The sequence below is a fragment of the Chionomys nivalis genome, chromosome 1 (assembly GCF_950005125.1).
Source record: "Chionomys nivalis chromosome 1, mChiNiv1.1, whole genome shotgun sequence".
Classification (NCBI taxonomy): Eukaryota; Metazoa; Chordata; class Mammalia; order Rodentia; family Cricetidae; genus Chionomys; species Chionomys nivalis.
In genome coordinates this window covers 165,017,158-165,305,515 of record NC_080086.1, presented here as the reverse complement: position 1 = coordinate 165,305,515, position 288,358 = coordinate 165,017,158, and the positions used below count along the sequence as shown (strand labels likewise).

At 42.8% G+C, this 288,358-nt stretch overlaps 3 protein-coding genes across 5 annotated transcripts; 1 reads left to right on the top strand and 2 right to left on the bottom strand.

The window, feature by feature from the left end:
- The first annotated feature begins 51,524 nt into the window (after positions 1-51,524).
- On the top strand, positions 51,525-169,140 carry Trim24 (tripartite motif containing 24). 3 transcript variants are annotated; one of them, XM_057772699.1, is made up of 19 exons: positions 51,525-52,172; positions 98,136-98,254; positions 106,704-106,851; positions 123,085-123,217; positions 127,294-127,410; positions 132,822-132,936; positions 135,938-136,084; positions 144,288-144,405; positions 146,031-146,197; positions 148,959-149,051; positions 151,752-151,925; positions 153,498-153,633; positions 156,190-156,262; positions 157,610-157,778; positions 158,524-158,852; positions 159,491-159,623; positions 161,495-161,569; positions 165,419-165,568; positions 166,276-169,140. In XM_057772699.1, the coding sequence occupies exons 1-19, from the start codon at positions 51,809-51,811 to the stop codon at positions 166,483-166,485; spliced, it is 2,970 nt and encodes a 989-aa protein (XP_057628682.1). In that variant the 5' UTR covers positions 51,525-51,808; the 3' UTR covers positions 166,486-169,140. The 3 variants fall into 3 exon arrangements, with proteins under 3 accessions (XP_057628682.1, XP_057628672.1, XP_057628665.1); XM_057772689.1 differs by having other exon boundaries at positions 148,878-149,051; XM_057772682.1 differs by having other exon boundaries at positions 146,031-146,299; positions 148,878-149,051.
- A 4,470-nt stretch (positions 169,141-173,610) lies between these two features.
- Positions 173,611-225,325, bottom strand: Svopl (SVOP like). The gene is made up of 15 exons (XM_057794277.1): positions 225,244-225,325; positions 224,783-224,874; positions 219,913-220,011; positions 214,378-214,449; positions 212,562-212,686; positions 210,451-210,514; positions 207,207-207,332; positions 205,138-205,266; positions 203,483-203,556; positions 202,332-202,543; positions 199,525-199,636; positions 197,427-197,508; positions 196,363-196,452; positions 176,024-176,137; positions 173,611-173,622 (listed from the first exon to the last, which is right to left on the bottom strand). The coding sequence occupies exons 1-15, from the start codon at positions 225,323-225,325 to the stop codon at positions 173,611-173,613; spliced, it is 1,485 nt and encodes a 494-aa protein (XP_057650260.1).
- Positions 225,326-231,869: 6,544 nt separating this feature from the next.
- Atp6v0a4 (ATPase H+ transporting V0 subunit a4) lies at positions 231,870-273,436 on the bottom strand. The gene is made up of 20 exons (XM_057765274.1): positions 273,320-273,436; positions 272,134-272,212; positions 271,708-271,802; positions 268,938-269,063; positions 268,302-268,396; positions 266,912-267,038; positions 264,230-264,312; positions 263,327-263,420; positions 260,408-260,620; positions 256,880-257,030; positions 254,468-254,607; positions 251,912-252,069; positions 248,560-248,653; positions 244,535-244,653; positions 241,202-241,415; positions 236,405-236,506; positions 235,220-235,321; positions 234,359-234,476; positions 233,259-233,430; positions 231,870-232,386 (listed from the first exon to the last, which is right to left on the bottom strand). The coding sequence occupies exons 1-20, from the start codon at positions 273,434-273,436 to the stop codon at positions 232,293-232,295; spliced, it is 2,493 nt and encodes an 830-aa protein (XP_057621257.1). The 3' UTR covers positions 231,870-232,292.
- Positions 273,437-288,358: the final 14,922 nt, after the last annotated feature.

The window sequence follows — 288,358 nt, the reverse complement described above, 5'->3', positions numbered from 1 at the left end:
TGATTAAGGTTATCAACAGAGCACAGTGGTGCACACCCTTTATCCTAGGACTTGGGGGGCTGAGACAGGAGAATAGAGGGTTAGAGGCAGTCTGGGCTGTGTGGCAAGAATCTGTCTCAAAAAAAAAATGGAACAACCAGATGATTAAGCTCAGCTTCTGGCCTTCACAATCAAATTGAGAAGACAGCTCATCAAAACGCAACCCCGGTGACACTGGAGTTCCAAATTAAAAAATGTTGATTTGGGAAGGAGAAGAGAGGAGGAGTTGGGGTGACTCAAGAGGGAGCCCACAATTTCTAGTACATCAGCCACTGAAGTCTGTGACAGAAGATGAAAGAGAAGGTGGACGATGGAGGAACATATCTGTAACCACAGCGCTCAGAAGGCGGAGGTCAGTAGATCTCTGAAGCAAGCCTGGTCTACAGAGTGAGTTCCAGCACAGCCAGAACAACACAGAAAAATCCTGTCTCAAAAAAAAGAAAAAGAGGAGGAGGCAGAGAAAGAGGAAGAGGAAGAAGAAAAGGAGGGAGGGAGGGAGGGAGGGAGGGAGGGAGGGAGGGAGGGAGGGAGGGAGGGAGGGAGGGAGGGAGGGAAAGAAGGAAAGAAGGCTCAGCTGTCCTAAATTTCATTACATACCAGAGGATGGAGAACAGATAAGAGAGTGTATTCAGGATGGCAGAACTCAAGAAACCACTCTACAGAGCTAAAGCTGTTGATTCTTCTTACGTAAATCCTTATTTGTTGGTAATATGTTTACGGGTATTTGCCGCGTGTGTGCTGGCCCCTGAGGAGGCTAGAAGAGCGAGTCAGATCAGCTGGAGCAGGAATTACAGGTGGTTGGGAGCTGCAGGACTCAAGCTAGGAACCTACTTGGGTCCTCTGTAAGAGCAGGAAGCACTTCAACCCTGAGCGTCTCCCCAGCCTCCCCTCCGCCCCCAGAGATTCTTGACTTGAAAGCCCAGGAGGAGGAAGGCTATCAGGACATTGACAAATTGTGCTCACAACCTCCAATAGCAAGAAGCAGAAACAGCCTCTCCTAGCAGAGCTCTCTTCTGTCTCCAGACTTCTTGGTGCTTTGCCTATAGCCACTGGAGCCATGTAAGTGGCACGGGCATCTTCTCTCTAGTCTTCCATTGTAAAACTGTCTCTGTCTAGATCTGGTAGACATTTTCCCTTCAGCTGCACTGTTTGCTGCTTATGGAATTCATCCCAATGATGGTCCTTTAGCTGCTTAGCATCTGTTAGAACTCAATAAATCCTTTTATTTCAGAGAATTCTTAGTCTCCAGAATTTATATTTGACACAAGCAAGACTTTACTATATGATTATCACATTGAAAATAGGCAGAGACACTCTTCCTATAAGATCAGTTTTCAAGGTCGAGCAGTGATGGCACATGCCTTGATCCCAGCACCCGAGAGACAGAGGCAGGTGGATCTCTGTGAGTTCAAGTCCAGCCTGGCAATGCACATACTCTTAGAGTCTAGGACTAGAATTACCTCTTTAGACCGTGTGAGTGAGGCATGGTGGCAAACACTGTTAATTCCAGCTCTTGGGAGGCAGAGGCAGGTGGATCTCTGTGAGTTCCAGGCCAGTTAGGGCTAAATAAGAGCGAGACCTTGTCTCAAACCAAACAAAGCCATGTCAGTGCCTGAGCCTGGTGACCAGCAAAGGCCTGTGAGCCAGGCTACTACTGGTAGGCAGCCAGCCTGGGCAGTTTAATGAGCCAGCTGGTTCTGTGTTTCTTAAAAACAGTTTGAGTTCATGAATTAGTTTAGGAACCTTCAATATAAGCCGGGCAGTGGTAGTACACGCCTTTAATCCCAGAACTTGGGAGGCAGAGGCAGGTGGATTTCTATGAGTTTGAGGCCAGCCTGATCCACAAGAACTAGTTCCAGGACAGGCCCCAAAGCTATAGAGAAGCCCTGTCTCAAAACAAAACAAGCGCCGGGTGGTGGTGGCGCACGCCTATAATCCCAGCACTCGGGAGGCAGAGGCAGGCGGATCTCTGTGAGTTCGAGGCCAGCCTGGTCTACAAGAGCTAGTTCCAGGACAGGAACCAAAAGCTACGGAGAAACCCTGTCTCGAAAATCCAAAAATAAATAAATAAAAAGGAACCTTCAATATGAAGAAAGTTGGTAGGAAAATGGTGTAGAAAAAGGAAGAAATGAGCACAAGGAGAAAGAAGGGGGACAAGAGCAGAACGGAGTGACCTGGCTTTGCAGACAGGGCCTTTCTACGTGTTGTAGGGTATTCACCAGAGAAGACCGCTAGAACATGGGTTTTAGCCAACAGGAATCCTTTTCAGCAGGCCAGCGGTATTTGCGATCCCAGTGTAGCCCGAGTCTTTCTCACAGTGAGTTTTTAAGCACAAAAATCATGTCCTGGGTTGACAGACTTCAGCTAACAAGAACAGTTAGCCGGAAGAACTACAGAAGTCAGAAAGCAAGGTTAGCACATTTAGAGACTTTTCCAGAAAAAATGGGCTTTGATGGACTAGGTCTTTGTTTTAGTTTTGGCAGGTGGTGCTGTCTATATGCTGAGTGCTGAGTTTTACAGCCTGACTGGTACATCTACTATTGGAGTCAGTTGTACTAAGGTCTCGGAGCCTATAAGGTCTAGGGGTCCTTTGATAAATGTAGCCCTGATCGGCATGGAACTCACTTTGTAGACCTTGAAATCACATAGATTTGCTAATCTCCCAAGTGATGGTGAAAAAGAGAAAAATATATGCTGTATACTTATTTTTTACCTCACATAGTTAAACTACTACTTTGTACTATGATAGTTTACTAACAACCCCTGCCTTGGGAAATAGAGGATTGTATGAAAGTAGACTGAGTTAACCTTCTAAAACGAAGTATACTGAGGTCAGCTTTTTATACACCTGAGTATTAAATTACCCTTCCTTTTATCTTGGAGTAGAAAGTACTCCCCAAAGCTCTGGTTGTCCTGGAACTTGCTCTGTAGACCAGGCCGGCCTTGAACTCACAAAGATCTGACTGCCTTTGCCTCCCAAGTGCTGGGTTTAAAGATGTGTGCCACTACCAGCCCCTAGCCTTGCAATAATGTTTTACGAAATGATGCTGAAAGTGATGGCTCACACCTTTAATCCTAACACTTGGAAGGCAGAGGCAGGCAGATCCCTGGATCTCTGAGTTTCAAGGTCAACCAAGACTATATAAACTTCTCAAGTCATCCTGGGCTACAAAGTTAAACAAACAAACAAACAAACAAATATAAATGGAAATAGGAGTAGATGGAGGGAGAAAAAAATTACCACATCTATCTGGTTAAACAAGAGATCCCATTTGCTAAAGAAAGAATGTTTTAACTGCTACCTTGATATTTGTTTCTATAAGCATGTTTTTAATTGTGATTTTAATTTCCCTCGTGGGACACAAAGGTCACTTTCAGAAAGTCACCTAGGCCAGGGATTCTTAATTCTTTTTCTCAGCCTATGGAAACTGCAGAAAACTTCAGAGCAGGACCAAACATTGCAGAGTACTGACTCACCTTGTCCATAAGTGTGGCATGAATGAAGCTAAGCACTCCAGTTCTCCAGGGTCTGTTTGATTCCTCACTGGCCAGTTTTCCTATAACACTGCATCTAAAGGCATCTGATACCACACTATGTGGGCTTTTTCTAGGATTTATTTTTATTTAAGTGTGTCTGGGTGTGAGTGTGTGCATGTGTTGGGTGTGCATGTGCCATGTGTGAGAGGGTGCCGAGGATTTCAGGACTGTTATGGTAAAAGAAATGCTGTGTATCCCCAAGTGGCTGCAGCAGGCAGCAGGCCATAAAACCACAACACAGGTCCCCAAAGTGGCAGCAAACAGCAGGCAGTAGGTCCCAAGAGCAGCCAGTCCCAGGCAGGGACTGGCACAGTCCCATGAGTGGCTGCAGCAGGCCACGAGTCCCAGGCAGGAAGCCGTGTGGTGAGTGAGAGACCTCGATGGGGCAGCCAGTCTCATGAGGAGAGACAGACAGAGACAGATGGGCACACCATGAGACCACGCCACAGGTCTCCGAAGGTGGCTGGTCCTGGGCAGGGAGCCATACAGAGGGCGAGAGACAGAGACACAGGCACGCCATGCAGAGTGAGGTTGGATATTTATTTAATGGGTTATGGAGGGGAAAGGGAAGAAGGGGAGAAGAACAGAGAGGGAGAATGGAGAGAGAATGATAGAAACAGAAGGGGAAGGGGAGAAGTGAGGAGAAGGGAGAGACAGATGCTGCCTCTTCTAGATGGAGATACAAAAAGAAGGACTCAGGCTGGAAGCTGAAGATCTGCTTGCCTTGATCCCAGGGGAGGGAATAGGTGTGGCTGTCTCTTAAAGGAACAGAGCAGACCATTACAAGGACCACTGAAGCTGGAGTTACAGGCAGTTATAAACTTTTCAGTTTGGATGCTAGCAGCCAACTCAGGTTCTCTGGTAGAGTAATAAGTATAATGGTCTGTTCTGTCCCTTTAAGAGACAAGCCACACCCACTCCCTCTGCTGTCCACTAAGGCAAATTTCTCTTCAGCTTCCAGCCTGAGTCCCTTCTCTTTTCCATCTCCCTCTCAAAGAGGCAGCTCCTGTCTATTCCTTCTCCCCACTTCTTCCCTTCCCCATTCTGTTTCTTTCTCTTTCTTTCTCTCTCTGCCCCTTTCTCTACTCTTCTCCCTTCTCCTCTTCCCTTCCATAATCCATTAAATAAATATTCAACCTCACTCTGCATAGCATGCCTATCCATGTCTCTGTCTCTTGCCTACCATGTGGTTCCCTGCCCAGGACCAATAGCTGCTTTAGGAAACCTGTGGCATGGTCTCGTGGCTTGCCCATCTGTCTGTCTCTCCTCGTGGGACTTGCTGCCCCTCATGACACACTGCAGCCACTTGGGGAGCTGTGCTGTTCCTGGCTGTTCCTCTCACACATGGCACATGTACACCCAACACATGCACACACTCACACCCAGACACACTTAAATAAAAATAAATCCTAGAAGCCTGCTGCCTGCTATCACTTCGAGGACCTGCGGTGTGGTCTCATGGCCCGCTACCTGCTGCAGGCCCTGGGGATCTGCAGCATTTACTTAATCCATTACAATAAGCTCTTAGTAGCAATTTGCTATTGTTTTCATAAGATTTAAATGTGCTTTCCCTTTCCTTAAAATGTAACCCAGGGATTGAGTGTAATCACCATTATGAAGTAATGACAGGGTGAGAATCTACCTGTAAAGTTTGGAGGTTGGGCCTCTGGAGATTAGGATTAAGTCCGGTCTATGAGGTACATCCACCAGGATTGAGTTTTAGAACAAGGGTGAGAGACTGATTGCTCACAGGCACACACAATGGGAAAGCCTTGCTGTCTCAGGACTCCCAGCGAAGCTGTTATCAGATGTGCACATGACACCCTCCAGGGAAGGGAATTGAAATAAACCTCTTTTCTTTGAAACATACCCAGTCGATACTGTGATAGCATTGTGGTTAGTAGAGACAGACTCATGAGGTTCAGGCTGGACAAAAAAAAGGTCATGTAACCTTTTGTGAGGAGCCATGACAAATATCTATTTACCCCCAAGGGGACACTGACAATAAGCTAAAGACACAATGTCACCCGAGTCTATTTTAGTGAGCTTCTGAGATTATTGGAGCTACATTGTGTGGCACAGAAAAGCTTGGCCACACTGCTGCCATGACAGGCTTAATAAAAACCAGCCAAAAAGTAGGCCTGAGTTCTGACACCACCCTGGGAGGACCAGCATCTAACAGGAAGTACCTGACTTTCCAAGCATTCCAATCATTAGATAAGATAAGGTCAAAAACCCAAATAAATGAGAGAAGGTCACCAGATGTCCTTGAGACCACACACACACCTATTCCCCTTTTGCCAAATTGTCCCTAGACAAATGTGAGTGAATCAGTGTCCTGAAACCTGAAAATCCTCTCATCCCAACCTCTACTATTGTAAAATCCCACCCAACTGAACTCAAGACTCTAATCATGGATATATGGAGGGTCCAAGCTTGTACTTAAAATAAAGGCTCTATGTTTTTACATACAGGAGTCAATCTCCATGGTGGTCTTTTGGGGGTCCCGTGATCTGGGTATAACAACATCAGGATGGGTGACAGGTAACTTAGAAGTGTGTGGGTGAGAGATTGGGTACAGGAATATATAGCCAATGAGTTACTTAAAGACTATTGGAGAGGGGTTGTTTACAGGATTATAGGTGACAGATCACTTATAGGAGTATGGTTACGGGTTTATGATTGCTTAAAGGAGTGTGGGTGAGGGGTGACTTACAGTAGTATGGGTGAGGAATTGCTTACAGGAATATGGGTGAGGGGTTGTGTGACAATGCAAGACAGTACAGTATTCTTGCTGAGGTCATTTTAGGCTTGACTAGAATTTGATCTCCTTGATGAGAAGCCCTGTGGAAAAATTTCCAGCTCTATTCTAAGAACTTGAAGTCAAGATGCCACCAGGATAATTTATTTCACCCTCAGTTAAACTTTCTGCTACAGCAAAACCCTGCTTCCAGCTAACTGCTTATCTCAGCTTCTGTTAAACTACTTGCTTGCTCAGAACCACTCTTCCCACCCCACCCATTAACTGCTTCTTTTAGCTTCTGTTAAACTTCTTGCTTGCATAGAACCACCCCCACCTATTGGTCATTCAGCATTTTATTAGACCAATCAGGTGCCTTGGGCAGGCAAGGTGGAATAGCAACACATCTTTACATAATTAAGCAAATATAACACATCTTTACACAGTTAAAGTAATATTCCACAGCAGAAAAAAAGTGTAGCACAAATTCTAATTCGTACTAATAATAAAACTCAGAGTCACCTATCAGTAGGTGAAGGATGAAGGACCAGAGAAGCAGTACAGCCAATCACTTTTTACCTCTACTGAATGCTCAGGCCAAAGAGGCAGTCCTGTCCTCAGAGGCCTCTTCAGACTGCTTCCTCAGACTGCTATGATGTCCTTTCTTTTCCCACTTGTATTCATCTTTCTGTCCAGTCATATAACTCCTGTCTCTACCTCCCTAGTGCTGGGGATAAAGGTGAGGGATCCCAAGTGCTGGGATCACCTTTGTGTGAGCTGTTTCTCTTATAGACTGGATCAATTTCATGCAGCCCAGGGTAGTCTTGAACTCACAGAGATCTGTCTTCCTCTGTTTCCAAATCCTTAAATTAAAGGTGTGTGCCAACTGAGCCTGGCCTCTAGTGACTTAGTCTTGCACTCTGATCTTCAAGCAAGTTTCACAATCACTACATTTTCCTTTTTTTGTCTAAAATTAAAAAGAAGGCTATGAATAATATAAGAAAAACTGTATATAATAAGTACAATAACTATAAACAGTATATAAAGGCAATAATTATATCAACAATGTCTAGTCTATTTGCATTTGACAAATTCAGAGAAAATGTTCCATTATCTATCCTATCCTAGTGATTCCAAAGTCTTGTACTTAATTTACTTTCTATCATAAATTACATTACCATGCAAAATTATCTTTTGCTATACCTCAATCTTATACACTTTACATTCATTTAGTAAATTTCTTTTTTGAATCTGATAACAAGGGAAACTATATCCATAAAGCCTACAATTCCATCAGAGACCCGAGAAGGAAATAATATTAACTGAGTAAGCAGAAAGTGCAAGCAAATGACTTTCAAAAAATGTAAGAAATGACAAAAATAGCTGACTGCCTGGAAAGTCACCCGAGTTTCTCTGCAATGTTGAGGCATGTATCCTTAGCCTACAGGCCTAGGATATTTGACAGATTTTTCTATGAAGCAGGATTTTTGAAAACCTTGTCTTGGGGCTGGAGAGATGGCTCAGAGGTTAAGAGCACTGGTTGCTCTTCCAGAGGTCCTGAGTTCAATTCCCAGCAACCACATGGTGGCTCACAACCATCTGTACTGAGATCTGGCTCCCTCCTCTGGCATGCAGGCATACATTAAGGCAGAATGTTGTATACATAATAAATAAATAAATCTTTAAAAGAAAAGAAAAGAAAACCTTGTCTTGACAAGGTTTTGTAGTCACTGTCTTTTATGTCCTACTTGTGCAATTTGGGCAGCATACAATCAACAATCAAGGCAAGAACACTTATTTGCCCAGTGGCTTAGTTTTACCACAAAAAAAAGGAAACTCCATGTGGATTTTCTTTGATGGCCATAATGTTCTCTGTAGTAGATTGGTGCTGCCAAGAGTAGACATGTCTCATTATCATAAATAGAAATATCATAGAGGAAAAAAAAAACCTATGTTATTAAAACATCTTAAATGCCATATTCTGTAGATCTCTGAAATGTTTGAAGATGACTTATCTATCTAAACTATATCTTTTTTGAACTTGAAAACATACCTAATAATATGACTTTAAATCCAATTGTAATAAGTAACTAATTGCTAACCTGCATATCCTTATTATCCTAAATAATTGGTAATAATAACTTCCAAGGACTAGAAATTTGCATTACATTAATAAAAGACAGGTATAGGTATAATACCTTGAACAAAAGTAGAAATGTATATACAGTATGTGCTAACAAAATTAATCTCAAATTTGTATCAATATACAAAGTTTATATACAATATAAAAAAGTCCAATCCAATGTAAAATACATAAAACTAGTAGTTACTTTTTAAAAGTAGATTCAATAATCTACCTTTTTATCTTATCATATCTATAGCCTCCCATTTTTCTTTTCAGAGTAGACTCAATAATCTACCCTTTTAACCTATCATATATGTATCCCCCTTTTTCCTTTTCAAAACAACAGCCTTGAATCTAATTTCCTTTGTTCAACTTTTCTCCTGTCCAGAAAAAAATAACAACTTGTAACCACCGCCCCCAAACAATGACAAATATCCATAACCCAATGAATGACCAAAAACCACCCACCCCACAGCTTGGCAATGTGGAGATATATATATTTCTTTTTTTCTTTCTTTCTTTCAAAACAGGATTTCTCTGTAGCTTTGAAGCTTATCCTGGAACTAACTCTTGTAGACCAGGCTGGTCTCAAACTCACAGAAATTCACCCGTCTCTGCCTCCAGAGTGCTGGAATTAAAGGTGTGTACCACTACAGCCTGGCTTGTGTTCTTAAATTTACTTCCTGCTGTCTGGGGGTGATGGCATCTTTAGGTTATTCTGAAAAAAAAAATATGTGGGTTAATTGTCAAGTCCTGGGAGAGGTAGCTGTGTCATTTGTTGTCCAGTCTCTGCAAAATGGGAAAGTGTAGGACTTGTCTCAAATTCTGTCTAGAGTAGTCTGTGAGGCTGGATCATGTCTGCTAGCCACCACAAAATTGTTCTAAGCAGTTTGTAGTCCAAAACCAATCTTTAGGTGGTGTTTTTCAGCATAGTGGTGTTATCATAGTCCTGGAGGAATAGTCATTGTGAGGCCATATCTTCCTTTTGAAAACTTCAAAAGTCACTGTTAGGTATGGTCATAGTTCACTGCAGAAAACTGATAGAGGCTGAAACCTGAAATCATGTACATAAAGGTAAATAAAGCTTTTCTCTAAAATTAGTTAGTACTTTATATAACTATTAATAACATAACAAAAAGTTTAAAATATATTTATATAAATCTTACACATTTAGAGAAATTATGTTTTAAGAAATGCTGTCAAAGATTCAAAATAAAACCAAAGGATTATGAGATTAGTGACAATATAATAGTCTGTAAATTTTGTTTTTTCCTCTGCCCCACAGCAGGTGGCTCTTCTGATGAGAGACAGAGGTTTTGGATTTTACTTTAATAAGCATGCTTAGGTTCAGAAAAGGAGAGAACCACACTCCACTTCCAAAGGCAGCTTTAATCTTTAATTGAACTGGGACTACAAAAAGACCATTTCTATGATATGTCTGTAGAGAACAGTAGAAATGAACATTTGGGAAGATTTATAAAATTTTATCCTGGTAGAAATGTGATATACCAATAGAACAATTTACTCTTTTGGGGACATTTTTTTTTTCTGGGTGATTTGTCCTTTTTTTTTTTTTTTTTTTTCACATGTCTCATTTGTCTAGTGATCTTTGGATTCCTTAGCTGGATATCTTTATTCTCCTGAAAAGACAGAAACAAAACCATTCCCAGACCCTAAATTTGGGGAAATTCCCTTTTGGCCAGTTTTGTCTGATAAAATGAAAAACATTTGTTAGTTGTAAAGGCTAGTTTAGACTGGACAGCCATGTTATTGATAGCCTATTATCTCTTCTAATTTAGAGGTCTCTCATGTTCAAATTCAATATTTCTCAATTTTGATGGTATCCATAACTTTTCTTCTTCTGTGAAAGAAAAAGCAAAATCCCTTTCCCAATGAAACACATGTCCTGGTATCCAATCTGAACTCAACACATCTTTAAAGGATACTGGCTTATTTAATTCCATAGTATTTTCTACTATCCAATGTCTCTCCACTGCTGTTGTTTCTTTCTCATTAGCATTTAGAAAATTCAAAGTTAATAAAGCATTATGCAATCTATTTCTGGGGATCTTTATTACCTCTTTCTATTTATGTAACATAATCTTTAACAGTTCAGTTTGATCTTTCTATAAGTTCCTGACCTGTAAGAATGTGTGGTATACCTGTAATATGTTTTATATTATAATAATCAAAAACTGTTTCATTATAATTTCTGCTAGATCTATTCCTGCTAATTGACAACGTCTTAATTTTCCTTTTAGAATTAACTCAGAGACCTTTTGCCCATAAGTTTTTAATAGTTTTTACTCAGTTATGTAGTAAAAAGATTCATTGTAAGATAATATCTTCCTTCTGCATTAAAATTCCTGTGGGGGGGGGGAATCCATCAAGAGGAAAATTTAATACTAAATATCTATGCCCCAAATACAAGGGCACCCTCATATGTCAAAGAAACACTTCTAAAGCGTAAATCATATATTAACCCCACACACAAATAGTGGGAGACTTCAACACTCCCCTCTCACCACTGGACAGGTCAATCAAACAAAAATAAACAGAGAAATAAGAGAACTAACAGATGTTATGACTCAAATGGACTTAACAGACATCTATAAAATATTCCATTCAAACAGAAAAGAATATACCTTCTTCTCAACACCTCATGGAACCCTCTCAAAAATTGACCACATACTCAGTAACAAAACAAACCTCAGCAAATACAAAATTATTGGAATAACCCATTGTACCTTATCAAATCACCATGCTTTAAAATTAGAAGTTAACAGCAATACCAATTCCAGAAAACCCACAAACACATGAAAATTAAACAATGCTTACCTGAATCATCAATGGCTCAAGGAAGAAATAAAGAGGGAAATTAAAGACTTTCTAAAATTCAATGAAAATGACCATGCAACATATCCAAATTTATGAGAAACAATGAAAGCAGTTCATAGCACTAAATGCCTACATAAAGAAGCTGGAAAAATCCCACACTAGTGAATTAATGGAACATTTGAAAACTTTAGAACGAAAAGAGGCAAACTCACCTAAGAGAACTAGGTGGCAGGAAATAATCAAATTGAGAGCTGAAATCAACAAAATAGAAACAAAGAAAACAATACAAAGAATAAATGAGACAATGAGTTGATTCTTCAAGAAAATCAACAAAATAGACAAACCTTTATCCAAACTAACCAAAAGGCAGAATGATAATATCCAAATTAACAAAATCAGAAATGAAAAGGACATAACAACAGACACGGAGGAAATACAGAGGATCATCAGGTCATATTTTGAAACCCTGTACTCCACAAAATTGGAAAACTTAAAGAAAATGGACAACTTTCTGGATAAATATCACCTACCAAAATTAAATCAAGATCAGATAAGCAAATTAAACAGACCTATAACAGCTGAAGAAATAGAAACAGTCATCAAAAGTCTCCAAACCGGGGGAGGGAAGTGGGGGGAGGGGGCAATATTTGGGAGGAGGGGAGGGAAATGGGAAACGGGGAGCAGGTGGAAATTTTAATTAAAAAAGAATAAAAAAAAAAAAAAAAAAAAAAAAGTCTCCAAACCAAAAAAAGCCCAGGACCAGATAGTTTCAGCTCAGAATTCTACAAGACTTTCAAAGAAGAACTAATACCAATACTCCTCAAATTATTCCACACAATAGAAACAGAGGGAACACTGCCAAACTCTTTTTATGAGGCTACAATTACCCTGATACCCAAACCACAGAAAAACAATACTAAGAAAGAGAATTACAGACCAATGTATTCATGAACATTGATGCAAATATACTAAATAAAATACTAGCAAATCGAATCCAAGAACACATCAGAACCATTATCCACCATGACCAAATCAGCTTCGTTCCACAGATGCAGGGATGGTTCAACATATGAAAATCTGTCACTGTAATCCACCATATAAACAAGCTGAAAAATAAAAACCACATGATAATCTCATTAGACGCCAAAAAAGCAATTGACAAAATACAACATCCCTTCATGATAAAGGTCTTCGAGAGAGCAGGGATACAAGGAACATACCGAAACATGATTAAGGCAATATACAGCAAGCCAACAGCCAACATAAAACTAAATGGAGAGAAACTCCCAGCAATTTCATTGAAATCAGGAACAAGACAAGGTTGTCCACTCTCTCCATACCTATTCAATATCATTCTTGAAGTCCTAGCTAGAGCAATAAAATACCAAAGGGAGATCAAAGGGATACAAATTGGAAAAGAAGTCAAACTCTCACTGTTTGCTGATGATATGATAGTTTACATAAGTGATCCCAAAAATTCTACCAACGAACTTCTACAACTCATAAACACTTTCAGCAAGGTATCAGGATACAAGATTAACTCAAAAAAATCAGTAGTTCTCCTGTACACAGGTGATAAAAGGGTTGAGGAAGAAATCAGAGAATCAACACCCTTCACGATAGCCACAAATAGCATAAAATATCTCAGAGTAACTCTAACCAAACAAGTGAAAGACTTGTATGACAAGAACTTTAAATCTTTGAAGAAAGAAATTGAAGAAGACACCAGAAAGTGTAAAGACCTCCCATGCTCTTGGGTAGGCAAAATTAACAGTAAAAATGGCAATCTTACCAAAAGCAATCTACAGATTCAACGTAATGCCCATCAAAATCCCAGCAAAATTCTTCAAAGACCTCAAAAGAATAGTACTCAACTTCATTTGGAAAAGCAAAACACCCAGGACAGCCAAAACAATCCTGGGCATTAAAAGAACTTCTGGAGGCATCACAATCCCTGACTTCAAACTCTACTACAGAGCTACAGTACTGAAACAGCTTGGTACTGGCATAAGAACAGACAGGAGGACAAATGGAACTGAATAAAAGACCCGGATATCAATCCACACATCTTCGAACACCTGATATTTGAAAGAAAAGCAAAAAATATCAAATGGAAAAAAGAAAGCATATTTAACAAGTGGTGCTGGCATAACTGGATATCAATGTGTAGAAAAATGAAAATAGACCCATATCTATCACCATGCACAAAACTCAAGTCCAAATGGATCAAAGACCTCAACATAAAGCCAACCACACTGAACCTTATAGAAGAGAAAGTGGGAAGTACACTTAAATGCATTGGCACAGGAAACCACTTCCTAAATATAACCTCAGCAGCACAGACACTGAGAGAAGCAATTAATAAATGGGACCTCCTGAAACTGAAAAGCTTCTGTAAAACAAAGGACACAGTCAACAAGACAAAATGACAGACTACAGAATGGGAAAAGATCTTTACTAACCCCACATCAGACAGAGGTCTGATCTCCAAAATATACAAAGAACTCAAGAAACTGAACACCAAAAAATCACATAATCCAACAAAAAAAAATGGAGTACAGACCTAGATGAAGAAATCTCAACAGAGGAATCTAAAATGGCTGAAATACACTTAAGGAAATGTTCAACATTCTTATTCATCAGAGAAATGCAAATCAAAACAACTCTGAGATTTTATCTTACACCTGTAAGAATGGCCAAGATCAAAAAAACTGATGACAACTTATGCTGGAGAGGTTGTGGGGGAAAGGGAACACTTCTGCATTGCTGGTGGAAATGCAAGCTGGTACAGCCCCTTTGGATGTCAGTGTGGCAATTTCTCAGAAAATTAGGAAACAACCTTCCTCAAGACCCAATAATACCACTTTGGGGTATATATCCAATGGATGCTCAATCGTGCCACAAGAACATGTGCTCAACTATGTTCATAGCAGCTTTGTTTGTCATAGCCAGAACCTGGAAACAACCTAAATGCCCCTCAGTCGAAGAATGGGTAAGGAAAATGTGGTACATTTACACAATGGAGTACTACACAGTCAAAAAAGAAATAATGACAGCTTGAATTTTGCAGGAAAATGGATGGAACTAGAAAACATCATTTTGAGTGAGGTAACCCACACACCGAAAGACAACTATCACATGTACTCACTCATAGGTGGTTTTTAAACGTAAAGCAAAGAAAGCCAGCCTACAAACCATAATCCCAGAGAACTTAGACAACAATGCAGACACTAAAAGAGACTTACAGAGATATAATCTACATGGGAAGTAGAAAGTATAAAAAGACAAGATCTACTGAGTAAATTTGGAGCATGGGGACCTTGGGCGAGGGTTGAAGGGGGAAGGGGAGAGGAAGAGAGGGGAGCAGAAAAAAATGTATAGCTCAATAAATATCAATAAAAAAATAAAGTGAGCAAAAAAGTCTTCCTGTAAGGGATTGCTTGGAGGGTAATAGGACCACAATGCAGTTAGGATTTGGATCCACATGTGCCTTCTGTAATTTCTCTGCCACCAAAGCCAGTTCTCTCTCAATTTTAGCTGATAATTTCTTGGGACTATTTAAGTCCTTGTTATCACCTAAGGTTTTGTTCAAATTAAACAATTCATCAGGTTTTATCCCAATAGTGGGCCATAGATTGGAAATGTCTCTTTGCAATCTTTGAAAGTCATTAAGAGTCTGAAATTGATCTCTTCTAATTTACACCTTTTGTGTTCTAATTTTTTATAAACCTATTTTATAGCCTAAATAATTTTAAAAAATCTCCTCTTTGTATTTTTTCAGGAGCAATTGGCAATGCCCAACATGGCAAATTTTTCTTTACTTCTTCGAACATACTTTCTTTTTTTTTTTATTCTTTTTTAATTAATATTTCCACCTGCTCCCCGTTTCCCATTTCCCTCCCCTCCTCCCAAATATTGCCCCCTCTCCCCACTCCTCTCCCCCTATCCCCACTCCTCTTCTCCACCCCCCACACCATTCCCCCTCCCTTTCGATACTGAAGAGCAGTCCAAATTCTCTGCCCTGCGGGAAGACGAAGGTCTTCTATCTACGTCCAGGAAGGTGAGCGTCTAAACAGGCTAAGCTCCCACAAAGCCAGTTCATGTATTAGGATCGAAACCTAGTGCCATTGTCCTTGGCTTCTCATCAGCCTTCATTGTCCGCCATGCTCATAGAGTCCAGTTTCAACCCATGCTTATTCAGTCCCAGACGAGCTGGCCTTGGTGGGCTCCCAATAAATCAGATCCACTGTCACAGTGGGTGGGTGCATCCCTCGTGGTCCTGATTTCCTTGCTCATTCGAACATACTTTCTAAAGTATTTACATTTAGATCAGTAAATAAGATGTAGTTCATGTAATGGTAAACTGTGGATGGAGGAAATTACTTGTGTATTGTTTCCAATGACTGACTTATAAAATATTGGTATAGGTGGGGAGAACTTTCCATTGATATCTCTTAAAGGGCTGAGAATTATTATAAGTAGGCACTGTGAAGGCAAATTTTTCTGTCTTTTTCTTATAAGGGTATAGTGAAGAAACAATGTTTTAAATCAATAGCTATTTTTAAAAACCACCCTTGTTCGAGACCAGCCTGGTCTACAAGAGCTAGTTCCAGGACAGGCTCCAAAACCACAGAGAAACCCTGTCTCGAAAAACCAAAAAAAAAAAAAAAAAAAAAAAAAAAAAAAAAAAAAACCGCCCTTTAGGTAATAGAGAAGGCCAAGGAATGCCAGACTGTAGGGAGTTTGTTGGCTGAAACACCTTATTCACAGCTCTTAGGTCTGTTACCATTCTCCATTTCCCAGATTTTTGTTTTGTTGTTTTGTTTTTCAAGACAGCGATTTTCTCTAGCTTTGGAGCCTATCCTAGAACTCACTCTGTAGACCAGGCTGGCTCAGACTCATAGAGATTCAACTGTTTATGCTTCTTGAGTACTGGCATTAAAGGCATGTGCCACCGCCACCCAGTTTCAGATTTCTTTTAAACTACAAATACAGGAGAATTCCAAGGGCTAGTTGATTCCTCAATATGTTGAGCATTTAACTACTCCTGTAACAGCTATTCTAGGGCCTACAGTTTCTCTATTGTTAAAGGCCATTGTGCAACCCACACAGGTTTGTTTGTGAACCATTTTAAAGGTAGGGCTGTTGGTACCTTAGAAAGATCAGCAGCTGTTGTATCCTGTTTTTGTACAGCCTGAACATTCTTTTCCCAGAAACATTTGTTAATTTATGCTTTGTTTCTAAGATTGGGGAATCTGAGTATTCCATTGCTGTAACAAATTATGTCCCAACAAATTCTTTGCTATATTAGCCACATATGGCTTTAATTTTCCTCTCTGCCCTTCGGGCCCTATACATTTGACCCATCTTGTGCTCTGTTTTCCTTGAGATAAAGTTCCAGTCTATAAAAGTTGAATATTTACCTCTTGCAGAGGCCAATTTGGATGTCTTGATTCTGGAGCAATTATTGTTACATCAGCACCTGTTTCTACCAGAGCTTCAATGACAATACCATTTATTTGTATTAATTTGGTCTTTGTTCATTTTTAGAAGTTTGCCAAAATATTCACTTATTGACTTTTTCTGAATCTTTTGTTTTCTCTTCTATAACTGTTCTATTGTATGATTTCTTGCAATAGACATTAGGTTTTTTAATTGCTCTGGGAAGGAGTTTCCTCCACGAAGAAGGAAATGACTGAATCAGATTTGGTATGGGCACGTGTGAGAGGCCCCTCAAGGTGTTTCCTGAAAGCAACGAGTTACCTTGAATATCTCTTTTGATCTCCATTCATTAGCCCAATGTCTGCTTTTGCCACACCTTTTGTACAATCCAAAAGGGAGGAACATACTGTTTAGATTATGCTTAGAAAAAACATTGTTTCTATGAATGCCCTGTCTACAGTCCCTTTTAAGGTTACTTTGTTTGCTGCAGATGAAACAATTCGCATTTCAATTTTTTTTCTCAAACCTCTGGAAATCATCTCTCTTATCCAAGCATCATCATGGTCATGAGATTCATTATTGATTCTATCTCAGATCCACTCCTCCAAGGGTGCTTGCTGATCTTCCTTTAATGGCCTAATTACCCTTTTGCATTGTGCATTAGCATTCTCAAAAACCAGAGATTCAATAATTATTTTTCTAGCTTCTGAATTTGGTATCTTTCTATTTAATTATGATGTCAGTCTTGGTAAGAAATCAGTGAAGATTTCCTTTGGGCCCTGTATGACTTTAGTACATGACTCAATCTTCTTTCCTACTTCATCAGTTCTGTCCCAAGCATTCAAAGCTGCTGCATGGCATAAAGTCAGGATGTCACCATCATATAGGGGATTGCCTTTCTATATTATCATAATCTCCTTCTCCCAGAACTTATTGTTGGGAGATTTCCATACCTCTAGCTTTACTCTGTTTTTCAACGGTCTTAGCCTCTTCCTTCCACCAGGTCCTCCATTGTAATTGTGGACCAGGCTCCAAGACTGCTGTAACCAAGTCTCTCCAATTTTGACAGATAATTCTATTACAAGTTGACCACAGATTTAACATCTGTTTCACAAATGGTGAATGCATGCCATATGAAATTATTGCTTTCTTGAATCTCCTTAAATCTAACATTTCTTTAGAAGTCTAATCAGCTCTTACAGGGCCCCTATCATTTGTCAATTCCTATAAAGTTACTAGCTATATTAATATTGGTTTTTTGAAAACTTTAGGCTGTCCCTCCCTATCCATATAATGCAATGCTGAAATTGGTTCTCCTTTAAATTCTTCTGACTGTTTTATTAAGTTTTTCTAAGGTCTGTATCTTGGCATGCAAATCAAACAACTCTTTTAGAGATAAACCAAGAATTATCAAGATGATAACATATCAACCCCAGTTAAGTTGATTATACCTTCATTTAATTCTTTAATTTTTAAATCATGCATTACATAATCATACAGAAACTAACTCTCTTTGTCATAATTGTGTTTCCCATTTTTTTTAACTTGGGAAAAAACTCTCTCTTTTGACAAATTCCTCCCTTTAAGAATTCCAAATTGTCAGCTGGGTAGTGGTGGTGCATGTCTTTAATCCCAGCACTTGGAAGGCAGAGGCAGGCAGATCTCTGTCAGTTCCAGGCCAGCCTGGTCTACAAGAGCTAGTTTCAGGACAGGCACCAAAGCTACAGAGAAACCTTATCTCAAAAAAAAAAAAACCAACAACAACAACAAAAAAAAAATTCCCAATTGTCTCACCAAATCTGTCACCAATGACAATGAAAATATTCTGCTGTGGCATAGAAGAATAGAAGCCGGACTGGATTTCAAGGCAGTTCCCTTGTTTGGCAGCAGCCTGAGAAAGTGGTCCAGGGAAATTCTACCAGGAGAGAAGAAAGGAAAACCTAGCTGGTGAGACAGTTACTCTGGTTGTGTGTAGCTCTGGCCTATGCCACTGACTGCAAAGCCACAGGCAAGTGGCTTTTTCCTCAATTTGTACCCCCAAAATTGGTCACTAACTATAGCTTAAATTCTCTTTGGTCTTAATAATATAAACTCCGAGTCAGCTATTGGGAGTGAACAGTGTGGTCTGCCACTAGAGACACCTTTTAACTCTACTGAACCCTTAAAATCAAAGAGTGATCCTGTCCTCTTCAGGACCGTGTCCTCTGACTATCCTCAGACTGCATCTCCAAACTGCACTGAGCTCCTGTCTCCTTCTGCCTTATATTCCTCTCTCCTTTCAGCCATATCCCTTCCTGTCTCCACTTTCCTGGTGCTGGGATTAAAAGTATGGATAACCACTGCCTGGCTCTGTATCTTTTTGAGACAGGACCAATCTAGTCTAACCCAGGGTGGCCTTGAACTAACAGAGCTCTGTCTGCCTCTGTCTCCCAAATCCTGGAATTAAATGTGTGTGCCACTGCTGTCTAGCCTCTAGTGATTTAGCTTTGCACTCTGATCCTCAGACAAGCTTTGTTGCTAAAATACAAACAAAATATCACTGTATGTGTGGGTAGATTATAGTGGGACACATAGGGAAAGCCCCTGATTCCTGAATCCTGATTGTTGAGAAATGCAATTGTAACTTGGCACAGGTGTGTTTATGGTATTGTGTTTACAAACCCCCAGTTCTGCCCCTGCTCAGGTCCACCAGGAGAAACAAGGCTCCCAAGTCCTTGTCCACAGCCCTGATCCATCATTGACTCTTCTCAATGTGATGATTTTCTAAGGACTTTGAAACCCATAAGTGTTGCCTCTTTCTTTCCTTGTGGGGCACAATGGACATGAATATAACTAGACCACACATTCCAATCCTCCCCAAACAGTTACTAACCGAGCACAAGTCTTTCAATGAATGAGACCTATAGAGGACATCTCACTCAAACCACAGCAGTACCTGATTTTTATTGCCTGTAATGAATAGTTTGATAGCCAAAAGAGAGTTATGATAATGTGAAAAAAAACCCTCAAAGTAGTAGAATTGATGTTAGAAAGGACTTGCTAATAAACTTTGCTTAGGAAACATTAAGTCACACAAAATAGAATTCAGTCAAGGGAGTGCTGCCTCCAAAATAACTCAAAGATAAGCATAATGCTAATCAGATTTATTAGAGATAAGTGAAGTTTACAGTTGCTAGGATTGGGGCTGGGAGAGAGGACACAGCAGTTAAGAGCACTGGCTGTTCTTCCAAAGGACCCAGGTTCATTTCAAGCACCCATATGGCAGCTTTCAAGAGATATGACACTCTCACATAGACATGTATTCAAGCAAAACAACAATGCACATGAAATAAAAATAAATCATTAAGTAGGGCTTCTGAAATTGTTTTCAAGGGTCAAACAGCCATTAGGCTTCATAACAAAGGGCAATAACCGTCATTAGGCCATCTCTCTATCAGAGAACAGGCCTCATAATGGGCAGTTCAAGGGGCAGCATAGGATGAAAACTATCGTTGAGCCCTGTTCCTGGCTTGCCACTAAAGTCCCCAGTTTTCATTAAGAAAAGCATAATTTGGCCAGGCAGTGGTAGTGCACACCTTTAATCCCAGCAGAGTGACAGGGCCCATAGGTATGGGTCCATTCTACCTTGACTAAAGGTCAGAGAGTTGGAGCTTACTTCTGTTCTTTCAATTTTATTGTCAACAGTTCAAATAACTGGTCCAGAGAGTTCTGCTCTCTCAAGGTTATTGATGTTAGAAAGGACTTGCTAATAAACTTTGCTTAGGAAACATTAAGTCACACAAAATAGAATAACCAGACCTGGTATTTCAGGTATTAAGAAGTAGATCTGTTTCTTTTTTTTTTTTTTTTTTTTTTTTTTTTTGGTTTTTCGAGACAGGGTGTCTCCGTGGTTTTGGAGCCTGTCCTGGAACTAGCTCTTGTAGACCAGGCTGGTCTCGAACTCACAGAGATCCGCCTGCCTCTGCCTCCCGAGTGCTGGGATTAAAGGCGTGCGCCACCACCGCCTGGCAGTAGATCTGTTTCTACCTCAAACAAAAGTCTTGGGATCCAGCTAGGTTCCTACTCCCTTAGGGAGATAACAATGGATTCCATTCAGGGAGTGGTTTGCCTACTGAACGTTTTGGTCTAGAGTGTGAGCTTTACTTGTCTTGTTTTAGCAACAAAATGTTTAACTAAGAATGTATCCCATAATCCTTCAACTGATCTGTTCATTTCTTGTATCGTGTTAATGTAGCTTTTTTCTTACTCTTACTTTTGGGGTCAGGTTATTTAAGAAAATGGAAATTAAATGCAGGCGATTTTCAGTATTCACTGGAACTCCCTCCTGATCCTATTCTATGTTTCTGTCTCTTATTTCTCCTATATTTATATCTATGTTTCTTTTGCCTAATAATTGTCATCCTCATGATCCTACCCTGGAATGTACGAACCCGCCACAGCTAAGATGGTGGCAGAAATCACCCCAAAAAGGTGGCTTATGACAACAGAGGCAGGCAAATCTCTGAGTTTGAGGCAAGTCAGGTCTACAGAGTGAGTTCCAGGACAGCCAGGGCTACACAGAGAAACCCTGTCTCAAAAAAATAAATAAATAAATAAAAAAAACAAGAAGCAAACAGAAAGCATAATTCTTCTGGGAAGGCAAGAATCAAGAATGCCTCACCAACTACTTGAAAAGAACATGCTTAAAAATCAGTCTGGCTCTGTCTTTGCTGTATCAACTTCCCATCTGCCCAAGGGGCCTGACTTGCCATCTCCTGTCCATGTTTAAATTGTTCCAAGTGTGAACTGGGGTTGGGACCTGAAAGAGACTTATAGATGACAGCATATGTGAAATATAGAAACCTAAGGTCTATATAAACTGATAAAATTTTCTGTTCAATGCTGGCTCCTTTTGGGCATTTTAGCTCAAATGAGTCACATGATTTTATTAAAGAGCATTTTTCTTTATAACTCTCAAAGTGTGCAGAGTGGTTTCCCAATGGGAGAACATACTAATTCTATCACACTAATAACCATGTGAGTGAAGTCTGTGTACTGTGAGCCTGTGCCAGGCGTGTGAGGAGTGTAGGGTTGCTGTGCTTTTGAGGCTGTCCTCTTTACCTGGATTGAGCAGGATGTTGGTAGATATTTAACAACTGTCTTACTGGGTACAAAAAGTCCAGTTTGTTGGCTGAACTCCATGATGTAAATATTTCCACCATGACCCATTTTACATTAGCAACAGTTTAATAACCAACTCAGAAACATCCTGAAAACTTCGGATCTGGCTCTTGCCAGGGCTGTCTGGAGTCCAGATACTATGTCCTTTGAAGCTCTGAGCAAAATGTGGTTCCCTTCATCACACATTTTCCATGTCTGCTTCCTCTCCCCAGACAGACCTCTTCTTAATAGCAAAGACATTCTGTCACCTTCAAAGAACACCCATCCACAGTCACAGGTGTACTTCTGCTTTCTCAACAACTCCCAAATAAAATTTCATCTAGTAAAGAATTGCCTGGTTATATAGAAATATATATTTACATGCACACAAACAGAAACATATATATGATGTCTTTTGCATGTGTAGCTGAAAGATCCCCAGTGTGGGGAGACTTCCACTCATGTCTCGGGATAACATGACCCCCCCAGTAACTCACGAGAAACCGTCCTTGCTGTGATCACACGAGGTTTATTGACAGGTACCAGTGCACTGGGGCCGAGACTTATAACCCACTCAGGGGAGGAGTTCGACCCCGAGAAACCGAGAGAAGGGGTTTTTATAGGAAGAAACCACATCCCAGTAATCTGAAAGGGGCAGGGAGGGTCTCACAGAAAATTCCTAAAATACCAGTGATGGTCACAATGGGGCAACTCCCTGCCTCTCAAGATCACTCTCAAGGTCATAATCAGCTAGTTCCTGAAACACAGTATTCCAAAAATACCAATGATAATCACAAGGGAGAAACTCCCTGTTTCTCAAGATTATTCTCAAGATTACAATCTAACTTTATCTTCAACTAGTTCCTGAAACACAGTCACTGAACCAGCTAATCCTAGATTCTGATTCTTTTCTCCCTGCTTAGATTTTAGGCTCTATTTTTTCCTGCTGGGGCCGGGGGGGGGGGGGGGGGGGACGGACCTGGATTTATCCAGGGCTTTCATGGGGGGAGGGGACTTGGATTTATCCAGAGTCTGGATTTATCCAGGTCTTTCATAGCTACCTGTTGCCATGTTGCTGACGCCCATGCCAGTAACTCAAATGCCATGTCTCTCCTCCCCATCCCCACTCTTACCTCTGGTATCCTCCTCTGAGATGGATAGTTTCTCTGCCTTAGGGTCTTGGCTTGCTTTTCGTTTGTTTGTTTGTTTTTTAAGATAGGACTTTCTCTGTATAGCCCTGGCTGTCCTGGAACTCACTCTATAGACCAGGCTGGTCTGGAACAGGGATTCACTTGCCTTTGCCTCCCACGTGCTGGGATTAAAGGCGTGCATCACTAAGTCCTGCAATCAACTCACTTTTACCAACTTATCTCTCCGGCCTGGCTGAGCTCTCCTTTGTTCTGGTTCTCTGAAAGTATTGTAATGAGAAAAGAACTGCAGGGAGACAAAGGTGGCTCCTTCCCAGATTGCTGTTTCTCTGAGAAAAATCACAGTGTAAAGATCCAGTCCCTTGTTCCAGGGAACAGGGCTGCTTACAATGTTCTGAGTAGCCGGGCGGTGGTGGCGCACGCCTTTAATCCCAGCACTCGGGAGGCAGAGGCAGGCGGATCTCTGTGAGTTCGAGACCAGCCTGGTCTACAAAGGGAGATCCAGGACAGGCTCCAAAGCTACAGAGAAACCCTGTCTCAAAAAACCAAAAAAAAAAAAAAAGTTCTGAGTAGGTAAATTTGGCCTTGCACACAGGGTAACATTTTACGAGCTAGTAGAATAACAAGCTAGAAGGAATTTCTTACCTTGAATGATTGAGAAGTAAAGTTGCAGACTTACCTTGGGTCACATTATATGAAAGAAAACTAAACGGGATATAGTTCAAGCCAATGAGACTGTCATACCAGCTTAGCCTTAATTAAACTTAATTAAAACAAAATGAGGGATGGTGAGATATCCCAGTAGGGAAAAGTGCTTGCCACCAGCCTGACAAGCTGAGACTAATCCCCAGAATCTCATACTGGGAGAAGAGAACCAATCCCTTCAAGTTGTCATCTCTGGTCCTCATATGCAGACTGTAGCATGTACAGGCATGTACACACAGGCACATGTACACACGCACACACACATATACACACACACTTTCTCGCTCTCCAAATAAATAAATAATATGACTAAAATTTTAAATGTGTCTCTGAACAACTCATCATGCCTTGACAAAAATTACTTTATAATGGAATCATAGAAAATCATCAGTACTAATTTTTATAAACATATAGATGCTTATCTATGTTGTTGAGTGTTTTCCTATTTCTCATGGTGCTATAAAAATCATGCAGATATGGTGACTTCAGCCATAGAATTTTTTTGTTTGTTTGTTTGCAGACCTACAGAGGCTGACAAGCCTCAATTAAAGGCTCTGGCCAATTTTGCCTCTGAAAGTTTCTCTTTCTAGTTTAGAGACCTCTCTCAGGCCTCATGTGGCCTTTCTTTGATATTGCCTGTTATGGTTTTCTGTCTCTTTAAGAGACAAGCCATGCCCACTCCCTCCCCCATCTGCTAGGGCAGGCTGACTTCAGCTTCTAGCCTGAGCTGGCTCTCTTTTCCATCTTCCTCTTGGAGAGGCAGCTTCGCTTCTGCCTCTCTCCTCACTTCTCTGCTTCCCCCTTCTCTGTCTCTGTCTCTCTCTCTCTCTCTCTCTGCCCCCCTTCTCCCTTCCCCCTTCATAACCTCCTAAATAAATATTCAATCTTACTCTGCATGTCGTGTCTATCCATGTCTCTGTCTCCTTCCCACCCGCCATGTGTCTCCCTGCCTGGGACCAGCCACTGCTCTGGGACCGGCAGCCGTCTCTGCCTGGGACTGGTTGCTCCCAGAGCCCACTGCCTGCCACCACATGGCCTGCCACCACCTCTCAGGCCACCACTCTGGGACTGGCAGCCATTTCTTCCTGGAACTGGCTGTTCCAGGGCCCACTGTCTGCCACCACATGGCCAGCTACCACCATTAAGAACCTACAGCATTTCTGCTACCTACTGCCGCTGGGGATCTTGCAGCATTTTTTAAAAATGCATAAAATTGCCAAGTATGGAGGAGAGGAAGATAGCTTACTCTGTCTTCCTCTTTTTTTTTTTTTTTTTTTTTTTTTTTTTTTTTTGGTTTTTCGAGACAGGGTTTCTCTGTGGTTTTGGAGCCTGTCCTGGAACTAGCTCTTGTAGACCAGGCTGGTCTCGAACTCACAGAGATCCGCCTGCCTCTGCCTCCCGAGTGCTGGGATTAAAGGCGTGCGCCACCACCGCCCGGCTGTCTTCCTCTTTTGAAGGCACGCATACATTGGAATCAGATCTTGAGATGGAATAAGAAACACACATTTGGTTTTGCTTTATATATATTTACTTTTCTATTATTGTGATAAAACACCAGGACCCAAAGCAATTTGGAGATGAAATGGGCATATGTCATCTTCCAACTCTCCCGTCACATTGCATCGGTGAGAGAAGTCAGAGCAGGAACTCAAGGCAGGAACCTGTGTAGTCGGAGCTGTGGGCCTCTTCCCACAGCCCGGCTCATGGCTGCCTAGCTAGCTTATGCCCCGAAATAAAAACACACAAATTGTATTCTTTTAAACACTGCTTGGCCCATTTCTATTCATGTGTGTAGCACCCCAAGGTGCGCTTACCGGGAAGATTCTAGCCTACGTCCATCCTGGGTCGGAGCTTCATCGCATCTGCCAGGGAGAGGGGAGCATGGCATCTGTCTCTCAGAGGAGCTGCCTTGCATCTGAGCTCACTTCCTCTTCCTCCCAGCATTCTATTCTGTTTACTCCACCCACCTAAAGGCTGGCCAATCAAATGGGCCAAGGCAGTTTCTTTATTAGCCAATGACCTTCCTCCATCAAACCTGGAGGTATGGACTGAAACAGAGGCTGTGGAGGGGCTCAGTTTACTGACTTGCTCAGCTTAGTTTCTTCTACAACACAGGGGCATCTGCTCAGGGTTGGCACTGCCCAGCGTGAACCAGACCCTCTCACATCAATCATTAAGCAATCAAATGCCTGGAAGACTTGCCTACAGGCAGTCTGATGTAGACTTCTCACCAAGTTCTCTTTTCACAGACGACTCTAGTTTGTAACAAGTTGAAAACAAAGGAAAACAAACAAAGCAAATTAAGAAAACAACCAGGACTCTTGTCCCAGTTCCTGAAATCCTTGTAGCTTCCAGAAAGACAGAGATAAAGGAGAATATTTTATTCTAATTCATCTTTGACCTTGATGGCTGCCAGAGAAGCAGCAACAAAATCCCTGGAATTTCCTGAGTGGTCTGTGTACACACAGTATCTTCTGTTATTCATATTAAGCTTCTTTTCAATGTTCCTGGGTGTGAGCTGTTGAGAAAGTTCTAGCAAAAGAACACCTGGTCTCCAGAAGGCTCAAGGCTGACAGAGGGAGTTGAGCCTTCCCCCTCTCCACCACCTCTGGAAAGAAAGAAGAGCTAGAGATGGACTCCACCTGAACAAAGATTTGATCCCTCACACCTATGTAATGAAGACTCCATAAAACCTACAATTTATGGGGTTGGTAGAGCCTCCAGGCTGATTCCAAAAAAAAGTGCAGTGGAGGGATGGTGCACCAGAAAGAACTCAGCAGCCACATGCAACCATGCACCTCTCGAACCTTGTTTGGCCTGTTCCATTAAGCGGTCCTTTGGATTTCATCTTTGCAATGTATCACAGATGAAGCAGCGGGGAAATACGCCAGATACAATGGTGTAAGCCTTTAATCCCAGCACTCAAAAGGCGAAGGCAGGCAGATCTCTGTGAATTCAAGGTCAGCCTGGGTGACGGTAAATTCAAGGACAGTCAAGGACTACGTAAGGAGACCCTGTCTTCCAATGAAGTACTATCAATCTCTTTATCTCTCATTTTTCTAGCACCTAGTTGCATAATTTTTCTTGTTTAACTGGTTCTATTGAATTATTCAGTTATTTTTCTTATTCTTTTTGTTTTTGTTTTTTGTTTTTTTTGTTGTTGTTGTTGTTGTTTTTTGAGACAGGGTTTCTCTGTGGTTTTTGGAGCTTATTTTTCTTATTCTTTACTGACTTAATCATTACATACTCAAACTCAATGGAAAAGTAGCCTGGGGATGTGGTGTATGTCCTTAATCCTAGCACTAGGAAGTCAGAGGCTGGGGGATCAATGTGAATTTGAGGTCAGCCTGGTGGTCTACATAGTGAGTTCCAGAATAGCAAAGGGTACCTAGAAAGACCATGTCTAAAAATAAACCAAACAAACAAACAAACAAAATCGATGAAATGTGCCATGATAGACAGAACATTAAAATGTGGGGGTGTTGTCTCTGTCCCTGTATTCTCTGCACAGGGCTTTCTCTAGCCATCATGGTGACTGCCTGTACTGGCTGGCTTTGTGTGTCAACTTGACACAAGCTAGAGTCATCAGAGGAAGGCGCCTCAGTTGAGGAAAGGCCTCCATGAGATCCAGCTGGAAGGCATTTTCTCATTGATCAATTTCTCAGTGATCGATGGAGGAGGGCCTTGCCCTTGGTGGGTGGTGCCATCTCTGGGCTGGTGGTCCTGGGTTCTAGAAGAAAGCAAGCTGAGCAAGTCATGGAAAGCAAGCCTAGTAAGTAGCTCCCCTCTTTGGCTTCCGCATCAGCTCCTGCCTCCAGGATCCTGTCCTGTTTGAGTTCCTGTCCTGACATCCTTCAGTGATGAACAGCAATGCAGAAATGTAAGCCAAATAAACCCTTTTCTCCCCAACTTGCTTTTTGGTCATGGTGTTTTGATGCAGCAATAGGAACCCTAAGATACTGTTCATCCAAAAAGGAAATAATTGACCAGATAGACTTACTTTTGTTGTTGTTGTTCTTGTTGTTTTGTTTTGTTTTTCAAGACAAGGTTTTGCTGTATCTTTAGAGCCTGTCCTGGAACTAGCTCTTGTGGACCAAGCTGCCCTCGAACTCACAGAGATCCACCTGCCTCTACCTCCTGAGTGCTGGGACTAAAGGTGTGCACCACCACGGCCCAGGCAAGATTTATTAATTTTTAATGTACATTGGTGTATTGCCTGCATGTATGTCTGTGTGAAGGTTTCGTTATGTCCTCTGGAGCTGGAGGTGGGTGCATGAGAATTGAACCTGGGTCCTTTGGGAAAGTAGCCAGTGTCTTTAACCCCTGAGCTATCTCTCCAGTCCCCCAGACAGACTTTCTGTCTAGTCCATGGTAGTTACACACATCTAGACAACAAATGTTACACTATTACATCCCTAGCTCTCTCTTCTAACATCTTACCTTTTTTTCCCAACACTAAACCTCATCGCTAAGCCATGGAAATAGTCTTTATGCATCTTTAGTTCTCTGGAAACATCATGGCTGTTCCTAACAATAGAAGGAACAAATGAATCTGATTGGTTGGACTGAAAGACTTGCATTGTATGTCAGTTGACAATGATGGAACACACAAGTCCATAATCTTTGGTTTATGATTGGTGAAAATTATAGCTGTAATTTGGTAACAAATGTTTGTGGGTTTTGTGGTTATAAACCCTGACTTTGCCCCTGTTCGGGGCTGTCAGGAAAAACAAGGCTCCCAAGTCCTTGTCCTGAAGCCCTGATCTATCAGTGTCCTTCTTATGTGGTGACTTATTAGAATCTTTGGAACCCATAAGTGTTGCCCCTCTCCTTCTTCATGGTGAATAACAGGCTTGGTGTAATACCACAACCATCTTCAACTCCAGTTCCAGGGAGTCGGACACCCTCTTCTGGCCTCTGCAGGCAAGGAATATACAGGGTACATAGGCATACATGCTGGTAAAACACCCATACTCATAAAACAAAAATAAGTACACCTTTAAAAAATAATAATAAAATAAAATTATAGCAGGGAAACCAGACACAAGGACTTTTCAGACACACAGAACAAAGACAAAGAAGGGGTGTAAGTCCTTTACTTGGACCCCCATAAAGAGATGCACACCTAACATTAAGATGTCAGTGAGCCCCATTGACCTGGATTCTGAGCATCCAGTGTGTGTGTGTGTGTGTGTGTGTGTGTGTGTGTGTGTAGAAGCTACAAGCAGAGAACTTCTGACTGCCCCAGGGGCTTTGAATTGGCTTGGTGCCCACTTTTGACATGGTTTATATGAATTGCCATCTGTCTATATTCCAGTTCTACCTATGGACCTGCCACTCACCCTCCCATTACTTCACCCACACCCAGTATAGCTCTTTTACCCCAGCAGCTGGACTCAATTCTGCAGCTTTTTTCTATACTGGTATATTACTTGGGTTTTAATAAATAAAGCTTGACTGAAGATCAGAGTTCAAAGCAGCCACACTAGTCAGTCATACAGGCCAGGCAGTGGTGGTACACACCTGTAATCCCAGCACAACACTGGTTAGCCATAGAGGCCAGTGGTACACACTTTTAGACCCAACACTAGAGAGGAATACAAGATGGGAAGAGACAGATCTCAGTCTGAGGATTCATAGAGGCAGGAACACCCATGCTTCTGTCTGGGGTAGAGGTAAGAGCTAATGGCTAGCTGCTTTGCTTTTCTGATTTTCAACCTGAACCCCAATATCTGTCTCTGGGTTTTTATTATTTGTGCTACATTTCTCTCAAGCATACGACCTGGCAGCGTCTCAAGTAATTGGTTATATTACTGTCAGAGACTCTACACCTGTGTGAGGTTTCCTGCCTCTCAAGCATCTGATGTAGCTTCTCATAATGCTCTGAAGCCTTCTGTCACACACACACACACACGAGATGCACTCATTGTGCAATGTATAGTGTGTGGTCTGAGAGTTAATATTCGAACTGAAGCCTGAAATAGAGGAACCTGTTCACCTCAGCCAGGGTCACCCAAGAAAGTGGGAATATCTGATAGATAGCTTATGAATTGACTGTAAGTCAATAAATAATTCTGATATTGTAGAAAGACAAAGTACATCATCTATGTTTCTGACATAGCTTCCTTATGGTAAGCAGCCTTCCAACTAGCTGGGATCCGGCCTGTGCTACCAGGACTCACCTCACTCTATTACTCTGCCTTCAAATAAGGACTAGATATGCCCCCATCCTCACTTCTGCCACTCTAGCCATTTGGTGACTTCTTTTCATTTATGCAAAATGATCTGAAAACACAAAATACCTGAGAAGAAAACAAATTAAGGAGGGGAGGTGAAAAGAGAATGGGAAGATGGTATTATTCAAGAGTCATGAACTTTCCATGTTAGTGTGTAAATCAGAAGAAGAAACTTATACTGGTATTTTTTTTTTTTGTGATCTAAAAAATAAAGCTTGCCTGAAGATCCAAGTGCAGAGCTAAACCACTAGTTAGTCAGAGAAGCCAGGTAGTGGTGGCACACACCTTTAATCCCAGCACTGGGGAGACAGAGTCAGATAGATCTCTGTGAATTCAAGGCCAGTCTGGGCTACACAAGATTGACTCTGTCGCCGGGCGGTGGTGGCGCACGCCTTTAATCCCAGCACTTGGGAGGCAGAGGCAGGCGGATCTCTGTTAGTTCGAGGCCAGCCTGGTCTACAAAGGGAGTTCCAGGACAGGCTCCAAAGCTACAGAGAAACCCTGTCTCGTGGTGGCGCACGCCTTTAATCCCAGCACTTGGGAGGCAGAGGCAGGCGAATCTCTGTGAGTTCGAGACCATCCTGGTCTACAAGAGCTAGTTCCAGGACAGGCTCCAAAACCACAGAGAAACCCTGTCTTGAAAAACCAAAAAAACAAAAAAAAAAACAAAAAAAAAACAAAAAAAACAAAACAAATAAACAAAAAAAAGATTGACTCTGTCTAAAAGAGAAACAGAACTCACACAAAGGTGATGCAGCACTTGGGATCACATTCCTTTAATCCCAGCATTTAGGGAAGTGGGAACAGAAGTGATGTGGCTTAGTGAAGAGAAGAATATAAGATGGGAAGAGACGGGAGCTCAGAGCAGTCTGAGGAATCAATCTGAGCATGCAGACTGAGGTTTTGTAGAGACTGAACTGCCCTTTTGGTCTGAGCATTAGTAGAGGTAAGAACTCTCTAGTGGTGGGCTGTTCTGCTTCTCTGATCTCTCAGCTTTCATCCCCTAATATCTGACTCCAGGTTTTTATTATTAAGACCAATTAGAATTCATGCTACAGAAACTACTCAAGGAGAGCAGAGTTATTGAAGCAAATGCTTATAGCAGACCAGGGGACAAGAAGACTAAAGCAAGGGTGGAAAATTGTAGATTTTTGTCATCCAGGAAAATTGGGAAATGTTAAAAAGAAGTGCAGAAGAAACTTGCCCCTGGGTTGAGGACCCAGAAGATTATCCTTAATCTGAATGAACTGCTGACAAGAACACAGGATACAGAAGAGACTGTTAGACATCAAAGAGATGGAAATTCAAATCAGCACAAAGAAAGTTTATAGGGAAAGATCAGGAGAAACCAGGAGCAATCCTCCAGGGGCCCCCTCCTCTGGGAGTTACACAAATAGCAGTTGCTCTTCCACATAACAACGTATACAGGAAGCCAAGCATGAGGGCGCCCTCCATACTCTGAGTACTTAGGATACAGAGGCAGGAAAATTAGGAGCTCAAGGTCACCCTCAACATGCAATGAGTTGGAATCAAGGATGGATTAGATGAGAGTCATAAAAAATATAAAGAGAGGGCTGGAGAGATGACTCAGGGTTAAGAGCATTGCCTGCTCTTCCAAAGGTCCTGAGTTCAATTCCCAGCAACCACATGGTGGCTCACAACCATCTGTAATGAGGTCTGGTGCCCCCTTCTGGCCTGCAGGCATACACACAGCAGACAGAATATTGTATACAAAATAAATAAATATTTTTTAAAAAGTTTAAAAATAAATAAAGAAAGAGGAAAGCAGAGAACAAAAGAGAAAGGTAAGACAAAGAAGAAGAGGAAGAGAAAGAAGGGGGAAAGAAGGAGAGAAGGAAGGGAAATTCACTTACGTCTTGGTATCCAGGACTTTTTAGAAGCTGGTCTAGAGGTTAAAATAAAGCCACACAAAGATGGAAAATACAAAAATAATCTTGATACTGTATGCTATTATGCTTTCTTTGAATTGCTTAAATGCTAAAGGAACAACAGCTGTTAAAAGATATTTGTTTATAAATGCTGCTGAACTAATCCAAGATAGACATTTTGAAAATACCTTGACTTCAGAATTTGGATCTAAGGATATGATACTTTGGAAAAGAGATTTTTCTTTTGTTTTCACAGAGGATGAGACCCTGTGGATTGCTTCTATCCCAATATGGTATGATAGACCATGCCCTCCTGAAAGGTTGCTGTAAATACCCTCAAAAAAGTACTTCACTCCAGTGCCAACTGAGATGAGCCTGGCACACAGGTTACACCATGAAAGATCTGATTAACAGTGCCCCCATTCAGCAGGAAGCAATTTGGAGAGAAAAAACTGCGCCCATGTTCCCAAATATTGTTTATAAATGTTCTTTTACATTTAAAGGTGGCTATGATATAGATATAAATAATTTGCATTGGTATGGATTTTAAGGTCAATTTTGTCATATGTATATGTATTTCTGATATTGATTAAGGTATTGTGATTGTGTAGTTCATTTAAAAATGTAATGTATAATTAGGAAATATAAGTTGTTAATGGATAATCATCAATAATAGTCAAGCTTGTAGTCATGTTAGATTTTCTAGATGTGCATAGATATATTTCAGATAGGCATTCTTCATATCTTTCAAAGACTACAGAATATGGCATTTAAATGTTTTAATAACTTAGGGCTTTTCATGACAATGAGACATGTCTGCTCCTGGCAGCACCAATCTACTTCAAGAGGAAGATGGGCATCAAAGAGGCTCCTTATGGAGTTTGATAGTCATTTGGGCAAGAAACTGCTCTTGCCTGGACTGTTGCATAAACTGAACACAGAGAACCTGCAGAGAGAGGACTGCTGAACTTTCCTAAAGGTGAGATGATCTTTCGGGGTTCTTGATTCATGAAAGAGTCTGTGAGGACACAGCAGATAATGACTGACTGTCTTTGAAATTTCTGCTTCATGAAAAAGTCTGCTGGAAACTATGGGCTTGCAGGCAGAAGATGGATGCCCCAATGGTACAGAGGACTTTGGGTAACTGTCCAGGCAGTGAGATGTCTCTGTGATTTCTAGAGTTTTGTAAGTTTCTTACTTCTCATTTACTTAGGTAATATTATATCCTTCTGGAGTCTTTGACGGAGTTGAAGAATAGATAGATAGTTATAGTTATAGTTTTCCTTTGTTATGATAAAAGATAAAGTAGATATAAATATTGTAACTGTAATTCTTACTTGATAACTGTTTTGTTATATGTAATTTTGCTATGTTAAAGTTAAAGCCTTCCCTTTTTGTTTAAACAGAAAAAGGGGAAATGATGTGGGATTTCATTGGTTAACAAGGAAACTGCCTTGGCCCATCTGATAGGGCAGAATTTAGATAGGCGGAGTAAACAGACAGAATGCTGGGAGGAAGAAGAAGTGAGCTCAGATGCCATGCAGCTTCTCTCAGAGCCAGTCACGATGAAGCTCCAACCCAGGATGGATGTAGGCTAGAATCTTCCCAGTAAGCGCACCTCGTGGTGCTACACAGATTATTAGAAATGGGCTAAAGCAAGATATGAGAGTTAGCCAATAAGAGGCTAGAGTTAATGGGCCAAGCAGTGTTTAAATGAATAAAATTTGTGTGTTGTTATTTCGGGGCATAAGCTAGCCAGGCAGACAGGAGCTGGGTGGCAGAAAGCAGCCCGCAACTCCTACTACACCAGTCAGGATGATATGCAAGATGACTTAAATGGTACAGATTTTGGCCACACATGCCTGGTGCACTGAGTTTGATACCCAGAACTCACTTAAATATAGAGAGAATCTAGTCCACAGGTTGTCCTCGAGGTACCACACGGGCACTACAGCATATACACCCACAAACATCACCCACATCCACACCTGGACACACTGACAATGTCAGGCAGTGGTGACGCACACCTTTAATCCCAGCACTCAGGAGGCAGAGGCAGGCAGATCTGTGAGTTCAAGGACAGCCTGGTCTATAAGAGTTAGTTCCAGGACAGGCTCCAAAGCTATAGAGAAACCCTGTCTCAAAAAACAAAAACAAAATAAATAAATAAATAACCAGATGTAATGGGGCACGTCTTTAATCCCAGCACTTGGAAGGCAAAGGAAGGTGGATCTCTGACAGTTTGAGTTCAGCCTGGTATACTAGAGGAGACCTTGTCTCAAACAAAACAAAACAAAGCAAAAAACACCAAAAATAGAAACAAACTAAGTTTGAGTACTGAATAGATTCTGGGAATCTCACAAATGTGACTTTGTTTATGGGGAAGATATCCTAACTTTCTGTATTCCTGTGACCCAGGAATCAATTTTACTGTGTCAATTATAAATTTTATTTGCTATAATTTAAGAAATGTCACGAAGGAGTCACACCATACAACAGGGCTCACATGGGAAGTTTATTGGAAGAGAGAGAAGCAGAAAAGGGGACAGTGAGGGGGGCAGAGAGGAGGGCAGAGACTGGTCCCCGAGGACAAGAGTGGTAGAAAGAAAAGAGAGAGAAGGTGGGCAAGTCCCACCTTTTATAAGGGAATGTAGTGAATGTACACAGGGGATGCTCTTAGTGGTTACAGCTGAGGACATATTCTGTAAGGTCTCTAAGGCAGTCCAGTACAGATGCCTGAATACCAACAGTGTGTGTGTGTGTGTGTGTGTGTGTGTGTGTGTGTGTGTTACCTGTATGTATATCTGTGCACATGTGTGCCTGGTCCCCTCAACTGTCAAAAGAGGGTGTAGGTAATAGATCAGCCCAACTCCATCTTAAGATCAGAAGTCATCTTGTTAAAAGGACAAAATAAGTTCATTTCTGTTTACTGTAAAATTGAAGTTTAACTGTGCCCTGACCTTTTCCGGAAATTTGACATGTTCCATACCCTATCGAATTTGATTCATAACTCCAACCATTCCTTGGCCTCTACCTTTCACCAAACCATATATATTCTGTGAAATAATCTTTTCTGCTTTTGTGTTTTGCTTGCCAGATTCCTTATTGGAAATGCCCCAACCTTATGGTTTTAGGCTATAAAAAATTTACACCCCTTGTGTTCAGTGCTGATCTCCTGAGCTACAAATTAGGGAAGACAGTCACCAGGCTGACTTTGTTATACACCAGGGTAAAGCTTGCTTAATTAGACCAAAAAAATTGAATCAATGGTCTTTACTCTCATTTGGTGGTATTAACATAGGATCCCTGTTGTGGGATATCTTTTTGTATACTGTGAAGACCCGACTCTGCCAAGGTATCTTCTGATTGGTTTAATAAAGAGTTGAACAGCCAATAGGTAGACAGGAGAGAATAGGTGGGACTTGCAAGGAGAGAGAGGAACACAGAGAAAGAATCGGAGAGGCAGTTAGATTCACTAGCTAGATGTTGAGCAAGTCAGACATATGGTACTAAAGAGAGGTAACTAGCCACATGGCAGAACATAAATTAATATAAACTGGTTAATTCAAGTCTTAAGAGCTAGTTGGAAACAAGGCTAAGCTAAGGCCAAGCTTTCATACCTAATAAGACTCTGTGTCATTATTTGGGAGTTGGCAGTCCAAAAAACATCCAACTACAAATCCTCTAAAACTGGAGTTAAAGGCAGTAGTGAGCTGCCAAATGGGTGCTGGTAATCAAACTCAAGTCCTCTGAAAGACAGTCATTGCTCTTAACCACTGAGCCATCTCTCTTCTATTTTATCAATTATAATCTATTAGGTTACACCTCTGGAAGTATGCTGTAATTTCATTTAAATTCTTTAGTGAATGCCTGGGACTGTCAACTTGGTCAAACTCCATGGGTCAGGAGGTCCTAAGGCCTAAGGAAAAGCCTGCTACTGTTGCTTTGCTAAATGGATGTGTTGTCATCATACCTTCTAAAAAATTATGTTTATTTCATCAACCAGTTCTTTTCCCATCCTTGGTTAGCGAAGCTTCTTTTTTGCAGTGGGCCGTGGTTAATGCAGAAACTCATGCCTGGTTAAAATACTGCTGAGTCCACAGACCTAAATGGGCCATCTCTATCATATGCCCACACCCCAAGGCTCAGAGAACATCATAGAGGGAAAGGTGGAAAGAATGTAGAGGAAGGAGAGGGGGGAGGTGCTGGGAGACGCTGTCTTCTGGTGTAGTATGGAGCTGTGGGTCTCTTCCCACAACCCGGCTCATGGCTGCCTAGCTAGCTTATGCCCCAAAATAATGACACACAAACTCTATTCATTTAAACACTGCCTGGCCCATTTCTAGTCATGTATGTAGCACCCCAAGGTGCGCTTACCGGGAAGATTCTAGCCTACGTCCATCCTGGGTCAGAGCTTCATTGTGTCTGCTCTGGAGAGGAGAGCATGGCGTCTGTCTCTCAGAGGAGCTGCCCTGCATCTGAGCTCACTTCCTCTTCCTCCCAGCATTCTATTCTGTTTACTCCACCCACCTATGTTTTAACCTATGAGGGCCAAGCAGTTTCTTTATTACTTAACCAATGAAATCAACAGATTGATATGACACTCCCACATCACTTCCCCTTTTTCTGTTTAAACAAAAAAAGGAAGGCTTTAACTTTAACATAGCAAAATTACATATGACAAAACAGTTATATCTATTTTATCTTTTATCATAACAATGGAAAACTATAACTATAACTATCTATCTATTCTTCAACTCCAAAGACTCCAGAAGAATACAATATTACCTAAGCAAACAAAAAGTAAGCAATTTTCAAAACTCTAGAAATGACAGAGACATCTCGCTGCCTAGACAGTCACCCAAAGTTTCTCTGTACCATTGGGGCATCCATCTTCGGCCTACAGGCTCATAGTATCCAGAGACTTTTCCATGAAGCAGGAAATTTCAAAGGTAGTTCAGTCACTATCTGCTGTGTCCTGCAGAATGTCTCGCAGACTCTTTCATAAATCAGGAACCCCGAAAGACCATCTCACCTTTAGGCAAGTTCAGCAGTCCTCTCTCTGTGGGTTCTTTGTGCCCAGTTTATGCAATAGTCCAGGCAAGAGCAGTTTCTTGCCCAAATGACTATCAAACTCCATAAGGTGCCTCTTCGATGCCCATCTTCTTTCTTCTTGAAGTAGATTGGTGCTGCCAGGAGCAGACGTGTCTCATTGTCATGAAAAACCTTAAGTTATTAAAACACTTAAAATGCCATATTTTATAATCTTTGAAAGATATGAAGAATGCCTATCTAAAATATATCTATGTACATCTAGAAAATCTAACTAACATGACTACAAGCTTGACTATTATTGATAATTATCTATTAACAACCTATATACATTACATTTTTAAGTGAACTACACAATCACAATACCTTAATCAATATCAGAAATACATATACATATAATAAAATTGACCTTAAATTAATATCAGTAAACCAAGATTCATATCAGTGCAAATTATTCACATCTATATCATCTCCCCCTTTAAATGTAAAAGAACATTTATAAACAATATATGGGAACATGGGCGCAGTTTTTTCTCTCCAAACTGCTTCCTGCTGAATGGGGGCGCTGTTATTCAGATCTTTCATGGAGTAACCTGTGTGCCAGGGTCATCTCAGTCGGCAGTTGAGTTAAGTAATTTTCTGAAGGTGTTCACAGCAACCTTTCAGGAGGGCGTGGTCTATCATACCATATTGGAATAGAAAAAATCGACAGGGTCTCATCCTCTGTGAAAACAAAAGAAGAAACTCCTTTCCAAAGCATCATGTCCTTAGATTCAAATTTTAAAGTCAAGGTATTTTGAAAATATCTATCTTGGATTAGTTCAGCAGCATTTATAAACAAATATCTTTTAGCATCTGTTGCTCCTTCCTCAGCATTCAAACAATTCAAAGAGAGCATAATAGCATACAGTATCAAGATTCTCTGTGTATTTTCCATCTTTGTGCAGCTTTATTTTAACTCTATTTTGTTTATTTTTACTTTTGTTTTATATTCTCTGTATATATTTGTCCTGGAATAACTCTGTAGACCAGACTGTCCTTGAACTCTCAGAGATCCTTCTGTCTCTGCCTTCCAGGCATTGGGATTAAAGGCGTGTGCTACCACACCTTGAAGTCACAGAGGTAAATTTCCCTCTGCCTCCCAAGTGTTGGGATTAAAGGTGTGTACTACCACACCCAACTACTCTCTTTCTTCCTTATTTTACTTTTAAGAACTTTAATTTTCAGCCTGTATATATTTTTAAACACACTGTAAATCATTTAAAGTTTTCTTTGTCTTTGAATCTCTCTTTACTGTATATCTCTCTTTTTCTGACCACATGAGTCTTTAATTTACCAAGAAATATCAGTAGGATGAAAGCCGTGGCTTTGACGGCTGAATCCAGCCATTCCTTAGCTTTCCAGCCTCATGGTGGAGATACCAGCTGTAGCCATGTTTATCACCACAACTCTGTGGCGTTTCAAGGTCCTTGCCAGCAAACAAGCTACAACACTCAAATGCTCTCTCTGTAGCTGACCTCCTGACTCAAAAAGTCAGAGTTTGCCCTGGCAGGACAGACCAGAACGCCAGCATTTTAAAACAGCACAACTTTTTTCCTGCTACAGCTGAAAACAAACAAGCATGCAGTCAGTTTTTATCAACACCATTTAAGTGTTTCGTGGCAGGACCTCTTAATGAGCTGCAGGGTTCTGTAGCTGAAGCTGAGTCAGGAAGCCTCTCTTAGATGAGAGCGCTTGCTTGCCTCTAGCAAGCAGAGCAGACCCGAGAAATTGCTGCTACCAAGAAAACATGCTTTACTCTTCTTTCCCAAGCTTTCTCAGGCTTTCTGTAGATTCAGTGCCCCATGTCTGGGCGCCATCTGTAGTATGGAGCTGTGGGTCTCTTCCCACAGCCCGGCTCATGGCTGCCTAGCTAGCTTATGCCCCAAAATAATGACACACAAACTCTATTCATTTAAACACTGCCTGGCCCATTTCTAGTCATGTATGTAGCACCCCAAGGTGCGCTTACCGGGAAGATTCTAGCCTACGTCCATCCTGGGTCAGAGCTTCATCGTGTCTACTCTGGAGAGGAGAGCATGGCGTCTGTCTCTCAGAGGAGCTGCCCTGCATCTGAGCTCACTTCCTCTTCCTCCCAGCATTCTATTCTGTTTACTCCACCCACCTATGTTTTAACCTATGAGGGCCAAGCAGTTTCTTTATTACTTAACCAATGAAATCAACAGATTGATATGACACTCCCACATCATTCTGGCCATGAGTTGCACTAGTGAACTCATGGAAGCTGTAATGCACCAAAAAGTCAGTCAGCATTCCAGCATGGATGAAGTAGCGGCTCACTAGTCTTCACTCATACCTGAACTGCTACTGGCAACTGATGGCTACTGGAGAAGGGAGAGTTAATTCTATTCAGGGGCATGGCCACTGGAGGCTGCCTCTGCCCCAGTGTATGGCCCCACACCCAGGTGCATGCTGGTAGCACTAACTGGATTCAATGGATTATTTAAACAACAATAACAAAAAACATGAGGTAGGAGGGGGTTGTATGTGAGGGGTCTAAGGAGGGATAAGGGAATTAATGAATGGACATGATACAGATACATTGTGTACATGTATGAAACTGTTAAACAATAAAGAAAATATTTTTTAAAATAAAAATTCTTTAGTGACTCCTTGAAGATAATAACGTCAAAAAATCACCAAAATGGTATACATGGCTAATATAAAGACAATGAAAGGAGACTCTTTTTTTTGAGCAATCAATATTAATACTCTGAATAATTCCCAAATACTTCTCTTTCTTTCAACCCCTATGCTTAAATTTTAAATAAGCTTCAATTCTTGCTTGGTGTGGTGACACACACCTTTCATGCCAGCACTAGGGAATTTCTACCTCCTACCATCTTTTGAAGGTAGGATGAAAAATTCTTACCAACATATAACATCCTAGCCCTCTCTGCTCACATTCTAACAACCTCAAAGATGTTGGTAAGACTCAGTTAGAAAATGGCAAGTGGTCCAATTAGCAGAGTTTAGAATGTGTATCGGAAGATGGTGATATCAACAAGACAATCAGATGGAGATGAAACTGGGGAAAGCTTTCGGTGTAGTGGGGGGGCAATGAGTAGAAACAGAAAATACTAGAACAAGAGACACTGAGCACTGTCACTCAGGAAGACTCATCCACAAGCAGTGTGGCTCTTTGTGAAATGCATTTGGAACAATACTCACAAAAAGAGCACTGTGGGAACTTCCTGAGGAGACAAATAAACATCTATTCATTACAGACAGGGCACCAAAAATAGAAACAAAAAAGTGCTTCTAGCCAAGCATAGCTTGGTGAACTAGTGAATTTAACTGGGGTTATGTACAAGAGCATGGGTGAGGAGCTACTTACAGGAACTTACAAGTAGCTATACAACTGAAGAAAATGTCTCTGTAGCCAGAAACCAGTAACTTCCTGTTTGCCCTCAGAGGGGGGGTGGAGCCTCGTGAGCCCCCCCCCACTGCTTGACTGGCTGTGTATGGGCCCAGTCTTGTGCAGGCCTTATGAGGGGCAATCACAACCACTACAAATTCAAGAGGGCAATATAGATGCCATGCATACAGGACAGTGTTCTACAGCAGAGAGCGTAACAGTCAGATAAGGAAATAATATGACTTAGATAAGAGAAACTAAAATGATAAATATATACTTAAAAGGCAGAGGCCCTGCATACTTAAGCAAAGTGAAAAATATAACTATCTTATGTGACATTAAGAAGATATATTACACTTTTTGTTTCTTTGATAAATACCTGAGAAACAATTAAAAAGGAGAAAAGATTTGTTGGTGCTAATGATTTCAGAGGTGTTGGTGTGTGGCCAGATATCTCCATTATTCCGAGGTCCATTACGAGGCAGAACACTGTTGTAGAAGAGTATGGCAGAACAAAACTGCTCCCTTTGTGAGAACCAGGAAACAGAGAGGGAGACGAAGGAGCTGGCAAGCAGGCTTCTTTCTCTTCCAGGGCCTGCTCTCAGTGACCTACTTGATCCAACTAGGTCCTGCACCCTAAAATTTCCACCACCTCCCAAAATAGTATCACCAGCTGGGGACCAAGATTTAAACATATGACACTGTGAAGGATATTTTATTTCCAAACCAAAATAGAAGGCCAAAAATATGGAAGATAATTTTCTTTGAAAATGATTGTCTGAAGAGAATGGTCTTGAACTTCTGATCTTTCTGCCACTGCCTCTGGAGTATTGGGATCATAGGTGTGTACATGCCTGATTCCAGCACTAGGCAAGCATTCTATCAGATGAGCTACATCCTCAAGCAAGAACACTTTAAGTAATACTGAATTGTATTAGGGGAGCTAGAGGGATGGCTCAGAAGTTAAGAACAGTTGCTGCTCTTACAGAGGACCTGGGTTTGGTTCCCAGCACCCTCATGGTTGTTCACATCCATCCCTAACTCCAATTCCAGGTAATCTGACACCCTCTCCTGACCTCCTTGGGCACCAGGCACACATCTGCATAGGCTATGGTTGTTTGAATGAAATGGCTCCCGTAGGCTCATATATTAAGTGATTGGTTTCGGCCGGGTGGTGGTGGTACACGCCTTTAACCCAAGCACTCGGGAGCCAGAGGCAGGCGGATCTCTGTGAGTTTGAGGCCAGTCTGGTCTACAAGAACTAGTTCCAGGACAGGCTCTAAAACTACAGCAAAACCCTGTCTCAAAAAAAAAAAAAAAAAAAAAAAAAAAGAGCCGGGCGTTGGTGGCGCACACCTTTAATCCCAGCACTCGGGAGGCAGAGGCAGGCGGATCTCTGTGAGTTCAAGACCAGCCTGGTCTACAAGAGCTAGTTCCAGGACAGGCTCCAAAACCACAGAGAAACCCTGTCTCGAAAAAAAAAAAAAAAAAAAAAAAAGAGAGAGAGAGAGAGATTGGTTTCCCAGTTGGCAGACTGTTAAGGAAGAATTAGGAGGTATGGCCTGCATGTTGACAGGTGTCACTGGGGGTGGGTTTTGAGGTTTCAAAATTCCTATCAGGTCTAGTCTGTCTCTCCTTGTAGTATATTTGTAGATTAAGATGTATGTTTTCAGCTACTGCTCCAGCATCGTACCTGCCTGCCTGCCCCAAAACTCCCTGATGTTCATGGACGCACCCTCTGAAACTGCAAACAAATCCTCAATTAAATGCTTTGTTATTAAATTGCCTTGGCCATGCTCTCTCTCTCTCTCTCTCTCTCTCTCTCTCTCTCTCTCTCTCTCTCTCTCTCGACAGGGCTTCTTCTTGTAGCTTTGGTGCCTATCCTGGAACTCACTCTGTAGACCAGCTGGCCTCTGCCTCCCAAATGCTAGGATTAAAGGTGTGCACTACCACTGCACAGCAGTCACAGTATCTCTTTATATCAACAGAAAAATAACTAAGACGAAAGTAAAACACTCATACACATTGAAAAACTAAATCTAAATGGAGTAGACAGATGCAGGGAGCCAGCACGTGCGGCAGCCATTACAAGATGGCGCCTGGCCCCTGCAGGGCTGGAGTAAACAACTCCATATAAGATCCTAGCCAGAATCACTAACTCGAGCATGCTCAGTGCCCTCAGTACACAGGACCAATCAGGGAGCCTGAAGTGCCTGCTGAGGAACCTGAGCCAATGAGAGGCCTGCACGCCTCCCTAGTTCCTATATAAGGAGCTGCAGTGGGTGCTCAAGGCCCCTTGCTTCCTGCTCTCCCTTCAACCAAGAGGCTCCAATAAAGCGTGGTTTGGGAAAAATCCTCGTCTGGTGGTTGTCTTTTCCTGCTGGTCAGGGAGTTCACCACAGACAGAGGAAAGAATAAGAATGAGAGAAAGAAGAAAATACACGGAATAAGATGCCGAGTATATAAGAGGTGGCTAGAGACTACTCTCTCCATATAGAATGCTCTATAGTAAATTGGGTGGAGAAAAGTAAATAACCATCCTAAAGATTTGCCTGCATAACAAACGAAGAAAAGTAAAGCTTTCGTGAGATGTATTCACAGGAGTGAATACAAAATAATTCAAAATAAGAACTAAATGGATACGCATGGCATGAATTGCTGGCATAGCTGTCCTGGGTTGAAAGGTGAAGCTCTCAGATCCTTCAGGCTCTAGCAGCCTCTCCATGGTGCTGCATGCAGGAGCCAGAGGGAATTGTTGGGTTTCCTGCAGACGCAGTGTTCTGGGGTTCTAGCAACTCTGAGAGGGGAGGTTGTCAGTCCTTGGTAATTCCCTTGGACCTCTGCATCTTAAGTGGCCTCTTCTGGTCCTTCAGGACAGCTGTCTGTGAGGGCTAGTGCTCATTTTCAGTTTCTGATGCTTTTTTCTATGGAACTTCAGTAGACAGGCAGACCAGTATTGAGAGGCTGTCTGGTTGGGCTATGATTCCTAGGCTACCTGCTTCTTGGCAGAGATCTCTTCTGTTTTGAAAAAAAGAGTCTTACAAGTTTCTTGAGCTTCCAGAACCTCCTCCATCCCTTCCAGAATCCCCTCCATTGAAGGGATGTTTCAATCTAGAGGAAACAAATACTTAACACCTCTGAATGCTGTTAAAATTCAAAACGGAGCTGGGCGGTGGTGGCGCATGCCTTTAATTCCAGCACTTGGGAGGCAGAGGCAGGCGGATCTCTGTGAGTTCGAGACCAGCCTGGTCTACAAGAGCTAGTTCCAGGACAGGCTCCAAAACCACAGAGAAACCCTGTCTCGTAAAAAACAAAAAAGCAAAAAAAAAAAAAAATTCAAAACGGAGGTGGAGAGAAAGAAACTACACTGAAGTAAGTGTCCCAGGTCATTTTTAGGCAAAGAGATAGCTGAGAAACAGCTGCAGGCTTCCCTGGGATATTGATGGACATTTGTTCTGAGATACCCACAGATACCAAACTCTGTGGAAGCTTAACTTCTCTTACACAAAATGGCCCAGTGTTTGCATATAAGGTATACAAATCAACCTGCATTGTGAAATCAAATTTAGATTTTTATATATAATACAGTGTAACATGAATGGGGCCAGGCCTGCTTGTTGTTGTTTTTTGTTCTGCCCCGTATCCCCAGCTGTTTAGCCCCAAAGAAAATCACACATAGATCTCAATAAGTTATAAAGCTGATGGGCCCATTAGCTCTAGCCTCTCACTGGCTGACTCTCACATCTTGATTAACCCATTTTTCTGATCGATGTTAGCCATGTGACTCAGTACCTTTTTCAGTGGAGCGGACCACATCCTGCTGGTCATCAGTGATCTGGGCAGGAGTGGGAAGAATCAACTCCCTCCTTCCCAGAATTCTCCTGTTCTCATTACATCATTTCTATTTCCTGTCTGGTTTTCCCGCCTATATTTCCTGCCTGGCCAATCAGCATTTATTTAAAATATGATTGACAGAATACAGACAATTCTCCTGCACCAATACAGAGTAGATATTACATAATTGTCATTTGTAATGATCTGTTGGCTTGGTCTGCCACCTGGTTACCCTGTCCCTTTAAGAGACAAGCCCTGACCTCTCCTAATCCCTCCCCTCCCACCAAGGGAAGCAGATATTCCACCTCCTCCATCCTGGCTCTCTAGCTTTCCATCTCTCTCTGTGCTCTCTCTCTCTCTCTCTCTTTCTCCCTCTCTCTCTTTTCCTCCCCCTTCTCTGTGTCTCTCTCTTTTCTTCTCTCTTCTCCCCTTTCCCCTTTCCTTTCCCTTCCATAACCCACTAAATAAACTATACCCATTTTCTCTGCATGGCATCTGTCTCTTACCCACTGCGGCTCCTCATGGGACCGGCTGCCCTGCCAACCCACCAAGGTCTATTACCTGCCGCCTCCCACCTGGCTGGGACCCACAGAGGCCTTGGGTGGTGGGACCAGCTGCCCCTCGTGGCCCACTGTGGTCTCTCAGCCGCCCCTTGGGGAATGGCGCCATTTTATCTAAACCATTACAGTCATGCTATCTATATTACTTAGGGAATGTTGAGTACAGACATTTTATTATTTTGTTTTTTAGAATTTATTTGTATTGTATATACATACACATGTGAGTATGTTTTTTGTTTTTTTTATTTGTTTTTGTTTTTGGAGACAGGGTTTCTCTGGAGTCTGTCCTGGAACTAGCTCTTGTAGACCAGGTCAACCTCGAACTCATGGAGATTCGCCTGTCTCTATCTCCCGAGTGCTGGGATTAAAGGTGTGGGCCACTACTGCCCAGCCTCAATTTCCTGTATCTCTCTCTCTCTCTCTCTCTCTCTCTCTCTCTCTCTCTCTCTCTCTCTCTCTCTCTCTCTCTCTTCTCTCTCTCTCTCCCTCCTCCTCATTTCCTCTCACTCTCTATGGTTTTTCTTAATAATCCTATGTTCACTTCCTGTCAACTGGTTGTGAAAGACCCAGATAAATCCAGAGCCCTCTAGCAGAAAAAATAGAGCCAAAAATCTACCAGAAAAAAAATAGAGCCAAAAATCTAAGCAGGGAGAGAAGAATCAAAAATCTAGATTAGCTGATTCAGTGACTCTGTTTCAGGAACTAGCTGAAGATAAAATTAGATTATAATCTTGAGAATAATCTTGAGAAACAGGGAGTTACCCCTTGTGATTATTACTGGTATTTTCAGAATTTTCCAATGATGCCCTTCCTAACCCCTTTTGGGTTATGGTTTCTTCCCTTAAATACCCCTTCTCCCAGCTACTCGGGGTTGAACTCTCTACCCATGCATGGGAAATGAATTTCAGCCCCAGTGCACTGGTTCCTGTCCTGTCAATAAACCTCATGTGATTGCAGCAAAGACGTCTCTCCTGAGTTCCTGGGGGGTCGTGTTAACCTGAGACTTGAGTGAGAGTTTCCCTGCTCCGGAGGTCTTTCAGTTGCTTCCTTTGTCTCTTGACCTATGGTTGACTTTATTTAATCCTGTTTATGATATTCAATCAGAAAGCTCTTGAATTCAAGTGTGCTACGGCTGAGCCACACCACAACTAGAAATGGGTATTCCCAGTAAATAATGCAATCTTAGAGTTCACAGTGTTGATCAAATATCCTACTGAAATTACCTGGCGCGAGTGAGAAGGAAACACGGAACATGCAACAAACCCGCTTAGGAGTTTATTAGAGAAGGCTTGTTCAGGCCTGGGGAAGTCAGTGTGCAGAGAGAGGGAGGGAGGAAGATGGTGCATCCAGCTTTTAAAACCTGACTAACACATATGTACAGGGGTTGACATGGCTATGTCATACACAGATGACACAGATGATGGTCTCACGCATGCATGCAAGGGCTTAGCTGAGTCATACTGGATGATGTAATACATGCTGCATGTGGGTCACACAGGGGCCCTTTAACATCCCCGGGGGCCATTAGGCACTTCTGCCTGAGGGCTTATCTGCACATGCATGGCCCCTAGAACCCAGAAGTATCAGCCTTATTGTGGCTGAAATCATGACACCTACAACAATTAAATAGCAGAACCCGATACTGGAGATCTATTAACTGTCCTGGAAAGCAAGTTGGGAAGTGTAGTTGACATCAAAATTTCCACTCTGATGCCATTTAGTTAGTTCCTCCAGAATCATCGCAGTTTTAGCAAAGCCTTACACACGGGACAGTATCCTACCCTGAACTATGTCCAGAATTACTTCATTTACACATAAGCCCTGATGAACCCTAAGAACCAATGGCTTGAAAGCCATCTCATAGTAAAGACAAACTGGGTTCATTCCTGTTTATGATTAAATCTGTTTCTCAAGGATTGGGTTATGCCCCAGCTGTAACATTAACTACAAATGGCTCTGTACTGCATGTTCCAGGAAACAGCAATCATGTCTTTGTTTTAAAACATTGTAATGACCATCTTGCTGTTACACCCAGATCGTGGAGTCCACCCAAAACCAACCAGGAGACCTAGTACTGTATGTAAAAGCAAAGAGCCTTTATTCTACACAAGTTTGCAAACTCAGACTCTCTGTGTGTTCAACATATTGGAGTGAGAGCCCTGAGCTGAGTTGGGTTTTTATAGTAGTTTTTATATATATATTTTTAAAATGCTGCAAGATCCCCGGCGGCAGTAGGCAGCAGAAATGCTGTAGGTCCCAAATGGTGGTGACAGGCCATGTGGCGGCAGGCAGCAGGCCCTGCGAACAGCCAGTCCCAGGCAGAGATGGCTGCCGGTCCCAGAGCAGTGGCTGGTCCCAGGCAGGGAGACACATGGCAGGTGGTCAGGAGACAGAGACATGGATAGACACAACTTGCAGAGTGAGGTTGAATATTTATTCAGGGGGTTATGGAGGGGAAAGAGTGAAGGGGGGACAGAGAGAAGAGAGAGAAGAGGAGAAAGAGACAGAGAAGGGGGGAAGCAGAGAAGTGGGGAGAGAAGCAGAGGTGAAGCTGCCTCTCTGAAAGGAAGATGGAAAAGAGAGCGAGCTCAGGCCGGAAGCCGAAGATCAGCCTGCCTCAGTGGATGGGGGAGGGAGTGGGCATGGCTTGTCTCTTAAAGAGACAGAAAACCATAACAGTAGTAAAGGTGGGGGTGAGGGATTTGTAAGGTTCAGGACCCTTGATTGGCTGACATTTGTCTAGGGGTGTCCTGGTGAATGTGTGCTGACAGGTGATCCTATCTACAATGGTTGGAACATTAGGAATTTCCTTTGGATGGTCTGTTCCTGGGTGGTCTCAGTTTGTGGTTCTTATTGGAACCAGGTTTTGCCTCAGCGTAAACTCCCGAGACTCAGGCCTCTATTAAGCTTATCATGGCTGGGTCCTATACTTGCAACCCCACCTTTGTTTTTTTTGTTGTTGTTGTTTTTTTGTTTTGTTTTGTTTTTTTGTTTTTCGAGGCAGGGTTTCTCTGTAGCTTTGGTGCCTGTCCCGGAACTAGCTCTTGTAGACCAGGCTGGCCTCAAACTCAGAGATCCGCCTGCCTCTGCCTCCCAAGTGCCCACCTTTGTTTTAAAAGGTCATTATGACGGTAATGCTGTATCTTTAAGAGACAAGCCATGCCCACGCTCTGCAGCCCCTCTCCCTCCCTCGCCATCTGTTCCCTTCTCTTCTCCCCCCCCCTTTCCCCTCCATAACTGATCTAATAAATGTCTAACTTTATTTTGTATGGTATGTTTATCCGTCTCTCTCGCCTGCAGGTCTTAGTCACATGGAGACCAGCTGTGGCTGTGTGGTCTTGTATGCTGTCCCTGCTTGGGACCCTGGCAGCTTGCAGCAAACCCATCTGTATGGTGTGCCTATCTGTCTGCCCCTTGCCCACCCACCGCCCACATGGCTAGCTGCTGGGGACGCCCAGGGGACCAGCCACCTTTGAAGACCTGCTGTGGGTTGCTGGGCCCTGCCCGGGGCTGGGTGCTCTGGGGACCTGCTGCCCAGCCCCCTCTGCTCTTGGGACTGCAGCAAATCCGTAACAATGTCTACTTTGCAATGACCACTATTATACTGAGATCCGCGGAGTCCCCCAAAAAACCAACAAGGAGACTGAATCACATATGTAAAAGCAAAGAGCTTTTATATTCTTACATAAGATTCTCACAAAATAAGACTCTCCGTGTGCCCAACACATTGGTGTGACCAGAGAGACCTGAGCACAATTGGGGTTGGTGTTTTTATAATAGCAGTGGGATTTTTAAGGTCTAGGACCCCTGACTGACTGACATTTGTCTAGGGGTGTATGTGAAAAGCAATGGGTGTGTGCTGGCAGGTGGTGAAAGACCCGGATAAATCCAGACCCCTCTAGCAGGAAAATATAGAGCCAAAGACAAGAGCCAAAATTTTAGATTAGCCGGGTCAGTGACTCTGATTTAGGAACTAGTTGAAGATAAAGTTAGATTATAATCTTGAGAAACAGGGAGATACCCCCTTGTGATTATCACTGGTATTTTCGGAATTTTCAATGATCACTGGTATTTTCAGAATTTTCCAATGACGCCCTCCCTACCCCCTTTGGATTACTGGGTTGTGGTTTCTTCCCTTAAATACCCCTTCTCCCAGCCACTCAGGGCCGAACTCTTCCCCTAAGCGGGATATGAGTCTCGGCCCCAGCGCTGGTCCCTGTCAATAAACCTTGCGTGATTGCAACAAAGACAGTCTCTCATGAGTTCCTGAGGGAGTCGTGTTATCCCAAGACTTGAGCAAGAGTCTCCCTACACCGTGGGGGGGGTGGGGGGTGGTGGTGGGGGAGGTGGTGGTGGTGGGGGTCTTTCAGTGGTCCTATCTACAATGGTTGGAATGTTAGGAATTTCCTTTGGCTGGTCCTTTCCTAGGTGGAACATAGGTGGTTTCAGTTTGTGGTCTTTCTTAGAACCAGGTATTGCCTTAGGGTAAACTGAGACTCAGGCCTACCTTCCTGTTGGTCTAAAGAGCCTGTCCTGGAAGGTGTAGGAAGCTGCCCTGGGTTCTACCTACAACAACCTTCCGTTGTGCTTCTGTAACCCTGACTGTTTTGCCTGCCAAATACTCCATTTGGAAACTCCCTACCCTTAAGCTATAAAAACCTGATCTTTCTAGTGTCCAAGGCTGTCCTCTTGAGTCACGCCTTAAGGGGAGGCAGCTTGTGTGTATGAAATAAAAAAGCTTGCTTTAATTGCTTGCTTTGATACTTTTCGCCATTATGGTTTGTGTCAATGGCCTTTCTCAAATTTTTGTGATTAACAGCACATACGTTATTTTAGTCATGTGTTTACAAGTTTGTCTCCTACTGTATTCTTCAAGCTCCAGGAAGCTTTGTTTTTTTTTTTGTTGTTTTTTTTTTTTTTTTTTTTTTTTGGTTTTTTCGAGACAGGGTTTCTCTGTGGTTTTGGAGCCTGTCCTGGAACTAGCTCTTGTAGACCAGGCTGGTCTTGAACTCACAGAGATCCGCCTGCCTCTGCCTCCCAAGTGCTGGGATTAAAGGCGTGCGCCACCACCACCCGGCACTTTGTTTTTTTATTGTTTTTAGAGAAGGGATTTCTCTGTGTAGACCAGGCTGGCCTTGTTCTCAGAGATCCATTAGCCTCTTCCTCTAAAGCTTTTGACTGAACACATAATTTCTATTATCTTTATTTAAAAGCCCATTAAGGGAAAGCATTGCCTACAAGGCAAAAAAACAAAGGAATTTACCTCTGGGCTGGAGGCAAGTCATTGTCTTCATCTTTATCATTAATCCAACTGGGCCTGACAATCATAGGGCTAAGGAACCACCCCCCAGGAAGACTGGTTCACTTTAATTCTTGCTGAAGAGATAGGAGGAACAATTCACTCTTTAATGAGATAACTACTTCCCTTTGCAAAATTCCTGGCCCCTAGTGCAGTATTCCAGATTCCCCATGAGATTCTCCAGGAGTTCTGACGCAGAAGCATTCATCTTTCCCTTTTTCTCCTCCGTTTTTCTTTTGGATGTTGGCCTAATACAAGTTCTCTGGTACTCTGGGCTTCCTTACTCATCCTCTAGAGTTCCCCTCCTGGCTTGTAACCATGTGGCTGACCTCTAAGTAGGCTTAACAAAAAAACATCATGGCTTTTTCTCTTCCATCTCTCCATCTTCCTCTGGGCAGCTGGGAAGATTTATAGCTTGCCTACATTGTTTTTTTTCTTTTAAACTCTAATAAAAATTTCCTCCAGCTTCCTTTTGAGGCTCTTCTTAAATTCTTTCATTAATGAGACTAAGAACCTCAAGAGGGGACTCTGATTTCCCTAGTAACAGGTGGCAACTCCCATGGGACTCCTCAGAATTTCCGGTAACAAGCGTGGGAGAGTGAAGACATGAAATATAATACCGAAACTCTAAAACTAGAATTGAGCTCTTTCCCCCACTTTGAGACAGGGTTTTACACTGACTATAACCTAGGATGATCTTGAATTTGTAGTAATTCCTCTGCCTCAGCCTCTCAGTATTAGGAGAATAGGTGTGTGCCACCACGTCGGGGTTTTTATTTAATAGTTCAATATTCACGTAGTTAAGACATTTGCGATTTTTTTATTCAATCCTTGCATTAACTGCTTTTATCAGTTTACGAAGCAAAATTAATTTCCCCTTTTTCCATTTGGGTAGTTTTTTTTAAATTCCGACGTTTTTGCAGTTTCTCTTCCTATACTTCAATCTCATTCATTCATCAAAGAGATGAATTCAGGGCCACAAAAAAATTCAAGCTGCCTGCACGCTCCCCTTTCACACACGTCTGTGTGCTTGGCTTGCACAACGTGTTTTGGTTCTTTTCTCATTTGCACGTTACTTACTACTCCTTCATCCTCCCATGACCCTCCCACGATCTACTCTTCTCTCACGGTTCGCGTCTCGAGTAGTAAGAGCAGTTTTCCCAAGCAGTTTCTTAATTAACCAGGCTGGGAGACAAGGTGGAGAGCCCCGCCCCTTGGGCGGGGCCACAGCTGCGGGCCGAACCAGGAGCCTGCTCCGGCTCCTTAACAAACGATCCCTTTACTATCTTCAGAGCAGAGACACACACAGCGAGCCAATCAGCGGCCGCGGCCCTCGGCGTCCGGAGCGGGGCTGGCCCCGCCCACTCCCAGCCTCCCGCGGGGGCCGTCCGAGCCTCGCGGGCTCCAGCAGGCCCCGCCCCCCCGGACAGGCGCGGCGGCCATTGGCTGGCGCGCCGCTGGCTGTCGCCGCGGTTGCTGGGAGAGGGAGGTGGGGGCGGGGCCCGCGGTGGTCCAAGGGGCCCGAGAGAAAGGCTGCTGGGCGCGGGAGGGCGCGCTGGGCGGATTCGAGCGTCTCGGAGGCGGTTTGCCTGCCGGCCCGCGCGGCGGCGTCGCGGTGCGGGAACCGGTCCCCGTTGACAGCTCCGCGCCTTCCGGCCGCGCCACTCGGGTGGCGGCTTCCTCCCTGCGCTCCCTCCGCGAGTCCGCGCGGCCTCTCTTGAGGAGGAGAAGCGGGGAGGCGGCGGAGGTCGTCGGGGGCGGCGGGCGGTGAGCGCGCTCCCGCTTCCCCGGCGGCGGCCGCAGGACAATGGAGGTGGCTGTGGAGAAGGCGGCGGCGGCGGCGGCTCCGACCGGGGGCCCCGCAGCGGCGGCACCGAGCGGGGAGAACGAGGCCGAGAGCCGGCAGGGCCCGGACTCCGAGAACGGCGGCGAGGCAGCCCGGCTCAACCTGTTGGACACTTGCGCCGTGTGCCACCAGAACATCCAGAGCCGAGCGCCCAAGCTGCTGCCCTGCCTGCACTCGTTCTGCCAGCGCTGCCTGCCCGCGCCCCAGCGCTACCTCATGCTGACGGCGCCCGCGCTGGGCTCGGCAGAGACCCCTCCACCCGCGCCCGTCCCCGCCCCCGCCCCGGGCTCCCCGGCCGGTGGTCCTTCGCCATTCGCTACCCAAGGTGAGAGGGGCCCGCGAGGTGGCGGGCGCGACCCGCTGTCACGCGACTGGGGAGGAGAGAAGAGGGCCCCCGGCTGCCGAGCGACTTGGCGGTCCCTCACTTTTGAGGCGCTCTGACGACTGCGGCGAGTTTGCAGCTCCCCGCTGCCTCCGCGAAGCTTTGTCCGGGTGCATATAATCCGGATCAGTTTGTGTCCACCCGGGTTCTGCGAGCACCGGGAGAGGAGGGGGAGGGAGGGATGGAGATGAAGTGATGGGGAGTTTCTTTGATGATTGATTGCAGATTGGTGGCCGTCTGTTTCGAATCTTGTGCGTTCGGGGCTCCTTTACCTTAATGAGTTCCCTCTCCTCTAGCCCCTCCGTTGGGGGACAAAGGAACCGGGAGAAGGAGTTTTGTTGTCTGCCGCTTTCGGAGATCTTATTTTGAGCGACACTATAAAGGACAGAAAGTAAATAGACTTCCAAAGTGTTTTGTACGCAGTAGTTGGAAGTTACTTTCTCTTTTGTGGTGTTACTGAGTAATTAGGTTTTGACAGGTAGTTCCCATTGCTTATGTTAACAGGTTTAAAGCATTTAAAGAACAATGTTTTTATTTGCGAGAACGCTTGAAGTTTTTAACTTTTAATACTGCAAATATTTGAGCAGATTGATGTCTTTTAGAAATACGAAGTAACGGGAAAAAAGAAATCTGTTTCTGTTCGTGGTTTTTTTGTTTGCTGGTGTGTGTGTGTGTGTGTGTGTGTGTGTGTTTGGCTTTTGTAGCAGCCCAGACTTGTTCACAACTAGCAATCTTCCCGCCTCAGCCTCTCCAGAGTGAGGGGCTTGAGGGGCACAGGCATGAGCCATCACACCTAATGGCTAGTCACTTTTAACATCTGCTTGGGAATAACTGCTTTGAGTTAATAAGTTAAATAATTGCACTAGGTCGGGATGCAATTGCGGGCTTGGATTGTTGTCTTAGACTCACTTAGATCTTAGAACAGTCTTTAGTTATAGGAAACTATTTTCCATGGGTCTCTGTTGTTATGCGGAGCCCACCAGAGACCACTTAGACATAATCTATAGGCAATTGAAGGCTTTTATATCAGTTGACTGGGACTACACCTAGGTATTCAGGGTGCAAATGTAACCTGTGTTCTCAACCTGTGAGTTAAGATCCCCTGCCCTTACTACCCTTTCATAGGGGTCGCATTATAATTCATAACAGTAGCAAACTTAGACTTATGGAGTAGCAACAAAAGCATTTTGTGGTTGGGGGGGTTCCCACAACATGGTGAACGGTATTAAAGAGTTACAGCATTAGGAAGGTTGAGAACCACTGCTTTGTAGCGCAAAGAGCTTTTTTTTCTCTCCCTCTCGAGACAGGGTTTCTCTGTGTTGCTTTGGAGCCTCTGACTCAGAGATCTGCCTGCTTCAGTCTCCCAAGTGTTGGGCTTAAAGGCGTGCACTACCGCCCAATTGAGCAAGCAGCTTTTAAAGGCAAAAACCACATCATGTTACCTTGCCTGGCAGTTGAGGGGAGTGTGTGTGGGGGTGGGGGGTTGAACAAACAAGCAGTTTCACAGAAGCTGAGATAAGCAGTTTGCTGGAGGAGGAGCTTTGCACAAGCAGACAGTTTAACAGAAGCCAACATAAATTAGCTGGGCATCTTGATATCAGGTTCTTAGAAGAGTTTGGTAATTTTCCACAAGATTCTTCAAAAGGAGGCCAAACTCTAGTAAGCCTCAAATGGCCTGAGCAATAATACAAGATTTAGAGGAACCTCTGCACTATCTTGCCCTGTCACCTTCCCTGGTTGGTTCTGTGGGCATGAGTTGAAACAGTGACTTGACCTGTTCTAGCCCGGGCATGGCTGGTTTAAGAGCCAGTAGCTTAACAGTTTATTCTCTTATATATTGGCCATGAAGTTGAGAATGCAGGGTCCCACAGTTAGCTGAATCAGAATAAGAATCAACAGGCTAATGCTGAAAGTAGGGTGGTCATCCTTGGGGACCAGGGGACCAGGTAAACAAGGAACTGATAACGATTATCTGATCTGTGTCTCCCTTCTTTAAGGTTTTCCCTGACCACGGCAAGGTTTTCCTAATTATCCCTGATTGGTTGGCACAGAAACTGCAAGTTTCTCCCAAAACCTTGCCATGTTTCATAAAAAAGGTAGATCTAGCCTCCTTCAATTCTGTAGGACTACCTCTGCAAGGGAGGCAACTTGGCTCTCTAGCCTAGAAATAGATTTCTTCAAATGACGTAAGTCTGAGAGTATCTGGGAACCGAGTTCCCTAAAGTTTTGATTCCCAACAATCAAGGCTGAGGTGCCTATGGCAGCTGCACTGGCTCTTCCTGTCTGTCCCTACTAGAATTAGGACCTGTTTGACCTTTAACATTGAGACAAGGCCAGGTTGAGCTTTCCTCTCTTCTCTATTATAGGCATATATGTACAGGATAACATAGACCAGTATATATAGAGTTAGGGTGTGACTTTTCAGTGAGTTAGAGGAGGCACGTTTAGTCGAGCAAGTCAGGTAGGGAGCTTCAGGGGCATGAAAGAATATGCTGTCTTCTAGGCAAATATTGGTTCATTGGGCGTTTGAGCAAGCCTATTGTAAGGTGAAGAATCAGCAAGATTATAACTTGAGGACAATATGCAGGTAGATACATTGTCCTTGGCAGGGCAACTATTAGTAGGGTATGTATAAAATTTGTAATTCCTGAAGGCCTTTTTTCTAGCTAGTCTTCACAACCTGATAGATTCATATTGTTTTAACCCTGGAAGGGACATGAGAGAGTCTTATCCCTGATTTTTCTGAGTTCCCATGTCTATGTTTGGGGCTGATAGGAATGGTGTATCCTGGGTTAGTAAACTGGTCAGTCTGAGGAGTCTTAAGGAGTCTGAGGTCCAAGTGACAGACAGTCCATCCGTCATTGACCTTAGTGGCTCTTTATTTTTTAGTTTGGAGTGATGACTCCAAGGGATGACACCAGCTACTTGTACTGCAGTTGGATTATTTTTTATTATTAATTTACTTATTTATTTATTTTGGTTTTTTGAGACAGGGTTTCTCTGTAGTTTTGGAGCCTGTCCTGGAACTAGCTCTTGTAGACCAGGCTGGTCTCAAACTCACAGAGATCCGCCTGCCTCTGCCTCCCGAGTGCTGGGATTAAAGGCGTGCGCCACCACCGCCTAGCTGGACTGCAGTTGGAGTGGTGAGGATGGCTGAATAGAATCTCTTCCATACAGTTTCAGTTTCCAGGGTCCTTTATCCAAACCAAGTCTGGCGGGAACTGGTGGGCGGATTCTCTTCAATGGATTCTTGTCAATGGCCTGGCAAGTTCCTGCTAAGCCTACAAGTATTTGAGAAGGGAATGATTAGACATTTCTGTTTGGAGAATAGCTCAGAGTTTGGGGAAGATGGGAAGTAGTTCCCCAAACATAATTTCAAAAAGAAGTAATTCCCTTCTAGTAGGAGGATCACCAGTTTCCAGGATCAGTTTAGTCGGAGTCTCTTTTTTTTTTTTTTTTTAATTTGGTTTTTCGAGACAGGGTTTCTCTGTGGCTTTGGAGCCTGTCCTGGAACTAGCTCTTGTAGACCAGGCTGGTCTCGAACTCACAGAGATCCGCCTGCCTCTACCTCCCGAGTGCTGGGATTAAAGGCTAGTCGGAGTCTCTTTAAGAGTTTTATTCAGCCTTTCTGCCTGACCTGAGCTCTAGCCTATATTCACAATACAATTTCCAATTAATACCTTTCTCAGAATTTAAGACTCTTTGGCAAGGTTATTGCTGGACCCCCAAAGCTAGGGGCAGTTCAACCTAGGATTTATTTTCTGAAGAAATTTCTTAGTAACTATTGGAGCACTCTCTGTTTGGGTAGGGTGGGCCATCTCGAGAAGGTGTCTACAGACACCAGCAAATATTTATAGCCAAAATAAGTCAAACTCCAAATGTTCCCCATACTCATTTCCTCAAGCCTGGATCCTCTGTGGAATCTTCTCCCGTTGGGGTTTGCCTGAGTACAAGTGGCACATCTAAAATGGTGTATTTAATTAAACTTTCAAATTGGGAACATAATCCCTGGGTCTGAGGAATTCAGCAGTTTTCGTGACTCCTAGGTGGGTGGCTTGGTGGAGGTCCATAACCCATCACCTTCCCAAACTCATGGGAAGGATGGATCTGTCATTCAGCAACACCTACCATCCTTTATCCTGTATGGCTAGTTCTTGTTTTCAGAGTCAGTCTTTGCTGGTGTGCATTATGAGTGGTCTCATAAGCTGGGCTCTGGCAGGACATCTAAGACTTGCAGAGGCCTTAATGCTTCTAGGGCTACTTCCTGGGCAGCCAAGTCAGCTGCTCTATTATCTCTGGTTTCTGTGGAATCTCCTTTGTGGTGTCCTTTGCAATGGACAGTGGCTACCCTCTTGGGTAACTAGATAGCTTCTAATAGGGCTAAGATTTCTTCTCTGTTTTTGGTTACTTTTTCTGCTGAAAAAGTTCTCTTTTCGCTGGGCCATGGTGAAAGCATATTGCCTATCAGTGTGTATGGTGACAGCATAGTCTTTCCCCCAGTAGAATGCTTGGGTCAAAGCTAAAAGCTCAGCTTGTTGAGCTGAGGTTCTCCTACTTGAAGATTGTGCCTAGAGAGTCTTATCTTGGGTCACTACTGCTACTCCTCCATACCTGATACCATCTTGAAGGAAACTGCTCCCATCTGGTGTCACCAATGGGACATTAGTCAGATCAGGCCTGATAGACTAGATTAAGTTTGTCACAGTCTGTCACTTCAAGACAGTCATGCAGAGGTTCTGTCCAGTCATCATCCCACAGGAGACTGAGTCGAGGGCTGACATGCAGGGTTGATCCAGAAGCAGGACTTTGTATTGGGTCCCCTCACGCCACTCCAGGCATTAGATATCTTTGGGGTTCCCCAAGAGGGCCTAAGTAGAATTTGGGGTTGCCAGGAACAGTTCTTGCCCTAAGTAAAGTTAATTTGTCAGCTGCTTTTACCAGCAGGGTGGTGGCAACTATATCTCTTATACATGCTGGTCATCCAGCTGCAACTGGATCAAGTCTCTTGGACAAATAGGCCACCAGTCTTTTCCAGGGTCCCAGAGTTTTCATGAGGTCCCCTTTGGGAATGCCTCCAGCTCCATCCACATCCACAAGTAGAAGGGCTTAGTAAACATCTGGAAGGGCCAGGGACCTTTTTCAAGACTTCGAAGAAGGCCCTCTGCTTAGTCTCAGTTCATTCCAAAAGTTTTGTGCCTCTTGTGCTGACATAAAAGGGCTTGGCTATCTCAGCAAATTCATTTTTGTAACCTGAAATACCCAATTCCCCTAAGAATTCCTGTACTTGTTTTCTCGATTTGGGAGCAAGGATTTGCAGGGTGGCTGAAATACATTGTAGGACAGCAAACGCTTTCCTTCCTCTAGGCTGTAGCCTAGTTAGTTATATGACCTGAGGGATACACAGCTGAACCTTCTTGGTTGAAACTCTGTACCCTAGGGCTTGGAGGGATTCTAAAGGCCTTCTGTTGCCTGTCTACATTCCTCCTCAATGGCCAAAGATATGAGGAGGTCATCTATACACTGGAATATACACTGCTTTATGGATATTTTTGTCTAAATTCCATTCTTGGGGCTTCATCAAACAATGTTGGTGAGTTTTTTAATCCTTTCTCCTGGTCTGTTTCCTCTCATCTGTTTCTCAAAGGGCAGCCATCATCAAATGGGAGAGCTTATTTTCCTATCTTTGAAAAGTTGACATCTGTTCATCCCTTCAGATCCCTTTGTCTTAGTTAGGATTTCTGTAGCCGTGAAGAGACACCATCACAGCAACTCTTATAAAAGAAAACATTTAATTGAGATGGCAGCTTACAGTTCAAAGGCTCAGTCGATTATCATCATGGTGGGGAGCATCAGCAGACATTGTACTGGCTACATCTTGCTCAGAAGGTAACAGGATTCAGACACTGAGCAGTATCCTGAGCATAGGAAACCTCCTCAGTGACACACTTCAGCCAGTAAGGCCACACCTACTCCAACAAAGCCTCACCTTCTAATATTGCTACTCCCTATGGGCCTATGGGGGCCAATTACATTCGTACTATCACACCCTCTAATTTCTGCAACTTCCTTCTTATTTGGGAACAACTGCATGACAACGGTAATATTAGTGGCTCACCAGTTATCTGGGGCATCTAGGTTTATGGAGGTAAACAACCTCTATGCCTCACAGGGCCTTTCCAATAACTCAGCAGGCAATTTTGTCATCAGGTTCTTGAGTATCCTGACTTACCTTGGATAAGTTGGTAGGTTTTATGGCTGCCACTTTTAATCCTCACAATGATGTTTGGCAAGAAGTTTCCAGTACCTACTTACCTTCATTGGTATTAGAGTCCCAACTGAGTCCAGTTGATGGGAGGGTTCACAAAGTAGAAGGTTCTCTACTTTGGGAAGTGTCCTGTTACGCCTAAATTACGGACCCCCAAATGAATTCATGGAGCCCGGTTTCCAGTGCAAGTTACATGAGGGTCTTTAATGTACAAACTTGAGTTAGAATCACCCCTTTCTAGCACCCCAATGTAGTATGGCCATGAACCTGGGGAAGAGAGAACTTTTAAAGGGGAAACGCCATAATCAGGGGAGTTCATGTCCTATCATCTTGAGATTGGGTAAGTAGGGCATAGGATAAGGTAGTTTCTGAAACCATTGGTCAGTTTTGGGGCGCAAAACACTAACAGCTATAAATTACTGGCAAGGTATCTTCAAGGACAGGATGTCTCCTAGGAACATCTGGACCTCGTTAAATTTTATGACTGCTCCTTAATTGGTGATTTCTTAGGGTATCCTTTCAATTTCCGCTATTGCGGCATATTTCTAGAGCTGAGATCAGCCCCACTCCCCTGCTCATTATATAGCCTAAGATGAAACCCCTTCTTTAAAATGGAGTTTGCAGAGTCCATCTTTACAGTACATCTACCCAGCCTCAGACCCTACTACTTTTCAGCCAGATTTGGGTATCCTTGGCTATAGTCAGGCTAGCCAGGAGGTCCTGGCAATTACCCCAAATCATCTTGTGTGTATAAAGTCTCCGACAGACTGATGAGGTCCTGTCCTAAAAGGGAGGGTTTTGGGTCTTCTTGATTATATAAATCACTAGTGGAGAAAAGGACCACTTCACTTCCCTCAAGGGGAGAGCAGTTAATGGCCTCACAGCCTCAGACAAAGCCTGTCTGGCCTCCCCATAGCCAGAGGCACTCAGTGTGTAAGCGGGAGAGAAAGGACCAGATGTAATAGCATCAACCTCCTGGCCTCTCCACAAAGAACCATTTTCTGTAGGCCCTTTCACATTTCTCATTGGTCCAGTCAGAACAAAAGGAGGCAGCATATCCATCTCTTCAGATAGACCAGGCATAAATTAGCTGGGGCATCTTGGTCTCAAGTTCCTAGAATTGAGTTTAGTAATTTTCCATTGGGCTTTCTGTCAAGGAGATCAAATTCTAGTCAAACCTAAAATGGCTTCTGTAAAGCTGCTAGATGGAGGAACCTCTGCACTCCCTTACCGTCTCACAGAATACTCAGATTTATGCTATTGCTATTCATAATAAACTGCCCATTTGTCTGATCCTTGAGTTACTTGCCCTTGCTCGCCATCTGTGAAAGAAACTTGGGCTACTTATTAGGTTGCAGGTAAGGTGGAATATCAGGCCATTCACTGTAGCTTGTTTCAAAGAGGCTTATTTACTGGAAAGGTAGTAAAGTACAACTTAAATCTTATTCTTCTGTTTGTTTGTTTTTCGAGACAGGGTTGCTCGGTGTAGTCCTGGCTGTATTGGAACTCATTTTATAGACCAGGCTGGCCTTGAACTCATGAGAGAGCCACCTGCCTCTGCTTCCTGAGTGCTGGAGTTAAAAACATGCACCAACACTATCTGGAAAATCTTATTTCTTGCTTGTTTTTGAGACCCTGCCTCCTGAGTGTTGGTTTCAAAGGCATGGCATGCTCTATCAGGCCCAGATAAGTCTTAGTTCTTAAGTTCTATGTGTATGTAATACTTATGCTTATATTGATGCTGGGGAATAAGCCTTGTGAATAAAATCACACACTATCATGAAGCCACCAGTTCTTAATTCTTAGGCACATTTTAAGGTTTCTTTTTGTTCCCCCTCCCCCGTGTTCTTAATGTGTGTTTTGCTTGTATGTATGTATGTATAACGTGTGCGTGGTCTACAGAGTGAGTTTCAGGACAGCCAGAGCTGTTATCACAGAGAAACCGTGTCAGAAACAAACAAGTGAAAAGAAAAGGAAACATTTAAATAAAAATATATTTTTATACTAAGGAAAAGACAAAATGAACCCCTGTGTAAAGGGTTAAGGTTACTTATTTAAAGTAAGTTCTTTCTATCCCAGGCTGCCCTTGATTGGATCTGTAGTGATTGGTCTTCCTGCCCCAGCCTCACAACTGCTAGCTTTACAGCTGTGAACCATAATATCTAGCTATTAAAGATTTTGTTAGTTTTAACATTTTGTGTTCTTGCATCTCCCATGACTTACATTTGGAAGTTTTCCCCTCCCATCATGTAGTCTCTGGAGGATTGAAATCCCTCATAACCAGGCTTGGCGGCAAGCTCCTTTCCTGCTCAGCCATCTTACCAGCCCAAGGGTTTTTTGTTACCAACCTCTAATCCCTGTCAGTCTCCCTTCTTTTCTACAAGTCTCTTTCCCATGTTTATGACTTTCTGTATTGTTTTGTAACCCATTGAATTTAACCAAGGACCATCTTTGTGGCCATGGGTTTGTGGGCTCACTAGTAAGTATGCAACTGAAGATGACTTTCCATTTCTAGAATTGTCAGTAGTCAATAGTAGCAGAAAGCTTAGGGGTTCCTGGGTTCCTCCCCCATTCGTGGTTGGCTGTTGATAGGTCTAGTCCCGTACCTGTAACTACAGCTGCTGTTAGTTTCTGGCCATGTCTATGCATTTTGCAGGATTTCTGTTTTCTTTTTCTTTAAAAAATATTTATTTATTTATTTATTTATTTATTTATTTATTTATTTATTATGTATACAATATTCTGTCTGTGTGTATGTCTGCAGGCCAGAAGAGGGCACTAGACCTCATTACAGATGGTTGTGAGCCACCATGTGGTTGCCGGGAATTGAACTCAGGACCTTTGGAAGAGCAGACAATGCTCTTAACCACTGAGCCATCTCTCCAGCCCCAGGATTTCTGTTTTCTAACTCTTGAATTTTTTCCACCCTTTTTCCTTGGTGTTCCTAAAGTTTAGAGTGGGTGATATAAATATCTTGTTTAGGGCTGAACCCTTGCCTATCATTTATACTTATAGTCTTCGGCAGCTCTGAGTCTTTATGCACTATGGTTCACTGCAGTCTGATTAAGACTAAGTAGCACTTGTTTCTATAGATAGGATATAAGGAGGCACTTTTACACTATGGCTCCATACTCCTTTGGGTTTATGATTTACCCAAGCATGGGTGTTTTGGTTTTGTTTTGAGATGGGGTCTTAGTCTATAAACTTGCCTGGTCTTGAACATACAGAGATCCACCTGCCTTGGCTTCCCGAGTTCTGGGAGTAAATACATGTGATATCACACCTAACAAGGATGAGTTTTTAGTAGGCTTCCAGTATTAGGAGGCATAGATTCCATCTTAAGGAATATGCCTCAAATCCTAACAGAGGGCAGTTGGTTACCCTTAGAACAGTCATGCCACGATTGCAATTGGGCATTTTCCCAGGCAGATTAATATTGTAGTTTGTAGAGTTCACAGCTCAGTGAGACCCTTAATCCCCCCCCCCCCCCAACAGCCTTTAGAGCCCTTTCTGGCACTTGAAAGCCTAGCCAGAAAGGGAGGAAGTTTCTAGCTCAATTCCAGCTTGATTTTTCTTATGTCTTGGAACTCAAGTGTGTGTTGTCATCAGTAGTAGAGGTTTTATTGTTGCTGTGTTGCCCCTATTTTATTTATTTATGTATTTATTTATTTGGAGACAGGGTCTCTACGTAGCTCTGGCTACTCTGGAACTCACAGAGATCCACCTACCTCTGCCTCCCAAATTGCTGGGATTAAAAGCTTTGGCTTTTTATTTTGATCATGTTTTTTTACCTCCTAAACTCCCCCCAGATCCCACCTTCCTACCCAACCAACTGTATGTTCTTTCTTTCTCTTTCAAAGCACAATAAAATCCAAAACATCAAACAAATTAAAAATAAAATTCAAGTACAACAACAAAGAATACCAAAATGAAGCAAAAAGTCCATAAAAAAATAAGAATATTAACAACAAAAACATGGACTTCACGTTGTGTTGGACAACTACTCCTGGGCATGCTTGATATACCCAGGGATGTTCCATTGGAGAAAACTGATTTTTCCCTTTGCCAGCAGATATCAGTTGTAAATAGCTTCTTGTTTAAAGTGGGATCCCATCTTACTTGACCCTGTAAAGGTTTTGTGGGTGCTGCCACAGTCACTGAGTTCATATATGCATCAGTCCTGTTGTGTGTAGATGACACTTGGAGTCATCTGTCACCTCTGGCTCTTACAATCTTTCAGCTTACACTCTTTTCTCCTGCATAGATCCTTGAGCCTTGAGAAGAAGGATTTGATGAAGTCATTCTGTTTAGGACTAAGGGATTCAAAGTCACTTTCTGTACGTTGTCCAGTTTAGTACTCTGTGTTAATCCCCATAGATTACAAGAAGCCTTTCTGATGTGGGTTGAAGGAGGCACTGATTTATGAGTATAGCAGTATATCATTAGGAGTCATTTTAATTGTTGTGTTCCTTTAGCAGAATAATAGTACTAGGTTTCCCCTAGGCACATGACCTATCTAGTTTCATGTTCCTGTTCACTTTAGCTATATTGGGTATGAATTCTACCTCGTGGAATGGGATTTAAATACAATCAAAAAGTATTTAACATTGGTTTCTGTCATAACATAGGTGTCATATTACAACAGTATATATCTTGTGGGTAGGTCATTATTATAGGTTAAATGGTTTGTAGCTGGGTGATATTGGTGATCAATCACCTTTCTCCTCTGTTTCCATTCAGAGTACCAAGACCAGGAATGCTAGTCAGTAGGGATGAAATATCTAGTTAGACACCTGCTAGATTTTTCCATGTTCAGTGACATAAGTAAGTGTTGTTTTCAGCTAGAGGCCTTACCATCAGGTTGTAGAGAGGAACCAAGCCTTGGCAAGAGCAAGTGATGTTTAGGCTGAGGGGTTGTTCCATGGGACGCCTTTGGCCAATGATTTGGCACATTGTAACCCATTCCTGACACTGGAGATTTCACTTGGCATTTTGGGACATTTTGGATGTATCTTGTTGGAGCATTGTCTCCCCTATTATTTGGTGATTTCATTTAGATTTCTTACATATATGTATATATTTTCCGAAGCTTCTATAGCAGTGTTTCTCACCCTTCCTTTTACTTAGACACTTTAATACAGTTCCTCATCTTGTGGTGACCCCCCAACCATAAAATTATTTTCCTTGCTACTTCAGAATTGTAATTTTGCTACTGTTATGAATTATAATGTAAATATCTGTTTTGCAATAGTCTTAGGTGATCCCTGTGAAAGAGTGGTTCAACCTCCCAAAGGGGTCACAACCCACAGGTTGAAACCACTATTCTACAATAGTAGGTTTCCATATGATTTTTCTGATAATATTAGTTGTTTCTCTCTGTATTCCCTCTTTCATCCTTCTCCCATCTCCCTCCCTATTTAATCCTATTCCAGTTTCCCCTTTACCTTTCCATAACACTTCATTTTATTTTCTCCTTCCTCTAGTGATCCTTTCCTCCCTCCTTGGTCCTTTACTTAAGTCCCTCAACCTGGTAGTTATTCAGATTGTAGCACACGTATTGAAAGCGTAAAAGCTGATATCCACATATAAGTAAAAACAGATTTGTCTTTTGGGGTCTGAGTTACTTCATGAGGTCACTTATTAATTTTTCCTAGTGCCTGTGCTAATGGTGTTCTGTGCAGAAAGTCCTTTCTGTGCCAATGAGTTTAAGACCATTTCCCACTCTCTTCTCTTTCAGATTCAGTGTATCTGGCCTTATGTTGAGGTGTTTGATCCATTTGGACTTGAGTTCTATGCAGGGTGATGATAAGTATGGATCTGTTTCGATTATTCTACCTGAAGCCAACCAGTTTACCAGTGTCATTTGCTGAAGATGCTGTCCTTTTCCAGTGTGTCTTTCAGGCTTCTTAATCAAAATTCAGGTGTTCATAGATGTGTGGACTCTTGTTTACGTCTTCAGTTTGATTACCATGTCTGTCTTTATGCCAGTACCATGCAGTTTTTATTGTTATAGCTCTGTGGTACAATTCATCTCTCCAACTCCAGCTCCCTCTGTTCATTTTTCTTTTCTTTTCTCTCTTCACTCTTCTCTTCTCCCCCTCCCCCCACTTCTTTTTTTTGGCAGAGTCTTTATGTAGCCATGGCTGTCTTGGAATTAGCTGTCGAGCGGACTGGCCTGACTCATAGAAGATCTGCTAGCCTCTGCCTTCTGAGTGCTGGTATAAAGACATGCACATCATACCCAGCAGTTGATTTTCTTAATTAGTAGCATTTAAAGAGGTAAAGTTTAAAATTTCTTTAGTGATTAGTGATATTTGGGTCCCACCTGATTTTTTTTCTTTTAAGTATTACTTTGGCACTATTTTTGGTTTTTGTTTGTTCATTTTTTGTTTTTGTTTTTTTGTAGTCCATACTAGCCTAGAATTAACAGTTTAGCCAGAAATATTTTCCAGCTGTCTATGTAGCCATGGATGGCCTTAAACTATTAATCTCTTGCCTCCTGAATGCTGGATTGGTATATGAACTAAGATGTAGGTGCTGCTCTTAACTTCTGAGCCATCTCTCCAGCCTCCAGCTCAGGGTTTTTGGAAGTCTTTGTTACTGTTTTTGAGATCTTGTCTTGGGCTCTTTTCCTTCAGCACCCCCCATCCTCTCCCCATGCCTGGGGTTACCGTTACCACCTGGATTTCTGATCACCCCCCCCCAACCCCTATTCCACCTCTGTCTGGGAATACAGTCACGACACCTGGATTTGGTTTGGTTTGGGTTTTGCTTGTTTTTTCTCCAAACATATGTGTATTAAAGCAAATGTTATTACCAGAGTTAAATTCTTCTCTGGCCCTGCATTTTTGATATACACTAAAAAGTAGTCTTCAGATGAGATGGGGAGTCATAGTGTATAGTAAAAACAACAACAATGAGGTGAGGGAAAAATAGAACTTTTTATTAGAAATTAACTTTGGACGTAATGATTGAAGGGCTAGGAGTTGAACTCAGTGGTAGGACCCTTGCTGTGCACAGCCCTGAGTTTGGCCTTTAGTACTTTAGGTATGCGATACTTCTCAGTTGTAGGAAGCAGTTGAGGCTGCCACAAACTCTAATGGTAGTTTTGTGTGGTTTAGGGGAAAAAAAATAACTGTCATAATGTTTGACTTATCAAACACTACAGTTGTCCTGAAGTTACAGGTCTTTATATATTATAATCTCTATTTTTGTTTTGTTTGGTTAGTTTGCTTTACCAAACTCCCAAATTATCATTTATACGTGTTTCAGGTAAATAGATTTATGGAACTTGATAATTGTTTTAAAATAAAACGATTTAAGGTTATGGTTTACCATTTCTAAGCCTCTGTCATAAAACATGTGGTCTCACTTCATGGGAAGTCCTATATGGAGGTTGCTTACAAAAGTTTCTCAATTTTAGCAGCCTTGGAAGTCCCTACATTGTATGGTACAGAACACATGGAAAGTGATTGTGGCAGGAAGTGATGGTGCATGCGGTTTGTGTTCCTAGCAATTTAGAGGCTAAAACTAGAGAATGAGTTCAAGACCACCCTAAACCTTTTTTTTTTTTTTTTTTTTTTTTTTTTTGGTTTTTCGAGACAGGGTTTCTCTGTGGCTTTGGAGCCTGTCCTGGAACTAGCTCTGTAGACCAGACTGGTCTCGAACTCACAGAGATCCGCCCACCCTAAACCTCTTTGTTTGTTCCTTCCTCCCCCCAGAGAAAAAGTGAAGCAAGTAAATAAGGAAGTTCTTCCATTTGATCTGTACTCAAGGTTGAGCTGGACCAGTTTGGGATATTACAGAAGCAGAGCCCAGAGAAATCAGGGCTGCTCATAGTAGATGACAGCCTGGTGTTCCTGGGAATTAAATACACAATTAGCTGACAAGGAGATATATGCTCTATAGAAAGCGATACCCATTTTGTGATAACTCTGGCTATCCTAGAATTGTTCTGTATATTAAGCTGACCTTGAACTCAGAGATCTGCCTGCCTCTGCTACTTTCCAAGTGCTGGGATTAAAGGCATCCAATACAACTAATTCCTACCTGCTATCTGATTTGTGCTTTGTAGTATCAGCTATATGGAATTGATAAGTTCGTTTTTCTACCAGCCTTGATTTCTTTCAGTCCTTGAGGCCTTATCCCAGCTATGATAATGATAATATTTGTCTAGGCAGAGCAGCATTAGAGTGACATAGCAGGTACCTCATAGGCACTTAACAGTTCACTGTAAGCTTAGGAGCAGTGACCAAAGGGGGAAATGGGATCAAGAATTTGAAAACTAGCAAGTTTCTTTGTTTTGGAACCACGCTTTAAGTGCATTTGGTGGCTTGGAATTAGTAAGAAGCTATCATTGTTAATGTGGCATTTAAAAATGTTATCTCTTGGGAGCTTGAGAGATGACTCAGTGGTTAAAGTCATTGCTGTTCCTGCAAAGGACTGAGGTTCCTGGTACCCAAATTGGATAGCCCAACTGCATGTATGTAGCTCCAGGTCCAGGGATTCTGATGCCCTCTTTTGGCCATCTTGGGTACATATAAGCATGTAGTGCACATACAAACAACCACAGAAACACATTAAAAAATAAGATTTTAAGAGATCTCAAAGATTTTATCCTTTTAAATATTTTTATGTTTATGTAATTTGTTATGTACCAGATATACTAGTACTATAATAGGTACATATTAAGCATAGGATATATATACAAATTGTTATACCTAGTTTGTTGTGCACCACAAGGAAGGAGAGAGACAATGCTGTTTCTCCTGACAGTGCCAAGTAGGGGCAAAATCAGGGTTTACAAGCACACACACACCAAAAAAAAAAAAAAAATCACAATTTGTTGCCACATTGCAGCTATAATTTTTACCAATCAGAAATCAAAGATTAGGGACTTTCCTTGTGTGTTCCATCATTATCAACTAACATACAATGCAAGCCTTTCAGTCCAACCAATCAGATTTATTTGTTCTTTCTGTTGTTAGGAACAACCATGATGTTTCTAGAAAACTAAAGATTCATAATGGCTATTTCTATGGTTTAGGGAGGAGGTTGGTCAGCCACTGAAAAGTTCCCAGCTCCCCTGGGGTTTGGGAACCTGAGCTTTATTTCACTCTGTAGGTAAAATGGAGTCTAAAGTCAAAATGGCAGTACTTAGGACAAAATGCTTTTGCCTGCCTCTTAAAATACTTTTTTTAAAAATAGCATAAATCATAAACATAAACCAAATTACCTTTCTTTCTTTCTCTCTTTCTTTCTTTCTTTCTTTTTTTTTACATAGTTTTCAAAAATTTTTCAAATGCTTATCCTCTTATTGATTTGTATTTTCTTGAGCCCTGGGGATCTTATGTTTGGTGGCAATTGCTGATTTCAGCAGCTCCCACCCCATCTATCCTCCTGATTTCTTCTTATATTACCAGAAAGAGACCATGAGATTCCTAGAGTCTATATCTCTATACAGGTATATGTTCTTTATATGTTTCCTTCCTGCTGTAGACTTCATTGTCATGTGACTTTTTTTTCCTCTTTTCGTTGAAAGTAGATTTTTTTTTCCTCACATAGTATGACTTGATTACAGTGTCCTCTCCCTTACTTCTCCCCATCCCCACCCCCAATCTGGGTCCACCCCTTTTATTAGAAAACGGGCTTCTAAGGGATAATAAAATAAGAAAAAACAAAAACTTCAGAATAAGACAAAGCAAACAGAAGACAAAGAACCCAAGAAAAGTCAGAAGAAACAGAGACACAGAGACCCCTCATTCGAACACTTAGGAATCCCATAAAAACACTAAACTGGAAGCCATAATATTATACTCAGAGGATCTGTAGGGTAAAAAGGGAGAAGAAAAAAAACATAAATAAAATAAGATAAAATTTAAAAAGGCCAGTTTAAAGGCTACACCTTTAATTCCAGCACTTGGGAGGCAGAGGCCAGTCTGATCTACAGAGTGAGTTCCAGAATAGCTAGGGGCTACACAGAAACATTGCCTCCGTAAATGGATGGATGGATGGATGGATGGATGGATGGATGGATGGATGGATGGATGGATGGATGGATGGACGGATGGACGGATGGACGGACAGAAGGAAGGAAAGAAGGAAGGTAAAGTAAAAGCCCTGGCAGGACATTATGAGGCAAGGAACCTCCAAAGATGCTGTTAGTTCATTTTCTGTTGGCCATCTACTGCTGAACAAGCAGCTTAAGAGTAGTTTGTTTCCACAGTGAGACTTCCTTGGAGAAAACTAAATTTTCATTTGCAAGTGTTTATCAATTAGAGATGGCTTCAGCATTAGGGATTGGGGGCATGTGTCCCCCTTTCCTTTCCTACAATGCAGTCTAGTGTATACCAGTACAGGCCCTGTGAGTTCCCATGTGTATTGATCCTGTTGATTTAGATATAGGACCTTGTTTCCTTGGTGTCCTCCATTCACTCTGACTCCTAATGCTCTTTCTGCTGTCTCTTCCACAGGGTTCCCTGAGACCTGAGGGAGAGGATATGGTAGAGATAACCCATTAGGGCTATGTATATTAATTATATGGCTTGTTCCCATCTGTTTCAGGAGAATTCTGATGATGGTTAAGCAAGGTGCTACTGATCTATGAGTATAACAGAATGTCATTAGGAGTCATTTTGTTGCTACTTTCTTTTAAGAACAGTAGTATTTGGTTTTTCCCTAGGTCCCCGGGCTGTCTGGTCTCTGGTTCTTGGTCACCAAGGGTCAGTTGTCTGTATGAGTTCTATCTCATGGAGTGGACCTTAAGTCAAATCAGATATGCTTGGTTGGTTACTCTCAAGTTTTATGCCACCATTGCCTGAGAATATCTTGCAGACAAGTCACCAATTGTAGATCAAAGGGTTTGTGGCTATCTTGGTGTTTACGTTTTTCCTTTGGTAACATGCAGACTTCCTTCCTGTACTAAAGACACTAGAACATAGGAGTGAAGGCTCTTTTGTGGTGAAGGCATCAGCTTGACTTCTCCATTTGAGTGAGTTGTGTAGATGTCTTCAACAATAGGGCCTTGCTGTCAGTTTGTGAAGCAACCTATAGTCTTAGCATCAGCCTAGGTTGTTTGGAAGTTTCATGGGACCCTTTCTGCCAGCAACTCATTTAGTTGTAACCCAGTTCTGGTACTGGAAGTTTCATTTGGTGATGAGATGTCCTGTTGGAGGCTGTCTCCCCCATTATTTGGAGATTTCATTTCAATTGCCTTCATTTAAGTATATATTTTAGGATGCTTCTGCAGTAATAGGTTTCAATATAATACCTCAAATGGCCCTAAATTTTAGCTGTCTCCCCCCTCATTTTCCCTCTCTCATTCTGTTCTCCCCTCTACCACACACTTGATCTTCCTGTTTAAACCTCCCCATCCATCTATAACTATTTCTTTTCTAATTCTCTTTCCTAATGAGATCTTTGTGTACCCCCTAGTCCCTTACTCTATACTTAACCTCTGTGGTTCTATGGATTGTAGTTTGGTTATCATTGACATAACAGCTAATATCTATGTATCATTGAATACATGTCTGTTGTCTGAAGGTTTTTTTCTGTCCTGCCAGGTCCTTATTCTACTTTGTGCCTGGTTGTCCCGCCTTTACTTCCTGCCTGGCTACTGGCCAATCAGCGTTTTATTAAAATACAATTGACAGGGTACAAATAATTGTCCTACAGCACCCCCCCTTTTTTTTACAAGAATTTTGATTCTAATATCCTTTGTTTAGCTTTTCTCCTGACCATTATCCATAACAACTTGTAATCAACATTCTAAACAAAGGAAAATATCCATAATCCATTTTTTATGGAATATGGGTGTAGTTTTCCAGGTTACTTCCTGCTGGTTGGGGGCACTGATAGTCTTATGGGAACCTAAAGAAAATTTAGAATTATCATCAAGTCATGACTAGAGTATCCTGTGAGGCTTGATCATCTCAGGCAGTAATCTTGAATCTGTTCTGTATGTAGAACAGTTCTATATCTGAGCCATCTGCTCCTACCAGAGATTTCTCAGGTGGTCTTCCTTGATCAAACCTGATTTTTCTTAACTCGGAATGATCCACGGCCTCTCATTTTCTGTGGAAACAAAAGCAAAACCTCTTCTCCAAAGTAACATACCTTTTGGTTTCAATTTTGAAGTCAAGGTATTTTCAAAATACCTATCTTGGATTAATTTAGGAGCATTTATAAACAAATATCTTTTAGCAGCTGTTGTTCCTTCCTCAGCATTCAAACAATTCAAAGAGAACATAATGACATACAGTATCCAGACTCTCTGTGTATTTTTCATACTTACGTGGCTTTATTTTCACCTCTATTTCTTTTATTTTTATTTTTTAATTTTTGGCTTTTTGAGACAGGGTTTCTCTGTATCTTTGTCCTGGAACTCACTCTGTAAGACCAGGCTGTCCTTGAACTCACAGAGTTCTGCCTGCCCCTGCCTCCCAAGTACTGGGATTAATGGTGTGTATTACCACACCTTGAATTCACAGACTGACTGCCTCTGTCTCCTAAGTGTTGGGATTAAAGGTGTGTGCTACCACACCCAACTACACTCTTTTTTATTTTAAGGACTTTAACCTTTTTCTTTTCTTTCCCAAGCCTGCATATATTCTTAACACACTGTAAACCATTTAGAGGTTTTCTTTGTCTTTGAATCCTCTTTACTGTATATCTCTATTTTTCTGACCACAAGAGTCTTTAATTTGCTAAGCAATATGGCTAGGATTAAAGCCGTGGCTTTGACAACTGGATCCAGCCCATTCTTTAGCTTTCTGAGAGTCCAGCCTCATGGTGGAGGTATCAGCCGGAGCCATGTTTATCGCCACAACTCTGACGTTTCAAGGTCTGTGGTGCCATCAAGAAGCATGCTATACGCTATTCATAAACACCATTTAAGAGTTTTGTGGCAGAGCCTCTTAAAAGGGCCGCAAATTTTTTATAGCTAAAGCTGAGTCAGGAAGCTTCTCTTAAACGAGACAGACACATTTGCTTCTAGCAAACAGCCCACCTGAGAAAATGCTGCTATCAATAAGCCGTGCTTAGTTCTATTCTTTTCCCAAGCTCTCTCAGGCTTACTGTGGATGCAGTTGTCTACACGTTGAGCACCATTCTGTTGTCTTAAGGTTCAGCGAGGCAGTCACATCTTGCTTCCTCTGAGGCTGGGTCACGACTGCAGACTAGGATTTTCTTCTTCCCAGAATTTTCATGTTCTCATCACCCCGCCTCTACTTCTTGCTGGTTGTCCTGATTATACTTCCTGCCAAGTTACTGGCCAATCAGCTTTTTATTAAAATATAATTGTGAGGATACAAACCATTGTCCCTCAGCACATGTCATGTGACTTTTTTGGGTATTATGGTCTCTCTACCACTTTTCTGATGATCCCTTTGAGGCCTGTCTATCTGTCTTTCTTTTGTTCGTTCTTTCTTTCCTTCCTTTCTTTTAAATTTACTTATTTATTTGTTCGATACAGTGTCTGTGTACCCTTGGCTGTCTTGGAACTCATTCTGTAGACTCTGCTGGTCTCTAACTCACAGAGAGCTGCCTGTCTCTGCCTCAGTGCTGGGATTAAAGATGTGCATCACCACTACCATCCAATGAGATTTTCTTTTTTTCTTCATCTTACACTTTGGATGGTGAGTAAGAAAATCACCTAGCAGCCTGTAGGCGGAAACTGCACCTTTATTTCCTGGCCACCCAGACCAAAATAATCACACAAAAATTATATTAACTACAATACTGTTTGGCTGATGGCCCAGGAGTATTTCTAGCTACCGCTTACATATTAAATTAACCCATTTTATTAGTCTATGTATTGCCACATGGCCGTGCTGTTACCTCATTTTCTATGTCTTGTTTTATTTGGTGTTTTACTGGTTTCTCTCCCCTTTGACAGCTATGCAGCCTCTGCCTGGCTCCACCTTCTTTTCTCTTACCTCTGCTTGGATTTTCTGCCCTGCCATAGGCCAAAGCAGCTTCTTTATTTTTGTTTGTTTGTTTGCTTTTGTTTTTTGAGACAGGGTTTCTCTGTAGCTTTGGAGTCTGTCCTGGAACTAGCTCTTGTAGACCAGGCTGGCACACCTGCCTCTCAAGTGCTGGAATTAATGGCTTGTGCCACTACCACCAAGCTTGCAGCTTCTTTATTAACTAGTGGTAATAAAACATGTTCATAGCATACAGAGGGGAATCCCACATCAGTGGCCTCTGCTTTAGGAAGAAATTACCAAGGAGACTTGGAAGAAAGAGAAGAATGTCATAACTTAGATACTAAGGAAAGAAAGTGCAACCTTGAAATTTATGAGACACTGTCTCAAAAAAAAAAGAACAAAACAAAAATGGTTTATAAGGCCACAAAAACCTAGTAACACAAGCAAAAATAAAATTATCTTATGGTTGTATGTTTTGTAAAATAGAACACTTTACGTATATGTGTGAAATATGTGAGAAATTAATGTTCTACATTTAAAAGAAAACTATTTGCTCCAAAGAAGATCTTCTGTTTTATCTTGGCATTAATGCTGTGTGGAACTGTAAGTGGGAATGCTGTGTGATAAACATAGGGAAAGGGATTTAGCAAAATTGAAAATTCACTTTCTGTTGACTGCATAGTCTTAACTTCTAGTAATAAACTTCAAAGATACAAATACAAAAGCATAAAATGTGGTGCTCTATTGTTAGCAGTGAATGTCACTGAACAGATAATAAAAAATGAAAGATCATCCCTGTAGACCAGTATTTCTAAAACTTACTAATTCTGGGACCTTTAAAATAGTTTCTCTTGTGGTAGTGATTCCTAGCCATAAAATTATTCTTGCTACTTTATAACTATAATTTTGATATTGTAATTGATATCATAATACAAATATCTAATAAGCAGGATGTTTTTTAATTATTACAAGTTGACCATAATTAAAGCATAGTGATTAATCACAAAACAATATGTAATTATATATTGTGATATTTCTAATTATAAATAAATGAGATTTTTGTCTTGAAGCAAGGTATAGTGTGAATAACACTCTTAACAGTGAAATACATTGTTACATTTTGTGGCAATATGAGTATAAACCCAATGTCAGTGAGAAGGTTGAGATTGTTTTTTCTCACCAGACCAGAAATTCTCAGGGCAGTCTTTGCAAGAGCACAGAGAAGATCATCTTCCACAGCAAGTCTACTGCTGTATTGAGACTTGATAACCAACAAGCTGGAAATCCCTATTTCACACAGGTACTTGTTGGAAATGGAGGAAGATGAGACACAGTCTCAGACAGAGCAGGGTATGACTGCAAACACTTGATCCAGAATTGTGTAACTGGCACTGTAGAGAAATCAGTTCTCACTGCATCTCTGTTAATAAGAACATCTTCAACTTTGTGAATGAGCTTCTGGAAAGTGCAAATGGGCTGTCAGGAGATTTGGAAAATACGATGGAATTTCATCTGCAAGCATGTGCAAGTGTTCTTTCTCAGAAATTATCATTATAATCCTTTTGTCTGGTTCAGTGTCATGTTTCTCAAAGAAAGCAGATAAGACAATATGTAAATTCCATTTTCATCCATTTTTATTTTAATTTTTTACCGAAATTGAAGTTTTCATTTCAAATGATTGTATCCTTTCAGACAAATCGTGACATGTTACATTTGGTCCTTACAATAATAAATTTAACTCATTCAAAAGAAACCGAGAGAGAGAGAGAGAGAGAGAGAGAGAGAGAGAGAGAGAGAGAGAGAGAGAGAGAGCGCACTTAACATCTCTTGGGAAAAGGTTTGTGGTATTTGAACAGATGATGCTCCCACTATGCTATGATGTTGATCAGGGTTTCAATGTCAGTACTGAAGGAGTCACCAAAAATCGTCAGAACTCATTGTGTGATTCTCTGGTAAATATTAGCAGTGAAAATGCTGCCACAAGAGTTACAAGAAGCAATGAATAACGTAAGTTCTGTCAATTTTGTAAAGGCAAGCACTTTAAACAGTTGACTGTTTTTGCAACTGTGGTGAGTTGGATGCACTGAAGAAAGCTCTGCTGTTTCACACTGAAGTGAGATGGTTGTCAAGAATAAGGTTTTTTGTTGTTGTTGTTGTTTTTAATTTTTTGGTTGCTGGAGAGACAGTTGTGGGTGCTGGGAACTGAACTCTTACATTTTTGGTTGTGAGCCTAGCCTTTAACGGCTGAACCATCGCTCCAGCCCAAGGCTAAGTTTCAACATCAAGTGTTTTTGGGCTTGATGAACTCAAAACACATTTATTTAATCAAAAAGCAAGATTACAGTTTTAAGCACTTTTCAGACAAGAATACAGCCAGATGATAAAAAATGAATTGCTGCCAGGTGGTTGTGCTGCCCCCTTTAATCTCAGCACTCAGGAGGCAGAGGCAGAAGGATCTCTGAGTTGGAGGCCAGCCTGGTGTACAGAGCAAGTTCCAAGACAGACAGGACACCCTGCCTCAGGGGTGGAGGGGTGGGGTGAGGAGGGTGAATTGTGGAAAAGAGCTCATTCAAGATGGCAAAGATGTCAACCATGTAAGTAGTTTTCTTAGATAAGGAAATTGCACTCAATTGCATAACTGATTGCATAAGAATTTGTCTCCAGACATAACTCCAGTCATAACTCCAGTCATGTCTTTGACTGCTGGCAACAGTAAATCCTTAGCAGTGGTGTAAGGCTTTATAGCCCTGGTCATTCTGAATGCCACCAAATATGAAGCTTCGATGGCTGGTAAGGGGTTTTTTTTGTTTGTTTGTTTGTTTGTTTTTTTGTGGTATTTGTCAAGTCTGACTTTCTTGAGTCCATCAGCTTTCCTGCTAAAATAGTTGGTATCCTTGCCAGCAAAGCTCAGATGCTTGCTATCAAAGGGTGTTTTAGTTTAGTGTCATAAGTCAGCTTATAGAACTTTACAACAAATAATATGGTTTCTCAATTCCTGCTGAAACTGTTGAGGTAAAACCATATTGTAAAAAACCCTCACTGTGTTTTCTTTTCTTAGCGTTCTTCTGTACATGGCCCATTGTCATGGGATAGTGTTCTAGTGAAAATAATATATAACAGTAGCTTTAATAATACGAAAGATAGCTGGGTGGTGGTGGCGGCGGTGGCACACACCTTTAATCCCAGCTCTCAGGAGGCAGAAGCAAGTGTATCTCTGTGAGTTTGAGGCCAAGCCTGGTCTACAAGAGCTAGTTCCAGGGCAGGCTCCAAAGCTACAGAGAAATCCTGTCTCACCCCCCCCCCCACCCAACGATAATAATACAAAAGATATTACATGGCATAGTTCAGTCAATACAGTTCATTAAAGTTTCCTATAATTTACTGTTCTGTGTTGGATTTTTATTTTTTTTTTATTTATTTATTTATTTTTTTTTTTGGTTTTTCAAGACAGCGTTTCTCTGTGGTTTTGGAGCCTGTCCTGGAACTAGCTCTTGTAGACCAGGCTGGTCTCGAACTCACAGAGATCCGCCTGCCTCTGCCTCCCGAGTGCTGGGATTAAAGGCGTGCGCCACCACCACCTGGCTATTGTGTTGGATTTTTTTTAAACTTTTTTTTTTTTTACATACCTGTTAGTATCACAATGCTGTAGTATTCACACATCAACCACAGCTGAATATAAAAAGATTGATCAGCACCCGCATCCAGATTAAGTTCACATGGTGTTTTGGTTTTACATTTATCCTAGTAATTAAAGCTTATGAAGTCTCATTTTACCTTCAAAGCTGCTGTCAGCACAGTAGTTGCTTCCACACACGTGTGACTAGCCCCAGTGAGTACATTATGGCTCCAACCCTGTCACATACACCTGTATTTGTTCAGGGTGTATGAGATGGGGTTGGCTCAATGATGTCATCATGCTGGGTACTTGTGTGTGGGCATATCTGCGTGTAGGTGGACCTGCCTGGAGACGGGTAGAGGAGCAGTGCCGAGGAGCAGTGCCTTCCTAAGACCATAGGAAATGTGCATTTTCTGATGGTCTTAAGTGACCCCCTGTGATAGGGTCGTTTGAGCCCCAAGGGGATCTCAGCCTGCAGGTTGAGAACCACTACTATAGACTCTTAGGGAGTGAATTCTAAGGTGTAATAAAGTAAGTGGAAATAGCAAGGCACAAGAGAATCTATACTACTTAGTGTCTTTTATGAAAGATATGATGACATTGTGTATTTCTTAGCTCTATCTACTAAAAGGACAGAAGAGAAAATATATTGTGGTAGAATATTATTTTAAGATGCGTTACATTTGTTAATGCTCTGGAACATTTGTTTTAATGATGCAAAGATGTGTTGCATTCTTTTATGTTGCATTTGTTTAACTCTGAAGCTGTGATTCTCTGCCTGTCTAAAACACCTGATGGTCTAATGAAGAGTTGAAAGTCAGTAGTGAGGCAAGAGAGAAGATAGGCAGGGCTGGCATGCACAGAGAATAAATAGGAGAAATTGGGAGGGAAAAGGGGAGGAGAAAGAGGAGAGGAGGACAGGGGAGGGGGCACCTAGCCTTGGAGTAAGAGTGGAAAAAGTAAGATATACAGAAGAAAAGGCTCAGAGGCTGTAAAACCTCACCTGATGCCCAGAGGAGATAAGGAAAGCTGGCTAGAAACAAGCCATACTAAGACTGGGCATTTCTAATTAAGAATAAGCCTCTGTGTGTGGCTTATTTGGGAGCTGGATGGTGGGCTCCCCACAAAAAGCCGAAAGAGTAATAAGAGTAAAAATCATTTTGGCGTTCTAACGTGGGGCTAGAGTAAAAGAAAACTCAACAATATATCCTTGTGTTTCCAAATGTTGTGGAAGAACAGCTACCAATAGGGATGTGAGAACAAAAGAAGGAATTAAGAACGAGCAGTGTATCACAATATTGATTCTACCAGGAGTCAGCTAGATAGCTCAGTGGGTCCAGGCACACTGCACAGGTGTGAAGACCTGAGGTTGATGCTTGGAACTCACATAAAGATGGAAAGAGAACCAGCCGCATCAAGGATGTTCTCGAGCCTCCACATGCACACCCATGGCACATGTACCTACACATTGTGCATAGATACATACAATAATACATTTAAAAATACAACCAATGGACATTGTTACAGATCGTTTTGCCAACTTGTAAAGAACTCTTTTAGATTGATTTTAAATAACTGTTTACTGTGTTTTTCTAGTATATGGTATCCTAATCACAAAATAACATCTTGTAGTTTGCTTAGTGATTGTTCAATGTTACTACTTACTAATGGTTGTTTGAAAGTATTTAAGTTTCATGTGTCATAAAGCATATAGAGAATTGGGTTAATGTTGCTAGGCAGAGGAATTCTCAGGGTAATGAAAGCCCCAGGGTAGAAGCTTGCAGTGAATCTGAGAAAAAATAATGCTGGAAGAATTTCAGATTTCAGGAAACATGTTCAACAGAACACATGTAGTGCTCATAAATACCTGATAGTGAACATTTTGGAAGAGATTTGTATTTCTGCTAGACAGCTTGGTACTAATTTGGTGATATCTGTAAGCAACTTTTATCTAGTTTTGTTGTTTTGAGAGTCTTACTATATATTCCTCCCTAGCTTCCAACTCCAGGTGGTCCTGTGTCAGCCTCCCAAGTGCTGGGATTACAGAGGTGCTCTGCCTTGCCTGCGTTATGTATTTTATCGATGTACCTTTGTGGTGCTGATACAGGGAAAATCAGGGTCACTTTTTGGGGATGATCCCATCTTCTTAGGAGTGGCTCCTTGGCCAAAGTGATTAAACCAGCCCAATTGGAATATTAGTTCTACACCCAAGTCAGAGAGATTCAGCAGTGTTAAAGAAGAATCCAGGGTCCTTCTTGTACATGCTGAGCTATCGCCAAGCAAATACCATGTGTGTGTATGTGGGGGGGATGCAAGCGAGGGGAGAGAGTGGTGCTGGGACACAAAATATATTAAGTGCTCTACCATTGAAATGTATTCTTAGCTCCCTAGCAAGCTCTTTTAAATGCAGATACAGGCGATTCTTCCAAGAATATTGTGGTAATTAGAATTAGGATCTCCTTTTGCTGGTTCTTAGTTTCAAATAGATTTTAAAAAAAAATTGAACAGTCTCAGAAGGGAACTCATAGCAGGCAAGCCAGCAGCTGCTGGGAGGAGATAGATGGATAAGAGCAGGGAAGTTGTGCTTTTTAAGGTAGGAAGGACAGAGATGGAGGACTACAAGAAACTGCATGACTAAGGGGTGGTGTTGTTGGTGGCATGAGAATGCCAGGTGTTGGATCAAGCAAGCTTGGGATTTTGGTCTGTGTGGGAAAAGAAGAATGTATATTTTTCCTTAAGAACTCATTAGACATCCTTAGTGAAATGGTCCACATGAGATAGTTACAACCATGCTAATTAAGCCAGTAAGAGTGTAAGAGTCCTTTAATAATGGCCAGACCAATAGTAGGCTAATACCTTCAAAATGTCTCTAGGTACCTAAGCTCAGGGGTACACCATTTTTAAAGACAAAAACCACAATGACCACAGTGTTCTCTCTGAGAGGGATTGGAATAACCTTGTAACATCTGTCTTTTTGCAGAGCTAAGCAGTATTTTCCAGACACAACCCAAATTTTTGATTTGCACTTCCTCTAGTTAATTTTAGTTTTTGCTTTCACAGACATTATTTTGGTTAATGCATCTGGACCATGGTCAGGGTCATAGATATAGTCTCAAAACACTGCCAAGGAGTATGTGGTTATTGAGGTAGGGTTGGAAGGGTGAGAAGTGTCCAGGCAGACACAAGACAGCATTACCTTAGTCAGTTCACTTATCAGCAAAGACCTATAAACAATTACCTCTAGGGGAAGGGCCTCTGAGCTCTAAGTACTCTATCACATTTAAAAAATTATACTTACTTTTGTGTGTGTGTAAGCCAACACATGCATATAGAGGTCAAGGGATAACCTGTGAGTTCTCTCCTACCATGTGGATCCAGGGGATCAAACACAGGTCATTGGGCTTGGTAGCAAGTGCCTTTATATCACTGGGAAGGATGACCCCCTCCCATCTTTACAAAAAACATTTCCATATGCATCAGCGTTCTTGAGACTTGTTCTTCTGTGATTGATAGTCGTATTTGGATTACTCTTTGTTTTTTAACAAGCTGACAGCAGATGACCTGGTCCTCTTACTCTTAGAATCTTTCTGCCCCCTCTTCTCAAGTGTTCTCTGAGTCTTAGTTGTAGGGATTGTGTTAAAGTTATATCAATTGGTGTTGAACCCATTTGGGTTTCCTTAAAGGAAGAGGTACTTGTATGTTTTTGTAGACTCTTGGACAGTTTAAAAGTGCTATGTTTTCATCTCACAAAGAGTTCAGATTCTAGTCTCTCTTCTCTATCTCCTCTTGCCCCCACACCCCCAGTCCCCAACAAGGTTTCAACTATGTTACCCTGGCTAACCTTGAACTCACCAAGATCGCTGACCTACCAAATGACTGTTTTGAGAAAATGTTAAAGCTTTAATGATTATATCCATTAAAATCTACTATACCAAGAAAACTCTTTTTACCTTTTGGCCAGCAATCCAAAGTAGACTTTGTGAAGCTAGATAGCATGCATTTATAATGAGGGTACATTTGACAGGTTTTGAAATGTTGGTGATCCTTTTATCTTTTGACCCATAAACCTACTTCTAGGAGTCTATTTTAAAAACTCTTCTGCCATGAATCTAAAGCGATGTGTAGACAGTAGAGGAGATATATGCTGTATAACCCAGATATAATTACCCAATGTGAGTGTCTGGGAAGGGGCTAACAAAACTGATAGGAAATGAACCACCATAATATATTAAGTGAACAGGAGCAAGCTGCAATGTAGCGTATACACTAGGTAGTTACTTTTTGTGTAAGAAATACTTTTGCAAAACAGAAAAAATATGCATTAGATAAACTAGAAAATGTCTAAGAAATGGCTTAATAAACCAATTATGAAAATAGTTACTCAAAGAGAAGTAGGTAAGGTGGTGTTGAGTTGGTTTTTTGTTTTTTTTTTTTTCTGTTTTTTGTTTTTTTTCCTCTTTGTTCTTTTGGGGGGAAGGGCCTGCCACCCAGCTCTGTAACGGCATAAACGAATGCAGACAGATTGTAAAAATACATACAGCTTTAATGGGGAAATAAACTTACAGAACCACCCTTCCTGCGGAGACCAGGAAAGCAGAAGCAAGCACTGCGAGCACGCTCACCAGATTTATAGGTAAACATTAGCTCGAGGCGAACACGCCCCCTAAGGGGCGGGACTTATCCCTACATCTCCCCCTTTTGTCTAAATAAGACAGAACTAAACCAAATACAACTATATACAATAATAACAAATAATAAATATAACAAACAATATTGAGAACAAAAGTTTTGCTAAACGTTCTATCTCAAGGAGTCTAAATAATGTAGAGAGTAACTACAATTATATAATCTTAACTCCGTCAAAGATCTGAAAAGGGAATAAATATTACTTAACAAACGAGATAATATCCAAAATGTGCAACAATTGACAGAGACAACTGACTACCTGGGCAATCACCCAAAGTCTCATTTGCAATGTTGAGTCAACCAACTTTGGCTAAGGCCTAACATAACTGACATACCATTATTAAAGGCAAGGAACTTTTCAAAACTATCTTACCCTGTCTTGGCAGGATGTGACAGTCCTGTTTTATCCATTGATGCACGCTCTGTATCTCTGTCAGTGGTTGAGGTATGGGCATTTCTTTGCCCAAAGGCCAGTTCTGCCAAAAAGAAAGGCTCCAGGTGGAGTGTCTTTGGTGCTCAACATTCTCTCGGGAATAGAGCGGTATTGCCAGGAGCAATTGTGTCTCACTATCACGAAACTCTGAGTTAGATTAAAGCCCATTTTCTACAGCTCTTTGAAGAGGTTAAAGATTATCTATCTATACTGAGTATAATCTCTATATATCTAAAGAACCTGATTAGTCTAATTATAAATGACAAACTTAGATGACTATTAATCTATATGATTCTCAATATCTATCTAACTTAAAGACTAAGACAATAAACAACTGTGTAACAAATGAGGATAATGACCTCCAAATATAAACACTGTACAAATATACATTGCAATATGGTAAATATATATCAATACACAAACATTATATAAGTATCTTAATCAGAGGTAGAAATGTACACTGCAATATGGTAAATATATACAATATATATATCAATACAATATATGTCAATACATAAAAATGTTTTAAACAGGTAGAAACATGCATGCATACAATAGTCAATATAATTTAACTTTGTATCAATATACAAGAATCGATACCAATATATTTGTCTCAAAACAATAACTCACAAGTACCAACAAGTACCAATCTATCATTCCAGTATCCCTCTTTTTTTTTTTAAATGATCCCTGAGCTTATAAAATTCCTTCCCCAACCCTCAACCTTATACCAATTATAATCAACCCCTAAATGATGTCCCTAAACCCAAGGGCAAACTTTACTGGGAGAGGGGACATCGTCCTCAAGAGTTACTTACAGCTGTCATGGGGGCGACGTTCTTTCTGGGGGATCCTGTGAAAGTAAAATGATGGTTAAATTTCAAGATCTATGTCTTTTGAAATTGCAAATAGTCTCTGAGTATTTTGTGCAGGTCTGGCCAGAATGTTGTATAAGATGTGCACCGTTTCAGCTAACCAAGTTGGAACTGTCTTGTGCAGCTGGTACCCAAAACAGGTCTTGTAGTAGCGCTATCAGTATCATGACGTCATATCAACCAGGTGAAGTTGTTGTTATGGGGCCCCATCTTCTTCCTGGAAACTTCAAATGTCACTTCAGGAAAAACTCATTGTTCACTGTGAAAAACTTAAACATTAATCATATATATATATATATATTCAATGAAAGGCATGATAGATATATTCAATGAAAAGTATGATAGATATGAAGAAAAGCAAAGATGTTTTCTAAACTCATATTTCTTTCTGTCCCCTATCATGGCTCTTGACATGAGACAGAAACTCCAGAAACTCTGGGTTTTTCTCTTACTAACAGGCTTGGAATTGGAGAGGGACTGAGCCAGAGTACAACTTCAAAACCAGCTCTACATATTTATAAAGAAATGTTTAATAAGACATATATATATATAAATAATACTTACAAAATGTTTCCATCCATCAGTAATTAAATATTCAGGGTCCCTTAATTTCTTTGAAGATGAGTATTTTCCTGTGGAGATAAGAAAAGAACCCTGCCCCCAACCTATCTGTATTTCTTACCATCAGTATGCTCGCCATCCTTGTGAATGAATTGTTATTTATCTTTTCCAAGTGGCTTCTCTTCTTCAAACTGAACCTCTATTAATTTTGATGGTATCCACAATTTTTCCTCACCTGTGGAGATAAGAGCAAAATCCCTTCCCCAACGCAGCACATCTCCTGGCTTCCATTGTGAGGTCAGCACATCCTTGAAATAAACTGGTTGATTTAGTTCAGTAGACTTTTCCATTATCCAATGTCTTTCTGCAGCCATTGTTCCCTTCTCATTAGCGCTGAGAAAATTCAAGGTTAACAAACCATTATGTAACCTATTTCTGGGGGTGTTTTCCACCCCTTTCTGTTTGTTCAACATATCCTTTATAGTTCGATTTGATCTTTCTATGACTGCTTAACCTGTAGGATTGTATGGTATACCTGTAACATGCTTGATATTGTAATAATCAAACCGTTTCATTTTCCTAGAGACATAAGCAGGACCATTATCCGTCTTTATTTGTGTAGGTATACCCATAATAGCCATGACTTCTAATAAATAAGTGATTACTGAATCAGCTTTTTCTGAACTTAAAGCAGTTGCCCACTGAAAACCTGAATAAGTGTCAATCATGTGATGAACATATTTTAATTTTCCAAATTCTGCAAAGTGGAACACATCCATCTGCCAGATTTCATTCCTTTGGGTGCCCTTTGGATTAACCCCTGCAGGCAGTGGCGTCTGGTTATAGAAAGAGCAAGTAGGGCATTTCTTTACAATCTCCCTAGCTTGTTGCCATGTAATAGAAAACTCTTTCTTCAAACCTTTGCTATTAACAAAATTTCATTCATGAAATTCAGAGGCTTGTAGCACACTACCAATCAATAATTGATCAATTTCTGCATTACCTTGTGCTAGAGGACCTGGCAGACCCGTATGGGATCGGATGTGTGTTATGTACATAGGGCAAAGCCTGTTCCTAATCAAATCTTGTACCTGGGTAAACAATGAGGTTAGTTCTGTATCATCAGGTATAAATTCAGCAGTTTCAATATGTAAAATAACTCTTTCTGCATATTGTGAATCAGTAACTATATTAATAGGTTCTTTAAAATCCCTTAGCACCATAAGAATGGCATATAATTCCGCCTTCTGAACAGAATCATAAGGACTTTGTTCCACCTTACCCAAGTCTTCTGATTTGTAACCTACCTTCCCTGATTTATTGGCATGAGTATAGAACGTACGGGCTCCAGTTATTGGAGCATCACGGACGATTCGAGGAAGGATCCAAGAAGTTCTCTTTATGAAGTTAAGCCTCTTGCTTTTTGGATAGTTGTTATTAATGTCTCCCAGAAAATTAGCACAAGCTCTTTGCCATTCATTATCTTCCCATAATTTCTTTAGTTCATCAGCAGTGAAAGGCACTATAATTTCTGCTGGATCTATGCCTGCTAGTTGACGAAGTCTCAGCTTGCCTTTTATAATTAACTCAGAGACTTTTTCCACATAAGTTTTCAGTTTCTTACTTGGTTTATGTGGTAAAAAAGATCCATTCTAAGATAATATCATCTCTCTGCATTAAAATTCCTGTAGGAGAAATTTTTGATGGTAGTATGACGAGAATACAATCGAGCTCTGGATTCACTCTGTCCACATGTGCCTGTTGTAATTTTTCCTCAATCATTGTCAGTTCCTTTTCTGCTTCAGCTGTTAATTCTCTGGGACTGTTTAAATCTTTATCACCATCCAAGGTTTTGTTCAAATGAATTATTAGATCAGGTGTTATCCCAATAGCTGGTCGTAGACTGGAAATGTCTCCTAACGGTCTTTGAAAGTCATTGAGAGTCCATAGGCGATCTCTCCTAATTTGTGCCTTTTGTGTCTTAATTTTTTGCAAACCTATTTTATAACTTAAATAATTAACAGAATCTCCCTTCTGAATCTTTTCAGGAGCAATTTGCAATCCCCATTTAGGTAAAAGTATCTTTATTTCTTCAAACAGTCTGTTCAAGGTATCCATGTATGAATCGGCTAGCAAAATGTCGTCCATGTAATGGTATACTATAGATTTGGGAAATTTCTTGCGTATTATTTGCAATGGTTGGTTCACAAAATATTGGCACAGGGAGAGGCTATTTAACATACCCTGGGAGAGGACGGCCCAGTGGTACCTCCTCGAAGGTTGAGAATTGTTATAAGTAGGCACTGTGAAGGCAAATTTTTCTCTATCTTCTTTTTGTAAAGGTATAGTGAAAAAACAATCCTTTAAATCAATAGCTATGAGAGGCCATCCTTTTGGTAATAAAGAGGGCAAAGAAATTCCAGATTGCAGAGGGCCCATAGGTTGAATAACCTTGTTGATGGCCCTGAGATCTGTCACCATTCTCCATTTACCTGATTTTTTCTTAACCACAAATACAGGAGAATTCCAAGGGCTGGTAGATTCTTCTGTATGTCCAGTATCTAATGGTTCTTGTACCAGCTGTTCTAAAGCCTGTAACTTTTCCTCAGCCAAAGGCCATTGCTTTGTCCATATTGGTTTCTCAGTCAACCATTTTAGAGGCAAGGCTGTTGGTATCTCTGAAGGGACATCAATTGCTTGTTCTTGTATAGCCCGAATGTTCTCCATTTGTAATATCTTTTAATATTATTCTCAGAAATATAGGCTCTAGAAGTAGCAGGAATGTTAATTTGGGTATTCCATTGTTGTAATAGGTCACGACCCCATAAATTCATTGCAATATTGGCTACATATGGCCTTAATTTTCATATTTGTCCCTCTGGCCCTATACATTCAACCCATCTCGTGCTCTGCCTTACTCGAGATAGGGTTCCAATTCCCAAGAGCTGAACATTTACATTCTGAAGAGGCCAATACGGATGCCAAGATTCTGGGGTAATGATACTTACATCAGCACCTGTGTCCAGCAGGCCAGTAATAAAAATGCCATTTACACACACTCTCAGTTTAGGTCTTTGATCATTTATAGAAGTTTGCCAAAACACACGTAACTTATCTTTCTGATCATTATTGCTTGTAACAGTAGGCATGAGGCTTCCTAATTGTCCTGACGAGGCACGTTCTCTGCAGAAACTGGAAATGACTGAACCATGTTTGCCATGGGGGCCTATGAGGCCCCCCTCTCACGTTTCCCATCTGTATCAGGTTGCCTTGTCTATCTCTTGTAGACCTGCATTCATTCATCCAGTGTCTGCCTTTTCCACATCTTCTACATAAACCTGAAGGCTGAGTCCTCCTATTTCTGTTATTTCTAGAAGATGCATTATTATTATTTCTGAAAATCTGTTGTCTACAATTCCTTTTCATATGTCCCATTTTGCCACAATTAAAACATTTGGTATTCTGGTGTCTCCTTTTACCATTGGAAATTGCTTCTTCTACCCATGCTTCAGTGCCATAATCAAATGTATCAACATTCAGTGCCATTCATTCTTCCAAGGGCGCTGATCTGAGCTTTAAAGGCCCCCAAATCCTTTTGCATTCCACATTTGCATTTTCATAAGCCAAAGACTCAATCATTATACATCTTGCTTCTGGGTCAGATATCCCTATTTGTACAGCCTTAGTTAGTCTTTGTAAAAAGTCACTAAAGGGTTCTCTCTGACCCTGTTTAACTCTGACAAATGATTCCATTCTCTGTCCTGGGTCTTGTACCCTGTCCCAAGCCCTTAAGGCTGCTGTAGTACACATGGAGAGTGTGTTTTCATCCAAATTAGCTTGTTCCTGAGGGTCGGAAAAGAGCCCTTCACCTAGAATTTTATCTAGGGAAATGTCAATTCCCTTTGCTCTTTCCTGCTGTTCTAAGAGTCTAGCCTCTTGCCTGAATAAGCATTTCCATTTCAATTGCGGTCCACTCTCAAGTACCGCAGAGCTCAGCTGGAGCCAGTCCGAGGGGCTTGCTCTGCTTGTCGTGGCTCAAGATTTTAGCATCTCTTTAACAAAAGAGGCATGCATCCCAAAAGTCATGACAGCCTGTTTAATTTCTTTGAGATCATTCATACGGAGAGGCTCCCATGTATCTTCCTTGATGACCCTAGGGTAGAGCTGTAGGTAGAGCTTTGTGGAAATTGTCCCAGAGAGATTTACCCACAGATGTAGTTAAAATTTGCCTTTCTACCCTTTGCTCTTCATCAGAATTTAGAAATTCCTCAATCTTTTCAATTCTGTTCACCATTGCCTTCTGCAATGTCTGAATCTCCTGTCCAGAATTATGTCCCAAAGCCTTCATTGAGGATTCTAAAGTATGAAGTTTGTCCATTAGAGATAACATCTCATCTTTGGACATAATTTTTATGGCATACACCGTGCCTTCTTGTATTGACAATCTTTCCGCCAATCTTTCATAAGCTTTAGACAAAATCCGATTGTCACATTCAGCAGTTTTGATTCTCTCAGTTAATGTTTCGGTTCCTACAGAAAGGGACTGAAGCTTACGATCCAAATCAGCTGTTCCCTCTTCCATAGTAATGAATTTCTCCTTAACATCAGCCTGTACCTTTTTAAAATTTTGCTCGGTTGATCGAGTCATGTTAAACAAAGATCTGTTCTCTTCCTGGAGAACTTCAAACTGATTCTTGAGAGGATTGTTGTCATTCTCAATTGTTTTTAAGCGTTCAATCTCTGCCTTAAGAATCCTGGATTCGTCTTGTAAAGACTTTATCATATTTCTGTTATCAAACCATTTAGTGTCATTGAAAACTACGAATCCCAGAAGGATCCATAGATGTGGGGTGATAGACACCTTGTAAAATCTCCCACATGGTACAATTTAAAAAACTGTTAAATTCTTGAATGGTAGTGTGTTCAGACATTTTATTTATAAAAGGAAATTTTTTTACCTGCAATGACCGGTTCCTGCCAGTGGTGGTTTCTTGATGGTACCAAACCCAGGTCCTATGGAAGAGAAGCCAATGCTTTTAACCACTGAGCCATCTCTCCAGACCTGTTTTTAGTTCTTTCAAAACATGTTTTATTGTTCAGCATATATTACATCTTGATGACATCCCTTTTGCACTTAAGTATAGACAATTCTGGTATTAAATGTCATTTTATCAAGTTACTTGGCACCTCGAGTCTTTTGATTTTTCAAGACAGGGTTTCTCTGTAGCTTTGGAGCCTGTCCTGGAACTAGCTCTTGTAGACCAGGCTGATCTCGAACTCACAGAGATCCACCCACCTCTGCCTCCCGATTGCTGGGATTAAAGGCATGTGCCACCACCGCCCGGTCGGCACCTCAAGCCTTGTTACTGATTTTCTGCTCACTACTCTGTTGATTATTGAGAGGAGGGTTGAAATCTCCAACTATAATGCAAATTTATCTTTTTTTTCTATGTCTGTTTTTTCAGTGTATTATGTTCTGTTAGGTGCTTTGTGTATTAAGATTGTAGATTCATGAAGAATTGACCCCTTTATGATTAGGCAATGTTTTCTGGTGATAACCCTTGTATAGTCAGTCTGCTTTCTCTAGGTTTTTTGTTTTTTGAAACCTGTTTACTACTTTTGCCTGCTACATTTTCTGCTTACTTAGTCCAATGAGACAGAACATATATACAAGTCACGTGATGGAAGTTTATTACTCAAAGTAGACATCAAAAGGACCAGAAGAAGCTAAGTATCCATTGCCAACTAGACCTTCAAGGCCTAGGAAAGCTGTCCAAGGCAGATGAAGTCCTGTTTGTGTACTGCAAGTGAGGAGCTACAGAAAGCAAGCAGCTACCCTGGGTTATATAACCCACTGGCAATAATATTCATTGGGATTAAAGCACTGAAGGCTATTCTGTTTCCAAGACAACAGGGACAGTGATCTGGCTGCTCCAGTCAACTCTTCATTTCAAGATATTGTATCCCTAATACACTAAGAACTACAAATGAGAAAGAAATGCCTCTGTCCAAGTTCACCTGAATAGCTAACTCTCCTGAACAGATGTCTAAATGTATCTCTATTGCACATTTGTGTGTGTGTGTGCATGCGTGCGTGCATGCGTGATTAAAAGGAGGTTTCTGGGTTAATGGTATGTAACTTAGTAGCAGAGCACTTGGATGGCATGTGTGAGGCCCTGGATTCAATTCCCAGCATCTTAAAATAATATAAGAGAGATCCAGCAATGAGCACTTGCTGCTCTGGCAGTTCTCAGCGCCCATCCGTGGCTCAGAACCATCTGCAGCTGCAGTTCCACAGAATCCAAAACCCTCTTCTGGCCTCTGCATGTCCTTTACACATGTGATGCACATACGTACATCTGGGCAAAGTACTCATACACATAAAAACTTGATTTTTTTTAATGTATGCTTCTGTAGATATTATTTGAGTCTTTTGATAGACAGGGACCACATAATTCATTCAGTTAACAGGTGGACTGCAATGATGATACCATAAGATTGTATTACAGTAATTTTATAGCCATCTTAGTTACTCTAAATATACTCTTGTGTGGTTAACAGCATGAAGTAGTTGCCTAATAATACATTTCTTACCATATCCTCATCACTGTCACGTGATCTTTCTTTGAAGAGGAGTAATCTTGATAACAAGCCATTAATGTATGATGGACCAAGTACAGATCACTAATTTGTAGTTTATACACTAGCTCCTTTTTCTCCATAGATATTGGAGTTTGTATTTCTTGAATAGGGATGATCTGTCTCTGATCATTCTCATGTCATGTGATCTGGTCTTTGTAACTAGACCTTAAAATCCTGATCTCTTTTATAGAAATGAGCAAAATATGCTAACCATTCATGACATAGAAAGTAAAATTATAAACTTTGCATTAAGCTTATATTTAGAGCTAAGACCAAAAAGACTACAAGTGAGACAGCAAGTCATACATCTCAGAATCCAGAAGCTTAAATCATTTATAAGAAAAAAAGAAAGTTGATTGTAAATACACTTCCTTATGAGTTACTTATAGCAGTCATCAGTCATGTTTTGTGACCTATAACATGCTTTGTAATTCTAGTAAGCACAGAAACTTTAAATGGACAAAGAGCAGAAAAACATTTGCATTGTTTTGTTTTAGAATGTAGAAAAAATATTGTTAGTTCCAATTTAACAAGTACTTTCTCGTTCAGTTTTTTTAAAATATATTCTACGTTCTTAGTATTAGATGTTGGTAAAGAGTTCTTTATGATTTCTCTAAAATGATGACACCTTCCTTGACTGTGTGAATTTTTAAAATATCTCCTTAAAAATAAGCTGTTTTCCCCACCTTCCTAGGTGTGTCTAATAGACTTATTTAGCCCAACACTAACTATATTTACTGTATGATATGAAATGTCTTATCTTTTTGTTAGTTTTTGTTTGCTTAGTTTTGCACCCAGGAGCTTTTGGCATCTGTCTGTTTAAATACTTACCTATCAGGCAGGATTCAAATCACAAATTTCCCATTTAGAGTGTGTGACCACAAATAAGTTATAGTAACACTAAATGCACTAGAACTGATATAGTAAAGGGCTCTTCCAGGACCAAGTAAGAGCTCACACAGAAGCTGGCCTCTTTTCTTGGGACTCAGAAGCTCTTCATTTACTTCAGGAAAGAACTGATTGGCTTTGAAAGGCTCTGCTTTCTTTCTAGACTTAACCACTATCAGTATTTTTTTTTAGTATTTTTTTTGTTAATTATTATCACTTGTGTTTTTCTCCTAGTTTTATTAGTCCTACATACTTAAAATTTTTCGTTTTGATTCTACTGATTTGCTGGTTCCATTTTGCTCCTGTCTAGCCGTCTAACTATTTGAATGTGGTACACAGTAATTTGTGTAGACGTTTAGACTATTATAAAGGAAGGCCTTTACTTATTTTTATTTTTTTATTTGTTTTTTGTTTTTGTTTTTCTGAGACAGGGTTTCTCTGTAGCTTTGGAGCCTGTCCTGGAACTAGCTCTTGTAGACCAGGCTGGCCTCGAACTCACAGAGATCTACCTGCCTCTGCCTCCCGAGTGCTGGGATTAAAGGCGTGCGCCACCACAGCCCCGCCAGGAAGGCCTTTATATAAAATGCTATTGGCATTCTTAGGACATATCTACAGATAAGAGTATGATTTTCTCAGTGATTTTTTTTTTATTGTGGATAACAGGTATGTGTTTTGCACATAGGGGATTGTACATTTACTCAACAAATGCTTATTGAACACTATATGCCAGGCCCATTTATAGGGTTTTTTGTATTATCACTGAACTAAACAGGCAAAATACCTCTGTCTTTATGGAAATTACGTTCTGCTTGGGATTGCCAGGCACTAAATAAAAACATAGGTAGATAATATGATAAAGGTAAGATGATAAGGCAAATGACAGGGATTGCTGCCAGAGGATGATAGGGGTGTAGCCAAGTAGATTTGGCTCATAGTTTATAGATTTCACACCATAGTAGATTTCATTGCCTTATACCTGTGGTAAGACAATCAGGGTAGGAATATGTCATAAAACAAAAATTACTCATCTACCTCTATCAGCAAGTGGGAACCAAAAAGAAGTCAGGATCGTAAAACTTCCTCCAAGTTCCATCTACTGACTTTATGACGTCCAGTAGGCCTTATCATGCAAAATCTCACCACTTTGTAGTTGTACAAACTACAAAGGGAATCCAGCCTTTAACATACATATTTTTGTGTGGCTATTAGCTATCCATTTATAACAGATATTTTTTTTTTTTTTTGGTTTTTTCGAGACAAGGTTTCTCTGTGGTTTTTGGAGCCTGTCCTGGAACTAGCTCTTGTAGACCAGGCTGGTCTCGAACTCACAGAGATCCGCCTGCCTCTGCCTCCCGAGTGCTGGGATTAAAGGCGTGCGCCACCACCGCCCGGCTTAACAGATATTTTTTATTATACTTTTACCTGTGGTTGTAGAGGTGCCTGTTCCACCTGTTCTGGGTCCTTCTGTTTGAATTACTTCTAGAATAAAAATTGTTTCTAGCAGCACCTTGCCTATACTTGGTTTTCAGATGACCTTTTCTACCACAATTAAACGTACCATTTTGGTTTTTCTTGGTATTTTTAGAAAACAGCACTCATCCAAGTGTCACCATTAGAAGTAGATGGGTTCAGTGTCAGCTCTATTTCTGATCCATTCTTCTGTGAGTGCTCATCTTGCCTTTAAAGGCCTAATCACTCTTTTGCATTCTAAATTAGCATTTTCAATAACCAAAGATTCTATTAATATTTGTCTGACTTCTGATTCTGATACTATTCCCTTTACAGCTGAGGTTAGTTTTTGTTTAAAATAAATTAGTGAAGACTTCCTTTGGGCCTTGTATAATTTTAGTAAATGACTCAGACCTCTTTCCTGACTCTTCAGTCTTGTCTTAAGCATTTAAAACTTCTAAACAATATAGCACCAAGGTGTGATCCTCAGCTGTCTTTGTTCAGCATATTGACCTTCATCCAGAAACTGATGTTAGGAAATAATACTACCACTAACACTGTTTCATTGTTCTGTGGTTCTAACCTTCTCTTTCTAACATGTGCACCATTGTGAGGACCAACTTCCAATATCACTGTTTTCAAGTCTTTACAGTCTTCGGGGATAATTCTCTTCTTAGCTGTCCATGAATTTAATGTCTGTTTCACAAAGGGTGAGTGTACTAATAACTGCTTCCTTAAATTTCTTTAAATCAATATTTCTATACAATATTCCTTTTAACTTCCTTATAACCTTGTGTATGCCTATTGTCTGCTGGTCCTTCTTGATAGTACCTAAATAAACTAAGGTTAGTTTTCTAGCAACCTTGGGCCTCCCCTTTTCAGTTTTATCATGCAGTGGCATGGTAGGTTCTTATTAAATTCCTCTGTGAGTATTCTGATTTTTATTTATAAGTCTTTCTAAGGTATGTATGTTAGCAATCCACTTTTCAAATTTAAAACAAAAACCCCCTGACTTAAGGATAAAATATGAATTACCTGATAGTAGTTATAATTGGTAATATATCAATCTCAGTTAAATTACTTTATCTTTTCATTTTCTGCTTCTGTTTTCAAGTCATCTAAAAGCCTGATGGAGGAGTTTCATTGGTTAAATAAAGAAACTGCCTTAGCCCTTTAATAGGACAGAAAATTAGGTAGGCGGAGTAGACAGAACAGAATGCTGGGAGAAAGGAGCCGAGTCAGTGAGTCGCCATGATTCTCCCACTCCAGACAGACGCAGGTTAAGATCTTTCCTGGTAAGCCAGCTTGTGGTACTACACAGAATATTAGAAATGGGTTAGATCAATATGTAAGAGCTAGCCAAAAAGAGGCTGGAACTAATGGGCCAGGCAGTGATCAAAAGAATAGTTTCCGTGTAATTATTTTGGGGCATAAGCTAGCCATGCGGGCGGCCGGGTGCCGGGGACGCAGCTCCGCCGCTCTTATTTCAACAGAGTGGCGCCCAACGTGCTAATGAACTCCACGTAAAACCTGAGAGGGCTTAAAAAGGACACAGAATTTAAGACAGCTTTTTGCTGTTTGTGGGTTGCGTGCGGCAAAGAAATTTTCCTGACTCAGCAACAGGAAAAAACTGGCTGTTTTAAAATGCCGGCTTTCTGGGCTGTGCCGCCATTGCGATCTCTGTTTGGCTCCTGCTGGAGACAGAGCTTTTGAATGGATCATTTGGAGTAACATGCTACGGCTTGCTTGATGGCAATGTGGACTGCTGTGTGCCTGGAACTGTGTGTGACTCAGGGACACCAAATGGTTCTGATGCGGGAGGAGCCCAGCTCTGCCATGCTAAACTGTGCTGGTCTCAGGCAGGAACTACCGTAATTACCATAATAACAGCACAGTTAAGGTTTAGACTGGGCAGGACACAGGCAGTACCATAATACCTCTAAATGGTGCAACTTAGGTTTTTAAAAAGTGCTTAACATTTTAAAAATGCTCCTGGATAGTAAAAAAATTACAGATTCACAGTAGAACAGATTTCAGACATAGAAGATCTATAAATGAGTCACAGTGTTGGATAAATGTACGTAGGCTTGAAAAAAAAATATAGAGAAAAAATAAAGTTAATGCCCTTAAAAAAAGGAGGGGAAAAAGTCCTTAAAGAGACAGAGTACAGATCGTTGTAGATTAAAAGAAATAAAAAAAAAATAAGCCACGTAAAAATGAAAAATTCACAGAGAGTCTGGATTCTTTGTATTATTGTTTTCTTTAAAATTTTTGACTGTAAAGGAGCTAAGTACAGAGAAACATTTCATTATATGGGCTGCAAAGCTAAACAAGAATGGATATAAGGGTATTATGATTTCAGAATATGGGTCTAAGGATATGATGCTTTGGAGAGGGTCTTCTTTTGTTTTCACAGAGGATGAGACTCTGTGGATTGTGTCTATCCCAATGTGGTATGATAGACCACGCCCTCCTGAAAGGTTGCTGTAAACACCTTCAGAAAATTCCTTCATTCAACTGCCGACTGAGATGACCCTGGCACACAGGTTACACCATGAAAGACCTAATTAACGACGCCCCCATTCAGCAGAAAGCAGTTTGGAGAGAAAAAACTGCGCCCGCCGGGCGGTGGTGGCGCACGCCTTTAATCCCAGCATTCGGGAGGCAGAGGCAGGCGGATCTCTGTGAGTTCGAGACCAGCCTGGTCTACAAGAGCTAGTTCCAGGACAGGCTCCACAACCACATAGAAACCCTGTCTCGAAAAACCAAAAAAAAAGAAAAAAAGAAAAAAAAAAAGAAAAAACTGCGCCCATATTCCCAAATATTGTTTATAAATGTTCTTTTACATTTAAAGGGGGATATGATATAGATATAAATAATTTACATTGGTATGATTTTAAGGTCAATTTTGTTATATGTATATGTATTTCTGACCTTGATTAAGGTATTGTGATTATGTAGTTCATTTAAAAATGTAATGTAAAATAAAAAATATAGGTTGTTAATGGATAATCATCAATAATAGTCAAGCTTGTAGTCATATTAGTTAGATTTTCTAGATATATAAAGATATATTTCAATTAGATAGGCATTCTTCATATCTTTCAAAGACTACAGAACATGGCATTTAAAATATTTTAATAACTTAGGGCTTTTCATGACAATGAGACACATCTGCTCCTGTCAGCACCAATCTACTTCAAGAGGAAGATGGGCATCAAAAAGGATCCTTATGGAGTTTGATAGCCACTTGGGCAAGAAACTGTTCTTGCCTGGACTATTGCATAAACTGGACACAGAGAACCCACAAAAAGAGGACTGCTAAACTTGCCTAAAGGTGAGATGGTTTTTTGGGGTTCCTGACTCATAAAAGAGTCTGTGAGACATTCTGCAGGACACAACAAAAAGTGACTAAACTGTCTCTGAAATTTCCTGCTTGATAAAAATGTCTGCTGGATACTATGGGCCTAAAGGCTGAAGATGGATGCCCCAACGGTACAGAGAAACTTTGGGTGACTGTCCAGGCAGCAAGATATCTCTGTCATTTCTAGAGTTTTCTTATTTCTTGTTTACTTAGGTAATATTATATCCTTCTGGAGTCTTTGATGGAGTTAAAGAATAAATAGATAGTTATAGTTTTCCTTAGTTATAATAAGAGATATAAATATTGTAACTGTAATTCTTGCTTGACAACTGTCTTGTTATATGTAATCTTACTATGTTAAAGTGAAAGCCTTTCTTTTTTGTTTAAACAGAAAAAGGGGAAATGATGGAGGAGTTAATTTCATTGGTTAAATAAAGAAACTGCCTTAGCCCTTTAATAGGACAGAAAATTAGGTAGGCGGAGTAGACAGAACAGAATGCTGGGAGAAAGGAGCCGAGTCAGTGAGTCGCCATGATTCTCCCACTCCAGACAGACGCAGGTTAAGATCTTTCCTGGTAAGCCAGCTTGTGGTACTACACAGAATATTAGAAATGGGTTAGATCAATATGTAAGAGCTAGCCAAAAAGAGGCTGGAACTAATGGGCCAGGCAGTGATCAAAAGAATACAGTTTCCGTGTAATTATTTTGGGGCATAAGCTAGCCATGCGGGCGGCCGGGTGCCGGGGACGCAGCTCCGCCGCTCTTATTTCAACAAAAGCCTTAATGCCTTGTATTATATTACTTACCCATCCTTAATGTGGGAAAGATTTTTCCTTTTAATATTATTAACTCTCTCCTTGAGGATTTCCCAGGTGTCTTGTCAAATCTGATGTCTTCTCAGTTTGTTTGTAGTTGGTATGATAACTGTCTGTGTGGTCTTGCCATACGTTTGAGTGCCAAATGTTGTTTTTGACTAAATCTCAATTGTTCCATTTTACACTGGTAAAGACTTGGGAACTAGATACAAGGGTGAAAGCCTGCTAGCTCAGAGAGGCAGAGAAAGCACCCAGCTGACCTTCCTCTTCAGTGAAAGAAAGCTACCTTTCTCCTGCCACCTCAAACAGAAACCTCAAACTGAATGTCCCTCCCTTCTACTTCCTGTGCTTCTCTTTATATATCTCCTAACTCCCTTTTACTCTCTATGATGATTTTTTTTCTTTGCTCACTTACTGTCAACTGGTTGATTGCTCTTCCTCTTGAGCTATGGTTGACTTTGTTTAATTCTGCTTACAATTTTCAAGCAGAAAGCTCTTGGATTAAAGGTGTGTGCTAGGGTTGAGCCACACCACAACTAGAAATAGGGTTTTCCTGTAAATAACAATCTCAGAGATCACTGTGTGAGATCCTGCAACAAGTAGCCATCCCAGCAATTTGTAGAGTTCTTGTGGTTTTTTTTCTAATTTCTAGTGCCACGTTAATTATACATAGATGTTTCTGGTATGCATATTCAGTTCTGGTTTTGCTTATTTTTACAAAAATACCGTATTATAAACTTACTATATTTATATTGTTTTTCCCCTCCCTTTCCTCCCTCTAATCTCTCCTATGTATTCCCCCCAAACTCCCTCTGGAAACCATGTGCGCACGCGCACACACACACACTCACTATGCCTAAATATACAAATATACCTGCTAAGTCCATTTAGTATTACTTGTATGATTTCAGTGCCGACCACTTGGAATTAGGTAACCATTTAGGTGCATCATCCCCAGGGAAAAACTATTTCACCTGTCTCGAGCATGCCTTAGTTGCTTATCTGTATTTCTTTGTAGGTGTGTCGCTATGAGATTCCCCCTTCCATGTTAGCATGCCTGGTGTTGTACTATTCTACTTTAGGTCTTGTTTAGTCCGTCATAATTGTTTCACTTTGTCATTTCTAGGAGACACATTCTCACAGCCAATTTTCTGGTTCTCTAGTTCATACACTCTTTTTGCTCTTCCACAGTGTTTCCTGAGTCTTGGCTGGGCACCCCATGTTCACTTGTTCTCGGAATTTTAACCAGTTGTGATTTTCTGTCTCCCATGTGTTGTAAAGAGAAATTTTTGGATGGGCGTTAAGAGCTATACTTTTATGTGGGTGTTAGGATAAATATTTAGAGTGCAGTTAGGAATCATGCTGATTTAGTAAAGGGATGGTGATAGGCTCTTCTCTAAAGTCTATGATCTCATCTCACCCTAGATAGTTGGCTAGGTTTCCAATACCAGGCATGATTTCCCTCCTGGTCTTGTGTCCAAGTACATGGTGTCTTCAGCAATAGGGACTGGTCTTCAAGCTCTGTACTGGAGCAAGGGCAACAGGAATACCATGTATTATTTGGTAAGTGTCTTAGAAGACTCCCGTTACCGACAACTCAAACTGGGTTCTCATGTCTAATACTAGTCTTGTTAGGTAGCCTGTAGTTCTGGTGGAGGAACATGGTCAATTTAAATTGTGTGTATGTGTGTGTGTGTAGATTTTTTTTATTTCCTTCAGTTGAGCGTCAGACATAGAATCTCAGATGTGTGGATCTCAGATGGATTTTGGTTTTTTTGTGCTGCCGGCTAAGCTTGTAGGGGAAATTTCACATCCAAACCATAAGTATCTGAATATTGTGGAGATTCTTTAAGTCTCTATTAGATCAGTGCATTATATGTATTACGTGTATTCATGAGATAGGACTCATAGAAGCAGTTTGTATCTGTTCAAGGAAAACACAAAATAATGTTTAATTGTTTGTGGGAGATTTAAACAGAGATGATTGTAATTCTTCAGAAATTCTGATTCTGTAGGTCTGGAGAGACCCAGAATCCTTGTTCTGTAGAAAACATATGTGACATTGGGTACAGGGATGACCCATCAAGACCATATCTCAAATACACTGTTTGAAAAACAGTGAGAGAGGAAGTTGTTCTGTAAACACAAAAGCCATTGGCCATGCCAGTTAAAATTAAAAGGGCTTATGCAACTTGTAGTGCAGTTAGTTAATATATACTATATATGTTTCATGTATATATGTATATACATATATACATACATAAATTACGAATTTAGAAAATATGGAGTATAAAATATTAGTAACAAAAACCCTATCCAGTTACAGTTTAGATGAGAAGTGGCAATCTCAGTATATTAAACTTCAAATTCAATTTTGTCTTTCCCAGTTGGAGTCATTCGATGCCCAGTTTGCAGTCAAGAATGTGCTGAGAGACATATTATAGACAACTTTTTTGTGAAGGACACCACTGAGGTTCCCAGTAGTACAGTAGAAAAGTCTAATCAGGTAAGTGTCAATTCCAGCCTTCACTACCTATGATGAAGCAGCTTAAATGATATAGGAGAGTATTTTAAAAGCCAAATTTTAGAACTTAATTCACAAAATTATATTTTTTATGTGTATAAATAATAGTAAATAGTTGAGTTTAGGAGTAAAATAATGCCAACATAAAAGCCCATGATTTTCCATCATATTCCTTACTATTTATTTATTTATTTAGTGTGTAGTGTTCTACCTGCATGTATGCCTGCTCACCAGAAGAGAGCATCAGATCTCATTACATATGGTTGTGAGCCTCCATGTGGGTGCTGCAAACCGAACTCAGGACCTCTGGAAGAGCAGCCAGTGCTTTCAACCGCTGAGCCATCTCTCCAACCCCCCATCATATTTCTTTATGCTATGGGAAAACATTATGATATAATTAGCATTATTTAATTTTTTTGTACTGAGTTAACTGGGTTTTGAAATTGTTACTTTAGTTTTCTTTTTAAAATGATTTTTCTGTGTATTGGTGTTTTTCCTGCATTCTATTAAACATACTGTCTGTGTGCAGTGCCTGTGGAGGACAAAAGAGGGCATCATATCCTCTGGAACTCAAGTTAAAGACAGTATTCAACCACATGGGAGTCTTGGGAACCAAGCCCAGGTCCTGTACAAGAGCAACAAATGTGCTTTTAACTGTTGAACTGTCTCTTTATAACCCTAGTCTCCTTTTGCAAACTGTATTATTAGTCAAATAAAAATAGGTTAGATTTTTGATGAAGAATTCTACATTTTAAAAATTACTTTATTGTGTGCATTTGGTACGTATGGCTATGCATACTTGATGGCTGTAAATAAAATCAGAGGACAAGTTGGTGAAATTGGTTTTCTCCTTCCATTTTTATGTGTTTTCTGGGAGTCTATCTTAGGTCATCATGCTTGCATTGTCAGACTGGAAACAGCTGTCCATGCTGAGCTGTCTCAAGAGGTATATCTGTTTAAGAAAGTCTTGTGTTCATGGTGTTGATTGAAAGCTTCCTTTAGTTGCATTGTCTAAGGTGCTCAATTTAGATTTGCAACAGTATGGTTTGTTTTTCACTCCTTCAAGCTTAAATGTAGATACTATTTCCTTAGGGAGAATTTGTGATATTCTATCATGGGATGGCCCTGTTAAGGTGAATTCCTTTGCATGTGCCAAGTATAGTAAATTTGTGTGCATGTAAATTTTGATTCATTTGTGTCTCTTGGTGGTTCTTTTCATTTGTAACAAAAGATCCAGGAAAGAACTAAATCTAATTCTAGTTTGGAAAAATTTATTAATTTTGTCTGTTGGGAATTCTTCGTCATGTGTGTAATGGTAAAAATAAAACAGCACTGTTCCCCAAATGGCCCATTGGCCTCGACGGGCAGCAGATCCAGGCCAGGAATCATACAACATGTGAGAGACCACAGCGGGCCACAGGCAGCTGGTCCCGTGAAGATCCGCAGTTGCGGCAGGTGAGAGACAGACGGATAGGCACGCCATACAGAGTGAGGTTGAATATTTATTTAGTGGGTTATGGAGGGGAAAGGGGAGAAGGAAGATGAGGGGAGAGAGAGGGGAGAGGAGCGGAATCACAGCAGCAGCTACCTCTTTGGGAAAAAGAAGGAAAGGAAGAGAGCTCGTGCTGCAGACAGGAAGGAAGAGCTGCCTGCCTCTGCGGTGGACGGGGGAAGGAGTAGGTGGGGTGGCTCTTACAGGGACAGGACAGACCATTACATTCCCATCTCTTTTTATAGTATAAAGGTGGGAGGTTAGGCACAATAGACTAAAGGAATTGGGGCAGCGGATTCTCAAGACTGCTTCCTGCTTATTTGTGGGCATCGTCTTGGTGTGGAGGTAACTTGAGAAAGCTGGATGCTGGTCACATTCTGGGGTAGGTGGTTTCTTTGCTCCTGTCTGGTGTTTTTGGTGTGGAAATATCTGGTGTCTTTTACACCTGTTTAAGGTATTGGCAGAACAGAGGACAAAGTTAAGTTTAGGGGGAAAAAAATTTGTAGGACCAAATTTTGAAATGAAAGGGGTGTATCTCACTTGTTTAAGGTGCATTCTATAATTTGGCTCCCTGGAACTCACAAGAATTTTTTGGCCTTATAAAAACATAAGTTTTAGACAGTAGCATATTTATATCAGAATGACGGTGACAGATTTTTTTTTGCACAACAAAAGGTATTTTTAAGACTATGAAAGGCAGCGTGAGAGAGAAATTTGATAACTTGTATTTGTCCTCACACCTTTATAACTTGCAGGCACACACCTTAAAAAATTGTATTTGTATTTTCCTGAAATTTGTTTGGTAAGGCTATCCTTTTAAACTGACAAAACTTCAGCTGTCAAACTACATCAGAGATCTTTGAGAAGGATAAAATTTTACTTGAGTTATTGATTAAAAAACAACAGAGAACTTACTTGGTTGGCATCTAGAGCTAGTCCTCAGGCTCCTCCATGGTTGCGAAGGGTCGTATTTTTCTTTTGCTGTTTGGTGCAGGACTTGACAGGCTCCAGAAGATTCTGTGGGCTAAGAAATCTGTAGGAAAACATGTGTACCTTGACCCGAGCAGCTAGGCTGTCGATTCCAGTGATACTGTCCACTGTCTCGGTATCTTCAGTTTCTATGAAAGCAGTTTTTCCCAGCGCTTGGCAGTTGAAGCAAATTGTGGATGGACATTGTTCTGTGCCCATTTGTCTTCTATCTTCTTTGGAGGGAATAGAGTGCTGCTGCTAGGAGCCAACCTGTCTTTTTGTTACGAAAAGTTTTTTAATAATTAAATATTTAAATGTCATATTCCCCCAGATCTCTGAGCAGTTGAGGGCTGTTTGCCAGGTATAAATGAGTTATAGCTACAGTATAGAATCTGCCTGGAGAGCTGAGTTTGAGCTTGACTGTACTGGCTCTCATTTTAACAGGTAAAGCAGGGTTGGATTAAGAGACTTAAAAGTACATACCAATTTTAACATGAGACGTATTGTTTTTGTAGTCTAAAATGAGATACAATGGACAGACAATTACAACATTTAACAGTAAACGTAGGTGCATTTTTAAAGACAAAAACATAAGTAAACCAGGGGACCAGGCAGGGTATACTTCAGTAAAGATGGCGGGACATGGTCACCTGACCTGGCTCTCAGTTATGATGGCAGCAAAGTCACCTGACCTCAGTTAAGATGGCAGTGAAGTCACCTGACCCCAGTTAAGATGGTGGTAAGGTCACCTGACCTCAGTCAAAATGGCAGCAGTCACATGTTGTATGGAAAAATCCCCATTTTCTGAGCCAAGGGAGTTTTAAACATAATAACAAGAGAGACCTAGAGGCATGTTGCCGAGCCAATGCATCACATGCCATGGTGGGGAGCAAAGGCTAGAACTGAAAATAGCTGCTTCATGGATCCGTCTAATCTTGTTGGTTTTACAAGTGGGTAGTTGATAGTTTAAGGAAAGGCGGAGCCAGTGGGAGACCAGTGAAGCATAGTTTGAGGGTTTATACCATAGCTGAAAACGTGAAAAACACCACAGGGTCTATAGAAGAGTGTCCTTTCTCTAAAAGCAGAGTGTTAAAGTCTGACTAGCTCCGGTACAGGCGACTCAGAAGCCAGAGAGGCTAGAGGCCGCTCTGAGCAGTCTCTCACAGTGGGAACCAATGATGAGTGGTCCAAAAGAAAAGAAAAAGGAGAAAGAAAAATCTGAGGAACCCTGGGCCTCCAAATTGAATGCACCGCATAACGTGTGCAATGTTAGCACAGGAGGACCAACCCTGGGTTGTCTGGTCATGTTTTTAGGTATAGAAAGCAGCGAAGGCCTCAATCGTAGCTGTGAAGGCTGGTTGGGGGCTGGAAGGGGAAAACTCACCAATGAAGCTGCTGGTGTGCATAGAGATCGGTTCAGGAAGATGGAATTCATGGTTGTTGTGGAAAAAATACCTGGTTCCAGATCCCGACCCCAGGAGAAGGGTGGTAGACCCTCCTGGGTTTCGGCACCGATGATATGGTTGAAGTAAAATGGCACCATTCCCCAAGTGGCTGCAGCAGTCAGCGGGTTCTGAGACCACAGTGGGCAACGAAGGCAACCATCCCAGACAGGGAGCCCCTGAGTGGCCTGCGAGTCTCAGGCCAACAGCATCGGCAGGGAGCCACATGGTGGATGAGAGACCGAGGTGGATAGGCACACCTCAAGACCATGCTGCAGGTACCCCAAAGGCAGCTGGTCCCAGGGCAGGGAGCCACTTTGCGGGTGAGAGAGAGAGACATGGATAGGGATGCCATGCAGAGTGAGGTTGAATATTTATTTAGTGGGTTATGGAAGGAAATGGGGAAGAGCAGAGAGAGAAACAGAGAGGAGGGAAGGGGAGAAGTGGGAAGAAGGGAGAGAGACAGAAGCTGCCTCTTTGGGGAAGAAATTGAAAGAAGGTTCAGAGCTCAGGCTGGAAGCAGAAGGAAGATCTGCCTGCTGAGGTGGTGGGAGGGAGTGGGTAGGACTCGTCTCTTAAAGGGACAGGACAGACCATTACAATGTGTGACTAGTTTCTGTGCTTCCCCCCCCTCCCCTTTTCATTTTCAGCTTTTTTATTCCTGAGGTGTAATTACAGGGACTTAGGGTTCAGTTTACTTATAAAAGAACTTAGTTGATACTAGTTTAAATTCTGTTGTTTTAACAGTATCCACATTGCTCCCCAAAGGCCAAATTGGGTTTGTTCTAGGGGATAAACTATCTATCCTCGTAAAACCAGCTTTCTTTGGGGGGAGGGAGTTTGACTCAGGATTTCTTTGTGCAACTTTGGAGTCTCTCCTGGCACTTGCTCTATAGACTGTAGACTGGCCTCGAACTCAAAGAGATCTGCTTGCCTCTCCCTCCCAAGTGCTGGTATTAAAGGCGTGCACCACCACAGCCTGGGCAAAACCTGCTTGAAATAATGGCTGTGGGTTTACCTCAGGTGTAATGCGTAGTATGCGGGAGTCCCTGGGCTCATTGGCCTGCTCTAAGGGAAAAATACACAAGTTAATTTTGGAGACTATGTGTTGCTCGTTGTTCTAGGCTTGTCAGTGGCACTTCCTACCTTGCTGGTGTTTTTGGTTTTGTCCTTTTTGTTGTTTGCAGTAGTGAACTCATAGTTTGCTTCCATCCCAGGATGACAGGATCTTGCTCCTATTTTGCACTTTATATTTTGTTTCATTTTCCAGGGATCTAGAACAGTGCATATTAGACATTCCTCATTCCTTTTTGTAGCCTACAACAGAAGATTAGAAATTTAAGTTGCATCCTTATAGACACAATAGTTGGCCTTAAGAGGATATCTCTTGATCTATCAAAAATCTTCAGAATCAGAGGAAGAGAAATGGTAGATGGGATCCAGAGTGTCATTGAGAAAGCAAAGAGGATTGACAGATTGTCCAAGAGATTACTAGCACTGACAAATATTTATCAATAGCGTGAAAAAAGGTGAAGATGATAAGCCCTAAGAAAAGACAGATTTTTGGTTCTTGCAAATAACAGATACTTGGAATTTGGCAACTTCTGAATTCTGTGCATTTTTGTTTCTAACTACAAAAATAGATAGTATTGCCACTATCTACACCGTTATACCAACCAGATACATATACTAGAACTCTTCATTTTCACCTCCCATTCCCAGTGCACGCTCCAAACTTATTTTACTTCCTAAATCCTCCATTCTGTTCTGTTCTCAGCTTCACTCTACTAACCCTCTTATAAATCGCCTTATGTGTGAATGCTTTGAACCTTTCTAATCTGTTCTTTGCTTTGTAGTAATAGTGATTTAAAAAATAATGTCTATCCGTGCCTTCTTTATTTAATCTTTCTTCAGACAAAGACCACCATTGTCATGTGGCCTTAGTTGATCTGACCCTTGCCTACCTTGCTGCCAGCTCCTTCTCTTGCCAATCTTCCCCTTGATTCCTATACTAAAGTGTTACTTGTTTACTTTCAGCTCTTTAAATGAGCCATGCTCTTCTTGCATTTTTCTTTGTGCTGTTCTCTGGCTTTTCCTCTAGTAGCTTTCATAGCTTGGTGTTGATGAAGTCTTTTTTTTTTTTTTTTTAATTTTCTTTCTTTTTTTTTTAAAGGAAAAAACTGTTGTTTTTATCTGGGTAAATTCTTTTGTGTCTCCATCATAAGTGCTGACAACTTTTTGTACATTTCCTTTTATTGGCACTTCTTAATAGAGTGATCATTACAGTAATGTGGCTTTCCCACTTAATCTTAAGAAGAACTCAGTAAAATATGTATCATTATCCTCGATTTAGTAATGAGTTCTGTATCCTGCTCAAGACCATTGTTGTAGTTGTGTTGTGATTTCTGTTGCTTTGATAAAACACCACGACCAAGAGTAACTTGGCAAGGAAAGGGCTTATTTCAACTTGAAATTCTGCATCACATTTCGTCCTCAAAGGAAGTCATGGAAGAAAATTCAAGTTGGACCTGGAGGCAGGAACTGAAGCAGAGGCCATGGAGACATGCTGCTTACTAGCTTATTCCCATGAATGCCTTGCTCAGCCTGCTTGTATAACCCAGAACTACCCAGTCAGAGATCTCACTGCCCACAGTGAGTTGGGCCCTTTCCCACATTAATCCTTAATCAACATGACACCCTACAAAATTATATGCAGGCCAACCTTTTTTCCCCTCCTCCCCCATCTGCCTGTCTGTCTCTCTCTTAAATGTTTTGTTTCCTGTGCATAGGCACCTTGCCTGAATGCATGTCCATGTACCATATGCATGTAGTACCCATTCAGGCCAGAAGAAGGCATTGGATTTCTTCTTCCCAGGCTAGAGAGACGGCTTAGTGATTAAGAACAATGATTGCTCTTCCAGAAGACTTGGGTTCAATTTTCAGCATCCACATGGTGACTGATTACTATTCATAACTCCAGTTCCAAAGGATCAGATATCCTTTATGGACTCCACAGGCACTACATGCATATGCTACACAGACCTACTTGCAGGCAAAATAGTCATACACATAATAAATAAAATAAATGATTTAAAATAGTCTCTCTTTCAAGATCTGTGTAGGCTTGCATCAGAATTGACAAAATCCATCCGGTACAAACATTAAGCTAATTAGTAGGTAACTTGAATTTGAACTTGTTACACTATTGGGATTCTAACTGTCATAAGGACAGAGACTGTTTACTGTTCCTTATCTTGTGCATTCAGTACCTAGCCTTGTACTTGGAGTGACTAGTATATTGAACTATGGAGAAAATTGTACTTAAAATTATATTATTATTATTATTATTATTATTATTATTATTATTATTATTATTATTATTATTTTGGTTTTCAAGACAGAGTTTCTCTACGCAACAGTCCTGGTAGTCCTGGGACTTACTTTGTAGACCAGGCTGGCCTTGAACTCTCTGACAGCCACCTTTATCAGTCTCTACCTCCCAAGTGCTAGGATTAAAGGCATGCACCACCACTACTATTTAAAAAATAGTTATTTTTACTTTGTTAGTGTTTTGCCTACATGTATGAATGCATATGTACTACAAGCATGCCTGGTGCCAGAAGAGAGTGTTGGATTTATTGTAATTAGGTTTACAGATGGTTGTGAGCTGTCATTTGGGTGCCAGGAACTGAACCAGTGTTGTCTACAACTGCTGAGCCATCTCTCTAGTTCTTACTTAATCTTTTTTTTTTGGTTTTTCGAGACAGGGTTTCTCTGTAGCTTTGGTGCCTGTCCTGGAACTAGCTCTTGTAGACCCAGGCTGGCCTCGAACTCCCAGAGATCCGCCTGCCTCTGCCTCCCGAGTGCTGGGATTAAAGGCATGCGCCACCACCGCGCCCGGCTTACTTAATCTTTTTTAAGATTTATTTTTGCTTTATTATTTTTTTGTGTTTGAGTGTTTGTATATATGTGCACCATGTGTATTCCTGGTGCCCAGAGAAACAGAAAAGGATGTCAGATCTCCTGAAACTAGAGTTACAGCTGAATGTAAGTGATCATGTAGATGCTGGGAATCTAACACAGATCCTCTGAAAGAACATCTGGAGTCATCTCTCCAACCACTTGAAGTTATTTTTACGTGTATCATTTGCCTACTTTCTGGAATGTCTAGTATATCAGTTTAGAAGCTAAGGAGAAGATTATGTGTTTAATCTTTGTCCAGTTTGGTGTTACACACTATTAATCCTAGACCTCATGAGGCAGAGTCATGTGTCATATTATGAGTTGAATACCATCCTGATCTAAATAGTGAGCCCCAAGCTAGTCAGGGATACATAGTGGGGCCTTGTCTAAAAAGACAGTTCTCATGTATAACGTCTTCATTTTATATGCATATAGTTTAATGTTTAATGTATAGTATAAATTTAAACTTAGACTAAAGTAAGAAAACTGATAGTCTATTTGGTTGGTATTTTATTCTTTTTAATATTTTTCAACAATTTATGTGACCAGATTCTTTTATTACTAGGTATGTACAAGCTGTGAAGATAATGCAGAAGCTAATGGGTTTTGTGTAGAGTGTGTCGAATGGCTCTGCAAGACATGTATTAGAGCTCACCAGAGAGTGAAGTTCACAAAAGACCACACAGTCAGGCAGAAAGAAGAAGTATCTCCAGGTAATTAATCGGGTTTTCACATTTCTCTTTTTCTTTCTCTGAAACTGTATTTTTAGTCTTCCTGTACTGATACAGCTATAAACATTACACACACTTAAAGTATACTTTTTGATACAAAGAGTCAATGTTCTAATTGAAATTGTACTTAGAGGTGCTAATAAGTATGATTGATATGTTAGGGGCCATGTGTTAAAGCAGATGACAACCAGTATTCAGATATCAACCCACCAGAGGAATGTTATCTGATCGAGGTTCATCCTTTCCAGACAAGGCCTGTAGGACCATCAACTCTGTAAACTGTTGGTCAGTTTTGCTAAAGGAGCTTGGTACCTCCCCAATACCTGCATTGTAGTATATAATTTTATGTGATTTTATTTTAGTCAAGAGACAAGTCTTCCAAATAGATCACCTTCAATGATAGGGCTATGGCACATCCAAGCTTGTTTGATTCTTAGTTAGTCCTTCCTGATAAGGAGACTGGATGTCCCAAATTCCACCACAGCTGACTTGGGAAAGTGCTAACCTCATTTGACGCCCAGCTCTAACCCTAAAAAAGCTATTAAATTCCCTACAACTACTCTTAGCTCCATTTACCAAAATAGAATTTTCACCTAGGGATATAGTATCATCCATAAACTCTGTTTCTCCCTTTTTAGAATTTAAAGCTTCCTAAATCATCTTTTTTGCCTCTTAGTGCTGCCCAGGCATCTTTCTAGCCCCACCTCCTAGACCATAAAGAAGCTGACAGTGTCACACTGACCAGCTCTTACCTTACCCTGAAAAATTCTGGCCTTGTAACCTTGCTTTTACCAGAAAATTGCTGTGTGTGTGTGTGTGTGTGTGTGTGTGTGTGTGTGTGTGTGTGTGTGTAAACTAGAAACTTTGTAGCATGAAAGAATAATAAAGAAACTAGCATGAAGAAGTACTGAGTAAGTTTGTTCCTTCACCCTCAGTCAGAGGAAGAAAGTCAGTCCTTTTTGCTTCTTGTAGCTTCTAATGTGAACCCTGAGAGGATGTTGAGATTGGCCCTCATAGCCATCTTTATTAATGCATATTCTCAAACAAATTCAGTTTGGTGTGATCAAACCATAAAGAAAACAAAATAAAACAACTTTTGCTTTTGTTAACCCACTGAGAGTGAAGAACATTATCCAAATTCTTTGGTCAAATTACACAAACTTTATTTTCCAGGCAAACAGGGAAATCTTCCTAGAGTGGAGTTTCAGAAAATAGCCTTGAACACAGGAGAAGGTAGGGTTATATAGCCTAAAAAACTGCAAGACAAGGGGTTTTTCAGGAGATGGGGGATTTTCAGAGAAGTTTTGGTTATGTAGGAACTTGGCTAAACATTTCAAAATTACTTGGTAGAACATCTAATCAGGAAGTGTTTAAAGGGAGAGTCAAAACTCCATAGTGTGGAGAGCATGTTAAATTCAGGACCAGGATGTTGTTTGAGTTGTAATTGGTCTTAATAATAAAAACACAGAAACAGATATTAGGGGGTGAAAGCTAAAAGGTCAGAAGCAGAGCAGCCCGCCAGTTCTTACCTCTATGAAATCTTCAGACCGAATGGGGTATCCTGTTTCTACAAGTCCTCAGACTGAATACCATGTCTGCAAAACCACAGACTGAATCCTGAGCTCCTGTCTCCTTCTACCTTATGTTCGTCTCTCCACCCAGTCACATCAGTTCCCATCCCTGCCTCAATAGGGCTGTGATTAAATTTGTGTGCCACCACTGCCTGACCTCTGTGGCAGTGTTGTTAACTCCACACTGATCTTCAGGCAAGCTTTATTTGTTAAAGCACAAACAAAATATTACCACATTTCCCCTTTTTTGTCTAAAATAAAAAAGTTATGACTGATATAAAAAAACTTTATATAATGAGTACAATAACTATACATAATACATACAGGCAATAAGTACATCAAGCTTGGATGTGCCATAGCCCTATCATTGAAGGTGTTCTATTTGGAAGACTTGTCTCTTGACTAAAATAAATGCCATATTCTTTAGATCTCTGAAGTGTTTCAGGATGACTGTCTGTCTAAACTATATCTCTGTTTTACCTTAAAAACAGGCCTGATATATCTTAAGAAAGGCTCTAAAGAGTCAAAATAGAACCAAGAGATTATGAGATTAGTGGCAATAAAATAGTCCGTTAATTTTGGTTTTTCTTCTGTCCCATATCAGTTGGTTCTTCTGACATGAGACAGAGATTTTATATTTCACTTTAACAAGCATGCTTGGGTTTAGAGCAGGAGAGACCCACACTCCAACTCCAAAGCCAGCTTTAATCTTTAATTCTAATTGTACTGGAATTACCAAAAGGCCATTTGTATTATATATCTGTAGAGAACAGCAGAAACAAACATTAGGAAAAATTTATGAAATTTTATCCTGTTGAAAATGTGATATCAATAGGCCAGTTTATTCTTTCTTTGGACATTCTCTCTGGATGATTGGTCCTTTTTCTTCATATGTCTCATTTCCACTGGTCTTCAGATTCCTTGACTAGATGCTTTCATTCTTCTGAAAAGACAAAACCAAAATCCTTCCCCAACTCTAATTTTGGGGAGTTTCGTTTTTGGCAAGTTATATCTGATTGTGTAAGAAGCAGTTGTCAGTTGTATATGTTAGTTTAGATTGAATTGTCACACTGTTTGAACTATCACCTCTTCTAATTAAGAGATCTCTCTTGTTCAAATCTAACCTTTAACAATTTTGATGGTATCCATACCTTTTCTTCTCCTGGTTTCCATTCTGAGGTCAGCACGTCTTTAATGTATACAGGCTGATTTAATTTCATAGGTTTTTTTTTCTATTAGCTAATGTCTTTTCACGGCTGTTGTTCCTTTCTCATTAGCATTTAGAAAATTCAAAGTTAATAAAACTTTTGCAATTTATTATGAGTGGTCTTTATTACCTCTTTCTGATTATCTAGCAAATTAGAGTTAGATTTGATCTTTCTATGACTGCTTGTAGAATTCTTTATGCCTTTAATATGCTTTATTTTGCAGTAGTCAAAAAACTTCCATTTTATTAGAGACATATGCTAGAGCATTCTCAGTCTTAAATTGTACAGGTATACCCATGATGTCCATAACTTCTAATAAATGTGTGATTACTAAATCAGCCCTTTCTGAACTCAAAGCAATTGCCCATTGAAATCCAGAATAAGTATCAATGTTGTGTTGAACATATTTTAGTTTTCCAAATTCTACAAAATTTAACACATCCATCTGCCAGATTTCATTCCTTTGAATACCCTTTGGGTTACTTCCTGCAGGTAGAAGTTTTGTTGTAGAAAGAACAAGTAGGGTATTTCCTTTTTTTTTCTTTTCCTTATAATTTCCTTGACCTTTTGCCAAGTGATGGAAAAATCTTTTTTCAAACCTTTGCTATTGACTTTTTATGAAATTCTGAGGCTTCCAACTCATTCCCTATCAATAGTTCATCAGTTTCTTCATTACCTTGTTCTATAAGACCTGTATTGTAGTTTAAACAAAAAAAGGAAGGCTTTAACTTTAACATAGCAAAATTACATATAACAAAACAGTTGTATCTATTTTATCTTTTATCATAACAATGGAAAACTATAACTATATCTATCTATTCTTCAATTCCATCAAAGACGCCAGAAGAATACAATATTACCTAAGCAAGCAAAAAGTAAGCAATTTTCAAAATTCTAGAAATGACAGAGACATCTCGCTGCCTGGACAGTCACCCAAAGTTTCTCTGTACCGTTGGGGCATCCATCTTCGGCCTACAGGCCCATAGTATCCAGAGACTTTTCCATGAAGCAGGAAATTTCAAAGGTAGTTCAGTCACTATCTGCTGTGTCCTGCAGAATGTCTCGCAGACTCCCTCATGAATGAGGAACCCCGAAAGATCATCTCACCTTTAGGCAAGTTCAGCAGTCCTCTCTCTGTGGGTTCTTTGTGCCCAGTTTATGCAATAGTCCAGGCAAGAGCAGTTTCTTGCCCAAATGGCTATCAAACTCCATAAGGAGCCTCTTTGATGCCCATATTCTTTCTTCTTGAAGTAGATTGGTGCTGCCAGGAGCAGACGTGTCTCATTGTTATGAAAAGTTCTAAGTTATTAAAACATTTTAAATGCCATATTCTATAATCTTTGAAAGATATGAAGAATGCCTATCTAAAATATATCTATGTACGTCTAGAAAATCTAACTAATATGACTATAAACTTGACTGTTATTGATAATTATCCATTAACAACCTATATACATTTCATTTTTAAGTGAACTACACAATCACAATACCTTAATCAATATCAGAAATACATATACATATAATAAAATTGACCTTAAATTAATATCAGTAAACGAAGATTCATATCAATGCAAATTATTCACATCTATATCATCTCTCCCTTTAAATGTAAAAGAATATTTATAAACAGTATTTGGGAATATGGGCACAGTTATTTCTCTCCAAACTGCTTCCTGCTGAATGGGGCGCTGTTAATCAGATATTTCAGGGTATAACCTGTGTGCTAGGTTCATCTCAGTCTGCAGTTGAGCAAAGTAATTTTTTGAGGGTGTTCACAGCAACCCTTCAGGAGGGCGTGGTCTATCATACCATATTGAAATAGAAGAAATCCACAGGGTCTCATCCTCTGTGAAAACAAAAGAAGAAACTCTTTTCCAAAGTATCATATCCTTAGATCCAAATTCTGAAGTCAAGGTATTTTGTAAATATCTATCTTGGATTAGTTCAGCAGCATTTATAAACAAATATCTTTTAGCATCTGTTGCTCCTTCCTCAGCATTCAAACAATTCAAAGAGAGCATAATAACATACAGTATCAAGATTTTCCGTGTACTTTCCATCTTTGTGCGGCTTTATTTTAACTCTTATTTTGTTTATTTTTACTTTTGTTTTATATTCTCTGTATGTATTTGTCCTGGAATAACTCTGTAGACCAGACTGTCCTTGAACTCTCAGAGATCCTTCTGTCTCTGCCTTCCAGGCATTGGGATTAAAGGCGTGTGCTACCACACCTTGAAGTCACAGAGGTCAATCTCCCTCTGTCTCCTAAGTGTTGGGATTAAAGGTGTGTACTACCACACCCAACTACTTTCTTCCTTTCTGTCTTTTAGCCTGCATATATTTTTTACACACTGTAAATCATTTAGAAATTTTGTTTTGTTTTGTTTTTGAGTCTCTCTTTACTGCATATCTCTCTTTTTTTATCTGACCACATGAGCCTTCAAATTACTGAGCAATATGGGTAGGATTAAAGCCGTGGCTTTGCCAGCTAAATCCAGCCCATTCCTTAGCTTTACAGCCTCATGGCAGAGGTACCGGCTGTAGCCATGTTTATCACCACAACTCTGTGGTGTTTCAAGGTCCTTGCCAGCAAACAAGCTACAACACTCAAATGCTCTCTCTGTAGCTGATCTCCTGCCTCAAAGAGTCAGAGTTTGCCCTGGCAGGACGGACCAGAATGCCAGAGTTTTAAAACAGCACAACTTTTTTCCTGCTACGTCTGAAAACAAACAAGCATGCAGTCAGCTTTTATCAATACCTTTTAAGTGTTTCGTGGCAGGACCTCTTAAAAGAGCTGCAAGGTTTGCAGCTAAAGCTGAGTCAGGAAGCCTCTCTTAGATAAGAGCGCTTGCTTGCCTCTGGCAAGCAGAGCAGACCCGAGAAATTGTTGCTACCAAGAAAACATGCTTTACTCTATTCTTTCCCAAGCTTTCTCAGGCTTTCTGTAGATTCAGTGCCCCATGTCTGGGCGCCATTTTGTAGTAGGGAGCTGTGGGCCTGCTTTTCGTCCTGCCCGGCTCCTGCACAGCTAGCTTTACACCAGAAATAACACACAAACTATATTCTTTTAAACACTGCTTGGCCCATTTCTATTCATGTGTGTAGCAGCCCAAGGTGTGCTTACTGGGAAGATTCTAGCCTACGTCCATCCTGGGTCGGAGCTTCATCGCGTCTGGCCGGGAGAGGGGAGCATGGCGTCTGTCTCTCAGAGGAGCTGCCCTGCATCTGAGCTCACTTCCTCTTCCTCCCAGCATTCTATTCTGTTTACTCCACCCACCTATGTTTTAACCTATGAGGGCCAAGCAGTTTCTTTATTACTTAACCAATGAAATCAACAGATTGATATGACACTCCCACATCACTGTATGGGATCAGAAGTGTGTTATATATACAGGATGATTCCTATTCCTGATTATTGCTGTGTCTATTCCTGCTAATTGACAAAGTCTCAGTTTTCCTTTTAGTATCAACTCAGAGACCTTTTCCACATAAGCTTTTAACTTTTTACTCTGTTTATATGGTCAGAAAGGTCCATTTTAAGATAATGTCTTCTCTTTGCATTAATATTCCTGTAGGGTAATATTTAGAGGATAATATGACCAGAATGCAGTTGAGATTGGATACACATAATACATATGTGCATCCTGTAATTTGTTTTCCATCAAAGCCAATTCTCTCTGTGTCAGGTGGTAATTCCCTTGGACTATGTAAGTCCTTGTCACCGTCTAAGGTTTGAACAACTTACTCAGTTTATCATTTTCTACCCCAATATTGTTTTGTAGATAGGAAATGCCTCCTAGCAATCTTTGAAAGTCATTAAGAGTTTGAAATCAGTCTGTCCTAATTTGTACCTTTTGGTGTCTGATTTTTGTAGACCTATTTTATTAATTAATAGAATTTTAATAATTAATAGTCTCTTCTGTTTGGAATTTTTCAGGAGCAATTTGTAATCCCCAACAAGGCAAAATTGTTTTTACGTCTTCAAACATTCTTTCTAAAGTATCTATAGTTGAACCATCTAGTAAGATGTCGTCCATGTAATGGTAAGGTATAGATTGAGGAAATTGCTTATGTATAATTTCCGAGGGCTGCTGTACAAAATATTGGCACAGGGTGGAGCTATTTAACATTTCCTATGGGAATCTTCCATAAATATCTTTTAGCAGGCTGAGAATTATTCTAAGTAGGAACCGTGAAGGCAGATTTTTCTGTCTTTTCTTGTAAAGGTATAGTGAAGAAACATTCTCTTAAATCAGTAACTGTAAGGCATCACCCTTTAGGTAATAGAGAAGGCAGAGGAATTCCACACTGTAGAGAGTCCATTGACTGAATCACCTTATTAACAGCTCTTAGTTAGATCTGTAACTATTCTCCATTTTTCTTTTTTTTAAAGAACAAATAAGGAGAATTCCAAGGGCTGGTTGATTCTTCAATATTCTGAGCATTTAACTGCTCCTATTTCAGCTGTTCTGAAGCCTGCAGTTTCGCTGTTGTTAAGGGCTATTGCTTAACCCATACAGGTTTGTCTGTCAACCATTTTAAAGGGAGGACTGCTGCTGTCTTTGAAAGATGAGCAGCCATTGTGCCCTTCTAATATTTTTTCCTTTAACATATTTTAATTTATGGTCTGTCTCTGAGATTGAAGGAATGTTAATCTGATTATTCTGTTGCTGTAACCAATCACATCCCCATAAACTCATTGGTATGTTAGTCATATATGGGGCTTTAAATTTTTTCTCTCTTTCTGGCCCTATACATTTGACCCATCTTGTGCTCTGTTTTATCTGAGATAAAGTTCCACTTCCTCAAAACTGAACATTTACCTCTTGAAGAGGGCAGTTTGGATGCCAAGTATCTGGTACAATTATTGTGACTTCTGCACTTGTGTCTCCAAGGCTTTCAGTGACATCATTTATTCATGTTTTTAAAATTTTGGCCTTTGTTCATTTATAGAAGTTGGCCAAAATAATCACTTTATGGTTTCTCCTGAATTTTTTGTTCTCTCTTTATAGCTGTTCTATCATGCAGAGCAGTATAGTTTTTCAAAATAGTGATTAGTTTCTTTGCCCCCAGTAAGGTGTTTCCTTCACGATGACAGGAAACAACTAAACTGAGTTTGACATGCAGTCCTGTGAGAGGCCCATCAAGGGTTACCTTGACTGCCCCTTGTTAATATACATTCGTTAGTCCAGTGCCTGCCTTTGCCATACCTTCTGCATAATCCAGAAAGAAAGGGCATTCTGTTTGAATTATGCTTAGAAAAATCATTGTTTCTAGGAACGCCTTGTTTACAATCCCTTTTTACGTAACTTTGTCTACCGAAATGAACCATTTGACATTTTGCTTTTTCTTCATACCTCAGGAAATCATGTCTCATCTCCAAGCATCATCATGGTCATGAGATTCAATATTGTATCTCAGATCTATTCCTCCAAAGGTGCTGATCTTACACTTAGTGACTTAATTACCCTTTTCCATTTTGAATTAGCATTCTTATAAGCCAGGAACTCTATTATTATTTGTCTAGCTTCTGAATTTGGTATCATTCTATTTACCGCTGAAGTTAGTCTTTATAAGAAATCAGAGCAGGTTTCTTTTGTGCTCTGTATAACTTTAGTAAATGATTCAATTTTCTTTCCTGCTTATTCAGTTCTGTCCCAAGCATTTAAAACTGCTGTATGGCATAAAGCTAGACAGTGGTTAACATATAGAGACTGCCTTTCTATATTAGCCTAGTCTTCTCCAAAAAGTTGGTCTTGGGAGATTTCCATACCTCTAGCCCTTCTTCATTATTCAATAGTCTTAGCCTCATCTTTTCACCAGGTCCTCCACGGTAATTGAGAACCAGGCTCTAAAACTGATGTAACCAAGTCTCTCCAGTCTGGAGGGATAATTCTATGAGAAGTTGATCACAAGTTTACATCTGCTTCAGAAAAGGTGAATGCATGCCATATGAGACTCGCTGCCATGAATCTCCTTAAATCTAACATTCCCAAAGGATTCCTGTGAGCCTTGGTGCTATCATTTGGCAGTTCTTGTAAGGTGAATGGGCAAATCAAGGTTGGTTGTTTGAAAACCTTAGGCTGTTTCTTTGTGACCTTATAATGCAGTATTCATATTGGTTTTTCTTTAAATTCCTGTGTCTGAGTTTGGATATCTCTATGATCTGTTTTTATAAGTTTTTCTAAGGCCTGTATCTTGGCACTCATATCAATCACCTTTTTTAGAGAGAAACCAAGAATTATCAAGGGGATAATTAACATTATGTCGATTCCAGTTAAGTTGGCTATCTCTTCATTTAATTGATTTAAATGTTCCAGTTTTAAATCATGCATTGCATAAGCATACAGCAACTTGACCCTCTTCATCATAATTGTGTTTCCCATTTTTGGGGGAAAAACTTTCTCTTTTAACTAATTCTTTTTTTCAAAATTCCAAATTGTCTCACCAAATCTGCTGTCGATGTTTCAGATGACTGAAGTATGAATCTGACTGCTGCTGCATAGAACAATAGAAGCCCTAACAGATTTCAATGCAGCTATCTAGTCTGGGAGCAGCCTGAGAAGGGTGCCCAGGGAAAGCCCACCAGGAGAGAAGAAAGGAAAACCTTATCTTCAGCGCAATTGACATAGGCTGTGTGTAGCTCTGGCCTACACTGGTGGCTGCAAAGCCACAGGCAAGTGGCTTTTTTGTGAATTCATACTCCAAAAAGCCAGATGTAGAGCAAATTCTAATTGGTCTCAATAATAAAAATTTGGAGTCAGCTATTGGGAGGAGCGGTGGAAGCTGAAAAATCAGAGAAGCAGAGCAGCTAGTCATTAGTTCTTACCTCTATGAAATCCTCAGACTGAATGGGATATCATCTACAAGCCTCAGATTGAATGCCATGTCTGTGAAACCTTAGACTAAATCCTGAGCTCCTGTCTCCTCTACCTTATTTTCCTCTCTGCCCAGCCATATCACTTCCTGTTCTCACCTCCTTAGTGCTGGGATTAAAGGGGTGAGCCTGGAAAACTTGGCTCTGTTTCTCTTTTAGACTGATTCAATCTCATGTAGCCCAGGGTGGCCTCAAACTCACAGAGATCCAACTGCCTCTCCCTCTGCCTCTCGAGTGCTGGGATTAAAAATGTGTCCCACCTCTGTCTGGCCTCTGGCTAACTAGTGTGGCTAGCTCTGTACTCTGATCTTCAGGCAAGTTTTATTTGTTAAAGCACAAACAAAATATTACCATACCAGACCTTCAATTCAGGTTGCTTTTGGGGATGAATGGGAGGTAAAGAAACATTTCACATCCAAACCAGAACAGCTACCAAATTTTTCTATGGTTATTTTTCTTCTTCCATTGTGAGTTTTATATGTTTATATCATTTTTTTTAACTTATATGGTAGGTTTGGTTTTATATTTATTCATAGGAGTAACTCTTTGGGTATATTTATCCAATTACTTCTACCCTTTAGTCCATTACTCTTGTGTTTCTTTTCAATTATTTAATTTTAAATTTCTGTTACTAGTGATGGGTGTGGGGATGCACAGCTATTATCCCAGCATTCAGGAGGCACAGGCAACCTGATCTACATAGCAAGTTCCAGGACAGGCAGAGCTACGTAATAGAGAGAAAACCTGTTTACCCTCAGAAACCCCCCCCCCAAAAAAAAAAACGAAAATTTTTTTAATTACTGGGACAGATGAGCTGTATACTCGATGTGTGTTTTAGATAAGTATTTGAATTATAGTATTTCGCTGTTTCAGTTTATTTTAAGATATTCTGTACTTGCAGAGTTGGGATTTTGTTTTGATTTTTTACTTTGGTAGTTCTGTGAATGAATATGATGTATTATTGAGTGTAAATTTAATAATTAGAGTGTGATTACTGTGAACCAAGAATTGATTGTATCAAAGGATCACCTGAAGCTTCTGATCATCCTGCTTTTCCCTCTCAGGTTCTGGAGTTACAGGTCTAATCCAGTTTGGCCTGCTTATGAGGTGACAAGGATTGAACCCCTGGGTTCATGTGTGCTAGCTAGACACTAGCGTCAGGACTGTATCCCCAGCCTTGAAAGAATTCTGTACAGTTCTTTGTCTTTATTACTTTTTATTGTCAATTTTTCATTAACTCATGGTAAGATAATTTAAATCTACAACTTAATTTTCCTTTCTGGCTACTTCTAACATTTTTCTAAGAATTTAAAATCATAAATCTTTTAGATGTCTCCAATAGTTAAATTTATTAGTGTTTCTCTATGAGAGGGGTAAAACTTTTAAATATAAACCATAAAAACTATTTTTGGACCTGAAAAATATAGGTTTATACATGTACTTTTTGAGAAAGGACTCTGTCTAAATAAAGACTTGTTGATGGAGCTGGGAATGTAGCTCAGTGGTTGTAGGCAGAATCTGCTTGTTTGTTTCCTGGCCACCCAGACCTGAACAATAACACAGAAACTATATTAATTACAACACTGTTTGGCCTATTAGCTCAGGCTTCTTATTAACCAACTGGCATGCACAAGGCTTTGAGTTCAAGTCCTAAAAGCACAAATAAATAATAATAATAAATAATAATAATAAAATACTTATCCTTGGCCAGGCAGTGGTGGTACACGCCTTTAATCCCAGCACTCGGACCTGGTCTACAAGAGCTAGTTCCAGGACAGGCTCCAAAGCCACATATCCTAATTAAAAAAAAACAAAATAAAACAATTGGTTTATTGTGAATTTGTGAGTTTATGTGTGTGTATGCAGTGCCTGCAGAGGTCAGAAGAGAATATCTAAACTGGAACTAAAGACACAGGCAGTTTTGAGCCACCTGATAGGGTGCCGAGTCCTCTAGAAGAGTAGCAAGTGCTGTTGTTGCCTGTTGACTTCATCTTCTGAAAGGGACAAATAGGCCAGGAAATAATAACAGGAATTGACAAATGTGATTTCATGAAAATAAAAGGTTTCTGTTAAGCAAAGTAAATATAAATAAAAAGGCTGCAGCTATTAATCTTACAGGGGATTAAGACCTAGCCTAGGATATACACAGGAGCTGAGAAGATGGCTCAGTCAGTAAAGTGTTTGCTGTACAAGGATAAGGACGTAAGTTCGCTCACTAACATTCATATTAAAAAGCTTAGCATGATGACTTACTTGTAATTTGAGTGATGAAGCATCTGGGAATGGGGGCACAGACACATGCTGAATCCTGGGCCGTATTGGCCAGGCAGCCTAACTTATTAGATCTGGGTGCTAATGAGAAACTCCGTCTCCAAAACAGATGGCTCCTAAGGAATGACACCTGGTCTCTGTACATACATGTTCATTATACATGTGCACCCTAACACACATGAACACACATAAAAAGTTTAGAATATATGAACTAAAAAAGACATCAAAGTACACCCCTCAAAACAATCCAGTCAATAAAAGAAGCATGTATGGATAATAACTATATAAGAATGTTCTGTTGCCTAAGCCATCAGAAGTATGCAAATGAAACTACATTTATGTTTTATCTCATCGCAGTCTTACTGGCAATAATAATCTAATGAGGATTCAGGAAAAAAGAACCCTTATAGTGTTGATGGGAGTATAAATTCATGCAGTCTCCTCACAAAACTTAAAAATAGCTGGTAGGTATAGCTCAGTGGTTAAATATTTTCTTAGCTTATATAAAGCTCTAGGTTTAATTCCCAGTAAGAGGGGTGTGGGCATTCACAAACTAAAAGTACAGTTATCTTATGAAGAAGAAATATGTCAATGTACACCACAGATGCTAGAGATGCATACTCAACTATGGCCATAATATGAGATCCAGTTTGTAGAACCATCCCAGGCCAGTTCACAACTTCTTAAGTATATTATTTTATTATGTATATATGTGTTTTGCCTACATGTATTTCTGTGCATCACCACATTAGTGCCTGGTGCATGTGGAGACCATTAAGAGGTCATTAGACTCTGTGGAGCTCTAGTTACAGAGGGTTGTGAACTGCCATGTGGTTGCTGATATGGAAGAGGAGCAAGTCAGGTATTCTTTTTTTTTTTTTTTTTTGGTTTTTTTTTGGTTTTTTTTTCGAGACAGGGTTTCTCTGTGGCTTTGGAGCCTGTCCTGGAACTAGCTCTGTAGACCAGGCTGGTCTCGAACTCACAGAGATCCGCCTGCCTCTGCCTCCCGAGTGCTGGGATTAAAGGCGTGCGCCACCATCGCCCGGCCAAGTCAGGTATTCTTAACTTCTGAGCCTTGTTTCCAGTTCAAGTCCACACATTTTGATAGTCCTGTCTCATATTTAGGATAGAAAACATTTAGTTTATATTCATAGGGACTATCTTAAAACTACATATTTTCATGACATATCTAACCATTTAAATTACTCCTTAATTAAAGTGAAAAATTCTATTCAGTTCCCTTAAATGCTTGAAAAGTGTTTTAAGTTTTTTGGTTTTTACAATTTATTCTTTGTGAGTATGAGCGCGGGTACCTTGTGGGAGACATCTTATGAGAATTGGGTCTCTCCTTCCACCGTGTGGGTTCTGGGGATTGAATTTAGTTCATCAGGCTTGGAGATGTGAGGCTTCTCTTCCAACAAATTGGCACCAATGTGGTAGACTAAATCCATGTAAAACCTGAGAGGGCTTGGAAAGAAACTCTAGTCGCACAACAAACAAAAGTTTAGCCACATTTTCTTTTCAGCTGGTGGCTCCAGAGGTTTTCCTGATTCAGCAGTAGCAGGAAAAAGCCATGTCGTTTTAAAACACGGCTCCCTGGACCGTGCTGCCAGTGTGAATTCCGGCTTAGGAGCATTGGAATGGCATTTGTGGGCCCACTCAGGGTTGGGAGTAAAGTAGCTGAGACCATGCCCATGGCTCAGCTCTCCCCGCCTGGGCAGGCAGCAGGATCAGGTCTACTAGGTGTACACAGGCAGGAGACAATGGCTCATTCCTGCCTCGTACACAAAGATAGTTTCAGGTTGCGCAGTGCATGGAAAATTTAGCTATTACTCAGATAAAAAGGGTTTATGTACTGCATGCTCGTTCTCAGAGTTAAAGTGCTGAGCGCAGCTCCTACCTGACGGCCCCAAAGCTGGCAGTAATGGTACCTCCACCATTTTAAAAGTGGAGAGAGGTAGAGCCAGCATCCAGAATAACTGCAAACAAGCTGCTTACCATTTTAAAAACTCTTCAAGACAGTAGAGAATTACAGATAATGCAATAAGGACAGATTCAGACATAAAAGAACTCTAAATGGGTCACAGTGTTGAATAAATGTATGTAAACTTGGGAGAGAGAAGAAATTGAGTATAGACAGTTGAAAAAGAAGTAAATCGTTTTAAAAAATCTTTAAAGAGACAGTATGGACAGTCATAGATTAAACGGAGTAAATAAAAATAAGCCATGTAAAGACGGACTATACACATAGAGTCTGGATTATATATATTATTGTGTTTTCTTTAATTTTTTTGACTGTGAAGGAGCTAACTACAGAGAGACATTTTATTGTATGATTGCTCAGTTAAACCAACATAAAGGTGTCTTGATTCCAAAATTTGGGTCTAAGGATATGTTGCTTTAGAAAAGAGGATCTTCTTTTGTTTCCACAGAATATGAGAACCTGTGGATTGCTTCCATACCAATATGGTTTGATGGACCAAGATCTCCCAAAAGATTTCTGTGAACACCCCCAAATAGAAAATACTTCACCTGATAAACAGCAGGAAGCAGTTTAGAAAAACTAAGTCCATATTTCCAAATATTGTTTATAAATATTTCTTTACATTTAAAGGGGGATATGCTATAGAGATTTGCATTGGTATGGATCTTGGTTATTGATAAAAATTTAAGGTCAGTTTTGTTATTTTAAATATATATATATGTGCTTTTGATTAAGGTATTGTGTTTGTGCAGCTCATTTAAAAATGTAATGTACTAGATAGTCATCTATAATAGTCAAGCTTTTAGTCATGATAGTTAGGTTTTCTAGATGTACAGAGATGTATTTCAGATGGATAGACATTCTTCAAAGATTTTTGAAGACTCCAGAATATGGCATTTAAAATGTTTAAGAACTTAGGACTTTTGATGACAATGAGACACATCTGCTCCTGGTAGCGCCGAGCTACTTCAAGAGGAAGATGGGCATCAAAGAGGCTCCTTATGGAGTTGGTTAGCCATTGGGCAAGAAAGTGTTCTTGCCTGCATTGCTTGATGAATTGGACATGCAACACCCACAAAGAAATGACTGCTAAACTTGCTTAAAGGTGAGACCATACTTTAGGGTTCCTGCTTCATGAAAGAGTCTGCCAGAGGGCTGGAGAGATGGCTCAGTGGTTAAGAGCATTGCCTGCTCTTCCAAAGGTCCTGAGTTCAATTCCCAGCAACCACATGGTGGCTCACAACCATCTGTAAAGAGGTTTTCTGGCCTTCAGGCATACACAGACAGAATATTGTATACATAATAAATAAATAAATATTTTTTTTAAAAAAAGAGTCTACCAGACATTCTGCAGGACACAGAAGAAAATGACTGACAAACTGCCAATGTAGGCGGAACTGTCTTTGAAATTTTCTGCTTCATGGAAAAGTCTGCCAGAGATACTATGGGCCTGAGGCTGAAGATGGATGCCCCGACAGTACAGAAGAACTTTGGGTGGCTGTCCAGGCAGCAAGATGTCTCTGTCAATTCTAGAGTTTTGGAAGTTGCTTATAATGCACTTCCAGTTTACTTAGGTGATAGTATATCCTTCTGGAGTTTTTGATGGAGTTGAAGAATTGATAGTTATAGTTTTCCTTAGTTACAATAAAAAAGTAGATATAAATATTGTATCTGTAATTCTTTTCGATGCGTGTTTTGTTATATGTAATTTGCTATGTTGAAGATAAAGCCTTCCTTTTCATTTAAACAGAAAAGGGGAGGTGATGTGGAATTCCCCTCTGTATGTTGTGAATATCATTGGTTAATAAAGGAACTGTTTTGAGCAGAACTAGGTGGGCAAAACTAAACTGAATGCTGGGAGGAAGGGCGGAGTCAGAGAGAAGCCATGTAGCCCTGCCAGAGACAGATGCTGAAACTTTAGCTGGTAAGCCACAGCCATGTAGCAATACACAGATTCATAGAAATGGGTTAAATTAATATGTAAGAGTTAGCCAACAAGAAGCTAGAGCTAACAGACCAAGCAGTGTTTTAAATAATATAGTTGCTGTGTGATTATTTTGGGGCTAAGCAGCCAGGAATCAACAAGCGGCCTCTCTTCCTCCAACAGAGGTAGATAGATGCATTTAGCCACCAACCTTGAGAATGTTTAATATTTCAAAATCTGTAATGCAGTGAAGCTTAAACTGCATAGATTAAAGAAACAAGAGTTCTTTTATGTCCGTGGAATTGGGGTAAAAATGGACCATCTAATGATTTTCTGTTCAATTACATGAATTTTCTTTTTGCTGTCCATTATTTTTGCAGAGGCAGTTGGTGTGACCAGTCAGCGACCAGTGTTCTGTCCATTCCATAAGAAGGAGCAGCTGAAGCTTTACTGTGAAACATGTGACAAACTGACATGTCGGGACTGCCAGCTGCTGGAACACAAAGAGCATAGGTACCAGCATGTCTTGTTCTTTTCAGATTGGCAGCATACCTTTTATGGACTACTGCTGTTCCACCTGAGTGGAGATTTATTTGTATGTGTTTCGTTTGGCCAGTGGCAAGCTGGCTTTCTCAATTTCAGTTTCTTTATATTTTGGTCCAGACAGTACATTGAATGTTGTACATTATATGGTGGTTAGGTGCTAGTGTTAACCCCAATGATTGAGAAAAAGACCACTGTCACAGTTCAAAAGCCAAATTTGAAGCACACTTAGTCAGGTAAATGGTTCTGGCCAGGTCCATACCCATTCCTGAGAAATGACCCCTAATCACAGTTTACATTGGCTGAAGTATTTGTCATCAAGTCTGATCAGGGTCAAATGTACCTTCTGATGTACCTCCAGCCTACATCCAATCAGAGGCAAGCGTACATCCTAACATATTTCCTGCCTGTGAACCTCCTGCCCACATGTGATCAAACACATCCAGTGCAGATGGCTCAAACAAACCTGTGGCTTGATACCTCCCATAAACAGTGGCCTCCAGCATTTCAGGAACTGTCTGTCCTCAAACATGAAGCTTACAGATCAGAGTCATTTTTGTTTCATGGACCTTTTAGGCATAGTAATTAAAACTCAAAATGTTTTTAACTATGGCTCTCAAATTAGTTGTACCCTTGTATGCCCTCTGTGCCCATGAAAGAATATTTAAATAATTTTAAAATATTCCTGTGACATTGCCAAATGTCCTATAGGCCAAAGTCAGCCTACATTGAGATACACTGACTTACCATACTGTTTATAAAATAACAGGGTTGCTAGTTTCACAAAATTAGGAGACTTTTCTTTGGTAGGGCTTTTGTTTTTATTTTGTTGTGTTGTTTGCATGGAATCTTACTATCTACCCCTGTCTGGTTGGGAACTATATAAACCAGGCTAGGCTCAAACTCAGAGATCTTCCTTATTTTTGTACCACCATGGCTGACTTTTAAAAGTTCAGTTTATTGTATGTCTGTGTTTGTGTGTGTCTGAGTGCAGGCTCACATGTGCCACCTGTTGAGTCAGTTGCGAGTTGGTTCCCTCCTTTTGCATGGGTTCTGTGAGGCTCGCACAAGTGCTTTTATCTGCGGAATCATCTCACTGGCCTTGACTACTCTGGTGTTAAAATCTCATCTGGTGTTAATTTCTACTTATCTTCTTCCTGGACTGGATATAAACCTTATTAGAATACAACCTTTGTCTCCTAATATGTCCCTTACTTTATCACATATGAAGGATGATTAATAAAAACTCAGAGAGAGAAATTGGAGTTGAACTTGAAGGTCAGAAAAGCAAAACAGCCAGCCAATGTCTCTTACCTTTACCTCAGTCCGAAATGGCAATCCTGCCTCCAGGAATCTCAGAATGCAACTGCCTGAGAGCTGTCTTCTCCCATTTTATAATCCTCTGTGGGGCTGGAATTAAAGGCGTGCACCACTACTGCCCAGTTTCAGTGGCAAACTAGTGTAGCTACTGGGATTAAAGGTGTGTGTTATCACTACCTGGTCTGTAAGGCTGATCACTTGGGTTGTTTTATTCTCTGATCTTCATGCAAATTTTATTTATTAATGAGATAATACAAATGAAATACCAATATACACATATGGTACATATACATATATTATACACAAGTCAGTACTTATTGCCTAAGTCAATATTCATTTAACTTTGTTTCTACATATGATTTTAATTATTTCCCATTCCTTCATGGATCTCCTTCATTTCATTTACTTAAGGGTACTTTATTGAGGCTATACCAGAGATAGAGCTCCCAGATTGTCTGAAATATTTTTCACCTTTTTTATATTGCTCTGGCTCTCCTGGAACTCAGAGATCTTTCTGCCTGCTTCTGCTGGATTTAAAGGAGTGTGCCACCACGTCCAGTTTTTCACCCTTATTTACATTAAGAATATGTTCCTTGGGCAGAATTCTAGGTTTGCAGTTATTCTTTTTATACTTCAAAAATAATTAGCTTTCTCTATTTGAGAAACTATCTTGCTATATAGATGTGACTATAGATCAGGATGACTTCAGACTTAACAGAGAGCCTCCTGCCTCAGCCTCCCGAGTCCCCAGCGCTTTAAATATTTTGTTATTTATGTTGAGGGTATACCTGTGAAGGTTAGAAGACAGCTTTCAGAAGTCAGCTCTCAGTATGGAACCTGGGTTTTCTGGCTTAGGGGTAATGATAAGCCAGATAATGTAGCCTCCTGCTACACCATCTCGCTAACCCTAAAGTTCTTTCTGTAATGTATACTCTCCTGTTGTAATATGAGCGGTGGGCTGCGTCCCCAGCACCCGGCTGCCCGCATGGCTTTACCCAAAATAATTACACGGAAACTGTATTCTTTTGAACACTGCCTAGCCCATTAGTTCCAGCCTCTTATTGGCTAGCTCTTACATATTGATCTAACCCATTTCTAATATTCTGTGTAGCACCATGAGCTGGCTTACCAGGAAAGATCTTAACCTGTGTCTGTCTGGAGTGGGAGAATCATGGCGACTCACTCACTCGGCTTCTTTCTCCCAGCATTCTCTTCTGTTTACTCCACCCACCTAAGGGTTGGTCTATCAAGTGGGCCTAGGCAGTGTTCAAAAGAATACAGTTTCCATGTAATTATTTTGGGTAAAGCCATGCAGGCAGATTTATCAGTAAACATTAGCCCAAGGCAAACACGCCCCCAATGGGTGGGGCTATATCCCTACACTCTCCCTGTCTTTTTACATGCTTCTCGTCTGTAATTTGCCACAGTCACGCTTTTTGTTTTGTCTTTTGGGTTTTTGTTTGTTTTTCTTTTGTTCTGTTTTACAATCAATATTCTTGACTTCCAGATTGATAACAACTACTAAGTGCTGTGTCATGTTATAGGTCACTCAAGACTTTATCAAAAGGTCCTGTAGCAAATGCCTTTCCCCATTTTTCCCAGAAGAATAATTTTATAGTTGTACAGCAAAGCTGATTACTATTTAGAAATGATCTTGAAAGTGTTTTTTGTTTGGTTGGTTGGTTGGTGGGTTGGTTGGTTTTTGGGTTTTTTTTGGTTGGGGGGGGTCTCTGTGTAAGCAGTCCTGACTTTCCTGGAACTCACTTTGTAGACCAGGCTGGCCTAGAACTCGCTGAGATCCACCTGCCTCCCCAGTTCTGGGATTCATTACACTACCCCACCCAGTGAAAGTGTTTATTTGTAGCAAACCTTCATGACTATGAAATACCAAAATAGTTAGGCTGTTAAGATATTTACTAAGTTTTGACTACTTTTTGCTACATCTGTCAGGTGGGCTGTATAAGTCTCTAAACTATGAATGTTGGGTGTTTACTACACTCTTGAAATAGAGTATCTAAAGACTGCCTTCTTGGATGGGAAATCCTGCCTTATTAAACTTTGTGTGTGCGCATGTGCATGCATTCATGAATACCACATTATGTGTATGAAGGTCAGGGGACAACTTATGGGAATTCTCCTGCCACAGGGGTCCCAGGAATCAAAATAAGATTTGGCAATAAGCACTTTTACCCACTGCAGCCGTCTTTCCAACCCATATTTGGAATTTTCAAAGGTTTGTTTGTTTATTTATTTATTTATTTATTTATTTATTTATTTATTTATTTATTTTGGTTTTTCGAGACAGGGTTTCTCTGTGGTTTTGGAGCCTGTCCTGGAACTAGCTCTTGTAGACCGGCTGGTCTCAAACTCACAGAGATCCGCCTGCCTCTGTTTCCCGAGTGCTGGGATTAAAGGCGTGCGCCACCACCGCCCGCCAAAGGTTTATTTTTTTATACCCTTTATATTATTTCTCTTTCTTTAGATTCATTTGTTCATGTGTGTATCTTTGTATGTGCATGTGGATTCAGGTGCCCACAAGGGAACATAGTCCTCTGGATTGGTGTTTTGGTGGTTATGAGCTGCCTCTAGAAGTTCTCTTAACTAGAGTCATCTCTCCCGGCCCATATTCTCTTCTTGTATTAGTTTTGGTTTGGTTTGGTTTTTTTAACTTTTGAACTTTTTTGTATAGATACTTGTATGAAATTATTTGCTTATTATTTCTTCAGATATCAATTTATAGAAGAAGCTTTTCAAAATCAAAAAGGTATCATAGATACACTAATCACCAAACTGATGGAAAAAACAAAATATATAAAGTATACAGGAAATCAGATCCAAAACAGGTAAGTTTATATTTATGAAACTATAAATAAATCCTTTATGTATAGCAAATAAATGTATGCATTTCTAGATTTTTTTCAACTCACTGTAAAGTATTGCTTAACTTTTGGATTACAAATAGTTTAAGTTTTCAAAAACTGGATTAGAAAGTCATTTCTTCACTAATAAAATATATACTAAATAAAATGTATACTAAATAGCTTATTTATCTGATATATATAGTCATCTGGTTTTCTAATTTTATTTTTTTAAGATTCAGAAAAAGACAGCTTTGCCAATAATATAGATACTTTAATATTTGATTATGTACTTTATTGGTATTTTTATGTTTCCTAATATTTGAGGTGCCTCCCCAGGTCCTAATCCTTTAGTCACATGGGATACAAGTTTTAGTGCACACTGAGACTGGGTATTACTAAACTTTGATGTACCCTTTTGTTGTGACCAAACATTTCCTTAGGAGGGCACAACACACATGATTGCTCACCCCAGATAGAGAACCCAATACACACATATACATACATACAATGTGTTTATTTATATACATACATGGTATATATGCACACATGTGTATACATATATGTAACAATAATAACATATTGATTTGGAGGACAGGAGTCAGAGGAAGAAGACCCATAAAATTCCCGTTTGGTGAGCCAATGCATTTTATTACATGTATTTACTTACAAGAATATGGGAAGCAAAAATAACTCAAAGTCAGCTGCATCACCGAAGCCCACACTAGTATGCGTACAGTATGTTCTCACAAAGATGAGCCTGGAGCATACTCCTCAGCCTGCAGGCAGCTTAGCAGGCTGGAGACTGCCCTTTCCAGGTACCTGAGTTGATCTAAACCTCTTTCAGGCAGCTGGGCCTGTTTTGGCTTCTTCCAATAAGTTAGCCTGGTCTCAAGAGTTTTCTTTGCAGCTCCACTTTGTTTGAGAAAAACTCTCAGCTTTTATTGCTTATTCTGGCAGGGAAAGACTTACTGAACTTGTTCAATTTCAGGGACTTCCTGAAGCTATTTTGAATTGTTTCTCTTCCTTCCTGCTTAAGGAGCTTCCCTGTAGGATAGAATGTTTCAGTCTCCAGAAAGCTATTACACAACACTTTATTCTTTGTCTGTTTCTAGATACTACTTATTAAACCTTTTCTGCTCCATGAAAAAGCAACTGCCCCCTAGATTCATATCCCATTTAGGGCACTTACTGACAATTCACATTCCACCTTAGCACACCAAGCAATGTTGTGTCCTCTTTCTCTTGTTTCACGCACAATTAACTTGCTACTCTGTCTTGAAGTACCCAGAAGAAAGACCTTGAATAAGAGACTGCATCAGCAAAATTGTGTCAGCCTTTGGGGTTCATCTTGCTTAAAACCATCATAATCTATTCTCTCTATCCTCTCCCCTCTACCCCATCCCCGCCACCTGGAAACAAGATTTCTCTGTGTAACAGTCCTGGCTGACCCGGAACTCTCTTTCTGGACCAGGCTGGCCTCAAACTCACTGAGATCCGCCTGCCTCTGCCTCCCTAAGTGTTGGGATTAAAGGTGTGCGCCACCACCACCTGGCTCATAATCTTACTGTTCTTACTGTTTTATGAAACAGATACGGATGGTATGTTTGGGATTTTGTTTATTTTGTTTTTGAAACAAAGTTTTGTGTGATTTTGTTTTGTTTTAAGACAGTGACCTGTAGAGTCCTGGCTTTCCTGGAATCTACTATGTAGACCAGGCTGGCCTTAAATTCACAGAGATCCACAGTGAAAGGAATGGAATTAGTACAGGACTTAGTACAAAGGAGATTTTATTTGCCCCAGAGGGATAGAAGATTGAATATAAGAGACAAGACAAAGGAGCTGAACAAGGAGCAAGTGGGGGGGGGGGGGATATTTTTGCCCTGAAGGGACTGCCTCTGGATAGAGCGGAGACAATTGTGACTCAGAGAATAATGGCAGTTTCAAGATAAACAGGAATCCCCCTGTTTTAATTGGACATGTTAAATAGGTGAGCCAAAGAGGGATTTGATCGCTGGACTTCAATACCTTGATAGTTGGACCTTGGTAATCAGCCTCAGAGGAAGAAAGTGGCCAAATAAGGGAGTATACTTCTGTTGACAAACTTTGGAATCTATCTACTGGTCTTTAGCAAGGCAGAATGGGGGAAGGACGAGGCCACTTTTGTGGTGCTCCAGGTGGCTAGGGTTCCTTTAATATGTGTGCTTTTATTTTGGTTTGTTTGTTTTTTAAGGCAGTATCACTTGAAGTTTCAGCTGACCTTAAACTTGCTATGCAGCCAACATTCAGCTTGAGTTTTTGATATTCTTTCTTATGTCTCAAAAGCACTCAACTTACATATATGGGCTCTTTCCTCCTTAAAATAGCGTTGCTGTGTAGGAGGCTTTGATTTCTGAATTATGATTATCAAAGACTCTTTAGGTTGGTGCCCTTTTTTCCCTTTGTTCCTTTCTTCATCTGTGTAGGGATTGAGCTCAAAGTTTTGTGCATATGAGGCAATGTCACAGAAATATATCTTTAGTCTATATAGTTTTACAGTCTACATGATTGCAGAAGGATTAAAATTATGCTACTAATTAGTGTTGAAATATGTGGGTTTTTTTCCTTATTTGTTCTATTGAACCACTGAAGATTTTGTTTTGTTTTTATTGTTTTGGTTTGGCTTGGTTTTTCAAGACAGGATTTCTCTGGAATGTTCAAGCTTGTCCTGTAACTTGTTCTCTAGACCAGGCTGGCTTCAAACTCACAGAGATCTACCTGCATCCACCTCCTGAGTGCTGGGAATAAAGGATGTACCACTAATGTCTAGCTTGAACCTCTGAATGAGTTTTGGTGGCTTTGTACACCTACCTGAGTTTCTTAATTCTGAAGCAATATTTATTTCAAGCAGTTATCTTGAGAATTTACAACAGAATACAATCTCTGCAACTTTTTAAGTTTTAGAGTGACTGTGGGAGGAACAGGCAGGAAAAATAAAGCTTTGTGTAGTTGTGGCACTGGGTGCAGTCACCAAATGTCTCCTGTAAGCTGTTCCAATGTGTAGTGTCTAGTGCTGTTCTTCTTTCTGTCCATTTCGTCTCCATTTTTTTATAAATAATAATTTTGGAAAAGTTTCATACAACAAAGTAGTTCGAGTTAGGCACTCAGAAAAAAGGAGAAACTCTTAATTAGTGCACAACCTGGTGGTCCCCTAGCTAGTGCTTAAGAGATGCCTGGCCCAGACTAGAAACTTTCTCATCTTCTTTGTAGTTGAGTGAGTTCACAGAGGCAAAGAAACACAGTTCCAGTTCCTTATACAAGGTTGGGTCTTCAAAGCAGTCTGACAAATTTGCCTCTTCTGAGAAGACTAAAGGGCTTTTAAAGAGCAAGCAGCCCTAATGAGCGATTTTCTAAAAGTACAACTTCACCAAAGTTAAATTCTAATTAAATCAGGAACATAATTCTGTTTTATTTTTTAGGAGAAACCAGTAAGCTGTCTATCTTAAAAGTCATTGAATAATACTAAGGCATAGCCCCTCAGCTTAGTTTATTTCTATATAATTTAGTATTTTCTTAAGGGGATCCCTGTAGGTGTCATGGCAGGGAAACAAACTACACAAAGGTGAGGATGAAAATTCAGTTCAGTTTGACTAACAAACTGGGTCACATTTCTAGAGTCTGATGCCAGGCAATTTATTGCCAGCATATTCAAAGGGGAAAAGTTTCCAGTCAACAATCAGTGCAGGTCCAGGTACACATTAAAGCTTAATGTGTGACTACATAGAGACTTCTTTGCAGAGTACATATGACCGAAGATAGGTTTGTAGCTAAAAGGCCTAGGATCTAGTGTGGTCACTGATAGTGTTAAGGTCAACAGGCCATAAAATAATATGGCATCTCCCCTCAGGATGGGTTCTATTAACTGGGAGCTAAGAAGGGAGCGTCTGGGATAACAGTCTAGGGGATTTGGATGCAGTCTGCCTCTAAAGATAGCAGAGGTTCTCAAGTAGTTAACAGTGCCCACTCTCAACCTTCTGGGTGGAAAACAGGTATTTCCTCCTTTGAAGAAACCCCTGCATGATTAATGCTCCTATTTTCTCAGTGATCTGTGCGTGCAGAAACCTTTGTGACCCCAATATTTACTGTTGAAGGAGAGCTGCAAGCTGTGTTCCTGCCGCCCCAGCTCCTGGTCGCCTGGCTAGCTTATGCCCCGAAATAACAACACACAAACTGTATTCTTTTAAACACTGCTTGGCCCATTAGCTCTAGCCCTTACTGGCTAATTCTCATATCCTGATCAACCCATCTCTAATAATCTGTGTAGCACCAGTCTTACCGGGAAAGATTCAGCATGTCTGACCTGGTGGCTTGCTTCATTGCGTCTGCTCTGGGGAGGAGCGGCATCGCGGCTGCCCCAGAGAGGAGAGGAAATGGCATCTGAGCTCACTTCCTCTTCCTCCCCGCATTCTGTTCTGTTTACTCCACCCACCTATGTTCTAACCTATGAAGGCCAAGCAGTTTCTTTATTATTTAACCAATGGCCTTCCTCCATCAATTTACTAAGTGTTAAAGTTTGTTAATTTTTTTTTTCTTTTTAACTGCTTGACTGTTTATTTCAAGACCCTCCCCCATTTTCATATGTATTTGGCGTGTTTATGTATATGTGTGTTTGCATGTATATGGGCACCTGGCATTTGCTGGTGTGCATGTACGTGACTACATGTGTGTGGAGACCTGAGGTTGATGTCAGGGATCATCCTCTGTTGCTTTTGTACTTTATTCATTGAGGCAGGGTCTCTCATTTAAACTCAGAGGTGGCTGATTTGCTAACCAGTTCACTCTGGGGATCCTGTCTCCACTTTCCTAGGCTTTACAGGTGGATTTCCACACCTACCCTGCATTTATGTGGGTTCTGGGGATCTGAACTCTGGTCCTCAGGCTTATGCAACAAGTACTTTAACTTCTGGGCCATTTAGAAAAGTAAACTAATTGTTAATTGTTGTCTTTTGTTTTTTTATTCTGGTATGGTGAAAAATTGCCAACTCAGATCCCTGAGATGAGAGTATCACACTCACAGAGTAGAACTTGTTCCCATTCATGATTTTGTTTCATCTTGACTATAAATTCTAGCTGTAGGCTGCTCCCTGGTCCTGTTTTTTTAGACCAGCATATTGCTTTTGTTGTGTGACCTATTTCTTTAAAAACATGTTCTTTAAAATATACTTACTCTACAAGTTTTGTTTAACTGAATTATTGTTAAAATATTTCTAATGTCTTCTAGACAAATTAAATCGAGCTTAGAGATAGAACTTTGAAAGTCTAAAATAATTTTTGGCCTAATTTAGATTTTAAGATAGCCAATTTGAATTCTTGAAAAATCTGCCATTAATTAAAATACTGTTTTATTTCATTTTCAGAATAATTGAAGTAAATCAAAACCAAAAGCAGGTGGAACAGGATATTAAAGTTGCTATCTTTACATTGATGGTGGAGATAAACAAGAAAGGGAAAGCCCTTCTGCACCAACTTGAGGTGAGTTGAGGGCAGTGCTGTGGACTATGACTCAGCATGCTTCCCTTTGTGAGTGTTGCACTGTGATCACCTGCTTATAGCCCTATCGTACACTAAGGTGTCATAATTCTCCAATTTATTCTACAGCACTAAGCAAAAAGACCTACTAGGGATATCTGATTGTTGACATTCACTAAAGTGACAACCATTGTATCACCAAGGGGAAGATGGAGTTAAGCAGAAATTTTTAGAAAGATACATTGTGCAAGAGATTTAGTTTTCAAATAGAGTCTTGTGACAAATAATGATGTTCCTATCAATAACAAGTGGTAATAGTGATCTCTTAAGATTATATACTATGTCACCTAATGACCATCTGTTTTTGTTGACTTTGGTACACTCTATGATGCTTGCACAATGAAAAAATAACAAATGACATATATTACAGTCCAATGTTTGTAGTGCATGGCATTTAGTTAACCCTCTGAGAAATTAGGGAAAATAGATGTAGTGGTTTATGCCTATAATTCCAGCATCCAGGAGGCAGAGGCAGGTGGAATTTCTATGAGTTCCAGGCTAGCCAGGCCTCTATACTGAGACCTCTGACTCAAAGAAACAACAAAAGTAAAATAGTGTAGGCGGAGACTGCTCGTTTGTTTCCAGCCGCCCAGACCCAAAATAAATCACACAGACTATTAATTAAAACACTACTTCACCAATCACTTAGGCGTATTGCTAGCTAACTCTTATATCTTAAAGTAACCCATTTCTCTATTAATCTGTGCATCTCCACGTGGCTGTGACCTACTGGGTAAAGTTACCAGGCTGCAGCTACCTGGTTTCTCACTGACTCCGCCTTTCTCTATCTCTGCTTGGAATTTCTACCTTACTCTATTCTGCCCTGTGATAGGCCCAAGGACACTTCTTTATTAACCAGTGGTATACAGAGGGGAATTCCCACATCAAGATAGGGATAATGTTTCTCTTACCCTCAATCTTGTATAGTCTTTTTTTTCTGCATTTTGTCTGCCCAGGCTTTCCTTGAACTCAGGCTTTCCTTGAACTCAAAATCCTTCTGCCACATCCTCCTAGATGCTGGGTGCCAGGCCTGTACCACCACACCCAGTCTCATTATATAGTCTTAGTTAATGAAAGCAGCGTTTAGGGAGTATACGCTTAAGATAGGATAGTTTATAATTATAGGTAAAAACAATTTTAGAAAAAAAGGTACTATCTCTCTTTTTTTTTTTTTTTTTTTTGAGACACTGAAAAATGTGACTTTTGGTCTTTGTAGACCTGGCAACCAGGCTGACTTCAAACTCATAGGGATCTACCTGCTTCTGCCTCTCATGTGCTGGGGTTAAAAGCTTGAGCCGCCATGTACCAGCTTGCTCACCTTTCTTAAATTCATCAATAGCAACAGCACAAGTCCATGCAATACCATATACCACAGTGTATATGGCATGTAAACTTGCCGTATAGTATTTAGTTATTCTTTTAGCATGTCGAGAGAAAGAATTTATATTCAAGAAACAGTTGAGAAAAAGAGAGTGCTAGTATGTAAAGAATTGTAAGAGAGACGATTAGGAAAACATCATAGTTTATCTTTAATTCATAGTTGACCAGTTGATAATATCTCTATCAGAAAGTCCTGTCCCTGCTAAGAAGCCATGGCTGTTCATAATTCTGCTATTATGGAAATGTTAGGAAGTGCTTTGGATAAAAGGCATCAGTGCCCAGTTATAATAACTGTGTTTTTAGGGCTCTGCAGTTGTTTTAAAAGTGGGCACATTAAGCAAAATTTGATGTTTTCAGATTTTTATACACATCACTTTAACAATACTGTAGAGTAGTGCCTTGACTCTGGATACTTGAAGAGTGTTAAAAGTTAAGGAGAGTCTAGAATCTATAAAAATGTACTTGGTCATCAGTATTCGTTTTGATGAACTTCACCTTGAAAATTCTATGTTACTTGTTGAATATGCCCCAAGTCTTCATTCCCATTCTTCTGGTTCAGAATTCACCTGTCCAGCAGATGAATGGATCCTGTTTTATATGCTACCTTGTAAAATCAAAATACTAGAACTTCTTGGTCTCAATTTCCAGTTTTTCAAAAAATTCTTCTCCACTCTAAAAATGCACTGCAGTTTGCAGAGGTCATTGCTGCTGTTAGACTCAGGGTAGATGTGACAATGCCATTGACTGTTAGCAGTGCAGCTCTGTGCATTGTCCAGACAGAACTAACCAGGGCAGGTAGTGAGAGTTCAGTTCCAGTAGAAAGCCATGTTATCTGCTCTTCATGAGGTTTATATGTTTGTAGTTCTTTTTTATTATTATTACACAACCGCAGTGCCTTTCATTTTGATTGCCCTCTGTTTTCTGAGTATATATTTTTTGTGGAGAAAGTCAGTATTCTGACCCAATTTGGTGGTGGTGGTGGGGGGGTGCCATGTTGTCATTGAACCCATTATTCTGTTTTTATGTAGTACCTTTGAGAATGCATTAGCAGTGCATAGTACTTACCTACTGGCTCTTCTAGTAACTCTCAAGACAAATAATTTGATTTTTTTAATGCCAAATACAAGATAAGTTTCAGCTCCCACCTCGCATGATTCTTGGGTACAGGCTAGTTGCAATTGGAGGTAGAATCTCTAGAACATGAAACTCTGTATTGGTTAACTCATGTGATGAACTGGTCATTTGAGTAGATAGCTGGATGATTTGTCTGTTTTAATGTGTGTTTTGAATTTAGATTTTATGATATTATAGCTAATCCGTGTCTATTTTTCATTTAATTTAGCAAGACTCCTCCACAGAGACCTATAGGCAAAAGGTAGAGACAACATGGAGACTATACTTTTATTACATTCAGAGTGATCCTTTGTATTATGAAGGAAAGTGCTTACGATCATTTTGATAACTGTTAGTTGAATACAGAGTAGTTCTTAATCTGAGTTGATTATCCAAAAATAACCATTAAAATGAATGTGAAGTATTAATTGTGAAATTATTTTATTTGCAGAGTCTTGCAAAGGACCATAGAATGAAACTTATGCAACAACAGCAGGAAGTGGCTGGACTTTCCAAGCAGTTAGAGCACGTCATGCATTTTTCTAAATGGGCCGTTTCCAGTGGCAGCAGCACAGCACTGCTTTACAGCAAGCGGCTGGTAAGAGAGAGGAGAGAGTGCCAGAGCCAAGCGGTGGCAATGCACACCTTTAATCTCACACTCAGGAGGCAGAGGCAGGCAGATCTCCATGAGTTTGAGGCCAGCCTGCTCTACAGAACTAGTTCCAGTTCAGCCAGGGCTACACAAATAAACCCTGTCTTGGGTGGGGGAGGGAAGAAAGGAAGGAAAAAAGAATAAATGGCTGGATAAGATGGTGCCTCCCATAATCCAAGCACTGGGGAGATTGAGGCAGGCTGTCTTGGTCTACATAGTGAGAGTTCCAGATCTACCAGGGCTGCATAGTGAGACGTTATCTACAAACAAACACACAGATAACCCCCCTTCCCCCAAAACTAATATAAAACACAGTCTATTTACCCTTAATTGCATTTTAGCAATTGACCAAAATACTTGATTTTATAAATTTTTACCTGAAATGGATTTGATGTGATTTAAATTTTAATTTTCTGTTTTCACTCCTATTTGTTTTTTCACTCTTTGTGACATATGAATCCAGTGTAATAATACTGATTGATAGTAAACATTTACTGTCACCTGCAGCATGCCACGATCTAATTCTAAGCATTTTCCATGTTGAATTTTATATCATTATTAGATGTAACTAGTCATTTCATTAGACAAATTATGAAAAAAGGCACAGAGGTAAATAGCATCCTGACACTGTCACTGTCCTGTAAAGAGCTGTAACAAACCTTACCATTGAATGTGTGATTATCCTCTCAACTTTACACTGCAGCATATACAGCATATGCTGCTGAATGTTGAACAGCCTCATAAGGGTGGTTTAAGATTTGGTGCACTTACTGAAGTTATTGCCACTGTACCTACAGCACTAGCATCTCTGCCCACTGATTTTGGCAGGGGCCAAGCTCCTTTTCCATTGAACTTCCAGGGCTGCTTATATTGTTGGTTTCTTAAGTATTAAGATTCCACATCTTTTGTCCTTTATTCTTTGGAACCAAGTGGCAGAAGTAGTACATATGTGTTACATAAGTTTTACTTATTTAAATTAATAATTACTTTAATAACAAATATTTATAAATAATATAAGGCAGGTCTCTCAAAGTGTGGCTGATGCTATTATTATACTGACTTATGTATTTCTAAAATTACTGTTTCTTTACGCAAAAATCTATATAGTATAGAAACCTTTGTAATTAATTTTTTTTGAAAATTATTCTTTGACCTTCAGCATTATCTACCTTTTTTCTGCTGGTACTTTATTTCTACATATTTGACTTTTATTGTTTTGTGATATAAGATCTTTGTGGTTTGGTATGCGATTTTATGCTCATCTCTCTTACACTGATTTAAGTTACAGTGTTATTACTAAGCCTATTTTATATTTTATATAAATAAGCCTATTTTATATTTTATTCTTGTTTTAGATGGCAGAAGTTTTGTTGTTATTGTTTAGTCCCGCAGCTGTGTAGTACCAACAAAATACACGTGGCTTGGTACCTTTTATCAGTGAGGCATTCTCATCTTGCTTCCTCTTTGGCTGGCTGGTGGCTGCAGACTGTGCCTTTCCTCTGGAAGAGCAGCAATCACTTTTAACCCATACAGCCATCTTGCCAGCTCCAGTGTGCATATTCGTATTTGTTTTTCTCACAAGAAATTCCTTAAATGACCACCTTTGATTACTAAAACTACTAGGTTTGTATAGTGTTTTTCTAGGTTTTTCTAGGAGAAAAAATACAATTTTAAAAAATGAAAATTCCTGTGTCTTTCTGACATGGAGGAATCAATCTTATCCCTACTACATCAGTAGGGTGTAGTAGAACTAGGACTGGGGATCACCCAGAAGCCTGGACCGATAGTCAGAGCTATGACAAAGTAGCCACAAATTTGAACATTCTGATTTTATTTTGGTTCACAGTTCCACCAAGATTTTAACCACATTGGCAGCAACCCAGAAGCAAAGTACAAACTGAGTTTTCTGTATATGCACAGACAGCTGTATATGTCTAGTTACAGATAGGTGTGTTTGTGTGCTCCCCATACCTGAGCTTGCTATCCTGGTTTCAAAGTACTTAGGAAGAAGAAGGTAGTGCAGAGTATACAGAGTATCTTGCTGTACCAGAAACTAGACAGTACTCAGAATGGAAGGAGCATGTCAAAGGAACCTGGCCAAGTATTTGGATTGATGGTAGCCTAAATCAGGTGCTTTCTTAGTTTAGAATTTGCTGATTATATTAATTTTTTGCTTTACTTTGTTAAATCTTTGCTTTACTTTAGGTCACACTGGAGTGCGTCTAGAACCTTGTGTCTGCATCATGCTCTCAGAAAAGATCAATAATAATGTGTTTAGGAGAGGTTGAGTGGGTACTCGAGCAAATAATTATTAAAAGTTGAAGATTCTAGATGAAGGGAATGGAGGGGCTACTCTTAGCAGACTTTTAACAATTTTAAAATTATATAAATATAAGTTATTAAGTGACTTTGCAGAGTTGAACATACTGCAAATTCTATGATCCCTTCTGTACTGTAAATTAGTATAACTGTGATTAAAAACAGTTCCTCAAACTAAGGTAAAAGTAGAACTATTATTACAGTCTAGTAATCTGAGTTTGGGGTATAGAACAAAGCAGATAAAAAGTTAATGTATTGTACATTACCTGCAATCCAATGCTTATCCCAGTACTGTTCATTATAAAGAGCAAAAGCTTCTTCAACCCATGTTCTGGGGACTGGAATGTGGTGTGCATATTGAAATGTGTTGTTCAGGGGCCTGCATATGATGAAGGCCTTCATGTTGGTGGAGAGACTGCAATGTCCCAAGGTAGGAAAATGCATCATTTAACAAGGACATACATGTGTCATCCAGAGTGGCTTTCTTCCCAGTCCTCCTCTCAAGTCCTACATTCAAGGGGATTGATTCCATTAATCCCTACCTACAGTGCTTGATGACTCACAATAGGAATTAAATTTCAACATATTTTGGTGATAATTTTCATATGAACCATAGCAGACTGTGTATAGGATGAACCTGGAGAGCATTTTCTATGTGATATGAGAGAGACAAAGAATACCTCTTATACTACCTCACTTGTATATAGATCATGACTGCAGAGATGTTCAAAGAATGAGTAAATTAGGTAGCTGCTGAATTTGGATCCTGTCTTTCTAAGAAAATTAATTAAAGTGAAAAAAAAATAAGGTTAGCCTCATTTATTTCATAAAAATACATGTTGAAAAAATACATGATACTTTTTTCAGTGGTTGTGCTTGTTTGTGGTCCAGGAAACCACAGACTATATAGATTTACTATATAGTCTGAATCTGTACTCTTCCTGTCTCCAACTCTTGAATGCAGAGATTAGATATGTACCACAACACCAGTTTATATAGTACTGGGAAACGAACCCACAACGTCCTGCATGCTTAGGCAGCTCTCTACTACTAGAACTACAACTTTAGCCCATTTTTACTGTTAACTATTACTGCATTTAAGAAAATGATAAAAATTGTGAGAACATTGGGCAGTACAAGTTGTTTTAACATTTCATGAGTATTATTTATAGTCAGAATTGTTAAAGAGTAAGAAAAAGTAAGAAAAGGAGAAGAACATGGGATGTGTCATTGTGTTAATCTGCTGTTAGCACAGTGCAGTTTCCAAAGTGCACTCATACATTATAGTCAAAATTTATTATAGTTATTTGAAGTTTTGTAGTCATGTGGAGAAAATTTACTTATTTAAGAGCTACTTATTCAGTATTTCCATTTGCCAGACAACATTCTGAGTTTTGAGGGACAGTAGCAAAAAACAAATTCTACCCTTAAAGAGCTGCATTTAAATAGTGCGAAGAGGAAGTAGTAAAACTTACAGACTGTTGAGGATGGTCCCGAGAACACAAGTGACTCAGAATCTGGAGTAGAGAAAAGCTGCAGCGAGCTGGATGGCGGAGAGAATGCTTGGAGGAAATTGAGTGCTGCACAGAAACAGAAGAGGCCAGAGGCTGCGCACTAGAACCCTGCAGACAAGAGCTGACCACAGTGCATGATTATGAGGGGACAGGGCAGGGAGTGAGCAAACTAGGAAAGGACCAAAGAGGCTTATTCAGTAGTTAGCACAGAAGTATATGTGCAACATAAAACAGCCTGAATTTAGCTTGTCTGGGATTGGCATCGCAGGCTGGTGCTGGAGAAGTACTATGTTTTCCGCTCTATAATTGTGCTGCTGTAATTTGAGCCATTCTGAGAAGGCACGCCTAAGCTTACTGTTTTAGAAAATAGATTTTCTTTTACCTTGGATCTTACTACAAATATTGTCGGGCTACTCTTGTCAGGAATCCCTCCCCTCCCCCCAAAAGGAAAAAAAAGACTGGTGAGAAACAAGGAAGGAGATGGAGTTCCCTTTTCACTTCCAATCAGCTGGAAAGGTTCAGGAGAGTGTGTGACTGTATATAGGACAGGCCTTGGGGAAACTGTGGTTCGTATGGGTCGAACCTTCTGTGCCTTCCCATGGAGTAGCTAAGTTGCCCCGCCCTGTGAGTGGGTTTCACAAAGGGCATCCAAGAACCAGATGTGAACCTGTGCTCACCATGAGCCTGACTCTGGGAACAAACTAAACTAAACTGGACTAAACTTAACTCTGCCTTCTATTCTTTACTACTTTGTACTGGTTAGTGGGGTATCTGAGAACTACTTAACTAACTCTGGTCCCAAACCATTCCTACTGTTCACCTGTTAAGCAAAACAAAAGTAGGAAGGGGCAAGTAAACCCAGCCTTGCTCTCTCCAAGATGGCCCCAGAATATAGGAGAGAGTAAATGAAATCTGCTCTCGCTTGTATAATCTCCCTCCTGGAAACAATACTTCATAAATCTTAATAAAGATGATTTTAGTTTCTGCTGATTGGTTTGGATATATTTATTGTGTTCTTTTTTGTTTCTTTTGTAGTCAGACTCTTTTTTGGTTCTTCATCACAGAGTTTCTCGGTAGCTTTGGAGCCTGTCCTGGAACTAGCTCTTGTAGACCAGACTGGCCTTGAACTCAGAGAGATCCACCTGCCTCTGCCTCCTGATTGCTGGGATTAAAGGAGGCATCAGACCTCTAAAACTGAAGTTGAGAGCAATTGTGAACCACTGGGTGCGACCCAAACTCAGCAAAAGCTCCAAATGCACTCACCTCCTGAGCTGTTTCTTCAGTCCCCTTTATTTTTTCATCATTTTTTATTTAGATTTATTTTATGTATATAAGTATAAATGTTTTGCCTACACGTATGTGTGTCACGTATGTGCTTGCTGCTTGAGATCAAAGGCCCATATCCCCTTGAACTGTAGTTATGGATGGTTGTGAGCTGTGTGTGTGGGTGCTAGAAACTGAACCTGGGTCTCTGCAAGACCAGCAAGGTGCTCTTAACTGTTGAGCAATCTCTCCAGGTCCTCTCTATTGCTCTTTAAGTAATTTAAAGATTTTAACTATTTCTACATGGGTTCTATATTTCCACTCCTCCAACTCTTCCTATGCCCATCCCTCAAATTCATGGCTATTTCTTTTATTATTGTTGTTATACACACACACACACACACCCCTACTGAGTCCTTTGGTGGTGTACATATGTAGATGTCTTTTGGGCTGACCTCTCTGGATTATATAACTTATTCGTGAGCTCGTCTTTGATAAAAGCTAGTACTCTTTTTCTCAGTAGCCATTGATTGCCTGTAGCTCTTCATCTAGAGGTGGGACTTTGTGAAATTCCCTCCATCCATATTGGCATGCTAACTGTCATTGTCATTCTGCAAGTCTTACTTAAGTAACCATGTCTTTGGAATTTCCTGGTGCTGTCTAGAAGATGCTGTCTAACAACAGACATTTTGGTCTACAGGTAGTTGGGTAGGTTTACAATACCAGCCATGAATTCCCTCCTATGGAGCAGGCCTTAAGTCCCGCTGGTATAAGTGCCACCATTGCACCACTGGGAACATCGTAATGGGTCAGTTGTGTGATTTGTAGGTTTTATAGCTGAATAGCACTATTGGTTGCTTTTTTCCCTTGGCAGGTGTAGTCCTCAGGGAGGAGCTTTCATGTTAGTTCAAACTGTACTGCTATGTTGAAATTGTGTGGTGTCTTCAACAGTGGGGTGTTACCTGCAAGTGCTGGGAGGTGACCAAGGGTAGTAGCAATAGCTTCTATTGTTGGAGTGTCTCTTGGGAAGGCCGTTATCACGCCATTAAAAATAAATGCATTAGGGGGCTGGAGAGACAGCTCAATGGTTAAGAGCACTGACTGCTCTTCTAGAGGTCCTGAGTTCAATTCCCAGCCACCACATGTTGGCTCACAACCACCTGTAATGAGATCTGGCGCCCTCATCTGGTGTGAAGGTGACCATGCAGGCAAAAAACACTGTATAATAAATAAACCTTTAAAAAATAAATGCATGAAAAGTGGGTGTTGGTGGTGTGTGTGTGTTTATGTGTATTTATGTGTATATGTGTGTGTGTATAAGCCATCTTAGAGAATTCCCAGTGCTAGAAATGGGAAACCTCCCTTGAAGTTGCTTGTTAGGGAAAGGAAATAAGAAAGTGAACAACCCAGTGAAATGTCATGTGATAGCAAGTCTACCTGAAATAACTGGCCATGGATTTAAGGTCAGTTCATTTGTCAGTTCCATTAAGTTCAGACAGAGAGATTAGGGTGGGTTTGTTTACTTTGTCTGGAGGAAAGGTTGCAGAGAAAGAGTGCATGTAATTGTATAAATGAAAGAGGAGTTTGAATATGTGTATTGATTGGCTTGCATATAAGTTGAGTGTTGGCGGGGGAAGGACAGGAAAAGGTGATGGGAACTGCACTTGTAGTGCTGGTGGTCAGGCAGCAGAGCAAGCCGTCTGTAACGCCACAGCAGTCAGGTTGGATATTGAAACTGTCAAGAATTGTGACAGTAGTGCTGGAAAAGAAGAAAGTAGGCATTGGAAACTAACATAGAGAAAAGTGTATGATGTACGACAGCATGGGATTTTAAGACGGCTGCTTGTAAGGAGTCATAATGAGAAGTAAAAATTATCCTACAAGTAGATCTGATTCCATTTCCTAGACAGATTCATTTGTATTCTCTATTTCCTTAGTACCCTAAGTCTAGATTCTGAATACTTTAAAAGAATAAAGTAGTAAGTGCCTGCAGAGATGGCTCAGCAGTTAAGAGCACTGACTGTTCTTACAGAGGACCTGAATTCAAATCTCAGCACTGATGAGGCAACTTAATCTGCCTTTTGTGCTAGGTTTAATGAATCAGTACCTTCTTCTGTCCATCAGGACACCAAGCACGGACATGGTACACAGATGTATGCAAATAGCTGTATGTATAAAAGTCGTAAATCTCAACAACAACAACAACAATGGCAAAAAGAAATGGAAAAGAGGAAGTAGTTCAGTAAAAGCAAGGAAAGTGAGTTGATGTTTTCGTGAAGTGTCCTTAATTCTAAAAATTGGATTTGATTAGCACTCCAGTTGGTGCCATGAACCTGGGAGAGCAGGGCCTAAATATAAGACAGACTAAAGTCTCATGCAATAGCCAATGTTATTCAGAGCATCAGACAATTTTTACTATAAAGGTTAAGAAGCATTGCATGAATAAGGTGTTTAGTTTCAAGGACAAACTACACTTGGCAAAAACACATTCTTCCTTAGAGGCATGTGAATAACAAGTAAACTGATTCCTATCTACTATACCTGGAAGGAGTGTAGAAAATATTCCAAGAACAGTTCTATGTTTTGAAGAAACTGAGGTCACAAAACTCTTTTGTCTTGTTTTCTCACAAGCTTTCAGAATTCTCACAGGACTGTATTCTTGGGCTGTGCTCTGACAGTTTTAACTTACTACTAAGATACTTTTAAGCTCAATAAGCAATACAGCTGAGTCATATCACAAAACAGTAACATTTGAACAGAAAATTTTCTATGATCTTCTTTCTGTTAGTTAGTTAGTTAGTTAGTTAGTTTGTTTGTTTAGAGATAGGGTCTGTACACGCGTTCAGGCCAAGCTATCCTCAGCTCAAGAGATCCTCCTGCCTCTGCCTCAGGAGTGCTGAGATTAAAAGCATACACCACCATGCCTGGCTTATATGACCATTTTTGTAACCCACATATGATTACTTGGACACATAGCAGAAACTGTTTTAGCTATTCACTGGACATTATTTACCCAAGAAACATACTAATGTTCTTTCTCTGCTTGCTTCTAGATTACATATCGGTTACGGCACCTTCTTCGTGCAAGGTGTGATGCTTCTCCTGTGACCAACAACACCATCCAGTTTCACTGTGATCCTAGTTTCTGGGCCCAAAACATTATTAACCTGGGTACGCCATTACGTGCATTTTCTCTGTTTGACTGTTTTGGTGCAGAGCTCTCATTGGTTTTGACATGTTACTGAATATAACATCCCCATCCAGTATCTTGCTTTACAGCCACACTTTTCCAGTAAGTCATTAATATATTCATATGGTAACACAGATGCATGAATATATACATACTTGTTTTGAGATAATATGTATGAATGTTAGCTTATAGGGTATCTAAGTTAGGAATTTAGGAGTGCCTCTCCTCCCCATAGAATCCTGTTTGTGTTTTGGGTTTTTTTTTTCCCCCAAATCTTTTTTTTCAAGACAGGGTTTCTCTGTAACTTTGGAGCCTGTCCTAGAACTAGCTCTTGTAGAGCAGACTGGCCTCAAACTCACCGAGACCAGCCTACCTTTGCCTTTCAAATGATGGGATTAACCAGCCCAATCTAGTTTTTAGGTAATTTAATTTTACAAGCACAAGCTTTGTAGGTGAGAGCACAGTACCCTACCCCCACACTAACCCCCAACCCCAACCCCAAAGCTTGTCAGAATGTCAACAGTGTAACTTTAAAGCCTCTAGTGGCTCAATTGTTCATCTTACTTACAGACTTTTCTTTTCCTCCAATACGTTTTCCATTTTTGGGGTTTGTTTTGGGTTTTAGATTTTTTTCTTTACATGGTCAGATTATAAATTGTGTGAATGCAGAGAAGGCAGCCAAGGGAGAGAGGTTTTAAGTAATTGACAGGGAACATACAGTCTGAAGTATTAGAGCTCAGTGAGTCAGAAAATAGCATCTTGGCAACATTAGGAAGCAAATAATCCTTGCAAACAGTGCAGTCAAAAGTTACCACTAACCTTTCTTGTTGCTTTTTTAAATGAATGAAAATATTCTTGCTCTTCAGTTTCATCACTGGAAATGATACAAAGAAAACCTCACAAGTTCCTTAGACACTGTTTCTCAACAACCAGTATGTCCTTTGGCATATTGGGTTCCTGGATTTGTTTTAGAATCGTCAAACATGGTTGCTGTCTCTCTCTCTCTCTCTCTCTCTCTCTCTCTCTCTCTCTCTCACACACACACACACACACACACACACACACACACACACACACACACCTGTCCCAAGACTAGATTATATGTGAGAAAGGAAAGAGAGCTGGAGGGGGAGTCAGTGCTTTCATCACAATGTACAATGGGAAAAGAAGAAATAGACTCAGACGGATGTCATCCATCTGCTAATGACATCATACAGAACAACAGAAGAATGATGCGGCCAATCTGAGACATGTACATAGCCATTTGCTTATCAATATATAGCCAGTACCTGAACTCAAACACCTTGATCTGCCTTACTAAAAGAAACAGCTTTAGAAATAGAAAATGTGGGACAGGGAGATAGATGTCTGATCTTAAATCTTACTATTTTTTAAAGAATTAATATTTTTTCATAAAAAATTTTATATGGTAAGTTCACGTAGAATATACATTAAAAAAAACCTCATTGGGAGCCTCTATTTTTTAATAGTTTAGAGGGGTCTGCATCCAAAATTCTTTGTCAGTTGAGGTCCAAATCAGTAACCATATAAAATGTGGTGTTTCACCCATTATAAAAACTTACCTTGTTTCTTTCTTTTTAATTAGGTTCTTTAGTAATCGAGGATAAAGAGAGCCAGCCACAAATACCTAAGCAGAATCCTGTCGTGGAACAGAGTTCACAGCCACCAGGTGGTTTACCTTCCAACCAGTTATCCAAGTTCCCAACACAGATCAGCCTAGCTCAGTTACGACTCCAGCATATGCAGCAACAGGTAATGGCTCAGAGGCAACAGGTGCAACGGAGGCCAGCACCTGTGGGTTTACCAAACCCTAGAATGCAAGGGCCCATCCAGCAACCTTCCATCTCTCATCAGGTAAATTTGGAAGCAGGCCTGTCCTATCTTAGTTAACTGTAGTGTGATTGTGTTCAGCAGCTTACAGTTACCAACACCCCCACACACTGCCCTTCATTTAAATACTAAAAATTGACTGCATTAAAGGATCCTTGATCTAACACCTAGTTTTCAGTTCAACTCTAAACTGATTTATTTGCTTGCTGTTATCAATCCCCATGCATTGTCATCCAATCCTAGCAAGGAATAAATGTTAATGTTCCCAAATTACTTAGGCCTGTGATGGATGAGAAACAACTGTGTACCTCTGATTCCTGTATGGGTACATGAATCTCTTTGGAGGTAGTATTTAGAAACCCACACTGCATTCTAGAAACTAGGACAATGTACAGTAGAGGAAGTCAGGCAGCCCATTAGAATCCTTTCTTTTCAGCCTTTTACATTTTTCCCGAGCAAATCCATATACTATTTCAGTTCTTACTAGATGTGTAATCTGTCATTTTTCAATCCTTTTCTTTTTTGGCATGTGTATGCATTGTATGATGAACAAATATTATCTGTGCATGTCCTCATGCAAACATGTACAGGTAGCCATGTACATGTCATAAGTGGAGGCCTGAAGTTGACATCAGTATCTTCCTTTATTTCTATTTACTTCACTTACTGAGGCATAGTCTCTTGCTTTGCCCAGGGACCTCACTGAGTTAGCTAGTCCAGCTAGCCAACTTGCCCTAGCTCTGCCTTCTGGGTGCTGAGATTACAAATCATCCTTCATGCCTACCCCACTGTTTTATATGGGTTCTGATGATCTGAGTGCTCAATTCTCTGAGTCATCTCTCCAAGTCTTCCGATCCCATTTTCGTTCTGCGTACTTTTATTAAACAGTTTAGCCAATACTGTTTAGGTTAGATATGGACATACCTAGATGAGTAAAAGCCTGGTAAGGAGTTCATCCAGCTCTTTCATAGAATTTGCAACTTTCAGTTAATTTTATATTCTCCCTGTTTGGACAGGGGTTTGTAATGAGTTTGGTAAATGACACAAATGAACTGGAGTTTTATAAAAGTCAATCTCATGGGCAGAACTATGCTAAGAATTCTCATTACATTTAAGAACAAAGCTCAGCTCAGAATGTCTTGACAACAAAAGCAGAAAGGAAACAGGGATAAAACAGATGAATAACTGATAAAAAAAAGAAATATTAGTTAATTAGGGGGAGAAGCTGTTTTATTAGTAGTTTACTAATACTAGGATATATAATGTGGTTCTTTATGGAAAAATATCTAAGTGGCATAGCCTTTTGAATAGCAATTTAATAAACATTAAAGTATCTTTCAAAGAATTCTTCAACCTAATTGAGAGTTACAGACATTCATGTTTTTGTTGTTATTTGCTTATTTGTGGTGCTGGGACCCAACCCAAGCCCCTAACATGCTAAAAACAAATGTTCTACCACTAGTTTTTAACCAGGAAAGGAGTTAATCCATCATCTTAATTAATTGCGTTTTTACTAAGAAATAGCCAAAGTAGCTGGGCTGTGGTGGCACGTGCCTTTAATCCCAGCATTCGGGAGGCAGAGGCAGGCAGATCTCTTGAGTTCGAGGCCAGCCTGGTCTACAGAGGAAGTTCCCAAACAGCCAGGGCTCTGTAGAGAGACACTGTCTCTGAACCTTCCCCTCCCCTGAGTTTTAATAGTCTTTTGGGCTTGTCAGAAATATTCTTCTAAATGAACCCAACTGTAGCGTAGCAGTTCAGGAAATGGGTGGACTACTCCCCTATTGCTCACCTGTCAGCATCTTAGTGGTAGGCAGGGTTAGCATTTAGTCGCAGTGCTCTGGCACCAAATGTCATTTTTGGTTGAATTATTGTGTTGAGCAGTAAAGAGTTGTTTCTGGCTTGTTCTCTGTGTAATTCACCACTAATACTGTTTCTGCTCCTCCCCTGTGGAATTTCAGTTGGTCCAGAAACTCCGTAAATCTGTTTTTCACGGGTTCTGTAATATAGTCTAAACTAAGGGAGAAAGGGGGAAAGGAAGTGGTTAATTTAGAGTAGGGGAGTAATTTAAAAAGTAGAAAAAACTAGTGGGGAGGGCAGAGCTGCACTTCATGGCTTTTGCCTTCACAATGTCAGAGTTTGAGGTGTTGCTCTGTGAACCTTATAGATGGTAAGGACTTGTTTCTCTGTGAACATGGGGAGAAGTATTCCTCTCTAAGAAGTTCTGATCATATACATTGATGGTATCTTAAACAAAGAAGCAACAATTCCTGACTGTAAAGACAGTTGAGTGATGGAAAAGAGACTTGCATGAGAGCGCGGGGTTTGTAAGACTGCTCGCAGGTGTGCTTCCTTACCCCACCCCCTCTGCCAGGAAAGCTCCCATCCTTCCTCTTTGTCCTCTTCCTTCTGCTCACCCCATCCTTCCTTTCGCAGTCACGGTTTCCCCTTCCCCCTTTAAAAATAGATTACTGCCATCCTCCCCATTGCTTCTTGTGGTCTTAGTGTGGTAGAGCTGCTAGCCTTTGGGATTTTACACAGGAAAGATCTGGGCCCCTCTTTAGGAGGCCCTTGTTACTGCAGTGCTTTCATTTCTTTCTTCTAGCATCCGCCACCACGTTTAATAAACTTTCAGAATCACAGCCCTAAACCCAATGGACCAGTTCTTCCTCCTTATCCTCAACAGCTGAGATACCCACCAAACCAGAATATACCACGACAGACAATAAAACCCAACCCCTTGCAGATGGCTTTTTTGGCTCAACAGGCCATAAAACAGGTGTGTATTACCTTTCTCTGCAGTTGCTTCTGTGCTGGTGTTTGTTTGTGTTTCGGATCATAAGAACTTACAAATGAACTATAAGAGATGAAGGTCGCTTGCTTGCCTTTTTAAATGAATAGAAATTACAGAGTGTACTTAGAAACATCTGTGGGGTCAGAGGTACAAAAACACATCTCAGTGCTTTATAGTCAAGAAGTCCTTGCATACTCTATTAAATCAGGGTCTGATTTAATATTCTCAGGTTTTAATACTATTTAAAAATTCATACCTCTTCTATTTCATCATTATAAATAAGTAAAGGTTTAAATTGTTGCTTGGTATCAAATTCTATTTATTTTCCTAGTTTATGACCTTGCCAAGTACATTATTTTTAGATCTCACTCCAGCTATAAAAATATGAGTACCACCAGGTAATGGTGGCACACGCCTTTAATCCCAGCACTTGTGAGGCAGAGGCAGGCGGATCTCTGTGAGTCTGAGCCAGCCTGGTCTACAGGAGCTAGTTCCAGGACAGACTCCAAAGTTACAGAGAAACCCTGTCTTGAAAAAACATTGAATAAATAAATAAGTAAATAAATAGATGGGTACCTTGCTGAGTTATTCTAAAGTATATAAAAAACCTGGCGCATTTCAAGTATTCTTCCTTGAAGAATCTTCTTCTTCCCCCTTTATTAGATTGTAATGGGTAAACTATTGCCTTCTGCCAGTGACCAGTACAAGGGACTGAGGTTGAACACATGAGTCACAGAACCAGGGACTTCATGCTATTCAGCACAAGAGTGCTTCTGCTGTCATTCTAGGAAACTTTTATTTGAATGGTCCAGCATACAGACTACAAAGCAGGGACAGAGAAGTTTACAGGGTAGGGTATTTCTTATCACTATCATCAGCTGTGCTCATGACAGTTTGGGGCTGTTTGCTAAGCTATATTTAAGGTGATAGAAAACATCTTGGCATTCCTACCAGGGGGACAAAGTTCTTTGGGAACAGAGTACACATAGCAGGATGGTATTGGGAAGGCGATTGTATTCATGCTTCAGCAGATACTCTTTTTTTCTTAAATATTTTCTGGACATAAATGAGTAAATGACCAAATAAACCAGGACAAATACTTTAAGAAATATGATTATGTATTTTTTTAAAAAAAATATTTATTTATTATGTATACAATATTCTGTCTGTATGACTGAAGGCCAGAAGAGGGTGCCAGACCTCTTTACAGATGGTTGTGAGCCACCATGTGGTTGCTGGAATTGAACTCAGGACCTTTGGAAGAGTAGGCAATGTTCTTAACCACTGAGCCATCTCTCCAGCCCCCGATTATGTATTTTTAAACCTTGTAGAATCAGATTTACAAATGTTATGTACTTTTTTAAAAAGTTTATTTTTGTGTGTGACTGTCAAAGATGTAGAGGTAAGATAATGCTCTTGGCACAATTGCTGTTTGAGGTCAGAAGACGTACTATACGAGTCTATTCTGTGCTTACACTGTGGACTTAAGGGAGCAGGTTCTCACATGAAGACAGACTGTAGGTTTCTGTTCTATCCTTCCCTGTGGATTTCAGTGATCAAGTTGTCTGCCTTGGCAGTAAGTACCTCTGTGAACTGAACCACTGACTTCAGAAATTAGTTTTATGCATAAATTCACCAAATTGTAACATGGTCGTGTAATAGATACTTCGTGGCTAGTAAGAAGCTAACATGTTACAGAATTTTTGTGAGATAGTATCTCATTTTTGTATATGTTTTATCTTATATATAGGGGGAAAAGTAGAAAGGTATCCAACAACTGTGATTCATTATTCTTTGAGGGGGTGGAAGAACAGGTGTATAGGGATGAGATAAAATTGTTGAATGTATGGGTGCTGAAGATGACATTCACACTCAATTTTATATATTTCTATATGTAGTTTTCATAGTTATGTAAGATTTTTTTAAAACATGATGTTTCAGAACATTATAGTGTCATCCATATATCATTGATTATGTGTTTGGGAAGTTTTTCTGTTGAATAACCTTGGGATAGCATTCAATCTGCTCCCAGCCCCATATTTTATTCTGAAAATTTTCATGTTTTTCAAATATACCAAATATTGAAATATAGGGAACATCTTGTTCCCCTTAGTACATACTAACTGAATGCCTTTTTAATCTAACCATCATCTGTACCTTATTTTGTGTAGGTTTTATATCAACCAAGCAGCATGATTCAAATTTGTACCTTTCAGTATGCCTAGCATTATCTTTGTGTTTATCTTAACTTCTAATATGAATGAGAAGACTTTACCTCAGAAAGGCTTAACTACCTATTTATATGTTAAAAAACCTGAGAGCCCTATTTGTGGATCAGTTTTTTTTTTTTAAGGCATTTCATGTAGGGACAAAAGAAAATATATGTTTTAATTCTCCAGCTTTACTTTGAAGGTGCTCTTTGTATGTTTATTGTTTCTTCTCCGTTTCATTTTCTGGTATATACTAAATATTCTCTGCCAGGAAAAAAAAAAAGGTTGCTTATGTTTTGATCTGATTGACACACGTGTGTGCACATACATAATGTGTTTCTTCTCTCACTTGTTCTTCCATTCCAATAACATTTGAGCTGAAATAATAAATAATAAATTCAGCTGAAATAAACTGTCTTCTGTCTTCCGTACCTGAGTTACACTAATCTTTTTTCTTCTCTTCTTGATACTCCAGTGGCAGATTAGCAGTGGACAGGCTCCTCCCACAACTGCCAGCAGCTCCTCCTCTACTCCTTCCAGTCCCACGATCACAAGTGCAGCAGGGTACGATGGAAAAGCTTATAGTTCACCCATGATTGATCTGAGCGCACCAGTGGGAGGGACTTATAATCTCCCATCTCTTCCAGATGTAAGTTTATGGAAAAGCTGTACTAATAGCTTCCTTTGAAAACTGTCCGTGAATCTGGATGCGTGTAAGGTGTGGGTTTATTGATTTACCAACTATTTTTGAAAGCTTACTTTTATTCTTTAGAAATCAAATGTGAGTAAAATTAGAAATTATGAACACTTGGGCATACAGAAGGATGTTTTTCTGGGCTCTGAAATTAAAGATGTTTGTAGATGTTGCATCATAGAATCAGGACTGGGAAGGGAGGGAAGTAGGATGAGAGAACAGACTGAGTTTCTGACTGGAGTGTGGACAGTAAGAGCCAAGTGAGTTCCAGAAGTGTAAGACATGGAAGAGGCAGGGATTCCCTTAACATTGGAACAGCAGACATGTCTGCTTGAGCACATCACCATACGGTTAGTGCTCGGTCCTTGCATGTTTAAATTAAGAAATGGGTTAATCCTTAGGGTCTTTAACTTTGACAAGTGACTTTTTAAGAATCATAAGATTAAGATAATAAGATATTTAAGAATCTAAAGGCAGAAAATATAGTGTTCTGTTGCCAGTTCTCCACATCTTCTTCATTTGTTTTCCATTTTATTTTTTAAAATTTTGTTTATGTGTACAGGTATTTTGCCTATACGTATGTCTGTGCACAGGAGTGCTTGATGCCTTTGGAGGCCAGGGATGGAATCAGATCCCTGAGACTGAAGTTACAGATGGTTGTGAGCTGCCATGTGGGTGCTGCCAATAGAACACCAGTCCTCTGGAAAAGCAACCAATGCTTTTTTTGTTTTCCCCTGCAAGGTTAGGTAATCTCAATGTCATGATGTATCCATAACCAAACTTGAAGCATTAACATTTTTGAAGTATTTTACACAGTTTAGAAGGATTTATCTGTAAGATTATGAAAGAACTTTTCAAATTTCTTTGATTTTTTTTTAAATCCAAGTTGAGATCAATTATTATTTTTTAGTAATTGGATTATTAATCTCATGAGAGTCATTTCAGTTTTTACAATGCATATATTCTAAATGGGGAGAGTATACTTTTTTCATGCATACATCAGACAGGCAAACTTAGTCTAAATTTTATATTTTATCTTGGTTTTCGGATTATTCCACACTATAAGTTATTTTCATTACATTAAGAAACCCAATCCTTGGACTGGAGAGATGGCTCAGTGGTTAAGAGCATTGCCTGCTCTTCCAAAGGTCCTGAGTTCAATTCCCAGCAACCACATGGTGGCTCACAACCATCTGTAATGAGGTCTGGTGCCCTCTTCTGGCCTGCAGCCATACACACAGACAGAATATTGTATACATAATAAATAAATATTTAAAAAAAAAAAAAAAGAAACCCAATCCTTTATGCACCGTCTGGAAACTAGTGCCTAAGAATATTAAAATACAAAGGACCTTGTCTGCTTCTTATCCCCCACCTCCCACCACCATAGAAGAGTCCACAGAAAATGAAAATATTGTTCCATATTATTTCATTATGCACATTATACCTTGGAAGTTTTCTTGTAATTTGAAAGTGGTTTTGGTTTGCAAAGTTAATTTGCCCTGAAATAATTTATTCTCTTGGAAGATTGATTGCTCAAGTACTATCATGTTGGACAATATTGCAAGGAAAGATACAACTGTAGATCATGCCCAGCCAAGACCTCCATCAAACAGAACGGTGCAGTCACCAAATTCATCAGTGCCATCTCCAGGCCTTGCAGGTAAAACCACCTTTTGGATTTGTAATTATTTTCTGGTTTTTACTCATTTTTACTTATAATAATTAAAAATTTCTCTCTGCCCCCTTTTTTAAAATATCGTTCTAAAAATGATAATGGTAACTATATCTTGAGGTTTCCTTTCTATATATATGTTTATTTTATGTGTGTGTATATCTCCACCTGTATGCCATAGTGCATATATGTAAGTCAGAGGACAGACTGGTGTTTTTCTCCTTCCACCAAGTTGTCAGGCCTGGTGACAAGTGTTTTGACCTGCTGAACCAATCCCACTATCCTGAGTTTTTATGCCATGTAAAACTAGTATTCACGAAGAAGGAAACAAAGATTAAACTTTTATACTTTTTTGTTTCAGCAAAATTTACTGGCATTATAGCAACCAATGAGCAAATTTTTTATCACACCCTCATTAATAAATTTAGTTGTCTGTGAAGTAGTAGTCTTTTCTAGAATATAATTTGTCTAGAGTCAAATTTTATTAAAATACACAGGAGAACAGTCTTTGGCTTGTTTGTTCACTGTTGTTTAGTTGTGTTTAATAATGGCTTAATACAAGGAGGTTGAGAGATAGCTCGGTGGTTAAGAGCACTTCCTGCTCCTGCAGCAGACCAGGGTTCCCAGCATCCACATGGTAGCTTACAACCGCCTTACACAGTAACTTCAGTGCTGACCTCCCAAGCATTGCACACATGTAGTATACTTATGTACTTGCAGGCAGAACACTCAATTCACATTTAACTAAATGTTTTAAACAATATTATTTCATAAGCCAGGTAGTGGTGGCCCACACCTTTAATCCTAGCTCTTGGGAGACAGAGGCAGGCAGATCTCTCTGAGTTCAAGGCCAGCCTGGTCTACAGACCAGGGCAGTCAAGACTACACAAAGAAACCCTATATCTAAAAACCAAGTAATAATAATAGTAGTAGTAATAATAATATTTTATATGCCTACTTGCTTCCTGCAGGAAACACTCTACATATTATTCCTGGAGACTTGACATAGCAGGTATCTGTTGTGTGACTTCCTGAGGAGACATTAACAGATACATGCAGATAATGTGCTGGTGACAAGCCAAAGAATTGCATGCAAGTCTAGCCCGGTGAACCAGTGAGCTTCCCATAAAAAAGCCGGGTCCCAGTTTGCAAGGCCCTCACCAAATTGTCTCCTCTGCCCCAGCACTTGCCTACATAATAAGTAACTTTCTGTATCTTAACTTCTTGAGCTTCCTGAATTTTAGTAGCTCCATTAGCCTCATATTTTTTCCTCATCTTCCTGAATCTTAGGAAGTTCCTTTTTCCCTGGAGGGGAGATTGTTTCAGGTCTGAGGAAGTTAGTCATACAACAGCATCTATCTACAGGAAATATTGAAAAGGAGTGAACTTAATTATTTCTGCAATGTTATAAAAAAAAAGGTGTTTGCAAAATTTAAGTGGAGATTTTTATTTTAAACAGAATATACAATAGAATAAAGGACAAGTGCATATGAATAAATTAGGATATTCTTGGTGTTGCTGAAAGACACATAATCAAGTTATCCCTACACGGTAAAGACAGCCAACAAAACGGACTAAACAGAAGTGTTTCCTCTCTCCAGTCATCATAAGAAGAGTCTAAACAATTTGGTTTCTTACTACTGAATTAGCCAAAATTTGAATAGTGGTGATACCGTTGATGAAAAAGTCATCAGGTGTTTTCATGTGTATTGATAGTAGTATAACTTGGCAAAACATTTCTGAAGGCATTCTGGCAATAATCTTAAGACTAACATACTGTATACTGTGCCAGATTACCACATAACCTATACTGCCTCCAGAGTATAGATTTTACTTAATATTATTACACTTAGTTATTTGTGTGTGTACACATGTATGTAAGTACGGCAGCATGCACGTGGAGGTCAGAACAGCTTATGGCAATCTGTTCTCTCATTCCACCATGTGTGGGTCCTGGGACTCTAGCTTAGGTCACCAGGCTTGTCAGCAAGCAGATTTACCTCCTGAGCATAGACACTTTTTTTTTTATGACAGCAGTTCAGAACCTCTTCTTTTCTTTTTTCTTTTTTTAGCTGCTTCATGTCTGAATCTAACTTTCACTTTTCCCATTACTTGTTCTCATTTGGTTCCAGAGATTGAGCTCGGATTGTCAGGCTTGCTGACAAGTACCCTAAACCTCTTCGCCATCTGCTGTCCCCTTGACCACCTTATATATCCACCCCTTTCTCTTATGTAGTTCTCACTGGCACTGGAATCCTCTAGCTACTCTACTGCAGAAAGGACTTAGTACTTCAGGCTGGGCGTAAGTAGATAGCCAGTGATGCATAGACCTTCTCACTGCTCGAGAGTCAGTAGTACCATGACCATAAACTTTTAGTGTAACAAAATATTAAAGATAGGCTTATTGTTTCATAGAATTGGTGTTCCTGGTTTTGGTATAATTTAAGTGAATTATAATTATAATTTATATTGTAACATAATTATAATTCAACCTGAATGCATAATTGTTAATTCAGCTATGTATGTCTATTTCCTTCTCCTCAGGACCTGTTACTATGACTAGCGTCCATCCCCCAATACGTTCACCTAGTGCCTCCAGCGTTGGGAGCCGAGGAAGGTAAATAGATTTAACTGTATATACTGGCATAGTCTTTCCTCAGTATCCACGAGAATTGGTTCCAGAACCCATCTGAATATACCAAAACCTACAGTTGCCCAAGTGTTTTATATAAAGTAGTACAGAATTTGAATGTAACCTGAATATACTTTTGTGTATGCTTTAAATCATCTCCAGGTTATTGATTGTGCCTGATTCAATGGGACTGTTTTGTAAAACTTGTTTTATTGTATTGTCTAGAGAATAATGACACCACCCCTTCCAAATAGTCTGCACATTCCCTCCCACAAGGTATTTTTCATCCATATATGTGAGTGAAAGACATGGACATGAAGAGCCAACTGTGCATAAATTTCTTGCAGTTGTTAGTTTTGATACTTGGTGCATCTTTTACTGTTAATTTTTAACTAATATTTTAGTACAATAGAGTGATTAAACTTGTACAACTTTTAGGAAGTATTTGTCTCAGTGCTAAAAAATAAGATAAAATTTGACATTATGTTACCAAGGACAAAAATAGTTATAGTACTATATAGACAGAGTTAGGGAAAAAGAAGCAATTCTTTTCTTATGGGGTTTGTTGTTACAGATGATGATGTTTTGTTTGTTTTAAGACAGGCTCTCACATGGTCAGGAACTCTCTTAACGTAGATGGAGCTGGCCTCTTAATTTGTGGTAATGCTCCTGCCTCTGTCTCTGAGTAAAGAAGCAATCTTTCTTTCAGTGTTCTATGACTGTTAAATGATCAAACATTGGTTCTACTTTATAAGAAATTCTATACAATTAAGCTTTTTCTTTAAGTTGTTACTTAGTTCTGCCTTCATTGTGTTTGAAAGTTACTGCTTGTGGTAAACCCCATTTCTTGCTAACACTTGAAAGCAGCATTCTCTAGGAGGAAGTTTGCCCGTGGCGCAGGGCTTCTGTCCAACTACTGCCTTTAAGGAGCAACCACCAACAAATGATATTCTAGTGCCTTAACACAAACTGGGCATGAAACCTAGAGTGCTTGTTGTCCCTAGAATGCATGTGACCAGACAGGAAACTGGGAGAGACTGAAAGATGTTTGACCCCAGATCTAGTTGAGCAGTCAGTTCCAGAGCCTTAGAATACTCAAGTTGGTCTTACTTATTTTTCATATACATGGTGAATCAGTTTGAAAGGTTAGTCTGTAGGGCCTGGCATCAAGGAAATTTATGTTGATTCCACAATCGTATTTTAATATCATTCACTGCTGATATAAAATATGCTTATTATTGTGAAGTTACATTATTCCAGAATGTTCTTCAGCTTTCTATTTTTTTAACTTGTCTAATTTTGTCTCTCCCTCTCCTCCTTTCTCCCTCACAGCTCTGGCTCTTCCAGCAAACCAGCAGGAGCTGATTCCACACACAAAGTCCCAGTAGTCATGTTGGAACCAATCCGAATAAAACAAGAAAACAGCGGACCACCTGAAAATTATGATTTTCCTATTGTTATAGTAAAACAAGAATCAGATGAAGAATCTAGAACTCAAAATGTAATTACATCAGTGCTTTTAGTAATGTTGCCATTTAAGAGGCAAGAAAAGGGTAGTCCTGATACAACACCCACAAAGTAGACTGTACTATGCGAACAGAAGTTCCACAGAATTTAGATTCATCTTAGCAGAATAATATTTGTCTGTCTTAGTTAAGGTTTCTCTTGCTGTGATGAAACACCACAACTGAAAGCAACCTGAGGGGATAGGGGCGAGGATTTATTTAGTTTACTCTTCCACTTCACAGTTCATCAAAGATGTCAAAACAGGAACTCAAAGCGGATCCGATTCTGGAGGAAGGAGCTGATGCAGAGGCCATGGAGGGATACTACTTACTGGCTTGTTGAGCCTGCTTTCTAATAGAACCCAGGACCAGGAACCCAGGGGTGGCATTGCTCATAGTGGACCCTCCCCCATTAATCTCTCATTAGGATAATGAGCTTTGCCCACAGCTGGAGCTTGTTTGCTTAACTGGGCTCACCTCCTCTCAGATGACTGCAGCTCGTGTCAAGTTGACATGAAAATAGCCAGCACAGTGTCTGAAGTTAACGTGGATTAGTAGCTACAGTAAACAACCTTTACAATTCATGTGATTGACTTCCACACTGACTGCCCACTTAGTCTGTAATTATCATAGGCATCAGGAGATTAAAAGGTCACTTTCAAAGTATGCATACATACATACATACATACATACATACATACATACATACATACATACATAATATTCTCTCTTTCGTTGCAGACTAACTATCCAAGAAGCATACTTACTTCCCTCCTCTTAAATAATAATCAGAGCTCTGCTTCTGAGGAAGCTGTGTTAAGATCTGATGCTCCTGATAGCACAGGAGATCAACCCGGACTTAATCAGGAGAGTTCTTCAAATGGAAAGCCTGAGTGGCTGGATGCCTCCCAGAAGTCCCCTGTGCATGTCGGAGAGACAAGGAAGGAAGATGACCCCAATGAAGACTGGTGTGCAGTTTGTCAAAATGGAGGGGAACTCCTTTGCTGTGAAAAGTGTCCTAAAGTATTCCATCTTACTTGTCACGTGCCCACACTGACAAATTTCCCAAGGTAAAGCAGTACTTCTCTAAAGTATAAAGCATGGGGTTAGGAGTGTGGCATAGTGCTGGAGCCCCTTGACTAGATAGAGCACAGGACTCAGGGTGCTGTTCCCCACTGCTGCAAGGAAATACAAAAAGTAACAGCATTTTAGAGGAAAGTGGATGTAGCTAGAAACAATGACATAAAAATGGAAGGTGGGGAAGAGGGTAAGGTGGAAGGAAGAAGAGTTTTTTTAAGTGTAACTATTATAACAAATTTTTGACAATTGTTAAAGATTAAATTTTATTTTGCACAGTCCTTAACACTGATCTACAGTTTCCTCTTCCCTGGTTCCTAGTCTCAGAAAGCTCATCTGCTGTGGTAAACAATAATAGATCCTAGCTGACCTTGGTGGGCACACACTTGTAACCCACCAAGTATAGAGGAGAGAGAGGAGGAAGGCTCAGAAGTGTGATGTTTAGTCAGACCTTTACATCAAATTTCTGCTACTTCTACTCCGTACTGCTTTGTACCTACTAGTAAGTGATAATAGGTAGAGAATAAAACCCATGCCAAAGAAACATGTCATAGATGGCCTGCACATGGTGGAAAGGGTGGTGGAGAGCAGCCTGACAGACTCAGAACTCATAGGTCCTTTATCCCAACAGTGGAGAGTGGATTTGTACTTTCTGCCGAGATTTATCTAAGCCAGAAGTTGAATATGATTGTGATGCTCCCAGTCACAACTCAGATAAAAGGAAAACTGAAGGCCTTACTAAATTAACACCAATAGATAAAAGGGTAAGTTTTTGAGCATTTCCACACTAGACTATTAGGATGGTTTTTGTTACATGTGTTGATTTTTATACTGAGTTCTTTGTCCTTTAAGTCTTCTACACACGGAAGAATAGAAATTTTACATAACCAATAGCGTGTGTGTGTGTGTACACTCATGTGGACTTTTTACCCATGCCTTTACATGTGGAGGCTAGCTAGAGTTTGACCTAACATATCTTCCTTTTTTGCTTTCCACGTTATTTTTGAGACAGGGCCTGTCACTGAACCTGAAGCTCATGGAGCTAGACTGGCTAGCCAGCAAGCACCTGAAAGTCCCTTGTTCCCTCCTCCCTCACACGAGAGTTACAGCTGGATGCCACCATGTGGCCTTTTTACTTGGGTGCTAGTGATCCAAATCCAGGCCCTTGTGCTTGCGTAGAAAAGCACTTGACCCACTGAACCATAACTTCTTAACTAAACAAAAGAACTCTACTAGGTAGAAGTTTAAAATACTTGTTAGCTCAGGCTAACCTAGAACTCTCTGTGTAGCTTATGCTGACCTTAAATTCACAACATTCCAACCAAGTACATCTGATTACAGGTTTCCATGTCCAACTTCGTTTTATTTTTGGGTTTTTTTGCTTGTTTGGTTGTTTTTTTCTCTTGTTGTTAATGTAATTTTTTTTTTAATTTGAGACAGGGTGTCATTGTTAGTCCATACTGTCATCAGATGGTGATCCTCCTGCCTCAGCTTCTTATTTGGATTTATGGGAATGAGCTACCATGCCTAGCTTTAGTCTAAGCTTTTAAATTTTGCCTCCCTTTCTGTCTGATTTCTTTCTTTTTCTTTTCTCTCTCTCTCTCTCTCTCTCTCTCTCTCTCTCTCTCTCTCTCTCTCTCTCTTTGGTTTTTCGAGACAGGGTTTCTCTGTAGCTTTTGGTGCCTGTCCTGGTACTAGCTCTTTTTTTTTTCTTAAATCACTAGTTGATTTTGTTTCTCAGGATCTTTTGAGAATTGACAGCAAGATTGATTTTTTTGATTTAATGTTCCTAGAAATAATTCCATACTTTGACCACATGATATTTAACATTTAAGTATAATATTTTTTAGTACTAAAGAATTTATCAAAATATATTTTAAAAAGAATTAGCCATGTGGTGGTAACGTACACCTTCTATCCCAGCACTTAGAAGGCAGAAGCAGGTGGATCTCTGTGAGTTCCAGGACAGCCATGGCTACACAGAGAAACTCTGTCTGAACATTTGCCCCCGCGCCCCCGAAAAAAGAAACAACATGAAAATAGACATGTCAGAGGGGGAACCTACACTCACTGCCCATACTGCAGGTGTTCACTGGGAGGGCCTGAGAGGAGAGAGTAACAAAGCTCACAAGAGGACATCCCTGTTTGCGAGAAGGATCTTTAAGACAGGGCTTACAGGGAAAAGGCTCTGCCACTACCTGACTTCCTCCAGTGACTGCTGGTGCACAATGCGCAGGCTAGAGTGGTGAGGGGATTCATCTTGAGGAACTTGAAACATTTATTTTATAGTGTTCGGTTTATTCCCATAATTATAGGAACTCTCGTATCCATATTCCCCAAGCAAAACACAAAGATTGAGTGTTTCTTTCTTTTGGTTTTTGGTTTTTCTAGACAGGGTTTTTCTGTGTAGCCCTGGCTGCCCTGGAACTCTCTCTTTAGACCAGGCTGGCCTCAAACTCACAGAGATCCGCCTGCCTCTGCCTCCCAGATGTTGGGATTAAAGGTGTGCACTACCACTACATGGCTAGATTCAGTGTTTCTTATGTATTCCTCAAGCTTTAATTTTTATTCTGAGGCCTGTGAATTCTTTTAGAAAATAAGCTGTGGCTTTACTATTTTATCATCTTTTTATTAGAAATGTGAACGCCTGCTTCTCTTTCTTTACTGCCATGAAATGAGCCTGGCTTTCCAAGACCCTGTTCCTCTGACTGTAAGTATCAATGTCATTTGTGCGTATTTACATGGTAGGGTAATTATTTTAAATTTGATTTATGAGAACCTAATCTTTTCTCATCTCAGTAATTTCCTGTGGGTTGTCCTGTGGGGAGTGTGTGCCAGTGTTAGGGGAGGGCAGAGATCAACCTTGAATGTGGTTTTGTGAGGCATGATCTTTCTGTGGGATTTAGAAATTATGGATTAGTCCAGACTGGCTCTCCAATGATCCACAGGACTCTGCCTCTCTCTGCCTCCACAGTGCTGCTGAGTTTGTAAGTGTGTGCTGTTGTGCCTGACTTACATAGGTACTTGTGATCAAACCCATGTCCTCATGCTTGCATGGCAAGCACTTTGCTAACTGAGCTTACTCTCCAGATTCCTAATCCAAATCTTAAAGGCACACAAAACACACACTGTGTGTGCACACAGTGCTTTCATCTTAAATACATGCTAATTTTTTCTATTTTTAATTAATTTTTTAGTTTATGACATACTTGGTTTGATTATGACATCAAACATACGTGCCATGTAGTTTTGTTGTATGTCACACATACACACTCACTATCCTCCTGTTCTATCCTCTTCTCCCTCTGATCCCTTCTGTCCCCAAGTCTCTGCTTTTTTGTAGCACATGTGTGTGCCTGCATTTTATGTTATGTTTGGGGGACTGGATGGGTGTATTAAATCTAAATTCTATATAAGACAGAGGAAAAATGGGTCTTTTGTTGTCCCGCCGCCCTGTCTGGTCTCCTCTCCACCACTTTCCCCCTGTCCCTTTCTCCTCCCGGCTAGTCCATGTGACATGGTGGTGCCGAGTTTATTCCTCTTCCACTAAACAGATAGATACCTGCTAATGGCAATTGGCTGATACTTTCTACTTGTTTCTTGGATACTTTTCTCATCTCTCCCAGTTTACTTTTATGTTGGGATGATTTTTATGTTGTCTGTGTCTCAGAAGGCTTAGATGGCATGAGTTGTTGGGAAAATAGCTACTATTTTTTTTAATAAAGATCTCTATAGTATTTTATGTTTTTCTTGATAGAGCTAGACTTAGAGTAGTAACAAGTTGAGTTTAATAATGGAAAAAAGCTGAGACTGTTTTCCCAAACAGATCTATATTGAAAGTGGAATAACTGATACTTTTAGAATATCAGAAAGGATCCCACACCTAAAATTTGTTCTCTATGGTATCTAAATCTCCTTTTGAAATTGAATAAATGTGGTTGTGGTTGGGTTTTCCAAGACAGGAGGATCTCATGACCTCAAACAGTGTAGAGGAAACATGGCTTTGAGTTCCCTGGTCCTCCCGCCTCCACATCCCAATTACATTTATATTTGTGGTTTATTGGGTTTTAAAAATTAATAGAAAGTAGTCATAAATAGTTTAACGTGGCGCAGTCAGTTTCATGTTAGAAAGTATTGCAGTTAAGCCCATTATTTTCTGTGTGTGTGTATGTGTATATATATATGTATATATATATACATATATATATATTGTGTATGTGTATTACTGTGTAGCTAACTGGCCTGGGAGCCATTATATAGGCTATGCTGGTCTTGAACTTAAAGGGATTCTCTGTCATCACCATGTCTATTTCAAATTTTTAGGTTTTTGGAAGTTAGGCTTTTCTTAGGATACTATGTATTGAACCCAGGACTTGTGTATGCATTCACTAAACTACAGCCCCAGTCCAGAAAAGGAAATAAGTATTTCCAGGAAAGTATCTTTCATAGCCGAAAGAAGTTTGTGTTGCCAATACATACTTAAAAATGGGCCACAGCGCCAGGCGGTGGTGGCGTAGCCGGGCAGTGGTGGCGCACGCCTTTAATCCCAGCACTTGGGAGGCAGAGGCAGGCGGATCTCTGTGAGTTTGAGACCAGCCTGGTCTACAAGAGCTAGTTCCAGGACAGGCTCCAAAACCACAGAGAAACCCTGTCTCGAAAAACCAAAAAAAAAAAAAAAAATGGGCCACAGCATTGTTGCTTTTTATGATTCTGGCTTACATTTCTATTAACAGTAGCAGCAGCCCACAAGTTAACCTTCTTTTTCTTGATATAAATCATTTAATAAAAATCACCTCATTAATCCTCTGAAATTGCCAGGCTTATTCATTTGTAGTATAAACTGATTTTCAGCAGGTTTAAAGTTTTCAGGGTCATGATATTGAGTATCAGAACTGAGGATCGGCCCTTCACTGCTTGGAATAGTACAAAACAAAATCACGTTGATCCATCCTTTTTTAAATGGGTATTTGTTTGCTTGTTTCAGAAACAGAGTCTCACTATGTAGCCTCCGCTGGCCTGGAATTCACTATCTAGAGCAGGCTGGCCTGGAACTCATAGAGATTCTCCTCAATCTGCCTCCCCAGTGCTGGTATTAAAGAAATGCACCCACACAACTAGGCCTCTCCATCAGATTTACCAAATAGCTTTGCTGGTTATAGCAACCATGGTTTACAATCACTCGAGCAGCTGCCAATCTGGGCTACCAGGGAATTGAGTGGGGATGATCTGTCCAGCCAAGAGTCACTCCCTCTGTGTGAGAGGCCCCCATAGCCACAGGCCTGTGTCCCTATATAGGGCTCTATAGGGGCCAGACTCAAGGGGAGAAAGTGGTTATCTCTAGAGATCTGCTGCCTGACTATGTACCCCTGACTAGCCTGGAATTTGCTATGTAAATTAGACTGGCCTCCAACTCAATCTGCTTGCCTTAGGGATTAAAGGCATGCACCACTGTGCACAGCTTAATAATTATTTTTTTTTATTTGATAATGAAGAAGGAACATATAGGAGGCTTAAAAGAAAATACACAGAAATATTTTCCATTAAAAAATCATTGTTAATTGGGTCATATGGTACTTCTGCTTTTAGTTTTCTGAGCAACCTCCATACTGACTTCCATAATGAATCAATTTATATTCCCACCAGTAGTGTAGAAGGGTTCGCTTTTCCCCATATCCTCATCAGTATTCCTCCTTTTCTCTCTCTCTCCTGTGTGTGTGTACACGCGCATCTGCATGCATGCATGCGTGTGTGTGAGTACGTGTGCACAAGCATGTATTTTTATTGCTTAATGGAAGCCATTCTGACTGGAGTGGGGTAAAATCTCAATATAATTTCAGTTTTCACTTTCCTGATAGCTAAAGTTACTAAACATTTTTTTCTTAATGTTTATTTGCCATTTATAGTTCATCTCTTCTGGTTTATATGTCGGGACACTATACAACAGAGATGTTTGCACATTCACAGTAGCTGATAGACTAAGCCCAGCTGTACATCAGTAGGTGAATGGATTTAAAAAATGCTGTGTAAATGTATAATGGATTTTTAGTCAGTCATAAAGAATAAAATGGGCATTTTCTAGAAAATAGATGCAAATAGAAATAATCCTATTAAATGAAATATAAAAAGACATTGCATATTTTCTCTCAGTTATGGGTCTCCTGGTATTCCATATTCATATGTGACATGAAAACTGAAGGGATCTGAGAAATTAGGAGGGAAGACTTTGGGGATTGGAAAAAGGGAATGTGGGCTAAAGGGAAGGAAGTGGGGATTTGGTCATGATACATTATATACCATACATGATATAATTAAAATTACCTGTATGATACCCAACACTATATACAGTGAATATACCAATATAAAGTGTTAAATATTTTTAGAGAAAGTGCCACAAAACCTGTGTACAAAACACAGTAGGTACTTGCAAATATTGATGAATAGGTTGTTTCTTGATTTTGTTTTCACCAGTAAAAAAAATAATGTGAAGAAAAATAGCATGTATTATAGGTCTAGATACAATTTACTTATTTATATTATAATAATTCATTTGTTTTATAAGGTGCCTGATTATTATAAAATAATTAAAAACCCAATGGACTTGTCAACCATCAAGAAAAGACTTCAGGAAGATTATTGCATGTATACAAAGCCCGAAGATTTTGTAGCTGATTTTAGATTGATCTTTCAGAACTGTGCTGAATTCAATGAGGTGAGATTGGGAGAGGCAACAGCAATGTGAAGAGTAACCTTAACCCAGACAGCTTGCCAACAGTGAGGTCCTCACAGTGTCTGTGCTGGTGTAAGTTTGCTGTGTTTTAGGTTTGTCCAGGGTGTGAAAGAGGTTACGAGGAAGACTTACCCACATTTAATTTTCAGTTTTTATCATGTAGTAAGTACAAATGCAAGATATCTGACACCAAGATAGTTTAGAAAATATGTATTTACCATTTCTTTTATTTTGCAAACTCTGTGTACTTTTGACTTTGATTTCTGTGTTTATCTTGAAATAGTAAGAATCACCAAAAGTTCTCATTTAACAATCTTCTCATGTCACTTTGATGTCTTTCTTGTTGGTCGTTCTGTTTGTTCCTTTGTACCACACTTTTTCATTCTTGAGGTTCCTGCCCATGATGACCTTATCTTCTTGGCTAATGTGATCCATCCCTATCATAATCACCTACTTTTTAAATGGTTCAATAAAAAAACCTTACTTATTATTAGCTGGCCTTCTCTAGATTTTTGTGGCCCCAGACTATTACTTGTTTTGTATTAGTGATACGTCTAAATACTCTTCTCACAGTCCATTATTTCATAGCTGTGTGCCAAAAGGGAACAGAATTGACTAAAAAGGAATATTTTATTGAGTAAACTGTCAACCTTTTGGGTTTTAATTCCTATCTTTATTTTATCCTACAGCCTGATTCAGAAGTAGCCAATGCTGGTATAAAACTTGAAAGCTATTTTGAAGAACTTTTAAAGAATCTGTATCCAGAAAAAAGGTTTCCGAAACTAGAATTCAGGAATGAAGCAGAAGACAGTAAGTTCAGTGATGACTCCGATGATGATTTTGTACAGCCCCGGAAGAAGCGCCTCAAGAGCACAGAGGACCGCCAGCTGCTAAAGTGAGCAGCTCCAGGGCCATATACCTTCTAAGAAAATTTCTTTTACAAGAATAAAAACAAAAACCTTGTCAACATCGTGACAAAGAAGGTTTATGAGCTCTGATCTGTCTTTGCTGTTTACTAGACATTGGTTTCTATAATAACCCATTACTTTGACCTCTTGTCATTGATAATTTAAAAAAAGAGGAAGGAAGGAAATGTGTGGAAGAATAAAAGGAAGAAGAAACAGCAAAGAAAGAAAAGACATTCTTCCCACTTCTTGAAAACAACATTCGGGAATAAAAGCTACAATAGAAAATAGATTTTGAAGTAAGTTGAGATTTTAGTGTGATTTGAGTGTGTGTGATCATCCATTTTTAGAATATTAATGCCACTATCCATTAATTATGGCCAACACTAAGAGTAAGGTATGCTGTGCTTAAATAAGCAACCCTCCCCAAAGACAAGTGGGAAGAAGAGTCCTTTCCCCGGTGCTTGCTGGGAAGGTGTAGACAGATGCTATTAAGACACCTAGTGGTGTCCATGTAAGATGGCAAATGCATTAAAGAAAATCAGGAAAAAAAATGTTTGCTTATTGTTTTTGTTTTTATCTTGTTTGCTGGAGATGTTGGGCATAGCAGGTCTTCAAGGCCATTCTTTCATGTATTTTCCAGATCTACCTTTTTGTTCAGCTTCCTTTAAGGAAGGAAGTGTGCATGTTAGGTGTTGCTGTTTGAATCTTGTTTTCCCCCACTGTGTAAGTATGCAAGTGTGCTCGTAAAGCAGGCCTCATTGTTGTCAGTGTGCTTTTACTCTGGTTTGTTTGTTTTATCAAGACAGGGTCTCACTATGTAGCCCTAACTGTCCTAGAACTAAAACTCACTGTGTAGACCAAGCTGGCCTTGAACTCAGAGATCCACCTGCCTCTACCTCCTGAGCGCCGGGATTAAAGGTGTGCACCACTATGCCTGGCTCACAGTGTGGCTTTTAGTAGTACCATCAAATATAAAATACAATAGGATACACCAACATTTGAAAGATTTCTTCAACTTCCGCCCTGGTGGCCACCCACTTGAAAAGGCTTTCATTTGTCTTTATCATTTTAAGTGGAAAGTATTTTGTCGGGTTTGGAAAAGATCAGTTGTAGGGGGTGGTATGAGTGGGAAAATAAATTACTTTTTCTGAAGCATCTTTTTGCTGGCTTTCTGATCACTTCTTTTTGTTTTTAAACCAGAAGTTCATATTTTATCATTGACCTGCCTTAATTTAAATTTAATTTTCTTTCTGGGAGGAGAAAAACAATTTATTCCTTTTGCTTATTTGGTGGGTTTTTGGGGGGTGAGGGTGTTCAGATGAACAGGGCACCAAATGAGATTGAGATAGAATAAAAGTGTTAGATTATTGTACTAGCCCAATATTTGACAAAATATAAAAACATTTTTAGTTTGTCATAAAACTAATAACCTTTAGTATTAAAGCATTTTAATCGTTTGACTAGAGAAATTTTTTTCTTCGAGTTGATGGAATAAAACACAGCTGACATGAGGATTTATTTGGTTTCATTGCCTCCCGTGAATTAAAATTTAGCTAGATGTGGTAGATGTATTGGCATTACAATGCCAGCACTTGGAAGGTGGAGGCAGGGAAACCAGAAAGAAGTTCAAGGTCATCCTACCTAGCCAAGTTGAGGCCTGCCTATGCTATAGTAAACCTGTTTGAGTGGGGGAATGATGATGGCTTACGTTACTTACTAAGACTGCTAGCTGGAAAATAGTGTATTTATACGTTACTAGCAATAGTTTACCATTCTCTAAGTAAACAATCTATAATCCAGTTATATATTGTAACAATCTTAATCCGCTTTCTAAATAATGTGTTATATGGTGATGTTTGTTGTGTTGATTTGAATGTGCAGCTGACATTTGTTCTGCAAACATAGTCTGAACAAACCTTGACAATATATAGACCCTTGGAGAAGTGAGGTTCAGTTCAGTCTGGCCTTGAACTCTGGTCCTTCTACCTCTTCCTCCCTGGTGCAGGGATTACAGTAGTGGGCTACCATGCCCTCAGCTTGGGGATTTTTTTGTTTTGTTATTGGGAGTAAATGGATAATATGCATTCCTTTAACTTGTATGGTTGAGGCCAGCATTTTGAGTCCAGCAGCTGTGGAACCTTTTTTTTAAATATTTTAAAATTTATTTATCTTTATTTTACGTGTATGCACATTTGCCACCATATATGTACGTGCACCATGTGTGTGCCTGGTGCCCACTCACCTAGGCTAGAAGATATTGTGTACCCTAGAACTAGAGTTACAGAGGATTGTCAGCCGCCATACGGGTGCTGGGAACCAAACCTGGGTCCTCTGCTCTTAACCACTGAGCCATCTCTCCAGCCCCAGCTGTGGAACTCTGGGCAATGCATTTGTTTTTGCTCTTAGAATACTATTCTCTGATCGATTGTCTTCCATAATTGCCATTTGTGTTAAAGCAGTACTTATGTAAATTATTTTGAGAATTACCATTAAGGGGGAGGCAGGGCTTCAATAAGGTAAACATAATTTTTATGTATTTCAGCCAGAATGTCTACTAATACATCCCAAATAGTCACTATGCCATAGTAACTTTTCACAATGTTACATTTCACCATTACCAGTTTTTGCTGAGTCAAAGACAGTTGAGAACCATGTTTCATGTAATGATACATAATGTATTATTAAAAGTAAATGTCTTGAGTTTTTTTTCTACAGGTAACACTGCTGTATGATCTCTAAGTCTCCTGACCATTCCCTTTGTCAGAGGTTTATAGATACGCAGATGGCGCTGGGGATAGGATTCACTTAACTCCAACTTTAAAGCTTTCCCACGTGCCACCCACCTGATCTTTGTGGTAGTAGGGAGACTCACACAGCAATTGCATGGTTAAGGCAGAAGCATAAGTGGACTGGGCAGTGGTAAAGGGAAATAACACCTTTAAATCAGCATTTGGCAGTGTGATCCCCTTTGTGCTTTTGAATTTACAGGCCCACTTCTTTTCTGGATAAAAGAGTGGGAAGAAGAAAATAACTTCCACCACATAGTTTTGCTTTTCCAACTAAAGAATGGGCTTTGTGCTTTGCAGCCACACGGATGGATAGGTGCAGAAGAGTGATTTGAGAATGCTGTCAGAAAGGCCACCTCCAGTCACAATGGTGAATGCACTGTCGATTTCTCATTTGAAAGGGTGTTTGTAGTTGACTGCTGTACCAGTATGTCCATTTTTATTTTTATTCTGTTTAGCATGTAAAGGAGGCTCCTTTGCTGAGGCCTGAGCAAACTAATGTGAACCAAAAGATTTAGATTTCAATGGAAAATGTCATAAAAAGAAAGCTGTATTCATCTCTTGTTATCCAAAATCCGTAGGAATGAGGGAAATAGAGAGTGATCTGGTTGGTCCTTAAAATTATGGACATGACTTGAATTCAACTACTGTATTTTTTTATCAAATAACATGCCATATTTTTAAGTATTTTATAGTTCCATGTAAACTAATAATTGATAATTTTACATCTATTTTGCCTTGGATAGGAATTCTGTGATAATTCCCGTGCAGGTAGGTGCCGTATGTCCCTGCGACAGTCAGGTCACAGGCTTCTCCATGGAGGTTTGCAAGTTGTGAAGAATATCTGAGGGAGGCTACAGTAATTCTAGAGTTTGGTTTTTGTTTCTTCAAGGATTGATGCTTTAAATTTAATAAAAATCAACTGGTGGATTTTCTACTGTGAATATTTTATTACAGCAGAGACTTTTTAATTGGAAGACTTGATGAAAACATGCATTTTAGTGCCTTTTACCTGGTTTTGGCCCTTTAATCCTACCATCGTGTAGTCCTACAGCTGTAGCGTTGTTACCTGTAGGGATGTGCTGTGATCTACAGATAACAGGAAGACTTTAATTCTAAAATGTATTTTCTAGACCTTAAAAAGATAAGCCAAGAAAAAAATAACAAATGGGAAAGAAAAATACACTAGTATTTCTTCCTTGGAAGTAGATTTTATCAATAGTGATACTGATTACCTTACCCAGTCCTTTTAAGGGTACACTGATCATGGTGTTAAAGCCACTCAAACATACACAAAGTCCAGTTCATGTTACAGAAGGAAATTTTGTCATGAAAATCCATTGGAGGAAGAAGGCAGCACAGCACAGGCTGTGGAACTGTGTCTAAGTTGCTACTGAGCTTTTTAAATATTTATTTATTTTTATGTGTTTTGGTGTTTTGCCTGTATCCATCTCTGTGCCATCAGCATGAGGTACAGACAAACCTCATGTATCTGCTGGGAATTGAACCTGGGTCCTCTAGAAAAGCAATGAGCGCTCTTAACCACTGAGCCATCTCTCCGTTTCCACTACTGGGCTTTTAATAGATCTTTCTTTGGAGATAATCTGATTTAAACTAAAATAAATAGATCTAATTGAATCCTAGAAATTCCTTCTTTGGTACTTTATAATATTTAATAAAGTTCTGACTTTGCACATTCTCTAATGTGGCATGAAAGAAGGGTGGTTTTATCATCTCCCACCATTTAGCAGAAAGTATGGGAACAAATTCTTTGCCTGTGTTCTTATGTGTTAATCCCAAGACAAGTGAGCTAGAAAATATAGTCTGGTATCAATAGTAACAGTTATCTAATCCAGTCTCTTTAACAGTATACTAATCATGTGTATATGAAATTCCAAAATAAAATTTAGCATCATATTACAGAAAGTAATTACCTATTATAAACAATACTCTAAAGAATTTTAGATCAGATTCTATATGCAAAACTATTAGATTCTGACATACTATTTCTACTACACTTTTTATTATTCTTTAGTACAACAACCAATAATGACTCAGTCTTTAGGGATCTTTGAAACAAGCCCAATACGTTCTTTAAAAAAAAATGACTTGGAATTTGTTTGTACTAATGACTAATAAGGTAAGTGCCCTAAACAACTTTCTCCACAGTTTGCGTTGTAGAAAAGGTGCGTTATCAAGCTAGTTATCAAGGACTCTGTTAAAATTATGCTAATAGCTTGCTAGAGGCTTGATTTGCTGTTGAGCAAAGCCTGTGTGCTAGACAGTTCTGGGCAGCTCTGTGAAGTTCCTTTAGCCTGAGTATTTCACACTGAGAATTCTGAAATCTTTTTTTTTTTTTTTTTCCCGAGACAGGGTTTCTCTGTGGTTTTGGAGCCTGTCCTGGAACTAGCTCTTGTAGACCAGGCTGGTCTCGAACTCACAGAGATCCGCCTGCCTCTGCCTCCCGAGTGCTGGGATTAAAGGCGTGTGCCACCACCGCCCGGCAGAATTCTGAAATCTTAAGAGTGTGCTTTGTCCTTGGTTGGATTTTACTATTGCTGGCCTTTGAAAAATGAGTGTCTTCAAACTTCAGCTTTGGGATTTTCAGTTATGACTTACAGTAGCTTGCTTGTCTTGCCCCTGCAAGTGTAGCCAACATAGTTTTCCATCAAATATATTTGTCCTGAAATAATAACTAGGCTTTAAGGTGATTGTTTGCCTGTTAGCCAGATTAATCACATGAGCTTTCATATAGCTTGGAGTTAGAAATGTTGTATGCTTATAAGAAAGCTTATGTGTATAACTTGAAAAGCCTGTAATACAGTTGGTCTTTCAAATGCGTGTGGTTTTTGGTTTGTGTTGGTTTGCTTTTTGAGATGGAGTCTTTCTACACAGCACGTAGCCCTGGCTGTCCTGGGACTCTAGATCCGCCTGCCTCTCTGCCTGCCAAGTGCTGGAATTAAAGATGTGCGTAGCTTATTTGTGGATTCAACCAGTTAGATCACTATTTAGGGCAGGGGATGTGTTTGCTGCACAGTGTTGGTGCCCTTTAATCCCAGCACTCGGGAGACAGGAGCAGGTGGATTTCTGTGAGTTCGAGGCCAGCTTATTCTACAGAGCAAGTTACAGGACAGCCAAGGCTACACAGAGAAACCATGTCTCAAGAAATCAAAATAAAAAGTGTTCATCCTAAATATACACAGACAACTTTGTCATTTCATACTTTCATTGCTGTAGTTGATACAGTTTGGAGATGACAGAAATAGAAGGGAGGAATGTACGCATACTGTACCATCCTATGTAAGATGGGCTATTTGGTCTCCACGAGGAGTCTTGGAACTAATCCTCTAAACTGCTAAGTTCATAAGACACTGGCTGATTTTAAGCCATCTGTAGACTGGTATAAATAGGGGTTGTTTGCTTCCTAAGCAGAGGTTATGCCTCATGTATGCAGTATGCTAATACAGCATTTCCTTGTGGCTGTAGCTGCAGTCTTTTTCCACTGCTAATAGCAGGGGGACTCCTGAGCCACCCTGATAGTCTGAAACTCTGGTGGGCCTCCATAAGACTGAACAGCAGTAAAAGATAAATGAGGAGGCTTTGTATGTTTTCTTTCCAAAGCACGTCTTTTCCAGTAGAACCTGGTGTGCATAACCAGCACTCACAAACAGTAAGTAAGTAGTTACATGGAAAACATCAAGAGAATCAATGATTCCCTCCTAAGATTAAAAAAGGACAATAGTGTATGGGAAAATTAACTTTATTCCCAGCTTATTGGTAGTTACATATAGAGTAAAGTAGTAGTTCTTTTTTAATCTACCAAGGCCATAATTTAAAATCAGTGATACCAGCCTTGTTTCTTGCCTTAACTACAGAATCTCTGTCCTTCAGCCACAGACCACATGGAGCAATACCAAGTGTTTTGTCTAAGGTTAGCAGTTCTTGATGCTAAGTAAGAAAAAGGCATATTCTTCACCCACCACCTTCTCCTATTCCCATTCAATCTCAGGGTTTATTGGTTTGTTTGGGGTGAGGGAATAAGTGGTTTAGAGGGAGGTTTTGTTATTGAGTTTTTTATTTGGTTTTAGGCACCCAGGCTGACCTCATTTGCTATATAGCTGAACTGTGGCAAAATATAAGCTATAAGAATTTGCATATATTGTTTCCTAAGAAATAGATTCCCTGCTGCATTTGTGTGTGTGCCTTAGTTGTCTTAAAATACACTTGTTTTCTTAATTATCATATGCAAAAATAAAACCATTTTTAAAATATTCAATAAGTGAAGATCAAATATTCATTTTTCGTCTGATGACCATAGTATTGCAGGTCCTTATTTAATTTGCTATGGGAGAAAAAAAAAGAAATTAGTTGGTAAGTCTTTGTTCTTAATACAATTTACAAGGAATTAAGATCCATCAGTTACCCTTATTTATGAAATGACAATTGCTAGCTTTAAATTTTAAAGTTGGTGCAACACAGACATGGTCTAAAGAAATTCACACTAAGCCAGGCGGTGGTGGCACATGCCTTTAGTCCCAGCACTCGGGAGGCAGAGGCAGGCGGATGTCTGGAGTTCGAGGCCAGCCTGGTCTACAAGAGCTAGTTCCGGGATAGGCACCAAAGCTACAGAGAAACCCTGTCTCGAAAAACGAAAAAAAAAATTCACACTAGAAATACATTGTTTTTATTTTTTGTTTGTTTTATTGAGGCAGGGTCTATGTACTTGAACTCATGTCACCTGCCTCTGCTTCTTGAGTGCTAGAACTAAAGGCATGAGCCACCATGTCTGATGCTACAAACATTCTTTAATGATTGGATTTTTTTTTAAGTTTATTGACTCAACACTACCTTTAAGCTAGGAAGCAAGTTGGTTTATCATATGGCTGCTACACTGTTTTCTTGTTTTTGAAAAGATGTGCATATGATCACAGCAGTGTGTGTGTGTGTGTGTGTGTGTGTGTGTGTGTGTGTGTGTGTTTGTGTTTGATTATCCTGAAGGTGTTCCACCTCTCTGTGGCCAGGGCATGTTCATATGCATGTATCGCAGTGACATATTAGTATTCTACAATGCCCAATGCTGAGTTCTTTGGCCACACCTCAGCAACAGGAAAAGGACAGGCTTTGTAAGTAGATATGAATTGGAAATCCATAGGACACATTAAAAGATCTGTTAGGTTTCTTCATTCTTATTTGTCAAATACTTTTAAAATTGTGGAGCTCACACCTAATAACCGTAGCATTTGGAAGGCTGGGACAGCAAGGTCCCAACAAATGTAAGGAATGGAAAATTTGGAAGGGAATGGAAGGTTAGCTTAAGACTTGGTGTTTTTCTTTTTTTTTTTTTAATATTTATTTATTTATTAAGTATACAATATTCTGTCTGTGTGTGTGCCTGCAGGCCAGAAGAGGGCACCAGACCCCATTACAGATGGTTGTGAGCCACCATGTGGTTGCTGGGAATTGAACTCAGGACCTTTGGAAGAGCAGGCAGTGCTCTTAACCTCTGAGCCATCTCTCCAGCCCCAAGACTTGGTGTTTTTCACATTGGCATAAAAATCTGCCCAACTTGTGCCTAGTTATTCTTTGTATGAAGGGTGTGGTGACCCTTTGTGGTGCTGAAAGGAAACATGTGAGTCCTAAGCATTGGGTAATAGGGCAACTACAGACTATCTCTCTCAGCCTCTGCTGTAAGGTAGAAAAGTTCCCCAGACCCTCCTGCCATGTACCCGACTCCTTTCTCTAGATAGTCAGATCTAGACTGGCATTTGTGCTCCATACTGAAAGTCCAGCTTCCCCGGGACTTGTGCACAGAGGTATGTTAATGAGCCTGTGACCTGCCTTCATCCACAGCCTCCAGAGAAATAAGGGACCAAAATACTACCTGCCTTCATAATCTCTAAAGTTAAGTAGGCCAATCATGAAAGATGAGAAAGGGAAAAAAGCCTGTCCTTGCAGCGGAACTCATTGCTTTGGGGTGGTGGAGCCATTAGGGGCCATCAGGCCATATGAATGGTCTCTTCCCTAGTCAGTGTCCTGGTCATCTGTAAGGAGTTTGCGCAGACAGGCACCTTTTTAAGGTAGATGGGCTTAATGCAGCTCGAGCTATTCCAGATGCAGTGGAACTAGAGGTCAGTTTACTTGTGGGCAGATGGAAATCACAGACAGTAGGTGTCCCAAGCTCATATTCCAGTCTGTTTCTAGTTGGGGAAACCCTAGCTCATGATGCCTGAAGTAAGGCCTCCCAAAGCTGCAACCTACACAGCTGGCCCAGGGAAGCTACACTAAAGCTTTTACCACTCTGGGTATTGGGCAAAGAAAGGTAGCCTGTTGTATCCCACCCGTGTGATCCTAACGGCTCTGTAGCACTGTTTCAACTCGGCCCCATGGTTTGTTCAACAGTAGCTTTTATGTGAAAATATATAAAGTGAATTATTTGTTAACTTCAACTTTATTGCTGCCCAGAATTTCAATCAGGACACTCTAATGAGGTTTCTTTGCTTAAGTAAAGGCTACCCATATCCCAAACTTCTCTTGGGTCAAAAAGTGGTGGCCAAGGAGCTAAGAGGTGACTCAGCAGATAAGTTACTATTCTGAGTTCAGTTCTCAGTCAGCACCCCACATCGGACATCTCCCAAACTCCCGGGGGATCTGTACTCTTTCACATACCCACACACAGATACTTATGCATACACATCATTAAAAATGTCACCACTTAAAAACCAAGAGCTTCCTGAGTCCCTTACCTGCAAAGCACGTCCTCTGGTCTCAATGGGTAGAGTAAATGCAGAAATGGCACACACAACACAGACAGATGAGAAAAGACATAGGGCTCCCAGGAATGAGGCGCTCATTAGGACCTGTAGGTAAAACAGAACGACTTCACTGTTACTTTATAGCACAGTATTTGCCAATACATATATAAGTGGTCTGTAGCCAGTTCTGTACATTGTGCTTTTGAAACATTGGTTTGATTAGACCAAGTTGGTATCTTGAGTGCCTGGCATTAATGCACACTGGACGATGGCTTCCATCTCTCTGCACCTGCCTGTTCTCCAGCTGCTCTCGACTCTTAGCCAGCTCACTTTGTGACGCTTTCACCAGTGTCCTCCTCCTTCACTTCTGCCAGGAGAAAACAGCATTTTTTCAGAAGAGAGATAAGCTCCAGAGTCTGAAATGATTGCTAATTCATCTTGTCTCTATTCACAGTGTTTTGTGTGATGGTCAGAACTTTCTTTTGTTGCTCAAGACAGGATTTCTCTGTGTAGCCTTGACTCTTGGAACTCACTGTAGATCATGCTGGCCTCAAACAGATCTGTTGCCTCTGCCTCCCAAATATCAGATACATCTTTTGAGTGGATCTTTTCACTTTGCTACTGTTTAACTAATGACTCCATGCACCTGTTTATATAGGATAGTTGCCTATACAGTGAAAAAGGAACAAGAAGGCCTGTTAGAACCAGACTGTGTACAATTTAGAAAGATCTGGAAATTACCTAGTCTAGTCCAACCTCGTCATTTTACAGATAGGCTTTCCCTGACTCCTCACAATAACTATCGTCTCAAAGTCTCAGGCCTCTGGGAATCAGAGTCTAGTGATAATACCACATGTATGTTCCTTTAAGATACCAAACTCAGAAACCCAACTCCAGTATATAAAGTCTACTGCTTTCTAGACTGGCAAATAACTCACATATGTAAGCAGAACCCAACATATTAACATCTCTAATTACTTGGAGTTGACCTAGCAAATGATAATGTTCTGGTTTGGGAAGATCCTGGGTTTCGGGGGGGGGGGTGCATTGTAGGACTTGGGAGTAGCAGAGTCTCATGTACCACAGACTGGCCTTGAACTCAGTTCTCTGTTCTCTGCCTCTGAATGCTAGATTATAGGCACGATTTACCTAGCTCTCAGCTCGTTGATTTTCATCAACAAAGTAAATTTTTCTGAAGCAGGAGGCTGGGGAAACAAACCAGAGGAGACTAGGTAGCCTGTACAATGCATGACGAGGGCACACAACAGAATGTCTAGAACCTACCACTTTGATTAACGCACATCGAAATTCTCATCAGCACCCTAAATTATCCCTAGATATATTTATTTGCACCTATTTCAAAGTACTGAGTTGGATAAGACCCTGAAGGGTTGAGTTTAAATCCCATCACTATTCTATCAGAGAGCAACTGTCTTTGCTTCCCTGGAGAAATACAGGGCTCCTCTTTGTGGCAATCCAGTCTATAGCTGTGACTGTACATTCTTATACAACCTAAGCTAGCCTAAGTAATTTTCTGTTACTTGTAAGCAAGAAGTCTGTGGTATTACCAGATTATAGAAATCATCTGGGGACCTAAGAATGTAGCTCAGTGTTAGAGCCCATGCTTAACATGTATGAGCCCTGAATACCGTCAGCATAATTAAAAAGAATAGTTAAAGTGCATAGTTCCAGAGTTCACTCCAGATTGACTAAGCTAAAAAGGAGTCTCTACTTCTAAAAGATAGTTACAAACACCAGGGGCATAGCTTACCTAACCTGTGAGAAGCTCTAGGTTTAATCAGCATAAGACCCTACAAACTAAAAAGCAGGGGTGGGGGTGTAGCTCGTTGGAACAGTGTTTACCTAGTATGAACATGGACCAGGGTTCAAGCCTCATCAGGGAGGAGAAACACTAAAAAGAAGAACCTAGATTAAAGGCAAGGAGCTTTATGTGAGTGACAAAGGTCAGTCTATCAAGACAAGTCATAGGTTAATATACACGATGAAAGAACTCAAACATACCCAGCTGAGAGGAGAAATAATTCACACATGACTAGAGACTTTAATGTATTCCTTCCTTATTTTAAGATTTTTTTTATCTTCCATTTATGTGTGTGTATATAAGAGTGAAGATGCCCATTAAGGCCAGAGGGGGTAATCGGATCCCTTGGAGCTGGAGTAGTTCCGAGAGGCCTGATGTGACTGGTAGGCACTAAACTCTGGTGCTCTGGAAAACCAACAAGAGTTCTGAAATAAACAGAACATGAAGGGGCTGGGGGTATATAGCTCAGCGGACTGCAGCCCACTATGCACCAAGCACTGGCTAACCAGTTCATGGTGGTATGCACTTGTAATCGTAATCTTAGTACTGGGGCCATCCATCTTTTGGGCGATGGCTTACAACTCTGAGGAGAGCATGGGCTACATAAATCCTGTGCTCAAAATTAAACAAGCATGGAAAAATAGAAAAATGTGTGCTCAGACATTAATTAAATGAACAGCACATGAATGAGTTTTAGTTCTTTATAGCCTTACATAATTTTCACCAAGATAATTTGTAATTCTAATGGAAATAAAAATTTCCAGTAGGAACTTCAATCAAATTAGAAAAGAAAATGCTTTTTAAAATGAACTTGAAAGAATTAATATGTAGGAAAAAAATCAGGAAACCTGAAAATTGTCAGTGAGCCCAAGGGAAGTTATTAGCTTCAGGTATGAAACATTAGGTTATGGAGTAGAGCAGTAAAGTGGAGAATCACAAATATAGTGAGCGCTATAGTAGGACCTAGTAAATCAGCTGAGAGGAGGCTGATGGTTAATGGCCATTAGTCTATTTTATATATGCTAGGGAGGTTCTCTGCTGTTGAGCTACATCCCAGATCGTTTTGTGGCTTTTGAAAGCTAGATTCTTACCTCAGGTCTTATAAAGTAGAAATCAAAGCTTAAGAAGTAGATGAGTGTAACCAGGCATTGTGCGTGCCCTTAAGCCCAGCACTTGGGAGGCAGATGTGGGGCTCTCTATGTTTGAGGTCTACATAGAGAGTTACAGGATAGCCAGGACTCATAAGAGAGACCATGTCTTTAAAAGGGGGGGGGGGCAGATGAATGTATGATACTCAAGCATGACAAAAACACCATTTAACTATAGGTTAAAATAATTGGTTCATTAACTATATAAACATTTACGCTTATAGGCCAAAATGTTTTGATAGTAAAATCAAAAGGCAAACTATAAAACTACCTGGATTGTAGGGGCTGGAGAGATGGTCCAGTGGTTAATAGCATTACCACTCTTGCAGAAAACCTAGCTGGGCAATAATGTGAGTTCAAGGCTGGCCTACAAAGTTCAAGTAGAGCCAGTGCCGTTACACAGAGAAACCGTATCTGGGGCAGAGTGGCGGGGGGTGGGGGGGTGGCACATAGCAGAGAACCTGAGTTCCATTCTAAGCACCCATGTCAGGCAGTTCAGAGCTGCCCATGGCTCCGGCTCCAGAGATATACAACATGCATCCATGTGTACATACCCCCATGCAGATATATGTGCACACATATAACTTAAAATATGACAAAAAAACTAAATCTTTTTGTTTCTATTGCAATGATAAAATGGAGTTCTACTATGACAAGATCAATACCCTTCCAGAAAGAGGAGATACCAAACATTCCATGATGGGAGACACCTACAAGCCAGGAAGAGGGCTCTGACTAGAACTAAATAATGTCTGTTTATTCCCACTCAGCGCAAGGTATCTTGTTTACACCAGTTGAATAGTAAAGCAACTGATAGAAACTGTAGGGAAGGAATTTGTGGGGGGGGGGATATCTGGAGTTTAATCAGAAATGTAGGAATTAGGATTGTTTTGAGACAGTCAAATGGAAATGCTGAGGACGTAATTAGAAGAATCTGAAGCTCAGAAGTAAGGCCCGATGCAGAGGTGCAAAATTAGTAGTCATGAGTTTGAGCATGGCAGCACAGCTGTGATCCCAGCACTTTGGGTTAGAAGCAGGAGGGTCGGGATTTCAAGGTCATCCTCTGCTACAATAGAGCATTTGAGGCCTATCTGGACTACGTGAGATCCTGCCTGTCTCAAAGGGGCTGGAGATGGGAGGGTGGGACAAGTAGCCAAGTCTGATACCGCCAAACCTAAATTCAATCCCTATGATGGATCCACATGTTGGGCAGACTGACATCCTTGTACATATCCATGCTCATGTGCACACACAAATTTAAAGCTGGAGCCGATGGGCATATAGTAATTTAAACCCTAAAATGATGGTGTGTAAGCACAGTACGATGAGGAAAGATCAGTGTATAATACTAAGCAGTAAGAAATTTCCAACAAGTAAAGGAAGAAGAATAAAAATAAACCTTAAAGCATTAAAGCAGCTGAGATGAATCCACCAGAAACTTAGGAGGAAAAACAAGAAAATAAGATGATAGAAGCTACCAGAAGGGAACAAACTCCTTAATATGGCTGGGAGCTCAAGTAACCTTGAATTTAGATCTCTGAGCAGGGATCCAGTAGGGGTTACTGCAGGAGTCAGGAAAGGAGAGTGGAGTGGAGAAACCCCTCTTAGTTTACTGGAGAGTCCAGAGGACTTAGTTTACAGTCTGACCAAAAGCATTCTGCATGGATGGAATGTAGCAGTCGCAGAAGGGATGCGATTACAAACCTGAAAACTCAGGAGACCTGATGAGCAACCATTCAGAATAAGATCAGTCAGCTGGCTTTAAAACAATAGCCAGGGGTTGGGGAAATGGCTTGGGTTAAAGCAATTCAGATCCCCAGTACCTGTGTTAATGCCCAGCAAGCCAGCCCACTGGCGGATTCAACAAGAGAATAGAGAGTGATAAAGACACTTGACACATTCACCACATGCATGAGCATCTGCTTACACATGTGCATACACATGAACATGTGTTCAAACAAGTTAAAATAGAAGTTGAATAAATCTCAAAGTACAAAATATCTATGTGTGAACTTAACAAAGCCTGACTCTATCAGGAGCTATTGAAGACGCAGTCCCAGCAGAGAAGCACAGATGGGAATGAACAATGGACACACAATTGTCCTACTCTTCACAGGAGCCAACTTATTCTTTAGATCTCAATTTCAATGTCACTTGCCAGAGAATATTTGTTTTACAAAGCTTGACGTCCCTTTGCTCATATTGTTTCCAAAGCACTCATCACAGTCTGAAATTATCTTCACTACTTGCATATTTATAAATTACCCAAGTTCAATGTAAATTTCCTGAAATAGGAACCTTAGAGTGGTGTGCTGCCAAATATTTAACAGCAGTTTCTCAAGAAACTGGTGGTGTAAATACTACCCATGGCTAACTTTGAATGACAATGTATTAAATAGCTGTAGAATTTCCCCAAAATGTAACAAGTTGACTTTAACACACTACTAGAACCTTCCTTGCCCAGTGTATTTGCTACAACAAAATGGAAATAGGGCTGCCATCATTTCATTTTCTCTCCCAAGAGCTTATTCAGTGGGAGCTTGGACCTTGGGAAAGTGAAGCTGGGCAGTGGGTTCTAGTGGAAGGTCCTGAGGTCAGTTGGAGATGTGACCTCAGAAGAGACTGTGGGAGCCCAGCTTCTCGGATTTCCTGCACTTCCCATTGGGTAATGTAAGCTCCTCACTCTCTTGCTGACCATGAAGCTTTCACTGGAGACTGAACTAATGGAAACTCTTGATCTTGAACTTTCAGCTTCCAAAGCTGAACTAAATAAACCTTTTCTCTGTAAGCACCCATTAAATGTTAGTAGAGGGAGTAAAGAAACAGTAACTTAGGAATTTGGTGTGCTTGCTGTTCTTTCAAGAGTACCATAGTCCAGTTCTCAGCACCCATGTCGACTGGCTTATAACTACCTGTAACTCCAACTCCAAGGGATCCAATGCTCTCTTCTGACCTCCATGGGCAACTGCACTCATGCACATACCCACACACATAATCAAACTTGCCCACCAGCTAATCCTGGAGTGTACCCCACCACGTTCCTGTATCATCCACACACAACTAGGCCTAACTCTAGGTAAGTCCTCCAAGCTAGCCTTTATCATCCCCTACATGCTCAGGCCTACCCGAGAGTAAACAACTTATACACCAACTTCCCTAGTGAGTCTGCTCAGAACCAAGCCTGCCCACATTCCCAAGCCTAATTCTGGTCACACAGGTCCTGAATTAGCTCAGCCTGAGCCAGGCCAGAATCACATATCAAATATACAACCAAGGGAGGAAGACCACATGCCCAAGTCACATCCCCAAATCACAATATGAATAGTCAAGACGGTATTCCCCAAATCCAAACTCTCCAATGAGAATTACCTAGATGAATCCCAGAATGCCAAAATTTAAAAGAACAATTGTCAACTTCATCAAAAACTTGAATAGTTTAAAGAAGAACCAGTAACAGCAAATTTAAAGAATCAATAAACTCAGCAATAAATGTCTGAGTAATGTTCAAGAAAAATCATGACAAAATGAAAAGAAAATTGTAATTCAAGATTTGAAAACTAAATTCAGTAAAGAGAATTGTTGAAAAATCAAGCTGAAATGAAGATAGAACTGAAAAACTCAGGAAACAAACTACAAAACTTAAGGAAAGCTTTACACACAATGGATCAAGTAGAAGATAGAATATCAGGATGTGAAAATAAATTGGAGGAATTGCACCACAAAAGCAAAGAATATGGGAAGAAATGTTTAAAATACATGAGAGAAACATGCAGGAATTATGAGAAACCATTTTAAAAAACAAATCTTTGATTTATAGACATAGATGAAGATCAATGGCATAAACTGGGTCATCAACAAAATGAAGAATTTCCTCCAAATCAAGAAATAGCATATGTATAATAGATACAAAAACACACTGAACACCACACCGGACCAGAAAAACTCCCCATGGTGTGTTATGATCAAAACATTAGATATACAGAACAATGAGAGGGTTTTGAAAACTACAATAGAAAAATCACAAGTTACATATAAAGGAAAACCCATAAGAATAGTAGCTGATCTCTCAGTGGAAAATTTAAGGGCCAAAAGAGCCTAGAGTTATGTACTTTAATTTCTAAAAGACCATGCATGCCAACCTAGATTACTATACCTATCAAAACCATCTATACTAAGTTTTAAAGAAAAACTTTCATGATACAAAAAAGTTCAAAGAATTATGTCTACCTAACCCACCCTACACAATACTTCAGACTGTAGAGGAATAAGCGTAATCAAAAAACTATAAAAACACAAACAGAAAAAAATATAAAAGACAGCAATCAACACATGCTTTTCAATCATCTTTAAATATTAATGCCCTCAACAATCAAAAGGCACAAAATAGTTGAATGGATTAAGAAGTCCATCTTCAGCTGGGCAGTGGTGGTACACACCTTTGATTCCAGCATTTGGGAGGCAGAAGCAGGCAGATCTCTGTGAGTTTGAGGCTACCTGGTCTACAATGCAAGTTCCAGGGCAGATACATAGAGAAACCCTGTCTGGAAAAACCAAAGTAAAATAAAACAATTTCCATTTTCCTGTTATCCATAAGAAACTCATCATCTTAGCTTCGATGACAGCCACAACCTTAAAGTGAACAGGTAGAAGAAAGTATTCCAAGCAAATGTGACCAGGAAATAAACAAATGTCGAAAGATATTCTAATAGTCAACAAAACAGACTTCAAGTTAAAATTAATCAGAAAGATAAAGAAGAACACATCCTTCTAATCAAGTGAACAATTAGCCAAGAATACATTACAATCCTAACATATGAGACTTAAAGGCGCCGGGCGGTGGTGGCGCACGCCTTTAATCCCAGCACTTGGGAGGCAGAGGCAGGCGGATCTCTGTGAGTTCGAGACCAGCCTGGTCTACAAGAGCTAGTGCCAGGACAGGCTCCAAAACCACAGAGAAACCCTGTCTCAAAAAACCAAAAAAAAAAAAAAAAAAAAAAAAGAGAGAGAGAGACTTAAAGGCACAGATAAATTTCAACTCGGTAATAGTGGGTGATTTTTATAAATCATTTTTAATACAAGAGATAAATATACATCAAAATTAAAATACCTAATACATCAAATGAACCTAACATATGTACAGAATATTCCACCCAAATACCAAAGAATATACATTCTACTCAGTCCGTGAAAGTGACTCTAAAATAGAACACATCTTGGGAACACAAAAAAAATTCTTGACCATTTTAGAAGAATTGAAATAATTCTATGCATCCTGTCTGACCACAATGCAATAAAGCTTAAAATCAACAGAAGACAAATCCCCAGTAATTATATAAACTCATGAACATTAAACCACACTTTACTGAACGATGGATGGGCCAGAAAGGAAATCAAGAAAGCCATTTAAATTTTTCCTAGAATTAAATAAAAATAAAAACACAACCTAGCAATCCCCCTGGGATACATTAAAAGCCATCTCAAGGGAAATTTATAGCTCTAAGCACCTACATTAAAAAAAACTAAGGGCACAGTTGGGTAGTGGTGGTGCACGCCTTTAATCCCAGCACTGGGGAGGCAGAGGCAGGCTGTTGGGCCAAAATTATCTCAGGGCCTGTACCTTGAAGCCTATAGAACAGAAAAAAAGCCTGGCTCAAGTTCAGAGCCCTGTAGGACAGAGAAAACCTGGCTCAAGTTTGAATGAGGATGAGACAGCAAAAACTAGGTAGAGGCCCCTCCAGCCAGAGGAGGGTTTGGTTGCCTCTCATTGGCTGAAGATACCCTTACATGACAGAGTGTCTCTTAACCTTTATAAGCAGATGCTCACAGTAATAAACTGAGTTCCTGCTTTGACACGACTCCTTATCACATCTGATTGTCCTGCACCATGGAGCTGCAGAATGGGCAGATAGCACACTCTCCTTTCCATGAGGAATAAGGAGGCTCAAGGAAGCCTAGCAGCAGGCAGATTTCTGTGAGTTCTACAAGAGCTAGTTCCAGGACTGGCTCCAAAGTCACAGAGAAACCCAGTCTGATAATGATAATAATAATAATGATGATGATAATAATAATAATAATATAGCACAAATAGATAAATGATGCAACTCAAGAATTTGGAAAAGCAGCCAGGCAGTGATGGCACACACCATTAATCACAGCTCTTAGGAGGCAGAGGCAGGTGAATCTCTTGTGAGTTCAAGTCCAGCCTGGTCTACAGAGAGAGTTCCAGAACAGGCTCCAAAGCTACAGAGAAACCCTATCTTGAAAAAAAAAAAATTTAGAAAAGCAACAAATCTAGTAGACAGTAATGAATAACAGAATCAGAGCAGAAATAGAAATGAAGAAAACAACACAAAGATCAGCAAACCTAAGAGCTGGTTCTTTGAAAACAAACAAGATTGACAGACACTTGGCCAACTAACCAAAAGTAAAGAGATGACACAAATTAGCAAGATCAGCAATGAACAGGGAAACATTACAGCACACACAGGTAAAATCAGAATGTTACAAAGAAATACTTTAAAACCTGTAGTCCATTAAATTACAAAATCTGAAATGGATAAATGTATAAATTAATCTAAACTCTCAAAGTTAAAGAAGCGATCAATAAAAACAGACCCATAGCAAATGAGGTTGGAAAAGTAATAAAAAGCCTTCCAGTTAAAAAAAAATCCAGGGCCACAGGAATTTACAGCAGAATTCTTCTAGACTTTCAAATATCTACAGCCTATTTTTCCTAAACTATTCGAGAGAGAAAGGAAGGAAGGGAGGGAAGGAACATTCCTAAACTCTAAATCCAGTATCACTTCATTACCAAAAGCAGATAAAGGAGCAACAAAAAAGAAAAATTACAGGCCAATAGTCCCCAATAAACAGCCATGTAAAAATCCTCAGCCAAATACTTGCAAACCAAATACAGGTATATATTAAAAAGATCATGCACCATGATCAAGTTGGCTTTACTGCAGAGATACAGGGACGGCTCAACAAATCAGCAAGTGTAATAAATCATATAAATGGGATCAAAGACAAAAATCACAATCACTTCAATAAGTGCCTTGACAAAGAAAAAAGCCTTTGACAAAATCCTATATGCTTTCATGATAAAAGTCCTAGATAGAGAAGGACTGGAAGGAATATACCTCAACATGATAAGACTTATCTATGACAACAACATCATCCTTTTAAATGGAAGAAAAACTCAAAGCAATTCCATTGAAATCAGGCATGAGACAAGCCTGTTCACTATCTTTTTGCCTTTTTGATACGTGCTTGAAGCACTAACTGGAGCAATAAGGAGAAGGAAATTAAAGGGATACAGGCAGGGAAAGTCAAGTTATCCCTTTTTGCAGATGATTTGATATTATACATAACAGATTCCAAAAATTCCACCAGAAAACTATTAATGGTTACTAATTCTAGCATAGTTGCAGGACACAAAATCAAAAATCAATAGTTTTTCTATATATCAATTACAAACATGCTGAGAAAGAGATCATGGACACTCTCTTGTTGTAGGATATTTGATCGCACTATGAAACTCCAAGACTGTGTTAATAAAATTAACCTTGGATCAGAGGCGGAGCCAGTGACAGTTGATAGGAATTAGCCACAGAGAGGATGGAGGAGCCAGGAATACACATAGATGCACAGGAAGGAGTAGGGAGGGGCTTGTATCACAAGTCTTTTTGGTTTGGAATGAATGGAGAGACATTTCTCTTACTTGGTCTTCTGCCAAAAAAGATCAGTTGGTTGTTCCTTGGCTTCTCTGATCTAGCAGATTTTCACCTCAACATCTGATTCCTGAGTCTTTTAGGTAAACAGAGCAAAAGAGACGGGGCAGGGGAGAAAGAAAGAGAGGAAGGAAGAAGGAAGGAAGGAAGGAAGGAAGGAAGGAAGGAAGGAAGGAAGGAAGGAAGGAAGGAAGGAAGGAAGGAAGGAAGGAAAGAAAGAAAGAAAGAAAGAAAGAAAGAAAGAAAGAAAGAAAGAAAGAAAGAAAGAAAGAAAGAAAATACATAGATTCAGGTGTGGCTGCTATGCCAACAGAAAAACAATACTCTCATTCATAATAACCAATTGTTTTTAAATCTAGGAACCTAGAAAACACTAGAAAATGGAAGGGCCTCCCTTATTCATGGGTTAGTAGAACTAATATTGTAAAAATTACCATTTTACCAAAAGCAATTTATAGATTCAATGCAATCTCAATCTAAATCTGCATGATATTCCCCACAGAAACAAAAAAAAAAAATCCTAAAATTCATTTCAAACCACAAATGACCCCAAACAGCCAAAGCAATCCTGAGCAAAAAGACGAATACCCAAGGGATTACCAGACTTCAAGCTTTATTACAGAGCTGCGTTAATGAAGCAGCGTAGTATTAGTACAAAAGCAGACATATAGATCAGTGGAACAAAACAGGAGACCCAAACAGGAGCACATGTAACCAGAGCCATCTGATACTCGACAAAAACGCCTGAAATATATGCTGGATAAAAGACAGCATCGTCAACAAATGGTGCTGGGAAAACATCATGTCCCCATGTAGAAGGATAAAACTGAACCCATGTTTATCACCCAACACAAAAATGAATCCCAGATGGATCAAAGACCTCAAGGCAAGCCTGGAACACTGGAACTGCTGGCAGAAAGCAGAGGCAATACAAGATGTGAGTGTAGGAGGGACTTCCTGAAAAGGGCGCCATCAGTTCAGGAATTCATACTGACGACTGACAGTGGAACCTCATCAAACTAAAAAGCTTCTGTACAGCAAAGGATACAAGTGAAGGGGAAGCCCACAGAGTGGGAGAGAACATTTGCCAGCTTCATATCGGAGAGAAGACCAATATCCAGAATATAGAAAGAACTAAAACAGCAACAAAGAATCAAGAAACAATTGGGCTGGAGAGATGGCTTGGTGGTTAACTTGCTGTTCTTAAAGCTCCCAGCACCTACATCAAATGATGTACAACCTACTCCAGCTCTAGGGAACCCATAGCCTCTGGCCTGTGGATTCCCATGTGCACATACAACCCCCTACACACACTTACACATACTTAAACATAATAAAAATAGGGGTTGGGGATTTAGCTCAGAGGTAGAGCACTTGCCTAGTAAGCACAAGGCCTTGGGTTTGGTCCTTGGCAAAACAAACAAAAAGACAAAAATAAGTAAATTTTAAAAGAAATACCAATTTAAAAATGGGCTACAGATCTGAACAGAGAATTCTCAAAAGAATAAGTAAATGGCTGGGCAGTGGTGGCACACACCTTTAATCCCAGCACTCAGGAGGCAGAGGTAGGCGGATCTCTGTGAGTTCAATGCCAGCCTGGTATACAAGAGCTAGTTCCAGGACAGGCTCCAAAGCTATACAGAGAAACCCTGTCTCAAAAAAAACAAAAGAAAAAAATAAGTAAATGACTAAGAAATATCTCAAAAGGTGTTCAACATCTTTAGCAATTAGGGAAATGCCAATCAGAGCTGTTTTAAGATCTTATCTCAATGCAGTCAGAACAGCTAAAATCAATATGACAACCGACAACAAACGTTGGAGAGGATATAGGGAAGGGAACCCTCATTCACTGTTAGTGAAATTGGACATCAGTGTGGAGAATTCTCAAAATGCTAAAACAGATCTACCATATGGTCCAGCCACCCCTTGGCCTACCCCACAGATAGGTGTCCAACGCCAAGTTATTCAGTAGCTAAGAAATAGGAGAAGCCTAAATGTCCTCCTGCCGATGAATGGATCTTGAAAGCGAATGGAATACTGTTCAACTGTTAAAAAAATCATGCCAGGTGGTGATGTACACCTTTAATCCCAGCACTTGGGAGGCAGAGTCGGGCAGATCTCTGTGAATTTGAGGCCAGCCTGGTCTACAAGAGCTAGTTCTAAGTCAGGCTCCAAAGCTACAGAAAAACCCTGTCTCAAAACAAAACAAAACAAAACAAAAACCATGAAATTTGCAGGTATATGGATGGAATTTGAAAACATTAAGCCAGACATCAGTCCCAGCACTCAGGAGGTAGAGGCGTCAGATCTCTGAGTTCAAGGTCAGCCTGGTCTACACAGGGAGCTCTAGAACAGCCAGGGCTACACAGAGAGACCCTGTCTCAAAAGATTATTATAGCAACTCAGACCCAGAAAGACAAATACTGCAAGTTTCTAGATCTGAGTATATAACCAGGAGTCACCCAGACACCAGGAAGGGGCCGTGTGGGGTAAGAGAAGGAGCTCTAAAAGAAGGGCTAAAAGACACAGGTGCTAGGCAGGGGAGATGGCAGAGTGGGGATTTGACCGGAAGGGAGGAGGCCAGTGTAGACTGGGAAGGAGGAAAGAGGGATACATAACACTGTTTGAAAAGTCATATGGCATATTATATTGGTGTATGTTTTCTTAAGCACATACACACATATAGATAGGATAGAGAAAGGAGGAGGTATAACACTTGGGGTGATGCCCCACCCCGAGAGCCATAGACCATCTAACAGAAGCCCAATACCAAGTATGGCAAGCCTCCTTTTGAGTTGCTGACCAGGGGAGTCAAAGAAATTGCTAAAGTAATATATATATATATATATATATATATATATATATATATAGAGAGAGAGAGAGAGAGAGAGAGAGAGAGAGAGAGAGAGAGAGAGAGCCCTTGGTTACCAGTAATGCCTGCTGTTGAAGATACCACACATTTTGGACACAGGACTTGGAGGAATCGAGGCAGAATTGCCCCAGAAGCCTCCTTCCAAAGGACTAGATCTCAGTTGGCTATGAAATCTGCCAAGCGAAAAAAACAACCAATAGTCCTAGCCAGTTATAAAACGGAAGAACTACAGCAATCACCGGCATGGCAAGGTATTCCCAGTGGTGCATCAGTGGCATTTCTATCTTAGGGATAACCAACAACTGTCTAATAGGGCCTAGGACTTGTTCAGTAGGAGAGCATTTAAACCTGGTACTGTAAACCTAGTCAACTACCTGTAGCTGGTAAGTATCCCTAAAGAAGAACCTGCTACTACCATTTTTCCTAAACCAATACATTTTCTGTTTTCTAAATATTTATCCTTATAGCCCCAAATAAATGTAGCTCTCAGCCCCCCCCTCAATCAAAGAAGCTTCATTTTGCCTCAGAAGGAAACTATTACATAAATTGACAATTGATCAAAAAGCAAAGGACAGCTGACCATGGGCTGCCCAGCTGCAAGGATGTACTACAATCCCTACACCTACGGCTCGGGGGGTGTTGCAGAAGATGAAGCAGAAAGAGTAAGATCCAGACGACTAGGATGTCCGCTGTAAGATAGTGTCTTTCTGGGTGACAGGGAGCTGTAGCCATGAAATTTCAACAAAACAGATATGCCAGTGTAGATGGGGGACATCTGACAAGGCCCCACCCCTAGATGAACAGCTACAGGCAAGTCAGAGCTGATGAGGGAGAAACAGTCTTCCCTAAGTACAGGTCTGCTGGTAGGTTATCCGGTCCTAAGCAGTCAGCCCAAACACATACATATATGAGCAACACTAAATAGACTCAGTAGACTAGGAGAGAGAGAGAGAGACAGAGACAGAGAGTGTGAGCGAGCACATTTTCCAGGCACTGGTGGTGCACACCTTTAATCCCAGCACTCAGGAGGCAGAAGAGGCAAATCTCTGAGCTCAAGGCCAGCCCGGTCTACAGAGTGAGTTCCAGGACAGCCAGAGCTACACAGAGAAACTCTGTCTCAAAAAACTAAAAAAGAAGAGAGAGCGAGATCACAAATTTGAGAGGGAGGGAGGGAGGGAGGGAGGGAGGGAGGGAGAGAGGGGTGGGCGTGGAAAAAGTTGGAGCAAAAGAAAGGGAGGAGATGATGTCAATAAAGTACTCATGTAGAAAGTTCTCAAAGTTTTTCAAAAATATTTTTAAAGGATGTTAAAAAATAAAGTTAAAAGACATCTCCAAAGTGATACCATTTCTTTTCTTTTTTTTTTTTTTTTTTTTTTTTTTCGGTTTTTCGAGACAGGGTTTCTCTGTAGCTTTGGAGCCTGTCCTGGAACTAGCTCTTGTAGACCAGGCTGGCCTCGAACCCACAGAGATCCGCCTGCCTCTGCCTCCCGAGTGCTGGGATTAAAAGCGTGCGCCACCACCGCCTGGCATTTCTTTTCTAAATAATGAGTTCCGGGCCACCCAGGGGTTCATAGGAAGACTTTCCACAAAACAAAGAAAACCCCAAAACAACAAGAAAACTGTATAACGTCAATATTTTAATCTAAAAAGTAAAACTAAAACCTGTTACCTGAACATTTAATTGGGATAATGTAATTCTGCATATACTAACATGCTAATAGAGTAACAATCTTATAAAGACTAGCTACTAGAGTTCTTTTCACTGTTCTAACTGCTGAGCCATATAATACCTCTACAAAAAAACCCTCTACAATGGGGGACTATTGTTCTGGTTGGCTGTTGTTCAACAGAACTAGCAGAGAGCTGCTTAAGAAAGAAGAGATATTTCAGACGGCTACCTGAGAGCTGTACTAGCTTAGAGGGGCAATGGAGTCAGAGCGGAATGAGAGACTGCTATGCCACTGGCGACAAAGGGAGCGGAACAAAGACAAGGAAAAGGTCTATGTTTCACTGGGATTATGAGTGAACTCTCCCATGGACTTCCCTTTGTGAAGCGCTTTTTGCGGGTGAGTGATGCATGTGTGTGTGTGATGTGTGTAATGCATGTGTGTATGATGTATGTGTGTGTGATGCATATGATGCTTGTGTCTGTGATGTGTGTGATACGTGTGTGCGATGAATGTATGTATGATGTATGTGATATGTGTAATACATGTGTGCATGATACATGTGTATGTGATGTGTGTAATGCATGTATATGTGATGTGTGTAATGCACGTGTATATGATGTGTGTGATGCACATGTGTGATGTGTGTAATACACGCATGTATGATGCATGCGTGTGATACATTGTATGTGATGTATGTAATGCATGTGTCTGTGATGGGTGTGATACGTGTGTGTGCAATGTGATGCATATATGTATGATGTTTGTGTATGTGATGCGTGTGATGCGTGTGTGACACGTGTGTGATGTATATGATGCATGTGTGTGATGTGTGTAATGCATGTGTGTATGGTACATGTGTGTGTGATGTGTCTGTGATGTGATATGTGTGTGATGCAATGCATGTGTGTATGATGTATGTGATGTGTGTGACACGTGTGTGTGATGTGTGCACACATGCCTCCATTTATTTGCATAATACTCACTTGATGTGAGGCCATGTTTAGCTTCATCCACCAGGGGGCAGTCCTCGTTGCTCTAACATAACTTTCTATTTTGCCCAGCTGTTCAACACCTCAGGCTGTCCCACCAACTTGGATGAAGGTCATTCATGCGCTATAGGGACTTCACTGCCCATTCATAGACAGGACCAACATATTATACATTGCTGTACCAAGGTACTTCTAGTGTCATTGACCATGTAGGTCTTTATGCCCCTTCAAAATTCCTATGTTGAAATCCCCATCTCAGATGTGAGCCTGTTCTATTTGGAGGTGGGTCCTTTGGGAGGTAATTAGGTTGTAAGGGCAGAGACCTTTCATTGGGATTTGCACCCTTATAAAACAGACCACACCAGGCCTTCCACAAGTGAAGATACAATGAGAAGGTGACCATGTGCTGGCTAGGCAGAGGGCCCTCACCAGAACCCAAACATACAGGCTCCTGATTTTGAACTTCCAGTCCACAGAACTGCTAGAAATTTCTGTTATTTACAGGCTACTCAGTCTGTGATGTTTTTTCTTTTTGTATTTGAGTCAGGGTCTCATGTAACCCACAATGGCACCAAATTTACTAGGTAGGTGAGGATGACCTTGAACTTCTGATCCTCCTGCCTCTGCCTCCCAAAGTGCTGGGTTTGCAGGGCCTGGAATACAGGCCTTCTTGGCTTGCTAGGCAGACTCCCTCCATCTGAACTCCACCCCTAGCTCCTCAGTCTATGGTGCATTTTATAAGTGCATGAATACCCAGACACCTGACCCCTAATGCGTCCCGGAATAAAGAAGAATAGTCCCTGAACTAGCTCCACAGAAGCCTTGTACTGATCTCTTCTGCACTGTGGTAAGCCTTTAATAATTCTGTAGCAAAAGTCTCCTTTTTTGTTTGCTTGGACTATATACACCCAGATTTTATTTTTATTTAAGTTCATTTCTTAACAACTAGATACCTCAAAACATTTTATTTAAATAATGCATTTAAACAAAACAGGCCAGTAGTGGTGGTGGTGGTGCATGCCTTTAATCCCAGCACTTGGGAGGCAGAGGCAGGTGTATCTGTGAGTTCAAGACCAGCCTGGTGTACAGAGTGAATTCCAGGACAGCCAGAGCTGTTCCACAGAGAAACCTTGTCTTGAAAAAAAAAAAAGATTCATTTGAATTAAACTTTATAACATTAGTCTTTAGATTATGTAAACATATTACTAATGTATATGGGGTTTACTTTTAAAATACCTTTATTTTATGTGTGTGTGCATGTGTGGGGGCCAGGGGGTACTTTATATGTGCAGTACCAGTGGTGTCCAAAAGAGGGCATCAGGTATCACATAGCTGTGGTTACAGACAGTTGTCAGCCACCTGATATGGATGTTAGGTCTGAACTCCAAAGAACAGCAAGCATTCTAAACAGGACTATGCCTCTAGTCCTTTAAAGTTCTCACTTTAACGCATTCCAGTTGTAAGAAATCAGAAGAGAAAGAACTGGGTGAAAGGCAAAGCAGCTCCTAATCAGCACCCTCCCCGTGGAGGGGACAGCCTCTCTCAGGACGGCTCACAGAGCAGCTGACTCAGACCTTGCTGTGGGTTCTTACAAGTGCAGGTAGTGGGTCTTCATCTCTACATCTGCATCTCTGGGTAGAGTCCAGGAATGTCTACATCATAATGCTACCCTAGTAATCTTGATAAGCACTAAGATCGACAGCTATCACCAAAGAGTTATCACCAAGGAAAGCCTTCAAACAGCTCACTCTGTGAGAAACTAGGCAATACTGTAGGAGTGGGCATGAAGCTTCCCAGATTTGATTTCTCCTGATTCAAACTGGTTAAGGGAGCAAAGCACACACACTGAATAGTGTGGCTCATTGCACTGGGCTCGATTTAAAGTGCTTTTGTTTCTCTTATTTTCGTGTCCCCTCCTTCTCCTCATTCCCTCCCCCATCATAGTTCATTAAAGGCAAAAAATAAAAATAAAAATAATAAACACAAGGTAGTCGAAGCTAGTTCCAGTACCCAAACCCAGAAGCGTGCAAGTTGTTGGGGCTCTATAGCATGAGGAGAATTAAAGTATTTCCTCGCCATGAAAATCACTCCCGTACAAAGACAGTGAAGCATGCATCTAGAGATGGAAACAGATGTGTGCTTTCAGGGCACAGGAAAAGAAACCAAGAGAAGCAGTGGTCTTCATGCTTCTCTGCCAACAGATCTGTCTTGGGAAGCTGACACTGGTATCTGTGTGGCCATTACAGATGGTGTTCCGGGCAGTAAGAGTACTATCTCCTGAGCCTCCACGCTCAGAGCTCATCTTGTCTAGTCTATTCAACCTTTGCAGCCACTATTTGCTTTAACATTAAAGGATGCATCAGTGGTCACAAAAGTATTTTCTTAACAAGACGTATTTATCTGAGTAGCATTTGGCCTTGATTAGCATCATTATATAATGTCTCTCAAATGCTGTGTCATGAGTGTGTCTCGATGCTTTGCATTGAAATGGTCTCATCCTCCGAACAAACCTATGCAAATGTGCTCTTATTCCTCTGTTTTAGAACGTGGGAGGCACTGGAAGGATGAGCTAAGCCATGCAGAGTTAGGAGCCACTTTGTGCCCAGGATGTCAAGCAGAACAGAACCCTCAGGACTCGGCCCAAATTGTGATCTTTTCTGATCATTGCCAAGGCCCCTAGAAGCAATATGGCCTGTCACATAATAGTCCCATGTCCCTAGGGAGAATAGGCACAGGGAACTAAGAACCCAGAGACTCCATCCCCACAGTGCTGGGGAGAGAAACCTAGCCTCTGTCTGCTTACAAGGTACAGGGTCGGTGTTTTACTTCCCTTTTTCCCTGATAGACTCTTCTCTGAGACGGATGAAATAGGTGGATTTTTTTTTTTTTTTTTTTTTTTTTTTTTTGGATTTTACAAGACAGGGTTTTCCTGTGTAGTTCTGGAGCCTATCCTAGAACTCACTCTGTAGACCAGGATGGCCTTGAACTCAGAGAAACCCACCTGCCTCCTACCACTGCCCAGCATAAAGGAATTTTAAAAAGCAACAATTCAAGACAAAAGTAGCATCATTTTTAAGACAAGAAACACTTTCAAGAGAGTTTTTAAAAACTCATATTGCTGGGCAGTTGGTGGCACACGTGTTTAACACCAGCACTCGGGAGACAGAGATAGGCAGATCTCTGTGAGTTCGAGGCCAGCACGGTCTACAAAGCAACTTCCAGGGCATCCAGGGCTATACAGAGAAGCCCTGTTTTGAAAACAAAAACAAAAATCAAACAAATAACAAAAACCCTTTGTAGCCACAAAAATCCTTCTGTTAAAAGATGGGAAGAGTCTACTTCGCCCATATGACTGGTTTCCCTGGGTAGTGCCCCCTTCCCTGCCCTCAGATGGAACTGTTTGAAGCGCTGACCCCTGATCATGTGATTCAGACATAGACCAACCAACTCTAGGGCAATGACAAAGTCATGTTTAGGACTTTTGAGAACGCCCCATACACAGGGAGCAAATAGAGCCTGCATGGTGGGTGTGGGGGTGGTAGGGCTGGGGTGGGGAGGTGATCTCAGGCCCCAGAAAGACCGGACAGGGCCTGGTTTCCTCCTAGGTTCCCACAGCCGATGAGGCACTACAGGACCCAAGGCCCATTTCCTATTTCTATAGCAGGAAGAGCAAGGCAGAGTTCTGCTGTGGCCAAAAGAATGACCAGAGCAGAGGACAAACAGTAGACCCCTCCATGACCCTGTGGGCCACCGCATTAGCCTGGGTTCTCCGTTTCTTGTCACATGGTGCCAAGTCCCCCAGGTCCCAACCTGTTCCAGACTTTGGGCCAGCCCCACCTCCCCGTGTGTAGGCTCTGCCATACTGTTCTACCCCCAACTCCTCACCCCATCCCCACCCCACCCGAATCCCGGTACTCTCGTGTTTTCCCATAGTCCATCTTGGCTGACAAGCCCGGCAAAAAGTTTAACTCTAAATCAAAGTCTATAGGCTGTTAAATATTCATGCCCCAAATAAAGTAGAAACCCTTGTTATACCCTTTCTGGGGTCCCTGTTGCCCACCCACTCAGGTTCAGTGTCCCTGAATACGCTTCTGGGTACCTGGGATATAAATGGCGCGACCATCGCTCCAATGCGGCACAGGGAACCGCTGGTTCCCATCCCCAGAGCGCGCATCTGAGTAGGGTAGACCTGCAGAGGAGAGGCATAGAGAACAACACCTATTGGTCACGTTTCTTCCCAGGGTTCTCTTCCTCCCTTCCCTCCCTAGTTCAGGCTTCTATGTTTGTAGAAGATGGACAGAAGATGCTCATTGTCTTCTGTATATAGTTTTGAATTTTAAAAAGTTACATTTATCCATTTCTCCTGTGTGTGTGTGGGGGGGGGGGTACGCATGCATGTCATGGTGCATGTGAAGAGGTCAGAGGATAACTTGCAGGAGCCGGAACTGTCCTTCCATGTGAATCTCAGGGATTCCACTCAGAAAGTCATGTTGGGCAGCAAGTGCCTTTCCTCAAGGAGCCATCCCATCAGCCCCATGGTGGTTGATTTTGATGTCAACATATTTGGACTGAGAGCTGTTTCCCTTAGTAAAGGGCAGAAAGTGAAGAAGCACCCTAACCAATTGTCTAACCCACTAATGGACTCAACATTTAAACGGACTATTGGAAGGAAGAACTTCGAAGCCTGGTTAGAGGACGTGGTCGCTGGGCATGTGCTTTTGAGGGTGGATCTTAGCCCAGCTTCCTTCTTGGTCCATCTTTGCTTCCTGACTGCTGCGTGGTGGCCAGCTTTTCTCTCCCAAACCCTTGAACCATGGTGCCTCTGATACAGACCAGAGGTAAGCCAGCCTGTCATGGACCAGAACTGAAGTCGAACTAAGATAGATCTTCCCTTCCCTAAATTATTTCGGGCTTTTGTACCGCGACAAGTTAGACAAACAACAAGTTAGACAAACGACCTGCTTTCAGTTGAGAGGCAGGAGGCCCTCTCTTTCAGAGACTGCATAGGAAAGATCCAGATCAAGCTCTCTTGTGTCGTTTTCAACGAACTTCATGGTTTAAGAAACTTGTTAAAGGTTAACCAAAGTCAGGGATGCATTCCCCACAGATTTGGCAGCTCCCCTGGCGTGCCCTGATGTAGCCATGCCCTTCCCCGGTGCTCACCTCAGCAGTGTAAATGTAGATGGTGTTGAAGTTCGCTGCTACCAGGGCCCTCAGCATGAAGAGGAAGCCAATGAGGCCGGCACTGAGGAGGAAGCAGAGGAGGTCGTAGTCAGAGACACAGAAGACCCTTCACAAAGCCCAGAGCCTCAGCATCTCAACTGGCCTGACCACGACATCCTCAAGCCTGTTTCCTCACAATCCACCAAAGGCGGGCATTCAGGCCCCATGCACCCAGACGGGCACGTGCATTGGAAAAGGTATTTTATGAATATGATTGCTTAGCCTATATGTACGTATTGTACCATGTGTGTGCCTAGGAGGCCAGGACAGGGCATCGGCTCCCCTGGAACGAGAATCAGGTGGTGGTGAAGCATCCTGAAGGCACTGGCAACCCAGTGTGGATCCTCTAACAAGAGCAGCAAATGCTCTTATCTGTGGAGCCATCTCTCTAGCCCCCTCTGTTATCTTTAAAGCACTAGATTGGCTGGGCAGTGGTGGTGCCTGCCTTTGGGTACAGCCTCCCTGGCATTTCTGGGAGACACCCTCACAGCAAACTCTCTGCGATCTTCCTGACTCCTCTTCCACAGCGAGCCCCAGAAATTGTGTTGTAATGTGTCAGTTAGGTCTGGGTACCGCACAACCTCTCGTTCTCTGCGTGTTAATGCTCCTTCAACACCAAATAACTGTTTACCGCAGCATTGACCTTTTGCTAGGGATTGTAGGCAATCTAGTAACTGGTTTTTTTGTTTGTTTGTTTGTTTGTTTTTTTTTTTGAGATAGGGTTTCTCTGTAGCTTTGGAGCCTGTCCTGGAACTAGCTCTCGTAGACCAGGCTGGCCTCAAACTCAGAGAGATCTGCCTGCCTCTGGCTCCCGAGTGTTGGGATTAAAGGTGTGCACCACCACCGCCCGGTTGTCTTGGGGTTTCTATTGCTGTGATGAAATACCCATGACCAGAGCAACATGGGGAAGAAACAGTTTATTTGGCTTACACTTCCACATGGTAGTCCATCACCTAAGGAAGTCAGGACAGGAACTCAAACGGAACAGGAACCTGCATGCAGGAGCTGATGCAGAGGCCATGGAGGGGTGCAACTTGCTCAGCCTGCTTTCTTATAGAACTCAAGACTACCAGTCCCGGGACGGCACTACCCACAATGGCCTGGACCCTCTCACATCAATAACTAATTAAGAAAATACCCTATCTAAGTAATTTTAAGTCTAAATTATTTATAAAATATCAATATATTAAACATTAGGATTCAAAATATGCATTCATTTTATAGTAAAACATAAAACTATTTTAAAAAAGAAGAGGGGCTGGAGAGATGGCTCAGTGGTTAAGAGCATTACCTGCTCTTCCAAAGGTCCTGAGTTCAATTCCCAGCAACCACATGGTGGCTCACAACCATCTGTAATGAGGTCTGGTGCCCTCTTCTGGCCTGCAGGCATTCACACAGACAGAATATTGTATACATAATAAATAAATAAATATTAAAAAAAGAAGAAGAAAATACCCTACAGTCAGATCTTACGGAGGCATTATCTCAACTGAGGGTCCCTCCTTTCAGATGACTCTAGCTTGTGTCCAGTTGACATGGAACTAGCCAGCACGCATGCTCTATACCAATGCAGTTTGTTTTCATTGCCTGGGGTAAAGCTTCTTCTAAATTTTAATCTGTGCTTAGTTGGCCTGTGGGTGTAGAACTCACAGCTCAAGAGTCAGCCATATCATTGCTCCGAGTACTGCAGGGTTGCCATGGGAGATGAGACTTGTTATCTGAGGCAAGTTCTCCACCACAGAACTTTCCCAGCCTTCAGATACACGTCGCCCGTGTCACCGGAATAGCTCATGTTGGCCCAGAAAACAAAAACCCTATGGCTGCTTTACAGTTCTCCAACAAGTTCTGTGTAAAGTGAGCATCCTGGTACTTACCCACATCTTCTGATAGCTGAGGGAGGCAGGGCAGGGGAGAGGAAAGGGAAAGGCCTCTCAGTCTAATGGACAGTCTCTACTCTCCACTCATCCCCAGGACTCGGGAAGTCCCATCTGATAACCACTGCACAACCGCCGTGTAGAAGCAGGCGAAGGGTGAGTACCTTGAAGTGCAGATATTGAGGAGAAGAAAGAACAAAGCCGTGCATCCCATGGTGATGGACAGGCTCAGCCGTCTGCCCAGGAAGTTGATGCCCAGGATGTTTAAAGGGTTCACTAGGAAGCAAACAACAACCACAAGTGGTGACATTTGGAGCACAAGTGATACCGTAGACCCCAGAGGAACCCCTCCTGCCATTCCCTAAGGAAGCAGCTCCCGTCCTGAACCAGGCACACTGTCATGGGATCTGTGACTTCTTGAATGTACTTCTTCCTCATGAGCGGCTAACACTGCTTATACATTAAAGCCTTTTTACTTTTTTAAGTTTTTGATACAGGGTCTCTCTTCGTAGTCCTGACTATCCTAGAACTCACTTTGTAGACCAGGCTGGCCTCATACTCATAGAGATCCTCCTGCCTCTGCCTCCAAGTGCTGGGATTAAAGGCATGCACCACCTAGCTTTATTTCATTGCTTTCTCTACCACTTTGCAAACTACCAGTTTGCTAGAACTAAATGCCATATACCATTGTCTGTTGAATCCAAGGCTCCACTGATTCTCACTATGTAAGCTTGTGCCAATTGGCCTTGGTCCTTTGATTCATTTTCTTTGTTTTTTATTTTATAGTATTATTTATTTAATTTCTGAGACAGGGTCTTCTCTATCCCTGACCTCAAATTCAGCTAAGGTTGACCTTGAATTCCTGATCCTCTTGCATCCACTTTCTGAGCACTGGGATTACAGGCACACACCACACCCCCACACCCAGTTCACACAGACCCGGGATTTAAACAACTCTGCTACATCCCCAGTCACGCTGGCTTTTTTTTTAAATGGGCCATCATTTTTGTTGAGAGAAAACAAAAAACAAACAAAAAAAAAAAAAAACAGTGCAGCCAATTGAAATCTAACAAGTCACTGTAAGATGTGTTCATTTTAGTTACTATGTGTTTTGAATTCCTGCTCCAGGGTTTATCCAGGTCAGTGGCTGGAACTAGGAAAGAGCACAGAGTGAGGTGACCAGACCCAGGAAGGCAAACGTTCATGCTCCCTCTCATCTGAGGTTCCCAGCTCCAAACCATCAGATGTCAGTATATAACCTGAAGAAACGGCAGAAACCAGGAAAGCAAAAACAACAACAAAAAAAAAACCAAAAACAAAAACAAAAAAACAACTATTGTGGAGGTGGGAGAACGATGGAGAGGGAATTACAAGGGATCTGAAGGGGAAATGAGAAAACGCGCCAGGGCCGACTTGTTAGGGAGACAGGCTGAGGATGGCTCCGCAGTTAAAAGCACTTGCTCTTGCAGAGGGTGACCCGGATTCTAGTTCCAGCACCCGTCCACATGGTGGCGCACAACTATTAATAACTCCAGCTACGGAGGATGGGACACCCTTTCTCACCTAGGAGGGCACCAGGCATACACAGGGTGCACACACACACGGTCATGCAAAATAGTCATACACATAAAATAAATATCTAGCAGGGCAGTGGTGGCGCACGCCTTTAATCCCAGCCCTTGGGAAGCAGAGGCAGACGGATCTCTGTGAGTTCAAGACCTGCCTGGTTTACAAAGTGAGTTCTAGGGCAGTCAGGGCTACACAAAGAAATCCTGTCTCGAAAAATAAAATAATAATAATAATAATGTCTAAAAACACATTAAAATGAAATAATTAGAGAGAGGAAGGATATTAAATACAGGATGAAACAAGAGGGTGAAAGCAGAAATAATATTTGAAAAAGTCATAAAAAACATACTATTATCTATCTACCTAAAAAACCTATAATACATGATACATGTAGGTCGATGCATAAATTTCCAGATATAGTTTAAATCAAGTGTCCCGGGGCTGGAGAGATGGCTCAGAGGTTAAGAGCACTGACTGTTCTTCCAGAGGACCTGAGTTCAATTCCCAGCAACCACATGGTAGCTCACAACCATCTGTAATGAGATCTGGTGCCCTCGTCTGGCCTGCAGGCATACATGGAGGTAGACTGTTGTATACATAATAAATAAATAAAATCTTGAAAAAAAAATTAAAAAAAAAATCAAGTGTCCCCATCTGGGCTGACGATGCTTTCCCAAGAGCTGTAGACCATCTAACCAAAACCCCAACACCAGGCATGAGGGGCTCTCTTTTGAGTGGTTGGTCAGGATCATACAAGAGACTATCAAGTCATACAAAACAGATCAGAGCATAGAAAAATTGGATCCAACGATAATACATTATAGGCTATATCGTTGCCCTTGAGGCAGAATATAAATCCCTACCAGCTGCATCTATAAAACAACTCCTGCACCTAAGGTTCAGAGGTCACTGTGGAGGAGGGCACTAAGGCTGTAAGAGCTAGTGGAGAAAGGAAGTCTGCTGTTAAAAAAAATAAAAATTTAAAAAGGTCAAGAATTTGAGTGTATGAGTTTTGAGGAGGAAAGAGAATTATCTCAAAAATAAATATGTCTTTTCATTTGAAACAGGGGCTAAACTAGGGATGTAGCACTGGCTGTCTTAGAACTCATAACATAGGTCAGGCTGGCCTAGGATTCAGAGGTCCACCTGCCTCTGTTACCTGAGCACTGGGATTAAAGGTGCACACCACTCCAGACTAAAATGTATTGATGAAACAGAACAGTTCAGAGCTTTGCTCTTTCAGGTTTTCCTCCCCACAACAACCCAAGCTGGGGGTGTAGCAGCATGATCTGAAGACCCTTGAGTTCTACTAGGCAGGAGCCTCACCTCAAGGTCACACTCCCCTTTGACCCTGAGCTGCAGAACCCGGCCTGAATCAGGGAAGGTGGGCGGGCGATCTTACAAGCAATTTCCCCAAGTGTGCTGATGATCATGGTCCTGTAGTCAGAGGGTGCGAACAGGTGGCAGTAGCAGGGGCTGAGACTCTCCTCCGAGTCCCCCGTGGTCACCACCACCTCTGGGTCTGACTCTGACTTCGAACCACAGACCAGATCCCGCTCCAGCAACTCCGCGCTGGCCAGGATAACCCCATAGTAGGCGAAGGAAATTCCCAACCTGGAAGGAAAAGAGCGTATCTCAGCACTGGGGAGGCAGAGGCAGACAGATCTCTGAGTCCGAGGTCAGCCTGGCCTACAGAGTGAGTTCCAGAAGAGTCAGGGCCACGCAGTGAAACCCTGTCTTGAAAAAACACAAAATAAAAATAAAAAAGAATCTCATCAGCAAAAGTTTTCACCAAGCTTGGGGACAGGAGCCTGTCATTGGTGAGTTCGAAGGATCAGCCCGTTGTAGGGTAAACAGAAAGAACACCCTACGGAAGTTCAGGACATGTAGTCACGTCACTGGAAAGAACTGAGAAACTACTGTAGAATGTTAAGGTTTCCTTTCTCCCTTTACAATTTTGTCATTTGGGGGAGGAAGATAGAGTGGGTGGCATTAGAAAGAGAAGGCGTTGCAGGAGGAACCCTTGGTGGCTCCCTATATTTCTCTCTAATACCCCAAAAGTGGATTTACAGTGATCCCTCTTCATCCATAGAAGATCCACACAGATCACACCATGCCTTCCATATAAGTTCCTATACAAACTCAACAAAATAAAGCAATTTACAACATGCCATAAAAGTTACATGCAAAGCCGGGCGGTGGTGGCGTACGCCTGTAATCCCAGCACTCGGGAGGCAGAGGCAGGCGGATCTCTGTGAGTTCGAGGCCAGCCTGGTCTACGAGAGCTAGTTCCAGGACAGGCTCCATAAAAACCACAGAGAAACCCTGTCTCGAAAAAACCAAAAAAAAAAAAAAAAAGTTACATGCAAATGTGGTCTTTCTGTTGAAGAAGTCAATACAAATACAATTTTCAACTTTGATTGACAATGGATAACGGAAATCACTAGAGGCAATGTGAAAAACAAGGTGTATTTGTAGGGCTACTCTCCTTGAGTGGGTCTCCTTCAAATACCTGATTATCTAACATCGATCTTGCAGTAATTGTGTTCTTACCATATGACCCAGATCTGTAATGTGGTCCGAAGATATTTAGAATCCAGTAGATCTGCAAACCTTCCTCTTTTCTCCTAGGAGAATGAAAAGCAGGGGACAGAACACACATAAAGATATAAGGACATATTTCTGTGACATTCCTGATGATGCACGAGAATACAAGGTGGTGAGATCATCCTGTGTGGCTCTATTATGAAGCAACCTCTCCTCCCCCTGGCCAATCCAAAAGGCTGATGTCTAAAATCATGACAACCTAGGGGTTGAAGAACAACTCCCTGGTTAAGAGCACTGCTTATTCTGGCAGAGGATCAGGTGGATCCCAGCACCCACAAGGCAGCTCACAACCATCTGTTTTGGCAGAAGATCAGGTGGATCCCAGCACCCACAAGGCAGCTCACAACCATCTGTTTTGGCAGAAGATCAGGTGGATCCCAGCACTCACAAGGCAGCTCACAACCATCCATACAGGTGATCCAAGACCCTCTTCTGGCCTCTGGCGGACACTTCACATGTGTGAAGCTCAGACTGAAAGCAAAACACCCAAACACAGAGAACATTTTTTTAAAAAAACTGGTCCTGGCTGGTGGAACCAATCACTTAGAACTCCCAGCACTCCGAGGCAGAGACAGGTCGATCTCTGTGAGTTCGAGGGCAACCTGGTCTACAAAGTGAATTCGAGGACAGCCAGGGCTCTTATACAGAAACACCCTATCTCAAAAAAAACAAAACAAAAAACAAAAACAAAAAAATACTTCAAGCAATAAAACTAACCCATCAACAAAATATGTGAACCATGTAATAATGTGTAGAAACCAAAGAGGCAGTGGTGGCACATGCCTTTAATCCCAGCCCTCAGGGGGTAGGCGGATCTCTGTAAATTCAAGGCCAACCTAGTCTATAGAATGACAGCCAGGGCTACAAAGAGAAACCCTGTCTTGAAACAAAACAAAAACAAAAAGATAGCCTCCAAAATTGAAGTAGGCTTTATGGAAATAACCTTATCAAAATGAGACAAAGCCAATGCAAAAAAAAAAACAAATAAAATGATTATTTAAAAAAAATCATGGGCTGGAGAGATGGCTCGGTGGTTAAGAGCACTGACTGCTCTTCCACAGGACCCGGGTTCAATTCTCAGCACCCACATGGCAGCTCACAACTGTCTGAAGATCCAATTGCAGGGGATCTGACACATTCATACCAATGCACATAAAATAAAGTTAAATAAACCATAAAGATATTTTTAAAAATTCATATTATAAGCCACAAGGACAAATGATGTGATTAGTTCTGCAAAATAAGGAACATTATCTATGCCAGGCGGTGGTGGCGCATGCCTTTAATCCCAGCACTCGGGAGGCAGAGGCAGGCGGATCTTTGGGAGTTCGAGGCCAGCCTGGTCTACAAGAGCTAGTTCCAGGACAGGAACCAAAAGCTACGGAGAAACCCTGTCTCAAAAATACAAAAGAAAAGAAAAGAAAAAGAAACATTATTTATGTTTTACAGATGACAAAAAGAAGTCAGGTATTTATCAGTATTGCAGGGTTATATGGTAGAGAGAAACTAGATCAAGCCCCGCCTCTACTCTGCTCTTTCAAGGAGCCCTGGTCCCCTTCCTTCTGGACTACTGGTGGGCGATCACCCACATGTGCACTCACCAGAATGGGCTCCACAAGCTGTCCCTCCGGCATGACTGAGCGGTTCATCTTGGCGATGCTCTCTAAGGTGTCCAGCGCAGCCTGCGTGTTTCCGGTGGAGACGTTAAAGCGCGCAGATTCAGGGATAAACTGGGCACAGATTACAAAGGACATCAGAGCTACAGGTACCATAGGCTGACAAGGTGCTGTTGTTGCTACTTCAGGTCTCCTGACTGCCTCCCTCACCCAGGAGGGGTGGCAAGCTTGAAGGCATCCAACTTATCAGGCGTTCTGATAAATTCAATGCCTACTTGGTAATTTGCCTCTAGGGAGGGACATCTAGGGACCATGAGAGTCTGGACTAAAACCAAAGGACCCACTTTAGATATTTGAATAGAATGTAGATTCTAGATTTTTTTTTTTCGAGACAGGGTTTCTCTGTAGCTTTGGAGCCTGTCCTGGAACTAGCTCTTGTAGACCAGGCTGGCCTCAAACTCCCAGAGATCCGCCTCCCTCTGCCTCCCGAGCCTGGAATTAAAGGCGTGCACCACCGCTGCCTGGCTAAAATATATGTTTTCTTGTTTTGTTTTGGGTTTTTTTGGTTTTTTGTTTTTTTTTTTTTTTTTTTTAACAGATACATCAGTTTACAACGGCAGGTCTTAGATTCTGGGCTTGAGAGCAATTCATATACAACAAATTCCAGGCAGCACTTAACCTAGGCCTTAAGAACCCAATGGTGGGATGCAGTTGGCCAAGAATGCAGTGAAGTCTTAAATCTACAAACACAGAGGCAGGCAGGGATCCTCCCACAAGAAGCAACAGGACTGGAAGTCACTGGTCCCAGAGCAGCTGAGGGGTCTGGGTGTGATTCCTAGTGTATGTGTGGTGGGGGTACATACTGGGGATTGAACCCAAGGCCCTTGTGTAAGTGAGGGACGCATTACACCACTGAACCACAACCCCAAGCCCTCAGGCACGGGGAAGGGGTGATTCCAAGCAACAGAACTGAAAACAGTGATCCTCTGAGCTTGTACAGAGGAGAGAAGGGGCCTAACTGTGGGACCAGCCACGGGAAAGATGTGGAGGCCATGGTTTCTTTTACTGTGGAATAGGAAAGGCTTGGGATTATGTATCCTCTAAAAAATGCTTTAAAACCAGGCAAGGGGCCGGGCGGTGGTGGCGCACGCCTTTAATCCCAGCACTCGGGAGGCAGAGACAGGCGGATCTCTGTGAGTTCGAGACCAGCCTGGTCTACAAGAGCTAGTTCCAGGACAGACTCCAAAACCACAGAGAAACCCTGTCTCAAAAAAAAAAAACCAAAAAAAAAAAAAAAAAAAACCAGGCAAGGGGGACACATGCCTTTAATCCCAGTTAGCACTTGGGAGGCAGAAGCAGACAGATCTCCAAGTTTATGGCCAGTCTGGTCTACATAGTGAAAGTTCCAGGACAGTCAGAGCTATACAGAGAAACTCTGTCTCAAAAAATAAAATAAAACAACTTTAAAAGATGCCAGGTAAGAAGACGGACCTCCATGACCTAGCCATAGGCTTTCTAAAGCCGGTTATATTCCTGTGGAGACCCAAATGGGCTTGAGGTTTGGAATAAATGAACACGTAGGAGCCTCTGTCTCTGTTCCCATCTCTATCTCTCCTCTCCCTCTACCCTCTCCTCTCCTCTCTTCTTATTCTCCTCCCCTCCTCTTTCCTTCCTTTGTCTCAGGTATCCTAAGATGGTCTGAGGATGACCTTGAACTTCTGATCTTTCTGCCTCTGTCTCCTGAGTACCAGGATTACAATGAGGATGTGTTACCACACCCAGTTTATGCTGGGCTAATGACCAGGGCAGCTTCAAGTATGCTGGGCAAGCACTCAATGAACTGAGCTACATATATCCCCACAACTTATTGCTACTACAACTCCAAAGGACTGGACACACTAATACACACATTCAGACACATACACGCTCATATACATAATTAAAAACAATACTTATAAATCATTTTTAGGAAAAGAAACTACCATAAATACATTTGGAAAAGAGGTCAGTGGTCCAGCAGAAAGAGAGCATAGAGGCAGTTTCAAGAGCATCACCTTGAAGGCCATGATGAGGATGATGCCAGGGATGGAGGCAATCCGGATGAGCCAACGCCACCCAATGGTGGGGATGACCACAGAAGCCATGCCGATGATGAGTAGGGAGCCAGCAAGCCAGAAAACCTGGGAAGAGAGACTTGAAACATGACTTCCTTTGGACCTGTCTCTGTGTCATTTTTCCCTTCCCCAGAGCCTTGAACCCGTTCTTTTGTACTGTGTGTGGGCAAGGTGGGAGTTCTGAGGAGTAACTCCCAGGCCAGCTGCTCTGATCTGAGGAGCTGCTGAGTCACTCTGCTTCAGGGCTCAGTTTGTGTGTGTAAACTGTGCTCTACCCTAGGACAGAGACCCCAGCAGCGATATCACTAGAGTTTCAAACAAAACCCAGTCTAAAGCCCTAGAGGTTTGTTGTTTTGGGTTTTTTTTTGTTGCTGTTGTTGTTGTTTTATTTGTTTTTTGTTTTGTTTTTTGGGGTTTTTTTTTTTGTTTTTTTGTTTTTTTGTTTTTCTTACACAGATAATACAATGTCCTGGCCATAAGGAGGCACAAGAGGAGCAGGGAATGCTCTCTTCTCCCAGGTCTCTGCCACCAGCTTCTTTTCTCAGAGAAACTGACAAAGCTCCTTCAGACACTCCATTTTCAAAAACAGCCCATAGTATACATGGTGCTTCACACTTTTGCTTTTTATGCTTACGGGTTTGATATCAAGTAACATGGGCCCTGAGGGTCAAGAATTATCAATAGATGCCTGGAGGTGGTGGCACACCCCTTTAATGCCAGTACTCGAGGGGCAGGGGCAGGTTGATCTCTGTAGATTTGAGGCCAGTCTGGTCTACAAAGTAAGTTCCAGGACAGCCAGGACTGTTATACAGAGAAACCCAGTCTCGAAAAAACAAAACAAAAAAGAATAATTAGTAGAACCATCCCTTTTAGCCCAAATACTTCTACTCACCTAAAACAATTGGTCGCTCCACCTCAGAGAGATGGAAAGAGGCAGCATTTAAAAGATCCTTTGTGGAGCTAATTGAGGGATTTTTTTTTTTTTTGAGACAGGGTTTCACTGTAACTTTGGAGCCTGGGACTAGCTCTTGTAGACCAGGCTGGTCTCAAACTCAGAGATTCGCCTGCCTCTGCCTCCCAAGTGCTGGGATTAAAGGTGTGCGCCACTACTGCCCAACTAAGGGACTTCTTTAAAAACAAAAGTATTTGTTATTTTATGTGCGTGAGTGTTTTCCCATGCATATATGTTTGTATACCACACCTGGTGCCCAAGAAGGCCAGCAGGTGTCAGATCACCTGGAGCTGGAGTGACAGGGATTGTAAACTGCCATGTGGGTGCTGGGAATGGAACCCATATGTTGTAGAACAGCCAGTGCTTTTAACCACCAAGCCGTTACTCCAGCCCCAAGCAATGATTATCTTATCAAAGATAATTACACCAAAAATAGATTACATAAGAAAGTGATAGGGCCACAAAGAAAATAGAATAATGTATGGAGAATGGCTTAAGTGACAAGGGACAACTTCTCTAAAGAGTCAACAGATATAACTACCGTGTAAGGGCAAGCGACAGTTGCTGTGGCATTGGGATGCATCTCAGTAATAATAGAACAAAAGATTTTTCTAAATGCACTCATCTCACATCTTTGAAGGTGACAGAGCTTATTGACGGACACTTGCGCCATGGGTCCGTGAACTGGGGTGAGCCAGCACAGCCTGGCAACTGAGTAGGGTGAGGGGAAGGGTGGGGTCCACTGTGGCTCCTGCATTCAAGCTCAGATGGCGAAAGGTGAGCTCTTCTCTATGACCCGAGACAGACACAGGGAGATGAGAGGTCCCAGGGGAAGGTGGAGAGGTGAGTTCTAAGTAGGCGGCATTTGAGAACCTTCTATGATAGTCTAGTGACTCTCAGGTAAATGGCCACTTGGCTCTTGGTTCAGGAGGTGTTCTTGTTTTTTTGTACATGTTTTTAGAGATGGAAAGAACACACAGATAGAGCTGTCCATCTGCAGAATTCACACCCATGAATTCAAATCCATGGTTTCAGCCAACTGGGTACCAACAGTATTCAAAAAAACAAAGGGAGTCTGTGCTGGACAACTGTCTACGTACAAAATATTGATTAGGTAGCTCATCTCTTGATGATTTAAAGTACACAGGATCTGGAGTGTATATCTGTGTACCATATCTGGTGCCCAAATAGGTCAGTAGGTGTCGGATCCCCTGAACTGGAGTTACAGATGGTTGTATACACAAACCTGAAATATGACACCATTTTCTATAAGGGACTTGAGCCTCCAGAGATTTTTGTATCCTCTAGGATCCAAGAGCCAATCTCCCAAGGATACAAAGGGATGGCCATATAGATAGGCAGCCACTGGAGTTGACTATACGACCCAAGGAGACATAGACAAGGAGGGGCACGTGAGGAAGGCTGCCACGGCACTGGACAGATGGAAGAGTAGAACCCTGATCCCCTAGTTATGAAGTATAAAGTCCAGATGCTGTATAAAGTAAGATGCATTCCTGGTCATGAATCATTGAGGACAAAACCTGGAGAGAATGCGGAGTCACCATCGGGTATTCCTGGTTCTTTTCGGTTATTGTTGCCTACATTCTGTATAAAAATCAAATCTCCTGGGTTATTTATTGCCAAATACACGAAACCTTAGTAGAAAGGGTTATCTTTTTTCTGGACATTCCCCGGAGTTGGGACTTTAGGGTCTGGGGGAATAAAAACAGTCCAGGGGAACAAGATTGATAAAGATTCTGGATGTAGAACCTGTAGTCAACAGCCAGCCAGGGTCGGAGGAGGACCCTGGAGAAACAGCAGCTATCAAGACATAATCATGGAACTTTCCTCCAAGTGAGGGCAGTGTGGACCTGGAGACACCAGCGTCCTTGGAAAAGAGATGGGTTACCCCAAAAAAGTAGGAGCTGTCTCCCTTCTCTGAAGTCTTTGTGAGGTGAGAAAGGCTCTCTTGGGTGTCTGTCATTCTAATGAAGCCAGTCACTGGACTACACCCTGGCTTCTGAGGAAGGTGGTACAGTGTCTTGAGCATCACCGCTGGGTGGCACAAGTCCCCAGCTCAGAACACCTTCCTGTTGGACCTGTGGCACCAGACATGTTTCGCACTCACTAGCTGGTGCTAAGATAGCCCAAGTCCATTAGCGGGCTGGAAGGAAACCCACGTGTCCTGTCCTCTCAAGCGCACCATGCTCCAGAGTTCCCCCTTCACCTTACCTGAGACAAGGGCAGCATGTAGCCTCGATATTTTGTGGGCAAAAATTCAGTCTTTATGATTAACCTGCACAGGGAGCGGGGAAACACAGTGATTCTGCTTTTAGAAAACCAAACGACTTCCATTTAAACAATCACAGATTTTTCACCTCAATAAAGACACTGTAAGCATAAAGGGAGGCTTGAGAGACAGCTCTGCAGTTAGAGAGCTTGTGGCTCTTGCATGGGACCTGGGCTTGGCTCTCAGAACCCACACAACACTCACAATCGTCCGTAATTCCAGTTCCAGGGGATGTGACAGCCTTTTCTAACCTCTGTGGACACCAGGCACCCTCAGGGTATACGTACACACATACATGCAGCGAAGCACTCATGCAGATAAAGTAAATCTAAACAATTTCATATGTATTTATTTATATATTATTTTATATTTTAATTTTTTAATTAAAAAAGGAGTTCATCATATATTAAGCTATAATTGTTATGGTGACGTTCCACATCCACAAACAGTGAGAAGTGAACTCACAACGGCTCCTCCTCTCCGGTTACTCTACTCTGACATTCATTTTAAACTCTCTGGCTCACAGGGACATTGGCCTTATCGCTTTGGCTGAGAGAATCTTCGGAAAATGGCTTTGTCAAATCTAATGCCCTTTGTGGTGTGAAACAGACCCGAGAAATCAAACTGCCCCCAAGGGAAGGCAGAGTGTTCACTGGTGACAGTCAGTGCCGTTCCCAGGGAAGTGCGCAGAGATGATGTAAACAGAAGGACAAACAGAGTGAGATCCTCAGCTTTGACATTGTTCTCCACTAGCATATTAGCCAGGGCTAGGACTTCTTTGTCTGTCTTTAATGAATTTATTGGGCTGCTTCTTGCTGGAGACTTTAAAGCTCTCTCAGCACCTACTCCTGTCAGGCTCTCAGCTCAGTAAGCTACTTCACTAGTGCCCCAGGGAAGAACAAGTTTGTCTTCAGTCTTCAGCGCATTAAGGTGAAGCCAGGTGCTTTGACATCTCCTAACGTGATTGAAGGAGAATGTGCCTCAGGGAACCCAGGAGGGAATAGCCTGAGGGGCTCTGTGAATTTTGAGGTGGCCCTGTAGCAGGAACATTAACACAGCAATGCTCACACCCAACATTGAGACCCGCAGGAGACAGGCAGACGCATTAATTCTATTTCAGTATTTCTCATTCTGCTTTGCAAATTCATTCTGGTGTGGGTTTTGTTTTTGTTTGTTTGTTTTTTTATCTGAGCATTTTTCTTTTTTCAGTTTTATTTTTAACTATGTGTGTGCACATGTGCATGTGAGTGCATGTGGGTTATGTGATGTGTGTGCACATGTGCATGTGAGTGTATGTGATGTGTGCAGGTGCCCAAGCAGGCCAGAGGCACCAAACTTCCCCTGAAGCTGATTTGAACAGAGCAGTGTATGCTCTTAAGCCCCGAGCCATCTCTCTAGGCCGCCGGGTATGGTTTTAAACTATAGGGCAATGGCACTTTGTAATGGACAGTTATTCTGGGCACTACAAGGGCCCACAGCGGCTTGTGGTTAGCCCCAGAGTAAGCTCTCTCTCACCCTTGCATGGGAGAGGTGTTGACACGAGGCAAGTCCATGGAAGGGAAGGGATGGGAGGACACAGCAAACAAGGCCACATCCTACATGCCTTGACCTTCAACCCAAGACCTTGTCCATGTTTGGCAAGAGCTCTGCCGCTGGGCTACATCCCCGGTCTTCACCTACTTAATATAGTCACGTGCACATGAATGTGTGTGTGTCTGTTTGTCTGTCTGTCTGAATCCATGCTGTTTCTGTCTGTGGCTACATGCATGTACGTCTGTTTCTGTGTCTCTCTTTTTTCTCTCTCGTGTGTCTGCCGTCTATGAATGTATGTATGTGTGTCTTCTTCTGTGTATCTCTCTGTGAATGTGTGCATATGTGTCTTTCTCCCTCTGTCTCTGTGTGTGTACACAGGGTGTGTGTGTGAGTGTATGTGTGTGTGCGTGTGTGTGTGCGAGTGTGTGTGTGCATGCATGTGTGCGTGCGTGCGTGCGTACGTGCCTGCCTGCCTGAAGCATCTACATTTCTTTCTCATACTCTCTGGAACAAGTCTTACCCTTGTGCATGGCCAGACACTCCACAGCCTACCATGGTCCTCAGAAAGACAAACCAGATGTAGGATGGGGAGAAAGAGGTCAGTAAGGAGAAGTAGGCTCCCCACAGGAACGAGAGCAGCAAAATCTATAGCAAGAAAAGAGAGCTTGTTACTAAGACCCTTCTGGGGAATGAAGGGGCCCTGACACCTTGTGAAGTGGGTGCCTCCTCTATGTGACCTCAGCTTCCCTGGGTCACTGCTCTCTCATCTGCACTGACATGGTTCAGGCCAAGTGTCTGGTGTGTCCACCCTGGGAGGTAACAGAAAACAAGGGGCTGCCCTCCCTCCTCACGCGGCTGTTGGGAACACAGGGAGGCCTTGTATTGGAAAGAGTAGAAGAAGCAAACAACGCATTGCCTTTTCTTATTTACAAGAAAAGCAGGCTTTATAGTATGAACTCAAGTTCCCAGGAAAAGCCACAGCTATACTGATGATTCCGTAGACCTGGAGACTGATGAAAACTGTGACTTTAAGAAGCTGGACCAGCCGGGCGGTGGTGGCGCACGCCTTTAATCCCAGCACTCGGGAGGCAGAGGCAGGTGAATCTCTGTGAGTTCGAGACCAGCCTGGTCTACAAGAGCTAGTTCCAGGACAGGCTCCAAAACCACAGAGAAACCCTGTCTCGAAAAACCAAAAAAAAAAAAAAAAAAAAAAAAAAAAAAAAAAGAAGCTGGACCATTGGGCTGGAGAGATGGCTCAGAGATTAAAAGCACTGGCTGCTCTTTCAGCAGTCCTGGGTTCAGTTACCAGCAACCACGTGGGCTCACAGTCATCTGTAATGAGATCTGGTGCCCTCTTCTGGTATGGTGGCAGAATGTTTATATAATAAATAAATAAATCTTTTTTTTAAATCTTAAAAAAAAATGTTGGACTATTGCAGAGCCAAATTATCCCAGGATTATCTTTAGAGCCCTAAATAGCCATCTCTCACCCATCTTTGTATCTAATCCAGCACCCTAAGGGTTATAGGGTAAAACCTTTGGATTACATTAATTTAACGGAAGACTAACTTTCACTGTCCCCAAGCTAAGAATGTCATCAGATAGCATCCGGGTCCTATAGCAGACATTTCCCTGCTCTGCTGTAAGCCTCCAAGTCTAACGTTCCCAACCTTTGTCTTTGATATTAAACAGCAAGACTATGCTAGGATGTTGTCTTCGTTGGGGTTGTCATTATTGCTGTGAGGAAACACCATGGCCAGAAAGTAACCCAGGGAGCAAAGGGTTTATTCGGCTTACACTTCCACATCACTGTTCATCACTGAAGGAAGTCAGGACAGGAACTAAACAGGGCAGGAATCTGGAGCCAGGGGCTGATGCAGAGGCCATGGAGGAGAGCTGCTTACTGGCTTGCTCTGTCTGCTCTCTCATAGAACTCAGGACCACCAAAACCAGGGATTCCACCACCCACAATAAACCGGGCCCTCCCCCATCAGCCCCTAGTTAAGAAATCGCTCTACAGGCTTGCCTGCAGCCAGATCTTACAGAGACAGTTTTCTCAACTGAGGCTCCTCCTCTCTGATGACTCCAGCTTATGGCAAGTTGACATAAAATCAGTCAGCATAAATGTGGTACTTGTGGTAACCTGCATCTGTGTTTCTCCTGGGCCATCGTCACTTGTGTTTGACTCCCGAATAAGTTATCTCTTATCCCCTTTGAGGGAAGAGGTACTGACATGGGGGCAGGTCCATGGAAGGGAAGGATTGGGACAGTGCCCAACAGAGTACAGGGTGGTGGGGGGCGGGGGAACAGCGGGTATCCTACATGGCCTGACCTACCTTCCAGCGGCCATATCTGTCAGCCAGGAGACCAAAGAGGATGCTGGACACCATGTAGCCAAAAAACACCATCTAGAGTCAGGGTGAAGAGAAACAGTGCTCTAAGCAGATCACACTAGGAAGAAGTGCAGTTACTACATTAAGCACAGAGCTAAACCATCCTAGCTAAAATTAGGCTGGAGATGGGCTTCCCAGAGCACCCCAGGGCTCAGGGCAAGCAGGCAGGCCCCTAGGGTTGGGGGTCTATACTAAACCTGTCTTTCTCTGCATTGTCACAAACTTTAAATGAACACCTGAACCAATCATCCACCTAAAACCCTCTAAAAGGGCTGGGGCCAGGGCTCAGTTGGCAGGATGTTTGCTTATCATGCACAAGGCCCTGGGTTCCATTCCCAGCTTCACATAAAAGCAGCCAAGATGGTTGGTTCATGGATTAAGTGACTGTAAACCCGGCACTCCAGAGGTGGAAGAAAGAGGGTCAGAAATCCAAGGTCGCCCTTGGGCTACATGGATGCAGGGAGTCATGGAGCTGGCCTGGTCTAGCTGCCTCGAGAGCCGTGAGTCATAGGTTCTTCAGGTTAGAGTTCATGGTCCTGGGGTACTGGGTGCCTTCCAGTTCCTGAGAGACCAAGGCACCCCCATGCAGTGGAGCATTCAGGTCTCCTGTGTACCTCTGCATTCCCCAGAAGTCAGCAGAAGCACACAGGAGCTTGGCTGTACAATTAGTCTTAGACATTAATCTTGAATGTCCTGTATAGCTGGCAAACATCATTGTGTCCTGACAACTACAATTGTAGACTCTTTCCTTTTCTGTTTTTTTTTTTTTTTCTCCTCCCCTTCCTCAGACAGGGTTTCTCTGTGTAGCCCTGGCTGTCCTGAAACTAGCGCTGCAGACCAGGCTGGCCTCAAACTCACAGAGATCCTCCTGCCTCTGCCTACTGAGTACTGGGATTGAAGGCATGCACCACCACCACCCAGTGTATTCTGTTTCTGAAAGTGTATAAAAAGTCTGATTGCTTCCAATAAAGTGGTCAAAGCGTCATTCTTGCTGAGACCTCCTCCAACCCCAGCCTGGTTTCCATTCCCACCAGCCATATCAGGAGAGCCTGGTTTGGTTAATAAGTGCTGGCACTTACACACGGAGACCCTGTCTCAACAAACACATAAAATCTCCAAACTCTAAGTCATCAGGTGGAGCCGCTTGTTTTCCTCTCTTGTCTGTGTGAGCCGGTGCGGCCAGCACCTACTTCCCTATCTTCCAGACAATCACTTTTTCCCTTAGGAATCCTCCTGGCTGATGTCTCCAGGAAACCAGAGGCGCAGTGCCATCTTTGCTTGCAGCACCTCTCGGGGAAAAGGCTGCTTCTCTCTGCTGCCTGCTTTGCTTTGCTTTTTTTCTGTCCCTCATAAGAAAGACTCACAGGCTGGGCGGTGGTGCTGCACGCCTTTAATCCTAGCACTCAGGAAGCAGAGGCAGGTGGATCTCTGTGAGTCTGAGGCCAGCCTGGTCTACAGAAGCTATCATACATGCACATCTGCCCCCCTCACTTCTGTACACAATTATACATGCACATTTGCCCCACCCCACTTCTGTGCACAATCATACATGCACATCTGCCCCACCCCACTTCTGTATGTCATCAGACATGCACATCTGTCCCCCCCACTTCTGTACACAGTCATACATGCACATCTGCCCCACCCCACTTCTGTACACAGTCATACATGCACATCTGCCCCACCCCACTTCTGTGCTGCAAGTCAAACCCAGAACTTTAGTCTCCAATATATTCTCCTTTATAAATACTTGGTTTAATTAGCATACAAGTTATATGCAATGGGCTTCGTTGCAGCGTTTTCATGCACTTTTTAAGGATGTATGAATGTATGTTGTGCATGTGGATGTCCAAGGTGCCCAAACGGGTCAAATACAAGGAGCTGGAATTACAGGTGGTTTTGAGCTGCCCAACATCGGTGCTGGAACTCAAACTTGTGTCCTCTGCAAGAGCAGCAGGTGTTTTTACTAGCTGAGTCATCTCTCTGGCCCCCAATTTTTTTTTGACCCCCTCTTCCTTACTCCATTCCCTCCTCCCTGCTTCCTGCGGGTCCCTTGTGTCCCTCCCTCCTGCTGTCACGTGACACGTATTCTGTCACCTTTGTTTTCATCTTCCCCAGTAGTGTCAAGACCTCTCAATGGTTCTCGTCTTCCCTTCATGACATACATATTTAAAAATTAGAATCTAAGACCCACACATGAGTGAAAATACATTGTTTGTCTTTCTGAGTCTGGACACTTGGCTTAACTTATTGAGTTCCAGTTCCAGACATTCCCACACAATGCCATGACTCTTTTCCCCTTATGGCTGAATAAAATTTTGTTTTATACATGGACCACATTTTCCGATGCATTCGTCTGTTGATGGACATCTACGATGATTCCATCTCTAGCCACTGTGCACAGCGCTGCAATCGTGGATATGCAAGTGTCTGCAATTGAACCAAGGGCACTTTGAGTATAAACCCAGAAGTGATATAGCTGGCTTATATAATAGTTCTGGTTTGAGTTGTTTTGTTTGCTTGTTTGTTTTTTAAAAGAAGCTTCCATACTGATTTCCATAGTGACTACATCAGTATCAACGGTGGTGAATAAGGGCTTCTCTTTGCCTGCATCCTTGCCAACATTTGTTGTCATTTGTCCTCCTGATGACAGCCGCTGTGACTGGGGTAAGATGAAATCTTCTGATAGCTAAGGATGATGACCACTTGAAATGTTTATTGGCTCTTTGTGTCTCCTTTTGAGAGCTGTCTGTTCAGCGCAGTAGACCACTTATTGAATGGGAGCTTTGGGATCTCGGCGTGGATTTTGTTTTCCAGTTCTCCGCATGTTTGTGGACATTGGCGTCCTGTCTGAGCGGGCAGAGGTTTTCTCCCTTTCTGGAGGTTGCCCCTCCACTCTGCTGGCTGCTTTCTTTGCTATACAGAAGCTTTTGAATTTCACATCATCCCACTTGTCAACTGGGTAATATCCTGTGTTATTGGAGTCTTTCCGAGAGTCCTTTCCTATTTCTATGTCTTGGAGTATTCTTCCTGTTTCCTTCAGGCAATTTCAGTGTTTCAGGTTTTAGATGAAGGTCTTTGATCCATTGATTTTTGTGCAAAGTGAGATGTAGTTCTAATGTCATCCTTTGTGTGTCTATGCAGGTCCCCGCACCATCTGCAGAAAGGCTTTATGCTTTCCACTGGGTGTTTCTGACACCCTTCTCAAAAGTTGTGTGGCCAGTGCTGTGTGGGTTTATGTCCCCTGCTGTGCACCCTTGCTCTGCATGTCAGTTTTGTGCCAACACCATGCTGTGTTTGTCATCGTGGCTCTGTAATGTAATTTGAAGTCAGGTATTATATCTGTATTAGTCTCTCTGCTTAGAGTTGCTTTGACCACGAATCTTTGGTGTTCACACATTAATTTTAGGATTTTTTTTTCTAGTTCTTCAAAGAGTACCATAGGAATTTTGATGCGGATTGCAATGTATCTACAGACTGCCCTCACCAGTACAGCCATTTCCATGGTACTAATCCTATCGACCCACGAGCATGGAGTCTTTCCATTTTATGGCATATTTTTTAATTTTAAAAATTCAGTGTCTTAGCCGGGCGGTGGTGGCGCACGCCTTTAATCCCAGCACTCGGGAGGCAGAGGCAGGCGGATCTCTGTGAGTTCGAGACCAGCCTGGTCTACAAGAGCTAGTTCCAGGACAGGCTCCAAAACCACAGAGAAACCCTGTCTCGAAAAACCAAAAAAAAAAAAAAAAAAAAATTCAGTGTCTTAGTTTTCATCCTATAGATCCTTGAGTTATGAGAGCCATGATGTTTGCCCTAGACTCTCTGCTTTCTGGAAAAGAAACCTTGAGTCAAGAAAAGCTTTGTTAACCCAGAAGCCTGCATTTCTGCAGCCCCTTGAGAAAGTGCACAGCAACAGGACACTGCCCTCACCCCTGCCCTGCACTCTTCCCTCTCCCCTTCCCTCCCTGTGGAGTTCTGTTCTTAATTTTTTTGTTTGTTTTTTGGGACAGGGTTTCCCTGTAGCTTGGGAGCCTGTCCTGGAACTAGTTCTTGTAAGACCAGGCTGACCTCGAACCCACAGAGATTCACCTGCCTCTGCCCCCTGAGTGCTGGGATTAAAGGCATGCACCATCACCATCTGGCTCTGTTCCCTTATTTAATATAAAACATGGTTTAGCCTAGAACACTGGCACACATCTGTAACCCCGGCACTCAGGAGGCTGAATCAGGGCTGGGCGAGCAAACGGAAGATGGCTGACAGCCTGAACTGTACGGTGAGATCCTGTCTCAAAAACACAGCAAAAGACAACTTTCTGGTTTACACACTGCACACACTTCTGCCTTCTCAAAAAAGGGCAGATGTGGAACTGTGACTGGACACAAATCTGGGCTCCACACCTTCCATCCTCCAAGACACAGAAAGAAGCAGGATTCGAACTTACTACACATTAAGAGAATACAGGGCAATTCTGAGGGAGAGGGCAAAATTCAGAGAAGGCTGTGAGCGGAAAGGCAGCCATCTGTCCTTACCATCCCACCAAACAAGGGTGGCTCCTCTGTCCTTGCAAGCTTGGAAGGACTTAAGCCAGGGAAGCGGGGGGGGACCAAAGACAACACTTGTCGAATTTTCCATGACTGCTACAGGTCACCACCTTCCTGCCTCCCATGGGTCCCTCTCACTCTGGTCACATCCCGAGGTCTTTCTGTTACAAGGTGTCTCCGTTAACACCAGTGTTAATGACAGGTAAGTCAACTCTTTCCCATTACCCTGTGCTCTGGACCTCTGAGGCTGATGCTATCTCCTTAGTAATTCCTGAGCACACAGCCTCACCTCAGGGCACTGCCATTCCCCATCAGACACCGTATCCCTGGTACCTGGCCCTTCAGCCGTATTTCCCCAGAGTTCTTGGACACCCAATCACGGCCCTCTTTAAAGCCCTGCAGTGGCTGCTCACATCTACAGCATGTTCCCCACATTTTTAATGTCTTCTTCACATCTTAGTCAAACCATAGAAAGCTTACTTTAACATCCACTTCATAAGAAACATATTGACTATGAAGCCATGCGTTCTTTACCTAAGGTTGCTTTTTGTGGCATGGAATGGGACTCTGAAAACTGTGACACATACTGAGTCCAAGTCTTTTTCAGGGAGGACGTATTGCTTTGGCGGATGTTGAGGACCAGTGAAGATCAGCTGGGCTGGGGCTGGCAGTGCCTGGAGGTGAGACTGTTCTAGAATTAGGGGAGGTAACATCGGCTAGGGATGCTTGACTACTCAAGGTTATTCACCAGAGGAAGAGAGAGAGAGAGAAAGGCGCTGAACGCTAACCACTATGGGGTCTGGAAACCCGTGAGCTTGGAGGCCAGCACTTCTCATTTGGGGTGGGGCCAGGGTTGGCGCTCGGCTCTCAGAGTACTGGAAGGGCAGCCAGACCTTCAAGTTGTTCATTCCCACAGCACGGGCAGCAGGTACTCACCGTGGTGACAAGTGCCACCTGCCAGTTCTCCAGCTGCCATTCACAGCGGATAACAGGAGACACAACCGCGATTAACATGATCTCCATGGCTTCCACCACCTTAAAGACAAAGCAGGAAACCACACAGGTCTGTCACCCTCCTAGTCCCGATGTCCTCTCTTCCCTTCCCCTAGATAAATAAACAATTACGGTAGAACCAGGCACAGTAGCATACACCTGTGATCCCACCACTCTGGAGACTGAGGCAGGAGCATGGCGGGTTTGAGGCCAGCACTGGCTTCCTATCAAGACCCTGACTGGAGAAACCCCACGCTGAACAAAGCAGAACAAAAAGGAAGTAGACACCTGTAGGAGATCCTCAGCTTTCATGGGTGTGATAGTCACAGTTTGTACAATTTGGGAGTGTCCCTAGAGATTAGGCCATATGTTCCCTGTGTGTGCTGACCTGCGCATGTGTGAGGGGCCAGTCAGAGTCTGGCTAGTCATGGTGTATTATGAAGGTGGTAGGACACACCTTTGCAAGGGAGGTTTAGAAACAGCTTCTTACATCAGGAAGCTTGGGTCTCAAGGAGATAGGAAGGGTTCTGAAGGCTGAAAGACAAAGCAACGGGCACAAGCAAGGAGTTCATTTGCAGGGAAGAATGTCCACTCGACAGATGGTGTAGGATGTGCTACTGAGGATTTTGACAGGAGAAGGGTAACTAGTGTTCTAGTTTGCTTTATGTTGCTGGGATAAACACCAGGACCAGAAGCAACGAGGGGAAGAGCGGGTTTGTTTAACCTACAGGTTGTAGTCCACCATGGAGAAAAAGCAGGACAGGAGCTCCAAGCAGGAACCTGGAGGCAGGGACTGAAGCAGAGGCCATGGAGGGGAGCTGCTTACCGCCTTGCTTAGCTACCTTTCTAAACAGGCTCACCTGCCCAAGGCTAGAACTGGCTGGAGGAGTTCCCACAGCACCGTCTGTTGTAGATTATAATAGGAACCCACACAGTGGGCTATGTTCCCACCCACCCTAGCATCAATCAATGATCAAGAAAATGCCCTGTGCATGCCCATAGGCCAATCTGATGGGATTGGTTCTTCAGATGAGATTCCCTCCCACCAGGCATGCCTAGGTTTGCGCCAAGTTAGCTGAAACTAACCCGCACAATTAATCTTTGTCTGAGTCACGGCACCATTTGTTATTCTTAAAACGTTCCCCGAGGTGGGCTGGCGGGGCCCACCATGCGACAAGCGGCTAGTTTCCCACCAGCGCGGCCTGTGGTGGCGGGTAACAGACAAGAAAAACAGAAAAGATAGGCATAAAGCATTTTATTGAGGGAGAGAGAGAGAAAGAGAGAGAGAGAGCGCGGGAAGGGGCAAGATGGCAGCGGGCAGGTCAGAGATAATGGGAGTGGGCGTGGCTTGTCCCTTAAAGGGCCAGGAAAGCACAACACCCTACACTCCATTTCAGGGTGGGTTTATCTCCCAGGGGAAGGAAGTAGAGACCAGAAATGAATGAGTAGGAACAGGTGAATTAGATAAAGGACAACAAAGACAGGACAGCCTGGGACAGGCCTCTCAAGGGAGAGCTGTAGAAAGAGACATGCCCACACTGCCTCCTCCCGACAGAGTCACCTCTACCTTATTTATTTTTGAGTAGTATGTGTGTATGTGTGTGTGTGCGTGCACCTGAGTGTATGTGTGTATTCAGGAGCCATGGCAGCCGGAAGTTGGTACTGGATCCCCTGGAACTGTAGATGGTTGTGAGCTGCCATGTTGGTGTTGGGTCTTTTGCAAGTCTTTTTGCAAGGGTCTTCTGCCATTCCTCTGGTTCAACCTTACTTTTCAGACACAGTCTCTTCCTGAACCTGGGGCTCACTAATTTGGCTTGGCTGGATGGCCAGGAAGCACCAGGGACCCCCTCATCTCCTCCACTCCCCACAGCACTAGCATTGCAGGTGCACACACCACCGAAGTCAGCTTTGAACTCTCAACCTCAGGTGATCCTCCTACCTCAGTGATCTGAGTCACTGGGACTACAGGACCTACCACTGTGTCCAGCCAAATCTGAGGGCGTGTACCTGCAGGGCAAGATGAACACAAACATCACAGACAAGGACAAAGATATCAGGAGGAGGAAGGAGAACTAAAGGAAGCGAACACATTTGTCTGGGGTTTTGTAGCACACACACCACACCCATCTGAGCTTTATGCGCTACCATACAGTTCATGAACCGGGCAACGGGCTGGACATTGAAACACACAAAGACTCACAGAGACACGGGTCATCCTTGAAACAGCAATGCCCCCTTTATTGTGTACCAGAGCCGCTTATATAGGGATCCTTAACTGATAGCCATGCCCCAGCCAAATGCACCAGAAACCACTTTCCTGCCATCAGGAACTCCTGAAGGTCTCGTGCTCAGAGCAGCTGCAGGCTGTCTCAGAGCAGAGGAAAACAAGTTGTTTACCAGAAATTCAGGATCTGGGGGTTCACTGCTCCCAACATCTCACCCCCGTTTTTTCTTTCTTTTCTTTTTCTCGACAATCTTTTAATCTTTTGGGGAATTTGGGTGTCTCAATCTGTCTGGCTGCTTCCTGCTGAGCAGGGGTGCTGCATTCTTGGGGGTACTCCTTTTAATCTTTCCTTCATCTCTGAGGCTATACTCTGTCATTTTTTTATTCTTTTTATACTGTTTTTTACTCTTTTTTGTACTCTTTTTTTTTTTTTTGGTTTTTGAGACAGGGTTTCTCTGTGGTTTTGGAGCCTGTCCCGGAACTAGCTCTTGTAGACCAGGCTGGTCTCGAACTCACAGAGATTCACCTGCCTCTGCCTCCCAAGTACTGGGATTAAAGGCGTGCGCCACCACTGCCCGGCTCTTTTTTGTACTCTTTTTTTGTACTCTTTTTCTTTTTGAGGCTTTCAATTCACCCTCTTGCCCCCTATTTTTTGGAGGACATCCCTCACAGTGTCTCTGGGGATGAAAATGCATGTATGAAGGAGCAGTGGTTTGTCTTCTCTAGAGGACTGCAGCTGTCCTGAGTGGGCTGTTTTAGCACAGGACTGAGGCAGCAGGGCCATCTCAGAAAGATGTTCGCTTTACTAAACTCCTCCTTCTTAGTGATACAGAACAGATGGGTGATGACCATCAGGACAGAATGTCTAAAGGGTCCCAAAGGAAATGCACTAGTTAGGAGTAACGCTGTTCCTCTCCAGTAACAGAAGGTAGCAAAACCTGCTGTGTGGCTCTTGAGTGCGGAACTGTGAGAGCATGAGCCGAAAGAGTCTTCCGTCTGCATGTAAGGAAGGGTTCCGCATTGCGTGGTGTGTTATCGTGAAAGGCGGGGTGTGATGCTTCTGACATGCCTCTTTCTATCCCACCCTCTCTCCTGAGGGAGCACACAGCTCCAGAAAGATGCATCAGGACTCCAGAAAGATTCCTCTGTGTTGGATGACTTTTGGTCTTGGTTTTATTTGTGTTTTTAGAGAAAATTTCCCTGTGTAGCCTAGGCTAGCCTCACAGCAATCTCCCTACCTCAGCCTTCTACGTGTTTTGATGACAGTCCTAAGACATGACACCCAGTTTTTGTCTGTTATTTTTTATTTGTTTTTGAGACTGTCTCAAGTAGCCCAGGTTGGCATTGAATTTGCAATGTAGCTGAGGCTAGCCTTGAACTCCTAATCTTCCTGCTTCTTCCTCTCAAGTGGCATAATTATATCTGAAAATTATTTGCTACTTTTGGTTAGTGAATATTTGGTGGATGTTATTAGAGAATTAATTATTTAGGACTGGAATCACCTAAGACCATCATACCAAGGACAACATAACAAGATCCCATTTCCCCTAAAAAGCAACAGATTTTACCTGATTTGATCTTTGTACTGGCGGGGGTGGAGAAGTAGAGGGGTGGGTAAGTGGGGGTGGGTGGGACCTACCCTAGGGCTTTGCTGAAACTTCACACGCTACATATGTCTCTTTCACTGAGACATATCACTAGCCCTTTCTAAAAATTAAAAGAAAAAACAAAAAGCCTAAAATGTGTATATATGTGTGTGCATATGTGTGTGTATATGTGTGTGCATATGTGTGTGTATATGTGTGTGCATATGTGTGTGTATATGTGTGTGTATATGTGTGTGTGGTGTGTGTGTCCACACATGCCCATCTGGGAGGAAGCCCTTCTCTCCTCACACCTTTACATGAGTTCCAGGAACTGAAGTCAGATTTCATGTATCCCCAGCTGGCCTCAAACTCAATACACAGCAGAAGATGACCCTGATCTCCTGATCTTCTCACAGCTCCCTGCCAAATGCTGGGATTACAGGTGTAGCCACGTTCCTAGCATACAACAGAAGTTAGGAGAAACACATGCCACCAATAGAAGGGAATTCCTCTTAGGGGATCTAGAATCTTCCTGAGAGCAGGCGTTCCAGTGCACACACGCTCAAGGGCCACGCGTCTACCCCATGTGAAATAACCCCATGGTCCTCTCCCTTCTCCCCAACAACTCAATGTAAACTTTTTTTTTTTTTTTGATTTTTCGAGACAGGGTTTCTCCATAGCTTTTTGGTTCCTGTCCTGGAACTAGCTCTTGTAGACCAGGCTGGCCTCCAACTCACAGAGATCCGCCTGCCTCTGCCTCCCGAGTGCTGGGATTAAAGGCGTGCGCCACCACCGCCCGGCTTTTACGAGGAGTCGGAATTGCCAAGACAGACACACGCATTCCATTGCTCCCAGCCAACCCTTGCCAAAGGCTGATGAAAGATGATTTCCACAGGACTCCCACTCCCTGGGATGGCCATTCCGGTGGTGGAGGCCAGCAGGAAGACGGTGTCCAGCAGAGAGGACAGTGTCACAGGTGCCAAGGGTCTCCAGGAGCACTCACCCCGGTGCTGCCCATGATCAGAAAGAGTGCAATGTGAAAGCGTCCAAACCCAATGGTCTCCACGGCATCCTCCACAGTGAACGTCTTTGTCTCTGACAAGGAAGGCAGAATGTAAGGACTCCTTGAGTGAGAATGGAACCCCCAGGACTGTGGCTCACCTTTGGAGGTATGTGCAACATTATTGTTATTACTTATTGGGGTCTTGCGTGGCCTAGACTGACCTCAAGCTCCTACACGTAGCAAAGGATGACCTTGAACTCCTGACCCTCCTGCTTCTCCCTCTCCAGCGCTGGGATTACAGACATGCACCTCCACACCCAGTTTATGTGGTACTGGGAACCAGGGTAGGATTTCATGCAGGCTAGGCAAGCACGCTGCCGACTGACCTATAACCTTGGCCCCTGCTCATTAGAACAATGTCAGCATTAGTCTGAAAACCAGGCCTTCTGCAGTGGTCTTACCTTTCTGTTGTGGCTCTGGGATTGCCTGGCTCAGCTTCCGAAGGCTAATGACTGTCACGGGTTCTCTCTGCTTGGCTGCCATCGGGGGTCACTCCAGCTCCCCACACAGCTTCCCTAATGAAGCCAGGGACAGTAGCAGGGAGGACACATAATGACCATAGAGGGCATATCATGTGGCAAGTCTACTCATATAAAATTGCCTTGAGCCGTCAAAAGTCCTAGGAGGTAAGTTGGTCGCTCAGTCAGGAAAGTGCTGGCTGTGCACATGGGAGGAGCTTTTTCTATACATAGAACCCAGGTTTAAAAAGAGCTTCCTGCTGCAGCAGCCATCTTTCAGGAACTCACCAAAGTGGCAAACACCAGGGAGAGAGGGGGCACTCGCTATGTTCTCTAGGCCCTTAGGAAACATGGGGTTTTTCCTTTGGCCACGTGCATGCGAGTGTACAAGAAGGGTGATATTGTAGACACCAAGGGAATGGGTACTGTTCAAAAAGGAATGCCCCAGTGCCCCATAAATGTTACCATGGCAAAACTGGGAGAGTCTACAGTGTCACCAGCATGCTGTGGGCATCACTGTAAACAACAAGTAAGGGCAAGATTCTTGCCACGAGAATTAATGTGCGGATTGAACACATCAAGTGTCTGAAGAGCAGAGACAGCTTCCTGAGGCAGGGGAAGGAGAATGGCCAGAAGAAAAAGGAAGCCAAACAGAAGGGCACCTGGGTTCAGCTGAAGTGCCAGCCTGTTCCACTCAGAGAAGCACATTTTGTGAGGACTAACAGGACGGAGCCTGAGCTGCTAGAGCCCATTCCCTAAGAATCCGTGGCCTGGTGTGTAAAAAGAAATAAAAGACCTGGGCTGTAAAGGGGTTTTCTTAAGTTCAAGTGTGGTGTCTTCTCCCTGAAAGAAAATGTTGAAACAGGAAAAAAAAACAAAGAAAGAAAGGAAGGAAGGAAGGAAGGAAGGAAGGAAGGAAGAAAGAAAGAAAGAAAGAAAGAAAGAAAGAAAGAAAGAAAGAAAGAAAGAAAGAAAAGAAAACTGGTATGGATACGAGAAGACTCCTGGGGCTCTCTGACCAGTCAGCCTGGCCCGGCCTATGAGTTCCAAGCCAGTGAGAAACCCTGCCTCCGGAAAATGTGGACAGCATTTCTGAGGGACCACACCCGAGGTTGACTCCTAGCATACACGTACATATGCACATACATGCATAGACAGATACACACACACACACACGTGAGCACACACACACAAGTATCACACATGTGCACACACAGGAGCACTCACACATGTGCACACACACATGAGCACCCACACACACACACACGAGAACCCCCACACACACACAAGAACCCACACATGTACACATACATGAGCACCCACACATGTATACACACCCACACAAGCACCCACACATGTACAGACACACAAGCACTCACACACACACACACGAGCACCCACACATGTACACACACACACACGAGCACCCACACACATACAAGCACCCACACATGTGCACACACACGAGCACCCACACATGTATACACACACATGAGCACCCACACATGTACACACACAAGCACCCACCCACACGAGCAGCCACACATGTACAGACACACAAGCACCCACACACACGAGTACCCACACATGAGCACACACACACACACAAGAACCCACACATGTACACACATATGAGCACACACACACGAGCACCCACACATGCACACACATGCATGAGCACCCACACATGTGCACACACATGAGCACCCCACACGCATGAGCACCTCACACACACGAGTACCCACACATGCACACACACACACACGAGCACCCACACATGCACACACACACACACAAGCACCCACACATGCACACACAAGTCCTATTTTTTCCTGTCATCCATCTCATCTCAAGCAGACTACTCTTGTGTTTAGATCCCTTTCTATTTATTAGGCTCCTGGCTTGAGGAATTTGTCTTCTTGTGAACCTCCTTTTCCTCACCACTAAAATGAGGGATATACAGTAATTGCACCTAACTCAGGCTGGCGTGAGGAGCAAACAAGTTAGCTCACAGACAATGTTTATCCTGGACCTGGCCTGCCCCACCCCGCCGGGAGGAGGCTGAAAACCCCACTACTCCTGCTGTGGGTACTGCTCATAAAGGACACGTTTGGTGTCACAAAAAAGAATGACGAGTGTCCCAGGCAGTGGGGGTGCACACATTTAATCCCAGCACTCAGGAGGCAGAGGCAGGAGGATCTCTGAGTTCAAAGTCCAAAGCCAGCCTGGTCTACAGAGAGAGTTCCAGGACAACCAGGACTACACAGATAAGGAGGACTACCCTGTCTTGATAAGCCAGACAGAAGCAGAGAGTGGGCTGAAATGTGAAGCTTGAGGACAGGGTTGAAGGGAAAGGCCAGGGCAGGTAAGCTGTGAATCTCCCATCGCAAGGAGGGAGAGTGGAGAGTAGGCAGGCAGGGACGATAGCCACTTGGTGGGAGGTAGCAATGTGGTAGGGCAGTGAGCTTTAGAAAAAGAACAGGGAGGGCAGGCAAGATGGCTCAATGGTTAAGAGAACATACTGCTCTTGCAGAGGACCTGGTTCAGTTCCCAGCAATCACACAGAGGTCCACAAACAACTCCAGTTCCATGGGATCTGATACCCTCTTCTGGCCTCCAAGGGTAACACACACACACATACACACATGCACAGACACTCATACACATATTTTTTAAAAGAGAGAGAGAGAAAAGGGAGGGAAGGAGGAATGAGGGAGGTAAAAAGAAAGAAAGAAAGACAAAGGAAAAAGAAGGGAGGAAGGGAGGAAGGAAGGAAGGAAGGAAGGAAGGAAGGAAGGAAGGAAGGAAGGAAGGAAGGAAGGAAGGAAGGAGGGAGGGAGGGAGGGAGGGAAAGAGGGAGGGAGGGAAGGAGGGAAGGAAGGAAGGAAGGAGGGAAGGAAGGAAGGAAGAAAGAAAGGAAAGGAGGAAGGAAGGAAGGAAGGAAGGAAGGAAGGAAGGAAGGAAGGAAGGAAGGAAGGAAGGAAAGAGCGAGCAAGGAAACCCCAAACATCCATTAGAGTTTAAAAACATGCTGAGACTCTGGCCAGCGCTCACAGGGATGATTGTGGCTTTCTGAGTCAGGACTTGAAGCAGGTAAACAGACACAGCTAAGCCCCATGCTGACTCACAGGGACTGCACTAAGGGTGGATTCCAGGATGAAAAAGTACGTTATCTTCAAGCAAACCCAACTTCCCAGGGGTGGTCCCCTTGCCAGGTCACTTGACCTTCCCCACTGGATTAACCTGTAAGGGAGGAGACAAGGGCCCATGTCCACCTGGAGGTGGGTTTCCATGTGTACAACAGCTGACCCTCGCTGCTTCAGGAGCCTGCCACAAGGACAGTCATTTCTAAGATGACTGTCCTCTTTCTGAACACCGCTGAACTATGTCATGGCTATTTGGTAAAGGTGTGTTGAAATGTACACTCTCTCACATACACACACATGCACGCACATGCAGGTATGTAGAGGTCAGAGAATTTTGTATGCATTTATGTGCATGTGTGCGGGGTGTGGAGGATAACTCAGGTGTTATCCTCAGGCATGTTATCCACCGCCCGTGAAACAAGGTCTTTCCTTGGCCTGGAGCTCACAGGTTAGGCTAGGCTGGCCAGCCAGTGAGCCCCAGGGCTCCTTCTGTTTCTGCCACCCCAACACTGGGAATTTTAAGTTTAAGCTACCGCACCTGGCTTTTTACGCATGTGCTGGGGATCCATGGGCCAGCCCTTTACGGACGGCCATCTCCCCAGCCCCTGGCTGGTAATTTTAAATGAAGTAGTGGCAATCGATTATAAAATGGACTTCGTAGCACACTAAACACACACACACACACACACACCCGGCAGCCACCAATTGCTCCTCACCTAGGTGGGCTCTCAGGAGGGAGAAGAGGGGAGGGCAGGACAGAAGCTAAACCACACCAACTCGGGAAAACAAGGGAAAAACTCAGCACCCCCAGCCATCCCTTCCTCAAACACGGAAGTGAGGACGTGATACACGACACACCTTCAAGCCACCTGAAAGTTTGTGTGGATGAATACGAAGAGGTTAGGGTTGACTCTGCCACTCAGAGGCCCAGGTGCAGTCCTTGAGTAGTCAGACTTCTAAGGGACAGATGGATACTTCATTCAATTGTATTTTGATACATGAACTTTTTTTTTAAAAGACAGAAATAATTGGGCCCCTGTAGATCTTTTTCACACTGACTTGTATGTGTGATGTGATTTTAAAAAAAAGCGGGGTGGGGGGGCGCTGGAGAGATGGCTCAGAGGGTAAGAGCACTGGCTGCTCTTCCAGAGGTCCCGAGTTCAATTCCCAGCAACCGCATGGTGGCTCACAATCTCCTTGCCAGCAGTACATTGTATGCTTAATAAATAAATCTTTTAAAAAAACATAGTGTCATTAGTAAGGGGCTGGGAGAGTACTTGAATAAGGACCTCAATTCCAAATTCCTAGAACCCATATAAAAAGCCAGCGCGGCTGTGGGCCTCTATAATCAACACTGGGGTGGGGGTAGGCAGGGGAATCATTGGGTCTGTTGGCCGCCAGCCTCACTCCAGGTTCATTGAGAGACAGTCTCAAGGGAATAGGTGGAGAGTGAGAACAGGACACTCAGTGTGCGCCTCTGACTTCTGGGAATGTGCATAAGGCACAGACCTGTGCACACATGTCCACACAGACAGACACACACACACACACACACACACGCTGGCATGCACGCTAACATTTATCATACATACATGATTTTAAAAATTAATGAAAGCTTCACGCTCCATCTGCCTCCAGCCACCCACAAATAGTTGGTTCCCCTCTCTACCCTGAACAGCAGCAGTGAAAGCAGACACACATACCTGCTGCCCGAGTTTCTCACCTGCGTATCCCTCGGAAAGTGTCGCGACTGTGGGTCCCTGAGCGCTGTCTCACCGCAGCCGGTCTGGCAGCCCAGGAGGCCTCTCTGCCTCTAGACTTACCTACCTTCCTTTCATTTCAGTTCTCCAAACAGGATTCATTAAGGAACCACCTGGCATTCCAGGTGAGCGACGAGGAGGGCACGCCCCCTTCTAAACAGCCCTCACCTGATCTGTAGTTAAAGAGAAAATAACAGTGTTGTCTGAGACAGAAAGCAGCTGCCAAACCTTGGGGGGAATGTGGGCTTGTGGCTCTCAGGTGGGAGGGGCATTTCTAAAAGAGCTGGGGTGGGCGGTGCCTTGGAGCCGTCTCTGCAGGGTACAGTCTTTAGATGGATGTCCATAGGACACCAGCAAGCAGGAGAGTATGGACTTCTCATAGGCACTTATGGTCTCTTCTGTTGACTGTCATTGACCGAGCATCCCCTCCATCGCCCAGGTCTTAACAATCTCTTTTCTTCAGTCCGGAGAGGTGGAGAGCCTCCTACGCACTTAGCAGGGGGGAATAACTTCATTTCTGGTCCAGTAATGCACATGTTGACATTCACAGCTAGTGTTCAAACACAATAGTCACCCCTTGATCAAACCTTGAGAAGTGAACACTTGAAAAGACAGGCCTCGAATTGCTGTGCAGGCTGTGACAGACAGGAAAGGACCACGGCCACTTCCTTTTAGGTTTGAGTCTTGCTTCTATTGACACGAGTCAGTCTTGGCATAGGGCAGCAAGCGGGGTCTAAAAGATAAGAGTCACAAGCTGGGAAGATGGCAAGTAAATAAAGTATTTGCAAAGCAAGGATGAGGACCTGAGTTCAAAACCCCAGGAGCTATGGAAAAGCCAGGCACAGTTGCATGCATCTATAATCCCATCGCTCCAATAGCAAGATGGGAGTCAGAGGCAGGCGCATCCCTGGGAGCTCATTGCCCAGCTAGACTGGTGCACACAATGACAAGGAAAGTTGTCCATTGATTTCCATGTGTGCTATGGCATACAGGTGCCTGCACTCATACATGCAAACACATTTGAATCTAATGGGCTCTTTAGGTAGAAAGGACTTAGTCAATCGCGAAGCACACAAAAATGTGGCTTATTCTCAGTCTTACTCCTATAGTGTGATAGAGATAGCATTTCACCTGGACTCAGGCCATTCAGACAAAACAACCCACAGAATGAATCTCCTCAGGTGCTTGGGGGATCTCAGACCCAAAGGATAAGGAACCCAACCGTGAGGCAGTCTCCTTCCCTGTATGCTGGTTCCCAGAACCCGACCCAGTCACTCCAGCCCAGTGTGGTGACAATAAACAGTGCCCAGGAATGACGTCAGGTTGTCAGGTTTCATTCCTCAGGACTTAGTGATGTAGAGAGCCAGGCCAGGGCTGGGCCTCCCTCTACACAGAGGCATTAGCTGTGCTTCTGGTAGGGGTGCCAATGTTTGAGGAAGTCCCTAAGCTTGTAACGCTAAGCCCCTGACAAGGAGAAAATGCAGAGAAAACACAAACCTGATCCGTCCCCAGAACTAGGTTGTGTAATTCCATCGTCCAGTGTTGGCCTCTAACTGTAGATGCTCTATGGCACGGATTAATTTTGAATAAAGACATTTTAAAGAAACAGTGAACAAAGCAGATATTTATTTTCATGATTATAATACTTGAAATACTGCAGGAGATAACAGGTGTGCTGGCTGGTGCCTGTCAGCTGAACATTGGGGAAGTGGAGGCAGGGGGAGTCAGAACTCAAAGTCATCCTTGGCTACGCAGCTATTTCCAGGATGGTTAGAGCTAATGAGACCTTGTCTCAAAATAGACACAAAGTAAAACAAAAATAAACTATTACAAGATAGTGGTCTAGTGTCCCCTCCCCCATTTCCCAGTTATTGTAGTATTTGACCATTTGGCTGCACATAAAGTCCCAACTGAAAAGAGTAGCCCTTGGGTTACGTGGTGAAGTCCTGCCAAATCCCACGCCTCACACAGCTTCTCACTTCACTGTAGCCAACAGGGTTGCTGCGTGGGACTCCTGGCCTGGGCTGACATCAGAGACGAGAGTGAAGTCCTTCAGTTGGCATCAGCACCAGGGACGCAGAAGAGCCTACTCCTCAGCAGCCCCTTCCAGGACTTGCTTGAAGGAGAAGGGGGAGAACTTGGAGCCAGCGCCCTCATAGAACTTGTTCTGGAACTCCACCCTGTGGTGATGGGAAGGGCAGAAAGAGCAGACTGAAATGTGGGAGGCTGCGGGGTAGCAGCAAGGCCCAGAACACCATGGGAACCAGGCGACCTTTTAAGCCTCCCTCTTACCACGCCCCCTCCTCCCACCTCTCTTCCTCAGGCTTCACGGGCCACAGCACATACCTCCCCCACAGCCTCCATCCAAGCAAGGATGCCTCCCCTCCATGCTCTCTGTCTGAAAACCACAGTGCACAAGGCGACAACTCTTCATGAGGTCGTGCGTGCCTTTCCACCTGCACCCTGACTCCCAGCTGTGGGGTCCATGCTAGTACAGAAGGAGCAGGAGCTTGGCCTGCATTTTTAAGTCATTCGATGATCAGTCTCACCCACAATCATTTCTGTTCTGGGACGTTACGGAGGCGCACACTTCACGCCGTGGAGGGCAATGTTAGTGTGGAGACGGGAAGCTCCAGCTTTCTCCACTCAGTATGTAAACATAAAAGTGTTTCCGAGGACTGGAGAAATGGCTCAGCCTTTAAGAGCACTGGCTGCTCTTGCAGAGCACCTGAGTTCGATTCACAGCATCCACATGGCAGCTCACAAGTGTGTGCAACTCCAGTCCCAGGTGATTTGATGCCCTCTTCCGGCCTCCACAGGCCCTGCACACATGTGGTACAGACATACATGCAGGCAAGACACTCATACACATAAAATGAAAAAAATCAAAAGCTTCTAACAGTGGAAGCAGCACATATGCATACGTGTGAACATATGTTACATCACGCACATCACACAAACAGATGACTAGACCGAAGTTCCGAAGATGCAGCTAAGTTGTGGTTCTGAGCAGCCAGTTAGCCCTGCAGGCTGCCCTTCCCCCAGCTCTTACCAGTGCAGCCGGAGGGCATGCAGAAAGGCCGAGAGGCCCTCCATGATCAGGAGGATAGCGACGGTCAGGACGGCGAAGACGGCAAAAATGATGAAGACCCCGACGAGCCCTCCCCAGCCCCGAAGGCGAAGGCCGATGTTCATCACCATGGTCCAGAGCACCTCGGACAGCTCTGGGGGAGCAAGTGGGATATCCTCAGCCACCAGGTGTGCCTGCTCAGTACCCCTCATTTCCATCCTATCACCTCAAACCCAGAAGTCCCTCTGAAGGCCGAGCGGAAGCTCCACCAACACAGCATTGCTCGCAGTGGCGGCCGCCCTTGCGCACTCTGATCGCCAGGAGCAGCCAGCTAGGGCTATCGGCAGCAAAAGGAGCAACTCCGAACAACACGAGACAGGCACAAAACATGAGACAGGCACAAAATTGCTGACCCTAAAAGAATGCATGAAGCATGGTTTGTTTGTCTAGGGTCTGAGGGGGTGACTGGAAATACGAGAGGGGTCCTTAGCCGTGGGATTGGGTATTTCAGAGCGTATTCACTCTCGTGGTCTCGCTCTCGCTCCCTCGCCCCTCTGAGCGCATGCGCGCGCGCGCGTGGGCATGCGTGCATGCGGTGTGTGTGTGTTAGAAAGCGGCCTTCCACATGCGTGGTGTGTGTGTGTGTGTGTGTGTGTGTGTGTGTGTGTGTGTGTGTGTGTGTGTGTGTGTGTGTGTGTGTTAGAAAGCGGCCTTTCACTGGAGCCCCACCACAATAACACTCTCATCTCAAACTTCCAGGCTCCGGAACTATGACGAAAAAAAATCTGCTTCTGGCTGGAACCACCCCGTCTGGGGCATTTTGTCATGCCAGGCTCAAGTTAAGATTCTGTTCAGGCAATTTCAGAAGTATGGGAAATTATAGTAAGCTGCTTAAGGAGTTGACAGACATCCAAGAAAAACATTAAACAGTCGTTATCATACTAGTATTAAGTAATGACTATCAAGCAGTCATTAGCATACTACAGATGACCCAGAGAAGGCATTATTGCTCATGAACAGAGTGAGTCTGTTTTCTGGGTGATATGATTGGCAGCCCCACCCCTCCCAGCTTGCACACTCACCTGCGTGAGCCAAGCTGAGGGCCCAGAGACGAAGATACGAGGCTGTGTTGGAGATGCAGCCCAGGCAGTACTCGATGGTATGGATGGCCTGGTGGACAAAGATGTCTCCAAAGTTGAACTGTAACAGAGAATTTTTGGTCTCGTTTCATTAATTTTTTTTTCTCCCTTCTCTCCTCCTTTTACAATGAGAACGTTAATTTCCCTGTTTTATTACAGCAATGAGGTACAATATATATCAATGCATATTATGTAGCAAGTGCTCATCATATCACGGTAATTGCAAGCTTTGAGTGTCTATCTTCCACGTCAGTAACAAACTAGATCATAGGGCTGGAGAGTTGGCTTAGCAGTTAAGAGCACGGGCTACTGGCTGTTCTTCCAGAGGTCCTGAGCACAGTTCCCAGCACCCACATGGTGGCTCACAACCATCTGTAATGATCTGGCGCTCTCTTCTGGCTTGCCTGTCTACCTGCAGGCAGAATATTATATACATAATAAATAAAATCTTTTTAAAAAAAACAAGATAGATCGTAGATCATCATCAGTCATAGTCGCCCTGGGGCAGGATAGAAAGGGGAAGTTCTGGAAGGGAAAGGGACCCCTCACCCAGGAATCTAACGGCTGAAGGCTCTTGCCAGCAAGCGTCAAGGGTTCTGAGTGCTGGGGTTAAAGGCATGCACCCCCAGCGCCTGCCCTGGGCTTTCTTGAACCTGCTAACTCAGGAGCCACCAGGCTGAGGGCAGCAGACCCCCCAGCTCGTGCCTGAGTTCACGCCACACCCTGTGACTATCAAGATTATATTCCAGTTCTAGATTTGGTGCAAACTGAGAAGTCAGCCTTTGGTGCTCTGGTCTCAGATACCTCCTCCTCGTGGTCACCCTTAGTCCCCGCCGTCTTCTTCTGAGCTGAGGCGCTTGAGTGGCTACCCTCAATGTCATCCTCGTGGATCGTGAAAGACTGAAGCTGTTGACAAGCAAGGAGACAAAGACAGCAATTAAAGTATTAGCAAAATAAAGGGCTTCACTCAAGGTTAACTATGTCCTCTCATTCGTCATGTTATAGTTGTTTTGGCTTTTTGGTTACGTCATTCTCTTTCTCCAGGCCCCCACAGGAACAATAGTTGGGGTTAATCTCTACCTCATACCTCGCACCTTAGAAAAGTAGAGTTTAATGCCTACAGTCATTTAAAGCATTCGCAATCTCAATGCAGGCTGCGGTATCTTGTGCACAAAAGAAGAAAGCAGGGGTCATCTCAGTCTAGTTGGACCCCAGTGTTCCCTAGGAGGGCATAATCTCCCTAAATCCAATTCGGTTAGGTTACTGTGCTCCCTGTGTAAATCTGAGGCTCCAGGCAGTTTAGGAAGAAAAAGAAAAAAATCAACTGGAGTTGATATTTAATTTAGCAGTAGGAGGAAGTTATTTTAAATTAAAACCGGATTTTTGAAGGTGCCTACCATGGGGTTTCCTAAGAGAGCCTATAGCAACATTCTAAGGGAGTGAAATTACAGCCTTAGAAAATTCACAAAGAGCAACTTGCAATGTTCATTTTAAAACTCAGATTATCTGGGGAGGGCATAGTGATGTATGCCTGTAATTCTAGCACTAGGGGTGCAGGTGCAAGAGGGGTTGCTTTGAATTAGGCTAGCCTGAGCTACATAATGTATGTCAGACCAGCCAAGGCTATATAGTGAGATTCTGTCTTTGAAAAACAAAATATAAAGTATAAAATTCTCCCGTGTCTAACCAACAAAACAACCGAGTCTGAATGCTTATAAAGCTTCTAAACCTTCAAGGACAACTGGATAGGATACACACACCCTGAGCGGAGTCTGAGGAACTTCAGACTCACCGTGTCTGAGAAAGGGAGGACCATTGTGCTGGAAGTAAAGGGACCCCTGTGGGACTCCACCGAAGGACACACGCTTGAGGCCAGCCTTGCCCTCCAGGCCTTGCAGGGAAACCCACCACTCTCTCCCCGTCCCAGATTTCCGTTTCCAGGAGAGTGTGCTGTGACCCACAGTGGACTAACTGAAAGACAGTGCGTACCTGAGATTTCTGGTGTTTGGCTCTGAGGAGAAATGGCTTGATCAGAAGCATCCATGGCACAGAGATCAACGCGATAATGACAAAGAAAGTCTGGACTTCTTGCTGCAAGATCAAGAATGACAGCAGTCATGAGGACGGCCAGAAGTACTCTGCCCACGCATGGTGGGGCTTCGCATTCTCGGGGCGAAGGCGGGCAATCTGGAGCAGTCCGATCCCGATCCCATTCACCCTCACTTCTGCTACATTCTTGGTGTAGACAGACAAATGGCCATCCTGTGGTGCTCTGTGCTCAAGGAAGGATAGAAACCACTTCTTTTCTTCCTTATTTAAAAAGATTTATTTATGTATTATATATGCAACATTCTGCATCCATGTATGCCTGCAAAGCAGAAAAGGGCACCAGATCTCATTAGAGATGGTTGTGAGCCATTGTGTGGTTGCTGGGAATTGATCTCAGGACCTCTGGAAGAACAGTCAGTGCTCTTAACCTCTGAGCCATCTCTCCAGCCCGAGAAACCATTTCTGTGTTGCTTATGCACTATGTAACCCTTGTAATACACTCACGTCATGAAGTCTTTCCAACAGGAAGTCCTCCTGAGATACACTAGGAAGACAGCACTAGGCTTCCCTGGCCCTTTAACCCTGCTTGATGGACAGAGTTACTCTAGTTCCAGAAGAAAATTGGCAGGTCACACGACTCCAACCGTCTCTCTGCTGAAACCAGCCCTTGCGTCATTGTATACTAAATCAATAATTATATATTCTCAGTGTAAGGTGATTGTTTGAGCTCTCTCACCCTCCCTTTGCCTATCCCCCTCCCTCTTCGAGAAGGAAACCAGGAGTTTTCACGCACTCTGATGGTCTACCTCAAGTCCCCTCAGGGACTGGCATACCCACTGTGTACTCAGAACCAGTTTCTCATGGTTCCACATCTTGAGACCCAAGAGGAATTCCCAGCTTCATATTTCCTTTCAGGGCTCCCCTCCCCTTGACACACACAGAGCTTATTTTACAGGCTCCTCATCCACATTTCCCAGTTCTGAGGAGCCGTTCAGCTACCGTGTGGGAAGCTGCTGTTAGGGAAGGTGTCCTGACTATGGGGTAGGGACAGGAAACTGCTCCCAGGCTGAGGAAGTGCAGCTTGTGAGCCTTCCTGCTTCCTCAGCTGCTCTTGCCAGCTCAAGGTTCGCTGCATCAGGAGATGGTCTGGGAGTAACAGCATAAGACCTTTTACCCAGTGGGAGCATTTTATCTGCTCAATGCCTGCTCTGTTTTACAAGCTCAAAGGAGGGAAGGGCACGTGGCTGTCTTTATGCAGTGAAGCCCCTGCACACGAAGCCACCTCACTGCCATTTGCCCATTTCACAACCAGACCTCCCAGCCCCAGATGACATACAAAGTGCCTATATGTGCCTGTACGCAAAGACAGCCGGAGAGCAAAGCTGAGACTTTGGTGACTGCCATTTCTTCTAGCCACGTGACCCCAGACTGAGGTTATGGAAATCTCAAACCATGTCAACATAATTAATCTTCATAGCAGGTCCTAGGGAAGGCCGCCAACTCTCTGTAATGTTTTTCAATACAACAAGAAGTTGGAAAGCCACCACTCTCTCGCTGCAATGCCCCACACCTCTTCCAAAGGAAACAAGCCCTGGGCCTCTCTACAAGCAGTTAACACTGGGAATACCTGGTTACTCTAAGGCCAATGCCTACAAGAAAGGGTTTGTTTGGGAAATCCAAATAAACCAGCGTGGAGTAAACGAGCCCTTAAAACACTCTCACTTTGTGCCAGCATTCTGGGGCCAGCCCAAGGTTGTTGTGTGTATGTTTAACAAGCCAGACACAAAAAGGCCCTCTGAGGTATGTTTCCTCTCTGATTATTATCTAAAAGCATCTCTTACAAAAGCCGAGTCAGGCAGAATGCTCTCTTCTTGCTCAATGCCTCTGGAAGGAAGGGAACATGGCTAGGAGCCAGGAAAAAAGCTCAAAGTCAACTAGGAACCTAGTGTTTACAGTCCCTGGCAGAGGATGTGTCCGTGGAAGAGCCACCTGTGCGATCCCAGTCACATAACTCTGTCTAGAGGAATTAGACAGGAGCGGGTCTTCCATTTCTGAAAAACCTGCCCTCAAAGCTGTCTCAGTGCTGGGCGAGGCCGCCGGGGTGAAAGAATAGTTTGTGTTGCCAAAGAATGATTCACTGAGTTCATTTTCTATCTAGCTCCTAGGGAGCGTTTTTCTATTGTTTCAAGATAAAATAGTCTTTATGGGGAGAGGGAAGGAACACGCCGGAGGGGGAGCCGTGAGGGAGGACAAACGGGAACACAGTATAATGACACATGTGTGATGACGCCATGAAGAAGCCCATGACTTTGGATGTTCACCGAACACTTTCTGGGATACCTAACAAATAAATTATATCTATTACTGAAAACAGTAAGATATACTTGATCATCTCTGCAAGTTTCACATCTGCATATCTGTTGGGCAAAAATTATCTCAGGGGGCTGGAGAGATGGCTCAGCGGTTAAGAGCACTGCCTCTTCTTCCAAAGGTCCTGAGTTCAATTCCCAGCAACCACATGGTGGCTCACAACCATCTGTAATGAGGTCTGGTGCCCTCTTCTGGCCTGCAGGCATACAAGCAGACAGAATACTGTATAAATAAAAAATAAATAAATATTAAAAAAAATATCTCAGAGCCTGTACCTCGAGGCCTGTAGGACAGAGAAAAGCCTGGCTTGAGTTTAAAAGATAGTCTCAAAGCTACCCAGAGAGCACAAGACAGCAAAGTCTAGGTAGACGCCCCCTCCAGCTAGAGGGAGGGCTTGGCTGTCTCTCATTGGCTAGAGGTGTCCCCGCATCACACGATGTCACTTAACCTATATAAGCTGATGCTCACAGTAATAAACTGAGTCTCTGCTTTGACTTGACTCCCTATTGCATCTGATTGTACTGCCTCATGGGGCTGCAGAACAGGCAGATAGAACACTCAGCTTTCCCTGGGGAATAAGGAGGCTAAGGAAGCCTAGCACATATCCACTCAATCAAAAATACTAAAAGAACTCTGTAGTGAACACACAAAGACCCTTTGTCTAGTCATTATTTCCCTAGAACTGGTATGATCACCATTTACACAGCATTGACATTGTGCTGGCTCCCTAAGTGATCCAGAGCATAGAGGGTGGAGCTAGAAAGTCTCTACACCAATACTATACTACTTTATAGAAGAGATTTGCGTGTTTGGGGCTTGGGGATCTACAGGGATTCTTTTTGTGTCCTAGAACAATCTCCTGTAGAGACCCAGGGGCAGCTATTAAGAGGCTGAAGGCAATGGAGAAAGTCAGAGTAGACATAGCACCCATGGAAGACCAGAAAATAGAGTAAGGTCTGGCAGACTTTGGGACTCAGGGAATAGCATAACCCTGGCTCACAGTTCCCAGAAACTCACCATTTACGGGAACAGAGGAACTTCTGCTCTTGATTTTATCTCTATTTCTATCACGTGAACCTTAGTGCTGGGGGAGCTCCTTCCGCTCCTTCAGCCAATAGCCTTTAAGATACCAGCCCACTTGGGCGTGGTCTCCCTGGCTTGAAAAAGCAGCAGTAGCTGCACACTCCCCCCCCCTTTTTTTAGGTTATAAACTGATTGGCCCATTAGTTCAGGTTTTGTATCAGCTCTTATAACTTATATTAACCTATTATTCTTATCTATGTTAGTCACATGGCTCGGTACCTTTTTACAGTGGGGCAAGTCACATGCTGCTTCATCGATGATCTGGGAAGGACTGCGAGGAATGGGCTTCCTTCTTTACAGAATTCTCCTGTTTTCGTTGCCCCGCCTCTACTTCCTGTCTTGTTGACCCACCTATACTTCCTGCCTGGCCAATCGGTGTTTATTTAAAACATGATTGACAAAATACAGACAATTCTCCTGCACCACCTTAGCTAGAATTTGCTTCTTTGTTGTTGTTGTTGTTTGGGGGGTTTTGTTTTGTTTTGTTTTTTGTTGAGACAGGGTTTTTCTGTGTAACAGATCTAGCTGTCCTGAAACACTCTCTGTAGACCAGGTTGGCCTCGAACTCACAGAGATCTGCCTGCCTCTGCCTTCTAACTGTTGGGATTACAGGTGTGCGCCACTACTGACAGGCTTAGAATCTGTTTTTTTAACAAAAGATTTTGTTTGTTTGTTTATTTGTATTTAGACACAGTTTCACTGTGTAGACCTGGCTGGCCTGGAACTCTGTGTAAGACCAGGTTGGTCTCAAACTCACAGAGATTCACCTGCCTCTGCCTCCCACATGAGATTTTTAATTTTTCTTTTACAGTTACCTACATATTTATTTTGGGTGCATGTGGAGGTTAGGGGACAACTTGCAAAAACTGGTTCACTCCTTCCACTGTATGGGTCCCAGAAACTAAACTCAATCAGCAGGATGGCAGCAAGCACTTACCTGCCGCTGAACTATCTTGCCAATCCAAGATTTTTAAACCTTTAATGTTCTAATCTGGAGCACTTTACCACTCAAGCCAATCCATTCGAAGGTCATATTTTCCTCTTTTGCCAGCCAGTTTTCAACTCAACAATGATGTCCCTTGTGTATTACCCCAGCAGGAAGAGTGGGAGCCTCCTAACAGCTGTCTATACTCATTCCTTTACTTAATGAGAACGTAATGTTCTTCTCTGAGCGCTAAGACGGCTCAGTCTTGTAGGGAACAACTCTTGGCGGCACTCAGAGAGGGTGAGAGAGATCTTTCAGAACTGAGTGGGCTGGAGGAGGGATTTTCAAAGCAGAGCTACCTGATGGCCATACAGGGGTGCATTAGCGTCACTGTAGTCAAACAGAAACATGCTGATGAAGTGGATGAGGATGCTGGGAGCCTTCTGGGATGTGTGGGCATCATACCGACACCACTTGAAGATGATCATGAAAACCAGGTATCCAAACAGACTCAGCATAAAAATCATCTCGGGGATGAACTGCAGAACGATGTTGTGGGTCCTTCTGAAGTAACTAGGGGTGGAAGCCACACAGAGAGGGAACGTTAGCAGAATGTCTGTGCTTAAGCACCGTCCCCAGAGCACACAGCGCTCATCTCCTTCTTGAGCAGGGCTGGCAAACAGCTTTACTCCCCTGGCAAACACAAACATGGATGGGTAAAAAAAGAGAAAGGGAATACTGAGAGAGTGCTTTTGCTCGCACAGATTCAGGGAAACTAGGTCTAGAAGGTGCTGTCTGGTGATTTGACCACACCTCTCATGGAGATTTTGCTCCCAAGACACATTTGAAGGTGAGATGAAGCAGTAACAGACACTGGAAGCTCTTCTCCCACTCATGCGCTAAAGCAGGTGTTGCCAGTCTACAGCCTGGGGACCAGATGCAGCCTGGAAATTAAGAATGATTCTAATGTGGGGCTGGAGAGATGGCTCAGAGATTAGAAGTACTTTCTGCTCCCCCCGAGGGCCCAAGTTCAATTGTCTGCAGTCACATCAGGTGGCTTGCAGTCATCTTTAACTCCAGTTCCAGGGGTCCAGCACCACTTTCTGGTACCCCACACATGTGACACACACACACTCTCTCTCTGCCTTAATTCAGTAGTTCTCACTTTTTCACGGTTGGGTAGAAGAACATTAAAGACTGTGTCTGTCATCACAGACACTCCAAAGGCTGAGGCAGGAGAATCACATGTTCCAGCGTTGCCTGGGGTACACAGTGAATCACAAGGCAGTCTACACAACTTAATGAGACCCTGTCTCAAAATTAAAAAAAGCAGAGCCGGGCAATGGTGGCACACGCCTTTAATCCCAGCACTCGGGAGGCAGAGGCAGGTGGATCTCTGGGAGTTCGAGGCCAGCCTGGTCTACAAAAGCTAGTTCCGGGACAGGCACCAAAGCTACAGAGAAACCCTGTCTCGAAAAACAAAAAAACAAAAAAACAAAAAAACAAACAAAAAAAAATGGGCACCGAGGTTCCCATTAATTCTGCCTATAATCAGAATGGCCCCCACGGGCTCATATTTGCACACTTAGTCTTGAGTTACTGGCCTGTTTGAGGAGGATTAGAAAGCTTAGGAGGCGTGGCCTTGTTGGAATAGGTGTGACCTTGTAGGAGGAAGTGTGTAATTGGGTGGCTTTCAGGTCTCAAAAGCCCACACCAGACCTGTCTGTCTCTGTTTATCTCTCTCTTTCTCTGCCTGCAGGATTAGGATGTAAAGCTCTCAGATACTGCTCCCCACTGTGATGATAACGGATTAATCCTCTGAAACGGCAAACAAGCCCCTGACTAAATGCTTTCTTTTATAAGAGTTTCCGTAGTCATAGTATGGTCATAGCAGAACAGTGCCCAAGACACCTGACCTGTGTCAGGTTTTATGCTCAGTTCCTGGTACCTCAAGAACAGAAAATAAGAGAGTAGTTTATGATCCTAAAATTCTATAAAAGTCAAAAATTTCTCTCAGGACATGGTACCAAGATAGAGTAATAAAGTTCACAGCCTTCTGCACTAAGACAGAGCCTTATCAGGCTAAGAGTGGCGCTCTAGAGATGCACTGTCAGAACTCCTGCTACACAAGAAGGCCAATGGCCATCCATCCACCGGGCAGTTCTTTCCCACACGTATTTAGCCTTTAGCTTGCAGTTCATCCCTCAGGGCACAGCATCCTTGGTTTCCTCTCAGGCTAAGATCACCCTACAACTGGTTCTTGCCAACAAAATGGGACCAGAAATAGTCACCTGCCACTTTGGATAGAAGCTTTAAGACTCACTGAGTAACTCTCTACCTTTTCTCTGCCATGGCACCTGCAGGGATCCAGGTAGTGCCCACCCATCCTCCTCTAAGTCCCCTGGGCAGAAGGATGACAGACAGGGGACCCTTGTGGGCACTGCTGCTATGATTCATGGTCTTCAGCCATAGAGGTTGAAGTTGTTCGTTTTCCTGTAACCTAACCCATTCTGGTCATGTATCCTCATTCTCTCTTTATCTCTCTTTCTTTCTTTACTTGTCCCTTTATTTTTTAAACAGGATCTCCCAGAGCCCAAGCTGGCCTTGAACTTGCTGTGCAGCTAGACTTTAAACTCCTGATTTTTCTGCCTCCACCCGAGTGCAGGGATTACAGGTATATACCACAACCACACCCATTGTATGAACCCAAGGCTTTGGGCAGGCCAGACAGGCTCTCTACCAACTGAGTTACAGCCCTATGTTATACCATGATAACAATCTCAGCAATGTCAGGCATTGCAGTTATGATCACATTCCCTAGGAGCTGAAGTTGAGACTGTAAATGACTGACTACAAGCTCTCCACCATTTCTGTGGACCCTGATGCCCCACTTATTCCTGACCTAAGCAGCAAGTGGGATTTCTGGGCACCTGATGTCAGCTGCCATGCTCAAAAGGCACACTGAGCAAGCATGGGATGCTATTAGCATCAATAAGTTCGAGAAGCTTTCCAGTAATGGATGCGGACAAAGGAAAGGAATAGGGTGTGACATGAACAGGCAAGAGGAAGAGAGGCTGCTACCAGCTGAGAGAAAAGGACATCTGGGATGATTCAGGATTGGGAGCACCTTGGCCAAAATTCATACCAGTCCTCCCTGGCCCATTGGGTGGAGAATGAGGTGGATACTATACCAACCATCCCTTCCGGGTAGGAGGAACACAAAATGTTCTAAATGAGCTTCTCAGCATCCTCATGAACACTAAGGTATTTCTGAGATGCAAAACACGCATTCACTTCAACAGACTCTGCATGGCAGAAACAGAGGTGTTCCTGATTCTAGCCAACCATCCTGTCTCAGCTCAAGCCAAGACCCAGAGGGAAGCTACCTGCCACACAAATGCTCACTGGTGGCTCTGCCTCCATCCCCATCAGTGCCATCAGAGGGTGGCAGAGCAAGCAGAGGGTGAATCAAGAAACTCACATGAAGGGTGGAAGATGGTTCATTAGTTAAGAGGCCCTGTTCTTGCAGGACCCAAATTCAGTTTCTAGAAGCCATGTTAGGCAGCTCACAATCACCAATAACTCCAGTTCAGGGGATCCATGAACCTGCATTCATGTGCACACATCCACACTGAAACACACACACATAATTAAAAATAAACCTTTTTTTTTTCTTTTAAGAAGAAACTCACATGTGATTGAAGAGGCCGAGAATAACACCAAAAGTCATCTGAATGATCCCCAGGATGACTGACATCTTCATCTTATAGGAGTTCAAAAACGTGAGTTTGTTTGAAGCCAGGTTCCAAATCTGGATAAGAAACATGATGAGAAAGACATGAGTGGAGAGCCGGGCGGTGGTGGCGCACGCCTTTAATCCCAGCACTCGGGAGGCAGAGGCAGGCGGATCTCTGTGAGTTCGAGACCAGCCTGGTCTACGAGAGTTAGTTCCAGGACAGGCTCCAAAGCCACAGAGAAACCCTGTCTCGAAAAAGAAAAAAAAAAAAAAAAAAGACATGAGTGGAACTGGGGAGATTTTCTTGGAATTCAGGTTACAACACAGTCCCCCAAGGGTGCTGCTGTGAGGATGACAACATGCACGTCGGGCTAAGAAAAAGGAAAAGATAAGCTTGTTATAGCCACAACTATGGTAACCAAGTATGAGGACAGCTGGTGCCATTGATCATATATCCCAGTGCTGGAAGAGAGCAGGGGATAAAGACTGCCGAGATGCCCCGTGTGGAAGGGTGCTTGTTGCCAAGTCCGGCTACCTGTACTGCTCAGTTTTTGTCAACTTGACAAACTAGAGTCACCTTGACCTCCATCAGATTGGCCTGTGGACTGTTTTCTTCATTAGTTATTGGTGTAGGAAACCCAGTTCACTACGGGTGGTTCCATCCCTAGGCAGGCATTCCTGGGTTGTCATGGAAGCAAACTAAGCTATGAGGAGCAAGCCAGGAAACGGCTCCCCTCCATAGCCTCTGCTTCAGTTCCTGCCTTAGCTTCCCCTCAATGAGAACTGTAACCTGCGAGGCTAAATGAGCCCTCTCCTCTCCTGTTTGTTTGTGGTCATGGTGTTTATCATAGGAACCCAAAGCAAACTACAGTGGACCTGAATTCGATTCCTGGGACCCATGAAAAAGTGGAAGGAGAAACCAAGGAAGTTGTCTTCTAACCTCCACACACATTCTATGGTATGCATGCCTCCCCTCATACATCACACACACACACACAACAGAAGATACACGGTTTGCCTTGTACCAACTGGAAATATATTCTGAAATACTACGGAGAGTCTCAAACTTGCCTCAGTTCCTTTACTAATGGCCTGCAGAGTGTTGACCAAAGAATGGTTTCCAATTCCTTTTTTTATAGTATCCCATTTTGCTTTGAGTTCCCAGAATACTTCACAGGACAGAGCATTTTCCAGAACCTTCTCAAGCCGTTTCTACAATTACTTGTCATAACCACCATGGATAAGATACAGGTCCTTATAACCAGAGACTGCTCGTTCATTTCCCGGCCGCTCAGACCCGAACAATCACACAGAAACTATGTTAATTACAATACAGTTTGGCCAATGGCCAACTAAGAGCTCCCTCCTATTCTCCCCTTCCCAAGTGCTGCTGTCTCTTCATGATCGCCCTTCCAGTCCCACCCCCATTGCCTCAAACGGACTTCAGATCTAGGCTTTGTACAAGAGAAGACAAGCAGCATTGGTCTTTCGGCAATAGACTTATGTAGCCTGACATGTTATTTTCCAGTTTCATCCATTTCCCTGCAAAAGCCGTAATTTCATTTTCCTTTAAGGCTGAATGAAATCCCATTGTGTACAAGTAACACATTTTCTTTAGCCACTCATATGCTGAAGGCCATTAGGCAGGTTCCATTTCCTGGCTGTTGGGAATAGAGAAGCAGTGGACATGGGTGTGCGAGTGTCTCTGTGGCATAGCCAAGGGTGGGCTAGCTGGTCATGTAGTTCTGTTTTCAGGCTTCGACTTCTGTGATGGCCACACGTGTCTACATCCCCCCACTCATGCTGCGTAAAGGCTCCCCTGCATCTTCCCCAGAACTCGCTAGCCCCCTCAGTTTGTAAGTTTAAAGTTCTCCATCCTTGCTGAGTCTGAGAAGCAGAACTGGGCAGATGGGGTTTGCTGACAGGTGGGTGTGGGCTGGGTGGGAAGAGAAGGTAGGAACAAAAGCAAAGGAATGTCACTAGACCCTGACATCCCCTCTAAACTCCCCTTGCCTGCTTCCTGGTGACGCTAGTCTGACCAATGGGAACACCTTCCCCTCTGCGAAGATGCCAGCACATAGCACGGAGCTGGAGAGAGGGCTGATGGTCAGAGCACATAAGGACCTTTCAGAGCTTGCTTCCAGCACCCACATCTGGCTCATGACCACTTGCAACTCCAGCTCCAGGGGACTTGATGCCTCTGGCTTGCTTGGACAGCTGGACTCAGGGACACATACACACAAAGAGACACATACGCACACAGAGACACATATGCACAGAGACACATACGCAGAGTTTCTTTTCAATTAAAAAAAAGTGTTTTGTTTTGTTGTTTTTTTTAATTTTTTGAGACAGGATTTCTCTGTATAACAGTCCTAGTTGTCCTGGAACTCACTTTGTAGACCAGGCTGACCTTGAACTCACAGATGTCCACCTGTCTCTGCCTCCCGAGTGCTAGAATTAAAGGTGTGCACCACCACCACCTGGCCAAAAATAAAATCTTTTAAAAAACATTAGCAACTCGTTTGTCTTTTACACTCTGCAGTCTACAGACTGGCTTTCAAGGATTTTACCTGTTTTGATAAAACTTAGAATGGAACTGGAACTGGGCCTTAGGCCTGAAAAGTCTCCTGCAAAGCAATGCCTTCTGCTTTTATTGGGGTGAGGAGAAGGGTTAATGGGGAGAACCCGGAGAAACTGGAGGAGATGGCGGCATGGGGGAGGCTGCTGGGGAGCCACTCTCAGACCCATGCTGTTAACTCTCAGTTGCTGAGACTGACACTGGCCACTCAGGCTCCGTCCCATACAGAGCTGAGAAAAACACTAATCAAATTCCAGTCTACAGGAGGCATGGTTGATTAGGGGGCACAACGCTGCCACCTGGTGGCAGTGTGCACCGGCTTTCTGTGAATGTTTCTGTGAATGGACATGCGTGACCATTCACAAACCTCTACTCAGAGATCACACCGTCAAAAGGCGTTGGGAGATGCCAGATCTTTACTGGCTTCGAGATATAACAAACAAATGGGTAAAATGAAACATGGTCTTTAAACCCAGGAGTCTGGGGAGATATCTCAGTCTGTGGAGTGCTTGCCATGCAAGCGTGAGAAGTCAGGCTTGAGCCCAAAATCCATGTAAAAATGTATGGTTGTGTGTGCTTTTAATCCTAGTGCTGGGGAGGCAAAGACAAGGGGGTCCCTGGGGCTCACTGGCCGGCCAGCCTCGCTTGTTGGCAAGGCTTAGGTCCCAGGAATGCTGAAGATGACACACCCAAGGCTGACCTCTGGTCTACAAAAAAGTCATCCCACACAGTGCAAAAGAAAGATGTCACCCACTGGGGGGGGGGAGTAGAGGACTTGATTAGGATATTAAGTAACTTATTTAATGCACAGACTATCTGGGCAGCCATCGCCGAGAGCACCTGCAGGGACTGTCCACCAGTTCTCCCTTTTCCTTCTTTGATGCAGGATCTCTCATTGGCCGGCCAGGCTAGGGCGGGTCCCAGGGATCCACCTGTGTCCGCCTCCTGATGGCTGGGATTCCAAGCACATACCACCACGCCTAGATTTTTGTTTTGTTTTGTTCTTTGAGACAGCATCTCACTGTGGAGACCAGGCTGGCTCTGAGTGCTGGCATTAAACGTGTGCCCCACATGTCCAGCCCATATCTGGGTTTTGACATGAGAGTCTGGGAGACCACACTTGGGTCCTCATGCTTGTAACACCATGTGCTTTTCCAGCTGAGCTTCCTCTCCAGGCTGCAAGGGCCTTTTAAAAGCTATCCAGAGCCAGCAGTGGGCTAGCTGCTGGAGAAGAAGCAGGCAGGAGGCCATATAGAAAGCGAGAGTTCAGGGTACAGCGGAGGTTGCCTCCTGGACCAGCTCTGCCTGTCACAGGAGCCCCACAGTTAACCCACCTCAGTTCAGAGGTCTCGACAACATGGTGACCATAACTGACATTTCACCCTGGAGGACATTCTTACCGGATCAATCCCAAATGGGTAGGGATTTCCAGAATACACTCCTGGGATGGCCGGGTCCAGCTGCAAATACTGACTCTTTTCCATGACATGGGCACTACGAAAACAAAGACAAAGTGGGGAGACAAAAGTAATATAAAAATATATAAAGTAATAATAACCAGTCAAGTGCAAAAATACTACAGTATCATCAGCCATGAGCTTCTGAGCCAACCAAAGCCCAGATGCTGGCAAGGTGGCCATTTTGTTTACTCAATGACTCCATGTTTGGTCACGGAATAGCCACCATGTATCAGGCACTGTCCTGAGCACCCAGGCTTCTGAAGTTACTCTCTGGACCACACAGGTTAACAGCCCAAGTTTCCAAAGAGCCCTAGCCCTGACTGGAGTACAGTCAGGAAAATAGAAACTGCAAAGCATCAGCAAAGAAGTGGGGACTGGGCTGAGGGGAACAGACAGAAAAGGAGGAAAGAAGCCGGGCGGTGGTGGCGCACACCTTTAATCCCAGCACTTGGGAGGCAGAGGCAGGCGGATCTCTGTGAGTTCGAGACCAGACTGGTCTACAACAGCTAGTTCCAGGACAGGCTCCAAAACCACAGAGAAACCCTGTCTCGAAAAACCAAAAAAAAATAAAAAAATAAAATAAAAAAATAAAAAAAAAAAGAAAAGGAGGAAAGAAAGAGCAAGGCTGAGTTGTGTGACACTGAGCCAGACTTTTAGGGCAGTCCTAAAGGGCAGACGGACTTTTCCACATAGACCTTTATCTCTGTAAAACTCAACCCTCCCCCCAAAGAAAAGGGAAAGAAAAGAGATGAGAAACTTGGTCTGGCTACACAGTGAGTACCAGGGACTCCATCCTTGTGTCCCCCCCCCCCATACCAAGGTTACAAATACGCGCTGTCACACCCAGCTTTCAAACAGACGCCAGGGACCTGGATTTGGATCTGCCTCTTGGCACAGAAGCACTTTACCAGCTGAGAAATGTTCCCAGCCCCATTTTTTTTTTAATGAGCCTCTACAGGAAACAAAGGGTGCATGTGTTTGAATAAAGAACAGAAGAATGTCCGTGGTGACAGGATGCCTAGAAACGCACTCTCTGTAACACTGTGCCATGGTCTCAGTGGCTCGGAACATCAGGAAGCCTATTTGGACCACTATTGTGCCGCCTTCCTTGTTGGGCCATACATCCAACCCCAGTGACCACAGGACGTCTCCAGAAAGCCACTGTCATGTGTCAGAGGAAGCAGGTCCAGAGTGACCAAACTCCACTGGAGAGTACTTCCACTCTGGTGATGAAGGACTACAACCTTCTCCACCTCACCGTGAACACGAGTCTACTTGGTGCTATCCCAGCACTGGGGTGTGTGCTGAGCACTGTCTACCCAGGTTCTAGGGTGTCTGAAGAGCCAGGGGCTGGAAGGTCCATTGGCAGGGACAGTAAAGGCATGTGTGCACTTGTACCCATGTCTGCAGACTGACAAGCCCACTCTACAGGAGGAACGGAATTCTTGTAGTTTTGGGGAATCACACAGATTTAATATATTTTGAAACTAAGTTCTTCTAGGAGTCTCTTCAGAAGCCTATCTGTTGTAAGGGGAGTGTAGACCACAAATATAGCCATGTAGTAGCTTCGGTCTTAGCTTCCATCTTCATTCATTACCTTTATCATTGGCATTTGCCACTCCTAGAAACTGGACCTTCCAGAAAATCCAGATGAGATCTGTCAGAACCTCCACAACTCAAACTAAAGATCATCACCATCTAGGCCGGGGATGCAGTCACTAGCTTGTGTAGGACCTGCTTTCAGTCCTCTTACTAAAGAACAAAACACCGCCCATTTCCTCCAGAAAGCTTATTGAAGTCTTCCAACAATGGCCAGCAAATCTCCTCACATGAGATTGCCTGTTTCTTCTGTTCCTTCTTTTGCATTCTGTACAGACTTGAGTGGACAGACTAAACTCTTATTCCTTAAATAGAAGTGTTATAGACTGGGCACAATGAGGCACGCCTTTAATCTTAGCGCCTGAGAGGCAGAGGCAGGCAGATCTCTAAAAGTTCAAGGTCAGGACTGTGTAGTGAAACCTAGTCTCAAAAAATAGGAAGAAAGGGAGGGATGGAGGTAGGGACAGAGGGAAGGAAGAAAGGATGGGGAAGAAAGGAGAAAGGGAAGAGGGAAGTGGTAGGGAGAAAGAGAAGGAAGAAGGGAATGAGAGGGAAGAAGGGAGTGAGAGGAAAGAAGGGAGGGAATAGCACTCCCATGATAGGAGGAAGAGGGGGAGGAGGCAGGATGGGGAACAAGGCTGTAACCACACTGTTTCTGTCTCTCTCAAGCTCTGAACCCCATCTCCCCCCAGATCCCCCTGCCTGAAGTGTTGAGCTTCCAGTCTGATTCACTGGAAAGTACATGGGCAGTGCAGACTGTGGGCGTTAGAGAGCTTCTAGTTGCCCACTTCCATCCATCTAGCTGTGCCAACCCTCCACCCACTCTCCTGACTCAGCCACAAGCAAATCCAGGAAGCTGCCAACGCAAACTCTTAATCTCCTCTTTGCTCTTACTGTTGAACTCTGGCTCTTCTGGGCAGCCTAAGGAAATGTCCCGTGGCAGGGCGTGGGGCCGAGGACACTGGAAGTGGGATCTGCATACTGTACCACCTGTGGCAGCCTCTCTTAAGCAAAGACTTCACTAAGCTCCTAGCTGGTGATTGGCGATCTCACTCTCCCTCCTTCTCCACATAAGAACAAAGTTTACTGCCGACCTTGCCCTCTTCTCCGTGAAGCTCTCTCTCTGCAATACAATAACCAGTTCAGTGGTTGGGGAAGTGGTACAGGTCTTGCACGCAAGATAAAACTGGATTATTAGGACTGGAGAGCTGGCTTGGCAGTTAAGAGCACTTGCTGCTCTTGCAGAGGACCCAAGTTCAATTCCCAGCAACCAAATGGCAGCTCAGAAAACTAACTACAGCTTCAGGGGACCCGATGCCCTCTTCTGACCTCTGCTGCACATACACGGTACACACACACGTAGGTAAAACATTCATACATGTAAAATACATTTTTAAAAAGATTTATTTATTCATATACAGTGTTCTACATGTACATCTGCAGGCCAGAAGAGGGCGCCAGATCTCATTACAGATGGCTGTGAGCCACCATGTGGTTGCTGGGAAGAACTGAACTCAGGACCTCTAGAAGAGCAACCAGACCCCATAAGTAAATCTTTCAAAAAAAAAAACTACATTACTGGGTGAAATTTCAGGGGCACCTGTGATCAGAGCCGTGTGTAAACGCCCAGCTCTCGTAGGCATTGAGGTCTTTAGATGGGCAGCAAGCACACCCAGGCAGGCTATAAACTTACTTCCATGTGCCGTTTCTGAACATAGGCTGGACGCTCCAGGAGGACCCAAAGATGTTAAAAGACTTGGAGAAGCAGTCATTGTAGATCAAGCCCGTGTAGATGGAGAAGATGCCCATGAGCAGGATCAGGTAGCGCCCATTGAAGAAGGTGTTCCAGATCTGGTCCAGGGAAACAAAGGGCGAGTGTCAGTGGGGCCTGAAGAGATGCCGAGGGGAGAGCGATATGGGCCATCTCCAGCTTCAGTAGTGGGCGGAGAGACGGCATGACCAAGGCAGACGTCACAGTCGCCCACGTTGGGGTAGTCCTGAGTTTGTGTAGGTCAGTTAGGGAATCCCTGGCCCATAGTCTCTGTGCAAACAAAACATGTAAGCCTCGTGTTCTTTGTCTCAGCGGAATAGACTGCTGAGCATTCTGAGGCTTTGTCTGCTAAGGAAGGGACTGGAAACTGGCAGGCTGTGGTCTCCAGCGCCTCCAGGAGAGAAGCCTGAGCTGGCCTCTGCCCCACCATTCCAGGTCAGATCTGCCATCACTGGGAGCTTTCTCTTCAGAGCTGGGCTTCTGTCTGCCACATTCGCCAGGGAGAGCAGTTTCCTGGATGCAGGTACCATTCATTCTCAAGATGCTGAATTCGGGTATCATTCATTCCAGGAACTGCTTTGCAACTTTAAATGTCTTCCACAGAAAATAATGTCTGTTAAAAGTTTGCCATGGAAGACTGCATTGGTCACAAGACTGACCTTGCTTATGATTAACTCACAATGACATCATGGCACTCGCTCTACCAATCCAACCTGTGCCTCTAACAGCCTGGAACACAGCTAATGGCATGTTTCCGCTCTGTCACGTGTATTACCATGAGCACACCTGCCATTAACCGACTGGCAGACGAACTCCAACCCGCACAAGCACCCGTGGACTTCTGCCTTCAAAACAGCGTGGAAGAGGGCCGTGCTAAAGAGGGCCACCAAGAGTGAGGTCCCAATGTCCAGGAACCCTTGGGGTTTCTTAGAAAGAGACTCTGCCATGAACAAAATGTTCATGGTATTTTAGAACAGGTTTTAAAAGAAGCTACAAATGATGAGTAGTTCTTGATGGCAATTTTTTTAAAATTATATATCTGTAGATAAGCACAAACACACAAGATGTAAATATATTCAAAAGCATCATCACCATCTTTTCTAGGTGTTCAGACTGTAATCCAAACTAAGTTCTACAATTAATATGTCTTGTTTTTATAATCAGAGTAAAGAAAGTTTTTAAAAAATTATGAGAAGGGAGGTTTAATTCCAGCACTCTAGAGGCAGAAGGAAGCAGACCTCTGTGAGTCTGAGACCAGGTTGGCTTATATAGTGAGATCTTGTCTCAAAACAATTAAAATAATGATAATAGTAATGATAATGATAAAGGGGCTGGGGGTGTAAGAGTGGTAGAACCAGCCGGGCAGTGGTGGCGCACGTCTTTAATGCCAGCACTCGGGAGGCAGAGGCAGGCGGATCTCTGGGAGTTCGAGGCCAGCCTGGTCTACAAGAGCTAGTTCCGGGACAGGCACCAAAGCTACATAATAAAAAAAAAATCCAAGAGTGGTAGAACCCTTGCTTAGCACACAAAAGTTCCTGGATTCATTCCTCAGGCCCCCAAACAGCAACAAAAACCAGTGCTGTGGGCTGGCCTAGCATGCATAGTCTCCTGTCCAACACAGATCGGGTAAGCTGTGCGTGCCTACAATCACCAGCTTCCAGAGGTAGAGACAGGAGGCTCAGAAGAGAAAGGTCAACCTTGGCTACAAAATGAGTTTGAAGCCAGGCTGGGATCCATGAGACTCTAAAACAAACAAACAAAAATAAGTATGCCAAAACCCAATGCCTTATTATCCCCAATGAGTTGATGAACCTACTGCAGCAAGCTGCCCAAAGGAACCACCTTGTTCAAAAGCCTTATGTTGAATTAGGCTATTGGGGTTTTGTGTAGCCCTGGCTGAACTAGCTCTGTAGATGAGACTGGCCTTTAACTCACAGAGATCCACCTGTCTCTGCCTCCTGAGTGTTGAGATTAAAGATGAGCCTATACAGGGCTATTTTTAAACTTTGTATCTTTTTCTTGTTTTTCACAAAACCATGTTATTCCTTATAGTGACAATCACATTATGTTTATTTTTTTATGTGTGAGTATATGGCACATGTGTTCAGGGGCCTAAGGAGGCAGAAGAGGGAGCTGGATGCCCTGGAGCTAGAGTTACCACCACACACACACTGGAAACCAAGTTTCCACAACTTCTACAAGAGCGGTTAGCACTCAACTGCTGAGCCATCTCTCCAGCCCTTCACATAAACATTTCGTTTTTGTTTTTTTGTTTGTTCAACACAAGGTCTCAATGTCTCTCAGTCTGGCTGTCCTGGAACTTGCCGTGTAGGCCAGGCTGGCCTCGAACTCACAGAGATGGTCCTGTCTCTTCCTCCCAAGCACTGGGATTAAAGGTGTATGCCATGTACACCACTACCAACCCCTCATGCACACATTTTACTGCTTTCCCTCCAGGAACACTGGCTGACCACCCACCTCATTGGTGCTCTTCTGAGCCAGCAGGTGCTTCTCGTTTAGGACCATCCACAGGGCCGCCATCAGCATCACCAGTCCGTGACCACAGTCTCCAAACATCACGGCAAACAGGAAGGGGAAGGTGATGATCGTGTAGGGAGCTGTAGGGGCGACAGTCACAGCAGCTGAGGCCCCTGAATGGGTCCCCACACCCCCACCAAGATTTCTCTAGAGAGGCCCCTCGAGCAGCCGACAGATTCCCACAAGCCTTCCTGATTGTCTCCCCCCCACCATCTCCACACAGTACTGGCGTGGTTCCCAATGCCCGAGCTACCCCATGAGCACAGATTCTCCTTTCTCAGGTTATGCCAGCACTGAGTCTTTCACAGGTGACTCAAGCGTCAAGCTTCCCACGGTCACAAAGTTAGATGGCATTTGTAATGGTAGATTTTTGACTGCTTGCTGGACTGGGTCAGCAAAGCACCTCTGGGTGTTTCTGTGATAGCATTTCCAGAAAGATGAGAGAGATCCCACGGGCTCTGACCTAGCTTCTGGATTAATCCCTTGATGAATTCATGGGATGGCGGCATTGGGAGGAGGTAAAGGGTAAAGAATGTGGTCTAAGGCCTCGTGTGCTAAATAAGGGATTGGTCACTGGCAGGCCGCGGTCTAGGGCATCCCCAGGGTACAGCCCCTGAGCTGGTCTTCAACATCTGCTCTTCCATGGCAGACTGGAACTGTATCCATGTGAGGAAGTAAGTGCTGGCTAGGTTTGGATTGTTTTGTTTTCCTCAACTTGACACAGCTAGAGTCATTCTGGGGAGAAAAAGCCTCCATCAGACTGACTGGTAGGCAAATCTGTGGGGCATTTTCCTAATGATGTGAGGAGGCCCAGTCCACCGGTGCCTCCCTGGAGTATAAGAAAGTAAACTGAAGAAGCCATGAGGCGCAAGACAGCAAGCAGCACTCCTCCCTGATCTCTGCTTCAGTTCTTGCCTCAAGCTCCTGCCCTGGCTTCCCTTCATGGTGAACTAGAATTATAAGGTGAAACAGACCCTTCCCTCCCCAGTTTGGTTTTGGTCATAGTGTTTATGGCAGCCACAGAAATCAAACTAAAATAGACTCAACCTTGCCCTGACCCCTTTCCATAGACCCTTTTCTCAGCTCTTGTTTTTCCTTCCCTGCATGACAAATGCCCCCCCCCCATAGGCTCACATTTGAGCACTGGGTCCCTGGTTGGTGACACTCTTTTGGGAAGATTATGGGACCTTTAGGAGGAAGCATGGGCTTTAGATTTTATAGCCTTGCCCCACTTTCTGTTCTTTCTCTGTTTCCTGTGTGCAGATGAAAATATGGATGCCCCCAGCTTCCTGCCCCTACTGCCATGCCCTCTCTACCTGCTGGGGATAGACTCTCCCTCTGGAACCAAAACTAAAATAAACCCTTGCTTCCCTACATTTCTTTGGTCAGGGCATTTTATTACATTGCAGAAAAGCCCTGATAGAATCCCATCTTCCATAGGCTGTTTATGGAGGTATTTGGCCAGTGTGGTAAAAGTGGCTAACACAGGACTGGAAGGGTGTCTCTAACTCCTGTATTCTTGTCAGTATCATCTTTGGTCTGTCTCCACAGCATCAGCAGTCACTCACAGGCATCGTGACCCCCTGAAGGCCCTGAAATTTTGGTCACAAGTTAGAGAAGACTCGGGTTAGAGAACTATCATCTTCTCTGTGTGGCTATGGAGCATCTAGTCTACCCCTCTATTTTACTATCCAGGCCTCCATAGTCATAAGAAACAAGGCAGGGTACCAAGAATCTGTTCTCTTGATCTCAGGTCCTGTGGATCCTTGTCTTTCTCACACAATAACTTCGGATTTGTAAAGATGCTATAGGGCCGTGGCTGACTTGGAGAAGAAAATGAAACCTAGGGTTGGCTGCCATTTAAAACAGCCAGGTGTGGTGTTACACACTTATACACTCGGTGCTCAGGAGGTGGAAACATGGAGATCATGAGTTCAAGGCTACCCTGGGCTATGTACAGAAACCTGACTCTAAACAAAAACATACTCCAAAGGCTGGAGAGATGGCTCAGTGGTTAAGAGCACTGACTACTCTTCTAGAGGATCTGGGTTCAATTCCCAGCACCCACATGGCAGCTCGCACTGTCTGTAATTCCAGTTCCAGGGGACTCAACACCCATGGCAAAACACCAATGCACATAAAATAAAAATATATAAAATAAACATACTCAAGGAGGGGTGAAGACAAAAAGTAAATCTTTCATAAGTCAGCATTTACAAAAGCCTTGGGAAACCAAAAGACATTATAGAATGTCACGGTATAATTGGATTCACCTCCTGCCTCTACTGAGAGGCACACCTCAGCAATTTTCAATTTCTTGCTACCTCGTTGTGCAAGGCATCAGACCTTTACCTGGGTTTATCTCTCTGTAGCTCCCTACACCATAGGCGTCGACAATGTTCTGGAAGCCAGCTGTAAATTTATTAGTCCTGTTGAAGGTGGGAGGGTCTGCTTTAGTCTCCACTTCGGTCATGATGGGGACCATGGAGGAGCCACTAAGTTCCTGCAGAAAGAACAGGTGACCAATGTATATATTTGAGAGCTAAGTACTGGCCCACAGATCTGGATCTGGACATGAACTTGGGACATCTCTTGACCTTCCCAAGAACCATGATTCCATCTGGGAAAGGTGAATGTGTCTTAACACTTACCTAATATCGCTTATATGAGTGTATCAAAAGGGAAGAACCTGTCCTCCATGCCTTCCCAACACACACACACACACTCAGCTCTAGGCTCTCTATTCTCCACCCCCCTGCCACCTTTCTTTGGAAGCTCAGCCATTTTGCTAATTCATCCTTTTCTTTCAAGGAAAGAACTTTCTTCCACACCTTACCCTTTTCTAACTGCCCAATAGGTTTTCCTGACTCAGCATCTCTAGAAAAAAAATCCATGCACCTACAGATGAATCACCAATGCACCCCAACTAGGTCCTCCCTGTCCCCTGCCTCTTCCCAGAGCCTCCACTTTCCTAGGTTCTTGAAGTTCTGTAGCCGCCATTTCAATCCCTTCTCCTGACTTAGTGGCCGCCATTCCTGCCTAATACTTCTCCCTCCTGAACCCTGGCTCCTACTCTCCGAGTTACCACCCTAGCCAGGCCTCACCACCTCCTCCAGCCTAGGCCCCTTCTGTTGATTCACCCACCCACCCACGCTGCCCAGTCACGCCTAGAATAAAACAAACCAAAGGCATTGTTCTGCAAAGACTTCCTACAGTCTAAAGAGTGACGTCAAAACACCTTGGCTTCTTTACAGGGTTGACTTGGTCCTCCACTGACATCTTCACGACCTACTCCTCAGGGAAACCAAGACTGCACAAGTCACCTCCCCTGCCTGCCCATCCTCCACGCCATCCACCACCCCAAACCCGCACAGCTTGCCCTCAATGGGACTTCACCAACTAAAGGAGACTTTGCAGAATTTAGTCGCACTTCACTTCATGATGCCATGAGGTAGATCTCAAGACAAAGCCCAGTTTAGAGATGAGGAAACCAAGGACAGCAGGGTTAAGAAACTGCTCCATGTCATAAAGCAGGTGGAGGAGCTCCCCACTCTCCAGTTAAGGGCGAGTAGGAGTCTCCTCCTCAGCAGCAAGGCCCAAAGCCTCCTCTCCATCCGGTACATACCCCGTGGCAGCTGAGCCGTGGCTGGCAGAGGCCACAAGGGAAGGGATTGTGACGATGAGGACAGAACCCAACACCTGTTCTGCCTTCACCCTTCCTAACCCTCCCACCCACACCTGTCCTGGAAGCACCTGGGATACTTCAGGGGGTTGAAGGAACTGCTCTAGCCAGCCTCGTAGGAAGCCTGGCCTTATGACGACACAGGATAACATTGAGACAGGGTCTCCTGTACCCCACGGACGGCCTTGAAATAGCTGTGACTCAAAAATGCTCTTGAACTTCAGGTCCTTCCACCTCCTGAGTACTGGGATTCCAGGCATGCTCCACCCCTCTGCTGTATTCTAAATCCAATTCTGACCACAGTGTTGTGGCACCGCCTCCTTGGTGGTCTGGCTCTCCCCATTCTGCAGTGAAAATGCTTCTGAAAAACAGACAGGACCAGGCCACTCTGCCACAGAATAAAATTATGCCCCTAAGCCACTAAGTTGATTCAGTAGGTAAGGGTGCTTGCCACCAAATCTGATGGCCTGAGTTCAATTCCCAGAGTGAACGTGGCAGAAAGAGACAATCAGCTCAGACAAGCGTCCTCTGACCTCCACGTGTGCACCCCCCCCCAGTTAAATGTAATAAAATGTTTCATTCCAACCCTTACACTGTTATGAGGGCCTCAGGAGCTTTCATACCTCCATCCTAACCAGCCCTGCCCTATCCCTGCACCGCCCTGCCCCTACCCTGTCCCCTCCCTGCCCCTACCCTGCACCCACCTTGCCCCTTCCCTGCTCAGAGTACTCTGCTTCACAATTCGCCCAGAATGCACCCCTGCTCTGCCCCATCTGAGGGAAATTCATAATCTGAAAATGCTCCTTCTGTGTAGTCTGGGAATGCAACTTGAGGGTGATGAAAATGCCCCCCCACACTGAAGTCCTTCCGCCCTGATTCACTCTGATTTCCTGCTGGTCTCTGTGCCTCCATTTCCTTCAGCAGGAATATGAACGGCTTCTACCTCCTTGGCCGTTTTCACCACAAGCTCTGCCTTCAGACCTCTCCACCTGAGAGCTTTACCTCACAGTATTCCCAGGGTCCTCAGCAACATCTGCTCTGATTGCCACATCTGCCTAGCAGGAAGTCTTCCCACCTTCCTGGCTGGAGCCAGTTCCTTCCCTCCACCCCGGCCTCGGTCCAGTGAGGTCACCGCCCTGATCCTCCATGCAATGATCCAAGCAAGTGTATCACATTCTCCAGCAGGAAGCAGTCAGGCCGCCCTCTTGGCACCACAGAGCCCATTCCCACGTGTGGTCACCCTGGCCCTGTGTGGCTTTGGATGGCCTGAGGCGTCTTCCTGCCTGAGCTGGGATGGCACTGCTGCTGGTCTCGCCCACCCAGAACCAAGGGTCAGCCCTCAGGCACTCTTTGGGCTGGGGCTCACTCTTTCATCGATGAGGTCAACAGGTGGTCACGACCAGCTTCTCTCCCATGATGCCCCTCATTTCCCTCACCCACCATTCATGGCTGCCCGCAAGCACATATTCAGGGGCAAGCACCGTGCTCATCTCTCTTTTTAGAAAGTCTCCTGGGACTGGGTCGTGTCTCTCCAGGAAACTCTGGATGGGGAAACCACCCTTGCAGCCGGCAGAGGGGCAGCGCATGAACACTCAAAATGTACCCACTGAAAGTGAGTCAGTGCCACAAAGAAATGGTGGCAGCTTTTCAGAAAAAAAAGTTTCTCTCCTATGCCTAAGCTAAGAATCGAAGGTAAAGGGACTGGAGACATAGCTCAGCCAATCGAGTGCCTGCCTAGCAGGCTCTAAGCCCTGAGTTCAGTCCCCAGCATTGAATAAATCAGGTGTAGGTGAGTGCCTGGAGTCAAAAGTTCAAGGTCAGCCAGATGGTCAGCAAGGTCAGCCAGGTGGCCAGCACACGGCCAGCTCTCTACAGACAAAGGCAGACAGATCTCTATGAGTTCAAGGCCAGCCTGGTCTACAGGGTGAGTTCCAGGACATCCAGAGCTATGCAGAGAAACCGTGTCTTGAAAAGAAAAAAAAAAAATCAAGGTCATCCTCAGTTACATAGAAAGTTGGAGACTCTCTGTTATATGAAATACAGTCTATTTTTTTTAATGTGCTGGAGGTACAAGATAGGAACAGTTCTACCTCAGAGCCACTTGTTAGCTTGTTCACACCCCAGACAGGATGAGCAGGGGCTGGGAAGGCCAGATGTCATCTGCCTCCTGTCTCCAGAAGCCCCTGCCACTCACTCACCATGCCCTGCTCCAGCGCCTTCTTGATGTGCCTGGTGTCTGCCACTGGGAACCAGATCTCGGCGATGATGCACTGCTGGGTGACGTCAATGTTGCACATGTTCAGGACATGGTAGACAGCCTTCATCTTCTGCACTTTGATGACCCACGAGTGCCAGTTGGCAGCTGCTTCCTGCAGTAGGCGCTGCCGGTGAGACTCTGTTTGGGTGATGACCTGGCCGAAAGCAAAAAGAGAAAAACAATGAATTCATGGGGGTATTTGATATGATGGCAAAAGCGGGGGTTCATCTGCCATAGTGGCTTCCCCTGCCCTGGAGAAGCACATGATCAGTTTGTCTCCCCTACCCAAGGTTAGACCCTACGAGCAAGGCCTTTTCTCCTTGTTCCTCCTTTTCCTCTAAGCTATTTGCTTGCTCTTCCTCTTGCTGTTGCTCTAGGTTGAACTGTGTGTCCAGTTAAGCGGAGGCCACGCTGGAGTGTGAGCCTGGATCTAGAGAGGAAGGCACCCAAGAAGTTCACCATGGGAACCGTGGCACTGATGGGAGCGATGCATCCACTAGCCAGGGCCATCAAGTTGCCAGTGGCCACCAGATGCTGGGTAGGACAGGAAGGCTCCTCCCTCAGCCTTCTCAGCAAGAGCCCTGCCCAGGTGGCACCTTGATTTTGGACCTCTGGCCTCCAGAAGTAACTGTGTGTAAGAGAATCTATGTCTTGAACCTACCTACTGTGGTCATACATTACAGTCAGACCAAACAGTCTCCATGATAAACCCTTCAATAAATGCCAAGCGAGATCATGAACTCTTGGTGCTCATAAAACTCCTTTGATGGAATTACATTTCCTGTTTTGACAAATAAAACAGGGTCATCTTTTTCAGTCCCCTTTCATATATTATAAAAGACAGTTCATGAATGTGAGACTTGTAATACACAGGCCTGCACATGTGTCTTGAAGGATCATTTGCGGGTGTAAAACAACTCAGTCTGAGGATTACCAGGAGACAAAACCACCTGGGCACAGATAAGTGTTCACTAACCTTACCACAAAGCTCACCCTAACAAGAACACCTGCAGGCAAGAAATGGCTCAGTGTGTAAAGGCGCTTATGGTCAAGTCTGACTTCCTGAGTTTGATTCCCAGAGCCTACGAGGTGAAAAAAAGCCATTTTTATAAGTTGTCCTCTGATCTCCACATGCCATAACACATGTGCTTACACATACACACACAATGTGATTTTAAAAAAATCCTGTTCACAGACAGGATTGAATCCTAGACTACAGAAACTCTGAGAATGGACTCCAGAGGAGGCCCTTCTGATCAGTCGGTCTTTTGGGCCCATGCCTACACGTGCCTGTTTTCACAGTTTGTGTTACAAGTGCCAGACACTGGAGAGAGTCTCAGATTCACCCCTGGCTATGACTGAAGAAGGGGGAAAGCGGGTCAATCAGAACTTCCCCAGATCTCTGAACACAGCTGCCCAAGTCCCACTCCCATAAACACAATCAGCCTCATTTCTTCCCCGTTCTCAGGACGCATCCCTGAGCCCCATCAGAGTATTTTCAGAGAAGGAATTTCCTGAGGGAAAGAGTTGCTGGGACAGTGGCTAAAAAGGAATAGAGACAATTAAATAGATTAAAAACAGATATTCTGGGACAGTGAAAGTGTTCGCTGGCCAAAGGCTTTTAAAGCACACATTCCAGGTGTTGCGGCATATACCTGTAACTCCAGCACTTAGGAGGCTGAAGCAGGAGGACTGACATGAGTCCAAAACAAGCCTGAATTATGTAACAAATAGCCACCCACCTAGAGCTACACAGCAAGACCCGGTCTCAAAAATGAATAGTTAAAACCTAATTTCTAAACTCACACACTGAAGACTTAAAGTGTACCAGCCTATCCAGTAGCCATATGCAACTCTGGGAATCTCGATTTAATAAAAACTGAACAGTGATCCCTGGCAGTGGCTCACTCAGCTGGTAAAGCACTTGCCTTGCAAACATGACATCAGTTCAATGCCCAGAACTCATTTAAAAGAGCCAGGCACAGTGATATACGCTAGCAATCCAAGGCTGAGGAGTTAGGGAGGGGAGCCCTGGGGCTTGCTGGCCAGTCTGCCCACCTAACGGGGAGCATTGATAAAATCAGGGAACCCTGTCTCAAAGAAGGTAGACGACATCCCTGAAATTGAAATTGTCCTTGGCTTCGACACACGTGCACACATACACACACACCCATGCACACACATAAGCACACTCGTGTGTGCACAAAACTTAAATAGCAATCAAAATTCAGTCCTTTGGCATCACTTGTCACGTTTCAAGAGCTCAACAGCCACCTGTGGCCTGACATTACAGCACCAGATAGAGGGGACCACAGAGCAATTCTGTGTCACGGAAAGTTACGGCAGCCAGCACTGGTGGAGAATATACCATTGGACAGAGGCCCAGTTGACGTCAGCAACCAGTTTGCATGCTGCTGCCATTCAAGAGTATTCTAGACCAGACACACTTGGAGTCACTGGGGATGATGACGGACCTTCCCAAGGAAGTCTATCTGAGATGCTCCAGCACTCACAAGGAAAAACCAGACTCACTGTTTCCACAGTCATCCCAGCCAACTGGTTGCTCCACTCCGCTGGCTGATTGCAGGGTTGCAGACTCGTCAGGCAAAGGCTGGCCATAAAGGGCTTCTTTCATCAGATTAGGGCGGCTGCCTGAGGTGAACTAGGGCTGCGGTGCATTCTAAGCTGAGCAGCATGTGACAAGCATGCAGAATTGTCAGCCCCAGCTCACCGAACACTGCTTTCTAATTGTGCAATCGGTTGCAGTTCCAACCAGAATTGCAAAGCAAACATTCCAGGCAGGACTCACAAGGAAAGGGCAGCGGCCCCCATTAGCTCAAGGCCTGAAGCCCTCACTCACAGTGATTAAGTCCTCCAGCCTCACATTGACACTGGCCAGCATCTCTCTGCGCTCGACCGCAGACTCCGGGCAGGGGTAGATGGTGGCACGAAACCTGTATTGGACACATTGAGAGGGCACACATGAGTCCCTACAGAAAGTCTGCTACAGTCACTTCCCTAACCAGGCCATCACCGACTGGCTGACTCTGCTCAAGGGGCCAAACGGTTGCTAAAATGGCCTCCTGTGAGATCATTAGAAAATGATTCACAACAGCTGGGCACAGTGCCTCATGCCTGTAGCAGGAGGATTTACAAACTCAATGCTTCTACAGAATGAAGTCCAGCCTGGGGGTATGCCTCAATGGGAAGAGTGCTTACCTAGCATGAGTTGAGGTTCTGGGCTTCACTCCCCAGGACCACACACACACACACACACACACAAAGAGAGAGAGAGAGAGAGAGAGAGAGAGAGAGAGAGAGAGAGAGAGAAGGAGAGAGAGACAGACAGAGAGACAGACAGAGACAGACAGAGAGAGATTGGTCTACAGAAACAGCTGAGCCGTGGTACCCATTTTCTCCTTTTCTGTTTATTCTTTTTCCATGCCAGTGAGTCAAATCCAGGACCTCTAGCATGCCAGGCAGTGCCCTCCCACCACGCTCCAGCTCCAGCCCAAGGCTGCCCACTCAACAGAAGTAGAACAAGATATACCCTGAAACAGGTTGTGTCTCTACCTAGTGCTGCCCTGGTAGCATCCTCACAACTACTAACAGCTGGCTGTACTTCCAGCATCCTCCTAAATGGTCTTCAGAAAGTTATTCTGAAGTCCTCATCATCCTCAGAGAGGGCATGTCATTCCACACGGCACAGCTCCACCCACTCCCAACCCCGACCACCAGGACAGAGCGTGATGGTCTCACTCACCCATCACAGATCTTCTTGATCTTCAGCCTGAGCTGTTCTCCTTGATAAAATATGATGAATATATTCTTTTTCATTTCTTCTTTCTGGAATATCAGAAAAATAAGGTTATTTCCCCTCTTTCTTTCCTTCCTTCCTTCCTTCCTTCCTTCCTTCCTTCCTTCCTTCCTTCCCAATGTTGGAGGTGGAACCCCGATGTAAACATTCTCCCCTGGCAGAACATAAATCATAAACACAGAAAGGCCTCTAACAGCTGCTTTGCTTGCTATGCGTCAGTGACCACAGCAGGGCTTTGGATTCTGTTCTCATCCCCACAGGGAAGAGAGTGTTCACACCTAAGAAAACACCTCCAGGAGGGGTTAGGATATTTCATGGATTTCATGGTTCAGAACAGTGGGGCTAGCCTGGGCATCAGAAGCAGCTGGAAACATCTGCACATCACAGTCTCCGTTTGATACTTCCTAAGGGGGAGCTGTGACTAAGTTGTGACTCACAGCTACTGAGGAGGCGCCCTTAAGAGCACCGCTTAGGCTGGGAGTGGTGGCACACACCTTTAATCCCCACACTCGGGAGGAATGCAGAGACAGGTGAATGTCACAAGTTTCAGGCCAGTCAGGACAAAGGAGTGAAACCCTATTTTAAAACGAAAGGAACAAAGAGACAAAAAAAAAAAAAAAGCCACTTTTTCGGGCTAGGAGTAGCTCAGTGCCTGGGTGCTTGCCTAGTTAGTGCAGAGCCCTGAGTTTAGTCCGTAGCAATGCAAAAGTAAGTCACTGGTAAAGAGGCAAGTATGGATGGAAACAGGGATGCCGGTTTGTTGTTGTTTTTCATTTGAGGGAATGGGGGAAAATTATAAAACTTGTTGTTGAAGGTTCCAATCCAATGAACTCATCGCATGCACTCGGCGTCCCAGAATCAGGGGCCACCTCAGAGGGAAGCCACTTGTCAGGACCAGGAAGGGTCATCAAAGTGTCGTACACCCTTCAAGCCTGCCTTCCTGAGGTTTATATTACAAAACTAATTCATCAAGAAAAAAAAGCCACATGCATAATCCCAGGGCTATGAGGATGAGGAAGAGGGCATTGAGTTTAAGCCAACCTAGGAATACACTGTCTCAAAACAACCAGCACCACTGAAAGGTCCAGGAGCAGAGGGATGCAGAGGCTAGGTAAGGTAATTGGAAATAAAATGTCCAGAGATAAAGCCTGAGAGTCACATCCTGATTGTCCGTCAGAGCCAAATGGGTATACATGATCATAGGAACAGGGTAACAACTGCTTTGCACAACTCCCACCCAGGGAAGCTGTCTGGTCTTTTTCAGAATCTTTGATGTCATCTAGACTCTAGATTCGCTAGACTCAGGGATTCGTTCCGACTTCCAGCACCTGCTGGGTGACCCTGGATCATCTTTCTCCATGCATTCCCTTTATGAATGCTCTCCCATCAAGACAACTACATGTCAAAACTTGACTGTAAAGTGACAATCCAATTTAAAATAACCATAGAAACCAAGCATGATTGACCCATGCATGCGATCTCAACACTGCACAGCAGGCAAGAAGACCAGGACTGCAAGGCCTGTCTCTGCTACCTGGACAATCCAAAGGCAGTCTGGGCTACATGACACTTTATCAAAAACAAAAACAAAACAACACACACACAAATAATAAGACTAAAGGATGCACAGGATTAAGGGTAGAAATTTTCTTATTTTAAACAAAAAAAGCAAAAAACTCATTTCCATGTAAAATTATTACTGCCTGTGGTTAGAAAAAGCAATACAAGAAGATAGTTTAAATATACTGGTGTACTTACTGGAGAGTGTGTTTTGTATATTTTAAAAATTATCCACAGGGAAGAGCGTGAACTGCCCCCTCACTATCACAAATTATGGGATCAAGTTTCTCACAATGGGGTCAGCACAACCCAGATGCAATGAGCAAGCCTCACTCTGGGAAAACCCTGTCATCTCCTCCCCAGATAAATACATGTGTCTTTTTTTTAAGATTTGTTTTCTATTTTATTTTAATGGTGGCTTTCTTTTTTCAATCAAATGAAATTTAAGATTCAAGTTTTTAGCATCAAACCTGGAAGATTACAGACTTGGTTTCTGGGAGTGAAAGAACAAGAGCGTTTAAACATTAATTAGAAGGGTGCAGGAAGGCAATTAGCTGAGGAATTACCAGCGAGGAATGTGTAGCCTTCGGGGAAGAAGCCTGAGGGCTGTAGCAGCCAGTTCCATCTATCTTACCAACATCATCTGGATGCTGTAAGAACCGCAACCCTGAGGTTCCACCCCGGCTCAGCGAGATCCCAGATGACTCTGCAACCTGTGTGCACCCCAAAGCTTGAGAAAGACAGACTCCAGTTGGCTCTGGGTGCGTTTGTGAAGAAAACAGCTTCGGCCTCTTGTGGTACTTATATAGAAAGGTTCTAGAAGCAAGATGCCCACACACTTTGAGGAGTGAACCAACTGTGAGGTGTTAAGAAGAACTGGTCCTTAGATGGGCTCTTCAAACATACTGAATTTAAAAGATGGGGGCGTGGGAAAAATAGAGAAGAAGGGGAAAGAGAAGAGGTGGGCAGGGGAGGACACAGATACCAGCTGGTGGTGAGTGAGGTGTCTTTAGTGCTAGGGACTCCAGGAAGCTCGTGCAGCCCTTTCTGGAGGCCTGAGCCACCCACCGTCACAGGATCCTCCAGAAGCGTGTCCATCTCGCTGAACTTCAAGTACACATTTCCCCGGCAAACTCTCCACAGCAGCCTCTCGAAGGAAGCCATCCTCTCCCTGTGTATCACGCCAGCCGTGAACCTAGACAGCAGCAAGAGACAGCACTGAGGCCCAGGGCCTGTGGGAGGATGACAGGAGCTGCTCACTAACCACACACCCACCTGCCCACAGCTTGTTGGATTGTCTGTTTTCCTCGATACTGCGTCCTTAATCTTGCGATTCTATCTATACTATAGTAACGTTATGTGGCCTATAATACTATATCATATACACATAAATATATAATAAACCATTCCTATGGTGTTATAGTCACTGTCAGTAAATGTTCAATGGTCTCTATGCACCTTTATTTTTCAGAAGCAATGTATTAAGAAACACACACTGAAAAAAAATTTTAAAAAATAAGAAGATAGAAAGAAACACACAGTGATATCCAAATATCTGTTTTACAGCATCCTGGTACTTAGATAACTGCTGGCTTAAACGTCTAACATGCTCTTCAAAAATGTAACTTTTCAATGGTTTATTGCTTTAGATAACGTTGATCTTTTATTACCTTCAAGTAAAATATTTATATAAATGCCATCTTCTTTCCATTTCATTTTTGGTTTTGGGTTTTGGGTTTTTTGTTTTGTTTTTGAGAAAGGGTTTCTCTGTTGTCCTGACCTGGAAGCTTTCTATGTAGACCAAACTAGCCTGGAACTCATAGAGATCAGCCTGCCTCTGCCTGTGGAGCGCTGGCATTAAAGGCGTGTGCAACCATTTCAAATTTCAAATGGTCTATTTCAAATTTCAATAAGCTCACAAATATTTACTGAATAAAAAATTAGGGGCCTCCAGCCACAACGTTCATTAACGTTTTAAACATCGACCTCACATAGACACCCCCATTTTGAACTGCCATATATTTTCGTGAGTATCGTGCCATATATCTACCACTTAGGGTTCATTTTCCTGCTCAACTTTGTCATCTCTAACAACATTTGAAAACTCCAAATATATTTTATCAAACACGGGGGGGGGGGTGGAACATACCTACCTCCTGGCTTTGTCCCAAAGCTAGGGAAAAGCCACAAATAAATAATGAAGCCACATCTGCCCCATATGGGAGCCCTGTACACAGACACTCTCCAGGCTGAAGCCATGAACATAGTCACGAACAAGGGGCCCTCCCTCGCTCACCTCACCAGCCTTGTAGGTTACCCCCGGGTCTGTCCCTGCATCGAAGCCTTGCATTCATACCCAGTTCTCCCTCAGTCGGGGAGATTTACCAAATACCAGGTATCAGGCAAAGGACCAGGAACCTACCCACACCCAACTCTTAGGACATGGAGTAATACTAACCCCAACTTCCCAGTCATGAACGCAGGTATGGCTCTTAACTCCAAGAGACCCGAAGTGTCTTCAACAAAGAAATCGTCAGCTAAGTTGGTTTCTGTCTGAAAGACAAACACCAGCCCTGTCATCAAACACGGGCGCCTTACAAGCACCCGGACCTCAGGATTTGCTTTTCTAAGGAAGCTTTAATCTTCCACAGATCTTAACAGAAGTGAACAACAAAGAGCTCCTTGTCGGGACAAAAACCCCCAAACCTTCCCACACCAACCCTAAGTCTACTCAAACCCGTTCTCCCTTGTTCTGGCTCCCCTTCTCTTGGGTTGTACTTTTCTTATTGAGACAGGGTGTCACTATGTCACCCTGACTGGCCTAGAACTTGATCTATAGGCCAAGCTTGCCTCTGCCTCCAGAGCACTGGGGCTGAAGGCGTCACCACCATGCCTGACCCAAGTGCCATCATTTTTTTTGCATTCCCTTGAACGGGAATCACTGTTGGAGTTCTCCCCACTTCGCTGGTAGCCTGGCCACGGGCCAAGAAACAAAGTGTTTTATCCATAGTCCAGACCAGCCAATTTTTAAAACAGAAACTTGGGGCTCTGAGGAAAGGACCCTTTTTTTACTGACCACACCCCCAAGAAACACCTCAAAAAAGTCCTGGGTTTTCTTTAGGAGGTATTTGAGTTCTGTCAGTTCCAGAAAGCTCTTCTTTAAAGCCTGTTGGCTCTGATTGGCTTCCTGGAGCTCTCCTTCCAGTTTCTCCAGAGTACTCTGGGGAGGGAAGAAAAATAAAGTTGGATTAAAAGTGCTGTGACCCTCATTCTACACACCAACCCTGATCGAGAACTAGAAAGCAGAGGGGCAGTCCCTGTCAAATTACAGCTGAAGCTGGGTGCTCCAGTCGACTGTAAATTAAATATTCTTGTAGAAGGCAGCAAAGGCCTGACAAACACTGTCCAGAGTGTCATCCTCCGACAGTGACAATCCAAAATCACTGAGGGATGAAAGAGAACTCTTGAGGAACTCATGGTGTCTTGTCCCCTTTAGAACTCCAAAAGGTAAGAAAGCAATTTTACACGTTGGAAATCTATTCTGCCCCAAACACACTGTAAAGATGGTTAAAATGTAAGACAGGAGAGTATTCTCTCCTCCCCCACCCATGACCTCTGCCCAGTTCTACGTGGATCCGAAGAACAAAATTTGAACGAGATAAGAGGCCACAGAGAATAGTGAGAAAAAAAGGCAAGAAGGCAGAACTGAACCAAAAACAAAACAAAAAACCCACAACAATTTATTCTCTTGACTGAGCACACACATGAGAGAATAAAGCTTGTATGAAACCTGATGGGAAAAATCACCAGCAAATCAGGAGACATACACACACATAAATCACATGGCATTCAATCATAGAATAGTCTGGAAAAGCAACTTCTCTATTTTGTTTTAGAATGTTCAAAGAGGTAAGTAAGAGAGGGTGCTCTCTTAATTAATAAGGAAAAACAATAAATGGTTAAACAGCAATTACCTAAAATAAGAAAGGAGGCAGGGGACCAGCAAGATGGCTCAGCGGGTAAAGGCACTTGCCGCCAAGCCTGACAACCCAAGTTCCAATCCCAGGACCCACGGAGTGAAGGAAAGAACCAGTTCCTGCAAGTGGTCCTCTGACTTCCATACGCACATCACAGTATGTGCACATGCACACACATGCACACACATGCACACCCATGCACACACATGCACACACATGCACACTCACCCGAGAGACATAAAGAAATGTAAGAACTTGAAAATCAAACAGACATAAAAAGATAACTATTAGAAATCTGGAAAGTGAACAGATATAGCTATTCAAATACAAAGCCCAATAAATGAGACATGATTTATAAATTTAATATTGAAATGTAACAGCCAGGCATGGTGTTTCACCCCTTTAATTTCAGTACTTAAGAGGTAGAGGTAGATGGATCTCTGGGAGTTCAAGGCTAACCTGGTCTACATAGTGAGTTCTAGGACAGTCAGAGCTATATAATGGACAGACCCTGTCTAATAAGGGAGGGAAGGAGGGAGGGAGGGAGGGAGGGAGGGAGGGAGGGAGGGAGGGAGGGAGGGAGGGAGGGAAGGAGGGAGGGAGGGAGGAAAAGGAAAAACCCAGGTCACTTATCTTAAAAAACCTTTAAAATAGAATGGAGAGCTGGGCAGTGGTGGCACACGCCTTTAATCCCAGCACTTAGAAGGCAAAGGCAGGTGGGCCTCTGTAAGTTCAAGGCCAGCCTGGTCTATAGACTGAGTTCCGGGACAGCCAAGGCTACACAGGGAAAATTACAATAGAAGGGACTAGAGCCTGGGCTCAGTGGGTTAACAGTATCTGCTGCTCTTGTAAAGGACCTAAGTTCAGTCCAGCACCCACATGGATCAGAGTGATTCAAAGGCCTCTCTGTCCTCCATGGGCACCAAGCACACACATGGTGCATATACATGCATGCAGGCAAATGCTCAGACATATAAAATAAGTATACCCAAGAAGGGCTGTCTATACCAATGCTACCTTTCCCTCTGCCCCCTGAAAACAAGTGTATACTGTCAGAAAAAACTGAATGCTGGAATTTGGAGCGGTGAGACTTGAAGTTGCCTGTCTCGGCACAGCTGAAGAGTTTACAGAGCAGTCAGTTAAACCAATCAGTCAGAGTCCAGCTGGAGGAACTTTTTTTAAGTTGAAAAGAGCCAGTTCACAAACTTTGTTCTGCCAGGCACTTAAGAGGAACACATCCCGTTCAGCCTGTGCTATGGCACCACATAGATAAGACTCCACTGCCTGTGAGAAACTTCTGTACTCGAAATCTCTCCTCAAAGTGGGGCGAGCTTGCTCAGAGTGGTGTTGAGAAAGGAAAATAGCACCCCCCAATCAGCATGAGAGGCCCTAAAGTTGTACCCTGAGATTTTCCTAGGACACTATCTTAGTTAGGGTTTCTTTTGCTGTGGTGAACAGCAGGACCAAAAGCAAAAAAAGGGTTTCTTTCAGCCCACGGCTCCACATAATAGTCCATTCCTGAGGGAGTCAAGGCTGGAACTCAAACAGGGCAGGATGCTGGAGGCAGGAGCTGAGGTCATGGAGGGGTGCTGTTTACTGGCTTGTTCCCCATGGCTTGCTCAACCTGCAAGAGCCCAGGACACCAGCCTAGGGATGCTACCCCCACCATGGTCTGAACACTCCCTCATCCACCACTAAATAAGAAGATGCGCTCTAGGTGTGCCTCCTCTCAGACGGCTCTAACTTGTGACATGTTGACATAAAACTAGCCAGAGCAGACACGAAGTAGCCCCAGAAAGGAACTATCACCTACTTGTTCACATGTAAAGAATCTGAAAACCTGCCTGACCATCCTCAGCTCAGGGGATGGTAAAGTGAGGCTCTTACCTCCAGGGTGATCATTTCTCGGGGGAGAGGCGTCTCTGGCTCCTTCTCGGGCGTCTGGATTACAATCTCGTTTTTCATCTCATCTTCCAGAAAACCTGAAGGAAAGCACAGGTATCACGACTTCCCAGAACACGAAAGTGGGAGTCCAGCAGAAGAGGTGCCTCGGGCCAGCTGAGTTATGTGGGCTGCTCTAGTTTCTGACCCGCGGGGGGGGGGGGGGGCGAGTGGGGGGGGAGTGAGGGGGTGGTGGTGGTGGTGGAGGGTGTCCATCCTCTTTCCCATGTTGGCTTGGCACAGCTCTCTGCCATGTAACGCTTCCTGAGATGATTCCCAAGGCAGAGGGTACGGGGAACCACGGTAATTAAGTTCTATAAACTAGCTACCTCTTTTGGTTCACAGTTAGGCAATGAGAGGAAAGAGGCTTACGGAGGATTCGCTCCAGCGACTCGCACCTTCGGACTTCATTCACAAACTTCCTCTGGAAGCTGTTCACATTTGCATTGAGCTGCAGGAAAGGGGAACCAGCGGCTCACGTTAGGGATCTGCAGCTACCAGTGTCTTCCCCTCCTCGCTGCATTACCCTCTGGTCGCTGGAGACGGCTGCTAGCAACGCGTTAGGAACACATATGGCTGCGCACGGGATGTATGAGTCCCAGGCAAGTTGCGCCTTCCATTCCTACCCTCCTCAGTGGGGTCAGGAATATGAGGGGACCTAGAACACCGTACAGGTCTACAGAGTGCATCCGGGTCATCAACGAGAATTCACCCTCTGCTGTGGGTAACTCTCAGCTTAGCCTAATAAACATTAGGCCTAGAGAGAGGGCTCAGTGGTTAAGTGTACTTTCCGTTCTTCCAGTTAGGTTTCCAGAAAGCAACTCATAGTCACGCGGAGCCCCAGCACCAGGGCACCCAATGCCTCGGACCTCGTGAGCACCGCACTCAGATGTGTGCGTGCATGCGCGCACACACACCTACTCATGATAAAGATAAAATCTTTAAAAAATTGTTAGTGAGGACTGGCCTCTGGTCGGGTGCTATGCAAAGGACAAGACCAGGGCCTCCTACGAGGGAGCCAAGGTTTGACTTTGACCTTGGTGAGGAAATAAAGAAGGACTTATTTTCTAAATTGGACTCAGTAAAAGCTTGGCAAAGATATAAATGGCCCATAAGAAGCAACACTCCTGATAGCCCATCCCTAGAGTGCCATTACTGGAACTCCATGTCGGAAGCAATTGCCAATTCCAGGATGGATGCATTGCCTCTAGTCTTACTAGTCAGAGAAAACAGATTCTGCATCCACTTTGAAAATTGGTAAATTCACTGCCTAGATCCAGCATGTGGAGACGCTGTGCAAGAATTGAAACATCCACTCACTGAACTGCAGCTTCAAAACATTCCTAGAGAAGCCGTGGGAGGAGGAGAGTAGAGAGTGACCTGCTGAGGGTCAGGAGAAATCTCAGCTGGAAGGTCAGGGTCCTGGAATTCCGCCTATCCTAGCTCTGGGCTCCTCTTCCAGCAGAGTGTGTTTTGTTGCTTATCAAGAAGCGTTGTGCAAGGGCTATCCCCATTGCCACCCCACCTTCCTCTTATCTCCAAAGAATGCAGCACCTACGTCTTTGAACTGAACTAAGCCAAGTTCTCCGAGCTCAGCTACACAGCAATAGGCAGCCTCCACCTGGAGAAAGACTTGGGATAAACACATCTCCTCACTTCGAAACACAGATGCCATGTTGGCCCAGCCTTAGTCTGGAGGGGGAAAAGAGAGAGAGATAAAAGGTAATAAATATATGAAAATCTTAATATGATTTAAATTAGGATTAAAAAAAACCCACTGGGTTACAGCCCAGTAATAGAGTTCTGACATAGCCATGTATGTTCACTGAACACAGCCTAGCTCAATCCCCAGTGCCTGCTAAGCCACTCACACAGACACACAGAGAGACAATGACAAATAAATCAACATTAATGAACCCAAATCACCCCAAACTGAAACTTGGGAGCACCAATATGATGTCATGGCTAGAAGAAGCGTCCCGTCCCCACTTCCAACCTTACCTGCTAGTTACAGCTACAACGCCTGTGCTCTGAAAATAACAGTGCAAATTCCCCTCCAGCCATGAGTATGCAATGTTTAAGTGAGACGTGGAACTTGAATTCTATCCCCAAGATAGTGTACTGTGTGTGTAAATAAATTGCAAACATGGAAATCTAAAAGTTCCAGCGCCAAGCCTTTCAGGTAAGGGGTGCTCAGACTGGGGGATGAGACTTCCAAGGTTGGTCAGAGAAAAGCAGCTAAGGCCCTGGCTCTCCCAGCTGCGTCCCAACCACTCAGTGTACACTGTAAGGAGCCTACTGGAGGCTCAGGGACAATGCATTCCAAAGTGTGGCGTGTGACATTTGTGACTCACATTCCCCCACCTCCAAACATTTATCATGGGCCTGGGAGATTGCTTAGTGGAGAAATGCACTTGCCATCTGGCCGGATTTAACTGAGTTCAAACCCAGAAACCATAACGTAGAGGGAGAGAGCCGGCTGCGGTAGTGTGTGCCTTTAATCCCAACTCTGGGGAGTCAGACGCAGGTGGATCACTGAGTTCAAGGCCAGCCTTGAACTATGTGTGTACATACATACATACATACATACATACATACATACATACATAGAACAAACTTGTAAGGAGTTGAAAGAGCCCCAAAGTTTTCACTAAATAACACATGAGGTTCGGACCCAGGAGGGTCCCCCCCACACACACACCTGTGTGTTCAGTAAGAAGCTGCCTTTCCTGTCACCTTCCGGCATAATCACCCATCCCTGCCACCACATCTAACCCCACAGCCCAAGCCAGGAAACCCCTAAGGTCTGCAGGTCCGGGTCTCCAGCCATAAGGCTCTCAGCCTCCTTTCCTCCCAGGCTGGCACAGACTCCCCTATTCATGTTTGTGTGATCGCCAGGGCCTGCTGCCCCAGATCCCTCCCTGACTCCACTGAATAGCTCTAGGCTCAACTCCAGAGCCAGGGGTTCAGGACCCTCTACTTCAAGGCTTGCCAAGCCTTGACCCTTCCCCTGGTTCTATCCATGAGGGACCCCTCTCCCCAACTCTCTTCCTCCACTATTCCATGTCCAGGCCTCCCAGGCTGACACCTTCGTGTCTGGAGAACCTAAAGGTCTACCTGGTCTAAAGGAGAGCCCTCACACACATTCTTCCTTACCCCTAGAGCACTGATTCATCTTCTTTTCTGACAGTGCACCCCTCTTTCCCATCCCCCTCCACCAAACCATTCTCTAGAACTCTTCTCCTGGACCTTTGGGGCCCACACACCACACAATCATGAAACAAAACAGTCACGGTACCTGGGACACTGACTTCCTTTAGTGTCTCTGCTGGAGCAGAAGGCAAGGGAGGGCGCTTTCCTGGGCTAGGAAGGAAGGCCAAAACGCTTTCCACTGACTGAAGTCCATGTGGGTGCAGGCAGTGAATGGGGGCCTGTCCACAATTAACTGGTTTCCCACGGGAGCCCCCAAGGGGCCCCCATTGCTTCTCTGCATCGTTTTCCTTCGTGTCAACCTAGAAAACCACTGGCCTCTAAGCTCGATTTCACTTCATAACACCCGGCAGGTTCGCAGCCTGCAGACCCTGGGCCTGGGCCCCAGCAGGATGAAGTCTAAGACTCACAGTCAGACCGAGTGGAGGCCCCAGGTGTGGCCTGTCCGCTCGGCTTCACATCTTCACTGCCCTCTCCAGACAGCTGTACTTCCTTTCTCCCTCATCCTGCACCTACCTCAGGGCCTTTGCTCATGCTCCCCAGCTGAGCTCGGAGCCTCAGTCTTTCCCCTCTACCATCCGGATACCCCACACCCCACACGGTCCTGCCGTCGTTCCATCCCTCCATTAGCCCTCCCTGACAACTCTGCCTCCTGTCTGCTGCCAGATTATCAATGACTTGCTTAACAGGTGTTCTATTTTTCCGTATCTCCATAGCTAGAAAAAATGATGTTCTGACTTTTCCTTAAACTCCGCCCCAGAAGTTCCACCAACTGGAGTTGCAGCTTTGCCTTTGGGCACCAAAATGAATCAGAAAGGTTTTTTGAGTTTTTTTTTCTATTCTGTCTGATAAACAAGGCAACACGTTCACAGAACCATAAGACATTAGTTTCATACAGACCAAAAGGCACAACACCAAGACCTTTCTCACCTGAGTTTCCTTGGAGCTGGTTCAGGGTGGAGACCCACTGTCCAATTCCTGCAGCAGGGAGTGCCCAGCAGCAGGGGAGGCAGCAGCAGCAGGCGGCAGCCACAGTCAGTTGTGGTTTTCAAGGTGGCCCAGAGCCCAGTGGCAGGGAGGCTGCCTAGCCTTTCCCTCTCCACACACTGTCCCAGCTCCCTCTCCAGAGGCCACTCTGTTGTATCAACACATCCTGCAGTGGGTGAGCTCAAACCTGCCACACCGGCCAGCCCTGCTCCACCCTAGCCCCAGCGGGCCCCGCCCTCAGCGTTGACCTTGAGTCCCCACTGCCAAGCGAGAGTTCTCTTGGGGGTGACTTGCCCCTCAGGGAACTGAGGTTGGGGACGAGGTTTCCTGGGGCCTTAGAAGGGCAAGACAAGACAACAGGCTAGTTCAGCTCCTACACAAATCAAAATACTCCTTCAGTCTCAAGAATGAGGCTGGGTGTGGCTTATTGGTAGAGCACTTGCCTAGCAGGTAGGAGGTCCTGGGTTTGATCCCAACACCGCACAAAACAGTAAGAATGAAATCACATTAGGAAGTTGGTTTAGAAGAGAACAGAGCATCTCATTCACTGTCCGTAAGTACTTTCCCAGATGCTGTGTTCCTCAAGGCGAAGAGGCAGGCAGGTGGAGCCTTAGAAGAACCCAACACTGCCATTTATTTTGTGGTGATGAGAAGAACAGAGCGAGTCAGGTTTCTCCGGGCTCAGAAATTTCCTCTGCAGCAACCACCTGCCTGCCTTGATGTGAATGAATTTTCCAGAACAGCTTTTCTAGGTGGTTGTGTGCCAGTTCCCTTTGGGTACCCACCTAGGGTCCCCAAAATGCACCCAGTGGGTCCTCAAATGAGGGGTGTTTTTAGTTGGTTCCCCCCCCCATTTTATGGTGTGTATGTATGTGTTTTGTTTGAGACAGGGTCTCACATAGCCCAGACTGGCCTTGAACGTACTAGGTGGACTTTCTGATCCTCCTGTCCCCTCTCCCCAGTGCTGGGAGAGCAGGCATGTGCCACCACCCCTGGTTTATGTGGTGCTGGGATTGAATCCAGGGCTTCATGGATACTAAACAGGCACACTGCTGTCTAAGCCACATTCCCAGTGCTTGTTTTTCAGTGGGGTTTTTTTTGTTTGTTTTGGTTTTTTTTTTTTTTTTTTTTTTTTTTGGTTTTTCGAGACAGGGTTTCTCTGTGACTTTGAAGCCTGTCCTGGAACTAGCTCTTGTAGACTAGGTTGGCCTCGAACTCACAGAGATCCGCCTGCCTCTGCCTCCCAAGTGCTGGGATTAAAGGCGTGCGCCACTACCGCCCGGCACCGGCCAGTGTTTCTTATGGAAAACGTTAAAATATCTGTCAGAATAGAAAGACTAGCTCTCATGCAAGGACCTTCTAAACACATGTCACTCAACTGCAAGAACTTGAATTTTGTGTCATCTAAACTCCGCTAATTATTAATACTTTAAAGTTAATACCATATGTTATATAATTTCTTTCAAAAACTGTCAACATGTCATATACCTCTAAAAGAAAAAGATTCTTTCATAGACACACTCACACAAAGTCATGATCACTCCTCAAATTCAACGATAATGCTTTCATATCAAATATCCTACCAGGGATGTCTGCCCTGGCTTTAACTGTCAACTTGACACAGCCTAGAATCATCTGGAATTTGCCAATCCCATGGGTCATGAATAAGATCACTATCACAGTTTAAAGCCAAATTTGAAGCAGGCTTAAATTAAATACTGGCCAGGTGGATGAACTCTAGCCAGGTCTGTAATCAGGTTCCCTGGAAATGGCCCTAATTCAAGTTTTGCAGGGATTTAAAAAGGCAAAATCTGTAATTCACTACATTTCCCCATGAGGTCCAATCAAGGACAAACATACATCCTGAAGTACCTTCTGCCTACGTCCAGTCAGGGGCAGGAGTACATCCTAATGTATTTCCTGCCCATGTATCTCCCACCCACAGGTGAAGAAGCACACCCAGTGCAGATGGGTCAAACAAACTTGTTTAGGGGAGTGAAAGCACCTGGCCTGTTTTCCTCCATAAACATTAGCCTCCAGCATTTTGGGAACCATCTGTCCTTGAACAAGGGGCTTGCAGTTCGAAGGCATTTTTGATTCTTAGATCTCTAAAGCATAGTAATTCAAACCTAATTCCTAGTAAGGGTCAGGCAGTGGCAGCGCACACCTTGAATCTCAGTACTTAGGAGGCAGAGGCAGGTGGATCTCTGTGAGTTGAGGCCAGCCTGGCCTACAGAGTGAGTTCCAAGACAGTCAGAGAGGTTACACAGAGAAACCCTGTCTCAAAAAACCAACCAACCAACCAACCAACCAAACAAACAACAACAACAACAAAACCTTTGGTTCTCACAAAGTGAGTTAATGAAGAATTATTTGGATTGTTAGTCTGTGGGCATGTCTGGGGGTGTCTTATTGGGAGACGTAGCCCGTTGTGGGTGGAACCATTCCCTAGGCAGAGAATCTTAAACTACGTAAGACAGGAAAAAAACAGATGAAAGCAAACAAGTAAGGGTGCATTTATTCTATTTTTCCCTTGACTGTGGATGTGATATGACTAGCTGCTTAAGCCCTTGCTTTGACTTCTCCAAAATGATAGACAGGATCGTGGAAGTGTAAGCACAATAAAACATCTCCACCTCTATGTTTGGTTGGTTGGCTTTTTTGTCGGTATTTGTGTTGTTGTTGTTGTTGTTGTTTTTTCCACAGTCACAGAAATGAAACCAGTAGAATATCAAAGACTCGGATGAGCTGGGCGGTGGAGGCGCACACCTTTAATCCCAGCACTCGGGAGGCAGAGGCAGGCGGATCTCTGTGAGTTCGAGACCAGCCTGGTCTACAAGAGCTAGTTCCAGGACAGGCTCCAAAACCACAGAGAAACCCTGTCTCGAAAAAACAAAACAAAACAAAAAAAAGACTCGGATGTTTAGTACGCCAGTCAGTCCCATGGTTCCCACGCATGGTTAGCACTATTTTCTGAGAATCACGACAAATGAAACTTCATTTCAGGGGACAGCAGGGAGGACAGTGTGTAGAAAGCTTGGAAGGCTGAGAAGAAGCTGTAGTTTCTAAACGGAAACAGTGGAGGCCATGACTGAGGGAACAGTATTCTGAGAGCTGGGAAGTGGACACTGAGACCGGAGAGGCAGAACTTGACCACGCCCTCTGTGGTGGGTTGAATAAGAATGTCCCTCATATGGTTGAATGCTTGGTCCCCAGTTGGTGGAACTGTTTGGGACAAATTGGGAGATATGGCCTTGAGGGCAGAGGTGTGTCACTGGGGGTGGGTTAGCTGTGAGGTTTCAAAAGCCCATGCTACTCCCAGGTAGCTCTCCCTCTGTGGTTTGCACCTGTGGGTCAGATGTGAGCTCTCAGCCATTGTTCCAGCAAGGCCACAGCTGCCTGCCAGCTGCCAGGCTCCCTGCCGTGACGGTCATGAACTAGCACTACAGAGCCATGAGTCCCGAATTAAATATTTTCTTTTGCATTGGTCATGGTGTCTCTTCATGGCAGTAGAAAAGCAGCTAAGACACCCTTCCTACCCTCCATGACAGAGATGTCTGTAAGTCCAAACTCAATGGAGTGGGATAAAGTTCCAAAACTGAGGTCGGAATTTGCAAAGCAGAACAGCAAAACACAGGCTGAAATCCACGTGAGGAGCCATGGTGGCTGATGTGGCCGCCCTGGGGGTGTTAAATCAGCAGGACACTTCGGGTTGTAGGAAAGGCAGCGTGAGAACAACCAGCTTCAGAGAATGGAAGAGTTAGTTAGGTAAGAGCTCAGAGAGGGGCCCCCTCGGGAGGTGGCACTAAACAGGTGTGGAAGAGTAAAAAGAGGGAGTTTGTTGGGCAGACATGGGAGGGTCCACCTAGAATCCCAGCATTTGGGAGGCAGTGATGGAAGGACCTAGATTTCCAAGCTTGTCTAAGCTACAGAGCAAGGCCTTGTCAAACACCACACACACATACAAGCATACACACGTGCGCACACACATGCACACATGTGCACACATTCCTGCGCTAAGGTTACCCTCGGGTAAGCATTCGTGTGTGATATGAAGATCTTCATGATCTTCTTTCCCCCTTTCCCCCGTCTCTCTTTCAGAGAGGCCTATTTTTCTCTTCCCTAGATTTCCTTATCAATTTTTTTTTTTGCTGGTTTCAGTTGCTTTTGGGGGGGGGTGTTGTTTGTTGAGACAAGGTCTTGCTATGTAGTCCTGGCTATTCTGGAACTCTCTATGTAGAGTAGGGTGAACTTGAATTCACAGGGATCCTCCTGCTCTGGGTTATAATCAATTTTTAAACTCATATTCCTTCCAATCCCCCAACCATCTATCCTTAGTCAAATATATAGCCATTTCTTTTGCCAGGCAAGATGAACAACCAGATAAACTGTTCAAATTTCTCCCCAATGAGATCTACATTCACTGCAGTCCTCCAAGGATGTTCCAGAGAGAGGCTCTTGCACGGTAACTGTCCTTTTTAAGGTATGTCGGCCCAGTATGCAGAACCATCTAGAAACCCAGTACATACCTTCTCTTACTCTGTCCATGAGTCATGGAGAATATGCCATGCGGCCACACACGCAGACTTGCAGGAGAAGGCAGTGCAGCAAGAGTGGGAACCGTGGGCATTAGTGGGAACCGTGGGCATTAGTGGGAACCGTGGGCATTAGTGGGAACCGTGGGCATTAGTGGGAACCGTGGGCATTAGTGGGAACCGTGGGCATTAGTGGGAACCGTGGGCATTAGTGGGAACCGTGGGCATTAGTGGGAACCGTGGGCATTAGTGGGAACCGTGGGCATTAGTGGGAACCGTGGGCATTAGTGGGAACCGTGGGCATTAGTGGGAACCGTGGGCATTAGTGGGAACCGTGGGCATTAGTGGGAACCGTGGGCATTAGTGGGAACCGTGGGCATTAGTGGGAACCGTGGGCATTAGTGGGAACTGTGGGCATTAGTGGGAACCGTGGGCATTAGTGGGAACCGTGGGCATTAGTGGGAACCGTGGGCATTAGTGGGAACCGTGGGCATTAGTGAGAACTGTGGGCATTAGTGGGAACTGTGGGCATTAGTGGGAACCGTGGGCATTAGTGGGAACTGTGGGCATTAGTGGGAACTGTGGGCATTAGTGGGAACCGTGGGCATTATAGTGGGAACTGTGGGCATTAGTGGGAACCGTGGGCATTAGTGGGAACCGTGGGCATTAGTGGGAACCGTGGGCATTAGTGGGAACCGTGGGCTTCTTCATTCTGTAACCTGCTAGTCTTCAGTGCTCGCTGAGGTCTGCTCAACACCTCCAGTTGACAGTGGCGTCTTGTGTGCATGATCAACCTTACAATTTGATTGTTCAGATAACACACAGTTCATGATGGGCAGTAACAGGTACCTTGTGGCCCAAGAGCAGGCTTCAGTGTCTGCTAAGGCCCAGTAGCAGGCGAAAGGCTGTTTGTCTGAAGGAAAGTACTTTTTCTGTGAACAATGGCAGGGCTTTGCCCCCAAATCCCAAGACCCTCCACCATAGCTCCCCTCTAGATACTTTCCAAACAGCTCTCTACAGCTACTGACAGTTCAGAGGCTCTTGAGTCCTCCAAACCCCATGGCTCAAGCAGCAGAGGAGCATTGCTTTTCAGACCATTCGGCAAACGGGCTAAAGTGAAAATTCCAAACGAGGAAAATGCTGTCTCTATATAGAGAGGCCTGCTAAGCACTGTGCCCCATTCTTAGTTATCAGGGGGACCAGACGCAGCAGCCTATCCTTCCCCACAAAAGGGCAGTCCTGAAATGCAGACACCTCCGGAACTCTCAAAAGTGGACCTTGAAATTTTAGTTGGACTCACTTAGCATCTTCTGATATGCAAATGTCTTATCAATAAGTTTATAATAGTTTGTTGCTTCTTGCCCTCTAGTTTCAACCAACATAATGTCGTCAGTGTAATGTACTAGGGTGACATTCATGGAAGGGAAAGGTGATCAAGATCTCAGCAAACTACAATCAAGAAGAGAGGATATGGTTGGCTGGTGATGGTGCACACCTTTAATCCCAGCAATTGGGAGGCAGAGGCAGGTGGATCTCTGTATGTTGGAAGCTAGCCTGGTATACAAGAGCTAGTTCCAGGACAGGCACCAAAGCTACAGAAGAAACCTTGTCAGAGAGAGAGAGAGAGAGAGAGAGAGAGAGAGAGAGAGAGAGAGAGAGAGGATATATCCCTAATGTAGGACAGGGAAGGTATACTGGATATATCCCTAATGTAGGGCAGTGGAGGTATACTGGAGGCCTTGCCAGCTGAAGCAAACGTCTTCTGGAGGAACACAGGATGAGATGGAGGGAAGGATTTACTATATGAAAATGTTTTCACTCCAATAATTTTTCTTACTTACTCTTTCATATTTTCTTCATAGACAAGTAAGTCACTTGTCCACAATAATAGTTTTATTTCTCCCTTTTCAATAACTTTGCCTTTTATCTCCTGCCTTATTGCATGTCTAGGATGATGCTGTAAAGTGGCAAGCGGAGCCATCCGCCTTGTTCCTCATCTTGATATTTAACAGAACAAAGGCCCTGAGACAGAAGCACTGGAGAACTCTGGGCAAAGAGTCGAAGGTGCATAGGCTAGCAGGGACCTCACGGCATTGTCCTGCAGAGTCGGTGATTCAAGGAATAGAAACAAGTGGCCAGGTGTGGTGGCACACATTCATAAGCCCAGAATTCGGGAAGTAGAGGCAGAGGGATCTTAGTGAGTCAGAGGCCATCCTACCAGCCTGGTCTATACAGTGAACTCCAGGAGAGCCAGGACTACAGAGGGAAACACTATTTTGAAAAGGAGAAGAAGAAAAGAGGAAGAGGAGGAGGAGGAGGAGGAGGAGGAGGAGGAGGAGGAGGAGGAGGAAGAGGAGGAGCCTCAGCAGCTGCAGCCAGGCAGTACATACCTTTAATCCCAGCACTCGGGGCAAAAAGCTGGACAGAGACAACAGATATCAAAAAGAGGGAAGAAACATGCAAGAGAAGAAAGTGTCTCAGGAGGGCTGGAGAGATGGCTCAGTGGTTAAGACCATTGACTGCTCTTCCAGAGGTCCTGAGTTCAATTCCCAGGAACCACATGGTGGCTCACAACCATCTGTAATGAGATCTGGTGCCCTCTTCTGGTGTGGGGGCATACATGGAGGCAAAATGTTGTATACATAATAAATAAATAAATCTTTAAAAAAAAAAGTGTCTCAGGAATCACAAAGAAGGTGGGGTTTTCTGGAGTTGCAGCGAGCCTTACCTCATGGGTTGGAGAGAGCAGAATTCAGAGTTCAGAGAAGTGTGGAGTCAAGAAGTTGATGAGAAAGGAAGACAAGACAGGTGGGGCCGTTGCAGACATGTCTATCAAAACTGAGGCTGTGGAAAAAAGAAAGGAGTAGGGTGAGCGCTGAAGAGAAAATAAGACCTCGGGGACGAGGTCTGGGGTGGCTTGAAACAGGCTTACATGTTTGAATACTTGGTCTAGGTTGGCGGAAGTATTTGGGAAGGATTAAAAGGTGTGGCTTTGTTCGAGGAGGCGTGTCATGGGTCAAAACTTCCCATCATTCCAGTATTCCTGCTTGTGGATGGATGTGAGCTGCCAGTGCTGCTTCAGCGCCATTCCTGCCTGCTACCATGCTGCCTGCCAGGATGATAATGAACGCCTGTTCCTCTGGAACGGTAAACCCAATCAAATGCTTCTTCTATAAGTAGCCTTGGTCATGGTGTCTTAACACAGCAATAGGAAAGTAACTAAGACAATTTTATTCTTATTCAAGGAAAGGGGCAGTTGATTTTGTGTGTCCTGGGTGCACAGCCCACCTAGAAAATGAAGACTTCTACTTTTTCTTTTCAGTTACAGGCACTTAAGACAGTCTCTTTTTGTCACAAGACTTTATCATTTAAATTTCCCTAGAGCTTCTTGCTTGAGTTCAAATTCCCAGAGCTGCTGGCACAAAGAAAGCCCCAGCAGAGCAAGTACTAGCAAGGCCAGTCTCCGTCACCCCAAACCAAAGTAAACCTCAAATCTGTCCTGTTTCTCTCAAGAGAGAAGGAAAATCGAAATAAACACAGTCTGGGCCCCAAAAGGACTTTCCAGTGACTGGTGAGAAAGTGAAAACAGACTTTTAGTACAAGCCAGCCTTTGGAAAAAAAAAAACAAAATTTGAAGCATTACTCTGGGGGTTGGGGTGGGTGTGTGTGTGTGTGTGTGTGTGTACACCTGTAATACAGCACTGAGAAGGCAGAAAGGGAGTGTAAATTCCAAAGCCAACTAGGACTATAAACAGCACTTGTTTCTTTTGTTGTTGTTGTTTTTGTCTTGTTTTGTTGAGGCAGAATCTCTGGGTAGTCCTAGCTATCTCAGAACTCACAGGGTAGACCAGTTGGCCTTGAACTCACAGAGATCCTCCTGCCTCTGTCTCTCAAGTGCTGGGATTAGAGGTGTGCCACATGCCTGGCTCACTAATATTTCTTTAACCATTTATTTTATAGGGAAAAAAACGCAGGCAGTGGTGGTGCACACTTTTAATCCCAGCACTTGGGAGGCAGAGGCAGGTGGATCTCTAAGACAGAGGCCAGCCTGGTCTACACAGTGAGTTCCAGGACAGCCGAGGCTACACAAAGAAAACCTGTCTTGAAAAACAACAACAAAAGAGTAGATAATTCTCCTGCAAATCATTAAACACACTCGTATATATTTAGCTTAATTCTTTTTTGCAGTGCCAGGGATCGAATCCAGAGCTCTACAATCAAATCACACCCAATCCTCCTTTTCCTTTTCTCAAGGCAGTATCTCACTAAGTTGCACAGGCTGAACTTGAACTCAGACCCCTCCTGGTTCTCAGCTTTCCGCATTATAGACCTGTATCACCAAAACCTGGCTAGCTATATCCACATATTTCTACATACTCTCAAAATCCCAACTCAGTGCCCTGAAGGAAAATAAGAGGAAAATTTGGTGTGAGGTCTTGAGAAAAAGAACTCTCATAGAGTTAAATCCAAAGTAACACTGTTTTTGACATTCAAAGCCTGACACCAGGGACACACTGCCAATTGAAGCCACTTCACATTGGTCCTTGAAGGTCTCTGGGGAGGCACTTGAATGACCTGAAGATTTTCCATAAAATGGCTCTTAAGCTGGCCTCTCCCCTTGCAGTCTCCCAGTGCACAGAAGGTTCTTGTGTTCTCTGCCCATGCCAGGATTAGAAGGACGCTGGCCACACGCACCAATTCAGCTACACAAGATCAATCTACGAGAGTGTGGCACTTAGAAGGCAAAAGGGGAAAAACAGGTGGCAAACTCAAATGCTGGCGAGGAATTTTAGCCCAACAAAACACTGTAGCTAAAAAAGTCACAGGGGGCTTTTCAAAGACTTTTGTCTCATATCTTGGAACCGAATTCCAGCCAGATCACCTTCATTCATATAGATAATTTTATCAAGCACTTAAGTCTCTCACTCCTGCCTCGCTGGCCAGCCATGGCACTAATGAAGAGCTCACACTAGGAGTAAGTGATTTAAAGCTGCTTCACAGAAAGGGGCCACTCTCCTCCACCTCCCACACCTCACAACGGACTCCATTGTGGTAACATCGCCTTCGAGTCTGTATCCCAGCACCCAGTGATCTAATTTATGGATCTTGGAAGCAGGGGCCTTCCTGCCATGGAAATTCCCACTTCCTCCTGGCCACAGGCTGTCTCTCACAGTGTGATTGGGTGGCACTGGGGCCATCCAGTTCATTTTGGCTCTCCCTGTTGTTTACAGCGTCGGGTCCTCTAGGTGGCGCTCTGGGACGCAGAGCAACATTCGCAGCCCGCTCCCCCAGCCTCTTCCACAACCACAAGCTTGGTCCAGGAAAGACCCTCTAGGGTGGAGTTCTGCAGGAGCCCCGCTTCTGCCTCAACGTACCCTGGGCTAATGTAGGAAGACAGCATTTCCCACAGAGAACAAGATGACACACAGGTTTTTTGTTTTTGTTTTTTTTTTTTTTTGGTTTTTCGAGACAAGGTTTCTCTGTGGTTTTGGAGCCTGTCCTGGAACTAGCTCTTGTAGACCAGGCTGGTCTCGAACTCACAGAGATCCGCCTGCCTCTGCCTCCCAAGTGCTGGGATTAAAGGCCTGCGCCACCACCGCCCGGCTGACACACAGTTTTTCATGGTATATTTCCCCCGAGTTTCTAAGCTTTTCACTAGGAGTGGCTACCAGCGTTTTGCCTTTGGTAACAGTCTAAACTGCACTGTTTTTTTTTCCCTTAAAAAAAAAAGTTTTGTGCCTGATCTAATGGAAGCTCATCAAAGCCAGCTGGACTGGGACTGAACGAACATGTGATCAAACCGGACTCTCTGAATGTGGCTGACAATGAGGACTGACTGAGAAGCCAATGATAATGGCACTGGGATTTATCTCTACTGCATGTACTGTTTTGTTTTTTTTTTTTTTTTTTTTTTTTTTTGGTTCCTAGTCTGTTTGGATGCACATCTTCCTAGGCCTGGATGGAGGGGGGAGGGCCTTGGACTTCCCACAGGGCAGGGTACCCTGCCCTCTCTTAGAACTGGAGGGGGAGGGGGTAGGCTGAGTGGGGGACTGGGAAGAGGAGAGGAAGTGGAAATTTTGAATGGTATTATTTATAAAGCAATTTTTAAAAATAAAAAAAAAAAAACCATAGTTTTAGCTGGGCTGTGGTTGCATATGCCTTTGATCCCAGAACAGAGACAAGCAGATTTTTGGGAGTTTGAGGCCAGCCTGGTCTACAGAGTCAGTTCCAGGACAGCCAGGGCTACACAGAGAAACCCTGTCTCAAAAAACAAAAGCTAGTTTTACCTCAAAATATTCATTTACCAGTAATAATCCTATACTAATTACACTCATAGAAAACTTAGAAGTCCTGTAAGCCAGCTCCCTCAGAGAAGAACCACTCAAGGAGGTAAAGTCACTTCCTGCAGTCCCACAGCTAATGAGCTGATGGCAAAGCCAGAGGCAGCACACAAAACAGCCTCCGGGCTTGTTCCTGTCATCCTTGCAGCTTCCCGTGGATCTCTGGAAGGGCTGACCCCATCTGCATTAGTCAGTAAACTCCTGGGGATCATTGGTCTCCTCTCAGTGGGATTCTGGGGACCCAAAATAAAGGTCTTCCCACACAGTATTGGAGGCATCACTCTTCTGGGGTCCGCTCCAAGACAGTCTCCACCAAATATTTTAAGCAGCACCGTTACCAAAAAAGTTATGTGACTTAAGTTTCCCTCAGGATGTGCTAATATGGGAACTTGAATCCAGGGCTACCAGCACGAGTTGGCTGTGTTCCCCAGGGGCTGTGGGCAGTCTGGAAGGTGTAATGAAAGAAAGACAGAATGGAAAGAGGGTCACACACGAGGCCAAGTCGCCTTAGGAGAGAAGTTAGAGATCGGGAAGGCAGACCTAAAAGGGTCTGCATCTGGTCCCCTTGGGTTTCACGTAGGCAGAACTAGCAGGAGAAACTGGATGTCCCTTATTTCTCCAAAATGTTAGCTTAAAGTTACTCTTGGGGGACACACGTTTCTGTTTATTAAACAAAAACGAACCTGACCACAAGCACTGTTGTGCCAACACAAGCAGTTTGCATAGACGATAAGGCTGAGAACCAGGGAGAACCTGAAGTTGCCAATCACCAGGCTAGGAGGTTGACAAGCCCCTCCCCTCTAGTTGTCTATCAACTTCACCTTAAAATGCCCTTACCCTTTTGAGGCTCGTAACTTTCTATCCTTTGTAACAGAACTACCCCACGAAGTGTTTGGTTCCCTTGAAAACAAATGAGAGGACGGCTCGGTGGTTAAGGGCACTGGCGTCTCCTCCAGGGTACCCGGGTCTGATTTTTAGCACACACATAGCCGTTCACAGCCATCTGTAACTCCAGCCTGAAACCTCTCCTCCAGGGACACTAGGCACACACATAGCACAAATACACACATGAAGACAAAACACTGAGACATATAAGATAAAAATAAATACATCTTATTTTAAAGGCGTGTGGCGGCGGGGGTGGAGGGAGGGCTGCAGATTCTATTCCCAGGAAGTCCCAGCCGTCGGGATTGTTAGAGAGGATGAAAAAGGACGACACACATACCCTGGATGATGAGACCCTCAGTTAGCTCTCAGCCCTCCTGCCTCTCCTTTCTCCCTTCTTCCCTTTGCAGTCCTGAGACCCTCTATCCTACCAAGAATTCCAGCCCCTGAATGAACTTGATTTTTCCCCACCAATTAGTTTGTCATCTGAATCTTGGTCTTTGAGGAACAGCAGCCCAGACTGAACTCCAATATTGTTCTCAGAATGGATCTTTACTAGAGATTGGGAGGCCCTAATCAAAGACTGGAGATGGACATCATGTAAGCGCCTCCCATATTCCCATGGGAAGTGTCTTCTTG

Coding starts and splice junctions, on each gene's coding strand:
- Atp6v0a4 (XM_057765274.1), bottom strand. CDS start 273,436: ATGGCATCTGTGTTTCGAAGTGAGGAGATGTGTTTATCCCAAGTCTTT. Junction 252,070..254,467: donor CTCAGAAGAGCACCAATGAG/GTGGGTGGTCAG, acceptor TCCCTGGACCAG/ATCTGGAACACCTTCTTCAA. Junction 236,507..241,201: donor CACCCCTGTATGGCCATCAG/GTAGCTCTGCTT, acceptor TTGATCTTGCAG/CAAGAAGTCCAGACTTTCTT.
- Svopl (XM_057794277.1), bottom strand. CDS start 225,325: ATGGCAGCCAAGCAGAGAGAACCCGTGACAGTCATTAGCCTTCGGAAG. Junction 207,333..210,450: donor ACATGCTGCCCTTGTCTCAG/GTAAGGTGAAGG, acceptor CTCTCTTCCCAG/GTTTTCTGGCTTGCTGGCTC. Junction 196,453..197,426: donor TCTACATTTACACTGCTGAG/GTGAGCACCGGG, acceptor TCTCCTCTGCAG/GTCTACCCTACTCAGATGCG.
- Trim24 (XM_057772682.1), top strand. CDS start 51,809: ATGGAGGTGGCTGTGGAGAAGGCGGCGGCGGCGGCGGCTCCGACCGGG. Junction 156,263..157,609: donor AGCGTTGGGAGCCGAGGAAG/GTAAATAGATTT, acceptor TCTCCCTCACAG/CTCTGGCTCTTCCAGCAAAC. Junction 159,624..161,494: donor TAACACCAATAGATAAAAGG/GTAAGTTTTTGA, acceptor TCTTTTTATTAG/AAATGTGAACGCCTGCTTCT.